This window comes from Xyrauchen texanus, chromosome 31 (genome assembly GCF_025860055.1).
Source record: "Xyrauchen texanus isolate HMW12.3.18 chromosome 31, RBS_HiC_50CHRs, whole genome shotgun sequence".
Classification (NCBI taxonomy): Eukaryota; Metazoa; Chordata; class Actinopteri; order Cypriniformes; family Catostomidae; genus Xyrauchen; species Xyrauchen texanus.
This window is the reverse complement of record NC_068306.1, coordinates 11,227,208-11,490,272: the sequence shown is the minus strand read 5'-3', so window position 1 is coordinate 11,490,272 and position 263,065 is coordinate 11,227,208. Positions and strand designations below refer to the sequence as shown.

General features: G+C 39.2%; 10 protein-coding genes across 17 annotated transcripts; 6 read left to right on the top strand and 4 right to left on the bottom strand.

The window, feature by feature from the left end:
• Nucleotides 1-5,235: 5,235 nt before the first annotated feature.
• LOC127625232 (cytospin-A-like) lies at nucleotides 5,236-40,622 on the bottom strand. 2 transcript variants are annotated; one of them, XM_052100390.1, is made up of 16 exons: nucleotides 40,465-40,622; nucleotides 33,288-33,468; nucleotides 32,809-32,953; nucleotides 30,748-32,432; nucleotides 29,976-30,183; nucleotides 27,683-27,756; nucleotides 27,250-27,485; nucleotides 26,962-27,125; nucleotides 18,549-18,664; nucleotides 17,707-17,785; nucleotides 17,328-17,414; nucleotides 14,150-14,309; nucleotides 13,377-13,476; nucleotides 6,751-6,867; nucleotides 6,499-6,558; nucleotides 5,236-6,099 (listed from the first exon to the last, which is right to left on the bottom strand). In XM_052100390.1, exons 2-16 carry the CDS (start codon nucleotides 33,429-33,431, stop codon nucleotides 6,010-6,012), a joined length of 3,465 nt encoding a protein of 1,154 aa, XP_051956350.1. In that variant the 5' UTR covers nucleotides 33,432-33,468; nucleotides 40,465-40,622; the 3' UTR covers nucleotides 5,236-6,009. The 2 variants fall into 2 exon arrangements, with proteins under 2 accessions (XP_051956350.1, XP_051956351.1); XM_052100391.1 differs by having other exon boundaries at nucleotides 27,310-27,485.
• Nucleotides 40,623-44,609: 3,987 nt separating this feature from the next.
• On the top strand, nucleotides 44,610-49,843 carry LOC127625233 (protein SET-like). Its single transcript, XM_052100392.1, has 8 exons — nucleotides 44,610-44,886; nucleotides 45,841-45,898; nucleotides 46,556-46,698; nucleotides 46,883-46,986; nucleotides 47,086-47,199; nucleotides 47,292-47,462; nucleotides 48,826-48,966; nucleotides 49,138-49,843. Exons 1-8 carry the CDS (start codon nucleotides 44,814-44,816, stop codon nucleotides 49,156-49,158), a joined length of 825 nt encoding a protein of 274 aa, XP_051956352.1. The 5' UTR covers nucleotides 44,610-44,813; the 3' UTR covers nucleotides 49,159-49,843.
• A 3,300-nt stretch (nucleotides 49,844-53,143) lies between these two features.
• dync2i2 (dynein 2 intermediate chain 2) lies at nucleotides 53,144-57,895 on the top strand. The gene is made up of 9 exons (XM_052099606.1): nucleotides 53,144-53,561; nucleotides 53,677-53,934; nucleotides 54,037-54,146; nucleotides 54,240-54,397; nucleotides 56,346-56,455; nucleotides 56,576-56,743; nucleotides 56,982-57,214; nucleotides 57,313-57,470; nucleotides 57,623-57,895. Exons 1-9 carry the CDS (start codon nucleotides 53,484-53,486, stop codon nucleotides 57,859-57,861), a joined length of 1,512 nt encoding a protein of 503 aa, XP_051955566.1. The 5' UTR covers nucleotides 53,144-53,483; the 3' UTR covers nucleotides 57,862-57,895.
• A 92-nt stretch (nucleotides 57,896-57,987) lies between these two features.
• LOC127624744 (spectrin alpha chain, non-erythrocytic 1-like) lies at nucleotides 57,988-108,087 on the bottom strand. Of its 6 annotated transcripts, XM_052099600.1 has the most exons (58): nucleotides 108,001-108,062; nucleotides 102,228-102,280; nucleotides 87,402-87,641; nucleotides 85,838-85,963; nucleotides 85,203-85,343; nucleotides 84,436-84,716; nucleotides 84,144-84,288; nucleotides 83,876-84,030; nucleotides 83,605-83,740; nucleotides 83,304-83,405; nucleotides 83,080-83,217; nucleotides 82,872-82,982; nucleotides 82,702-82,779; nucleotides 82,403-82,558; nucleotides 82,076-82,280; nucleotides 79,315-79,496; nucleotides 78,932-79,175; nucleotides 78,721-78,843; nucleotides 77,893-78,110; nucleotides 77,533-77,625; nucleotides 77,269-77,403; nucleotides 77,013-77,161; nucleotides 76,714-76,773; nucleotides 76,065-76,263; nucleotides 75,774-75,878; nucleotides 75,476-75,508; nucleotides 75,314-75,349; nucleotides 74,912-74,959; nucleotides 73,171-73,262; nucleotides 72,905-73,049; nucleotides 72,627-72,808; nucleotides 72,369-72,468; nucleotides 72,003-72,200; nucleotides 71,743-71,889; nucleotides 71,521-71,624; nucleotides 71,244-71,406; nucleotides 70,167-70,181; nucleotides 68,827-68,958; nucleotides 68,602-68,739; nucleotides 67,585-67,689; nucleotides 67,259-67,467; nucleotides 67,029-67,149; nucleotides 66,750-66,871; nucleotides 66,466-66,598; nucleotides 66,203-66,301; nucleotides 65,882-66,041; nucleotides 65,626-65,702; nucleotides 64,250-64,459; nucleotides 63,869-64,165; nucleotides 63,308-63,420; nucleotides 62,171-62,188; nucleotides 61,727-61,789; nucleotides 60,678-60,732; nucleotides 59,904-60,100; nucleotides 59,598-59,651; nucleotides 59,363-59,509; nucleotides 59,121-59,268; nucleotides 57,988-58,439 (listed from the first exon to the last, which is right to left on the bottom strand). In XM_052099600.1, exons 2-58 carry the CDS (start codon nucleotides 102,255-102,257, stop codon nucleotides 58,314-58,316), a joined length of 7,539 nt encoding a protein of 2,512 aa, XP_051955560.1. In that variant the 5' UTR covers nucleotides 102,258-102,280; nucleotides 108,001-108,062; the 3' UTR covers nucleotides 57,988-58,313. The 6 variants fall into 6 exon arrangements, with proteins under 6 accessions (XP_051955560.1, XP_051955561.1, XP_051955563.1 ...); XM_052099601.1 differs by lacking the exon at nucleotides 102,228-102,280 and having other exon boundaries at nucleotides 108,001-108,087; XM_052099603.1 differs by lacking the exon at nucleotides 76,714-76,773 and having other exon boundaries at nucleotides 108,001-108,061.
• Nucleotides 108,088-114,071: 5,984 nt separating this feature from the next.
• LOC127624542 (outer dense fiber protein 2-like) lies at nucleotides 114,072-117,024 on the bottom strand. The gene is made up of 4 exons (XM_052099318.1): nucleotides 117,013-117,024; nucleotides 116,703-116,855; nucleotides 114,475-114,587; nucleotides 114,072-114,326 (listed from the first exon to the last, which is right to left on the bottom strand). The coding sequence occupies exons 1-4, from the start codon at nucleotides 117,022-117,024 to the stop codon at nucleotides 114,191-114,193; spliced, it is 414 nt and encodes a 137-aa protein (XP_051955278.1). The 3' UTR covers nucleotides 114,072-114,190.
• Nucleotides 117,025-117,030: 6 nt separating this feature from the next.
• On the bottom strand, nucleotides 117,031-118,545 carry LOC127624650 (outer dense fiber protein 2-like). Its single transcript, XM_052099463.1, has 5 exons — nucleotides 118,432-118,545; nucleotides 117,576-117,707; nucleotides 117,408-117,482; nucleotides 117,229-117,300; nucleotides 117,031-117,127 (listed from the first exon to the last, which is right to left on the bottom strand). Exons 1-5 carry the CDS (start codon nucleotides 118,432-118,434, stop codon nucleotides 117,077-117,079), a joined length of 333 nt encoding a protein of 110 aa, XP_051955423.1. The 5' UTR covers nucleotides 118,435-118,545; the 3' UTR covers nucleotides 117,031-117,076.
• Nucleotides 118,546-120,941: 2,396 nt separating this feature from the next.
• Nucleotides 120,942-141,944, top strand: LOC127625469 (protein FAM219A-like). The gene is made up of 6 exons (XM_052100775.1): nucleotides 120,942-121,119; nucleotides 127,465-127,564; nucleotides 129,620-129,722; nucleotides 132,994-133,074; nucleotides 136,145-136,199; nucleotides 136,825-141,944. The coding sequence occupies exons 1-6, from the start codon at nucleotides 121,060-121,062 to the stop codon at nucleotides 136,981-136,983; spliced, it is 558 nt and encodes a 185-aa protein (XP_051956735.1). The 5' UTR covers nucleotides 120,942-121,059; the 3' UTR covers nucleotides 136,984-141,944.
• Nucleotides 141,945-142,615: 671 nt separating this feature from the next.
• zgc:109965 (Nicalin-1-like) lies at nucleotides 142,616-154,479 on the top strand. 2 transcript variants are annotated; one of them, XM_052100773.1, is made up of 16 exons: nucleotides 142,616-142,693; nucleotides 143,485-143,668; nucleotides 144,791-144,981; nucleotides 145,174-145,318; nucleotides 145,582-145,679; nucleotides 145,792-145,869; nucleotides 147,357-147,460; nucleotides 147,725-147,813; nucleotides 148,286-148,425; nucleotides 148,545-148,723; nucleotides 148,896-148,983; nucleotides 149,103-149,141; nucleotides 150,004-150,176; nucleotides 150,457-150,510; nucleotides 153,028-153,106; nucleotides 153,369-154,479. In XM_052100773.1, exons 2-16 carry the CDS (start codon nucleotides 143,527-143,529, stop codon nucleotides 153,423-153,425), a joined length of 1,656 nt encoding a protein of 551 aa, XP_051956733.1. In that variant the 5' UTR covers nucleotides 142,616-142,693; nucleotides 143,485-143,526; the 3' UTR covers nucleotides 153,426-154,479. The 2 variants fall into 2 exon arrangements, with proteins under 2 accessions (XP_051956733.1, XP_051956734.1); XM_052100774.1 differs by having other exon boundaries at nucleotides 142,637-142,693; nucleotides 143,518-143,668.
• A 4,170-nt stretch (nucleotides 154,480-158,649) lies between these two features.
• LOC127625467 (uncharacterized) lies at nucleotides 158,650-162,186 on the top strand. The gene is made up of 5 exons (XM_052100772.1): nucleotides 158,650-158,774; nucleotides 159,694-159,811; nucleotides 161,138-161,297; nucleotides 161,554-161,688; nucleotides 161,929-162,186. The coding sequence occupies exons 1-5, from the start codon at nucleotides 158,655-158,657 to the stop codon at nucleotides 162,020-162,022; spliced, it is 627 nt and encodes a 208-aa protein (XP_051956732.1). The 5' UTR covers nucleotides 158,650-158,654; the 3' UTR covers nucleotides 162,023-162,186.
• A 2,053-nt stretch (nucleotides 162,187-164,239) lies between these two features.
• myorg (myogenesis regulating glycosidase (putative)) lies at nucleotides 164,240-170,349 on the top strand. The gene is made up of 3 exons (XM_052100224.1): nucleotides 164,240-164,376; nucleotides 166,630-167,134; nucleotides 167,650-170,349. The coding sequence occupies exons 2-3, from the start codon at nucleotides 166,872-166,874 to the stop codon at nucleotides 169,442-169,444; spliced, it is 2,058 nt and encodes a 685-aa protein (XP_051956184.1). The 5' UTR covers nucleotides 164,240-164,376; nucleotides 166,630-166,871; the 3' UTR covers nucleotides 169,445-170,349.
• Nucleotides 170,350-263,065: the final 92,716 nt, after the last annotated feature.

The window sequence follows — 263,065 nt, the reverse complement described above, 5'->3', positions numbered from 1 at the left end:
ACAACTTTCAGCAACTTTCTGAATGCACGTGATCATGATTTAAAAAAAACATCATTCATCTGTAATAGATATCATGAACATGGGTCTTGGGATTACTTTAGTAAACCTTTGTATCCACAGATGCAAGTTAAGACTTTGCTATGCAAAGCAGAAGCCCTACATCAACACTGTCCAGAAGCGCTGCCGACTTCTCTGGGCTCGGTCTCATTTTAGATGGAAAGTAGAACAGTGGAACTGTGTTTTTGGTCCAATTAGTTCACATTTCAATTCATTTTTGAAAAACACAGCCATCGTGTTCTCCGGGACAAAGAGGAAAAGGACCAACCAAGCTGTTATCAGCATTAGGAACAAAATCCAGAGTCTGTACAGGCCAGGGGTATGTTAGTGCCCATGGCATGGGTAACACACACATCTGTTAGGGCACCATTAATGACTAATATGTAAACATTTTGGAGCAACATATACTGCCATCCAGCACCGTCTTTTCCAGGGATGCCCCTGCATTTTCAGTAGGATAACTTAAAACCACATTCTGGTTGATAAGCAGAAAGTGTGGGTGCTAGATTTACCTACCTGCAGTCCTGTCCATCTCCAATTGAGAATATGTGATGCATTATGAAGCGCATAATACGGCAACGAAGACCCCGTACAATTGTGCAGCTGAAGACCTGCATAATAGATGAATGGGGAACATTCCACTTTTTAAACTTAACAAACTTGTGTCTTCAGTGCCTAAATGCTTAATTGGTGTTATTAGAAGAAATGGTGATGTTTCACAGTGATAAACACTCGACTCTCTCAACTTTTTTGGTGTGTTACAATCACCTGATTTGAAATGACTGTACATTTAAAAAAAAAAAATAATAATAATTATAATACACAAGGTAAAACATCATATAATGTGTAGTTGTAGTGCTTTCAATATAGCAAATGGTGACTATAATTTACAAATCACTCCTTTTGTTTTTATTGTCATTTAGCATATTGTCCAAACTTTTTTAGAATTGGGGTTGTATGATACCCTCCCTATACGAGCATCATATGTGATAAATTAATCAATTCATCATAATGTCTAAAACATATAAATTATCAAATTTATCACCAACAAACACACAAATATTTCTTGGATAACATTATTTACAGTATTACAGTAATTAGTATTTTGATGTATATATATATATACACACACACACACAGCAAAACGTCCCTTTTTCAGGACACTGTATTTTAAAGATATTTTTGTAAAAATCCCAATAACTTTACAGATCTTTATTTTAAAGGGTTTAAACAATGTTTTCCATGATTGTTCAATGAACATAATTAATGAACATGCACCTGTGGAATGGTTGTTAAGATACTAACAGTTACAGACGGTAGGCAATTAAGGTCACAGTTCTAAAAACTTGGGACACTAAAGAGACCTTTCTACTGACACTGAAAAATGCCAAAAGAAAGATGTGCAGGGTCCCTGCTCGTCTGTGTGAACGCGCCTTAGGCATGCTGTATGGAGGCGTGAGGACCTCAGATGTGGCCAGGGCAATAAATTGCAATGTCTGTACTGTGAGACTGCACAGGGAGACAGGAAGGACAGCTGATCATCCTCACAGTGGCAGACCACGTGTGTTTCATGTGTTGGTACATATGAATATCACACCTGCAGGACAGGTACAGGATGGCAACAACTGCCCGAGTAACACCAGGAATGCACAATCACTCCATCAGTGCTCAGACAGTCCGCAATAGGCTGAGAGAGGCTGGACTGAGAGCTTGTAGGCCTGTTGTAAGGCAAGTCCTTACCAGACTTTACCGGCAACAACTATGGGCACAAACCCACCTTCGCTGGACCAGACAGGACTGGCAAAAATCCTCTTCACTGACGAGTCACAGTTTTGTCTCACCAGGAGTGATGGCCTCACCCATCCACTAATTTTGGGAACTAATTGGCCAGAATTTAAGACTCTATTAAAGGGAATATGTGTGGATGGGTCCTGGGAGAAAAGTATTAGATGTGCGATGCCTTGGCGGGGGGGAAGCAGTGCCAGGGCGGTCTTTGTCAGCTCCACGGCAGCATGATATATTATCAGGGGCTCCAGCCCCTCCCATCCTTAGAGGATTCCCCAAAGGCTGAGGTCCAACCATCAGGGACTTCATTAAAGCACGCAGAACACACTAAAGTGTAATGCCATTATAGAAAACATTTGGACACTTTACCTTCTTCCTAATCCATATGCAAAATAGCCTACTCAAGCAGTAAATCAAGTCTGCACCATGTTTAACAACAGTCTTGTTTACACACTGAAAAACCTTTGACACCTCAGACACCAGTCTCAGAGCTTATTTTAGTATGAGGAAGTTCTAAAGCTGTTTAAATAGACCTTTCTGTTGGCTCAGTTCTTTCTTTCCACAAGACAAAGATAGCTTTGTTGGATTAAAATAATGTTTTTTTCTTCCATTTTGGGTTTTTCCGATAAGTAGCTATCCCAGATTTCCAGGAAAGGTCATGTTTTATTTTATTTTTAGCAAGAATCTGTTTGATAACCTTCCACTGGTTTCATGAGCATGTGCCCTTGGATTAAGCTACATACCACCAGGTTAATGTAAAACAGTTGTGTGTGCGGTGAATAAGATTTGCAGTTTCAGGAAATAAAGAATAAACGTTCTTGAGCCTACCAGAAATGTGCAACATTCTTGTTAAATGAATTGTTTATTGGTCATTGGGGGCCAGGAGTGGTTTCAGGGTAATGATCATAATATCATTTTTGGGTTACAATTTGTTTATGAGGCTATAAACAATTTCACAAACCGATTTACACAAACTTAAATCTGCATTCATAAATGAATCAACACATGTGGGACTTGACTGAAAATCTAAAACTGAATTTGTACAAATACTGCTTTCGCAAAACCTTCATTAAAAAAAAAAATAAATATCACCATCTTACCAACCAAAGCACATAATTTTGCAAGAACAAGAATAAAAATAATAATACAATAAAATACTCCTTTTAATATGTATACAGGGCTCTCTGTATCTCTCATGTAAATCAAATGTATTCTGTAGTGTTGAGGAATTTATACAAATATGAAGTAATGCTGGAGCAGCTGCCCCCGCGACCCGACTTCGGATAAGCGGTTGAAGATGGATGGATGGATGGATGAATTAATGTAAGTAGTAAAAGGAAGTACAGCTATATGATGAGGGCATGATTTGGTTAAAATCAAACTCTATTGTCACGCCGAGGATTAGGTAGCAATACAAACTGATTAAAACTCACAAAATCTCACCAAAAGTTCCTAGAAAAGCCCCACCAGAAAAAAAAAAACATTTATCACTTTTGGCCTTTTGTAGGAAAATCAATCAATGTCAATGTCTATCACATTTCCATATACAAACAAACCAATGTGCTACAGAGCATTCTCAAATTAAACACATCATTTAAAACAATAGAGCTCTTTGCAGCATAAATGGAATAAATTACAGTTCTTAAAAATTACTTGCTGTTCATCATAAGAAGCATACATGTTGCTGTAACGCACTTGATCCCTTCAAGGATGTTTGGAGTTCTCTTTACAAGAATTCACTTGGGAGGCAGTGCATTGAAGACAGCAGAGTAAGTTAACATTTGCACTTCAGATAACAAAAACTGTGCTCTTTATAGGCATTTTCAGGCAGAGGCTTATCTTATAGACAGACATCTAAAATGGGTAAGAGGTACAAAGCATGTAGATAGAAACAGAACCCATGAGTCAAATGTGGTTGGATTGTAGTCTGAGGTTTCAAATTTCATTTTAGCGAGTACACATTCAGGCTTTTTGTATTTGTGCTTTAACACCCGTAAGACAAACACAATCTGAATCAGCAAGCTTCGATAACCCAGCTGGCATTATGTGTCAAATAAGGATTAGTACAGTACTTAAACAAATAGGACTGAAACACTGAAACGCATCCTGTAAAATACTAAACAAGCAGACATGCATTTCTTCTTTGCTTATTTTTCAAACAAAAAAGTCCTTGCAGCATTTTAAGTGACTGGAATGGGACACAGCCATCAAGAGGACAAGGAACATCTGTCAATCCTTGGAAACAAATTAGCTTCAGTAGATTACATATTAAAGTACTAATAGGCTTGTAGTGTATTTAGTGTATGAAAACAAAACTGTTTAACAGCAAGGAGCTCTTGTCCTATTTAAAACAAACAAAAAAAAGGACAAAAAACCTAGTAAAACAAAAGAAAAAGCATCTAGAAAAACGAAAAACAAAAGAGTCTAGTCAAACAAAAGAAAAAGCATCTAGAAAAACAAAAAACAAAAGAAAAAGCATCTAGAAAAACAAAAAACAAAGAAAAAGCATCTAGAAAAACGAAAAACAAAAGAAAAAGCATCTAGAAAAACGAAAAACAAAAGAGTCTAGTCAAACAAAAGAAAAAGCATCTAGAAAAACAAAAAACAAAAGAAAAAGCATCTAGAAAAACAAAAAACAAAAGAAAAAGCATCTAGAAAAACGAAAAACAAAAGAAAAAGCATCTAGAAAAACGAAAAACAAAAGAGTCTAGTCAAACAAAAGAAAAAGCATCTAGAAAACAAAAACAAAGAAAAGCATCTAGAAAACGAAAACAAAAAGTCTAGTCAAACAAAGAAACAGCATCTAGAAAACAAAAAGTCTAGTCAAACAAAAGAAACAGCATCTAGAAAAACAAAAAAGTCTAGTCAAACAAAAGAAACAGCATCTAGAAAAACAAAAAAGTCTAGTCAAACAAAAGAAAAAGCATCTAGAAAAACAAAAAAGTCTAGTCAAACAAAAGAAAAAGCATCTAGAAAACAAAAAACAAAACAGTCTAGTCAAACAAAAGAAACAGCATCTAGAAAAAAGAAAAACAAAAGAAAAAGCATCTAGAAAAACAAAAGAGTAGTCAAACAAAAGAAAAAGCATCTAGAAAAACAAAAAACAAAAAAGTCTAGTCAAACAAAAGAAAAAGCATCTAGAAAAACAAAAGAGTCTAGTCAAACAAAAGAAAAAGCATCTAGAAAAAAGAAAAACAAAAGAGACTAGTCAAACAAAAGAAAAAGCATCTAGAAAAAAAAACAAAAAAGTCTAGTCAAACAAAAGAAAAAGCATCTAGAAAAACAAAAGAGTCTAGTCAAACAAAAGAAAAAGCATCTAGAAAAAAGAAAAACAAAAAGTCTAGTCAAACAAAAGAAAAAGCATCTAGAAAAAAGAAAAACAAAAAAGTCTAGTCAAAAGAAACAGCATCTAGAAAAAAAAAATGTCTAGTCAAACAAAAGAAAAAGCATCTAGAAAAAAGAAAAACAAAAAAGTCTAGTCAAACAAAACACCCAAAAAAAACAAACACACAAAAAAAACAAAAACTAAAAAACAAAACAATCCAATCCTAAAACAAACCAAAAACAAAAAGCCTAGGAAAAAGAAAAGAAAAATAAGAGTATAACTAAAAAGACAAAATAGAACTTATCGAGGCTAAGAAGCTAACAAGCAAAGTCTATTGTGGCGTCTCCCTTTGGAATAAATACTTATTATCTAATACCAATCTTATTCAATACGGCCACACCACAGAGAGGGTGACAAAACAAGGCATCTTTCAAAGGCAATCCCATTTGGAGATATACATTTTTGTTGCTCGAATGGCACTATGGAACACACTACAGTTCATCTCAAAAATAGAGTTTGGCAACATTTATAAAGGAAGTCATAGTCCATTGTGAAGCTAGACAGGGAACATATAGCTGTCTTGTCTATGGGAGCTTGCAGATCTTTCATGATCCTAAAAACAAGTATTGCCAATCACAGAAGCTTAGTTGATTCTGACCAGTTTCTGCAGCAATTCTGAGAAAATACAAGTTGCCAAGTTGTCATGACTACTGATGACAATGCTTCAAAACAGGTTGTTGGCACAGCTGAGGCTTCTGGGAAATGTAGTTTTGGCACCCACAGCAAGGAAAAGTGAGTGAGGTAAGACTGCAGCTGCTGAAATAGCCCTGTTCAAGAAGACCTCAGGTCTCAAAATACTTATAAATGGCTGTCACATAGGTCATGACACTCTGCCAGTCTGGTCTTTCTGTGTGCACCATTTCACCAATGTCCTGTTACTCAGAAAAATTAGAGAAATTAGTAAGAAAATTACATTTGTGTTACATTTGTGGTTTTGTGTGCTCTGCTATCAACAATTATCTTGCCACTGCTTGTTGAGAAAGCTCAGAGTCAACAATGGATTGTTCCTGTAAAGTTGCAGTCAGTTTTAAAATAATTAAATTAGTAACAGATGTTGTATTAAATACAACTCATTTAAAAAAAGAGGGACATGTTCACTCCACTCAGACCGCTGCATAAGATGATAATATACAGTATCATAAAATGTACTGTACAATACCTTAACATAATGCAATTGTACTTAAAGCGATAATCCATTCTAAACCGAAGGTTGTGATTTAATTTAATATGCAGGATGTCAGAATTAGATGTGACTCTCAAATGAAACTCACCAGTGTGGATTTTATTCCCACGCTTTCCGCTGCCTGGAAGGCCAAAGTGAAATTTCGCCTCTGCAAACGAAAGGAAAAATGTATGTCATTCCAATTAACTGGAATTACATGCTTGTCTCCATACAATACTTTTGGCTAAACTGCAGAATGAAATATGTATTCAGGTAAATCAGGCCACTTTTTGACAGTCATCTAAATGGCAAAAGTGGCCAAATTTACTGGAGTACTCCCAATTTGTATAAGCAAACAGACCTTGTCCTGGCTCTTGAGTTCATGGTAAGGGATATGCGCCGGGAGGTAGGTGTGAAGAATCGCACAGAAAGCGAGCCCATCATTCCAGCTGCTGCTGAAGTTGGTGATGTCAATATTCTGTGTGTGGAGAAGAGAGAAAAATCAATGATTACAATTTCAGTTGATGAACTGAGGGCATTTGGAGGGTAATTCAGTGGGGAAACAGTAACATTTTTAAATCTGTCTGACATTATGGTTGTAGTTAAGAGCCGTGGCTGTAAATCTTGGCAGAAATATTGTATTTTTACAGTGTTTAAAGAGACGTTGACAAACACTTTTTACACACTTAAGGATTTCCTTATGGGCTGCGGAATTTCACACAAAGTACTGCACATCCCCCATCCCTTGCATGTTTGGTTTTTCAATAGTTTGCCCAATTTGATCATTTTGGCTGATGTCTGAATACCTCTTAATTTTCAAGCCCTCCCCTCCAACCACCTGGCTCCATTTTGATACGTAATGCCCACTGTCTATGATCTAATCAATTACAGATGGATAAAATCAAGTCCAAGTCTATACATTTTTCCTTGTTGAACATTCGGTTTTATTCTAAAATGTCATATTAGAGCAGTAAAATGGTTTGCTACACGTTTTTTCACATTTAAACCAATTTCACATATTTTCTCTATAATCAGCGCATCAAATTTGGAAAAAAAGTGTGTAGATTCTGTGTGGGCCTTCTTATAATTTTCCTAATTACACTGCACTTACAGTACTTATTATGCACTGTCTTAATCAGTTAGTATTAAAATAATCAGTTAAATTAAGAAAATGCTTGCAAAATGGACCTCTAAACCTATTCTAAGACCAGCATTCACTGTGCTTCTCAACCAAACAGATAAGGACATGTGGAGGGAGGTCCTGGGGTCAGTAAATGGCTGCGAGCTGCTTATTGAACCGCCTCGCCTAGTGCTGGTGTTTTCTCAACAGCCCTGCTTATCTACACCAGCATACTTCTCACACATGCTTCAAACTCCATACATAGAGGAAGCATCCAACAGATCCCAGGCCATTAATGGTTTTGTTGTGACCGGGGAAGAGTGTTCCAGTTCAACAATGCCACAATCGTTTGCTCAGCTATGCCCTCTTTCAAAGATTTAGAGCTCACATGTGTTTCGATTACACATGTAGGTGCAATTAAGGTAAAGAGATGAACACAATAATAATAATAAAAAAAAGATGGCTGTTGGCACTGTTCACTGTAACTTGGAGTGCATTGATGTCAGTGCGGGACGTTTAAAATGAATCTGGAAGGGTCTTTGTAAATACGTTTTAGAGAATTTAAAGTTGGTGTTGGGCTGGTAACCAAAATCCCACAAGGAGTGATCCAAATATGACAAATCAGCACCCTAAAAGGCGCCATAAATGTGCTCCTTAAAACTCCTTTTCTTTAAAAAAAAATTATATTCAAGGTTACATTGAGGCAATTACAATGGAATTGAATAAGGCCAATTTTTTGAGGGTTTAAAAGGAATTTGAAGCTTATAATTTTATAAAGCAATTACATTAATTCTTCTGTTAAAACTTGTGAATGTTTTGAGCTGTAAAGTTGCTTAATCATTGTTTTTGCATGATTACAGGATTTACAGAGTCACATCATGGCAACAAAGTTGCAAAATTGGATATAACAAAAAAGGTAAGCAATTTTGTCACACTACAATCATGTTAGCATGCACATTGTTTACGTCTTGTGGCTATAATTTTGAAACCGTGAGACTGACTGTAACTTTTCTTTACAGGTCAAATTACAAAAAAAAAAATGTTTTTGTGGTAATCAACATTATGCCACAAAGGCTATCGATTGAGCTACAATTTTTACCTCAGGTTCCTCCAGGGGTACTGTTCCTGTAATAAGAATACGGTAAGTCAGTTTGGATAAAAGCACCAACTAAAAAACAGGTTAGATTGGTACTTTAGGATGTGATTTGCTTGCTATATTTGGAATTCGGAACGAATTACATTGGCTGTGCGGTGGCAGTTTACTGGAACTGATATGTGTTCATCTGTTGCATTTCGTCTGATGCGCATTCAAGAGTTCCCAAAAGAAACAAAAGCAGCCTTTCAGATTACGATATCATCCATTTCCTTAGGCAAAGAGGGCCCTAGATCTTAAAAGAAAGAGTAACAGCCCTTATCAGATGTGGCAGGCCAGTGTAAATGTGCAACGGGAGGCCTAAATTGCCAAAACGCTTGGCTTTCTGGCAACCTGCAGAGAGCAGAGTGATGGGAAGGGATGAGCTCATCACAGTGGGCTTCAGCAACGGGCAACTGAGAAGCAGGAAGAGGTCTGCAGAGCACCAGACCTGTGTCACATAGATAACAATGTCCAGCTTATCCTCCTGTACAAGCACAACACTGACTTACCGATTCTAGGATTTCCATATCTAACCATTCCATACCAGGAATGTTCCAGTATCGATGCAAGTTAAGCTCAATCGACAGCATTTGTGGCATAAAGTTGATTACCACAAAAATGTATTTTGACTTACCCCTCCTTTTCTTTAAAAAATTAAAAATTAAATCTAGGTTACAGGGAGACACTTGCAATGGAAATGAATGGGGACAATTTTTGAACATTTAAATACTCACCGTTTCAAAAGCATAGCCACAAGACATAAACAATATGTGTGTGTGTGTGTGTGGAGGCGAGGGCATGGTCGAGCGTTCCTCTGGAAAGGGAGTAAGCGGTAAGGGTTCTCATCTGAGATGAATGGCTGGTAATTGCTTGTTTCTGTGTACCCATTGAGATGGGGGAAATAAAAAGGGCTAGTCCTAAGAGTGTGAGAGGAGAGAGAGTGAGACAGACACCTGACGCTGTGTGTGTTGATCGCCCGGCCCTCATCGATAGATTGAAGCTTCTCCATTATGCCTTATGTGTGTTAATAAAAACAGACATTATTGAGTTGTAATCGCCATCTCCAGTTTCCTCATTCCATTGAGCAGTTACAGTGTGTTAACATGAGTGATAAAATCACTTACATTTTCTGTGTAGAAGTTATAGACAATTTTATGATGATGTAATGTCAACAAACCCTAAAACGACTGTAAAAACTTTACAGTTCAAATAATATGTTTTGTTTTAACAAAATAGTAATGCAAGTGCTTTTATAAAATTATAAGCTTAAAATTTCTACCTTTAAACCCTCCAAAAACTGGCTCCATTCACTTCCACTCTAAGTGCCTCACTGTAACCACCATTTAGCTTTGTGGAAATCATCATTATGCCACAAATGCTGTCGATTGAGCTTAACTTGTATTAAACCCGGAATGTTCTTTTATAAAAGTAAACAAACTTTGAATATTATTTACTACATTTTGATTTCATATGGACTTTAAATGCCTTAAGATTCCCTTAATTATGCAGTAACATTCTCCACTTTTCAGTTATACCCTTATACACTCAAACCTCTTTTATAAGTCAGCGGTTTAGTCTAACTTCAGTGTGGGGGCGATTATGTGTGTTTTTGTTTGTTTGCAGCCAAACAAACATAATTACAGCAGAACCGTATGGAGACAGAGGGTCATGAAGACATCGTGACATCCTCCCTGTGTCCTCTCTCGCTTATGTGCCAATGTTCAAAGTGAGCAGCTAATGAAAAGTCTTGTGTGCAAAAACAAGAAGGCCCAGGGGAGAGAGCATTAGTCTAATCACATTGAAAACAGAGCAACACAGGCCCATCGCTGCAACTCTCTGTGAAAAGTGCACTCCAGGTAAAGCCAGGCCACTTGTAATGAACACATCAGAGTTGCTGTGAAAAATGGCCTTTGTCCACTAGTGGACATCACCATCCATCACACATACACACTTACAGACAGACAAAAATTCAGACAGAAAAAGAGAAGGATTATGGAAGTGTGGTGTCACTTTGACAAAAGAACGGCTGTCAAAATGAAGGAAATTTTTTTTTTTTGCTCAAGGGTGAACAGACTAACACTCCAAACCACAGATTTCAGAATGAATGTTTTGAACACTTTCGGAAGAATACGTGAGTGGTGCTTGCCTGTACAAAAGTTGCTCCCTCCTTGCTAGGGAGTTGTGGGTGGTTGTCAGGGCATTGCTGTTGCGGTTTCTAGGGTGTTTAGGGTAGATGCTAGGTGGTTACTTATTGGCTCAAGTCTTTATGATATTCCGGTCACTTAATATGGCTTGGTTCCTCCTGCAATGCAAGTCTATGGGATTTTTACAGCCAATTTATCACTGCCAGAAAGAAATCTGGCACACTTGATTTATGAAGTATCATTCATGCACATAGCATAAACAATTATGCACCAAATGTTCACAGTTAAAATAAAAATAAACTAATTTAAAAACACAGAATGATAAGGTAACCAAAACCACAAATAAATCAGCAATCTGACTTAAGAATCTAGCCCAATGTGAGCTCTGTCCTCTGATTGGCTGAGGCTGACATCAGGGGCCTGGGTAGCTCAATGATTAAAGATGCTGACAACCACCCCTGGAGTCATGAGTTCAAATCCAGGGCATGTCGAGTGACTCCAACCAGGTCTCCTAAGCAACCAAATTGGCCCGGTTGCTAGGGAAGACATAGTCACATGGGGTAACCTTCTCGTGGTCACTATAATGTGGTTCGCTCTCGGTGGGGCACGTGGTGAGTTCTGGGTTGATGCCGCGGAGATTAGCGTGAAGCCTTCAAACACGCTATGCCTCCACAGTAAAGCGCTCAACAAGCCACGTGATAAGATGCGTGGATTGACAGTCTGAGACGTGGAAATGGGCATTCAAAATGTTATATGCTCGACAGCAGAAGAATAATTGTTATATGAGGTGTGTTTGGTCACTTTAAGAGTTGAACTGTTTAGGATTGAAACACACTCAAGCAAGCGTATCTGAAAGCTGATCATTTATAATATTTCAAACAGGGAAATGGTTTCTACTGTTTTACAGCCTGATTCAACAGTGCAAAAGCATATATATACACACGCACGCATGCGCTTGTTTCTCCAATAACATGCTAGAAACAGCCCAAGCCGTGATACTAGTAGTTCTAAAGTGATGTTTTTGAGAGACTTGGACGCATCATTTGTTTTGAACCAGCAATGGTAGATTCTGATCTGTGTTGTAAGAAAGTAGTTCCATGCACAAATGCTTTTTTTATGACTGTACTAAATTTTTACAAATGTACTTGTTCATTGAACTGTTGTATATAAGCAATGTCACACTCGCAATTGTGCTTTGTGGCCTTAAATCAGCACTGCTGTGATTCGGCTGCAGGCACAAGAATTTTCATCTAGAATATATTTCGAATGGTGTCAAAAACAAAAAACATCCAGCGAGCAGCAGTTCTGTGGATGGAAATGTCTTGTTGATGACAGAGGTCAACAGTGAATAGCCAGACTGGTTTGAACTGACAAAGTCTATGGTAACTCAGATAACCACTCTGTACAATTGTAGTGAGAAGAATAGCATCTCAGAATGCTACTTTGAGAAGCGGGTTGGCGCTGTTTTGGCAGCACGAGGTGGACCTACACAATATTAGGCAGGTGGTTTTAATGATGGAAAAGATGGATTAACAATTGGTTATTTTTGGCCTATAGCCTATTGAAAACCACTAAAATGCATACATTCTTGAATACAATGGTGGTTCCAAAGTGTATAATGATAGAGGATAGAGAATATTGAATATTCATTGAGTAACATAATTTTTAAATTATTCTAAAAAGAAAAAAAAAAGTAGGCTGAATGTTTACATAATGACAGTCGTACGTCAGAAGGTGACGGTTTTTTGTGTCGGAGCATTTTTACAAGTACAAGTACCAGTACATGAGCATGGAATCAGTATCGGGACATCCCTAGTCAATCATGGCTTCCTAATAATACCCATCCATTATTTTACTCTTTCACTCTCTCCTCTCCACCAATAGCTGGTGTGTGGTGAGTCTACTGGCGCACTGTACTGGTGCACTATGGCTGCCATCGCATCATCCAGGTGGACACTGCACACTGGTGGTGGTTGAGGAGATTCCCCTGTTCAATTTATAAAGTGCTTTGAGTGTAGTGTCAGAAAAGACAAAGTTGACCAGTATGGGTTTTTTTAATGGCCGATTCCGATATCCAGAGTGCAGGGTGGCCGATACAATGCCGATATATCACAAAATTTAATACAGTAAATAAAAAACATCAAATTGCTAATTATATATATATATACACACACACACATATGTGCTTCAGAGGTAAATAAATAAGTGCTCCACAGGATGCTGGATCTGCTCAAGTTGTGTGAGGTTGGTTTATTACATTTGTTTAGATCATATGTGCACATATTAGCAGATGGTATATGATATTAGTTTTATTGATATTTTCTTTTCTATCTTTAGACAAGACAGATCAAATTTAAAGTGTTGAGGAGAAAGAGGGAAAATGAAACAGGTGACCACTTTAACATTATGAGCACAAACATATCAGCCGCTGCTCTGATATGCAGACCGTAGAATATCGGCCAATTTATTGGCCTCTGCGATATATCGGTCGACCACTAGAAATGACGCTAGGACAATAGGAGACTTAAGATGGATGTTTGGAACTTTTGAAATCTGGCATAGAAAAACATTTTTAAAAACATTTGTACCTGATAACCCTCAGTCTTCTTCTGGCACCATCTGAGCAGAGCGTTTCTCTTGGATCCTCCATATTCTCTGGCTAAAGCTGATAGAGGGTCCTTCTCTTCTCTGCAGAGACATCAATCACTTTAAAAACACAGTTTCACTTTATTGGATTCAACTTTAGTTGGAGAACAGCTCCATCACTTTTGGGTGGACATAAATTACAATGACCGTTATCAAGGTGACAAAGTTGAGCATCCTTTAACTTTATGCAAATAAGCAGCAACACAATTTAGCAACAACATAATCCCAGCTGCAAAGACGTAATTCTCGACTAAACACTGTCTGCTACCTGTCCAAACCAGCTGAATGTTAAGCTGATTAACCACCTAAACCCGCTTGTACCAGCAAGAAACCATGTACAACAATCTAACATCAGAAGTTGGTTTCAGCTGGATTTTCCGGTAGGCCAGTTAATGCTACATCCAGATAGAGAAGATGCACTGATAACAGAGGACAGTGCAGAAATGAATCGCCATCCCTTCAAAAGGCCCATTCAAACTAAGACTGAGCCACGGTCAAGTTTCAGGACAGGCGAACGAGTGACATCCATTACCGGAACACTGGCCTGTCATCACCGTAGAAAGACAGGGAGCGCTAGAGTGCGAAAGAGAGAGACAGCTGGCAAACCTGACAGCAAGAGAGTCACTTTGGAAGTCAACAAAAGAAAAGCCAGAGCAGAAAGGAACAGAGGCAAACAGAAAGTAGATAGATGAAGAAAAACAAATCCAGTGCTTACCGTAAACGCCCTCGTGTGGTGGGCGTGACAGAGGCGGTTGGGGAGGAAGAGTTTGAAGACAGCTGGGGAGAGGAGGAGCCCATTGTGATGATAGACGAGGGTGCTGATGTGTCATTGACTGACAAATCCCTCTTTAATTCTTCACTGCTTCTGTGGGAAACTGACAAGCAAACAATGCAAAGACATTATGATAAATCATTAGATCATGTGTGCGTGGTTAATATCATCATGACATATTCTGGACATGTTTAAAACAAGATTTTCATAATTGACTAGCTGTGTTGTCTAAACAATTAGTCGATTAGTCATCTAAAGGAAGACCTTAAATTAAGGTCAGGCCTTAATTCTTATAAGGTGTTCACAGAGCATGCATCAGACTGAGAGGTCTCAATTTTTATTAAAGAGATAGTTCATCCAAAAATGAAAATTCTCTCATTATTTACTCACCCTCATGCCATCCCAGATGTGCATGGCTTTCTTTCTTATGCAGAATACAAAAAACATAAAGGCAGCATAGAATTAATCCAGTGGTTAAATCCATATCTTAAGAAGCAATACGTTAAGTGTTCGTGAGAAACAGATCAATATTTGCATTCTTCATGCATATCGGCAATAACTAGTCGGGGCTGATCTAAAGTGGTAATTCATAGTAAAAATAACTTAAATACTGATCTTTTTCTAATCCACACTTATCATATTGCTTCTAAAGACATTAATTTAACCACTGGAGTCTTTGGATTACTTATATGCTGGCTTTATGCGATTTTTGGTGATTCAAATTTTCTGACCACCATTCACTTTCATTGTAAGGCCCTACAGAGCTGAGATATTAATCTAAAAATCTTTGTTTATATTCTGCAGAAACAAGAAAGTCATACACACCTGATGGTATGATGGTGAGTAAATAATGAGAGAAATAATATTTTTAGGTGTAATATCCCTTTAATTGAACTAGATAGAGATATATATCTCTATGTATATTCAGATAATTAAAATGCTTTACATTCCTGTAGCAGTTAATCATTAATAAGGCCATACAAAAAGCGGCTTTAGAATACAATGTATTGTTTACTACCATATTATTGATCATAAGTCAATCATTGGGATACAGTTCACAGCAATCCATCTCACAAGTGAATTTGTGGAGATTTATTATGAGGGCTTGTTTAAGGACCCATCAATTTACACCTACGTCGGACGTTTCGGGTGTGTTGCGTAATAAAAATAAAATGTTTAGGTCACTGTGTTAAGTTAAATATAGTTTAATACTCAATCTTTAAACACATCTTGAGATCCCTTAGATTGCATTTGCACTCCGAGTGTTTTGAACGCAAGAATGTAACGTATGTTTGTGTTGTTCTGCCTACTGAAGTATTTTCTTCACTGTATAAACTGCGCGTTGCTCATACAGCTGAAATTTCAATTACTGGAGTGAACAGGTGGTACTACAAGATTGCATTTCTCAGGAATCTTCCTTATTATGGTCCGTGGGCATGCGATTAATTGCGTTAATCTTATATTATATGTTATTTTTGTAAAATGAATCGCACTGAATTAATGCGTTAAATCAACGGCCCTATTATATATATATATAAAACTTGACACAGTGTCTTAAAAACGCAATGCTCATGGTGAGAAACAGCTTTAAAAGGGATGAAGTTTAAGGCCACAACTCCTCAGAGAGAGTTTACCATGCTAACAGCACACTTAAGTACAACATGCTAAAATTGTCTTGAGAAGTTGCTTCTCTAAATGTATCCAACTAAAAATCTTAAAAGATTTGATACATTTAGAGAAGCTTGTTTTACGCCAAAGTGTACATCATTTTTACGCATTACGGAATGCTCCGCGCACAGTATGTGTGGCGCAAATTGCATAATCAACACAGTCGACCGCCTTGACCGAGCACCGCCTAGATTTTCTTGACTTGTGCACGTGTTCCTCGGCTGTACATGTGATGGCCATTTGACTGTTAAAAAAAAAAAAGTGTCACAAAGCAGTTGTAGTGCATATGCATTCCTATTCATTCAGCGTCCAAGAAGAATAATCGACCAGGCCTGATGTGATCCGGAACATGCAAAAATGAAGTATACCAGGGCCTTTAAGGTGCATTCAGTAACTTTTTACTCATGTCATCTGGGACTTACAGTGACACCTAGTGGTGTGGAGGCAGCATCATTCAAAATCAATAGTTTTCAGTTACAGATGTCATTGTAGAAATTCACTATTCACAATCAGCCATGATTAGTTTAATCCAAAAGTGCCCAATAACAATCCGGTTACTGAGATTAAGTGAGTAGTATTCAGCTGGTCATGTGATTCTATAATGGCAGCCCCCATGAGGGTGCTCCTGCCCCATGTAGAATAAAACAGCTTTTATAAAATTACTGATTTGACTAGAGTCCTCATCTCATGTGAGTGATCATGATAAAGATGTTTAAAAATTACAATTCATTTCTTTAGGACTAAATCTTTTTTAATGAGCAAAACATTACTGAGTACACCTTGAAAGATAAAACAAAATTTGAAAAATGCTTATAAACTAGTCGATCTCATTAATTTGACCAATTGGTTGCTGGCCAACTAGTTGACTATCCGGACCCGTCCTTAATCAAGCACAATATTTCCCACCCATTAGCTGCATTTCAGCAGTTTTGCTGTTGGAAATATTTTTCCCATTAATTTTTTCCAAAGGGATTTCATGAAGTACTAGTTAATACCATTTTAAGCCATGAACCCAACCGACCTGCTCTGAGATTAATCATGCCATTCCAAAAAAGCAAAAAGTAACAAGTCAAGACTGTACTTTATGTCTATAATGATGGCATGAACTACAATCCAATGCAGCATTGCGAATGAAATCTAATTAAAAGCAATGAAAAAATATAAAACGACTGATATTAAGTTGATGATTGTAAGTTTGGAAACAATATTTTTTACATTTTATTGCAAAAATGCTAATAAACAAGATTTTCTAAAAAACATTTGTTGACATTATGGCTTCAACAGAAGCATACACCATCAATTAAACCTCAGAGCTCACGGTAGGTCTGGCTTTTTTTTAATTATCATTAAAAATATTTTTGTACTTGTAATGTTTATGGATTTTCACTTCTGGAATTGTTGCACTCTAAAGAATTTCTTGTAGTTTCAGCCTCCAACATGTGTCCAAACATACCTGATATAGACTTGGACGAGTCTTTGTTTGGCACCCTCTGGAGGCCACAGCCAGAGCGCGTCACAGATGAGGTTCGGAGGAGGTGGTCTGTTATTGGATTACATGCAATAACACACACAAAAATGACACAGAATAAGAGGCATTATGCAGCATGACTAAGCTTGAGCTCTTTAAAACTAAATAGACCTGCTTCCTTCTCAAAGCCTGGCACACAATCTTTAATGGTCATTAACTGCAAATGTTAAGACTGGGGGAAACGGTACAACACGATTAAACATAACCTTTAACTTTGAGTTCGGCTCTGAATAACTAGATATAACCGTTGTCAGGAAAGAGTGAAAGATCAAGAGAAATGATAAATTCAGTGTGACTAACCCACCTGGTACACTCAGGTCTGTGTAGCTCGGACTCTTGTCCAGCATTGAGGAAAGAGGTTTGGGTGAGTTGATGGTGTGTCTCTGAAAAACATGAATGAAAGGGATGCAAAGGATATTAAGCACACGGCACTCAAATTTAATAACTTTAAAAGTCACAGTTAGAAGCTTGGGTCGTGAAAGGTTTAGTGTGTAATTTCTATGCCACTAGTGCCAACAGCCAGAATTGCCTAAAAATAATGGCGGTTTCCCAAACACTCCTTTACATTATTTGAAGAGACTTTCCTGAAATTCTCTACATAAATTCCAAAATAAATTACACACAATCATAGCTCAGATGTGATTATTAAAACCACTGTGTGTGGCTGATAAGTTGTTACAAAGGAACGATGACAGTTGGCCAATGAATTACACTTCAATTAAACAAAATGTAATTTAGTGGACAACCATTGCAACTATTACATTTATTACATAACAATGGCTAATCTCAAACTGCAAACCGCAACTCTTGAGCCAATGACAACCAGTTATATATCTAACATTCTCAAGACTGTGAAATTCATATGCCACAAAGTCTCGGCACCTGACATACTTTTGCACTCAAAGTACATCAAATTGACAAAAAAGGATGTTTAGCATGCACACTAGGACTGGAGTTCTAATGGGACAGATGGGTGTTAGTTACAAAGTCCCCATAGAGAAGAATGCAGACATCTGCTAAAGTGATCAGAGATCCATCCTAATGCATCTATCAAAAACAGACCTGTCTATCCAACTGCATAACCTCCACTAATGAGATTTACTTTTAATTAGGCCCAGTTCATTCATCCATCCTGGTGGTTTATACCTGCATGGGAGAGACCGCAGCAGCTGGAGGGGTTTTGATAGGGCTGGGACTCAGTGGGGTTCTAGAGATAGTGGCCGCTGCAGTAACAGGAGCAACTGGACTGTCTGGAACAGGTCCTGTTCATGGACAGAGAGACAAACAGACATACATACAGTATTGAGACTACAAATAGAAAAGAATACAATATAGGTATATATGTATTAGGATGCCAATATCAGAGTTATAGCTGATTACTTATCAAAATCAGAATGACATTTATTGTAGATTATGCTTACACACACACACACACACACACACACACACACACACACACACACACGAATTTGTCTTGACAACAGAAGATGCAGTGCACAAAGAAATATGACAAATAATAATAGAAATGTATAAATAAAAAAATAATTCATAGATCTCCCTTTGTGGGGTTGTAACTCACAACCTTATGGTTACCAGCCCATATCTTTAATCGTTAGATGAAAATATTATAAATAAGAGCAGTTTCAGTTTCACGAAACCTGTCAAAAATATGTCCCGGTAATATTTCAACCCAAAATCAAAAGGAAAGAAATAAGATTTTATATTTTACATAACGAAAATAAAGCCCATTTTGGGGACAATCAAGATTTTTTGCATTGTTACATTATTTCAACATTATTGTAATACATTTACCCCTGATTATCAAAACATAAATACAATACAATAAAATCTCATTCTGATAAATAACATTTAGGGCTGATGATTTACAGTAATACGTTAATTTTGTGAAATGAATTATATTAAAATTACACGTTAACACAATTTATGAAGTTATGCTGCATTCCAATCAACTTGGAAAGTCGGAATTTCTAACTTCCTACAAGGAAAGTGCAATGGAACGCCACTTGAAGTTGTACTTTGAACGAGGAAACTTGTGAGGAAATCTTCAACTCCGATTTCGCAGAGATGCAGGTGCGTGACATCACACAAATATATCAGCATTAAGGAAGATTTACAAAGTTAATAATAAACATTAATGGGTCATCCCTTGGGCCCACCACCCATTGGAGGAACCGCAGGAGTCGGGTGCGCTGTCATATGGGCGGCAGTGAAGGCCGTGGGCCACGGCGGACCAGACCCGGGCAGCAAAGGCTTGCTCTGGGGACGTGGATTGTCACCTCACTGGGGGGGGAAGGAGCCGGAACTAGTGAGGGAGGTGGAGCGTTACCAGTTGGATCTGGTGGGGCTTACATCGACGCACAGTTTTGGCTCTGGATCCGTACTCCTGGATAGGGGATGGACTCTATTCTTCTCTGGAGTTTCCCAGGGTGTGAGGCGACGGGCGGGTGTGGGGATACTCACGAGTCCCCGGCTGAGCGCCACTACGTTGGAGTTTACCCCGGTGGACGAGAGGGTCGCCTCCCTACGCCTACGGGTTGTGGGGGGGGAAATTCTGACCGTTGTCTGTGCATATGCACCGAACAGCAGTTCAGAGTATTCGGCCTTCTTGGAGACCCTGAATGGAGTCCTGAATAGGGCCCCAGTAGGGGACTCCATAGTGATGCTGGGTGACTTCAACGCACACGTGGGAAATGACAGGGACACCTGGAAAGGCGTGATTGGGAGGAACGGCCTCCCTGATCTGAACTCAAGTGGATGTTTGTTATTAGACTTCTGTGCTAGTCACGGATTATCTATAACAAACACCATGTTCGAACATAAGGATGCTCATAAGTGTACGTGGTACCAGAGCACCCTAGGCCGAAGGTCGATGATCGATTTTGTAATCGTGTTGTCGGATCTGAGGCCATATGTTTTGGACACTCGGGTAAAGAGAGGGGCAGAGCTGTCAACCGATCACCATCTGGTGGTGAGTTGGGTCAGGGGTGGGGAAAGACTCTGGACAGACCTGGGAAGCCCAAGCTGAATAGTGCTGGGTGAACTGGGAACGCTTGGAGGAGGTCCCCGTCCATGAGATCTTCAACACACACCACCGGCGGAGCTTTTCAGGCATCCCTGCGGAGGTTGGGGACATTGAACCGGAGTGGGCAATGTTCAAAGCTTCCATTGCCGAAGCCGCGGTGGAAAGCTGCGGCCTCAAGGTTTTAGGTGCCGCAAGGGGTGGTAACCCTCGAACACCGTGGTGGACACTGGTGGTCAGGGAAGCCGTCCGACTGAAGAAAGAGGCCTTCCAGGATTTGTTGTCCCGGAGGTCTCCGGAGGCAGTTGCAAGGTACCGACAGGCCCGAAGGGCTGCGGCCTTGGCCGTGAGGGAGGCAAAGCAGTGGGTGTGGAAAAAGTTTGGAGAAGCCATGGAGAAGGACTTTCGGTCCGCACCAAATTGCTTCTGGAAAACCGTCCGCCACCTTAGGAGGGGGAAACGGGGAACCATTCAAGCTGTATACAGCAAAGATGGGACGCTGTTGACCTCAACTGAGGAGGTTATTGGGCGGTGGAAGGAACACTTTGAAGAACTCCTAAATCCCAACACGCCCTTTATGGTAGAGGCAGAGCCGGAGGATGATGGGGGATCATATTCTATTTCCCTGGGGGAGGTCACTGAGGTAGTCAAACAACTCCGCAGTGGCAAAGCCCCGGGGATTGATGAGATCCAACCAGAAATGCTGAAAGCTTTGGATGTGGAGGGGTGTCATGGATGACACGCCTCTTCAACATTAGCGTGGAAATCTGGGACAGTGCCTTACGGAGTGGCAGAACGGGTGGTGGTTCCCCTCTTCAAAAGGGGGATCAGAGAGTGTGTGCCAACTACAGGGGTATCACACTTCTCAGCCTCCCTGGTAAAGTTTACTCCAAGGTGCTGGAGAGGAGGGTTCGGCCGATTGTGGAACCTCGGATTGAAGAGGAACAATGCGGTTTTCGGTCCTGGCCGTGGAACGACGGACCAGATCTTTACTCGCAAGGATCCTGGAGGGGCCTGGGAGTATGCCCATCCGGTCTACATGTGTTTTGTGGATCTGGAGAAGGCGTATGACCGGGTCCCCCGGGAGATACTGTGGGAGGTGCTGCGGGAGTACGGGGTGGGGGGATCCCTTCTTAGGGCGATCCAATCCCTGTTGTCCAAAGCGAGAGCTGTGTCCGGGTCCTCGGCACGAAGTCGAGTTCATTCCATGTGGGGGTTGGTCTCAGCCAAGGCTGCGCTTTGTCACCAATCCTGTTTGTGATATTCATGGACAGGATATCGAGGCGTAGTCGGGGTGGGGAAGGTGTGCGGTTCAGTGGGCTGGGGATCTCATCGCTGCTTTTTGCAGATGATGTTGTCTTCATGTCATCATCGGCCCGTGACCTTCAGCTCTCACTGTATCGCTTGGCAGTCGAGTGTGAAGCAGCTGGGATGAGGATTAGCACCTCTAAATCTGAGGCCATGGTTCTTAGCAGGAAACCGATGGAGTGCGTACTCCAGGTAGGGAATGAGGTTTTGCCCCAAGTGAAGGAGTTCAAGTACCTCGGGGTCTTGTTCACGAGTGAGGGGACAATGGAGCGGGAGGTTGGCCGGAGAATCGGGGCAGCGGGGCGGTTATTGCACTCGCTCTATTGCACCGTTGTCACGAAAAGAGAGCTGAGCCGAAAGGCAAAGCTCTCGATCTACCGGTCAATTTTTGTTCCTACCCTCACCTATGGTCATGAAGGTTGGGTCATGACCCGAAAGAACTAGGTCGCAAGTACAAGCGGCCGAAATGGGCTTCCTCAGAAGGGTGGCGGGCTTCTCCCTTAGAGATAGGGTGAGGAGCTCAGTCATCCGTGAGGAGCTCGGAGTAGAGCCGCTGCTCCTTTGCGTTGAAAGGAGTCAGTTGAGGTGGTTTGGGCATCTGGTAAGGATGCCCCTGGCTGCCTCCCTAGGGAGGTGTTTCAGGCACGTCCAGCTGGGAGGAGGCCTCGGGAAGACCCAGGACTAGGTGGAGAGATTACATCTCCACACTGGCCTGGGAACGCCTCGGGGTCCCCCAGTCAGAGTTGGTTAATGTGGCTCGGGATAGGGAAGTTTGGGGCCCCCTGCTGGAGCAGCTGCCCCCGCGACCCGACTTCGGATAAGCGGTTGAAGATGGATGGATGGATGGATAATAAACATGAACTTTTATTAAATAATATTCATCCATGAGTCAAAGTTCCAACATTACATGATACTAAAGCTTGTTTAACAAACTTTTGCTGAAACAGGTGTACAAAACATGGTAAATTACTGTATACTCCTCTTGATAATCGTCCACCTGTAGCACAAATGCTTGCTTCGCAGCATTGTTTATCAATTGGGTTGCTAGGAGATGTCGTGACAATCCCCTGCTAAGCTAATGAAACCATTGCAGATCGGTTTACATGTCATCTTCCAAGTATCTGGCAATGGAATGCCTTTATGGTCAGAGATCAGAGATATCAAGCTGGAATATACCACATCCCAATTTTAATGAATGCAGCATTAATATTGCCCCGACACGTATGTAGATAACCTATAAAAGTTTTAGGAGCCTCATCAGCAGGGGGCAGTAAGCATACCTCAATAAACCACACAGGCAGCATCTGATAGAGAGCCAGTCACAGAAACCTATCAAACTCCTTGCACAGGATGAACACATTCTTGTTAGCTGGATTAAGCACAACAGAATGCAGGGGTCTGGTGACACAATTTTAAAAGTTTCAACTACTTATAATTTCACATAGCGTCTTAAAAACGTGGTGTTTGACGACACTGAAAACCAGTAAGATGCTTTAAATTTAGAAAACAGGACGGAATAATAAACTCACTTGAAAATTAATTGATGTGGACTGTGGGACAATATTACAATATGGAAACAAAACAAACAATATACTTCTAAAGCCACTGTTTGTGTGGTGTAATCTATTCTTTAATCATCTGCATCAACAATCCAATACGAATACTAATATTTAAATTATTATATTAAAGTCTATATATTATAATTGTAAGTACTTGAATTATTATGCATTATTTATTATATTAAATTATCTTTATTTTGTGGCCTTAGCAAATATTGATTATATGAGATCAATTCAATAAATTAATTTTCATATCATTTAACTAATTTGATTAAAAAAAAAATTAAATCGACTGAACTTAAAATTTAAAAAGTAAAATATTTCTACATTATATTACTATTTTTTGCACTGCCTTGAATTTTTGCTAAACACACACACACACACGACGCGACGCATGCACGACACGACGCTATACGCACGACGCTACGCACTTACGACGCACTATATATATATATACAGTGAGGAAAATAAGTATTTGAACACCCTGCTATTTTGCAAGTTCTCCCACTTAGAAATCATGGAGGGTCTGAAATTGTCATCGTAGGTGCATGTCCACTGTGAGAGACATAATCTAAAAAAAAATCCAGAAATCACAATGTATGATTTTTTAACTATTTATTTGTATGATACAGCTGCAAATAAGTATTTGAACACCTGAGAAAATCAATGTTAATATTTGGTACAGTAGCCTTTGTTTGCAATTAAGCGTTTCCTGTAGTTTTTCACCAGGTTTGCACACACTGCAGGAGGGATTTTGGCCCACTCCTCCACACAGATCTTCTCTAGATCAGTCAGGTTTCTGGGCTGTCGCTGAGAAACACGGAGTTTGAGCTCCCTCCAAAGATTCTCTATTGGGTTTAGGTCTGGAGACTGGCTAGGCCACGCCAGAACCTTGATATGCTTCTTACAGAGCCACTCCTTGGTTATCCTGGCTGTGTGCTTCGGTCATTGTCATGTTGGAAGCCCCAGCCTCGACCCATCTTCAATGCTCTAACTGAGGGAAGGAGGTTGTTCCCCAAAATCTCGCAATACATGGCCCCGGTCATCCTCTCCTTAATACAGTGCAGTCAGCCCTGTCCCATGTGCAGAAAAAACACCCCCAAAGCATGATGCTACCACCCCCATGCTTCACAGTAGGGATGGTGTTCTTGGGATGGTACTCATCATTCTTCTTCCTCCAAACACGGTTAGTGGAATTATGACCAAAAGGTCTCATCTGACCACATGACTTTCTCCCATGACTCCTCTGGATCATCCAAATGGTCATTGGCAAACTTAAGACGGGCCTTGACATGTGCTGGTTTAAGCAGGGGAATCTTCCGTGCCATGCATGATTTCAAACCGTGGCGTCTTAGTGTATTACCAACAGTAACCTTGGAAGCGGTGGTCCCAGCTCTTTTCAGGTCATTGACCAGCTCCTCCCGTGTAGTTCTGGGCTGATTTTTCACCTTTCTTAGGATCATTGAGACCCCACGAGGTGAGATCTTGCATGGAGCCCCAGTCCGAGGGAGATTGACAGTCATGTTTAGCTTCTTCCATTTTCTAATGATTGCTCCAACAGTGGACCTTTTTTCACCAAGCTGCTTGGCGATTTCCCTGTAGCCCTTTCCAGCCTTGTGGAGGTGTACAATTTTGTCTCTAGTGTCTTTGGACAGCTCTTTGGTCTTGGCCATGTTAGTAGTTGGATTCTTACTGATTGTATGGGGTGGACAGGTGTCTTTATGCAGCTAACGACCTCAAACAGGTGCATCTAATTTAGGATAATAAATGGAGTGGAGGTGGACATTTTAAAGGCAGACTAACAGGTCTTTGAGGGTCAGAATTCTAGCTGATAGACAGGTGTTCAAATACTTATTTGCAGCTGTATCATACAAATAAATAGTTAAAGAATCATACATTGTGATTTCTGGATTTTTTTTTAGATTATGTCTCTCACAGTGGACATGCACCTACGATGACAATTTCAGACCCCTCCATGATTTCTAAGTGGGAGAACTTGCAAAATAGCAAGGTGTTCAAATACTTATTTTCCTCACTGTATATATATATATATATATATATATATATATATATATATACACGTCCCTTTTTCAGGACACTGTATTTTAAAGAATTTTGTAAAAATCCAAATAACTTTATAGATCTTTATTTTAAAGGGTTTAAACAATGTTTTCCATGCTTGTTCAATGAACCATAAACAATTAATGAACATGCACCTGTGGAACGGTCATTAAGACACTAACAGTTACAGACGGTAGGCAATTAAGGTCACAGTTATAAAACCTTAGGACACTAAAGAGACCTTTCTACTGACTCTGAAAAACACAAAAGAAAGATGCCCATGGTCCCTGCTCATCTGCGTGAACATGCCTTAGGCATGCTGCATGGAGGCATAAGGGCTGCAGATGTGGCCAGGGCAATAAATTGCAATGTCTATACTGTGAGATGCCTAAAACAGCACTACAAGGAGACAGGAATCAGCTGATCATCCTCGCAGTGGCAGACCACGTGTAACAACACCTGCACAGGATCGGTACATCTGAACATCACACCTGTGGAACAGCAACAGGATGGCAACAACAATTACCCGAATTAAACCAGGAACACAAAATCACTCCATCAGTGCTCAGACTGTCCGCAATAGACTGAGGGGCTGGACTGAGGGCTTATAGGCCTGTTCGAAGGCAGGTCCTTACCAGACATCACCGGCAAAAACGTTGCCTATGGGCACAAACCCACCTTCGCTGGACCAGACAGGACTGTCAAAAAGTGGTCTTCACTGACGAGTCATGGTTTCGTCTCACCAGGGGTGATGGTCGGACTCATGTTTATCGTTGAAGGAATGAGCGTTACACCGAGGCCTGTACTCTGGAGTGGGATCGATTTGAAGGTGGAGGGTCCGTCATGGTCTGGGGCGGTGTGTCACATCATCATTGGACTGAGCTTGTTGTCATTGCTGGCAATTCCAACACTGTGCATTACAGGGAAGACATCCTCCTCCCTCATGTGGTAACCTTTCTGCAGGCTCATCCTAACTTGACCCTCCAACATGACAATGCCACCAGCCATACTGATCGTTCAGTGCATGATTTCCTGCAAGACAGGTAGGTCAGTGTTCTGCCATGGCCAGCGAAGAGCCCGGATCTCAATCCCATTGAGCACGTCTGGGACCTATTGGATCGGAGGGTGAGGGCTAGGGCCATTCCCCCCAGAAATGTCCGGAAACTTGCAAGTGCCTTGGTGGAAGAGGGGGGTAACATCTCACAGCAAGAACTGGCAAATCTGGTGCAGTCCATGAGGAGGAGTGCACTGCAGCACTTAATGCAGCTGGTGGCCACACCAGATACTGACTGTTACTTTTGATTTGGACCCCCCCTTTGTTCAGGGACACATTATTCATCTTCTGTTAGTCACGTGTCTGTGAAACTTGTTAAATTTATGTCTTAGTTGTTGAATCTTTTTATGTTCATAGAAATATTTGCACATGTTAAGGTTGCTGAAAATAAAAGCTGTTGATAGTGAGAGGACGTTTCTTTTTTTGCTGAGTTATATATATATATATATATATATATAAACACTTTATTAAAGCTATGCAAAAAAAGTTAACCTGGACATGTTTTCGTGACATTCACCCATCAACCAGCATATGTACCTTGCGAGACGTTGTCGAAGCTCTTAATGAGTGTTTTGACAGTGGGCGATTGCTCGGAAGATGTGGAGGAGCATCGGCTTAGACCCATTCCCTGCCTCAGTGCAGCCAGGTCTCTCTCCACGGCATTCATATAATTATACACACGTCCACGCTCCTCTTCCTGCCTGCAGTGTGCACATAGACACATGCATTAATAAACAAATCTCCAACATAGTAAGAACTAGACACACAAATATGCATAGAACCTCTGCATGCAAACATTTGAACATACAAACACAGTTGCACAACCTGTTTATATTCCAGCTCTCAGCACTTTCAGACTGGGCTGTGTAATCTTTTTTCTCGTACTTTCTGTTCTTTAGTTCGTCCAACTCTTTGCTTATTTTTTCGTTTTTCTCTTGAGCTTCCTGTAGACGCTGCTGCAGGTCCCCGATCTCCTCCTGAGCCTCCGCCTTGATGTTGTTGGCTATGATGACAGCTGTTTGCAGATCAGTCTGGAACTGCCGCCACTCAGTCGATTCCTCCTGTGAGTGACAGGTGTCAGTAAAGCATTATGAAAATCACAGAAAAACTACAGGACATTTCATCAGTAAAAGTTGTTAAAAGTTGCTATGTTAGCACTCAGCTCCAAACTATTATTCAGGTAGGATTGCTAGATCAATTAATCCAAACACAAAGATACATAAAGTGAAGAGACAGCAAACGGAGAGGGAAAGTTTACCCGTAATTTTCGGTGAAGCACCTTAATTTCCTTCTCCATGTCATATTTCTGATCATGAAGCTTTTTGATGGAATCTGATGGAAAGCAATGTGTGGAAGAAATCATTATAGATCTATAAACAAAGTCAAAGTGATGAAGTCAAGACAGTGTGTTGTCCACTTCCATTAGTAGCTCAATGATGCCTCTATGTGGACAGAAGCCTGTGATGCAAACAACACTGTAAATCTAGTGAAAACTAAACAAACCAATCACATACATTGGAAAAAACTAACTAAATTACAGAACAATTGTTAATAATTGATCTAAGATAATGCACAAATCAAATCTATATTTCATGAATATTTATATATTTATTAAGTAGTCATGTAATAATGGTGATGAAGTACATCCAGTAAGACATCATCACAAAATAAACCCCTCTTAGGGTGATGATACAAGATCACTTTTTATTGTTTATTTTGCAATACTGACTGTACGTTATATCTTACATGGGGTAAATGGCTATGAGGGAGACAATAACAGAATGCCTCTTTTGTAGCACCAAGAATGAAAGTGTGAAATCAGGAACATAGCTCAAGCGCTTTTCAACACCATAGTAGTTACATCATTTTTTTTAAAAACATGAACTTGTGTGTTAAATTGTATTAAAAGGAGGATATTTGATTTTCAATGCTTTTATAAACATACGTGTCAGGTAAACTTTATATTGTGAACTGCTAATGTTGAGCCTAATAACTTTGTAAAATGTTCAATATTTATTGTCCTGTGGCAATATGTATCAATTTGTATTTTTTTCCTAGGATAATCAAGGGCATTCAGTGGCAATCAAAGCAGGTCAGATATTATAAGACAAAATTTTAAGTTATCTGTAAGTAAAGCATATATATATATATATATATATATATATATATATATATATATATATATATTTATTTATTTATTATACACACACACACTTCCACAAAATTGTTAGAAATGTTGTTTGTTAGTTTAAGACAAAAATTGACTATTGCTCAAAGGTCAATTTGTAGTTTAAGGTTGTGAAGTCGTTTTTTTTTTATGTATTTATTTTTTTTAGTTTAGATATTATTCTTAATTATACCTAATATACTCTATACTAAATAATTTATATATAGTTTAAATCCACGGTTTTCAGACAGGAAGGCACACCTCCCCGGGGGGTGCCTGAGCATGTCAGGTGAGGCGCAGAGATTGATCATAAATGTACCACGTAAAATAAAAATAAATCCATAAATACAATAAAGATTTATTGTGAACATAAATTAAAATTTTGATTGGCTTAATGAACCATAGTGCAGTTTAATAGACCGTAGCTCTATGGCATTATAATACTGTTAAATTTCATGAACGCATGCAAACCGTGCAAGAGCGCATCCATGTACAGGTTGCGTGAGGGAATGCTCTCAATAATGTGCTGTTCAGAGAGAGCTCAAAACGTGTCTCATGCACTTTTTAATGTAATATAAAGCCAGATAGCTCTACCTCTGTTCATTTGTCACCACGTGTCCATTACGAGAGTTATTGATCATCATTGGTGAATTGCTCCAATGCCTGAAATATGATGGATTTTGATAATACCACACTAGAAGAAATGTGTGAAATTTCTGTTTAAGACTTTGAAAACCCCTGGTTTAAAAAAATACTTTCGGTAGTGCAATCACAATCATTACAATTCCAATGTAATATGTATTAATAAAGACGATGATATGACCCTGTATTGCATTTTTACTCTCCAAAGTCTAAAATGTTGATTATAATTAATTTATTGTCAACATAACTAATAAAGAACCATTTTAGATATTAGATATTTCAGAATTTGCCATTTAATTTCGAGGCTCTAAGTGTTTGATTATTTAAAAATATTAACCACATAATATAAGAACACAAAGAAATTATGAGCAATGAAGAGTAATATGTTGCTAAGGCATTAGAAATAAACAAATGTGGCCAGAAGATTGTCTCTCAGTTGCTGAACGTAGCACAACAATGTTGCTGCAGCCTTCTTGCATCTTACATTTATACATTGTTACAATGTGGAGAACACCTAGTGAACAATGATGCGATAGTAAAAATGGAATGTGGCTAAAACATTTTCACAATGTAAATGTGTTTGCTGGGATGCCCGTAGCACAGTGCAGGACGAATTACACACCAGAATGTAATATTTAATAAAGTAAAAGCAATAGTAAAAGTGGTGCTTTTTAAATATACAATGTATGTTATAGAGTTGAGTGACCAGTAGCCATGGAAACCATTTTGTCATGTGACTTACTCTCTAGGTCAGATATGATGAGGTTGTCATGGAGCTTTACAGCACGATGCTGCTCGACCTCATCTTCCAACTCAAAGATGGTCTCCTTCATGTCTGCGATCTCTGTGTCCTTCTCTTCCAGCTCAGAGCACTGCTGCTCCAGAAGCCGTTTCTGATCAGCTACCTGCATCTGGATATCATTACGGAATGCCCGGAACTCACCCTCCAGCTTTAGAACACACAAAGAAACACATCAGGATGGATACACTTTGGAAGATGGAATACTGCTTCTTTGTAAGCAAGAGTAAGGTACAAGAACTTGAAATCATTTCCAACATTATAGTATTCTTTATGCTTAAGTCCTAAGACATGAAAGTGGTGTTCACACTGAACACATTCTTGCATTAAAAAAGCGGTAGACTTTCACTTGTGTAAAACATATGTACATAGACTAGAAATCAAAAATAGCATACAAAAAATACAAGAACACATACTGTGGGAACGACTCCTAAAGGGTCATTCAGACTGAATGCATTCTTGCACAAAAAAAAAAGCTAGACCCAACTAAACAAACGGATCAAAATGCAGGTGTCTCGAGTCTGTCTTAAAAAGGTGCCTTAAAAACATAGTGCACCTGTGCGAGATGCTGAAAAAACAGTGAGACGTGGCGCAATAGTCAAAGACGTCCGTATAGCGCATACAAATTATTTAAAATAATGCCGCAGACGGACACAATATATCCTTAGATAACTTGAGGAAATGTGTATGTACCGACTGTATTTGTCAGGTTCACCTTGCTAATTGCTTCCTGCAACTGTGCAGCTTCACTGCGCGTGTGCCCCAGCTCATCTTGTAGCTGAGCTGCTTTAGCCTCTGCTCGCTCCTTGTCTAATCTCTCGGTGTCCAGCAGGTGCCTTATGTCGCTCTTATCCCCTGCATTGTGAATGGAGAGGAGCTGGGCCACTCTCTGCCTCTCCTGCTCAAGCTGGAATCTGCAGCGGTTTAGCTCCACCTGCTCTCCTTCGGACACCACCCTCAAAGCTTTCATCTCTGCTGTGGTGGCTGCGCACTCCCGGCGCTCCATTTCCACAGCTCTCTCAGCCATATGGACTCTTTCCTTCAATGCTGCCATCAGGCCTTGAGCTTCTGCGTTCTCCTGTTCCGCCATCTTGAGTGCACTGCTGAGCTGTTGCTGGACACCCAAGAGTTGCTCCCTCTCAAAACGCGAATCCTCGTTGAGCTCTGCGTAGTGTCTTTCCAGCTCCACATATCGCAAACTTTTGGCATCTTCGTCATCCTTGTTGTAGGCCACTCTGTGCTCATCAAGCAGACCATGGAAATAGTCCAGCTGTCTTCCATACAGTTCAAGACGCTCGCCTTGCTGACAAAGGGAGTCGACTAGAATGGCACGCTCCTCGCCCAAACGTTCATTCTCTGTAGTCAACTCTTGGGTGATCTGTTGCAGGTCAGCAAGTTCCTGTAGGGTGGCCTGGAGTTCTTCTGCTGTGCTGTGTTGGTTCTCTTCCATCTGGTGGATGCGCTCAGTCAGACAAGCCACCGAAACCTCGCTGGTGTTCCCACTGCTACCCCTGCGCGAATGTTCCCTGCTCGGTGGCCCACCTTCAGATTCAGAAGATGACCCACAACCTGAGGGTGCATCTAGGGCATCATCACTAGATGTGATGGGCTGGTAGACCTCACTGCACTCACTGTCCACTGCATCCGGAGAGCTGACACGTCTTGGTTCTGATAGCAAGTCCTCGGTAGATCCTTGGACAGAGCCTTGGACAGAGCCTTCAGTGGAAGATATCCGAATGCCACCCCCTCTGCTTTCGCAGATACCCCCACTGGTGTTAATATAGCCACCACCTTCAACAGGCTCAGGACTAAAGGAAAGGCAGCACAGGCCTTTGTCAGGGCTGTCAAGTCGGTGCTCAAGTGAAAAACCGAGAGCATTTAGGCGATCCTTTAACATGCAGTTTTCACTCTTCAACATGTTGAGCTCATCTCGAATGCCCTGGTTCTGGTCTTGAAGGAGTAGGAGTGTGGACTCCACATCTGCTGCACTGATAACAGGAGAAACTTCCTTCTCCTGTGGTTGCTTTGTCTCTTCAGACCCTTCTTCTGGATCAAGAGCATCAAGGCCATCAAGAGCTTCCAGACCAAGCTGGGCTCTCATACCCCGGAGTTCAGAGCGCAGGTGCAGGATCTCCAAGTCTTTGCTCTTGGCTAAGCCTTGCAGGTCCTTCACTCTGCCCTCCAGAACTGATTTTTGTCTAATCTGGCTGTCTGAGCGAGATTTACTCATCCGAGACTCAGAGTCGCCTACTGCACGGCATCGAGATTTCTTCTGAGGCATGGCATCGGTGGGTCCAGCTAGCTTTTTAGCAGCACTGGATCTGGAATGTTCTTGCAAATTCTCTCGGGTCATGCCTGGATCCTTGGCTGCAGAGGACGTTCCACGCCTTCCTGATAGACCTACAGGAGAAGTCATTAAATTTAGACATTAACTGAAACCTTTCCATGACACCACAACAGTCATGGGCATTTATATCTAATAATCGATGCAAACCCAAACATCCATTATTCATAATATTCTACAGATCCCCCACACCTACAATATGAATACAGTATTCTCAGATCCATATTTAAATAATTCATATAAATCCTGCAGACTTTCTCTTGTAACATTTCCAGCAGAAGAAATGTGAAATATTGTGCAGATTCCATGAAAGCCAATAGGCAAGGGTTCTTTTAATACCACACATTGTGTAGCATTAAACACAAACAGATCATTTTACTTGCAATATTTTCCGAACCAAGGCAATTAATCACTTTTAATGGTTAACACTACCTAAACTGGTCTTGGCCCTGGTCTCTGTGCTGCTGGTGCTCTGATTAGAGGTTCCTCTCTTGTTTCTGGCTGTAGTGTTACTGTTGCTAATGGATACTCCTCCACTTCCTGAACTCACCGCTGGGAGATCATCGTTGCTTTTTGCCTGGTAAGTATACAAGCACATTAAGTTAATAATCTGCTACAGATAAATCACAACTTATACATATCCCTTAAAAAATGAAACTCTTAGCAGATTCTAGTTGCCATTTTGACATAAACAAAAATATTGGTTAAGTTAAACAGACTGTTTAAGCTGATTTGTAGATTAATCTAAGATAGTTTGCTAGTCTTAGCTGATTTAAGATGGTCTAGCTGGTCAGCCAGCTAAAACCAGTAAACCAGCCAAACCTTGGAGACCGGCTAAGACCAGCAAACCAGCTTAGGCTGGCTTAAAGAGTTTTTTCCAGTTATTGAATAGTTAATAGGCTTAGTGGTACCTTAGATAGTGGGGCTGAACTCAGGGTTTTGTTTGCCATCTTGCCACCTGTGCCCATAATGTTGCTTCCCTCTGATCTGACCGGGGCTTTAGTGCCCGCTGAGGTTCTGGAGCCGGCGGCCGTGGGCTTGGTCGCCTTTTTCATGCTTTGTTCCAAGTTCTTGATACATTTACAGCAAAATCTAAACAGGAGTCAATGACTTGGTTACAGAGAGATATAAGCTGTATATTCTAAACTTAATGGCCAAAACAAAACTTGTTTTTTTGTTTTCACAAGTAAATAACTATTAAACAACAATTTTTAAAGGCCCATTACTCCAGAAAATAACAGTGTAAAAAAGCTTGTGAGTAATATGAAATGCAGTGTAAATAAATTCATAAATACAAATGTTATAAAAAAAAAAAAAATGGTATAATGCCAAAAAGTGTCTGTAGGGAGGGTAGGGTCTAGTGATTATAATTATCTTAAAATCACCATGAAACAATGTTTGCAACACATTTTACTTTATTAACGTAGTCTGAGAGATTTTTTAACAAGAAATGTAGTGTGGAACTCAATTTTATCCATTGGGAAAAGATTGGACAATGAGAAGTGGGATTTACAAACCAGAAAAAAGCCAAATGTTTGGAGGGAGAGTGGTTGAAATATAAGAGGACATAGTGACAACTAAAAAGGAAAGTTTCAGAGGAGGAGGAAGCATTACATTTTAACGAAAGACTACTAAGACAAACTTTTTTTAATAACATGCATGGATGAATTGTGCACAATAAGAACAGGTACGTGTAAAAGTATATATATTTTACCTTTGGGAGGTCTTAAGAAGACCTTTGAATGTCAAAGTGCATACATAATGAGGAAACTTGTAGAAATACTAAAATCAATTAATCCATCTATCATGTACCTGTGCATGCTCAGTTGCCTGGGGAAATCTGACCCTTTTCTTGCCCTTATCCAGACTCTTTGTAAATCTAAACTGGTCCAGACACTTTGATGCCAAACAGATGAGGCATGCCCGCATAGACACCAGCCTATACACCCCTATATTTCCCACAAGCCTTTTAAGTTGATATGTTTGAAAAGGAATTAAAGCAAGGCAGCACCGCACCCAAATGTAGACCACAACTCACCATGGTGGTGAGGTGATATATACTGAAAGAACATTACACTGAAGCTGAAAGATATTATCGTTGTATAAATAAACCTGCTGTTTGAATCAGTAACCACCAATGCCTCAAAACACTAGTGATTTAATCTGAACTAGGGTGTGCAAGAATGGTCAACCAGTCGCTCAACAACTGAGTAGTCGATTAGTGATGTCGACTAGTCATTTTTAAACTATAAAAAATAATTAAAAGGTTTTTCCTTTTTTATTTTAATATTTAAGACAGCATGTTAATATTGGAATTATTGTAAAACAAGTATATCAGTACAAACATTATTTTCATAGGCACCTCACATTATTTGCTGTAGCGCTAAACTGTTAGCATGAGTCACATTACGGAAAACAAGCGCTGCGTGGACAAGTTCCACAAAAATGAGAACTGATGTAGTTCAATGCAATATTTGCAAAATAACGTCAGGATAATGTAAATAATGCTCAGAATGTCAAGGATGTCAGCTCAAAGTCAGAGGTCATCATCTCGTATTGCAAAAGTGAAAAAGGCAAAGCAATAACGGCCATCAAGAGCAGATCAATTGCTTCCTAACAGTCTGGTATATCGAATTCCAAGCCTCCGTTTCACGTGACCTGAAATTTCGGGAAAGTTCAGTCTGCAACACCTGGCCATTAAAGCACCACGCAGCCACTGTCTGTAACCATAGCAACAGCTCCAGTACCAAGTACAAAAGTTTTAACATTTACGCTTGCAAAATCTTACAGTAAACTCTCTTATATTATACAGTTGAAGTCAGAAGTTTACATACACTTAGGTTGAAGTCATTAAACTAATTTAACCACTCCACATATTAGCAGACTATAGTTTTGGCAAGTCTTTTTGGACATCTACTTTGTGCATGCAATGAAGTAATTTTTTCAGCAATTGTTTACAGACAGATTGTTTCACTTTTAATTGACTGTATCACAATTCCAGTGGGTGAGAAGTTTACACACAATAAGTTAACTGTGCCTTAAAGCAGCTTGGAAAATTCCTGAAAATGATGTCAAGCCTTTAGGCAATTATCCAATAAGCTTCTGATAAGCTAATTGGCTAATTTGAGGTGTACCTGTGGATGTATTTTAAGGCCTACTTTCAAAGTCAGTGCCTCTTTGCTTGACATCAGGGGAAAATCAAAAGAAATCAGCCAAGACCTCAGAAAAAACAATTTGTGGACCTCCACAAGTCATCCTTGGGAGCAATTTCCAAATGCCTGAAGGTACCACGTTCATCCATAGAAACAATAGTATTCAAGTATAAACAACATGGGACCACGCAGCCATCATACTGCTCAGGAAGGAGACATATTCCATCTCCGAGAGTGAGATGGGACAGTTGAGGTACTTGTATGTCCTTTATGTAAATATCTGTAATGTAGATTCTGAAGAGCAGTACTAAATAAAAAATGTGTATCTCTTATATTTGTATAAATTATGAAAGGGGAGTGAACATTTATGAGACAAAAGGGAATGCAAACTCATATTCTCAACTGTATTTATACTGTTTATTAATGGGTTATCAGCTATCTTCCTTTTCTCCGGCTTTCTATTTTGTTTCTGAACAGCAATCCAAATCGAGTAATTCTGTGGCAACTAAAAACAGCCATTTGGGTCCTTAATGTTTCAGTTTAGGTGCCAATGGCTCCCCAGGCTCCTTTAGTCTAGAGCCCTATAACTGACCTAAGACGGGGAATGTTTTCTACGATTAAATGTCAGGATTTTGAAAAACTGAGTTTAAATGTATTTGGCTAAGGTGTATGTAAACTTCTGACTTTATTTCTGAGATAATTAGACGCAACTTGCCTAGTTAGGCTAAACATGCAACATGATGAGGTTATGCGACAACTTGTACTACTGTTTGAAATGTTTATTGTTGCATAATGCATACTGTTTCACATTCAAATTTAAAGTATACAACAATATTCAGTGTACACTGCATGATATCAGTAAGTAAGGCGAGTCTTCCATTCCAAACATGGCCCATATCAGATAACAGAAAAACCTCAATGATTACCAATCTGAACTACCACCCCTGGAGTCGTGAGTTCGAATCTAGGGCGTGTTGAATGACTCCAGCCAGGTCTCCTAAGCAACCAAATTGGCCTGGTTGCTAAGGAGGGTAGAGTCACATGGGGTAACATACTCAAGGTCACGATTAGGGGTTCTCGTCTCAATAGGGTGTGTGGTAAGTTGTCCGTGGATCACAGAGAGTAGCATGAACCTCCACATGCTGTGAGCCTCCACGGTGTCATGCACAGCGAGCCACATAATAAGATGCGCAGATTGACTGTCTCAGAAGCGGAGGCAACTGGGACTTGCCCTCCACCACCCGGATTGAGGTGAGTAACTGCGCCACCATGAGGACCTACTAAGTAGTGGGAATTGGGCATTCCAAATTGGGAGAAATGTGGAAAAATTTAGAATTTATTTTTATTACCAATCTTAGCTGTGTGTAGGACACATGTCATTTAGTCTTTGTAAAAACAACAGATTAAATATTTCAGCATAGACAATCAGGAATCATATAATACTTTAGACCACACTCTCAAAAAGAGTCTGACCAATGGGAAACTAGGATAAAAACTATATAATAAGGCTCTAGAAGGGGACATGTTCAAAGCTTTTTTCCATTTAGAAGAGGGGTTTGTTTCTCTTTCAATTGAAGTACCCACTCTTGGACTTCACCAAAATATTGCATGTCTTACTGGGTCTCTTAGGGTTAATGGTCATTCCAGGTGCATAAAGATGCCCCAGTGCACCTGTTCAGACTGTGATTCTCAACAACGATTGTGTTGCACAACAAAAAGTATAACAAAAGCTAAATAAAAAAACTCAAATTTCTATATTGTGCACTCAACTTTAGCCTACGTGCTCAACAGTTTCAAAAATCCAGTTTCGTATTGAAACACGACACTTTGCTTTTGTCTGATGGCCATGTCCACACTCCTACAGTGTGGTTGGTTTGACTGTGGAAGTAACAGTGTCTGATGGGGCTTTAAATATGTGCAATAAGGTGGAAAGTCATTTGGCTCATGTGTAGCACACAGTGAGAAAGCATGCCCAATGCAGCGGATAAGCAAAAATAAATTGGCTGATAAAATGGACCCTGTTAGTGTGTATGCTTCTCCTTGGAAAAACTCTGAATAAATGTGCAATAACAGGCATAGAAGCAAATAATCCTGAGAAATTATCAAAAAAAATCATAAGCATCGTGCTCAAGAGAAACAGATGTTTTGTCAGTGGAGTTCCATGTGGTAAAGATGTTGGTCTGTTACCTCCCCGTCTGAAAGGAAGGTCACAGTGAAGTTTGGCCTGTTTTCCCAACATTAAAAGGAGCAGGGACTCCCTAGACCTCATGGGAAATAATAGGACTATTTTGAAAAACAAACAGCACTCTAAGGGGCTGGTTCTGGAGAGAGTGGAGCCAAGCAGAATAAAACAATATAGGAATCTCTGAAGGCCCACAAAAACAGTGACCATAGTACTCCTGACCTGACAGTCTGTCGCAGCATTTTAGGCAAACAATTCCTTCGCTATTCCAGAGCAAATACACATGCATCTAAATGAAAATTTCTTGTAGATCTGACAAAGCAGCAGCTTGTTAATTGAGCATCAGTCTGAAGGGAGTGGAGGGGCCAGTCCACAGGACATCCCACTAAGTCTACTGGTAGTCGATTCCACCCGACCCTGCTAAAACCAATACCAATCTACAATTTAAAAAAATTAAGATTATTAAAGGGGTCATATAATGGTACATGCACTTTTTCAAGTTGATTGTACTGAAATGTGTGTTGGCTGTGCCTGTACACAACCATCCTATTATGATAAAAATCCATCCAGTGTTTTTGTTTTAATCTCCTTATATATTTTCCCCTGCCCCAAATCGAGCCGTTCGACCGTGTGACGTCACACGGTCGGACGCCCCTCCCAGGATTGTTGATTGACAGCAGTGTTTCAACACAGACCCGCCCTTGCGGGTCTACATGTATCAACATGGTCCGTCATCATTGTTGATACACTGGAGCAGAATGGCGCCTATAAGCGATTGTGGTGTTCTGTTCTTCGGTGTAATAACGAACACAGCAGTCATTTTGATGTTCCTAAATCTGAACCGCTGAAGACGCAGTGGCTGAGTATTGTTATTTATGATGGGAATATTCCCACGAGCAACGTCAATGCGTTTATGTTTGCGCAAATCATTTTTCACCAGACTGCTTTATTAACGAGGGTCAGTATAAAGCTGGTTTTGCTAAGAAGGGGCGGGGTGACCAAAGCTCATTATCATTTAAAGTCATATGCACTGAAACGGCGTGCTGAAAACAGAGCTGTTTTTGAGCAGATAAAATTAGTGTTTTCTTAAAATACTAATGAGAATTTTTAATAAAAGTATATTACAAAGTTTTCATTTAGACCCTAAAGATTCATATTAACGTGTACAAAAATGGCATTATATGACCCCTTTAAAAAAGAGCCAATGAAAGTGAATGGTGACTTAAATCTCCTTTTATGCTCCACAGATGAAAGAAAATCATATGGATTTGAACGACATGAGGGTGAGAAAATAATCAGTTTTAATTTTAAGGTGAACCACCCCTATACGTAGGGTAAAAAGGGGCTGAATTAGACATACATTTTTAAAAACCTACCACCTCACTACCTGTTTGTCACTACGCCATGCAACATTTTCCTGATCCAGGAGATCATTACAAGCAATGTCTAAAGGTTGATTTTGAGGTCATTTGTATTGTATTCATACTTTTTATGTAGCTAATTAAAATCCCTAAAATCATCACATTTTTTTTGAGACCAAATTCTTATTTCAGTATTGTCCAAGGTGATTAAATCAAAAGCTTTTCAATAACTGCCCAATAAGTGAAAGTATAGTAATTGAGAGAAAAGTAATTTGCAATCCATTTACTTGCGTAATCTGACACATTTATGAGTGAAACAGAATATTCAATAAGTGTAAAAAAAAATCAATTAAAACAAGAAGTAGGACAGGGCTTAATTTTATCCATCGTGAATTGAAGATAAACCAGGCAAGCTGAATCTTCGCAGTTACAATGCATGACTAACCAATCATTGCTGAACTGTGTCAAGTGTTGAGTTCAGATTCTGAAAGCAATTAAAATGACAGATTAATCTGCTACAGACCAAGAAAACTATTCCTCAAGTGCCATTTACCCTAAAACAGATCTGTAAAAACAAAAACTGAAAAGTAATGAAGAAAACCCTCAAATACTACATGTACTCCAGTTAAAAGGCAGAAATGCCTCCTTGAACTTAAAAAAAAAATTGAAGCAAAACTTCAAATTTCAAAACTCATGAAATCTACTGCAATCATTCTGGCCAATCTGACATGATCTAATGCAATGGGGGTTCGGCGTTTCCCATACTTTACCCCTAAAGCACTCCACAAAATGCTTTGGATGTCTGGGAACATTGTGTTGACTGGAATGTGCTGCTGCCTGCTAGACCAATTCAAACCAGCTCATCAAAAAGCTATGGAAAACTATGGATCTATTCCAAACAAATGTAAAGGAAATCACTTTCCATTATACTGACGCACTCTGAATTTGTGTGGATTTGTGTAAAGTGAATTGCAAATGACAGTTTTGAGAAACACTCGCATAGAAAAGGAATCAAATGATTATGAAAGATTTAGCAAATTTAGAGCATGTACAACGAGACCTTTTGATGCAAGCTTCTTTATAACTAATGTTAAATATGTATAATTTTAACTATGATAATGGCACAACTACTTCTATGGCCAAACTAACATGTCTATCAAGGCAAAAACGTATCAAAGCAAACTGCAAAAGTGTAACTGATTATACCGAACCCCAAAATCGAGAGATACATTGTTACAATACAGAATCCGTTTCGTAAAAAAAGGTTTGAAACACTCATTGTGAGCCTGTGCCGATATTTACCGACAGTACCGTCCACAATCAAGCCAACGGGGCGCAATTCAGAAGAATAAACAATCAAGGAGAGGACAATAACTTCAAAATGTAATTTTACCTTGCGCTCCTCGGAGAACTTCTTAATGTGTATCTGAATCGACATTAGCTGGCGTATTCATTGCAGAAAAGGAACATCTTTGAATGATTTACTCTTTTTATTTTTAATCTCCGATTGTCCGAGTCCCCAGCAGCTAATGTGATGCTACTGTTTCCCAGTTCCCCTGCCAAACCGAAACCAGTCGCGGTGTGAAGCAGGAAATTCTTAACTCAGTATATGTAGACGTTTTTCAAAATAAAAGTCTTTGCGTACGCGTGACGTGGTGATATTTGGATATATTCTGCTTTTGCTTAAAAGGCTAGTTCACCCCCAAAAAATAAAATTATGTATAATTTGTATGTATAATTTACTTTATTCACCCTTGTGTTGTTCCAAACTCATAGTATTATTTCCTACCGTGGAACACAAAAGGAGATGTTGGGCAGAATGACAGCCTCAATCACAGTTCAATTTCATTGTATGGGAAAAAGATTCAATGAAAGTGAATAGTGACTATGACCCCATTTACACCTGGTATTAAGGTGTATTTCGGGTGGTGGTAGTCAAAAACACATGTGACCACATCGCATATGAGGCGTAAAGGCTAATACGTCCTGCATGCATCCCTGACTGCAGTGAAGCACCAGCCCTCATCTTTCAATTCACCCCTGTGCTAAAACAAGAGATTTAACTTTTTAAAAAACTAAAGAAACACACAAAAAATAAAAACATCCCAAAAGAAAATTTAAAAATGTGAAATGTTATGCTCAAAGTGTTACATTTGTGCTTGGATTAAATTTCAACTGCATCTGGAAGAAACAGGACACCAGTTTTATTCTATGCTGGCATAGGGGCGGACTGGTAAAAATATCGGCCCTGGACAAAAACTTTGTCGACATATCGCCACACCGTTTCACGGCCCCCTTCATCATATTGTGGCCCATTTTTCATATCGCTTCCCCTTTTCCTGGCCGGCCCAGCAGGAAAAGTTCCGGTTCTCCAGATGGCTGGTCCGCCTTTGCACTGATATCATGAAATCAAAGACACTCCCCTCGAAATCTGAACACAAGTGGTCAAAGTAGACCATAGCATTTAGCATTTAAAGGGGTCATGACATACTCATATTTTTTATAACCGTATTATATTCCCTGAGGTACAATTATAATGTCAATAAAGTTATTTTTCACCAAAACAGTCATCATTTTATAATATACAATAATTTTACACCCTCTGTCTGAAACACTAGATTTTAAGCTATTTGGGCTTTTAAGACTTCAATGTTAAATTGAAGTATACAGCTTTATTTAAATCTCAATGAGAATAAAATGAACAAGATTCACATCATTTAGAAAAATACATCTCAGGGATAACACAACGTACACCCAACACAATTCATCTGAAGGTATGAAATGTTCAATTGCGACAAGCAAACAATCATGACATCAGAAACATTTGTGAATAAAACCCATTTACTCACAGGTCTGTTAGTGTTAAGCTGCCACATCTTTCAATAACAGTTCCTTTGCAAAGCTTGAATCATATTGTGATGGGTTCACAAGCAATCCACTGGTATGGGCCGAAAAAAAACCCACCAACAATCCATGCTGAAATGTTCAGAATATGCAAACTTTGGTTATGTTGGGTGCTTAAACAGGCCAAAGATGAGACGCTGGTCTTCACCTCTTCAGTGTTTGTTTACACACAGAACAGCATGTGTACTGTATCTCCCAGTCATTGGCAGCAGCAGAACGAGACATGGTTTTAAAAGTTGTGCTTGTACCGCTCGAAAAAGCACACCGGAAACACATCGAAACGATCAAAGATGTCCATCTTGTGCATGCTTACAATAGATCAACAATTAAACATAGCAGAGATGGGTGCAAAAACGGTCCAGGATGCTTTCAAAACAGCAAGACACAGTGCAGCTGAATAAAATAGAATAAAGGTCTCCTTTTTAGAGTTATAACTTGACATTGTGTCTTTTAAAAGAGGCTCGAGATGCATGAAATGGTCAAAGCCATTCATCTAGTGTAAAAAATATTTAAATCCAGATAGGCACACGTGTCCCTCTCTCACACCTGTGCGACTTGTGCAATGATGAAACGGGGTTCCCACACTTTTCAAAGCACATTTTTCCAGGACATTTTATGTGCCACACGGTTGCAATATTTAAACAAAAACACACAAGAGGTCATTAAAATTGTGGTTATTAGAGAGTTGTTTTAACAAAATTCCATATTCGACAGTTTCATTCAATTTCATCCACAAAATGGTGTCTAATCAAATTTACATAAAACTATAATCAAATGAAAATACAATTATGTTAATAATTAATAATTTTTTTTATTATTTTTATCAAATTAATGTATTTTCTACAAAATCCTCACAGCATAATCCGAAACAACACTGAAGATATTTATATCAAATAAAGTGCAGCACAACAGAACATCACAGATGTGAGATATTGCCTAAATACATGTTTATTATTATTATTATTTAATAACATTAAACATCCCCATTTCATGTGTTCATTTAAAACGAGCAGTTATTTTGGTGTTTCTGTGTGTTGGCTACATGAATAAGTGTGATTATTAAACCCCAAAAAGCTTTGATTTCATTACAATAAGCACACACACGCACACACACAGCACGTGACGCTCATGATGAGGGGATTTCAGCGTATGAGCAACCGCTTCACACATTCATTTTGAAGCATGCAGCACATGCAGATTATATATTTATTTAATTAAATCGCAGCCTTTGTGGTTTAATAATCACACCTGGACATATCGAGATTAACATTTCTTTATTTAATCATGCATTAAAAAATTCACTTTTGTCACAAACATGTTATATTCATTGACATTTCAAATTTTATAGCTAATGTAACTTTTGAATTCAGCAATCCGTGTTTTCCACATTGCGGAATCGTAGGGCCCCACATGTGACGGCGGTGTAAGCGGACTCTTAATCTACACACTGAGGTGTAAAGGCCGCATTATCCCTACTCTGCTACCACCTCGGGTGTAAATTCATTATCAAAAAAATTTAAATCTGCGTCTGACCGTCGTCGTTATCTAAAGTTTACAACTCAAATGTGTTTGTCGTTAACCCTCAGCAGTGTTGGAAGGAAAACATTCTGCACTATATCAGTACTAGAAAATGTTACAAAAACCTTGTCAGAATCAAACAGTTTTATTATACAAAAATATTTTCCAGGACATTTAGGTATTTTTCTCATTTTCCATGACTTTTCCATGACTGGAAAACTGCATTGCAAAATTCCAGGTTTTCCAGGATTTCCAGGACGCGTGGGAACCCTGTGAAAATATAGGCATTCATGTCTTGCTGAAGAGGCAGTCATATGCAGATGTATTTGGTCCTTGTAATATCACAAATTCCAAACAAGTGGTTTCAACTGCCTGGTTTATATAAATGCTCTTTTTCAATTGAGGAAGTTTTCAGTTCTGAAACCTACAGTATGCTTTTATAGTGCAGTGAACTCTGTCAAAAGATTAAGGTTTTGATCTTTGGAATATTTGAACTTTGACCTGACGAATCAAAATTTGATTCCTCATGTCATGACCAGGTGTTAACAGCGATTTGTCTCGCCTCCTGACCACATGCGATCAGATCACCCGAAACGCATCTTAATAAATACTGTATTAGATGGATGGGATGTTATACGGCCGTAGTCGTTTTGTTTGTCATACCGGTTATAAGTTATTTTTAAATGTACCGTATACGCATATAGAAAGCACATTTCAAATAACCAGTCAATCCAACTCTTTCTTCGATAGCTATAGTTAGGTAGTAGATAGCTGAATGATTATAGCCTATGAATCATGTTTCAAAGTATCTGCCATCGCTTTTAATACATTTTGGAATAAAAATTAAACACCAGGGAGGTATTCCAGAAAGCAGGTTAAGCGAAAACCCGTGTAAGTTTACTCCCGAGTAAGCGGATAACCTTAGCTTTCGGTTTCAAAACCTGAGGTAACTTTCAAGGCATGTAGACACAGCAACTTACTTCCATTCATTTTTATACCTTTGGTCCGTGTCTGCTGAACTGGCTGTGTGGAGGCGTGTCTCTGTTCTTATGATGGCCGGGAGGGGGCGCGTATGCAAGCACAGTAGCGGTGGGTGTCAAAAAGAGGAGGCGCGTACTAGTGTGAGACGCATCTCTCATTTGAGTGTGCGTGTGTTTTTATGTGGTGGGAAAGCGCAACACACGTTGTGATATTCGCACTTCTTAACTGAGCAACAGTCAACTTTACTTTTCCCTTCTTTCGCTTTATTTAAGTGGAGGAGGACGTTTTGGAGTTTTTGTTTCAGGAGTAAGAAGGCAAATCCTCGACTGTGGGGGAATAATGTCGGCATCGACGGCGAAAGTGAGCCGAAAGGAGCAGAACTCCAATCACGAAGGAGCGGAGGAGACCTCGGGTAAAGTAATGGCGGCCTCCTTGCGCACCGCCATTTTCAACAACTTACACCCTTTGCGTTGAAATCGCGAATCCCCGTTTTAACTATATGCTCCGCATGCATTTTCATTCTTAAAGCGAGCCTCATTTCGTTCCCGTTGAATTCACCCTAAGTCGCTTTTTGCGGGGCTATGTCTGCAAAAGGATGTCGCGCGCGCATCGGAGGCCATGATGTTTCCTCGCGCGGCGGCTTCATTGTGCCACGCGCGACGAACACTGGGCTCGCGCTCAGTTTAGGTTATATAAACTTAAACTTTCTTGGTGGGTTTTCATCATTCCTCTGTGCATACATGCCGTTTTGCAAAATCCGACTCGAATGTTTTGTTGTGCGCTGTGTACAGCCCATGCTGGGCACTAATAGGCTAACTGGTTATTGTGTCTCCGCGCCATCACGAACGGTTCCCACATGTGTCACCGAACCACGCTGCTTTGGAAATCACTATAGAAGTGCTGCTTTGGTGCTCGGAAAGGTGCAAATAAATGTCTGCTGTTAATGCACGGACAGTAGATGTGTAATTCATTTTGAGGATTGTAAATTGGCTCAGCGTGTGGCGGCCTCCTGCGTTTAAACCTCGCGGCCTTACGCAGCAGCTGCTGAAACAGGACTGGATTGAAATGGTCGACCGATACCCGGTGTGTTTGCATCGTTTCACTTTTACGTTTTCGTTATTAGTTTGAATTGGAGCAGAGTGGCCCGAAAATGCGGCCTTGTTTATGTGCTATTTTAATGCTTGGTATTTACGTTGTTTTCGCGCGTATGTAGTTGTTTGGTGTGAATTTTGTTGTTTCTATAATCATTTTACATCCACTGGCAACTGTGCAATTTTGCATAAAATTGCTTTTTGTGTGTTTTGCATGCACTGTGCTATGCGTGATCAGTGTTCGTTATTAATGTGTTGGTTTTAATGCATTTTAGAAAAAGAGCAACAGGAGGCAATTGAACACATCGATGAAGTACAGAATGAAATTGACAGGTAACTTTTGCCAGTGCTCTTTTAAGGAACAGTTCACCCCAAAATTAAAATTCTTACATTTACCCAGATGTGTATAACTTTCTTCTGCAGAACGCATGGATTTTTAGAAGAATTTCTCCGCTCTGTAGGTCAATACAATGGAAGTGAATGGTGACCAAAATTTTGAATCTCAAAAGTCTTCTGAAGTAATCAGTTTGGGTGAGAACAGACCAAAATGTGTAGGAATTTTCCCACTACAAATCTTGATGCAGCAGTCTCCTTGGCGTTCATGGTTTCAAGCTCTATTACGCTTCCTATAGGGCCACATATCACTCTGCACATGTGTCAAGCATTAAGAAGTGTAATCAAGCTTAAAAATCAAAATTGCCAAGGAGCATGCAATGGCAAGATATTCAGTGAAGGAGTCTTATGGATTGCCTTGAAGCTCAAAAGCACAATGGCAGCATAAAGGGTTTGTTCACCATTCACTTGCATTGTGTAGACCTACAGAGCAGAGATATAATTCTGAAAATATTTGTTTGTGTTCTGCAGAAGAAAGTCATACACGTCTGGGATGGCATGAGAGTGAATAAATTGAGAGAATTCCTTTGAATTATTTATTGTGTTGTATGCATTAAATGCATTTGCTTCATTATTGCTTTTTTTTTTTTTCTACAGATTGAATGAACAGGCAAGTGAGGAAATTCTAAAAGTAGAGCAGAAGTACAATAAGCTACGTCAGCCATTCTTCCAGAAGAGATCAGAACTCATAGCCAAAATTCCAAACTTCTGGGTCACAACATTTGTCAACCATCCACAAGGTGAGAGAAATTTGAGAGCTTAATATAGAAACTCATTTAATGTAAATTAAACAACATGATAATGAAGAAAAAAAAATGTGAAAGCCATGGATCAGCTTGGGTGTGACTTCTGTTTGTTAGTACTAGTTTAATTGTGCCTGGACCATTTATTTACTAAATTTGTGTTTGTATGTATGATTTCTAGTCTCAGCCTTGCTCGGTGAGGAGGATGAAGAAGCACTTCATTATCTGACCAGAGTGGAGGTCACAGAGTTTGAAGACATCAAGTCAGGTTACAGAATAGATTTTGTAAGTATCAATTGTTGTCTGGTTGAGTTTGAAAAAGCAATATACCAGCTAGGATTGACCTATTGTCTGAAACTGATCAGTTTTATGCCGTCTCTGCAGTACTTTGATGAAAATCAGTACTTTGAAAACAAAGTCCTCTCAAAAGAGTTCCACTTGAACGAGAGCGGTGACCCATCTTCAAAATCCACTGAAATCAAATGGAAGGGCGGAAAGGTAGGTTCACATTCTTTTGTCCTCAGAACACCCATTATAATCTGTATTTCATTGTAATGCAGTTCTATTTGGGTTTCTATTAACTGATCCAGGACCTAACAAAACGTGCTGGACCGACACCGAACAAAGCAGGGAAGAAAAGGCAACATGAAGAACCAGAGAGCTTCTTCACCTGGTTCACCGATCACTCTGATGCTGGGGCCGATGAATTCGGGGAGGTCATAAAGGACGACATCTGGCCCAACCCTTTGCAATACTACCTGGTATGTACTGTAATCGTTAAGCATAAAGAAACACCTGGGGGGTATTCCAGAAAGCAGGTTAAGCGACTTACCGGGAATGTTTACTCAAAGTGGATAACCGCAACTTTCGGTTCCAAACACTTTCAGAGTAAGTAGCCATAGCAACTTGCTCTCTGAACATAACCTGTTATGTTCCAGGGTTAGTTCATATCAGCTAGATGTCAGTAAGTTTCAGAGGTTTTCAGCGCATGCGTTCCATTTTGATAATGACACAGTGGGCGTGCAAACTCAGATTATGCACAATATTATTCTTTTAAAGCAATATTATGGTAAAATGCAATCTATACCTCACAAATATTCTCCCTGCCGTTTCCAGTGTCGCACACCACATATTTGTATTAAAAAGAAGGGCCACAACAATGTTCACTGTAAAGAAAGGGCTTTTTACATTAAATTTATGAAAAATTATTACAGCTCTGGGAGATCCTACAATTGAAAGTGTCTTAATACATGACACCATCAGCAACTGTGGGAAATTAAAGGAGATTGGGGTTTCTAAAAACTTAATCCTATGTTAAATTGGGTACATCAAATGGTATTAAAAATAAAGGAAATGCATTCAGTTCACATGACATACAGTAAAATAAAATGAGCATGCACAGAACATGGAAAATACCCATCCCAATCCCAGGGTGTGCTGAGTGACTCCAGCCAGGTCTCCTAAGCAACCAAATTGGCCTGGATGCTAGGGAGGGTAGAGTCACATGGGGTAACCTCCTCGTGGTCACTATAATATGGTTCGTTCTCGGTGGGGCACGTGGTGAGTTGAACATGGATGCCTATGTCTCCATGGCAACACGCTGCGGGATAAGATGCATGGTCTGAAAAAATTTAGGTGAGAGATGTCTCGTATTAATCTTGAATTAAGCTTTTATATGTATGGTAGAACTTTTATAGTTTTATTAATTAAAAAATTCATGCAATGATTCAGTGTACTTTAAGTAAACTCTCAGTCCTAAACCAATGCAGCTCAAATCGCTATTATGAGTAAAGATGAAGTAATGCTCGTTTGCAGTCATTAAAACGTAATGTTCTGCGTCACTGAAATATGGCACAACTTTTTCCTTAGTGTCTGTTTCTATGGTGAACCGAGAGTTCGGCGATCTGCTGAGAATGCCTTTCTGATTTTACTGTGAATGTGCACAAACTCTTGCATTTCAAACTCGCTGTTGAGTGAACTAAACCCCCGCAGGTGTTCTGGAAACTACTTGCAGAAGCAATTTTTGGGTTAATCAACCGAGAGTTCAGGGTTTGTCACTGTAATTTAGTCGTGCTTTCTGGAATCCCAGAGTGGAAACTAGCATTTAACTTTTGTTTTACTCAGGTCCCTGATATGGATGAAGAGGAGGGTGAAGGTGAGGATGATGATGATGATGAAGATGAGGAGGGGCTGGAGGACATTGACGAAGAGGGTGATGAAGACGAAGGAGAGGAGGATGAAGAGGAGGATGGAGAAGATGGTGAGGTGAGATAAAACTGGGTAGCAACCCAATGTTTTATTAATTAATTCTCTGGCCAGTTTTGTATGTTTTTGTGTAAGATTTTAAGCTGCGGTTTTAGCAGTGAGATTCTGATGTCACTAGATTATTCCTAATATTTAGTTAATAATTGTACTTTATTTATTTGACTCTTTTAGGATGATGGTGAGGATGACTAGAGGCTGTTAAGGACATATTCCGGCACTTGCATACCTGTTCTTTCCTTTTTTTGAAGTCATCCTCCAACCGTGGGAGCAAAAAGCTTTTTTTTTTTGTTTGTGCTCCATCTTCTGTCTACAGAAGCCTCTTTTATCCTGACCATGTCTAAAAACCCAGTTAATTCCCTGGACATACAGTACCTGCATTGGAAAACTAGTGACATCTCGTTGCTGAAGCCTCTTGCGTCATCTTTAACTGCATCCATCTCCAAAGACAAATACAAAATATTAATAACCTGCACGTCATCCTCTGTAGACTAAACTGAAGTAAATAGCAGTTTATATATATAAGTATATTAAATGATTTTTTTTCTTTTTCTGTGAATGGTTGAGTTGAAGTAATAAGCCATGGTGCAGTGATGATCTAATCATAGCGTACATACCTAGCCACTTTTTTCATTTTTATATTTTCATTAATGCAGAGGTGGGCCCCAAAGAGTTGACACAGTTTCCTATGTGATAATATTGGACAAAAGGAAAAGCACCAGCTAGCTCCTGTCACCTCTTGTAAATGTTTTGGGGTCAATATCAGGGTATGGCAGTTATTGTTGACAGTTCAATGGGGTCGGGTGGGGCGCATGGGCATTTGACACATCAACATTAGGGTTTGTGTTGATTGACTTTTCATTGTAATGTTTTACAAACACCTATGAGGTTTGAAACATTTTTAATAAAAAAAAATGAAAAAACATCCTCTTGTAATTTTGAGCTTTGCTAATTAAAGGATTATTTAAATGAGAAAATAAAGCCTGTAGAATCTTACAATAGCTCTGCAACTGGTCTTTTCTCCACCTGTTGTCTTTATTGGAGATGTTCACACCAATTGCACAATGTTTTATATATATATATATATATATATAGGGAATATTAATATTTCTAGTTTTGCTGTGCTCTAAAATATTTCATCAGGTAGATATTAATCTAAACTTGCCATGAACCACTGTGATAACATTAGGCAGGCAGGGTCTTATTGGAGACATTTGTGTATTAGTTGAATCCATTAGTTTAAAGGTATCTTACTTCACATACATACGTGAGTGTTGAAGTAAGAAGTTTACAGACACTTAAGCCAAATGCATTTAAACTTGTTTTTTCCCAATTTCTGACATTTAAAAAGAAGGATTTACTTTGACTTTGTTGTTCTTAAGCCATTTTGCCATAACTTAAGGTATGCTTGGGGTTATGGTCCATTTGGAAGACCCATTTTTGACCCGAGTTTTCAGTTCATGCCGGATGTCTTGAGATGTTGCTTCAATTGTCCACGTAATCTTCCTTCCTCATGATGCCATCTATTTTGTGAAGTGAACCAGTTCCTCCTGCAGCGACACATCCCCACAACATGATGCTGTCACCCCCATGCTTCACGGTTGGGATGGTGTTCTTCGGCTTGCAAGCCTCACCCTTTTCCCTCCAAACATCAACAACGGTCATTATGGCCAAATAGTTCAATTTGTTTCATCAGACTAGAGGAAATTTCTCCACAAAGATCTTTGTCGCCATGTGCACTTGCAAACTGTAGTCTGTCTTTTTATGGTGGTTTTGGAGCAGTGGCTTCGTCCTTGCTGAGCAGCTTTTCAGGTTATGTTTATATGGGACTTATTTTACTGTGGATATAGACACTTGCCTACCTGTTTCCTCCATCTTCACCAGGTCGTTTACTGCTGTGCTGTGATTGATTTGCACTTTTCACACCAACCTACATTTATCTCTGGGAGAATGCATCTCCTTCCTGAGTGTTATGATGGCTGTGTGGTCTCATGGTGTTTATACATTCATACTATTGTTTGTATAGATGAACGTAATAGGTATTTGGAAATTGCTCCCAATGATCAACCAGACTTGTGGAGGTCCACAATTTTGTTTTCTGAGGTCTTGGCTGATTTCTTTTGATTTTCCCATGATGTCAAGCAAATAGGCATGGAGTTTGAAGGTAGGCCTCAAAATACATCCACAGGTACACCTCAAATTAATTGAAAATAACCTTTCGGAAGCTAATTGCCTAAAGCTTGACATAATTTTCTGGAATTTTCAAAGCTGTTTAGTGCATGTAAACAATTGTTGGAAAAATTGCTCCTCATTCTCGAAGTAGATGTCCTAAAAGACTTGCCTAAACTATGGTTTGCTAATTTGAAATCTGTGGAGGGGTTAATGTTAGTTTTAATGACTTCAACTTAAGTGTATGTAAACTTCTGGATTCATCCACATGTGTATATAATTGTTACATTTAAATCATTATCCAGTAATTATGAAGTATTGGAGATACTTGTGAATAAGTTGCATCAATTCAAATGTTTGGTACTGGACATGCAAACATAATTATACAGATATATTGTTAAATCCTTAAACTGCAATCATGAATAACTGGAAAGGTATTTGAAATTCATTGGACAAAATATGTGGAACCCTGAACATAAACTCCTGCGGGATAGGTACAACTGCCCGAGTTACACCAGGAATGCACAATCCCTCCATCAGTGCTCAGACTGTCTGCAATAGGCTGAGGGGCTGGACTGAGGGCTTATAGGCCTGTTCTATGGCAGGTCCTTACCAGACATCTCCGGCAAAAACGTTGCCTATGGCCACAAACCCACCTTAGCTGGACCAGACAGGACTGTCAAAAAGTGCTTTTCACTGAAGTCACAGTTTTGTCTCACCAGGGGTGATGGTCGGACTCGCGTTTATCTTCGAAGGAATGAGCGTTACACCGAGGCCTGTACTCTGGAGTGGGATCGATTTGGAGGTGGAGGGTTCGTCATGGTCTGGGGCAGTGTGTCACATCATCATCGGACTGAGCTTGTTGTCATTGCTGGCAATCTCAAAGCTGTGCATTACAGGGAAGACATCCTCCTCCCTCATGTGGTACCCTTCCTGCAGTCTCATTCTGACATGATCCTCCAGCATGACAATACCACCAGCCATACTGCTCATTCTGTGCATGATTTCCTGCAAGACAGGAATGTCAGTGTTCTGCCATGGCCTGGATCCCAATCCCATTGAGCACGTCTGGGACCTGTTGGATTGGAGGGTGAGGGATAGGGCCATTCCCCCCAGAAATGTCTGGGAACTTGAAAGTGTTTTGGTGGACGAGTGAGGTAACATCTCACAGAAAGAACTGGCATATCTGGTGCAGTCCATGAGGAGGAGATGCACTGCAGCACTTAATGCAGCTGGTGGCCACACCAGATACTGACTGTTACTTTTGATGTTGACACCCCCCTTAGATCATTTTTAACTATGTCATTTTAAAATAAAATAAAAAAACAGTAGGGAACAATGTTAAAGAAATCACTCAATAATACAAATTCTCTCATCATTTACTTTTGTGTACAAAGAGTTTTAGAAGAATATTTCAGCTCAGGTCCTCACAACACAAGTGAATGGTAACCAATACTTTGAAGCTTCAAAAAGGACATAAATGTAATACAAACAGTGAGAAACAGATCAATATTTAAGTCCTTTTTTTTTTATTATTATTCTCCTTCCTCCCCCAGTAGGTGGTGATATGCACAAAGAATACGAATCACCAAAAATGAAGATTCAAAGAAGAATGTGAAAGTGGAGATTGATAGAAAAAAGAAATATTTATGATTGATCTGCTTCTACAATTATATCACTTCTGAAGATATGGATTACTTTTATAATGCTGTATAAAACAGCTGAAATATTATTCTAAAAATCTTAGTTTTTGTTCAGCAGAATAAAGTCGTCAGCATCATGGACGGCATGAGTGTGAGTAAATGATTAAATAGTTTTCATTTTTGAGTGAACTATTCCTTTAAGTTATCTTGGCCAATCCGCTTTCTGATGCAGAGTCACGAGACAAATTCGTCTTATCGAGATGCAACTATAAAATGGGTTAACCAATCAAATGCTAGCATACATTACGTAAACGGGAAGTCTTATCATCGATTGGCTCTCGGTTACCATGGCAACACAGTCACGGATAATCATGGAGGAACTAGCCAGGGATTGAACTAGCAGCGCTATTATGGCCAAATACAATAAGTAATCGTACACAATTAACGATTCTGCTCTTTTGGTAAATATTTTTCACCATCATAAAAGCTGATTTCTAGTCGTCGAACATAAGCAATCCTTTAATAAGCCGAAATGCCTTATTAAAGCCGTTTACTTTATACAAATAATTCGCTAGCTACCTTTAGCTGACGGTACCGTATGCAAGATCCATATATTTCTTTTAGATGACAGTATCTATAAACAAAGAATTTAGTCCCTTAGTGTTGTAGATAAAGATTTAATGTAGTTAAAATTTATTTGAATTAAACATGTTTTCGGATGAAACGCTAGACCTAATTGGTGCTGAATCAACATGGAGAAAATCTCATCACCAAACACAAGAATCTGTAAGTTCGAAAAACATGCTTGCTCACCTTCTGTAACCAGAATATTCATGCATTTCTAGTAATATCAAGACTTCTGTGTGACTTCCATTCTTCCACTTCTTCTTTCTATCCCCAGAGAAGCTGTCAAACTGTTCCAGTTCACACAAAAGAGGCTGAAATACAAGTCAAAAATATTTTAAACAACACTACCCAGACAGATGCACAAGACCAGACGAGCCAAACCCTGTCTTTAGATCAAGATCTATCTGGTTTTCCAGGTTTACTGGACTTCTTGTGTAGAGTTGAGGATGTGGTGATCAGAGAGCTTGTGAAAAACTCCAAAAGTCATGCTTTTGATGGCTTTGAAGTAAACTGGGAGGATCAGAATGAGACCGTGAGGATCATGCATGTCAAATGGATGTGCTTTAGATATTTATAATCTGTAAAAAGCCTCACTCACACATTTTTCATGTCTTCTTGGTGACCCCTCAACCAGGTGTCATGCTTGTACCGTCTTCAGCATCCTGATGCTCAGGAGAGGAGTCTGCAGGTTACCAGTGTGTCCTGGAACTGCACTGGCTCAGTCATAGCTTGTGGATTTGGCCGGTAAGAACCTCTTCCCCCTTTAAAATGACATATAGAGCCACATACAGTACCAGTTTGAGGAGAAACTGTTTAAATGTTGTATTTCTGTGTCAGAGTGGATGATGGTGATTGGAGCAATGAGAAGTCTTACGTCTGCACATGGAACCTGGACCGCCGGAATGTGAACCCAAAACGGCCTAATGTGATCATAGATGTTACCACACCCATCATGTGTCTGTGCTTCCATCCCATGCGGCCATCTGTAGTTGCTGGTATGGGCCGGTTTATAGATATATTTCTTTATCAGTAAATTTCAGGGTCCTATTTATCAAAAGAGGGAAAAATACTTTTTATTTAGCTATTGATTGATTGATTGATTGTTTTGCATAAAGAAGCCTAATTTTAGGACCTTTAAGGTTTTTCTCATCATTCTCATTCTGAAAGATGATTCTCATTAGCTTCGCACAACATTAATAAAGTACTGAAAATAATCCTGTCCGGACACAATGCTATTTGTTTTGATTTTTGTTAGTACAATTAACTTTACATAAAGGCATGACAACCTATACTACTGTGATGTATACTTAATTTACAGTTTAAATTAATAGTTCACCCAAAAATGTAAATTGTTTTATCATTTACTCATCCTCATGCCATCCCTGTTGTGTATGACTTTCTTCTGCTGAACACACAAATATCGTTAGAAAAATATCTCCGCACAGTTGGTCCATTCAGTGCAAGTGAATGGTGGCCAGAACTTTGAAACTCCAAAAAGCACATAACGGTAGCATAAAAGCAATCCATATGACTCCAGTGGTTAAATCCATATCTTCAGAAGTGATATGATGGGTATCGGTGAAAAACAGATCCATATTTATGTCCTTTTTTACAATAAATTATTTCCCCTGCCCAGTAGGTGGCGATATGCATGAAGTGAATCGCCAAAAACAAAATAAAATGTGCAAATCGATGTGAATGTGGATATTTATAGAAAATAAGTACTTTAATATTAACCTGTTTCTCAACCACAACTGTCATATCACTTCTGAAGACATGGATTTATCCATTGAAGTCTTATGGATTATTTTTATTCTGCCTTTGTGATTTTTGTAGCTTCAAAGTTCTGGGCACCATTAACTTGCACTGAATGATCAACAGAGCTGAAATATTCTTCTAAAAATCTTTGTTTGTGTTTAGCAGAAGACAAATTTGGGATGGTATGAGGGTGAGAAAATTATGAATGTTTATTTTTGGGTCGCTTAAAATAATGCCTCTTTTTTTCGTTTTATATTAATGAAGATTGGTAGCTGGTATGTGCTAAATTGTCATAGAAATAAAGACAGGCTTTATTTTCACTGTGTAAAATATGATTTCATATTTGGAGTAATTCTCACAAAATACTGATTTCATTCAGATTTGTTTAAGTTAACAATAACTTTTCCTTTGGAAAATAAAAAAAGTAGTCTGAAATCATTGTAAACAGTATAATCAAAATTTGTTTTGTAGCATATCCAGAAAAAAAATTGCATTTCCAGAACACACAAAACCCTGGCCAAAAATCTGGAAGCTGAGTATTTAAAAAATGAAATAATTAAAATTGATTTGAACTTTACAGATAATTGTTGAAATGTTCTTGTTTGATATTTTTATTTACAGTTGTATCCTGCGTACCACACCTTAAAAAAAAATTAATTTGTTTTTATCCTTATATTTATTGTTCCAAATTTTGAATGTGCATGCATTGCGTTAATAAGAAGTTAACCTGAAATTTCTTTAAAATCTAAAAATAAAACATGAAATACTTGGTAATCTTTATTTGGACAAAGGAGCACATGAATATCGATTAAGTTTTCCAATAGAATTCCAAAATGATTTTCAAATAGAAATCCTCACTGCCATGATTCAAGCTTAGTTTCTTGACAATCACCCATTTGTATCTTTTAATATTCAGGTGAAATCTGCCCTGGATGCTCTTGAAAGGCAATGTTAGATTCACCCTTAAACAGAAACGGCTAAGAAATGATAAATAAGCATCCTGCAAAACTAAATTACTACAAAGGGCATTTTTGTTACCGCAACTTTCCGCAATAGTTGTTAACTGTCTGCAGCTTAAGGGATAAAAAACGAAAACCAGTGATTGCACTTTTGCCATGTTCAAGGTGTAAGTTTTCATGCAAGTGAATCTCCAGTACTGTATGCCCTCTTTTTTTGTTGTATTAGGAGGGCTGTACAGTGGCGAGGTGGTGGTCTGGGACAACAGTCGCGTGCAGGACCCCATTTTGGCTCAGACTGGAATGTCAGCAGACACTCACCGTGAACCAGTTTATCAGGTATTCAGCCATATTATTATTATTATATAGCCTTTTATGACTGACACACATGCAGTTATCAGGGATTAATTAATCTCATTATCTAATCCATAAATGTATGATATTTGTATGTACGTGTAGGTAAACTGGATTCCAGGGGCCCGCAGAGGGGAGTTTACTTTGTTGAGCGCAGGCTCAGGAGGGAGAGTTCTGTTGTGGACTGTTGATGGAGCCGAAGCCAAACTCATATTAAATTCTGGATTTGCTCTTGTGAGACAACAATTGCCACAAAGTGGAGCATCAAGCAAGGTGTGTGTCATAATCTGCTCTGGACACAAAATAGTTTCATAAAATGTATTAATGTGAAATAAATTAATTTGGAGTTCCTCGTGTTGAAAATGTATCTAAAATTGTGTATTTTGTAGAATTCTTCATAAATGTGTAATTCAGTTTCAACGAATCACCATTTCAATCTAATGTAGAAAAGAATGTACAATTTTGTACTGTCATGGCCCCCATTTAATGCAACACAATTGTCTCCCTGAAGACCAGAGGTAGCACCACTATAGGTGTAACCTCACTTGCACTTTCCCCATGGGATGTTGACACATTTTTGGTGGGCTCGGAAGGGGGTCTGGTGCTCAAATGCTCCTTTAGCAGCGAGACGGTGGCAGCAGTGCCCTCTGATGGTGAGAGTGTGACATTACGTGCCCCAGCGCAATTCTCTTTCTCGCCACGAGGGGGCCCTATACACTCAGTCCACTTCTCACCCTTTCATAGGTGAGCAATTCTGTATTTCACTCTTTATGTTAAATATATCTACTTCAAGGCTAATTGGCTCAAGAGGAGTAACTGTAGCTTTATCTTCCTGAAATTAGGAACCTGTTTGTTAGTGTTGGGACAGATGGCTTGGCACACCTCCACAGTGTACTGCAGCCTCGTCCCCTGTTGTCTCTTCGGGTCTCTGAATCATATGCTTTTGGTGTGAGATGGTCACCAACGCGCCCTCTGGTCTTTGCTACTGTCACAGGACAAGGTGAGATGTTTGTAATCCTTCTACAGAGCAGTAAAATGACTTACATAGGGACTCATAAGCTAGCTAGCATAAATGGGTAAATTAATAGGTTGAGCGTCCTAGGAAAAAAACAAATTCGTTTTATTTTTTAAAACTAGACTCATCTCTTATAGGTTTGGTGCAAATGTTTGATTTGGGTCGAAGGTCGTTAAGGCCAGCTGCCACAATTGATCAGAACACTGGAGGTCAGCCATCTTACTGCCTGGAGTTCAACCATAAACATACAGATCTGTTGGCAGTGGGCAATGCAGATGGCACAGTCAACATCTGGGAGCTTAGTGCGGAGTTAACAGAACAACGTGCCAAGGAGACGACAATGCTGGAACAGCTTGCCAATGAAGTGGCTGACTGAAACTCAAGTTTTCAAGAATGAACTGTTGCACTCCTTAAGAATATTTTATTATTAAATGCATTTCACTGATTAAAAGGTATTCAGCTTGTTATTGTTTAGAATAAAAAAAACACACTGACTACTCTCTCCAGTTATAACCAGTAGCGTTTATTTAAGCACACTGCAGTCCTGTGAGTGATGTTACAGCATATCCTCTCTGTTTGTTTCTTAAAGCAAAGCACCTAACAGCTAAAAACAACCACAATAAATTGCAGACCGATTCACTACACTATTGTCAGTGAAGCATGAAGTGTCAGATAAATACGCAAGGTTAAGATTGATAGCAAGATACAGATATTGCTATCCTAGGTGCTATAGAGAATTCTCAATTCAGATCCATGCAGTTCGGCCATGTGTTCTTGTGTGAGGGAAAACGCATCCCGATTGTTCACTGGCAGGCAAGGGGCGGGGAATCAGTTGACGAAGAGTGAGCGGGTGAATTCCACGAAGTCGAAAGCTGACGGGATCTCGCGGCCCTTGCTGTCCAGGTAGGGCTTCATATGGGAAATGCAGTAGTCTGCTTGTTCCTTTGTAAGGTTCTGTAAAGAAATAGAAACCTGTTAATAATGCATTCATTAAAATTTTAATTAATTTACAAACACTGGAAACGTGACTACTAGGGCTGGGTATGGCCAACTAGCTCATGATAGAATATGTCATGATCAGTGTTGGGCAAGTTACTTAAAAAAAGAAAAGAAAGAAAAAGTAATCCACTACAAAGGACTTATTACTCATATTAAATTGCAATCAGATTACTTCATCGATAAGTAACCTGATCACTCATCACTTTAAAGTTACTTTCTAAACACTTTTCACAGGAAAGTTTGTTTATCTGCTCAAATTGAAAATGTTTATATTTCCTGCTTGTTTATTATTGCACGCCCTTTAGCCGTCACAGACGAACATTTGAACATAAATTCAAATTTCAAATATACATAAGTATTACTATAGAAAATGTGTAACAAAAGCTACTTAAAAAGTAATTACCATAATTTAAAGTCATTAACTGTAATTTGATTACAAGTGTTACAAGTTTAGTGTTTAACTACTTAATGTTTAGTAACAAATTACTTTGTGATCAGATTACACCCAACACTGGTTGGTTGCATCACATTATAAGACATATAATTGTGTGAGAAAAAAAATTGTGATCTATCGATAAATGATTGAATCAGCACTGCCCTAATAACAACAGTTCATTGCGCGGGTGTGTTATGTACCTGGTAGAGTTCTTCCTTGGTGACGTAAGGTTTGTTCTCTGCGCTGAGAGCGCGGAAAGCGCTCTCAATCTCCTCGCTTGACTTTACATTCTCTGTTTCTCGGCTGATCATGAAGGCCATGTACTCCTGCAAGGAGACGTTGCCATCCCTGAACACAAACAGTGAGGTTAGCTCATCAATACAAAGAATCGTACATTTCACAGATCCACAGAAGAGGGATACAATATGGTGTGTTCCCTGACCTGTTGGGATCCACTATGTCCAGGATGGACTCAAACTCTGGATCTGGTTCTCCTTCTTCTACCATGGGAAGGTCGTAACCCAGAGACCGCAGGCAGGACTTAAACTCTTGGTGGTTGAGACGTCCAGATTTTTCTTTGTCAAAGTGCCTGAGAACACAAATGGACATTTTCGAGGACACCAAATAGATTTTCAATTCATTTAAATTTGTCTCATCATTAAAGCAGATAAACTCACTTGAACATCATGCTGAACTCCTTCAGGGCCTCCTCTGTCACTCCTGTAGTGTTTCTAGAGGTGAATTACGAGAACAAGTCAGTCAATGTAGTTTGACCAAATCAGAATCAAAATGTTTGATGACAGTTTAAATTGTTACAAATTAACAGATTACCAAGATGTGCTACAGGACAACAGGACTAGGCAATAATGAAAAAATCTAAAAATGCATTAATTAATAATAGTGTTATGAAAAAAATTGAATAATTGTTTCTAATAATATAATAATAAATCTCCCTGATTAAGGATTGGTTTGAGAAGCGGCACCTGGCTTGGATCTGTTGTTCCAGGTTGTGTTGCATCCTCATGCCCAGCTGGTCGAGTTGGTCCCACTGTTGGGCCAGACCAACTGTGCTGTGTTCTGTGTATTTGTTGTCCAGGATCAGCGCCTCCTCCATGGCTGCTCCCAGGTCCTCGATCTTCTTCAGCTGACTGCGCATGGCACGGATCTCCTGATGCTTGCGCTGCAACAAAACCCAGAGGAAAAAGCTATGAAACAGCTTGTCACATTTCAGTAGTGTCCATACATTTTTGTAATAGCTCTTAGTGGACATAATCAAATTCACATGTTTTAAATGTCAAACATTTATCCTTAAATTTATTGTATAACAATGTATAATAAAACAATGTTTTGATACTTTTGTACATTCATTTTTCCATTTTTGTTGCTTATAAAATCATTTAGTGCATCATAATTATTTTACTGTTTTAATTTGCTTGAAAAGCTTATTATATAAGCAACTGTAGATCATGTTTTGGTTGTTGTTAAGTTGAAGACACATTACCCCATCAACCTAATGTTCACATGAAACCTAAGCCACTGGTTGAATTGCAGGTTCCAATGTGACAACTTGCCCTATATAGTGTGCCCTGCTATTGTGGCAAGTTGTCACAAAAGGTCAACACGTGTTCAATGAACTGTATATTATATCCTGGGCAAGAAAAGTGAAAATGTTCAATAGCTTTTTTTTGTAGACAAGACTTGGATCAGCACTACCAAATCAATTTGAACAATTACCCATCCATTGGTCTGGAACTTACCTTAGTGGCCTCTAGCTGGGACTCGAGAGTTCCGGATTCTTCCACCATGCACGACCTGCCCACATACAGAGGAATGAAACCAGCAGAAGGTGTCCGAGAACACATGGCACATCCACCCAAAAACCACTCACTCACTCCTGATGCCAGTCTAACCTGCTTAAGTTCCCATAGCAATCAGCTCCAGCAATTTACACTAGACTAGGCCAGTTTCTATGCCCTTTATTTGCCAGAGTGATAATAAGATCTATTTTTATGAACAGTATCATTAGGAGGAATACTATATTGTTTACATTGGTTTGCCATAACCTCCGCCATTTACTTCTAGTGCTGTAACCTACATTTCTTTAAAAGGACTGACAATATGACTTACCAATTGTTTTGTTGTAGATATGGAGTACCAACAACAAGCCATCCCAGAATGCGACTATAACAACCAAAGTCATGCTAACAAAGCCAACTTATATCCATGGTATATCCAGACCATGCTTGATTAGGGCTGCTGTCAACAGGGTTAGAAACTGCTATATTCTTACCACTGCTTAGCTTAATTTGTAATATTAATGTGCAGATCTTGCACAGTTTTAAATGTAAAATGTGCAAAATGGAAGAGTCTGACGTTTGTAAGCCAAAAATGTCAATGTCCAAATTCAGATCAAGATAAAGAAAACGTCTAAATGTATTTTTCAGATCATGGAAATCACATTGCAGTTTCCACCCTGAATCTGGTGCATGAACATTTTCCCCAAAATAAAGAATCAAAAAATGAAACAACTGAATCAAGGAGGGGAAAAGAATGTTAAAGAGATGAAGTGTTCACACTCCTCAACGTTGGTGTCAAATGTAGCCAGGCTTGTTGGATTAAGAAGCTGGAAGGGTTCATCTCAAAAAAAGCCTCACGCCATATTGCAGTGAATGTTAGTGAAGGGGGATTGAACACACACAGAGAGCCCTTGTGGTGGGGATCAGACTCAAGTGCATGAGCAGAAAACCCAAAAGGTGTGGGGTGAGAGGTAAAAAGGCCAATCAGAGGAGGAAAAAAGGGAAAAGACCTTCCAGAAAGATCATCATCGACTTCATACTGATAGACACGGATTACCCTCCGATAGGCTATGCTATTCAGAGACGGGGGAGGAGGAGAATGAAGAGGGAATGGAAAAAAGAGTGTGAAAAAACAGAAAAGAATACATTTGGAAATACAGACAAAAGCATACGATAAAATAGGTAAAATAACAGCAATATAAAGTGAGATAGCGAGTCCTTTTCGATGACCCAAAAAATACTGACACCCTATATCAATTCTAACCAAATTACTGGTCCATTCTGATCATAAACTTCCAAGCCCCTCCTTTGTTGTTTCAATCATAAAGATCCATAGAGAACCATTTGCTGACAAGTAAATGCCATATAACAATTCAAATCAATAAGACATCATACACACTTACACACATTTATACAAACATACTACAGTAAAATAAAAAAATTGTGATATTAACCCATCCAGAAGGTAGGTCCTGATTAGACAAATGATCCAAAGCATCAGGGTAGCAGCGAGAGGGCCAGAAGGGGAGAAGGGGAATGGGGAAAGAGAAATAAGGGAGGAAGGGAGAGAAAGAAACAGTTAACACTTTGAGCGGTGACATCAACGCCACAACTCAATACTCACATAACAGCACATGTGAACAGAAGTGGAGCAGCGAAAAGCTCTTCTGTAGCATATCAAACCCAGACTGTGAGACTGGTTGGTTTAAATTGTGTGGTCAATTTGAAAAACTTCACCCAAACAGACAAAAGAACACATTTTAGCAAAGCATGCACTGATTTAAAGACTATAGGCACAAAACAGTCTTTGACACAAATGAAAATGGGCATTTAGGAAAGTTACATGGTAATCAGAAGAGTCTGCTGAAATCCAAACAGATGTGTGTGTGCTGTCATGCATTAGAATCAAATGTGGTGTTTGTAGTATTTTTTACACTTTAAGGGATAGTTCACCTTAAAATGCAAATTTTCTCACTCACATTCCATTCCAGTTGTGTATGCCTTTCTTCTGCCAAACACAAACAAATACTTTTAGAAAAATATCTCAGCTCTGTAAGTCCATACAGAGTCCATAATGGAAATTAATGTGATTTTTGGAGCTACAAAGCTCACTAAAGGAAAGATAAAAGTAATCCATACGATTCCATTGGTTAAATCTTCATCTTCAGAAGTGATATAATAGGTGTGGGTGAGAAACAGAATATTATTAAGTCATTTTTTACTCTAAATCTCCACATTAACTTTCACATTCAGATGTAAAAGTGAAAGTGGAGATTTAGAGTTAAAAAAGGACTTATATACTTATCTGTTTCTCACCCACACCTATTATATCACTTTTGAAGATACGTTTCCTTTATGTGATCTGATCACAATTCACTTGCATTGTAAGGACCTACAGAGCTGAGATATTCTCCTAGAAGTCATTGTTTGTGTTCTGCTGAAGAAAGAAAGTCATACACATCTGGGATGGCATGAGGGTGAGTAGTAAATGATGAGTGAATTTACATTTTTGGGTGAACTATCCATTTAAGCCTAATTCATCTATAATGCAACTACATTGAGTCTAAATGGTGCTCATTAGTGCCCTGCACCTGGTCTCCTGCAGCCATTGGTGGAAAGCATTGGCATGTTGGGCAAACTCCTGTCTGAGTTTATCGTTCTCTTCCTGTCTCCTCTGCTCCTTCTGTAGCTCCAGCTCTCGCTCCTGGAAAGCAAAGACACAAATGATGATGCAAAATTCAGATCTATATAATGTTAAAATAATCTTTCTTTTGCAGAATGTCTTTTGATTGAACTGCCTGGAAAACATGAATATGTCTCCAGGAAATTGTTTGCAGATTTGTCCTAGCAGAGTTTTTGATGACTGGATATAATACCACAGTAATTGTTATATCATACAATTTAATGATGGCAAAATGACAAGAAAAGTACATTGAGGAAATATTGTGTAACTTTTAATTTCAGCAATTCATTAAGGAATTTTACAAAAATGTACTTTTAAAATATTTAAAAACAGATAATCTCAGATAAAACAGCCAATAATCTCAAGACAAATACTGTAAAATACTATCATTCAGTCTACATATATTTTTAGTATATTTATACACAAAAACAATGTTAAGTTAATCCTGCTTCAGGATCCTCATCTTCACCTTGATGATCTTCTGAAGATTCCTCCAGGTCTCCTCTAGCGCATCCATGGTGAACCAGGTGTATGGATTGGACACAACTTGGTAGCTCTTGATCTGGCGATCAAGCTCTGCCAGTTGGCTAAAATCAGCTTCGGCTGAGCTGAGAGAGGAGCGGAAGGCATCGTGGGCATCCCGCAGGGCCCTGATCTCCTCCAGAGAGTTGCACCTCACAGGGTCAGTCAGATCTTCCTCAGCATTCTCAAACCAGCTGTTGAAAGCAGAGGCCTTCTTGGCAAAGGTGAGGAATAGATCCTCAACCTGTATGGAACACATAACAAGAAGTTAAAAAGATGCAATGCAGAATACCTTCCACTCACTTGAAAACAAACACATTCTTCACACCTTTCTGAAGTGCTCCTGGGCCTCTAGAAGCTTCTTCTTGCGGGCAGCCGAGTTGGACAGCAGCTGGTTCCAGCGCTTCATCAGGGTGGCATGACGAGCCTCAATGGCCTTGGATTGCACGTGTTTGGCCGCTAACAGTTGGTCTTTCAGGGCTGTGATGTTAGTGATACCCTCCTGCTGGAAGGCCTGAAGCCCAGAGTCAAATGTTTCCTATGGCAAGGTATTAGAAAGACAGCCGCACCAGTAAAGCTTGGTGAGATTTGCTCAGGTGTGATATTGTTGACAAAAGTAATTCAACAACAAAATGAATGTCTATAAATTAGCATTTTAGCATGGCATCCCTTACAACTGACATCTTGATTGTTATTTTTTATTTGTTGAAGGTTTTACTTGAGAAATTCCTTATGTTTCTCATTTGTAAGTCACGTTGGAAAAACTGAGATAAATGAGATATTCTAAAGTGATGAAATCTACAATATAGTATAAAATTGTGTATATTGTTTACAGTATCCCCAAAAAGTCTTTGGACAATTCTGTACAGATGACACTTGGTCTGAAATTTAGTATTTATAGTCATATATTTTAAAGGGATAGTTCACTCAAAATCTCTCATAATTTACTCTAATACCATCCCAGCAGTGTATGACTTACTTTCTTCTGCAGAACACAAACAAAGATTTTTAGAAGAATATTTCAGCTCTGCAAGTCCATACAATGCAAATTAATGGGTGCCAAAACTTGAAAGCTCCAAAAAGCACATAAAGGCAGCACAAAAGTAATCCAGTGGTTTAATACATGTCTTCAGAAGTAATCCAAACATTTTGGTAGGGAACAGACTCAAATGTAACTCCTTTTTTACTATAAATCTTGAAGCAGTGTCCTTAGTGACATTAGCTGTCTCCTTGGCGATCATGATTTCAAGCTCGATAACACTTCTTGGACCATCTAGGGCTCTAAACATGAGTAAAGCACTACAAATTGTAATGGAGGTTGAAATCATGATAGTGCCTCAAGACCGCAATGGCAAGATGTACCAGGGAACAAGGGAGTTATTTTTGGTCTGTTTTTACCTAAAACCGATTGGATGGCAATAGAAGACACATAATTAACCAATGGAGTCTTATGGATTACTGTTATGCTGCCTTTATGTGCTTTTTGGAGCTTCAAAGTTTTGGTCACCATTAACTTGCATTGTATGGACCTACAGAGATGAGACATTCTTCTAAAAATCTTTGTTTGTGTTCTAAAGACATTCACATCTGGGATGGCATGAGGTTGAGTAAATGATGCGAGAATTTACATTTTTGTGTAAACTATTCCTTTAAGTGTGACTGAAGTGTTCAAATAAGTTTTGGGGCATGTCAGTGCATGTATACCTGTTTGGTAAGCAGGGTCTGCACTGAAGACAGATCACGACCATAGTCATCAGTCTTCAGGCTGTTTTCTTTCTCACCTGATAAAGCAAAAGTTACACCTGGGTTATAAATTCATAAGAGAACAGAAAACAACGAACTTCCAAATGTTCCTTTCATTTGAATGATATACGGTTAACCCAAGTCCAAAAAGGCCCTAAATCAATGGCACCCTTCACTGTGTGAGCCCAGTCATATTCCCTTGCTTCCAACAACTCACCAATCCAAGACTCCACCACATCAGCCTTCCAGTTGAACTGCAGGAAAGCAGAGTTCTCATCCAGCTTGGCCTTCCTCTGGGCAGCAGCCCTTTCCAGCTCTGCCACTTTCCCAAGCAGGGACTTAATTTTGGCCATAATGTTCTCCACGTGGTGGTTCTCCTACACAAAATTGAGGATATTAGACAACAGTCTTGCAAACAGCTCATGTTCTACTTAAAAGAACCCATAGGTGCTAACCTATAAGGTCAAAAGCGGAGCATAATTTTTCCAGACTGTAGTGATTTCCCCACACACTAAACAGTCCAATAGTTGAATTGTACCTTTTTGATAAGCTCGTCTCCATTGGAACACACATCATTCACTCTGTCTCTGTGCACAGTAAAATCTGTTTCAAATGCTTCATGCTTCTTCAACAAGCCCTGTGAGGGTAGAAAAAAGGAAATTGCTTTTAAAAGACCATTAAGGCAAAACAACATTTAAAAACACCCTTTCAAACAATAAAGCTCTGCCTATTCACAATCAGATGAATGTATGTGATCTATTAAGTTATTCCAGTAAATACTGAGTTGCAATGTAATTATACCTGCACAGCTGCCAGCGTATCACCGTAATCCTCACTTCCAACCAGGTTCAGTTTCTCATTAATCCAGGCTTCCTCCTCCTCCACATTCGCCACAAACTGCTGGTACTCCAGCGACTCTTCAAGCCTCTGCCCTCTACAAAATGGCAAACAAATCTGTTGTCAAATTCCCATCATTATGGTACAGAGAAGCTTAAACACAGAGCAACAATTCAAGGGCGCTGATGATAATTGTGTCAATGCAATGACAAAAAAATTTGAAAAATATAACACAGTAAAGTTCTCACCGAGCAGCGGCCAGATCCTTCAGCTCCCCCCAATGCTCAACAAACTGAGCCAGCCTCTGCTGTATCTCCTCCTGTCCAATGGTGTTGTCATCAGACAGCTTCTTCCCAGTGTCCAACACAGACTGCAAGGCCCCAAATAAAAAGTTAGCTTTCAGAATACTGACCAGCATTTAAGTGTCTGGTATTATTGTTGACTTAAGTTCCTCAAAACGTTCAATTTTCCTTTAAAATCTTTTATTTGTGAATCTATCTGAAGAGACGTCACTGGTGCATCCTCACCTGAATGGCTGGCTCGTGTGCTCCTAGTTCAGCCTCCAGCCTCTTGTGCTTCTTCCTTAGATTCTGTACTCCTGTCAAATCACGTCCGTAGTCCTCCGAACTAACCAACAACTTCTTTTCCCTAATGGAAAGCAAGATAATGAGTAAGATTTAGAATACAGCCTCAAATCAATGCAGCTATTCTAGTGTCTGATTAATTCAAGATTACTAGATGATGCCGCGAAGCTTACTTGATCCAAGATTCTTCATCGTCCAGGTCCCTGAAGAATTGATGCAGGCGATGCGACTCATTCAGCTTGGCACGGCGTCCAGCAGCCATGCTCTTGATCTTACTGAAGCGCCCGTTAACTGCATCACGCTTGTCCTTGACTTGAGAGGTGTCGAAGGCATTGCTGGCCATTAAGCTGTCAGCTTGGCCATTGAGATCCTTCAGACGATCCTATGTGAACACAAAGATAACAATGAGCAATCTAAACCTGTTCAGAATACACACAGAAGTTGTGCTCTGATTACTAATCCCTGATCAGTATTTTTGAAGTAGTATGGGCTGTGTTACCTCATGGGCAGAGATGTCGGCTTCCAAAAGCTGATGCTTTTTGAGCAGGTTGTTGACTGAGGCCAGATCTTTCCCATAATCTTCTGAGGCAAGAAGAGCCTCAACCTAAAAGCGAAGGAGAAAGAAATGTCTTAATTAATGGAACAATTTGGTTTTTCTAAGTTGACTTTTTCTTCTACATTTGTGAGGGATGCCATGCCTTTTGACAAATTAATTTCCATGACTTCTCCATTTGTTTGTGATTACTGGATTAAGAACTGAGCAAAACTAGAGAAAAATTATATTCACTTTAGAATTTTCCATGACTTTTCTGTGATTTTTTTCAGGATTCTATAAACTTCCATGACTTTTCCAGGTCTTTTTAAGGCCTCAACCTGATTTAAATGTTTGGCTTGACAAAGCCAACATACTGGTCTGCAAACTTTGTTTAGGGGTTTATTCAAAATTTCTAACACAAACTCCTCCAAGAGCTTTAAAGCAAAATCCACCAAACTCTGCACAGACTTTCAGACTGTTCTGGAAAATGTGCTTTCTAACCAATTGGATTTACGATTTTCATGCAGCAGACAACTGAAAAATCTGAAAAAATCCTATAGACTTAGAATAGATCAGGTTCCTATAGACGTAGAATAGAATGTTCAAATGCGCCAACAGAATGTTCACGCATTCAAACTCCAACTGTCAAAAATTAAAATGAAAACAAACCCACGCTAGGCCTTTAATCTATCTATGTATGTATGTATATGACAGTCTGTCTGTCTGACTATCAATCAATCTAGCTAGCTGCTTGTCTTACTGTAATCTCTGTTTAACCATTAAACATCAAATTTTTAAGACTAGTTTAAACTTTCTTAAACATAAGGCTTTGTCAAGCAAACATCAAAGTTTGTCTAGCTAGTTATATTTGATATTTACCAGCTTGTTTTTTAAATAATCAAAAGTCAAAATTCAAGAGTTTTTAAGATGAAACTTACAGAGAACTTTACTAACTAGTTATTAGTTCACACAAATCAATACCTCAGACAACCAGAAGTCAAAGTCCTTGATTCCAGTGTTGAAGTTCTGCTGCTTGTTGGCCTCCTTAAGTTTCTGACTCTTTTCAGCAGATTTGTTTACCAGGAATTGCCACTGCTCATCCAGAGCATTCAAACGAGCCTAAAAAAAAAAACATACCAAGATCAATCTGCGTACAGACCATACCTCACCAGCTGCCTATTACTGAAACCCTTCTTAGATTATTACCTTGACGGCATCCTCGCTTCCAGCACAGGCACCTCTCTGGATGAGGGCGTTGCCCGTGTCTATCACCCCGCGGATGCGATCAGCATTAGCATGTAACTCGGCCTCAAAAGCCTGGTGCTTCTGGTGTTTGCTCTAATGGGACAAGGAAGTGAAATATTGCAAAACTGAGCCACATACAGTGAAATCATGCATGGATGCAGATGTGATTGCATACCTGTAATGGGTACTTAAGATGTATGTGGAACAATAAAGTGGTAAAATAGCCATTTCAGCAAAAGCACTCTATACACAAGTGTATATTCAAGAAGTGTATTTATGTAATGCTATCTTCACTTGTGTGCATGTATGCCTGTGATCACAATTATTGTAGTGAAAGTTGATGTCTTACTTGTAAATCACAAAGTAGCGAACCTTTCAAATTAGTAAACAAAAGTGTACACATCACAAAAACAAAGAATGTGGATGCCCCTTGGTATCAAATAAGAATGTGAAGTGAGGGTGAATTTACACACCACCATACATTGACACACTTGCATGTGCAACTTGTGCTATAAACAGAACACATACAAAGCATGATGGGACATTCAATAAAACAGACAGGAAGGACGCCATCCAGCACACAATGAGCTCTGTGGAGAACCTAGTAGAGTTGGGGTGTTTTGTCTTGGATCATTCCACATATTTGGAAAGCAAAAGCACTTCCAAACAGTTCGTTTAAAGCATTTGCTGACACACTCAAATGAAGCCAGGCTGCTGGTATCATAAACTGCATAAAGATTCCAGGCATAGCACATATATAACCGACTATGTTGTTTTAACATTGTATTCCACAAAAAGCAAAGCAGAATTATGTGTTTGAAAGTACCTCTTTACCTTCTCTCTCTGGGTTGATGCAATATAAATACTGTATCCCATTATGCAATGCTCTCAACCTGACCTTCCATTTCCAGTGTGATGATTGAAACGGAAGTCATATCAGCCAGGATTTTTTAACATCTTGACTACTTATCTCGATATTTGATTGGACTGCCAAGAGTTATTTTTTTCTGTGTGGAACAAATGTAAACCAAGACATCCCAACTTCAATGAGATGACAAGAAGAGGCCACACCCAGAAATAATACTAAAAAAATGAATGCTACAACGATGGGGCATGGGAAGGCGACAATGACAAACATCTATATGATAATACAATTACAAAAAGCGAGACAATTATACAAAGTGCGACTGACACAGACAAATAGGGAACTCAAATACACATCTACAGACAAATAATGGGACAAAAGACAAGTGGAGAGACCCTATTGGGGTTAGTTAGATCTGGCACACTACTCCACTTACCAGCAGCTTGGACAGCTAGAAACAGACAATGAGAACACAGACAGAGGTTCAGTTTCATTTCCAAAAAAGCACTTGGAGATTGGTTAAAGAGGTGGTAACAAGGAAAACACAAATTCATTATTGAAGAATGCATTGATAAAAGCTTTTGCATTTATTATGGTATTACATATATTCATGTTTATACATATTCATCCCCATCCACCTTTTTCCTATGTCCCGTGATGCTTTGTGTGAAATGTGGGCATTACTTCAGTTATCAAGTAAACACAGATGTTGTCACGGCGTACGTCCATTCATTCTTTCCTTACGGTGTTGGGATTTTGAGGAGAGCGTGTCTGATTTCATGAGGACATCAATCACTATTTCAGAGTGTTACTGACTTATAACAAAAGACATGCAGTTGAAATGTAATTTAAGCACAAATGCAACATTTCGAGCAAAACTATCAGTTGTTTTAGTGGAGTAGCCTACTTCTGTTAGTTCAGCTTCAGAAGTGTGTGCTTGTCATCTTGTCACCCTACACGTAGATATCAGACAGACATACTCTTGGAAGAGCCGTGAAGTTCTTGTCCTTGGGTTTGTACTGTAATTGATTTTTAAAGTTGTCCGATCAGACCGTGGATTTAAATCCTAATGTAAGTTTAAACTTTTGTTTGGTGGGCCGCAGGTGATTGACAGGTGAGAGGTGGTGCGTCGCTGCTGTCTGGGATGAATTAGGATGGCGTTTAAATGTGAAGTGGCCACATGCATTTTTGACTACCTATGCATGTGTTTTTTGTGATCCAATCACAAAACGTTTTGCACACCGTTTACAACTATATAGAGCTGACCATTAGCGATCAGATCATCTGAAATGCATCTTAATACCAGCTGTAAACAGCATTTAAAATGACTGCAGCCAGAGATAGCAAATGCTATAGAACAGCTTCTGGTGGAAGTCGCACCCACATTCGTTTCCCCAGTAAGACCCCCAGGAAAAAGGTGGTTAACCTTAATACATTTGCATAAATATCAACACATCTGACATTTTCTGATACTCCTTAAAGGTGATGCAAGCGACCTGAAGTGTGACATTACCTGGATGTTAGTGGGATCTTTATAAGACTCGTCAGTGGCGGTCTGGAGCTTCTCACTGATCCATGCTTCAATCTCATCCACATCTCTACTGAACTGCTGTAGAGTCTGAGACTCGCCCAGCTTAGAGCGTTTCTCAATCATCTGAGCCTTTAGACGGCGCCACCTGATGGTCAGGGGGACTTATTTCATTAGGTTATTACATAAGCGCTACAGAAATTCAATTAACAGTCAAATGGATTCACTTGTTCTGAGTTAAACAAAACAGGAGAACACTGACCTGTCCAAGACTTCATTGCGGCGTTCAAAGATTTCAGGCTTGGCATAGTGATCAGCGCTAATGAGCTGGTCAGCGAAAGACTGCAGTGCTGCGATCTTCTCTTCCTATGGGATACAGATGTTTTGAAACAGTTAGCTCAGGAAACATTGTCACTAAACTCCACAAAGTTTAAAACAATATAGAGCTTGGCAAAATGATCATAATATGATGATGCTGGCTGACCTGCACATTGATGGCCTTGTCAAAGTCCTCATGTTTCTTGATGAGAGCCTCCACGCTGTCCAAGGAATCACCCTTGTCATCGCTGGCTAAGAAAGCCTCTCGAGCTGCCATCCAGTTCTCAGCCTGCTCGCAGTCACGGTTGAATAGCTGCAGAAGACAAAAATGTCAATTGATGTATATTCCCATCATTCTAGGCTTTCATTCTAGGAGTCTAGGTTTTTTGTATCTGTATGTTAAATGTAAACATGGTCTTTGCTCACCTGCAGCTCCAGACATTGGTCTAGCATCATCCTGCGCTGCACCCAGGCCTTCTCCAGGTCAGCTCGCTCGCGGTCAAGAGCTTCCAGCTTCTGCTGAATCTCAGGGCTGGCGTAGTGGCCACGGGCCAGCAGCTGCTGTCCGAACTGCTCAAAGGCCTGGAAGGTGCCAGCACGAGCATCAATCTCAGTGCGGTGCTCCTACAAGATGCAGAAAGACAACACGAGAGTAATTGAAACACTGTCAAATTCTCAATGTAGCCCTTTTCTGTATCAAGTATTACAGCTTCATAAAAGTGTGTTAATTTGTAATGTCTTTTCAAGGGTAAAATATTGGTGCTGTTTCAGAGTCCAAATGACATTTAGCACCTGGTGTCTCTCCAGCAGGGCTTCAGCTCCAGTGACGTCCTTGGCCAGCTCATCAGAGGACACCAGCCCTCTGATTCCATTGATCCAGGACATGAGATCCCTAGAAAGAACATGTGAGAACAGAAGGCTTGTTTTGGAAGCTCCACTTTAATGTGTAGTGTTTATTTTACTGCTCTGAATGGCATTTATACAGGAAGGGACTCCAAACTGTAATCTAGCTTCTCAAAGCTTTTTCGTTTAGCATCTTCTGTGCATCACCTGAAGTCACTGAGGAAGCGTTGCAGGTCGTGTGAGTTGCCCAGTTTTTCTTTGCGTTGGTCAGCGCGGCCCACCAGGCTGCTCCAGGCAGTGTTCAGCTCAGTGCATTTCTCCTGGATGTCATCCACAGCCTCAGGATGAGACTGAATCAAGCGCTCAGCAGTCTCGCCCAGAGAGTTCACCTGACACAGGGAGTGGACTATATTTAGAAGATGTTCTAAGCAAAAGAATAAACCTGTGAAAACATACCAACATTGTGCATTTCAGGTGTATCTTACTTTGTCTCCCAAAGCAGCTAGGTCTCTCTCAAAGCCCTCATGCTTGCGCTGCAGAGCTTGCACACTGGCGAGATCATGGCCATAGTTATCGGTGTTCAGGGCTTGGTTCTTCTCTTCAATCCATTCTTTGGTCTCATCTGCATCCCTGAAAATCAGACACAGAGCTGTTCTCCACTGCACATAATGTGGTTCAAATCACACAAATATAACAAGATCCTAACAGTTTATGTACAAGGGATTGTTTTATGGTTTATCTGTCTCTATACCTGTGGAACCTCTGCACCTCATGAGCACTGCCCAGCATATTACTTCGGTCTTCAGCCAGCTGCTGCAGGGCCCTCCAGCGGTTGTTCAGCTCCTAGACACAAACACATGACCAAGAATAGCCAGTGATCACGTTGTGACTCCCTATGATCCCAAGATATAATCCCTGACAGTAGACATACATTTGGGAGTTAAAGTCTTGAATAAATTCAACTTTTTTTGGTGCCAAAACAATATAAATAAGTAAACATGTCTGGTTTTCGATGACATATTTCACTGATTAGCAAAACTGTGTAAGATAATAAGACCTGTTTTCAGAAAAACTCACTAAATTGTATTAAAGGGATTGTTCACCCAAAAATGAAAATGCTCTTACCATTTACTCACACTAATGCCATCACAGATGTGTATGACCTTCTATCTTCAGCAGAACACAAACAAAGATTTTTAGAAGAATATCTCAGCTCTGTAGGTCCATACAAAGAAAGTTAATGGTGACCAGACCTTTGTAGCTTCAAGAATCACATAAAGGAAACATAGAAGTAATTCATATGTCTTCAATGGTTAAACCCATTTCTTAAGAAGTGATATAATAGGTTTGGGTGAGAAACAGATCAAAATTTAAGTCCTTTTTCAGTCTAAATCTCAATACACTTTCACATCTGAAAGTCACACGTGGTGTCCATTTAGTTTCACTTTCAAGTGACAGTTAACGTGGAGATTTAGAGTAAAAAAGGACTTAAATATTGATCTGTTTCTCACACACACACCTATTATATCGCTTCTGAAGATATGGATTTAACCATTGGTCATATGGATTACTTGAATGTTTTTTTTTTTATGTGATTTTTGGAGCTACAAATGTTTGACCACCATTGACTTGCATTGTATGGATATAAAGAGTTGAGATATTCTTCTAAAAAACTTTGTTTGTGTTATGCTGAAGAAAGAAAGTCATACACATCTTGGATAGCATGAGGGTGAGTAACTGAGGAAAGAATTTTCATTTTTGGGTGACCTATCCCTTTAAGACTTATGCTTAAAACAAGATTGCTTGTTTTGCTATATTGCTATGCTTATCCTATCTACCAATAGGGCGAGATAATGTTGCATTAAGTAAATGTATATTGTTTTATGGATGTTTAGATACTTTTACTGGAAAACAAGACAGATATACTGATTAAGAAAATGATCACAGAGTAAACATCAGCACTCAACAAACTACAGGCAAAAGGAAGTTTAAAAGCGCATCCACCACCAAAAGCAAAACACAACATGCTTTTAAATCCCTTGTGCAATATTGTGCTCATCTTAACAGTAATGAATGAGTGCCACAAACATAAATGTTATATTACATTTAAGCGCATGTGATGAGTGATCATAAATAGAAAATGAGAAAAACTTGGGTGGATGCATCTGCCACAAAGTTAAAAGGAAGCAGTAATACATTCTAGAAAAGCTGTTTATACCCCCACCAAAACAGATGGCATCAAGGCTATTAATAAAAGTGATTTAAATGAACAGGATGGCAATCAGATCTCACGAATGGAGACAAAGGAGGGGGGGGGGGGTGCAGCTATTGTGATGGCTCGGTAATGGGACAAGACATGGGGAACCAGAGACCATGGTAAGAGTGCAAGAGCAACATGATGAGTTAGTCCTCCAGGTAAAGGGAACATGATGCAGGATTTAGTGAGGTGGGTTCAGGGAAGACAGGTTTGAGGGAGAAACATGGAATCTTACCTTAATAGTATTAAAGTTGGCCGTTGTTTGAACAGCCAAGCGAATAGACTATATTGAATTTGAAAAATGAGCAAGGAGCAGAAAGAGTGTGGGTAAAGAAAAGAAAAAAATCCAATGTCAAAAGAAAATCACTGAGTTTTATTATAATTTTTTTTTATTGATTCCATTAAACAAATAAAATAAACCTAACAGAAAATGTGGAATCAAATAGTATAAAATTAATATGTTTTTCTGTAACCACAGTCAGAACCAAACACCACTGTGGACGAATTACAGGTCAAAGGAGATTTAAAAAACAGCATCAAAACTACACATGCATCAATCTCAAATGACCCAACTCTCCTTATATTAGAGGATAGTAACAGATTAGGTCTTCAAATTCAATACAAAATGTTACATTACCTTCCATGGAGAGGCACTTTTGGAGTCTGCTTCATCCTGTGAATTAGAATACAAATGCAATCAGTTCCAACATGGTAACATGAACTGGCATTCATGTATTTGTTCCTTGCAGACAATCAATGCATTATACAGACAACATAAAGTGTATGAAACAATAATGACCTTGTCAGGAGCTGAGCCCAGCATCTCTTGTTGCTGATGGATGGATGAAGGGATGGGAGTGATAAAAGGAGGGAGAGAAGGGAAAATGTAGGCATATTTAAATTACTCAAAATCTCAGTTGTTTACTTGGTATATTATACTATTATTACCAAGTATACAACTGTAACGTGTTACAATGTTCCAACATAAAATTGATGAGCTAAATGGCACATATTTAAAAAATGACATAATGATGTATGCATGAAGAATCACTGTTAAGAACATCGATGATGAGGTGTGTAAAACAAATTCTGCTTACCTGAGCCTGTACCACCGGAGCTTCCTCAGCCATCAGTCCTTCAGACTCCAGCTCAGATGCCACCTTGTTTATGTCTCTCAGACGAGACTCATTCGCCTTCAGATCCTGGTAAGCAACACATGGGAGCTCACAAACGGAGAACATGTAGTAAATAATGCTAATGTTTAATGATACATGGAACCATTACTTAGATGTCCTCGCCAAACAAACCAAATAAAGACTGTGCTACTTCAGACACCTCAAAGCTTTATGTCTAAAAGTTTACATCCTCCCAGTTCAGGAGCAATATACCTTCTGGAAGTCATCAAACTTCTTCTGCAGCACTTCCACTTGCTCCAGGTCAGTGCCGACCTCCTCATTGGTAAGCGCTGACTCTTTCTCATAGATCCATAGCTGCAGTTCATTCGCCTCACGGAAAAGCATAAACTTCTTGCAGCTCTTCTCTAGCATGTCCTTCCTCTTCTCTCCCAAGTCTAGCAGTGTACCATACCTGGGAAAACAATTATAGAGAGATTAGTGCCTTCAATGCAACGCCAATGCTGCCAATCGGATGCTCTCAAACAGGGAGGCAGGAAAGATGGAAAGATGTACAATAAATCTGCATATTCAGTGACTGAAAATGGAGAATGAAACATGGAACATCCAGACAACAATTCTAGCTGAAAGGACAAGCACAGAATGACAACATTGATGGGTCACCTCACAAGAGTGAACTTCTATTCCTCGATGGAATAGAAGAGTTCAGGAAGAATAAGATAATGATCTGATGGACAGAGGATGCCAGATCGATGGACGGAGAGATATAGCCACAACAGGAAGGGAGTTAGAACACAGCATCAACAGTAAAGGAAATGCAGAGATGCTGAGGGGAATGAGGAAGAGTGTTTTGCAATAATGGATGATCTTTGATTGAGGTATGACATAAGTTGGACCTACTCACAATTCCTCCACCTGCTTCATACGTACAGACACGCTGCACACCTCCTTGTTGACCACAGTCCTGCCACAGGGCAGGGCAAGTAGACACATGCAAGCATTTAATTTAAGAAAAGAAACAAACAAAGCAGTGGAGAACCATGGGGTCAGAAACATAATTAAGAAAGAGTTAGTCATTACAAATTGCCAAAGACGGAAAGTTGATTATGATTTTGTCAGACAGTAAGTTGTTAGTTTCAAAGATTACTACAATAAACACGTATAGACTTTTAATGAGAAAACTGAAAGCAGAACGACTCTTACTGGTTCTCAATCTGGTCCTGTCGCACACCGATGCTTCCCTGTTCGTCCAGCAGATTCTCGCGAGAGGAAGACTGAGTTGGGTCCAATTTCTTCACGTACGCCGCGGGAACAAAGCCCTGCCTGTCATTCACTTCCACTTTCCACCAGTCCTGAGGAACCAGATAAGATATTGTTTACATGATACTTATTGGTTTAGAACCAAACTGGCATGCTAAGGAACACATGATGTTTTGTTACAACCCTAAATAACAATCACCTTGTTGGTGCTGTTGAGCAGAGTGAGGATGTCGCCTTTCTTCATGGTGACCTCACGTGGACTCTTTTCCTGGTAGTCATACAGAGCAAGAACCAGCTCCTTACCGGTCTCATCATCAGTCGGGGCCACTTGTTGCTGTTGATGAAAGTCAGGAGTGTTTGACAAGGATAAAAAAAGAACAACAATTAGTCCATATTTAAGAAATAAAACATACTGTAAGAATTCAAATTTTTATTTTTTTATGTAGTAACTTTATGGTCTTACTCTGCAAGTCTGAGCTTGTTCTTTCAGGGCCTGGATGCTGCTGCCGTATGCACTCAGATCAGACATCAATGCTTCATGCTTCTTCAGCAGAGCCTGTAGGTTAAAAAGCAGTGATTTCAGAACCCATCCAATTTTTTATATGCAACAGTAAGTGTGACAGCTTACGATGTATGGGAGATATTCTAAGAATTGACAGGTAATTATTAATATGGTGGTGACAACTGAATTACTTTTGACATGTAATTGCTTGTTTTACTTTTGCAACAAATATGAGGTTAAAACTAATTTCAAGCCTCTAAACCCAGGAAGGAAAGTCTAGATAAAATCCATCCATTCTCCTTTTCTCTTCTCCTTCTTTACCTCTGCAGAGTCCTCATCCTTGCCATAGTCAGTGCTTCCAACAATGGGTTCTTTCTCTCTCATCCAGGACTCAGCTTCATTGGCATCAGCAAAGTACTGTTGGGCCTGCAGAGAGTCCTCCAGATCCTGTCTACGCTGGGTTGCTTTTCCCTTCAGTCCGTCCCAACGGTTGTGCAGCTCTTGCAGCTTAGCCTTTACATCCTCTCCAGCAAAGTGACCTAAAATGGTAAAAACATTCTTAAAGGAGTAGTTTACCCAAAAAAGAAAATGTTCTCATCATTTAATCAACCTCATGCTATACCAGATTTTTATAACTTTCTTCTGCTGTACACAAACAAAGATTTTTAGAAGAATATCTCTGCTCTGAAGATCCATACGATGCAAGTGAGAGGTGTGGGTGAGCAACACATCAATATTTAAATCCTTTTTATCCTTTGTATCTTTAACTTTCTCCACTATATCTCTTTCACATTCTTCTTCTTTTGTTTCTGGTAATTTGCATTCTTCCTACATATTGCCACCTACTGGGCAGGGAGGAGAATTTAAAGTAAAAAAGGACTTACATTTTGATCTCTATCTCACCCACACTTCAGCAGAAGAAACACATCTGGATGGTATGAAAATGAAATTTTCATTTTTGGAAAAACTATCCCTTTAATGATGCAAAATATAATTATTTCTACAAAGGGTTCTTAATGAAATGCTTGAATCATTTATCTATTTTACCCAATGCCTAATACAAGTTCAGTTTGGGATTTTAACAGACAAATGACCCTTGAAATAAAGAGCTTTTCAGTATCTTACGAAAATGAGAGACATAAATCATACCCTCTTCCACCATGGCCTCCCCTTTCTGAGTGACAGCCTTGATCCGGGGCTCATGGCCAGATATCTCCGCCTGCAGTGCCTGGTGTTTCTTCAGAAGGTTCTGCACTCCAATAAGATCTTTACCTGAGAGGGTACGAGAAATCATTGATCTAAGAATATAAACTGAATGCCAACAAGATCTCATCTTATGTAATTTAGTTTGTTCACTGACCCCTGTTGGTGGAGGAAGCAATGGGTTCCTTCTCTCGAATCCAGGTCTCCTCATCCTCCACATCTCTAAAAAGCTGCTGCAGCCGCAGGGAGTCAGACAGCTTCTGCTTACGGGCTACCATGGGTTCCTTCAGGGCCTCATAACGTGTCACCAGAGCCTCTTGTTTCTTACGAATGTTATCAGCATCAAAATGGCCGGCCTCTTGGAACTGCCTAGCCTGGATGGTGATGCCATCAATACGGTCCTGTCAAGACAGATACAAGCCCTCATTTATGACAAAGACATTTTTGATGAATGAAAATTTAAACAGAATCAAACAAGACACAGTCTAAACATCTTGTAGATGCTGCTTTCTTCAATCATTTCAAAAATGAGTTTGATACCTGATGGGCAGCCACATCCGCCTCCAGCAGAGCATGCTTCTTTTGAAGGTTCTGGACGCTGGTCAGGTCTTTGCCGAAGTCATCGGAAGCCAGGTGTCCCTCAAGCTCATACAGCCACAGCTCGATGTCCTCCACATTACGATTGAACTGCTGCTGTTGGTTTGCTTCACGCAGCTTTATCCCTGAGAGGAAAAGACAGATCATGGTGGCATAGGGACTCGCCTCAATCCAGGTGGCGGAGGACAAATCTCAGCTGCCTCCGCGTCCGAGACCGTCAACCTGCGCATCTTATCACATGGCTTATTGAGCGTGTTACCGTGGAGACATAGCGTGTGTGGAGCGCTTCACTTTTTCCACATTTTATTATGTTACAGCCTTATTCCAAAACTTTTCCTCAAAATTCTACAAACAATACCTCATAATGAGAATGTGAAAGAAGTTTGTTTGAAATCTTTGCAAATAATAATAATAATAAAATAAAATAAAAATCACATGTACATAAGTATTCACATCCTTTGCTCAATACTTTGTTGAAGCACCTTTGGCACCAATTACAGCCTCAAGTCTTTTTGAGTATGATGCTACAAGCTTGGCACACCTATTTTTGGGAAGTTTCCCCCATTCTTCTTTGCAGGAACTCTCAAGCTCCATCAGGTTGGATGGGAAGCGTCAGTGCACAGCCATTTTCAGATCTCTCCAGAGATGTTCAATCAGGTTCAAGTCTGGGCTCTGGCTGGGCCACTCAAGGACATTCACAGAGTTGTCCCGTAGCCACTCCTTTGTTATCTTGGCTGTGTTCTTAGGGTAGTTATTCTGTTGGAAGATGAACCTTCGCCCCAGTCTGAGGTCCAGAGCGCTCTGGAGCAGGTTTTCATTAAGGATGTCAATGAACATTGCTGCATTCATCTTTCCCTCGATCCTGACTAGTCTCCCAGTTCCTGCCGCTGAAAAACATCCCCACAGCATGATGCTGCCACCACCATGCTTAACTGTAGGGATGGTATTGGCCAGGTGATGAGCGGTGCCTGGTTTCCTCCAGACATGATGCATGCCATTCAGGCCAAAGTATTCAATCTTTGTTTCTCATGGTCTGAGAGTCCTTCAGGTGCCTTTTGGCAAACTCCAGGCGGGCAGTCATGTGCCTTTTACTGAGGAGTGGCTTCCGTCTGGCCACTATACCATACAGGTCTGATTGGTGGAGTGCTGCAGTGATGGTTGTTCTTCTGGAAGGTTCTCCTCTCTCCACAGTGAAACGCTGGAGGACTGTCAGAGTGACCATCGGGTTCTTGGTCACCTCCCTGGCTAAGGCCCTTCTCCCCCGATCGCTCTAGGAAGAGTCCTGGTGGTTCCAAACTTCTTCCATTTATGGATGATGGAGGCCACTGTGCTCATTGGGACCTTCAATGCTGCAGAAATGTTTCTGTACCCTTTCCCAGATCTGTGCCTCGATACAATCCTGTCTCGGAGGTCTACAGACAATTCCTTGGACTTCATGTCTTGGTTTGTGCTCTGACATGCACTATTAACTGTGGGACCTTGAGAAACATCTCAAGGATGATCAGTGGAAACAGGATGCACCTGAGCTCAATTTTGAGTGTCATGGCAAAGGCTGTGAATACGTATGTACATGTGATTTGTTTCGTTTTTTTATTTTTTAATAAATTTGCAAAGATTTCAAACAAACTACTTTCACGTTGTCATTATGGGGTATTGTTTGTAGAAGTGCAGTGTAGCTGTCTAAATGTGACATTGTCTGATTTACATCTGTGCTCCTGGGGAAATTAACATTACAGAAAAATACTTGCTTACATATTCACATGCTGCATGAAGAAATGGATTGGATTCTTTCAGCTCGTTGCGAAAACATATTTTTTATTGGTGCATTTCTACTTGTGCTGACTGACAGGTTGACAAAGAGTGCGTGCCAGGCATATGATGTCATTGCCATGGTATCCAGATACATTTCAGCAGATTTGCAGAAAGACTAGAATGAAAGTATCATCAAATCAACTTGCAACTCTTCGAAATTGCTTCTCTTCTCTGCAAAGGATACCAAAGACAATAGCGAGAAGGAAAATGATCAGTGAGCCTACCAGCTGAAACCAGGACATAATTACAATGTTTAGAGAATTGTCCGGACACACCTCTTCAAAACGGGATGTCTGGACACCCTACTTAAACGCAACAAGAAAACAATCCCACAATGAGAAAACAATCCCTCATACAACATTTAATGCCATGACCTTATGAATTAAAGACTTCTTGCTCCGATTTAAGACCTTTTTAAGGCCTTATTTTGAGGAAGGGCGAATTAAGACCTTTTTAAAACCTTTTTAAGACCTGCGGAAACCCTGCACATTATAGTGACCATGAGGAGGTTGCCCCAAATGACTCTACCCTCCCAAGCAACTTGGCCAATTTGGTTGCTTAGGAGACCCGGCTGGAGTCACTCAGCACACACTGGATTTGAACAAGCGAACTCCGGTGGTGGTAGCCAGCATCTTTACCACTGAGCTACCCAGGCCCCACAGAGTATAATTTATTAATTTGCATATAGTATTATATATATATATATATATATATATATATATATATATATATATATATATATATATATATACACATACACACACTAACAGATTTAAGCCTGTCTTTGTTTTATCCTGTTTTCTATATACTGTATATTTAAGCATTTATTCAGCTCTAACTATTGCTTGAAGTAGTAGCTTGTCATTATTACACTCTCCTAACAGTTTCTCACCTTTGAGCTCAGTGGCTTCCTGAAGTTTCTTCCACTGAGAGCTGACCTCATCCATACGAGTGGAGACCTCACTGGAGGCATAGTGTTTTCTATCAATCAGCTCCTGACCTGACTTCTGCAGTGCATCAATGCGGCTCTGATTGGCAGAGAGCTCGGCCTCAAAGGCCTGATGCTTCTGCACCTTCCCCTGCAGGTTGGATGGGTCCTGAGGAAGATGCAACAATGAAGGGGAGTGGGTGAGGGCATGAGAGAGAAAGAAATATTGAATGGTTGACATAAAAATGTGCCCAACAGCTCTTATAAAATGATATTTCTAGAAGAACATACCTTGTAGGCCTCATCAGTGGCAGTCTTCATCTTCTCATTGATCCAGCTCTTGAGTTCGTCTGAGTCCCGGAAGAACTGCTGCAGATGGAATGAGTCCTCCAGGGCGGCACGGCGATTCTGAGCGCGCTCATGAAGAGCATTGCGTCTGCTCAGCAGCTGAGGTAGAAAGAAGGGGGTGTTAAAATCATCGAACTGCCAGTGATTCAGCACTTCTGTCAGCAATCACTGAGGGGAGGAAAGTGCTTGCTAGGTTGAAATGAAGGACGTTTAATGGGTAGAGGGTGCTAATCTCCACTTACTGCATCTCTGCGGGTGGCTACGTCCTCCTTGGCATAGTGGTTGTTCTGGATTAGTTTGGTGGCAAATTCATCCAATGCCTGTATATTTTAATGTAGAATAAAGAGGAAAAACTAAGTAAGATGGATTTAAAGGCCTTGTATTGTGTGCAAGATGTTGTGTGCTTTCTTACAGTGATCTTCTCTTCCTGGGCACTGAGAGATTTCTCAAAATCTTCATGTTTCTTCAGAAGGGCTTCAACACTGTCCAGAGAGTCTCCAAGATCCTCATTTAGCAGGAAAGCCTTGGGGGAAGACAGATTAAGAAATGTAAACCCATTTTCAATGTAAAACAAAACATCTTTGCCGTCAAATCAGTTGGATCACAAGATTGTTTCTTACCTCTTGCTTGCTCATCCAGTTGTCGACCTGCTCTGTGTCCCTGTAGAACAGCTGCAGGTCCATGCACTGTTCATACTGCTGCCTGCGCAACTCCCACAGCTCCAGCAATGACACCTTCTCCTCTGTCAGGATGCCCAGCTACACAAAAATACAAAATGGCTGACAGTCAATCTGAGGTCCAATTCATAATAACGTGAAACTTCCCAGAAACAGATCCAACATACCTTTTCCTTGACCTCCTCTGAAGCGTAGTGCCCAGTATTCAGCAGAGCGTGTCCAGCCTCATCAGTTGATTTAAAACTGTCTTCATGAGCATCAATCTCACCCTGTTGAAAAATTACAGACACATAAACTGTCAGACTTCAGAATACAATGGATCCCTGATAGATTAACATGAACAAAACGCAATACTAAATTAGCACTTTAACAGTTTAAGCAGGGTGTTTTCAAGTAAAGTCTTAATTGCAGAGATTTAAATTTAAATTGCTATATTGTAATAAAATGTTTAGAAGATTTCTAAAATACCTTGTGCTCTTGATGGCGGTCGAGCAGGGCCTCAGCTCCAGCCACATCATTGGCCAGCTCATCTGCATTGATTAGAGCCTTCATCTCGGTCACCCAGCTGGTTAGGTCACGGAAATCTGCAGTAAAGCGCTGCAGCCTAGAAACAAGATACAATCCACCATTTAGTCAATTAAAACTAAAATCTTTTTAGTGAAAAGAATTGAGTTCCTGGTTGAAAGCATATTCTAAGATCTTGGCTGAAATTATAAACAGTAGGTGTGTCTTAACTCACCTGTAGGAGTCATTGAGGTGAGCATGTCGCTCAGCCGCCAATGTGCGGATCTGATCCCAGTTGGTAATGAGTTCATCTCTTTTCAGGTGGATCTGAGAAGCATTTTGAGGATGTGTCTGCTGCAGACGGTCTGCCTCACCTCCAAGAGTGTTCACCTGAGGACAGGAGAAATGTCAAAACACACATTTATCACAGGTTGGCCCCCTAAAAATGTATTATTTGAAAGGATATTCATTGCTTAAGTGTTTGTGGATGAGGTAGGACTGACCTTGTCTTCCAAGGCCGCTAGGTCTCTCTCCAGACCCTCGTGTTTCCGGAGCAGGGCTTGAACACTGGCGAGGTCACGCCCAAAATCATCAGATGCCATCAGCTGCTCCTTCTCCTTAATCCAGCTGATCGTTTCATCCACATCCCTGTAGGCCGCCACAGAAAATGTTAGTAACCAAAGATATTTAGAAACTAGGGATGATGTTCTCTATACATTTCAATTGTATTAGTAAATGGCAAGGAAATATTCTTTCAGATACAGCTGAACACGCTTCCGGTCTTGCATAACTCACCGGTTGAATCGTTGCACCTCTGCAGCTCCGAACAGCTTGCCCTGCCTTTGCTGTGCCAATCCCTTCAGTCTCTGCCAGGCAGCGTTCACCTCCTCCTGCTTCTTCAGGATCAGATCAGCCTCTGGGTGGTTCTCCTGGGTCAGCTTAGCTGCTGCCTGGTTCACCTCGTTCACACGCTCCTCATGGGCAGCCAAGTCTGTCTGGAACTCTTCAAACTTTTTCTGCAGAACCTCTACATGCTCCAGGTCCAGCCCAAGTTCCTCTGAGGTGGCAATGGCTTCCTATAAGAATATGATATATCTCAGAATATGATGCATGATATTTAAGCAATATCACACGAGCAAGACTGCGATATGGCCCTACATCAGCACTAGCCGTAGGTAATCACAGCAGTGCTGATTTAGGGACATGTAGCACGATTGCGAGTTTGATACTGCTTATATACAACAGTTCAATGAACAAGTAAATAAATTTTTTTTTGGAAAAATTAAGTACAGTCATAAAAAACGCATTTGTGCATGGAACTACTGTCTTACACAATTGTGGCAGGGCGGAGGGCGGGGCCGGGACGTGATCCTACGCACCCGGTCCCGTATTAGGCTAATTATGCCTCCGCCCTGCGACAGCAATGGATCAGAGTGCTGATGGTGTCAGACTATCAGTGCTCATGGAACTCTCGTCTAATCAGATTCAAGGACCGGAACTAACTGTTGTATATAATATCAATCAAGCGTAATGTAATTGCACCAATCCATAATATTTCTGACCTTGTCACTGATCCAGTCCAGGGCATCTTCACACTCGCGCAGGTACTGCACCAGTTTCTGGGCCTGCAGGAGACGCACACCCTTCTCTTTCGTCTTCTGCAGCAACAGGTCCCACAAACGGTGAAGCTCCTCAAGACGGGTCTGATTTTAAGAAGGGAACAAAGACAGAAGGTCAGGATCAAATCAAACCTCTCTCTTCTCTCAAAGAGTCCAGGATTTTTTCTAGGACAGCTCAGATGAAATCTGCAGATTTCATCTGACTTCAAAGAAAGTCAGATGGGACTGCAGCAGAAGAGTAGATTAAAAAGAAACACTGCACACAGTTCTTTCAAGGTTCATGCACATCGTAATAATGAGAAGTATGACAAATTGACCAGAAAATATGTTTCACCACACTCAAGTACCTACTTGAATAAAAGATCCATAATTGACACTTTTTACTATTGGTCGCTGAGCTGTCCGGTAAGGCGTGAAAGACTGATCCATATAGGCAGACATTAAAACATTATAAATATGATATTAACTAAACTGTTGCATGTCAAACCTAACCCTGTAGGCAACATTTGAATATTCACTAGGGTGCATTATCACAGCATTTTTAAACTAGCATGTGGTTTTAAAAGAGTGTCTCTTACTCGGATAGTCTCAGATGCAAAGTGGCTCTCAGATATCATGAGGTTGCCGGTCTCATCCAGTTTGATGATGGCCCCAGCATTAGCCTGTACTTCTGCCTCAAAGGCTTGATGTTTCTGGAGCTTTCCCTGAGAGATGAAAGTGTGAGAAAGATAACGGTGAAGACAAGGTACATACTGTGCAAGTTGTAACGTTTTAGACAATTTATAATCTAAACTAACAAAAGTTTTAGATTTTGAAATAGGTCTTTTTAATGGTCGAAAACTAAAGGGAAGGGTGGCTGATATAATGCCAATACAATTAAATAGAAAATGTGCACTATCGATCAACAAGGCTATTTATAGATTTTGGAACTTACAATAGGAGGAATGCCCACTTCTGTTATTTGGCCAAAAAGGCAAAGTAATTGGCCAATGCTGATAATCACAAACTGGCCAAGTATCCGCCGTTTAACAGGCCTTGCAGAATTAAAAGTCCTTAACTACTTTCTTCAATGAATTATGCCACTTTATATAGCTAAATATTAAATCTATAGCATATCTATGTCCGTTCAAGTCTTTACACTTCACAACATAAATTTGTATTCTCTGGGTGCATCTAAATTTGCTCCATAGTTCAGTAGCCAGGGCACTTATCAGGGAGTCAGCCATTTTAAGGGCTGTCTCAATCGCAAAATCGTTCCAGTGCAATGAAACGTTCTCTCCTTAAAAAAATTCCACAATGCACCGTAAAAACCAGGAAGATCATTGCTCTCTATGTTCCATTACCGGAAACGTCGTCATGTCTTCTGATGTCTCTCAGTTAGTTAGATGATGAGTCCAAGATTTATTTTCTCTTTAAAAGAGATGTTGTTTGTTATGTGTTTCTTTCATAATTACCATGAAAGTGAAACAATCTTTTAAATGTTTGAGTTGTTAAAAAGAAGTTTGAAAATATAATCCTAAATTTTTGTATTTCTTAATAAAATAATTATAATATAATATAATAATACTGTACGTTTGAATATCTTCAACAAAAATGAATGATAGCGTCATTTATACAGCAATAGTGCTGATTAATAACAGCTGCGCTTCTATGCGCAAGCTCGTTAACGTGTTGCAGGTAATTAAGTCACAAGTGTTCTAATGTTCAGTGAATGAACCCCCATTTCCAGTGCCTGAATTTGTGTTCATGATATACTGATTCATGACATAGGGAGCTAGGGAGCTGATGAGACACAGGGAGAGTCTTTTTATGCATGTGTTCATTAGCTGAATTCAAGATATTATATTCTGCTGACTTTATAAAGTAAAGCTTCATTGCAGAGTGCATCTTAATGGTAGGAGTCCATTACAGAACAGAGGTTACAGCACTTTTTAACTACTTACCTACTTTTAACAAATTTATAACCCCCATCACATCTCCTACTTTAGACTGGCATGCTCTTTAATACCTGATTATAAGATATCAGAGCCACCCCCCCATTCCTGTTCAGCCCACAGCCTCCACCCCTTTTAGTCATGATGCAATAGTAGGAGCAGCAATAATGTTTCACATATAAAACGAATCTAGGTTTTATTGTCTGACCTGTAGGTTACTGGGGTCCTTGTAGTTCTCATCAGAGGCGATCTGTAACTTCTCTTGGATCCATTTCTCCAGCTCATCTGCATCTCGGCGAAAGAACTGAAAGCGGTAAGAGTCTTCAAGTTTCTGCCTTCGCACAGTAGACAACTCCTTAAAGCGCCGGTACCGGTCCAGGACCTGCTGTCGACGCTCCTGGATGTCGTCAGCTGACTCCAGAACTTTAGATCCACTGATGTCCATTTTCTAAAAAGAAGGAAAATATTTTTTTAAAAGGAATAACTCTATATCTTAAAGTCCTTCCATATGAATTAGGGCTTAGAAAGCAATTAAGGTGAAAACAATATGTATTTTTCTGCCTGAACAAAGAGGAAAAAGTACAGGTAGTGATCTCGGAAAAGAACAACAGTCATATGGGGCTTTTCCACTGCACGGTACAACTCGACTCTGCTTGTTTTTTGGGGGGTTTTCCACTGTGTATAGTACCTGGTACCCGATACTTTTTTTTTAGTACCACCTCGGTCGAGGTTCCAAACGAGCTGAGCCGATACTAAATGTGACGTCAAAACCCTGCAGATCACTGATTGGTCAGGGAGAATAGTCACTACCAGCGTCACTAGATTTCCAACACGCAAAATCAACCTGCTAGTTTTAAAGTTAGTAAAAGCGATAACAATATCATTTGTTCAAGCGAGTTTCGAATTGTGAAAAAAAGAAATGGCTGTGCGCAAAACCACGCCGTGGTCAATAAACAAGGTGCCCTCGTTAGCGATGAGCGATAAAGTCTCTCAAGAAGTGTCTCAGCTGTTGGCCACACGGCTACCACCAAACCTAACAACAGTGTATGGAACAGTTAAAAAAAAAACTTAAGTGACTACAGAACCATCAAGGAAATGTGGAAGTGGTTCGACCAAATGGACGCTGTCTAAACCGGCGAGCAATGGGAATTTACGACATGTAAGCGGAATGCAACTGAACACTGAAACAGATATTAAGCAAACCGTGAAGGGTGCATCTTCACATTTATATAGAATTCATATATATATATTGAACAATATATGTATGTGAAGATGCCCGTCATATGATCTTCTCATTTTGCTTATCATTTTCAGTGTTCAGCAGCTATACAGTGAGGAAAATAAGTATTTGAACACCCTGCTATTTTGCAAGTTCTCCCACTTGGAAATCATGGAGGGGTCTGAAATTGTCATCGTAGGTTCATGTCCACTGTGAGAGACATAATCTAAAAAAAAAAATCCAGAAATCACAATGTATGATTTTTTAACTATTTATTTGTATGATACAGCTGCAAATAAGTATTTGAACACCTGTCTATCAGCTAGAATTCTGACCCTCAAAGACCTGTTAGTCTGCCTTTAAAATGTCCACCTCCACTCCATTTATTATCCTAAATTAGATGCACCTGTTTGAGGTCGTTAGCTGCATAAAGACACCTGTCCACCCCATACAATCAGTAAGAATCCAACTACTAACATGGCCAAGACCAAAGAGCTGTCCAAAGACACTAGAGACAAAATTGTACACCTCCACAAGGCTGGAAAGGGCTACGGGAAATTGCCAAGCAGCTTGGTGAAAAAAGGTCCACTGTTGGAGCAATCATTAGAAAATGGAAGAAGCTAAACATGACTGTCAATCTCCCTCGGACTGGGGCCCCATGCAAGATCTCACCTCGTGGGGTCTCAATGATCCTAAGAAAGGTGAGAAATCAGCCCAGAACTACACGGGAGGAGCTGGTCAATGACCTGAAAAGAGCTGTGACCACCGCTTCCAAGGTTACTGTTGGTAATACACTAAGACGCCATGGTTTGAAATCATGCATGGCACGGAAGGTTCCTCTGCTTAAACCAGCACATGTCAAGGCCCGCCTTAAGTTTGCCAATGACCATTTGGATGATCCAGAGGAGTCATGGGAGAAAGTCATGTGGTCAGATGAGACCAAAATAGAACTTTTTGGTCATAATTCCACTAACCGTGTTTGGAGGAAGAAGAATGATGAGTACCATCCCAAGAACACCATCCCTACTGTGAAGCATGGGGGTGGTAGCATCATGCTTTAGGGGTGTTTTTCTGCACATGGGACAGGGCAACTGCACTGTATTAAGGAGAGGATGACCGGGGCCATGTATTGCGAGATTTTGGGGAACAACCTCCTTCCCTCAGTTAGAGCATTGAAGATGGGTCGAGGCTTGGTCTTCCAACATGACAATGACCAAGCACACAGCCAGGATAACCAAGGAGTGGCTCTGTAAGAAGCATATCAAGGTTCTGGCGTGGCCTAGCCAGTCTCCAGACCTAAACCCAATAGAGAATCTTTGGAGGGAGCTCAAACTCCGTGTTTCTCAGTGACAGCCCAGAAACCTGACTGATCTAGAGAAGATCTGTGTGGAGGAGTGGGCCAAAATCCCTCCTGCAGTGTGTGCAAACCTGGTGAAAAACTACAGGAAACGCTTTGACCTCTGTAATTGCAAACAAAGGCTACTGTACCAAATATTAACATTGATTTTCTCAGGTGTTCAGATACTTATTTGCAGCTGTATCATACAAATAAATAGTTAAAAAATCATACATTGTGATTTCTGGATTTTTTTTTTTTTTAGATTATGTCTCTCACAGTGGACATGCACCTACGATGACAATTTCAGACCCCTTCATGATTTCTAAGTGGGAGAACTTGCAAAATAGCAGGGTGTTCAAATACTTATTTTCCTCACTGTATATATATATACATACATACATATACATACATACACACACACAAACATACAGTATCTCACAAAAGTGAGTACACTCCTCACATTTTTTGTAAATATTTGATTATATCTTTTCATGTGACAACACTGAAGAAATGACACTTTGCTGCAATGTGAGTGTACAGCTTGATTAACAGTGTAAATTTGCTGTCCCCTCAAAATAACTCAACACACAGCCATTAATGTCTAAACCACTGGCAACAAAAGTGAGTACACCCCTATGTGAAAATGTCCAAATTGGGCCCAAAGTATCAATATTTTGTGCAGCCACCATTATTTTCCAGCACTGCTTTAACCCTCTTGAGCATGGAGTTCACCAGAGCTTCACAGGTTGCCACTGGAGTTCTCTTCCACTCCTCCATGACAACATCACAGAGCTGGTGGATGTTAGAGACCTTGTGCTCCTCCACCTTCCGTTTGAGGATGCCCCACAGATGCTCAATAGGGTTTAGGTCTGGAGACATGCTAGGCCAGTCCATCACCTTCACCCTCAGCTTCTTTAGCAAGGCAGTGGTTGTCTTGGAGGTGTGTTTGGGGTCGTTTTCATGCTGGAATACTGCCCTGCAGCCCAGTCTCTGAAGGGAGGGGATCATGCTCTGCTTCAGTATGTCACAGTACATGTTGGCATTCATGGTTCCCTCAATGAACTGTAGCTCCCCAGTGCCGGCAGCACTCATGCAGCCCCAGACCATGACACTCCCACCACCATGCTTGACTGTAGGCAAGACACACTTGTCTTTGTACTCCTCACCTGGCTGCCGCCACACACGCTTGACACCATCTGAACCAAATAAGTTTATCTTGGTCTCATCAGACCACAGGAAATGGTTCCAGTAATCCATGTCCTTAGTCTGCTTGTCTTCAGCATCATCTTCCTTCTGGGACGACAGCAAATGCAGACCAATTTGATGCAGTGTGCGGCGTATGGTCTGAGCACTGACAGGCTGACCCCCCACCCCTTCAACCTCTGTAGCAATGCTGGCAGCACTCATATGTCTATTTCCCAAAGACAACCTCTGGATATGAAACCGAGCATGTGCACTCAACTTCTTTGGTTGACCATGGCGAGGCCTGTTCTGAGTGGAACCTGTCCTGTTAAACCGCTGTATGGTCTTGGCCACCATGCTGCAGCTCAGTGTCAGGGTCTTGGCAATCTCCTTATAGCCTAGGCCATCTTTAAGTAGAGCAACAATTCTTTTTTTCAGATCCTCAGAGTTCTTTGCCATGAGGTGCCATTTTGAACTTCCAGTGAGGGAGTGCGAGAGTGATGACACCAAATTGAACACACCTGAGACCTTGTAACACTAACAAGTCACATGACACAGGGGAGGGAAAATGGCTAATTTGACCAAATTTAGACATTTTCACTTAGGGGTGTACTCACTTTTGTTGCCAGCGGTTTAGACATGAATGGCTGTGTGTTGAGTTAGTTTGAGGGGACAGCAAATTTACACTGTTAATCAAGCTGTACACTCACTACTTTACATTGTAACAAAGTGTCATTTCTTCAGTGTTGTCCCATGAAAAGATATACATTTACATTTGGCAGACACTTTTATACAAAGCGACTTACAGAGGCTTTATTACAGGGACAATCCCCTGTAACCCCTGCCCTTGAGCAGTGCCTTGCTCAAGGGAACAATGGTGGTGGCTGTGGGGATCAAACCAGCGACCTTCTGATTACCAGATTACCAGTTATGCGCTTTAGACCACTACACCACCACCACTCCATTGTAATTTAATATAATCAAATATTACAAAAATGTGAGGGGTGTACTCACTTTTGTGAGATACTGCATATATACACTCACCTAAAGGATTAATAGGAACACCTGTTCAATTTCTCATTAATGCAATTATCTAATCAACCAATCACATGGCAGTTGCTTCAATGCATTTAGGGGTGTGGTCCTGGTCAAGACAATCTCCTGAACTCCAAACTGAATGTCAGAATGGGAAAGAAAGGTGATTTAAGCAATTTTGAGCGTGGCATGGTTGTTGGTGCCAGACGGGCCGGTCTGAGTATTTCACAATCTGCTCACTTACTGGGATTTTCACACACAACCATTTCTAGGGTTTACAAAGAATGGTGTGAAAAGGAAAAACATCCAGTATGCGGCAGTCCTGTGGGCTGAAAATGCCTTGTTGATGCTAGAGGTCAGAGGAGAATGGGCCGACTGATTCAAGCTGATAGAAGAGCAACTTTGCCTGAAATAACCACTTGTTACAACCGGGTATGCAGCAAAGCATTTGTGAAGCCACAACACGCACAACCTTGAGGCGGATGGGCTACAACAGCAGAAGACCCCACCGGGTACCACTCATCTCCACTACAAATAGGAAAAAGAGGCTACAATTTGCAAGAGCTCACCAAAATTGGACAGTTGAAGACTGGAAAAATGTTGCCTGGTCTGATGAGTCTCGATTTCTGTTGAGACATTCAGATGGTAGAGTCAGAATTTGGCGTAAACAGAATGAGAACATGGATCCATCATGCCTTGTTACCACTGTGCAGGCTGGTGGTGGTGGTGTAATGGTGTAGGGGATGTTTTCTTGGCATACTTTAGGCCCCTTAGTGCCAATTGGGCATCGTTTAAATGCCACGGCCTACCTGAGCATTGTTTCTGACCATGTCCATCCCTTTATGGCCACCATGTACCCATCCTCTGATGGCTACTTCCAGCAGGATAATGCACCATGTCACAAAGCTCGAATCATTTCAAATTTGTTTCTTGAACATGACAATGAGTTCACTGTACTAAAATGGCCCCCACAGTCACCAGATCTCAACCCAATAGAGCATCTTTGGGATGTGGTGGAACGGGAGCTTCGTGCCCTGGATGTGCATCCCACAAATCTCCATCAACTGCAAGATGCTATCCTATCAATATGGGCCAACATTTCTAAAGAATGCTTTCAGCACCTTGTTGAATCAATGCCACGTAGAATTAAGGCAGTTCTGAAGGCGAAAGGGGGTCAAACACAGTATTAGTATGGTGTTCCTAATAATCCTTTAGGTGAGTGTATATATAAATAACGTCACACAATATAGCATGCAAGTTAGTACATTTTATTTTCATATTTAGTTTTTGATCATTTTATTCACATTTCAGCTTGTGTATTTCACATGCTATCAATTTATATGATGTCATGAAATTGCATTTTTTATAATGATAGAAGCTTTTGTCACTGTTTGAAATTTCACACATTTTACAAAATATTCAGAAGGTTGGAACCTAATAATGAAAATAGAATTACACGTAAAACAATTATTTAATAATGATACTATTCAAATATATACAATTTGTGTGCTACTGTATCAAAACTACTATGCAAAAAAATAAAATTACCAAAACTTTGCCTAGATGTGGCACAAGCCTATTTGTTAAATTATTTAATATTTACAGTTTTCTGAAGTTAAAAATACTTAATAATGTATGATTGTGCCTTTGAATATTTATATATTTACAGTTTAAGACAGAAGTTTACATACATCATAGTCAAATACATTTAAACTCAGTTTTTCACAATTCCTGAGATTATCAGTTAGCCAAAAATTCCCTGTCTGTAGGTCAGTTAGGATCACTACTTGATTTTAAGAATGTGAAATGTCAGAATAATAGTAGAGAGAATTATTTATTTCAGCTTTTATTTCTTTCATCATATTCCCAGTGGGTCAGAAATTTACATTTACATTTATGCATTTGGCAGATGCTTTTATCCAAAGCGACTTACAGTGCACTTATTACAGGGACAATCCCCCCAGAGAAACCTGGAGTTAAGTGCCTTGCTCAAGGACACAATGGTGGTGGCTGTGGGGATCGAAACATCAACCATCGGCTTACATCGGTTCAGTGCTTTAGCCCACTATGCCACCACCACTCAATTTACATACATTTTGTTAGTATTTGGTATCATTCATATTTAATTTGTTTAACTTGGGTCAAAGTTATTGGGAAGCCTTCCACAAGCTTCTCACACTAAGTTGCTGGAATTTTGGCCCATTCCCCAGACAGAACTGCTGTAACGGAGTACAGTTTGTAGGTCTACTTGCTCGCACATGTCTTTTCAGTTCTGCCCACAAATTTGTTATTGGATTGTGGTCAAGGCTTTGTGATGGTAAGCCTCACCCTTTTTCCTCCAAACATAATGATGGCCAAAACTGTTAAATTGTTTTTCTTCTGTAGACTAGAGGAAAGATCTTTGTCCTGCAAACAGTAGTCTGGCTTTTTTTAGCCTTTCAGGTTACGTCGATATAGTACTCGTTTTACTGTGGATATAGATACTTGTATACCTGTTCCAGCATCTTCATACGGTCCTTTGCTGTTGTTTTGGGATTGATTTACACTTTTCGCACCACACTACGTTTATCTCTATGAGACAAAATGCATCCCCTTCTTGAGCGGCAGGATGCCTGCGTGGTCCTATGGTGTTTATACTTGAGTTTATAAAGATGAACGTGGTATCTTGGGCATTTGGGAATTGCTCCCAAGGATGAATCAGACTTGTAGAGGTCCAAAATTTCTTTCCCGAGGTCTTGACTAATTTATTTTAATTTACCCATGACGTCAAGCAAAGAGGCATTGAGTTTGAAGGTAGGCCTTAAAATACATCAACAGGTATACCTCCAATTCAGTTCACCTCCTATCAGAAGCTAACTGGCTAATTGTCTAAAAGCTTGACATAATTTTCTGGAATTTTCCAAGCTTTTTAAAGGCACAGGTAACTTAATGCATGTAAACTTCTGACCCACTGGAATTGTGATATTGTCAATTAAAAGTGAAACAATCTGTCTGTAAACAATTACTCATGTCATGCACAAAGTAGATTTGTCCTAAACAACTTGCCAAAACTATAGTTTGCTAATATTAAATCTGTGGAGTGGTTAAAAAAATTAGTTTTAATCACTAAGTGTATGTAAACTTCTGACTTCAACTGTAAACTTTTATTCCATTAACTACATTACTACATTTTGTAACATGTTTGTTTATATGCACTTGTACAATTTACATTGAGTTTACATTTATATGTATAACAAGAACTAAATTGGTACTGTCTCATTAAGAGAACAACAGCTCCGCAAGCATTTACGATTGAATGAGCGCAGCACACATTAATAAGAGAGAAGATGCACAGTGTTTTTTCCCCTCATCCATGCAATGCACGAATAATTAGAATTAATATTTATTTTTATTCATTTGATCAACAACAGTGTGTGGATCTCGTCTTTGGACACACAATAAACAGAAAAAGGCAAAAGGAAACTTTTACTTGCATAATGTGTATGACTTGCTTGTACAAATAAGTTTTGTACAAGTTCTCATATTCAAACACGCTCGAGTTTTGCAACACTTTTACATTCTAACAGACAACCAACAGGTGCATTATTGATCTGTTGACATGCTGTAAAATGGAGAATGTTATGAAAATAGTCAGAGAAAAAGTTTAATCAAAGTCAGAGTTGACGTCTTTAAATTCGATGTCAACATTAAAGCCATTTAAGGGTGCAATTAAAGAGATAGTGAGAGCGCAATCCACAACATCTCCGGGACTCGCTGCAGCCAAATAAGGAATTTTACGGATTAAAAGATGAGGCTGAATCCAGCATCTTAATGGTCAGCTTCATATTCTGTAAAAGGATTGTGGTGCTCAAGTTCTTCTTCGCCACTACACAACTAAATGTTTTGCTAATAAAATCTGAATATTTACTAGCCAGTAGCTAATAGCCAGTAGCTAATAACAGACATATTTTAGTCAAATAGCGTGAAATTTAGTCACAAATGGGAGTGGTGTACTTGCAATGTGGAGGGCTGTTACTGACTCAATGCATTAAAAATAAAGATAACACCACTATGTCTAAATAGATTTGACACAACCACTCAATCATGTACCTAAAACCAGGCAGACATTGTATTAGTTAAAAGACACAACTCCAACAGCTGAGTACAAGAGAGGGCCAGGCGGAAATTCTTCATGCATCCAAGCATACAAGCACAAAGAGAGTGCTGCCATCAGCCCTCTGTTGTCTCTGAACACAACCCCCACCAACAAGGCAAAATCCACCCCAATTTGACTGCATCTATCCCATGCTTTTAGTAGGAAGGGGGCAGTGTGATTACAGCTGCATATGAGGGAATAGGGGTGACGTAAAGGTAGTATCCAATATAACTGACCCCAAGGGCAGGGAAAGAAGGGTCACACCCTGGTTAGAGTAAATGTCACCAACCCTCCTCCAGTGCCAGACTGACTGGATTCCTGAGAATGCAAGGTAACATGTCAGGGTATTTCAGAAGAATCTGAGAAAAGGATAATAAATGCTTCTGTGGACTGAAGCAATGCCAGCAGAAATAAGCACATCATCTTCGCAGAGAAACCATGATAAATGCAGCTGGACATGTCTGGCACTTGCAAATCAAAATTATGTTCATAGTTGTGATTAAATGCCAACTAGGGACATAGAGCATGGATTCATTTCACACACAGGTGTGAACATTTCGACCTATTCCATATTGATGTGTGAACTGCTAAACTTCTTGAGCAGAAATGAGCCCTCTCCATTTCAGAGAATGATAAGGCACTATCTTTGCCTATCTCGTCCTGTCAGAAAACTGTCATTTCTAAACTTATTTGGATTTATTCGACAATAGCACTGTGTGATCAGCTGACCGTCACATGAAATTTCACAATTCTGCTTATGAGAAAATTTCATTACAAGATAACTTGAGGGGCATATGCTACATTTGGGGATGCAATCCCATTATAGGACACAAGGAGTCAGGGTTCCGGCTAAACAAAAATCAGTGACCACAGGGGAAATATCAGCCTTTTTAACAATGAGAAGAGTGGCCAGTCTATGGACTCAGCCATAGATTCAATACAGTCTTTTGTTATGCTAGCCAGAACTGCCATCGTTCCACTAACCCCATACATAGACAGAAAATAAAGTAAAGATTGGGAGGGGGGAGGGAGGGGCAAACGACAGAGAGAGAGTAGAGGGCAATCATTAAACTATGAAAGAAAGAAATAGAAATGGTTTGTAAAGGCTTACAAAAAATTCTGAGAATAAAGCACCAAACAACAGGAGACGAGTACAGTCAACCACTGCTATTTGCAAAACTTAAAAACAAAAGGAAGGTGGAAATATAAAGCATTATCGGAAAAGAGAGAGCGCTAGTTGAGCATCAACACATGAGAATGTGATTGGCTAATGTCGAGTCCTGGACTTTAATGCATTAGAGAAGGGGTTTTCAACCTGTACAGATCCCGGTAACACACCCCAACATCAGCCACATAAACAAAATAAGCTAGACTTTTCAGTAATGGGGTTTGGAAATGAGAACCAGAAACGGTTCCATTTAAAAAAACAATACCGGAACCGCATGATTTACATGACTTTCAGTTCTGTTAACACATTCTTCTTGTTATGTTTTTGGTGATTCACATTCTTCATGCATAACGTGCTAGAGCATTAACGCCATGAATGCAAAAGGTAAACAGGCTGCTAAGGGCAGAAAATCCAATATTAATAGCATTTTCATTTCCAAATATTTCTTCCTCAAAAGTACTAAAGGAATCATTATGGATCTGTTAAGGAATTGTAATCGTTAAAAGGAACCTGAACTAGAATTTCTTACGATTCCCATCCCTACTCAGTATAAAGCCTTATTAATAAAACTGTATGACTTTTATATTTTCTCTACAGGCCCCTGGTTGAATACCCTGGCACTATAGCAACATCTTAATATACTTCACAATCTTTTTAGTCAGATTTAAAAATAATAACATAACTAAAAAAAAAACTAGAAAACAGATTAAACATATCCAGATGTGAAATATGATGAACGACTGATGATCTAATGCACAGATATGTACTGTTTTTGTCCAGATCAGCTGAATGGATGCTGCAACAACCCCAACCCGCAGCCTCTCCCAAACGACCCAGACTTAATGTCCAGTCAAATCACCCAGGAGGATTAGACCCAGCTCAGCCTGGATTCAGTGTATTTAGTGTGATATCTGTCAGTAAATTCCACAGCACTGTACCAATAGAATCCTTAACTGTACTGCTACAGACCACACCCCAGTCAGTGCAAAATGTCAGTATGACGTGCTTTCAAATCCACAAATATGTCTTTAATAACCAACCACATGTACTAATTTCCTTGGCCGTAGCACTGCTTTCATAATACTTAAGCATAAAGAGAACCGCAAAGTTAAATGATCAGAAATTGCAATAAAAACTCACCAAAATACAAAGCTGTATGTTCACGAGAGCCTCACTGCAGTCCAGCTGTAGCTACTGATAGCACCTCTAAACGCCACTGCGTACACACGATAACACTGTACTACTCAGACTTGCAGTCCCGATCTTTTATCTTTCTTACTTGCTTGCTTCTGTACCCGAATTAGCAATACAGCAGTCCACAGGCATTCTGGAATGTTCCCTTCTCTCTCTCCCACACATGCACGTTTTTCCCACTCACTCATTCATTGAGTGGAGCGCTTCAGTAACTGCCTCTCACATTCCGACCACATGATGACACAGTCAAAGTCCAACCTCTAGGCTTCCTACAATATAATGGCCACTTATAATTCATGAAGGATCCAACCGTTTCAAGAACTTCATGACATAACATGGGTGTTTTGGTAATGCACATGAGGTTTGTGTAGCCTAATTAAAAACATTTTGTAAAACCACCAACATAAACTTACAATGGTTATTTGGACCCAAACATTTTTATTCAGTTTTCATTTAGTTACCCACATGTTGTGGAACACAAAAGCAGCGTTAGTCTCAGTCACTATTTATTTTCATTGCATCTTTTTTGCATACAAGGAAAGTGAATGATGACTGACAGTGTTGATTTGCCGAACATCTCACTTTGTGATTCACTGAACAATTTATTAGGTTTTGGAACAAAATGAAGGTGAAAAAATTATGACAGAACTGTAATTTTGGGGTAACCCATCCCTTTAAAAATGTAGCAGTCACTTAGCCAGACTTAAAATAAAGAGTTAGGAACAGTCAACAGAATCAAGATAACAATCACAATACATAAATTAACATAATTGTAGTTCATCTGCTTACAGCCTACTAGAACATATTGACTATTTATGGATATTCCCACTCTAATAGTGACAAGGTTCCAATTCCCACACTGTTCTGATAATGAGGTTGTCTTCACATGCCTTCAATCGGACAATTGACCAAATCATAAACAAATTGAAAAACACTTAAGGGAGTACAGGGATCATAAGAAGGACATAAGCAAAAGTGACAGTGGACAGAGCAACGATGTTTTGGACTCGGACACCGACCAGCCTGCTAACTAACCAGCAGCGCATTGGATTCAGCCAGTAACGCTCGTGATAAAGTGAATCGCCGGTGTCCTCTGCAGCTGATCTCAGTTAGTTGTTATATTTGCAAACTTTGTTATCTTTTCTTACACTGTTGTCATCTTATTTTATGCATTGTTCGTAAGGGGATTTTTGACCAGCTATTCACAAATATCGCGGCTATCTGTTAAGTAAAACGGTGGGATTCTCAATCAATACTATATGTTATGGCAAAAATCCAAATACAACCACCTGCTACACCAATGTTAATGATTCCACTGTAACAGTTTACAGAACTTAGCATGTTAATCCATAGTTCATACAATATAATTTAATTACATTACCTGTCGTCTTTAGTGTAGATGTTGTCTCTGACAATCTTGTTGAGCAATGTAATAATGATACATTGCATTAATCTATATGTATATATATGCCCCCAAAAACAAGAGTGAAAGCTGTATACAAACACACTGTGATGCGGCAAGTTTGTTTGTGTTTGAGGTAGTCCATGAAACTACCACATAAACAATAACCTCTCAGGTCAGTGGAAAAGCATGGCCGGTTTACGATAGGCTCCAGATTGCCCCAGCCGTGAACCAGCGGCGCACAGGCTTGGCATGAGAACCATTGCAATTACGGTGGAAAAAGGCTATGTGGGGGCCAGTTCCCCTCTGGCATAAATATAATATATATTACAATATTAGTTATTTGTGCTCAGTTCAAGTCATGGTTTAAAATTAGTAAACGAAGTAAGTGTTAAGGGTCAGTGTTTAAACAAAGATTTTGTATGAACTGAAAGATTAATAGCTAAAGTCTTTGAAGTCCATCCTGGATTCAAAGACATTAGACTTTATACATAAGAAATGTGATCCATATCACATTTATATAATTTCAGATATTATTACTCATAAAAACAAGTGGTGAAAGTTGGATTTGTATACAATGTGCTCCGGTGTTCCGAGATTTAAGGCACATATGCACATACTGGTCTGATAAGTTCAGAGTTCCTCATATCCTTCCCCCATAAATGCAGATCCTTGTACTTAGGTTGGCATGACTCCAACAGGAACTGAATACAAATGGAGTAAAATTCGATTGTAAGAATTGTAATATACCTTGGCTTTGCTTTAGAAGCACAGATGCCATGATATCTTCTCTAATCCAACACCTTGATGACCCAACTACCTCCCTCCCCCCAACACAATATAGTGCTGCTCAAAGCAGGCAAATGCACAAAGGAAAATATATTTGCAATATTTAAGTAGTGTTTTAAATAGTTGAGTAGTAGGTGCAGAATTAGTACTCGATCACCCCTGCACATCCCTATTACAAATGGATAAATAACTTTTTTTTTTAAACTATGCAGAGATAGAATAAGACACCCATTTCCTTTAGCATGTTATCAATACTGCATACATTTTTATTACATGGATCTCATCATCCAAACATCCAGCTAGAGTAGAGCACTTATCATTAAAGGCACTCCCACTGACCAACTGGGAATACTGAGAACTGAGTAAGGTCAATGTTGAAAGCCTGAAAGTTTCCATGGAAACACATCTGTATCTGAGGGCTCTGACAACAGAATGGGAGGATGCAGGCCTAGGAATTTAGAGGAAACAGGTGGGATGTCTCCAATGATTTGGGTTGGCTAAGATTAACTGTACGGGTGTTGGAAAAGAATATGATTTTTACATGGAGATACTTTGGAGAGTCTTTGTGTGATCCAGGGTGTATTCGGTTTACTCATTGCAAATGGCTACTAGCCTTAAAGCAAAGTACAGGTACAGAGCCAATAAAATGCAGTGGTTTTAACCAACTAAGCTGGGATACAGCACCCCTGGAGCAGATAGGGTCAAGGCCAAAAAAAGGCATTGCTCAAGGGCTCAACAGTGGTATCTTGGCGGTGCCAGAGCCTTAACCGCTGAGCCACCACTTGCCCAATTAAGAGTTGAAAGCCAAATGAACTCTTTCAGGATGATCATACAGTATACTGAAATTGAGCCCATCCTTACCATTCAATATTTATGATCATACTATGCAGCAGAAAAAAAAAGGTAAATTGCAACTGTATGCACAGAAAGGACTGACTTCAAATTCAAGAATCAAGTCAATACAGCTGCCAGGGATCTAAATTTCACACAAAGGTGGACTTAATGTGACTTAATCCTTTGCACCATGTCACACGCCACTACTATCATGCAGAAAACTCCCACACAAACCATGCATTAAACACACAAAAGCTTCAAATAAACCACACTTTTGGTTTCCATGCATTAAATATTATACATCTCGACCAGAGACCTCACAAATGTATAAATTATTTTTCCAATTAACAAGTAATACAAAATAAAGCACCCTTTGCATCTCCCCCACAGCTAATTGTGAGATCCTGTCACTTACATTCAGCCCAGGTGACGTTGTTTCTTATAAAATAATAGGTGTAAAAAAAAAAATAGCATCTAGCAGCATTTTTTTATCACTGCAATGCAGACTAATGTGTCAACGCTGCAGTGATGGGGCCTGTGTGGGGAGACAGCCAAGACTGAGCCCAACCCATGCGTCTCTCTTTTTGAGAGAATACAGAGAAAAACACTTCACTCATAGAGTTCCTTCCTTCCTTCCCACATTTGACAATGAAATACTTCTCATTCCTTTGTAGCTATTGCACAGCAAATCAGGGTCAAAACACACTGACACACACAATCAATGTTACACACTTTACCTTCAGTTTGGGTTTAAGAAACTTGGACATGGTAACAGGTGTCTCAGGTGTGGCTATAAGGCGTAATGTGAAACAATGTTATTGATAAAGACATTGGGGTTTTCAAAAAAATAATTTGTTAAAAACAATTGGGTCACACAAAACCATACAATAAAATCAAGGCCTAAGTAAATTCACTGATTAAGTGTGCTACGGTACTGCATGCAGGATTATTCAGCTCTGGCAAGGTAATAAAACAGCACAAACCACCAGAAAGAGAAGAACATCTGATGAACATCAGAGAAACAGTGTACACATGAATAAAAAATAAGGGTATCCCTCTGCAAAAAGCACACCACTTTAGGTTTGTATTACACGTGGATGCAACATGAAACCAGAAAACACAATGGCACAACACATAACCATTGGCCTGTTTTCTATGTACAACCTTAAAGGGCTAGTTCACTTAAAAAAATAAAAATACAAATTCTCAGCAATTAAGAATTTTATAAGCCCATTTCAGCTCTGTTTGTCCATACAATGCAAGTAAACAGGTGCAATCAGGCTGTTTGACTGTCCAAAAGTCATATTTAGACAGCATACAAGTAATCCACACAACTCTATAAAAGAGTTCATAAAAAAAAATTATAATTAAAAGTTCTTAACTTTAAATTATTGCTTCCGTCCAGCACTGGATAGTTGTTTTAAATGACCAAACTCTTGCATGACGCTCATCCCTCTGTTGTATACAAAACGCGCACTTCCAACTTCTTCGCTTATGTCACACGGCGGTAACATGATGCGTCAACTGATGCGTCAATTTTCTTTAATTAATAATGTTTTAATTATCGATTTATTTTTTACACAAACGTATCAATTTGGTTCAGAAGACATTAACTGATCGACTGTAGTCATGTGGATGAATTTTATGCTGCCTAAATATACCTTTTGGATGGTCAAACAGCCAGCAGCATGCTTGCACCTGTTTACTTGTATTGTATGGACAAACAGAGCTGAAACGGGCTTATAAAATTTTTATTTCAGTTCGGCTGAAGAAGGAAAGTCATACACATCTGAGATGGCAGATTGTTTTTTAATGGATACGACGTTGATCCGAGTCCCGAGCTCCGACTTCAGAGACAAATAGAACGCAGCATAAATAGGACAGAAATAAATGAATTTATGTTAAGCCCTTAATATATTTGACTTTAGTTCCACAGTAATAATTTAGTACTATGCAATCAATATTAATCTGGTTTCCAAAAAATAAGTAGTTTTTGCACACTTTGTACAAAATTATTTAGTAAAATATATGAAGGTAAATAAGATTTTTATTAAGCTTCCAAATATGATTGTTAAATATAAGTATAACTGTGCAAATCAATGAAAATGATTACATTTTACTCTCCCTTGTGTTCATTTTGTGAAAAACTGTGGGAAACATGCCTTATAAATAATTTTTATTTAATGCCTTGGAAATATTCGTTCTACATGGCTATAATGGCTGTTTAGATGAAATGATGGTTCCTCGGATTTAAAAAACAAAACACTTATGCTACTTCAGAGCAAAAACATCATTATCAAGATATATATCTTTCCATTAGGGCTGCTCGATTATGATTAAAAAACAAAATCACGATTATTTTGGTCAATATTGAGATCACGATTATTTAACATGATTACTCATTGACTTTGGAAGCATCATGCATTTATTGAACTTTTAAAAAACTTGTCTTTTTAACCATGAATTTCCTTGAACTATTACTAGAATGCTAGCAAATTATAAAATTATGCAATCTGCATTATTTTCAACAGCAGAACAGGAATATGAACTTTCTAATAAGTGACATAGGCCTAGGCAATCACAAATATAGTCGGTCATTTTTGCGTTATTGGCATTTTACTAAGTCTGCTTGTCCGGTCAGGCAAGTTAAATTCTCTTTCACTTGTCCCTTAAAAATCCACGTGTCCCAGACAAGCATTAATGATTAAATATTGTATTCAACATTCTTCGATAACAATCTGCAGTATAGCTCCTAAAGTAAATGTACATTGTTTTAAAGGAGTTTTAGATATTACTTTGGAAAACAAGACAAAAAACCTGCATCAATAGTATTTTTTTTCCAGTAATGGGCTAAGACTACAATCTCTCACCTTCAATCAATCTTTAACTCTCTCTTCTTAATAGAGCTGCGTATTGCCGATTTTCTTCATGATAAGATACACAAAGTGACACATATATAATGATTCACTACGTTATAATCTAGTTGCAGCAATTGTGCGCGGGTGACGAGTGTCCCCGCGCCAGAGTGTGCATAAGCCAGGAGAACATTCAATCTCTTACCCGGTCACTTCACGCAACAAATAGACGCACGCAGTGCTGACAGCACAGAGAAATGACAGTTCTGAGTTTATTGTCATAACCCACTTCCTTATTATTTGAACTTTAATAAGGATGCTTTAAAGATATTATGCTGGGGTGTTTCATTGCAAAACGGAATGCGGCACAATAATCGTTTTATCTTGATTATCCTGTTTTTATAATCGTTGGAAGCCAAATCGTAACTGAAAATAAAATTTGATTAATTGCCCAGCCCTAATTTCCATGCTAAAAAAAAGAAATAATCAAATTAATTAATAGCTACTTGCTTGTCCTACGCTGCAATGCAGACTTCACCAGATGCTTTTTAATTTGCAATGTAATATGATGCATAGATATTAAAATAATCTTGAATAAAATGTGACTACCTCAGATATCCTTGTTATCACCCTGAAGGGTTGTCTCTGGTTACAAAGTGGATATCACAGCTGTTGTTGTTTGCGTCGACACGAAGATGCGCAATTGAACAACAGCACAGATGGATGCAAAAATGCATTTGTGTGAATGGCCCCTTAGAGTGGCACCTTTATTTCTTGCACAAACACACGTTTTTGTCCATAATGGAATATTAGAAGAAAGTCAATGTAAAAATGGTTTGGTTCAACATTTTTAAACAAGATGATCTATAGTTTTGCCTCCAGCGTCACACAAAGTATGGGACCCAGTGTAGGGTTGCACCAGCTATGCGTAAGGTCTCACTTAATTTACATTTACATTTATGCATTTGGCAGACGCTTTTATCCAAAGCGACTTACAGTGCAATTATTACAGGGACAATCCCCCTGGAGCAACCTGGAGTTAAGTGCCTTGCTCAAGGACACAATGGTGGTGGCTGTGGGGCTCAAACCAGCGTCCTACTGATTACCAGATTACCAGTTATGTGCTTAGACCACTACAACACCACCACTCAAGTTGAGATGTAAAGTTCACACTAAGGGCTTAGTAATTACTAGTTAGTTTGTCAAGACAGTGCTTAATTTGGTTGCTCCACCCATTCTTAAGGCAAGACTTAACTAGTACGTCATAAGCGTTTACCTGTATTTATCCATTAAACAGCCTTCAAATTTGTACACAGAAGTGTTAAAAAGCGGTGAATTTCAGTTTATCTTGCTACGGTTGATGTTCAAACCTTTTTTGCTCACATAACTGTCAGCTGTAATAAATTATATGACACATAAGGGACAATAAATACTAATACAACAGGCTGGAAAAATAGACATTATTAATTTTAATACCTTATATATTTCATATATGTTGAAACTCGACACCATACACAGGAAAGTGCACTGTTAGATCGGTTTCATGCTTATTTTTACATAATGTGTTCTCTCGTAAATGTTAATAAGTGTAAATGCCAACATCATCATATATGTCGAAAGGATGGAAGCCTGTCATGCAAAACTTAAGCTGATTGATATCATTAAGAGAGTCTGCTTTTTTATTCCATCCGTTACTCCTGGTCAGAGGCTTCTGTAAATATTTTGTTTATACGTAGGGTTACATCCTACCTAAGTTTAATGGTGCAACGCTAAAAAATTAGAAGTGCGTAAATTGTAACTTAGTGCCCATTTACGCCACAACTAGGCTAAGTTGTAATGTACGTATACTTGGTGCAACCATCCCCTGATCTTTAGACACTTGGGAGGGTTCAACTAAAATAGCCACAGTGTGCACAGCTGCATGGCAAATGCCCCATGTTCCAGAGAGCCACTCTCCTGAGTATCAATGTTATAAGAAAGGAGACAACACCCTTAAATAGATTTTCTACAATTTCAGCATGCATGTCGTCAGCCTCTGAGGAAACAGTACAAGCAGAACAATGAACATTGATGTATTTGTTTCCGTAACACACTAGACACAGAGTCTATGTCATTAAACCAGAGACCGACAAACAGCGCTAAATTCCAGACACCGAGATGACAGAAAGAGCAAGGTTATTTCATAATACATAATTGCACTGAGGCGCCAAGTCTGCAAATAGGCCTGAAATTTTATTAGCAAGTGTGTTGATTTAGGGCATCTAAAACCCTGATGGAAAAAGGTGTATTATAATAGATGAGGGGTCCAGTGTGACTACTGTGGAGATTACATGCATTGCATGATAATATCTGAACACAAAAACAGCCATCTTTTAGACTTTTGGGGCTTTTTGGATATACTCAGCAGGGCTGTTGGCATGTCAGTAGTTGGCATGCATGGTTATGTCAGCACTTTACTATTATAAAAGAGTACATGGGTTCAAAAGGCAACTAAAGAAATTGCTGTGCATTTTCAAAAGTTTAAATGTTGATCTTTTTCCAAACTCTCTGCATAAGCCAAAAGACAATACCAGCACAATTTTAAACACTACAGACTACTGTAATATAGTAACAACATTAACACTAGACTAGCATTACTTTTGGCTGTTTCTATCCAAACAGTGTAGCCAGATCAGTGCATATACATATATATATATATATATATACACATACATATATGACCTGCCTTGAAAAACGTTCACCTAATGTAAATAAATGTCAGCTGTCTTTCTAATAACAGGCCTAACACATTGTACTGAATTCATGGTCAACCCCACCATTTACTAAAATACACACGTACTGTTTGATATGATGTAAGGGAATTAATTTTGGCGTTCATTATAGAAACTGCGAGTGTAAAAATACCAATAGAAACAATAAAAGCCAAGCAGAAAGACAGAGCCTTATTTCAGTGCATTAATTCCAATGACAGAAAGAGAAGGGTGAGCGCTGGGCGGATCATCCATACCCCAAATGAACATTTACTCATATAAATTCACATTAACCCAATTAAAATAAAAGAATTGCGTATTTCATATTGATAGGAAAATGTAAATTAAAACGAATGTCTCTGCTCCGAAGACAAATAGCATTTTTTATGATCCGTAAGAGGTTGAGGTTGATGTTTATCTACAAGAGAGGCAAATGCCTTACATGTAAATAATTGAATCAGGTTTAAATTGAATTGTTTTAAATTATTCCTGTATATTCCCTCTAGGTGCGTATATCTCAATGAGTGTTCTTGTACATCAGCCTGTATCTGTGAATGATGTTTTATTTATAATCTAGCCGTGAATAGCGTTAGCTCCGACTGCTGCTAACGACTTCATTTGGGCAGGGCAATGAAAGTTTGTCGGAGAAACGCAATTTAACCCTTGTTATGTTCGCAAAACAATGTAATAACGACATATCATACCTAAAATGTGAAAATATACCCTTTTCTTTTTTTAAACAGCTAAAAACGGCCATTGAAACACCCGTCACGGCGCACAGCATAGCAAACGCCACCTAACCTAAAAGCGCACCATTCAATTAGTTCTACAATAAAACGTAAAAAAGGAAACGTGTATTGTTTGTAAAATGCATGATTAAAAACTGTTATGAGCAAAGGCTTTACCTTGTCGATGGCTTTGCTCTGTTTTTCTGAGACTTGGTGGAAACGAGTGGCGACCTCAACGAATGCAATAACAGCGTTGCACGAGCGATCGAATGGAACGAGCTGCGCGAAACAGTGACATCATGCACTGCAGCAACTGCCCGAATAATGACGGAAAATACCGAAGAGTGCTCGATAAGACTCCAAGTGATTACAAAAAATCCATTCTTTTTTTTTTTTTTTTACATATACTGTATTCTATTTTAAACAGCCAAACATAAACATATAACATTGATGTATTTGTATTAATAAATGTAATAATTTTAGAGGTTGGGTAATTTGCTTCTGCAAATTGGTGCTGAATTTCAAGTTTCATATATTAGATCAGTATTAGACATTTTATTTATTTACTTTTTTTTTTTTATGTATTGAATTCAATTAATCCAACATCCCTATTCAATTTCTGGGAGTACTCATGGTCTGGAAAATGCTGCCATAATAAAAAATCTGGCTGCCTATTCTGAAGGCTGGGATTTTTGCTGATTCACTGTGTGTTGGCACATGGCATGATCGTCATAAAATTTATGAGAATGCCTGTAAATAAGGTGCACAGAAAGTGGTCTGGGTTAACATTCAGAAAAGCCAAAACATTCTGTCATATAGTCCTGCAACGAAGTGTGTGTCCAGGGGGTGCCAATCTAACGGTTATTATTATTATTATTATTTCAAAATTGGCATCTGTTTCATAAATGTATAGATTGAGAAGCATAGTTAATCCAGTGTTTATGTCACATCCTACTTGTTGTATATTAAATAGGTTGGAGGGGGTGTATTAAAACTGGTGACGGTATAATATAATATGGGTCATCGTCATTCTTTTCAGAAATTAAGCTAAAATATGAATATTAGGGATTGATGGTACAGGCTGTAGATATTGACCTCACATGGATCCAAGCCAGTTTTCTCAAAAACCGTGTTGACTGCAGCAGTATCTAGATCATACATCTATACAATCCAGGCCATACAAATCATGTGAGGACAGAGATATTAGACACACAAGTTCTGTAAAAGGATGGGGATAGGATCTGACTGATAGAATGTTCTTTTCCTGACTAACAGCAGAAACTCAAGGAAGGGAGCCCTATATGGATTTTAAAGGGAAAATGTGGTAAACATTGTTAACAGAAGATAAGTAAATATTAAAAGTGATGTCCAAAAACATAATGTAGGGCATTGACAGAGGCAAATAGCACTTTTTGGCTTGCAAAGCACAGAAATGTAGTGCCATAAGGATTGTTCTATCAGGAAGACTCGCAGACCTGAGTGAAATTTAAGATTTGTTACATGTATTTGATGAATATAAAACAGAAAAGTAATGTCTGTCTTTGGCGTAGGCCCCATCTGGCGGTCCGAAGAAGTTGTACTCGGAACCGTCATATCCTGCCGGAGATAGGAGGCAGGGGTGAGGAGCCTACCCCCGTACAGGACAGGACTCAACTGGTGGTGGTGGGGTGGTGGAGGCTGCTGTGTTAGCACACTGAAACAGCAATGTGATAGATTTTGAGCAGACTTGTAAAGCAATGGCTTACATGTGATTGGCTGGGAGTTACCCAATTAATGGTGCGATGATGTACAGCTGCTAGTCTTCCTGCTAGAATTATGCTGCGCTTACATATCTGTGTAATTTTAGCTAAACTACAATTACACATGAAATGAATGCAAGACAATGTTCAAGATAATGCAAAAAGACCCATTCATTAGTGTAATGTAACTTAGTTATACAGAAAATATATACAAACTATTATTATAAAACAATAGCGCATCGATATCGCAAAATGACAGTTATAATGGAATGACATCAATAGTGCATTGTCAACATATTTATAATGTACAGTCTATTTTATAAACCCCTACTGTCATCATCCACCAAATTTAGCTAACAGCTATTGATAAAGCTGGCAAGCTTGCTAACGCCGACCTAGGCTATTGTATAAATGCAGTCAATGTATCATGCAAAGAAAAGTGATGACTTCAAACTACAGTCTTGCATAGCCAGTCCAATATCAACACTTTGTTTTAGCCCAGTGTTTCCCATCCACACTAGTGTGCTGTGAAAGGTTGTCAGGTGTGCAGTGGAAAATTATCAAATTCCACAAGATAAATAAATCCATGAAAAAAATACAAATAATAATAATTTCAGGGATCCAAACTCCTCACCTTTTGGAGAAATTTGCTGTTTTGAAACCATAATCGGTCACTTTTGTGATTGTGAAGAGCAATGATTAATGTGCAAAAGTGAGTGATATTTATACACAAGGGTCTTTCACTGCAGAATACACTGAACAGAATACATTAATATGTCGTGTTTTAACGTTTTAGTGAGGAAAAAACATGAATCTGCTTTGTGTGGTGTCTCTGTTTTTCATCTGTTCTCTTCATAAGTAAATTGGCTTTATAATCTGCTATATGCTCTTACCGTAAGTTCATGATTACAAATGAAAATGTGAATGAAAATAAAAACTATTACATGTTTTATCATTAAAATACGAAAATTAAAATGATGGGTAATAATAGATTATGACTAAATGTTTATGACCCTGTCCTTCAAAATGAAGGTCTAATTTTTTTTACATTTTTGCATAGCCGAATTTCAAACATTACAAGTAAACAGATGGACAGAAAACATGGTGTGAAACTGTTTTTCTCTCATAATGATCATGTGTTTCAAGAATGTGACCTCTCAAAGCCTGGCTACGAGACAAAAACTGATCTGTGAAAAAAAAAAATGTCAAGGTCTTTTTGAGCCTAATATGACCAGTGAAGATGGTCAGTTTTGAGAAATATAAGATGATTTCCTATTATTACTCAAGGCAATGCAGGTAGAGCAGTAAGACGCAATCAAATGTGACCAAATGTGATTGTGAAAGTTTTCACATATCAAGCTCTATCTAAAACAAGTACATTTGCATGAACCCAGACTGTTTGCTGGAAATGTGAAAGTATAGAGTGAAAAGTTAACTCATGAACTTAAAATGGTTGACAGGAAAACAAACCGGTGTGAAACAAAATTCACAAATCAGACGGGTCAATATGAGAGTGGTTTCAGTCTTTAGGAACTATTTGCATTAGAAAATGAAGAGTCGTACAATTTAAACGACCAATTGCAGAGCGGACAATGACGTCATCTGAATTCACAAATCATGAAAAAATGCAAGCAGCATTATTTACATCGACAGCGCATAGCGGGTTTATAGCCAATCAAAGTCTGAAATTCCTACTGCAAACTATCTTTACTGTGGTTACTTGATATGTATTCTTTAATGTTTTAATGCCTCAGTTTTAGATTGGAATTTTTTGCAATAATAAAAAAAGGTTGCTTATGATCAGAGATGGCCAAAATAGGCTCAGACTTACTACTATTTAAACATGGCTGTTAAAAAAATACAGATTATTCTGTTCCTCTCAGTTTTTCCCAGCAAGAGGAGCTGCTTCGCCATTGGATAATGAACACAGAACGAATGAATGGACTCCATCCGAATCCTCCACTCTGTGCTCCGCTCACTTCACTCTGGATTGTTTTGAATCTGGATCATCGTGTTTACACTCAAATGCGCTTCCCACAATATTTGATTTCACACAATCAAAAGTAAGTCTTTTTTACCAGTTCCTGATGCAGTAGCCTAAGAATTTACCTACTTACATCACACTTAATGCATTTAAATAAAATTGCAATATATAAAATGTCAAACCAGCAACATACAATATATAATAATACTCTCTCTCTCATATATATATATATATATATAAATAAAATTGGACATCTTTTTGTATGAAAGAATCTTCACCAATCAGCCACAACATTAAAACCACCTGCCTAATATTGTGTAGTTCCTCCTTGTGCCACCAAAACAACGCCAACCCAAATCTCAGAATAGCAGTCTGAGATTATATTTTTCTCACCACAATTGTACAGAGTGGTTATCTGAGTTACCATAGACTTTGTCAGTTTGAACCAGTCTGGCCATTCACTGTTGACCTCTTATATCAACATGGCATTTCCATCCACAGAACTGCTCCTCACTGGATGTTTTTTTGCTTTTGGCACCATTCTGAGTAAATTCTAGAGACTGTTGTGCGTGAAAATCCCAGGAGGTCAGTAGTTACAGAAATACTCAAACTAGACCTTCTGGCACCAACCATAACCAACGTGATTATCTAATCAGCCAATCGTGTGGCAGCAGTGCAGTGCATAAAACCATGCTTTTACGGGTCAGGGGCTTCAGTTAATGTTCACATCAACCATCAGAATGGGGAAAAAATGTGATCCCAGTCATTTGAACCGCGGCATGATTGTTGGTGCCAGATGGGCTGGTTTGAGTATTCCTGTAACTGCTGATCTCCTGTTATTTCCACGCACAACAGGCGCAAAAATTCTACAAATAATGCCAAAAAAAAAAAAAAAAAAAAAAACAGTGGGCGGCAGTTATGTGGACAGAAATGCCTTGTTGATGAGAGAGGTCAATAGAGAATGGCCAGACTGGTTCAAACTGACAAAGTCTACGGTAACACATATAATCGCTCTGTACAATTGTGGTGAGAAGACTGCATCTCAGAATAGCATTGGCGCTGTTTGAGGCACGAGGGGGACCTACACAATATTAGGCAGGTGGTTTTAATGTTGTGGCTGATCGGTGTATATACATATATTGTGATATTTTAAAGTTATAAACTCTTTGTATTCCAGAATCAGAAAGACACTGAAAATCTCCCCCAAAACCAAGAAGCAACTCAAGAACTCTTCAAAAGCATACTGTTGTGACTTTTATAGACGTCTACAACAGAAAAGATTTACCAACTGAAATTAGATGCTGCCCATCTTCAGATAAAGGAATACAACAAAACGCATTTGAGGAATCTCAGAAAGCAACGCAATGCCAAAAGAGAGCAATAGTTTCGCAGTGTGCAATCAGGGCTATGAGGCAAAGTCGGTCGATAGCTGCAACAAGAAAAACATCCACACCAAATACTAAATATTTGGACTTAAACACATTACATTTAGAAATGTCATTTTACACATGGCATTTTTTCCCCACAACTCGGTTTAAATGACATTTGATGTGAGACTTATTCTCTTTTTTTGACATTGACAATAAAATGTAAAAACACAATATTGAGTTTGTTACAGTAGTATTACAAGTGATCGCAAGGGTTCTTCAGTCACTGACTTTTTAAACGATGTCAATAGGCCTTTTTCTGTAAACTGAAGCACACATCAGTTTTGTAAAACAGCACCAACCCGCATCTCAGAATTCTGAGATTATATTCTTCTCACCACAATTGTACAGAATGGTTATCCGAGTTACTGTAGACGTTATTAGTTCAAACCAGTCTGGTCATTCTCTGTTGTCCACAGAACTGCTGCTTACTGGATGCTTTTTGGCACCATACGGAGTAAATTCTAGAGACTTTTGTGTGTGAAAATCCCAGGAGATAAACAGTTACAGAAATACTCAAACCAGCCCGTCTGATACAAACAATCATCCATGCGATTATCAAGAACACTGCAGACGGCACATGAATGAAGCAGTAACCTGTCTCAAGAGTGAAAAGACATTTAGAGTAGATTTGATTCCTTTTTAGACTAATTAATTAAAAAACATATTCTTGAAAAATGTCTCTACGTGAATAATCATACAGGTGTAGGTAAATTTGCACCAGCTTGCTAATAACTCTACACGTTGGTGTGTTTATGTTGACTGATCTTAACTCACTGAATGGGAATTAGCTGCCAGTCTCAAAGTGGAGGTGGAGCTCCAGGTTACACCTACCAATGACATGGACCAATGGCAGTAAGAAGGTGTTAAACAGCTGATACAAAGTTTTCCTGAAAGTTTGCGAAGGTGAGCTTTTTAACCTCCGAAACAAACTGAAAAACACCTTTGTTTGGCCAGATTTTGTATAACAGGGCCTTGAGAATTAAACAGGCTTTTTTTCTTTCCGTACCTTTAAGACTTTACAATGTAAACTCAATTTTTATTGATTGGCTTCTCCATTTACATATGATATGAGATTAAATGACAATGCCCTGCAAACTTGCTGAATAATGAAGGATAATCTGTTGTAAATAAGTATGTTTATGAGCTCATGACTGTTGACAGTTCCATGATGATTTCTGAACAAACTGGAGAGTACAGCTGCAGATCGTCACACCTTAAGTTCTTTGGTTCTCTAGGTGAACAGTTGTGCTCTCTGTAGTGAGCTCATTCAGCCAATCTAAAAGTCCATCTCTTTCAGAACTGGCCTTTTTCTCGTGCCCATGCAACTGTTCCGTCAGGTCTGTAATACCACTAAAACAACACAAAAATATCTAGAATAAACTTACATATGCTTTAACACAGCTTCTATATATTATGTATATAGATTGATATCAGAATTCAAAGAATAAATTGTGTTCTGAATGGTGTATTGAGAGTTTAGGAAGATATCTGTGGTAACCTGTTCAGCAATATGATCTCCATCTCTAGCTGTCCCTTGTCCTTCATCTCTTTTGCATGGCTGCTGCTGCTCCAGTTCTCTGTGGCTGACACAGCATCTGCCAACTGAGTTTCCTGTGTAGAAGATTGGATAAATGATTATACAGTATGTTATTATATCATATTTTTGTTTTTACATTGAAAAGTTAAACACAAAGCTAGTCCACTATTATCAACTGAAATATAAACTTTCTTATAATAGGTTTAAGCTTAACCAAAAGTCATAAGGTATGTTTGGAATGGCCTTCTACATACTATTATTGTATATATTGTATATAATATTATTGACAGAAAAGTAGTTTGCTGTATTTCTGTATGCATGAATTACCGGAGTGATCTAAAACATTTGCCAAATTGTGCTGTTTACAGGCAAATGTGTGGAATACTGTATCTCACAATGCAACACAATCAAACTGACCTTCCATTTCCAGTTTGACAAAATCACCTTTTGACTCAATATTTGATCAAACTGCCAAAAAGTCACACAATTTGCACACATAATTAGATTAAAAATAACCATATTTCTAAACTTGAAATTTATTACTGAAATGTTTGCAACTTGCTTATTAAAACATGCAGCATAGTGAGGTCATGTGACAACAATGTAGCATATTACTGTAAACTATTCCAATTAGAACATTGCCCTACCCCAGAAGATGCATTAAAAGGAATTATCTGGGTTTAATACAATTTAAATAATCGCTTCCAGTCAGCAGCTATATACGCTTGAGACTTTGCGTTGGCATGTTCATGCGAGAACTGACACACTTGCAACACACCCGGAAGAGCAGCACTGTTTACCTTTACATTTATTCATTTGGCAGACACTTTTATCCAAAGCGACTTACAAAAGAGGAAAACATAAGCTAATCATCTTAAGGAGACAGTGGTATGAAAAGTGCCATATTACAAAGTTTCACTAGCATCAGAATATTATACAAAACAGATTTAAGTGCAACAAGAAATGTAATTTTTTTTTTTTTTTTTTTTTAAAGTGACCGGTTAAGTGCTTTTGGAAAATATGTGCTTTTAGCCGTTTTTTGAAGATAGAGAGTGAGTTAGCTTCCCGGATTGAGTTGGGAAGGTCATTCCACCACTGTGGTATGATGAAACTGAAAGTCCGGGAAAGTGTTTTGGTGCCTCTTTGTTTTGGTACGACAAGGCGATGTTCCTTAGCCGACCGCAGGCTTCTGGTGGGAACGTAGCTCTGCATAAATGTTTTTAGGTATGCTGGAGCAGACCCAGTGACTGTTTTTTATGCCAGCATCAGGGCCTTGAATTTAGTACGTGCATGAACCGGCAGCCAGTGGAGAGAGACAAAGAGTGGTCTAAGATGTGCTCTCTTAGGTTCATTAAAGACCAGACGTGCTGCTGCATTCTGGATCATTTGCAGAGGTCTAGTTGCACATGCAGGTAGGCCTGCAATGAGAGTGTTACAGTAGTCCAGTCTAGTTATGACAAGGGACTGAACGAGCAGTTGTATGGCATGTACAGAGAGGAAGGGTCTAATCTTCCTGATATTGTAGAGTGTAAATCTACATGATCTTGCAGTCTTTGAAATGTGGTCTGTGAAATTTAGCTCATCATCAATATTTACAACTGAGTAGTAGGAATGCTGTACAAAAGCTTTGTTGGGTTTTGTTTAGACCTGTATTTGTTTCTATAAGTTTTTCACAATGGTGCATTTTTGTGCTTATCCTGGATGTTTCAAACAAGAGAAAAACATAAGATTACATTTGTAACATGCCAACATGAATACGTCACATGAGAGACCACATGAACTCAACCCTCTCGTGACGTGAATGTGCATACTGCCGCTGACCGGAAGCGATGATTTATAGTTAAAAAGTATTTAAATATTACTTTTCACACCAAAAGCAATTGTATCATTTTAGAAGACATTAATGTAACAACTGGATGGATGACATTTATGCTGACGGTCTGTAATTTTTGGAGCTTCAAAGGCCTGATCACCATCCACTTGCATTTTAAGAACCTATTAAGCGGAGATATTTTCCTGTTTTTCTTCAAATGTGTTCTGGTGAAGAACAAAAGTCATAAACACCTGGGATGGCATGAGGGTGAGTAAAAGATGAGACAATTTTCATTTTTGGGCAAACTATCTCTTTAACTGGTATTGAACCCAGAATATTGCTTTTAAATCAATTCCAAATTCTCTATTCTTCTTACTATCTCCATGAGCTGTGTGCGGAGCTGTCCCACGGTCTCTTCACTGCGCTGTGCCCGCTGTTTTTGTGCCCGTGTGGCTTTCTTCAGGGCCTCCTTTTCAGCCTCCGCACACTGCAACTGCTCCTTTAGGTGATCCAGCTCCCCTTCTGCTGGCTAATGGAGCGCTCTAGATTCTAAAGCAATTGGACACAACACATATGCAGAAAAGAGTAAAACAACATCACCTAATGTCCAAGTTTGTTTTGTAGAATAAATACTGTAAAATCTTGTTGGTTGAATAATAATGAGGACGATGCTGTATGCATTACACTGATCTGAACATTAAGACGGTTATTCTCTGCCTCCTTATTGCGTAGCTGACCCTGAAGGTGGGCTCAGGTGGATTCCAGGACTTTGGACAATTCAACGGTGGTCTTTGAACTCTCCTATTACGATAAGATATATAAATGAGATGGGCTCACAGTCTCAATGATAAAGAATAAAATCATGTCAGGCACATCTATAAGCATACAACATAATAGTTTACCTTTTCATTCTCTAATATGGAAGTAAGCTGGTTAACCTCTCTCTCTTTGTCCTGAAGCTTTACTAGAAAACGCTGGCAAAGAGAAATGAGCTCAGAGTTAAAATCATTTGTTTGCAGAACAGCATACACTATCCAAGTACATCATTCCTAGAGAATAAGTACTGAATAAAAATACAAACCGAATTCTCTGCTTCCACATCAGTAAGTCTTTTCAGAGGAGCGTCTTTCTGCTCCAAGATTCTAAGTGAGTCCATCTGTTAAAAAACAAAAAGCAATAAAGAATGAGTAAATAACTATTATGATTAAAACTATAAACGATTTGCTTGTTGGAGGCAGCAAAGTGGCACCTCTCGACTATGCTGCTCTCTCAAAAGATGTCTGAGGGCTCTGTTAGTGCTCTCAAAAGTCTCCAGCTTCTGAAGTAAAAGATCCTTCTTTTGTGCCAAGAGTGACGAGTCTGACCCAGACGTCTTTTTCTCCTGCACAAAAATAAATTCAATAATTTTAATGCAACACTAAAAATGTTTCATACCATGTACTAATAACGAAATGCAATACAATTCCACAGCCAATCAGAACATATTTGATGTTTAATATGCAGCTAGTGGGAGCTGGATTTTAGTCCAATTAGATTTAACTATGGGCGTGGCAAACCAGCACAAAGCCGCAGTTAGCAGTCTCTGGTGATAATGAGGTCAAGTTCGATTACACTTTCTTGCGCCATTCTAGCACTCCGCGCCAAGCACTAAGAAGTGTATTCGAGCTTGAAATCAAAATCCTGTTTAGAGACTACAATGTAAAGATGTACAGTGAAAAAGGAGTTATATTTTGGTCTGTTCTCACCCAAAATTGATTAGAGTGTTCCAGAACACACAGATTATACCTCTTATGGATTACTTTTATGCTGCCTTTAGATGCTTTCTGGAGCTTTACAGTTTTAGTGACCATTAATTAGCATTGTGTGGACCTACAGAGCTGAGCTATTCTAAAGATATTTGGTAGTGTTCTGCAGAAGAAAAAAAAAGTCACATCTGGGACGGCATGAGGGTGAGTAAATGATGACAATTCAAATTTTTGGGTGAGCTATCCCTTTAAAATCCATAAACGCAATGCTTTGTAATAATGCTCAACGTTTGTCTTAATACTCAGTTCTCTTGAGTCGATAAGAAGGCTAAATACGTGTTTAAACACAAGGTTTCTTACCATACGAAATTACAAACGTCGATACGGTTAAATTGTAAATAAAAATTGTTGCGAGCTGCTTCAGTTTTCTTGTCATCCCCAGAGTCTCGAGAAGCGGGTCTTCCTGTAGGCACAATCGGTGTTTCATTTGATTGGCTGATTCAAAAGGTTTCGTTGCCAGTTCTTGTTCGTGATTGGCGGAAAGCGCCTGACTTTGCTCAACGTTTTTAGTATGCAGGCTATAGCAACGGTGTCCCTAGAAACCAAGCCTAACACAGATCAGAGCTGCAGGTTGTCAAGGACAGTACTGAGGCTCGCTATCTCCGTTTAGCGACATTCATGATAAACTTTGTCCAACAGACATTTAACAACAATTAAATCCGTGAAATGCCATCTGGTATTTTGAAAATTGCAGTTTCTGTGTTACTGTGCTGACGCTGGTGAGCTGATAGTGGTTATATCCGAAAACGTAGACAGGTGACTTGCTGCCTAATCAGTTAATGGCTTAACTGACAGCTGTTTTGAATGAATGGAACTCTTAAGGAAACTGTTCTCCGAACAGCTTGAAAAGCACTTATTTTCATCCTGCCTCCGAATGCAGCATTTTCCTGGTTTCGACGCAGCCCATATCTTAAATCGAAGAAATGGAAGAAATTGACTTTCAAAATAAAAGTGTTTTAAACGGATTTTTTTTTTATATTAACAGTCTGTGGTAGTTCCAAGGTACTGATGCGTGTGTGTGTCAGACAATACATGCACTAATGCCTAAGACTAGCTTTTTGAGTTAATAAAAGTTATTACTATAACACGCCTGCGGTGTGATGCATTCTTTCCTTTTCCTATAAATATGGATGAGCTTCTTTAAAAATTATAACATGATGATGAATGATCAAACGTAACAAATTATTGAAACTGGAATGTTTGTGTTGATTTGGGTTTCAAAATAAATGTAAATAAAACTAGATGGCTGGCTTTGAGATGGGTCAGTTTGATGACCACTGTTCTGTTTATAAATGATGACCACAAGAGGGCGATAAAGATATACACTTTTTTCACATTTCTTAAAACTAAAATATTTAAATAATTTGTTTTAGGCTATAGTGTATTAAAGGGTATTAAAGACATTATTTACTAAATCACAACATCTTTTGGAGCCGGTTTCTCAGAATTACTCGAAATTCTGCTAAAAAGAGCTGAAAGAGAAACACAAACACTGATCAGCCACAACATTAAAACCACCTCCCCTTGTGCCGCCAAAACAGCGCCTACCCGCATTTCAGAATATAATTCACTGGATGTTTTTGTTTTTGGCACCATTCGGAGACATTTTAGAGACTGTTGTGCGTGAAAATCCCAGGAGATCAGCAGTTACAGAAATACCAGCCCATCTGGCACCAACAATCATCCATGTAATTATCTAATCAGCCAATCGTGTGGCAGCAGTGAAGTGCTTAAAACCATGCAGATACGGGTCAGGAGCTTCAGTTTATGTTCACATCTGCCATAAGAATGGGGAATGTGATATCAGTGATTTGGACAGACGTGCTGGTTTTAGTATTTCTGTAACTGCTGAACTCCAGGGATTTTCATGCACAATAGTCTCTACAAAATGTAGAGGCCCCACAACAATGTTTTGAGAAAAATAAATAAATAAATAATAACATTCTTGTTTGTAAATGCTCCATACATTCATTTAAAATGAGTAAAATAACAACCAAAAATACAGAAAAATATATAATAATATAAAAACTATAAAATAATAATGTTAATGTATACGCTATCATGATACCAGTAATAAATAATAGTGCTACTTTAGCTAAATGTGTTTATTTTTAAATGTTTTATTGTTAGCATTGAAAAAGTTATAGAACAACTTAATCAACAGTAGGCTACAACTATAAAAGGACCGTGGGTTAAAAATACAAATAAACAATAATAAAAAAATGTAATAACAATTATTAATACATAAATACGGAAGCCCTGAACCGCAAGGTAAAAAAAAAAACGGTGACTTTTTATTTTTATTTTAAGAATTAATTATTATTTTTTTTTTACATTTTTTTTGGAAGAGTGAATTTTTAATTTATTTTTCTAGGCTCAGGAACGAACTGAGCAACTTTTTTTTGTACATTTTTTTTCTTCCATCTTGCGGTTCACTACGGAAGCTCTGAACCGCAAGATGAAAAAAAAAGGTCCAAAAAAAAAGTTGCTCAATTCGTTCCTGAGCCTAGAAAAATAAAATAAAAATTCACTCTTCCAAAAAAAAATGTAAAAAAAAATAATAATTAATTATCTTAAAATAAAAATAAAAAGTCACCGTTCCCCCACAGAGGAAACAAACAAATAAATAAAAAGAAAAAAATAATACATTGAATGTCGGATCTGTTGTACAGTTCTTACCAAGGGGTCGTTACCAAACTCATACTCATGAATTATTCAGCTCCTCCTCAGTATGGGAGGGGTTCCGGACCCCGGAATCAGATGTTGCTGTTGAGTCACCCCTGACTGGTAACAGCCAGTTGGCAGAAAACAAGCCGAGATGATGCTGGAAAACTGGGCATCTTTGAGTCGATCCAGAGAGTGAATGAATGCTTTTTCCCAGTAAGGATATCAGTTTGAAAATCTGTGCTACACTGACGTATTATCAAAATGATGGAGGAAATTGACAGATTTCAAGTGCCACCGGTTAATCCAGAGATGAAGCTGCTGGTAAGTGCGACTCACTCCCACTACATGGAGAATAACAGTGTACCTTACGGGTCGTGGGGAAATTACATTACTTGGAGTGAGTGAGAATAGCAAAAAGCTGATCTAAATTACATATGCAAACAAATGCCTGCACAATGCCATTTTATATTGCTGTTGTTAAATGCAACGCGAAATGAACGAGATCTAGTTTTATGTACGAGACGTTAGATTAAGTAGCTAATAATAACAAGATCTTCCAGTGTATGTTTGGTCTAATTTAACCTGGCCCACATATATTACCATATGTCAGCCAATAGTAGTGTTGTGGTTATTATAGTGCAAGTCATTATGCATCAGGGCGTTTCCTATTGAGCTTCAGTGGTATTCAAATTTCGCATGAATTGTTCATAATTGTGACGTTTGGAACGTAAGATGACGCAACAATAACAATCCCTCGTTGACATGTACTGTTATTGATGTTCGGTCTTCTGAACCTTGTATCTCACTATACAATATTTGAAACTCATAAATAATGTAAACAATGACAAATTTCCAATGTATTATAACCTTGTTTTTTGTTTTTTTTCAGATTGAGCACTTTGTTTTTTATTTGATAATTTAATTTGATTTATCTCTTTATTTTAAATACACTATAAATGATATATCTAGCTGTCAGATTTGCAGTTTTATTAATAAGGAGGCACAAGAACTACAATTACAAACCATATAGACCGTGTAGTCTAACAACGCCTTGAGTTGAATTGATCTTGTCTGCCCTGTCAGACAATGGCAAACCGACATACATCTTAAATTTAGACGTTTAGTTGTTTGAGAGCTTGCAGGAAACACATTGATATCTATTGAAGTAGATCTACGTTTTTTTTTTCAATCATTTAGTAGGCCTGCATTTTCTGGGCAGACTGAGATGCACTCATTAGTATTTGCTGGATTGGTGTGATATGGCCTTAGATAGATTTTGTCATCCCTTTTTTATTGGTGCGCCACTATTCCCAAAGAGCCAACTGTTTCCCTATTCAGCACAGTGGGCTTTCTCATGTTAATGCATTCTACTGAAGGCCGAAAAAAATATAGGCCCACATCAACATGGCACCTGCTTTTCAAACCTGCTTTCCTTTTAGGAATTTACTAGTTATTGCAATATGTGCTGAATTAATGTCTCGTATATAGGTAAAAGTAATGTGGCTGAAGTAAATCAGAATCAGCATAATTGCCAAGTATGCGTACACATACAAGGAATCTTTCATGGTGACAGGAGCTTCCAGTTCACAACAGCACAATACAGCAACAAGACAGAGATAATAATATAAAATAAAAAATAAATACAATTTAATAGAAAATAAATTATATATTTAATACACAATGAGACTTATATATATATGAGAGAGAGAGAGAGAGAGAGAGATTTAGTATTTACACGTAATGCAAATAAAAATCTGTTATATATAGTGCAAGGGAATGTAATGGCAGAAGAGGTAGGGTATGTTGGATAAATATAAAAAGACTAAACTGTATATTGCACATAATTACCACTCATTAGGGCAGTTTTAAATGTTCATGAGATGGATAGCCTGAGGGAAAAAAAACTGTTCCTCTGCCTGACGGTTCTGGTGCTCAGAGCTCTGTAGCGTCGGCCAGAAGTCGGCAACAGTTCAAAAAGGTAGTGGGCAAGGTGAGTGGGGTCCAGAGTGATTTTTCCAGCCTTTTTCCTCAAGAAGTGCACAGTTCTTGAAGGCAGGGCAGGGGGCAACCAATAATCCTTGCAGCAGTCTGAAATGTTAGGCACATGGTTAAGTAAAAAATAAGAGGGCCACATTTTTATTTCAGAATGCTGTTTGCTCAGATAAAAGGAGGTCGGACAGCATCAGCAATGACAGAAAGCTGCCAGAGTGCCCTGTTGATTTACGGTGACTGTGATTTTGCCAAGGAGGACATTTGCCTGGAACAACATGTTTTGCTGGTCCATAAACAGCATCCCTATCTAACTAACTTGGTCCTAACCCTTACCATTAAAGGGGTTGTTCATAAATTTTTTTTTTCCAAACTTGTTTGATGTTCTTATGTGGAACACATAAGAAGGTTAGGCAGAACGACAGCCTCAGTCACCACTCTCTTTCATTGTATGGAAAAAAGTTACAATGAAAATGAATGGTGACTGAGACTAACATACTACCTAACATCTCTTTTTGTGTTCCACAGAGAAAAGATAGTCATATGGTTTGGAACAACATTAGGGTGAGTAAATGACGACCGAATTTTCATATTTGGGGGATCTATCCATTTAACCTAACAAAGGGTTGTGATTTGTTAATAAGAATGCTGTTCTAGCCACAACCCTGGTCCTAACCCTGTTGGAATGTACATGACCAACAATGGTGTTGATCTAGAAACATATTGTATTTGGGAAAATCAGAGTCCCTGTGATTTTGTAATACAATTTCTGAGCAGTCATCCGAACAGGCTTTATAGGTTACAGGGCATTATACCTTAGGCCAACAAATTAGTATTAGTATTACAATATTTCACATGGATGTTTTTTATGGCTGTAATCATTCATAGTTGGTACTGCTATTGATTTTTAAGGGAGTTGATATTATTCTTTTTAGGGACAGTATTTGTTTATCCATTCTGTCTGGGTCTATATATGACCACCAGCAGCTGTTAATGACCTCATGGATCATGCTTTGCTGTGATTGGTCTAAAGCGCAGCTTGTCAGATAATCCCACCAATCCTTTTTATCGGTTCAGCCATGTCAGCAACCCAATCGCCCATCTTCATCTCCTAACCTACATTACAAAAATGCATTTGGATCACAAGGTCACACATGAAAACACTAGTCTATGTATGTCTGGTATTAAAAGTTGACTTTCTCATTGACTGAAATGCCTTGAAGAGTTCTTGCTATCTGGCTAAATGCTGAGAGATTTATTTTACAATAGAGCTTCAGGTTTACAGTATATTGACCAATGGTCAAGGGTTCTCCATAGTATAGTCAGCTGTAATACTGGTTATTGATTTGTTTGTTTCTATGGATTTATGTGCATTGATCAAGTCGACTAGCTTTAATGTGTTTAGTCATGAGAGTTCCAGTAGACTTCTGAACACTGTAATCTTGGATCCTGTGATAACATTATAAATCTGTTTTAACTAAGATTAGTGTGACATCAGAATGAGTTCAGTATAGCTTTCTGGTACCATTCCAAACTCGCTTTGCTTTTTTTCTCATGGAGACGTTGAATAAATTTCACGGGCGGTTGTACATGGAGCTGGTGGAATATGCATGACTTTGATGTTGTGCTTTGCGGTTATGGTCTGAGATTTGTGCAGCCTGTGTAGTTCAATACGGGCTGACTGGGAAGCTTAATACATCAGATTACTCAACGTATGCCTTTGTAGAAAGGCACAGATATTGTTTTAATTTATGTGATGGCCTTAACTCCTTGCTTTGAAGGTGTTGGGCCTCCAATGCTCCAAACAATAAAAATGACATAGTGGTACAGCTACACAGACTGTGATGACTGACAATGTACTTATGCACTACATATGATTTTAAAGCTTCAGGCGCTTGAGGGCATCATGCAGGGCTATTACCCACAATCCCCCGCTGGTCACTTTAGCTGGTGCTGAGCGTAAAGTGTTTTTGAGAACCTTGCCAGGCCTACAGCTGGCACTATGCCACGATCGAGCCAGTGGGCAAAGAGGTTTCATTGATCAACAAGGCTGCTTCCTACTTAAGGAGTGCTTCGCTATTGGCCAAAGACACTATTCTTTTGTGTGTTTTTAAAGAGGATTTCTTTGTGAAACGACTATATTCTATACATTCCATGATCTCAAGTAATAGCATGTCACTGCCAATGATCAAGTAATACATTTCTTTTTTTAAATACATTTCAAATAATTCATTATTTAATTTATTGATAAAATGTGTTTTTATTTTTTATTATGCATTATAAATTACTTATTTTAAAATAGACTTCATATGAGTTTATAGAAGTGGGTGCTTATTATAAATCCACTGAAATAAGCAAGACTTATCAGTGAATTATATAATTATAACATTACGTAAGTGATCAGAGAAATTAAGATGAATATCTTGCCTGACGGTGATTTTACAGTTGCCAGTCTGAGCAATTTTCACAATTTGGCTCTCCTTGTTGATTTTCTTTTCTTATTTTTTCGTCTCATGGCACAAAATTTACATTCACATATAAAGCGTTTCCATTCAGGATTACTTATGCGCATAAAAACAGTTGAATGAAACCAAGCTACTATTTCACATCTTTGGCTTTGGAAGATTTTTTAAAACTGTCCTTGCAGAATTGTGTAACCCCATGTCATATCTCTGGACTAGGCTGACTGTTGACTTTGACGTGAGTTTGATGATTAGGTTTATCATCTGGTGTGTCATGAGAACTGCACCAAAAACGTAACATTGCTATAATGGCACGACTCGAGTGGCTCAAGTTGACAAACCAAAGAGTCTCAAGTGGCCTCATTGGCTGTCTCCAATGAAGGCAGGCTTTTTTAGTCCATAATAGGCCCTCTGTTGGCAGAGGCGGGGTGGGTGTGCTGTGCTCCTAACATTTCCTTCAACAAGCTCCCTCTGTTCTGTCTCCCAGTCCCTAGTGATGTCACAGAGTGCTTAGACCCTTCATAGTGAGGACTCAAGCAACAAAACATGCCTAGTGTCTTGCGAACCAACTGGTTACTATGACAGCTTAAATCTCTATTTTTCCCCTTGTCCATTACTCCACTAAGCAGCTGTGATGTCCCATCTATCTGTCTATCTGTCTATCTGTCTATCTATCTGTCTGTCTGTCTCTGTCTGTATGTCTGTCTGTCCATCTGTTGCAACAGTTAGAACACCATAGCAACCCATAGCAACCACACAGAACATCCTAGCAATGCCAAACATCAAGGCAGAACAACCTAGCAACACCAAACAATAGCAACTACAGCCTGGTCTGATGTGAAATTATCTAACTAGTGGATAATATATATATATATATATATATTAATACAGCACTGTGCAAACGTTTTAGGCACTTCTGAAAAATGTTGCATAGTGAGGATTTCTTCAAAAATAGTGCCATAATTAGTTTTCATTTTTCAATTAACATCATCCAAAGTGTAATAAAAATAAACAAAGCTAAATAAACATCATCCAAAGTGTAATAAAAATAAACAAAGCTAAATAAACATCATCCAAAGTGTAATAAAAATAAACAAAGCTAAATCAATATTTGGTGTGACCAACTTTGCCGTCAAAAAAGCACCAATTCTCCCAGGGACACCTGGACACAGTTTTTCTTAGTTGTTGGCAGATAGGATGTTCCAAGCTTCTGTGAGAATTCGCTTCAGTTCTTCTATATATTTAGTCTTAATTGCTTCTGTCTCTTTATGTAATCCCAGACTGACTCGATGTTCAGTGGGGGTCTCTGTGGGGCCATATCATCTGTTGCAGGGCTACATGTTCTTCTATTCTATTCTATTTGCAGAAGGAATGTTTGGGAGTCTAAAATGTATATTACCTATTGACACACTACAGCTAAAGGTATAAATAACCATCTTAAGACAAATGTTTTTGCAGTTTTGTACAGTACTGTGTTTGTGTGTGTATATATATATATATATATATATATTATATATATATATATAATATATATAATATATATATAATATATACATATTTATTTTTAAGAATAAATTAATGTTTTTATTTGGTGTTAAAAATGAAGATACAACTAAGCTAGTAGAGTACATTTGAAGTTTCTGACTGCAAAGGCTCTACATCTTTCTTCGTTTTCGGAATCAATAAGTTGCCAGAGCACAGCTGTGAAAGCAAACCGGAGACGTCTTGAGAGAGATGTATTAAAATGACCTGTTCCACTGACAGCGTGGCGAAATTGTGCTGACTCATGTTATTTTATCCAACCCCAATAGAATCAACACCCTTGATGCATTCCCTGCCTCAACAGATGCAATTATTTGAAACCAATCTGTCTTGCTGTCTGCTTTCACCCGCACACTGATCATGGTAGGAAAGGTTACATTGGTTCAGATTTCAATGGGGAGGGTTTTATAGATTTGCACTCATATAAAGAATGGATCATTGTGGTTGAACAGTCAACTAGAAGTTCAGTTACTGTCTAGTCGATTAGTGAGGTCTAGTTTATCTCCATATTTTCTTAGTTTTTATATTTGTAGCATTGGTTCTTCAATTTGGATGCTGAAAGCATGTTATTGGCCATTGCATCGTGCACATCCATAACTCGTATATCTTGCATCAGCACTTGGAAATGTAGTGTTGCATCTAGCTAATAAGTAAAAAATGTTTTTGTCTTCAGGATCCTGCAGGAACATCCACATTGGAGGCTGACTCTAGCACGAGGGAACCAGAGTCAGTTGCTATCAACTACAAGCCCACCCCGCTACAAGTAAAAATAGGTGAGGCACTTTTCCATTCAGTCTGTGATCTGATTAGGACATGGAACAAATGTTCTCCATGCCATATCCTAACCACAGTGTAATTTGTCCATTTCAGTGTAAAAAAAGTCTGTATTGATTTTTTTTCTGCTGATACTGCAATTGGGAAGTATATGGCTTGGAGCAAGAGCTAAGAACTGATTAGTAGCAAACCATGTGAAATGGTTGACCATGGTTTTAGAAAAGCCAATAACTTTAGATAAGTCAAACCTTTGCATTTCCCTGAGAATATGTAACTACAACCTCTCAGACACAATTGTGAAGCTTTGCAGTTTTCAGTTTAGTTTGTTCTACTAGGATGTTTGGTACAAAGTACCAAATGCCTTAGTTATGGTAGATGGCATTGATAACTAGATGGGGATGGTTGGAGCATTGGCCTAGCAGTTTGCACATAAATTCTAACATGTTGAGATTTGGTGCTCAGGCGGGTAGCTCGAATCTGGCTCGCATTTTCCCCAGTACCATTCCTCTTCTCTCATCAAATTGGAAGCAGGTAAACAGATCGCAGGTTTTAAAAGCACTGAACAGTTATCCATCTTTTCGACTTTACATTAAGTAAGAGATGTACAGTCAGCTGGTCATTATCATGTAATGGACCCCTACAGGGTGATCAGGAACCCAACATTGAGCGAAGGGTTCTTGTATTATCCTGAAGGGGTTTATTTTGCAATAATGACCGGCATTATTCCAACTTATTACGCGACTGCCTACCAAAATAAATAAATGGACATAAAGTATTGATCAACATTTTAGTATTGATTAACTGAAATGTAGTTATTATGTGTGAAGAAAGACTGTTGAGTCTCCAGAATCACTCAAATTCCATCTTATCATATTGCTCTTTGCTCAGTCCTCTCTTTCTCCATTGCAAGTACACTCACAATACTTCCCCGCATATGTAGCATGCTTTGCTCACTGTTCATAGCTATTCAGTTAGGGCATTCTGAAATACAGCAGTTGCTGTTGGTAATTAAACTTCACTTTACAGTCACTCTTCTGACAGCCTTTTTACTTATAGCACCACAAAGAAATCTCTCAGAAACACAGAGGCCACTGTTTGGAAAGCGCACAGAAGTCAAGCACTGACTTCATGCCTGAAGAAACTAGCTAGAACCACACAGAATATATAAAATCAAAAGCCTGTACTCACAAAGCATACTAAAACATTGCATCTTGCCATGACATTGACATCACATTCGAGGAATTAAGCTAGATTCAAAGGATGTTGATGGCTCTCAAATTGTAATATTCTAAAACTTTTAAAATGTAATTCTAATAAAATTGCTTATACTTAGGGACGTATTACCTAAAATCCTGTGGCTTATTTCTAGATAAAACAGGCAAATAAAACCCATAGACCCACATTAAAGGACAGACCTGCTCTTTTGACTTGAGCCGGTATGTAAATGCCTAGCAACCACCTAGAAAAATCTAGCAACCACATGACAATATCTTGGCAACCCAAGTTAAACAATTTCAAGTCAATGCTACCAAATACTACCATACTATATACTAATATACTACATAATACTACTATAAATAATCCTAAAAATCTCTACTGGCGGCTATACTCAGGTGGTAGAGCGGGTCGGCCACTAATCGCAGGGTTGGCGGTTCGATTCCCGGCCCACATGACCCACATGAAGTGTCCTTGGGCAAGACACTGAACCCCAGGTTACTCCCAATGGTAGGCAAGTGCCTTGCATGGCAGCTCTGCCGTCATTGGTGTATGAGTGTGAGTGTGCATGTGTGTGTTTGGGTGAATGGGACTCTGTGTAAAGCGCTTTGGTAACTGCTAAGGTTAAAAAGGTGCTATATAAGTGTAGACCATTTACCATATTATTCTGATATTTCACAATCTTCAAATGAAGTAGTGATCTTAACTGACCTAAGACAGGGAATATTTTCTACGATTAAATGTCAGAAATTGTGAAAATTGTGAAAAATAAGTGTTTAAATGTTTAATTTGCGAAGCTGATGTCATTTCCATCTTGTCTTATTATGTTACTTTCACAGAGAAACGTAGAGAGCTGGCAAGGAAGGGGTCGGTGAAGAACGGAACTGTGGCTAGCCCAGTCAATCAGCAACCCAAGAAAAATAATGTCATGGCCAGAACAAGGTAAGGCATGTAGAATGTGGTTTCACAAAGACTAACATAATAATCCACCCTCATTTTCATTAGTAATAAGTTTAATTAGAACTTTTAGTTTGTCACCTAACTAATAGCAACACCGTACACGATGGCATTATTGTACAGTTTTGCAATATAACAACATTATAGCCTCATAATAATGGTTGGTTTGGTTAATGCATGAAAAAAACATGAACAACAGCAACCTCAAATACTAAAACACTAGCAAAGGGGTTTATATCAAGGCTGTACTGTCCGTGAATATTAATTAGTGTTAGTGCAGTCATTGTGAGGGCCTCTGCCGCCCCACTGGTCCCTTGTGCTTTTTCAGGATTAGTGGTCTGGTCCACAGGGCTGGTTTAGAGCACAGCTCTAGGCCTGTAGATTAGCTCCACACAGGCCTGCTTACTCTCCGATAGCCTGAATGTCATAGATTACTTGAGTCTCATACAGGAAGAACAAAAGATGTCTAGCCACATCTCTGGCTAATGGAAAATGGGTCTGAGCCATATCCTTTTTTTATTTGCAGTAAAAAAGTAATTTTGGAATGGGGTGAACCATTAACAGAACCATTAGTCATGAAAATGATTGGGTTTCTCTCTCTCTCTCTCTCTCTCTCTCTCTCTCTCTCTGTCTCTCTCTCTCTCTCTCTCTCTCTCTATTTATTTATATACATATACAGTATATGTAAAGGATAATCCACGGCTAGGTGTGTGTTAAATTATTTTAAATGCACAACGTGGAGGCAATGAACCACCTGACGTGAAGTGGATTGGTTGCCTGCGCAAAGTGGATTTAAAATAGTTTATCGCAAACCTAGCCTTGGATTATCATGCTTATACCATTCACTTGCCAGAATGTATTAGTTCTAGCTGTGATATATATTTTTTGCAGTGCAAATTTTGACTGGAAGAATAAAAATGATGCTTAATTTTTATCAAGGGACGTTTTAGATCTGCAGCACCGCCTGCTCTAAATCAGACAAAGAGAAAAATTAGTGCAACCACAAACTTGGTAAAAACTGTGAATTTAAATGCACAATCCAGAAATAATAATATACACAGAATATAGAGGGGTTGGCACTCCAGATAAAATGTATTATTAAATTTGTTTTCATTGTCATTTTCACATTAATGTAGAAAAATCTATGTTACAAATGTATCAGTGACAGTAAAAGTAGCAATTAATGTATAATACTCTGGAACCTGCAGATTTGGACTTCTGAGACATCGGTAATGGTATCCACGAAGGCTGCACAATAAACTGAATCAATGAAATCACAATTTGTCAAAAATGTACATACACTTTGTTAGTATTTAGTAGCATTGCCTTTAAATTGTTAAAGATTGTTTAACTTGGGTTAAACGTTTTGTGTAGCCTTCCACAAGCTTCTTCTCGCAATAAGTTGCTGGAATTTTGGCCCATTCCTGCAGACAGAACTTGTGTAACTGATACAGGTTTGTAGGCCTCCTTGCTCATACACCCCTGGTGCCTTGCCACTTTGGAGCTCCTTGAAGTCCTCCATCCCTGCCTCCTCCACAGAGTGCATGTTAGTCAGGTTTAAGAGTTCCTCAAAGTGTTCCTTCCACCGCTCGACTATATCACCAGGCTATATTACCAGTTCCCTGCTCCAGCCAACAACAGCCTGGACAACTCCCTGATTTCCCTTCAACGGCCTGAGCCGTTTTATGGTGTGCCAGAACCTCTTTGAGGCCAACCAAAAGTCCTTCTCCATGGCCTCCCCAAACTCCTCCCACACCCAGGCTTTCACTTCCACAACTGCTGCCCCTGCAGTCCTTCTGGTCTGCCGGTACCTGGCATCCAAGTCTGGATTTCCACAGGCTAACCAATCCCGAAAAGCCTCCTTCTGCCTGATGTCTTCCTTCACCGCAGGTGTCCACCAGCGGGTTTGAGGATTACCACCCTGATAGGCACCAACAACCTTACAGCCACAGCTCACAGTAGCCACCTCTGCCACCTTACACAGGGTCCACTCGGACTCCATGTCTCTAACCTCCTCCTGGATCTGGGAGAAGCTCCTCGGGAGGAGGTGATTAAAAATCTTCTGGACAGGGGTCTCCGCCAAACATTCCCAGTTCACCCTCACAATCTGTTTGGGTTTGACAGGTCTATCTGGCAGTTTCCCCCGCCATCTTATCCAACTCACCACCAGGCGGTGATTGGTTGACAGCTCAGCTCCTTTCTTATTGGCTACAGGTCTGATGATATGACAGTAAAGTCGATCATCGACCTTTGGCCTAAGGTGCTCTGGTACCAAGTACACTTATGAACAACCTTATGTTCGAACATGGTGTTTGTCATGACCAATCCATGACTAGCACAGAAGTCCAATAACAGTATACCACTCTGGTTCAAATCAGGCTGGCAGTTCCTCCCAATCACTCCCCTCCAGGTATCTCCATCGTTGCCAACATAAGCATTGAAGTTGCCCAGCAACACCTCTGCAGGGCCCCTCCTAGGGTCTCCAAGAAGGCTGAATACTCTGTACTACAGTTCGGTGCATAAGCACAGACCACAGTCAGAGCTTTTCCCCCTGCAACACGAAGTCGCAATGAGGAGACCCTATCTACTGGGCTAAACTCCAAGATCGTAGCGTATACTCACACCCGCTCGACACCTTTCACTCTGAGCAACTGCGGAGAAGGAGAGAGTCCAACCCCTGTCCAGGAGTTTGGTTCCAGAGCCAGAACAGAGTGTAGAGGTGAGTCCAACTATATCTAGCTGGTATCTGTCAACCTTACACACTAATTCTGGCTCCTTCCCCACCAGTGAGGTCAGATTCCATGTTCCAAAAGCCAGTTTCTGTAACCAAGGTCCAGTCCACACAGGCCCCCGCCTTCGCCTGTTACCCATTTGGATCACTCTTTGTCTGGCCTCTCGATTGACCAGCCAATTGATAATGCTTGTTTTAAATATGTTTGGTTGAATTTTGAGTAAATATTGTGTAAAATGAATGTTATTTTAATTGTAGCACTTTTGTAAGCAACTTTTGCTTTCATTAAACTGTATTATATACAGCCTGCACATTGGCATTATATAGGCCATATATAACACTGCTCTATAGATATCAGCATCAGCCATTGAAAAGCCTATATCAGTCATTAGCTATTTCTGGCAAATAGTCCAATAAAAGCGATGTGACATGTCTTTCTACATTCATAAACATAGTCATGGGCCATACATGTTTGATTAATCTTGTATTCGTTTCTACTTTTCTTAATTTCTTCTCACATTGCAGGCTGGTTGTCCCTAATAAAGGCTATTCATCCTTAGACCAGAGTCCAGATGAGAAGCCTCTTGTAGCACTGGACACAGACAGGTATGACACACTTCACATTACTGTCCCTAAAATTTAGCTATTCTCTGGGAAATGGTGCAGACATCTATTGTGGATATTTATGAATGCTTCCATACAAGAGCAGGATTAGAATTCATAAAACGAAAAGAGCTTAGAAATAAATCATCTAATTAAAGTTTTGTGCCATTCTTCGAGCATCCACAATGGTAGCCATTACCATTTCAAAAGGAGCTGACATTTAATCAAAATAACAAAATTTTGATGCAGCTAAAGCTGGTGCCCTACAATCTGGTGTGAGAAACAGACAAGGCATAACATATTTAAAGTTTCCATACAAATACAATACAAATCTCATAAAAATAGCCTATTTTAATTGAATGTTATATTGAACATTATAGTCTTCTAAAGCCATATGATAATTCTGGGAGACCCAAGATTAAGTAATTATTCACACACTTGAAGTGTTCACACAAGATCTAATTAAAACATCCATAGTTCAAAGATATAGTTAATCCAAAAACATTATTCTCTTATCATTTACTCACCCGCTAGCATTTCTGTGTGATGTACACACCAGATGTGTAGGACTTTCTTTTATCTGCAAACACAAACAAAGATTTTTCTTTCTCCGCTCCGTAGGTCCATACAATGCAAGTAAATTGTGGTCAGAAATGTAAAGCTCTGAAAAGCATATAAAGACCGCATGTCCAAATCCATATGAATCTAGTGATTAAATCCATGTTTTTAGAAGCTATATATATAGGTGTGGGTTAAAAACAGATAAATATTTAAGTCCTTTTTTACTATAAATCTCCACTTTCACTTTCACACCTTATTTAGTTTTTTTGGCAATTCACATTGTTAGTGCATAATACCACCTACTGGTCAAAAGTGGAGATTTATATTAAAAAGGAATTAAATATTGATTTGTTTCTTACCCACACCTATTATATCTCTTCTGAAGACATGGATTTAACCACTGGAGTCAGGATTACTTTCATGCTTTCTTTATGTGCTTTTTGGAGCGTCAAAGTCCGGGCCACCATTCACACCATTGTATGGACCTACAGAGCTGGGATATTCTTCTAAAAATATTCATTTGTGTTCTGCAGAAGAAAGAAACTCATAAACATCTGAGATAGCATGAGGGTGAGTAAATTTTTTTTAGAATTTAAATTTTTTAGTGAAATTTTCCTTTAAGGTTCAGCCTGGATTTTCTGTGAATATCAATGTATTCTATGATGTGGCCCCTTTAGAACAGATTACATAAACTTGACTATGATGTGCTTTTAGTGTAGGTTCACTAATTTTAGATTTCCTATGGAACCTATATCCAAGAATCAAGCCGTAAAATGTTGGATAAGCAGGAAAACATGTTTGTTGACAAAAGTGCAAAGCACTTTGAATCAACTGTTTCATTTGTGCAGTCCACACCCTTCTGTAATGATGTGTCACAGTATGTGTTCAGCTATAATAGCCTGTTTGCTGTTCGGTTCAGATGATCAGGCACAGCATGACAGTATCTCACACAGATGGGTCTCTTAACTTAATGCTTTCTGTGTTGCAAGCTGTCTGCTGCATCTCTGTGATCTCAGCTGCAGCCTACAACTGTAATTTAGTCATGTTTTAGGTCACCAATCCTTCATTGTGTCTCTCTGTCAGTTTTCTGTGTGTAACACTCATTCTCTGTCTCCGTCAGAAGTCAATGTGTCCATTTAGAGCAGTTCTCTAATGATTATGCTTTTGGAGCCAGATTTTACAGTTAGTTATGAAGTGAAATGCGCACTGAGTAGCACTAAAAGCAAGTTAGGGTTTTCCCCAAACAGTCTTTATGTTCTGTGCTCTATAGAGTTTTAAATCAACAAACCTATCTTAAACCTAAACCAAATTGATAGTGTCATAAAAAGTAAATGTGAGACAAAAAATGCAATTGTTAAAGGAAATGTAAATTTGTCGTGCTTCTGTATGAATCTTTTGGCTCACGTGTCGACTTGCGTGCTCTTCAGGACTTGTACCCTGGTCTTTTGCATCGCAAGTGCGCAAAAGAATAAACCGATCGACATGGGTTGATTTTTGCCCAATCCCCTGATTTCGTTTTGCCTATAAACACCTTTATCGGTATTCTTACTGGCTTATCCAATGTACGCAAGTCTTGTGCACATGTCTCTTTGATGTCATGTTTGACGTCAAAAGCAGAGAATAACTAGATTTTAAATCTCTAGTAAACGTGGTTTTCTTGCTTTGTATGTGTAAATGTAGGTATAGTAACGTGTTTCTATGGTACCAGGTCAGCAGTAAAGGATATGGAAAGTGTTTTCTCCTCCCTATTTTAAAGATGATAAGCCTATTTATTTTGCTATGCATTTTATTGTTTGTATTTAACATGTATATCTGCAACCCTTTGAGGACAGATCTGCAATCCATGTTTGGATTGCAACCCACCAGTGATTTAGAAGGTTCACCCACTGTCTGTCACATACTCAGGCGTTCTGTTTCTCACATGCTTATACTATCTCCTGCCAGTCTCTTACGACACTTGTTCTCGCTTGTGTACTCCTTAATTTATTGAAGTTATTCTCACTTCATTAGAACAAGCCTATAATTGCAGCAGAAATCGGCATGAAGTTTCCAGATTGTCGCTGCTGATTTTTCCTGTTAGATCAATTTGGCTGAAATGCAATCTCTACATTTTTCATTTGATCTCACTTCAGTGCATCTCAATAAGACTCATTGTAATGGTTAAATGTGCCAAATGTTGTGTATGCTCACTCAACATGATTCACAATTAGTGTGGATCCTTGTCTTCATTTTATGTCTCTATGGGATATATTTACCTCCTGTAGCTCAATGGAAAACCACACTAGCAAAGCAGAGGTCATGGGTTCGATTCTCAGGGAACACACATGCTGATAATGTATACGTTAAATGCACTGTAAGCCGCTTTGCATAATAGTGTCTGCCAAATACATAAATGTAAATGTCATTTTATCTCGGGTTAGCTGTAGAAGGAGAGTGCTTTCATTGGTCCGTAGCCATTCTGCTGAAATTAAAGGTACCCATATGTGATTGTCTACTTCCTATTCTTTTTCAGTGACGATGACTTCGATGTGTCCAGATATTCATCATCTGGATATTCCTCAGCCGAGGTGAGATCTCTGAGGGACCAGGTATTTTTGTCTTGAAATAACATCATTTAACCATTTGACCCCTTTACAGACGTCATCACCATCTCATTAGTTGGGCTTCAGCACTTTTTATAGTTTTAATTCAGTGGGAGCTATTATTTTTACAGAAGTCTGAATTTCATGACAAATGTTCATTTAGATCACATCCCTTCATAGAATAACCCTGTAAGTGCACAGCTTTCAAATAATTGATTCTTAGTGGTTGATCATGACATTCCATGGTAAAATATTTTTGTGTAATGGCTGAACTGTATAATGGACCATTGTCCCATAGCTGTGCTAGTTTCTTGTCTCTCTTATCACACCGCTGCCTTTTACTTCTCACTTAATACAATATTTGAATGCCCATTTATTTACTTATTTGGTACGTGGTCCTGCAAGCAGTTTACAGTAAGTACAGTTTACTGTAAAATACCCACTATTGCACAATTATATACAAGAACACCTTGTTCTGGTTTATTTTCCAGTAATGAACAACTGACTATACATTACCCCTCACAAATATGGTTAACAATGTCATAAGTAAGAGCATTGATAAATTCTTTGGTGATTAAAAACTTTGTTTAATTCCGTGCCTTTCCTACAGCAAATAAACCAAGACTTAAACATCCAGCTGCTGAAGGACGGCTACCGATTGGACGAAATCCCAGATGATGAAGATCTGGACCTCATCCCGCCCAAATCTGTCAACCCCACTTGTATTTGCTGCCAAGCCACTTCCTCCACAGCCTGTCAAATCCAGTAACCCCTCCTTCCTCTTGAACCTCTCCCACCCTATTTAACCCTGCGAGTTAAACTCACAGTTAGTACCCTCAGCATAGATTAACTACTAAATAACTTAAATAAACACAATAGAATGGGTGTTACAGTTAATATAAAATAGGGAGAAAATTGTGAATAAAAATGCACACAGAAAATGTTACTGTCATTGGTTCCTCCTATGGTAGGATGTGAGTCTTTGTATCATCACCAGAGTGCACTAGACTTAGGTGTGTGTATAGATGCGTTGGGGTATGCATGAATGCGCAGCGCAAAAATAAATAAAAAGGAAGCAGCTGCTAAAATATCTTTTAAAATGGAACAAGAGAACATTTGACACTACAGATTCGTCAATACCATACTTTAATATCCAACTTTGTTTAGCTAATGCTTTTCCTTTTCAAATAAAAGGGAGTGCAGAGTGACAAGGAGAATGTGGATCATTTTGATTTCCCCATATTTTCAAATGGATGTATTATTATTGTATGAGTAGCTCTGCTGCAAACATATCCATACATAAAACATCTGCTAAGATACTCACAGCATATGTAATTGTCTTGTCAGGGAATGTCATTTAAATAGTTGTTTTTTTTACATTGTTGCTTGTTGTTTTTTGGCTTACACAATGAATACCAAGCCGCAACGGTTATACATATATAATAAAATGAGACATTTCTGAAAGCTTTTTATTTAGAATTGTTGTAATGTATTAGGGGAAAAAGGCTTGATTTGATTTACTTCAAATTAGTCATAAAAAGTGCTGTAAGATACCGTAAATCTCCCATAGACCCTTGGTATTAAGATCACAAGTATGAACCGATCACAAGTGGTCAGCGCTAAAAACAGGTCTAAACGGTGTATAAAATGTTTTGTGATCAGATCACAAAAACAACATACGAAGGTAGTCAAAAACACATGTGACGGTAGTCAAAAATGCATGTGACCACATCGCATTTGAGGTGTTAACGCTTATCCGTCCTGAATTTGTCCCGGACAGGAGTGAAGCACAACCCTTCACCTCTCAATCAACTGCTGTGCTTAAACAAGTGTTTAAACTTTACTGGTTATGAGCGGCTTTAAAAGAAAATAACTGTCAGGTTGTAAAATTTAAAAAAGCGATACATACACAAACACGAGACCTTAAAGGTGCCCTAAGCGATTTTAGTGTTCTGAAGCTTTCACGTGATTGAGCAGTTGAATTAGCCATGGACCCTCATTCAAAAACCCCGCCCTCCAAAAGATAATTTTGTGAGACAGACATTCTGGCTGTCAAATTCAACAGTAGCACAATAGCGCCCTCAACTAACAAACATTATGAATCATAGCCTCAATGATCCACTTCAGATTCAACACTATGAGAACGAGAAAAATGTCAATGTCCGCAGACACATTTCTGTTTGCTGTTTACAAATTCTACAGCTGTCACAGCATATCTCGGTGAGATATCTCAGGACACTTATTTCATAATATATTTAAGGGAGTAGGAAAAAGTTTTTGTATACTTTTCCATAAAACAATTCGCTTGCAGCACCTTTAAAAATGTTATGTCATCACAGATGAAAAGCATGAATACCTGAAGCTCCTTCAATACAGGTAATCCAGTAAAAACCGGATAATTCTGCTTGAAAGGTTGTGTTTGTGTTTAGATAAAATTTCAGATTCATCAGGAAGTAACCGTGCACAGTTTTTATTGGGCTTCCTTTTGTTTTTTCTCAATTTTTTGTGGTTTATAATCATGCATTAACACGCTGACATAGTGATTGATGTACAGTTGAAGCCAGAAGTTTACATATACCTTAGGCAAATACATTTAAATTCAGTTTTTCACAATTCCTGACATGTAATCGGAGAAAACATTCCCTGTCTTAGGTCAGTTAGGATCACTATTTTAAGAATGTGAAATGTCAGAATAATAGCTTTTCTTTCTTTCATCACATTCCCAGTGGGTCAGAAGTTTACATACACTTTGTTAATATTTGGTAGCATTAGCTTGAAACTGTTTAACTTTGGTCAAACATTTTGGGAAGCCTTCCACAAGCTTCTCACAAAAAGTTGCTGGAATTTTGGCCCATTCCTCCAGACGGAACTGGTGTAACTGAGTCAGGTTTGTAGGCCTCCTTGCTCGCACATGCTTTTTCTGTTCTCCCCACAAATTTTCTATCATATTGAGGTCAGGGCTTTGTGATGGCCTCTCCAGTACCTTGACTTTGTTGTCCTTAAGCCATTTTGCCACAACTTTGGAGGTATGCTTGGGTTCATTGTCCATTTGGAAGACCCATTTGCTACTTAGCTTTAACTTCCTGGCTGATGTCTTGAGATGTTACTTCAATATATCCACATAATTTTCCTTCCTCATAATGCCATCTGTTTTGTGAAGTGCACCAGTCCCTCCTGCAGCAAAGAACCCCCACAACATGATGCTGCCACCCCCATGCTTCATGGTTGGGATGGGGATCTTCAACTTGCAAGCCTCATCCTTTTTTTTTTGTTTCATTAGACCAGGTGACATTTCTTATCTTTGTCCTCATGTGCACTTGCAAACTGTAGTCTGGCTTTTTTATGGCAGTTTTGGAGCGGTGGCTTCTACCTTGCTGAGCAGCCTTTCAGGTTATGTCAATATAGGACTTGTTTTACTGTGGATATAGATACTTGTCTTCCTGTTTCCTCCAGCATCTTCACAAGGTCCTTTGCTGTTGTTCTGGGATTGATTTGCACTTTTCGCACCAAACTACCTTCATCTCTAGGAGACAGAATGTGTCTCCTTCCTGAGCGGTATGATGGCTGCATGGTCCCATGTTGTTTATACATTCATGATGAACGTGGTACTTTCAGCTGTTTGGAAATTGTTCCCAAGGATGAACCAGATTTGTTGAGGTCCACAATTTTTTTCCTGAGGTGCTGGTTTCTTTTGATTTTCCTATGATGTCAAGCAAAGAGGCATTGAGTTTGAAGGTAGGCCTTAAAATACATCCACAGGTATACCTATAGAATTTTCCAAGCTGCTTAAAGGCACAGTTAACTTCTGACCCACTGTAATTGTGATATAGTCAATTAAAAGTGATACAATCTGTCTGTAAACAGTTGTTGGAAAAATTACTCGTGCCATGCACAAAGTAGATGTCCTAAACGGCTTGACAAAACTTGTCTGCTAATATAAAAAAATGTGGTTAAAAAATGTGTTTTAATGACTTCAACCTAAGTGTTTGTAAACTTCTGACTTCAACTGTATGTCTCTATGAAATCAGAGATCCTCCCCTTGAAATCCGAATAGATGTGGTCACAGTAGACGCATTTAAGGTGTAAATAGCAATGTGTCTCACCTGACCAAGTGATCGGATCACCCCAGGAAGCATCTTAATAACAGGTGTCAACGGGGTCATAATCTCAAAATCATCAAGTGGAGAGAAGTGCTACAGATTTTGTTTATCTGATTTGTGCCAAAATGCATAAAATTTAGTTTTTATTTTATTTTGAAAGAGAGATTGACTAAGGAAAGCTTTTGGCCAGCATTTATAAATGACGTCAGAAGTCAATTTTACACTCATTCGGTTTGCTCTTTAATGTTTTCATCTTTACAGCTACTTTAAATTGCATTACTATTCTGCCAGAAAATAGGATTCTCTGTTCACTTGCTGCTCTTATTTGATGGCTTTTTTAAGAAACTCCTCAAACACACTTCTTTTAGTTGCTTTGTGTCAATGGCCAAATCACTAAAATGTATTTTAAGCACCTGTTCTTGTGTGTGCAACAGTGAGTGATGTTTTCCATAGTATTTGTGTCCTCTCTCATGCAATTTTGAAATGTATTTTTTAAAGATTTCAGAGCATCTGATCATCTAATGTGCAAGTCGCCACCTCATTGCCACTTCCAATTGTAATTATATGCCCCTTACACAAGTTCCTGCAATAGTAGTGCTCCAGTTTTCAGTTGATGTACTACATTATGAGAATTAATGAAAGGGAAATCACAATGTAATAATATAATAAACTAATATTTATCTTTTTTAAAAAGCAAGATTATGAAAGGCCCGTATGATGACACTAACCTGGGAAACGTCGTATTTATATAGGTCTTTACTGAATGCAGAACACAACAATGTTGAAGGGATAGTATATCCAAAAATGATTTACTCAACCTTCATGTTGTTCTAAACCTGTATGACTTACTTTCCTCCGTGGAACACAAAAGGAGATGTTAGGCTGAATCGTTAGCCTCAGATACCATTCACTTTCATTGTATCTTTTATCCTTGTATTGAACGTGAATGGTGACTGAGTAACATTTCCTTTTGTGTTCTACAGAAGAAAGTACGTCATATGAGTTTAGAACAACATGTGTGTGAGTAAACAGTAAAATAATGTTAGTTTCTGTTTGAACTATCCCTTTAACTATCTGTGATGTTTTCATTGCTGTATTGATATGCTGGCAAAAATGTCATACTACATTGCCATAGATCTTATTGTAGCAATAGATAACCAATGCCTGTTCTATAAGCTCACCACATCGATATGAATGTGGAGAATTTGAAAGCAAGTTCTCTAATGCCTCTTACCTGGCATTTTAACTCTCTTTCATGGTACTTATAGATGTGCCATAGGACTAACTTATTCCTGCATCTGTGTATGTGTTGAATAAGTATGTCCAATATTGCAACACTGTATCTTGTTTGGGTGAAGATAAACACTCCATTGTGTAACATCATTCTCCACTCTGTTACTTCACTGAATTTGCTATACAGTGTGTCGTGTTATTTATTGCCAGTCATATTTTTTTAATTTATTGATATCAATGGGATTTTTTTAACTTGCATTTTTTATTTTCTGTCCTATGTTTTATTTGCCCTTCTGTCTATAAATATGATTGTAAAAGACATAAACCAGTTTCCATACCAGTATTTAACAATGTTATTGTTCTGTGTAGTGAAGCATATCAGTAAAAACATCTGGAACATACAATTGCAACTGACTTTTTTTATTCCTTTTATACGGGAGACTGGGGCTAGTTGTCACATGGGCAATATTTTAGTAACTAAGTCAGAAGTTCAATTACACAAATGCTTGTTGTCCCTAGCTGTGTCTTTTTATGTTGGTTTCACATACCTACTTCAAAACTGACTTAATTTCAAATCATTTTTGTGAATTCTCCCGCCTAAAATGGCAATATTATCATATTTTTGCTCTATAAAAGGGAACACATTAAAACCAGACTGGCTTACAGTAAGGCAAGGGTCAAGTTAGATTTGAACTGTATTCTCAGTACAACTATTTCATCCTGTAAATGTCATTTTTGTCACATTTAATGCAATTTATTAATATTCGTTTCTGTAGCCAAAAGAATAATATGACATTTTAGAAAAGACTTTTAAGCTATGTTATTATGAATATTCACTCTCACCTATATTCATCCATATTTTATTTGGTATTCTTAGATTTTGGGGTATATGTCAGTGGCATGACAGGAAGTTGTAAGAACTGGGAGAGAGGTGTGAGGAAGTGTTGTAGGTTGCCTGATTGGAGGACAGAACTGATTAGCCTGGCTTTATCCTTTCTGGGCCAGATGGTGAACTAGGCTTACCTGTGGGCCTCTCTAAGCCTAGTCCCCCCCCCCTTCCCCAGCCATGCTTTGGACATTACATCCTACTGAGAGTAGAAGACTGATAGCTATACCACATTAGGGAAGACCAAACCTGGAATTTGGGTGAGTTACTATCTCATTTTATATGAGATTTCATATGTTGGGGGTTTATTATACTTTTCAGTGCAGCACATCTCAGTATAATTAACTCTATTATGTGAAGTGTTACAATAGTAGTCGATACTGAGCAGTTATTGCCTGTTATATTGTTTCAATATTCAGCCAGAGTAAATTATCCAAACTGTAGTGCCACACTCATAATTTATTGTATCTTTCTGGGCAAATCTGCCTTTTATTTATTTATTTGTATTTTTTAAGGCTGGTCTGGCAATTTGTGTAATGATGGCATTTTTTATTTTTAATATAACAGGTGATTAATAATGAAATGTATATTAAATATATGTATTTAACCTACAAAATATTGTAATATAATGTGTGTGATAAAGTTAAATATTCAATATATTAATATACAGTATGAATATTAAATATGTATATTTAGCCAAATTGCTGTATATACAGTATATATGCATATGTATACAGTATGTGTTTATGCATTATATTATGATATTACATATGTTAAATATACACATTTCATATACATCATAAATATTAATATATTTAAAAACAAAACAAATTGCACCACTCCTGCTCAACTACTCAACAAAACAACATCTATCTTTTGAAACATGCATGTTTCAGTTATGTTTCTCTAAAGTTGATTATTCTCTAATAGTGCATAGTTTGTTTTAAAACGTAGCCTACATTTTTACAATGTTGGCTGGTGCTGTTCTAAGGACACACAATGACAAAGTTTTGATATTGCTTGTGAATGCTCTGTCATCTTGTTCTCATAGACCTGTTGGTTCTTTTGACGAACTCAAATGTAGGGTGTCACCATGATTCTCAGAACCTCTCAAGTTGCTGCACTGCTGCTGCTGTCTTCACATCTCCTGCATGCATCTGCGCTACCTGCAGCATCTTCCTATGAGTTCAAGGCCTACAGGATGCAACAGTACAACTTACATCAGGACAAATATGGTAACATACCTGGAAGGTTCCTTATAAAAGAGCAAATAAAAAATTTAATCCACTGGAGAAACAATGCCATGCTGTTATCATTAGACATGAGACTTTTACTTCAACAGTGAAGAGATACAAGTCTAAAGAGATCTAAATTAAATAATTACATTACAATAAGACTTAAATGCATTATTTGCCTGTTTCCTGTTAAGCTTTTCTTTAGTTATTTAGTTGTGTTATTGGATGAGAAGAAAAAAAGATTCTGTAACTTAAAAATGTTGTTACTGGTATCAAACCAAAATGTTTAGACCACATACGTGAGAAGAAGAAATTGTATTTCCTTGGATAAATGATTGTGACACAAAAATGAAAATTCTGTCATCTTTATGTTGTTTCAAACCCATATGACACAAAAGGAAATGTCAGGCAAAATATTCAGTCTCAAACACTCTCTCTTTCCTAGCTTTCTCTTTCCTTCCCTTGTGCAGGGTCCGCTTCGTGATGGTCCGCATATGTATATATTTGATTTGGCACAAGTTTTACACCGGATGCCCTTCCTGATGCAATCCCCAGTAGCTGGGGGACTCTCACTCACACACATAAAGGGCAATTTTAGAGTCTCCAATTCACTTAACCTGCATGTTTTTGGACTTGTGGGGGAAACCCACAAGTCCAAAATGGAGTTGGGAATGGAGTGGTGGTATAGTGGGCTAAAGCACATATCTGTTAATCAGAAGGTCTCTGGTTCGAGCCCCACAGCCACCACCATTGTGTCCTTGAGCAAGTCACTTAACTCCAGGTTGCTCCAGGGGGATTGTCCCTGTATGTCCACTGTAAGTCGCTTCGGATAAAAGCGTCTGCCAAATGCATAAATGTAAACCGGAGCACCCGGAGGCAACCCATGCAAACACGGGGAGAACATGCAAACTCCACACAGAAAGGCCCTAGTTGAGCTGGGACTCGAACCCAGGACCTTTTTGCTGTGAGGCGACAGTGCTAACCAATTATTTCTTTAAGCACTTAATTTTGATCTCATCTTAAAACACCCAGTTTGACTCTATTCTTTGTTTTTTTCCCTTTACTGGTGTGTCACACATATATCACACAACTGGATGTGTTCTTCCTGACCTTTGACCTCAGGTTGCCGTGGAGCTATTGTGGTGGCAGAGGCCCGATCAGCTGTGGACACAAGTCTGACTCGCCGCTGTGTGATCATGAAGCTGCCTGATTTCACCACAGAGAGTTACCTGGAGGCCAAAAGACAGAATGCAGCAGCTGTGTTAATCTTGCTCCCCCAAAACATTTCTGCTGTATCAGAGGATATAATGCAGGTCACTCATACCACACTGTTATATATGCAAACATTGCTGAATTGTTGACTCTTTCAGTACTTTAGTCAGTTGCAAGGGGAGATATGGACAAAAGTTATTTGAAATGATTTAAGTAGATTGCTTTAGATACCTTTCAATTCCCATACTTGGTTAGCTAAAGGTCAGAAAATGAATTCCCCCACCTTTCTCCAGGGCTTCACGGTGGCTGAATCTCAGATCTTACAGCAGGAAACTCTTATGCCTGTGTATGTGGTCCCAGAGGATGACCAGCTGCTATACATGTATGAGGAGGTCAATAAAGCAGCAGCCACCAAGTCTGCCTCTGCATTAGTGAGAGGTGAGAAGGGACATTCACACGTTTTATCTGTAAATGCCACAGCCACCAACATTTACCATTGCGTCTATCACATTTATGCATATATGAGGATCAGTGTCAGAAATATTAGGGATAGTGTACCCAAAAATGAAAATTCTGATATAATTAATTCACCCTCATGTAGTTCCTTAATCGTATGACTTTATTTAGTCAGTGGAAAACATGATGACAGGATTTTTATTTTTTGGGTGAACTATTCCTTTAACTCTTTCCCTCTTTCTCAGTTCTCCGTAGTATAGTATCTGCAACAGCGTTCCAAATATTAGTGAGCAACAACTCCCCCATCAACCAAGTTACTGATACCACCATCATTACTTTAGAGGTGAGAATGGCAGCTGGCTTCATGCAGCAACTCTAACCTGTTCTGTAGAACACATTAGTATTGAACTATAATTGAACCTGTCAGTCAAATAAATGTATTGCTTCATTTCAAGGGAGTACTTCTTGGAGCTGGAGAAGACCAGCCCACTATAGTAATTACGGCTCATTACGACACATTTGGTCTTGCGCCGGTACGTCATCTTCATTAATGCACCACACACACACACACACAAACACATGGAGATAAACTACATTAAAGGAACAATTCCTATACATACAATGGGACCCAACAGTCTGAGGCCACTAGCAAAAATGCTTCTATTTGAATTTTTTTAATTTATTATACCATTTATATATATATATATATTTTCATTTCTAGAAAGTTCTATTTTTTTCATGTTTAAATGAAAAAAGAAAAAAAGAAAGGTGAAGGTGATCAAAGGTTCATTGAGGATTCTTTAGACCCCACTGTAGCATAGTGTTTTAAATAAAAATATATGCTTAAAATCAATATGCAATATGTACTTGATTAATTTTAGGTCATATAATTCATCACACTCTCCTCAAATATAAAATATAAAGAATTATTAATGTCTGTTGTCAAATGGCCTGGTTCGGTGTTGGAACTGACCTTTTCAAACTCAACATCTGGTCAGAAATGAACATATTCATATACAGTACCTCTCAAAGCTCTAACAGTAAAGATTTTGTGCTTTTTTAAAGAATTTATGCTTCAAAATTACTTTGATTTATGTACCTGTAATGATGCTGTAAAAATCTTATAAAGAATAACCATATAGAATATCCACTAAAAAGCAAAGCAATTAATTATCACTGTGTTTCACTGATTGAGATGGTAAGAGGTTCCCACTGGTAATATTGAGTGTTACATCTGGCAGATTACTCTGTTCATAATAGAGTTAAAGCTGTACACTTACCAGATCTTTGATACTATGCCTTGATTTTATATTACAGAAGATATGTTTTAACCAGTGGTGGAAAGAGTACTGCATTAAATAAAAGTACTGCTACTGAAGAAATTATTCACTTGAGAACAAGTAGAAGTACTGATATGTAATATGTATATTTATGACTCAAGTAAGAGTAAATAAGTAGTTTGCCAAAAAACGTCTCAAGCTTTAATTAATTTTTAATCAACTCAAGTAAAAGTACTATTATTTATTTTTACTTAAAATAGAAAAATATACAAAATTTACTCAAGTACATTTATGCATTTGGCAGACACTTTTATCCAAAGCGACTTACAGAGCCCTTATTACAGGGACAATCCCCCCAGAGCAACCTGGAGTTAAGTGCCTTGCTCAAGGACACAATGGTGGTGGGCTTTAGCCCACTACACCACCACCACTCCATTGTACTGTAATGTTACTTCCCACATCTGGTTTTAACTATCAACAAATTACAGTAATTTGTCATTCATTAGCAGGGACACAATTCAGTATTTAAGCATTAAAGGGTAGTACAATTATCATTGTTTAAATCAGTCAGGTCTTCATAGATCATTAAATCTTTTTAGATAGAGCTCTTAACTGTTTAGAATGGACAGTATCACAAAATTATGAAATCTGTGTATTTTAGTGTGCGTGCATAGTGTGAATTTCAGTGTGTGAGTTATCTGTGTATACTGTACATATACTGGATGTGTTCTCTCACATAGTGGCTGGCATATGGTGCAGACTCAAATGGCAGTGGCGTCACCATTCTTCTCGAGCTGGTTCGAATCTTTCAGCGGCTCTACAGCGATCCACGAAGCAAAGCTCCGTCAGTGTCTTCTGCAGTTTACAAGCTAAAACTGTTTCCCTTAGGAAAAGCTTTTATAATGTCAAGAAAAGAATTGGCATCAATAACATAACCAAGATACAGTGTTGATTAATAGGACAATTTATTTCAGATCAATTGATTGATCATTTTTGGCACTGTATAGCTGTCTGGCTTACTATGGTCTGATTAATTAAATAAACATATATTCCTATCATGTAAGATTACTATTGTTGATCTTTGACTTTGCCATTGAATTGTATTTAGATACAACCTGCTATTCTCCCTAACTGGTGGTGGTAAATATAACTTCCTTGGCACCAAACATTGGCTGGGGGAAAATATGGACCATGCAGGTATGTGGACTATGCATTCTTATTTGTCACATATTTTACTCTCTGTTTCTTTTGAGATGTGTGTCAGAAATACTGTGTATAGATTATAATTATGAGGCTGTATCTCATAATGTTTTGTCAAAGGCAGTTAAACGATCTAAATATGTTTGCATAGGTAGTTAAATGCCTTTGAGTTCAATGCACATACAATACACTTTTTCTGATTTATTAAGCACACACGTTCACACATGCCAACCTCTTGTTCCCATTCACAAATGTCTTGTGATTTTAAAAATAGTTCTCGTGTTTTCTTGAAGATAAGGAAACAATATGTTTCTAAAAATGATTTTTTGTAAATAAATTGATGCCTCTTTCAGTCACTCGAAATATTGCATGATAATATCACAGAAACGAGTTATCAAACCACACAATAGCCAGTTAAACACAAAATCCAGAACCTTGATTGCATTAGTTATGTATGGCTTCTTTGCAGAATCTAGTCTCTTGCATGATAATGTGGCATTCGTCCTATGTTTGGACACTCTTGGCACTGGAGATGAGCTTTATCTGCATGTTTCACGACCACCTAAGCCTGGAACCTCTCAATATGATTTCATTTTGCAGTTGGAGCAGGTTAGGTTGATTTACGTATGGAGTAGACTATGTATTACTGACATCCTGCTTTGAACCTGATCTGTGATTTTCATTTGGTTCTTCCTACAATCATAATCCAATCTTTTCTGTGTTTCCAGATCATCTCTGCCAGGTTCCCTTGGGTGAGATTTGGAGCTGTCCATAAGAAGATCAACTTGCAGGAAACCACAGTGGCTTGGGAACATGAGTGCTATGGAATGAAAAGGATCCCAGGATTCACTCTGTCGCACATTGAGAACCCCAAATCAGAGCTGCGAGGGTCGATTCTGGACACCATGTGAGCAAAACCTACCAAAGTCAAATCACTTTAGAGTTCACGTTGAATTACTTTAGATGTGCAGCTTTGTTACATTTCAGAATACATTTTAAAATCTTTTAATTTTGATTTCATGGGGTCTTGAAGTCAAAGATAGATCCACCATTTTTCATTTTCTTTCTTGAGTATGTAGGGCACAGGTGGATATCAGGAAACTCAAGAGGAATGCTGTTATTGTTGCCGAGTCCTTGGCAAGATTCATGTACAATCTTTCAGACAAGGTGAGACAAAAATTGGTGTGTCTAGACAATTTGAACCTTCACGGCAACCTTGAAAAAACACAAATAAATTACTATCCTCTTGATCCATTCTCCCTTAACACATCTTTTTTGTACTGTAGGGCTCTCCTAAGGACATTCAGGTGTTCAAGGGCAGCTTGGTAATAATCATTATTTTCTTTTCTTTCACACTGTTGTTCATCGTATGCAGTTAAACCAATGGCCACAGTCAGAGTAATGCCATAATTATTTTTTAATGAAAATTAGGCTGAGAGGGAAAGACTTACAGTATCTTCAAATGGCATGCACAGTGTAAAGATCGTTGATCAAATCTTATTTTCACAACACTGGTGCTTTTTGTCTACTGAAAACATTTTTGTGATAGATGTTTTTCTAATGTTTCATCAGCGGAGTGATCAATATTAATCAAAAATGTAAAATGATGGTAATCTGATTAAGGTCCATTGTCTTGTTGATATCATACACTTACAAAAAAGTACTGTAGTTGCCTCGGTACAGTGATGGTACTTAAAGATTACCATAAGTCACATGGTATCTAAAGTACTTCAGAGAATACCATGGTAGATGTCCAAATACCCACTGTAATAACATTGTTAAGGTGCAGTCAAACTTAACTTTGTGTCCCAAATGTATCAAAGTTTAAGTTTGGTTAATTCTAACCTTCGAATTTGGATAGCAAAAAGAAGTTCACCCAACAGAGGATCTAAGCTTCACAACTTGTCCTCTTGGCTGTTTACAAAAAATACAAACTTCAAAGCTGCATGGTTTGCAATGTTGTGGTAAAGCGGAATAGTAGAATTTTAAGAAATTCTTAATTTCACTTAAAAATGTATTTATTTGAAACAGAAGCCCTAATATGACATCGTATTCTGCCGCCCATTATCATTGTAGGATCCAAAGTAATTTTGCATGCTCAAAGCATACAACTATAATAATAAAGACTTAAATATAATGCATTGTTCACCTTGACAGTGTGTATGTGTATCCATGTGTGCTGTGTAGGATATTCAAGACAGTCGTTTGTCTGCATTAATGGCAATGATGACGTCTGTTCCCCGAGCCGTTCAGCTACTGGACAGAGAACCAGAACACATGCTCCTGCTCAACAGCCTGGAACAGGAGTTCAAACACTATCTAAAGCAAGTCCATAGACATACATTCCACCAGGACCGAAGGTACATTCACACACAAAGAGACAAAACACAGACATCTCATAAATAGCCTGTAGCAATACTTCAAAAGCTCTATAGTATGTTTACAGATGAATATTACACTGGGGCTGCAAATGCACTAACACAGAGAGCTAGAATTTTATTATTTTCCTTGACTGCAGAAAAAGTTCAAACAACGTTTACTAACAAACTTTTTGCAAACAGAAGCTGCCACCTTACAGCCACCCAAATATACACACTGATTCGAAGCATATTAAGTCTGTGTTTTGTCTGAATTTTATAGGGATCCTGAAATCACATTCTTTGATCAAATGAGTCAACCAATGATGATGTACAGGTGAGTGGGTCATGTCATTGATCGATTTTGAAGCAAATCTTGTTTATAAGTCAACATGAAACACATTCACAATTTCCAAATAAAATGGGATATTCAGTTTGGAAATATATAGGGACCTGACTTGACTTTATCTATTGGGAATAGATAGGATTGTCAAAAGTCGTCTCTGTATGACAAGTGGTTGGAAAAGAAGGACTTTAAATAAGACATTTATGGTGACATCAGACAAAAAAGGTCATTTTAGAAGTGAAATTGCATCTTGATGATAGATTATAGAGACAATTTTTTTTCTTTGTTATAACTTGCACTGATGAATACAACCAGAAATGTGTATTAAAAAAAATAAATAGGGTTTTGATTTCATGTTGTCTTTAAATCTTGTTTCGTACCAATTGTATCCAGGCTGAATTTTTACTAATTTGACTTATGAAAATGTTACTGTGGTGTTATTTTTTAACAAAATGATATTACATGGTTCCTTACTCGTATCGAGGCAGCTCCGAGGTGAAATTTCCACTGTGTGGTGCTAAAAGTGATTTAAATGTTCTCCTAAATCGATGAGATTTTTTAAGTTTAATCAACAAAATCTACCTCCTTACCTTAAACCTAAGCCAAACCGATAGTATCCTATAAAGCAAATATGAGATGGAAAACGCAATTGTTGAAACATGCACATCATTGTTTGGTGCTTCTATTACAATTGTCAACTTGCGTGCTCTTCAAGACTCATACCCCTGTTATTTGCATCGCAGATGCAATGCTTTATCAGTTGAGCTACTGCTCAATTTGATTGCACAAACATGCAGCAGAGAAAATGTCAGAGAAAAGTGAGGCGAGGGGGTCTGACATAAGTGAGTGTGTGAGTTTAAGCAGTGTTTCTCAACTGGTGGGTCGCAGGTCTATTCGGACTGGGTTGCGGACAGCAGGGAAAGAACAATGCCATGGTTCTCCCATTGAAGATATTTCGGCGGCCACCCAAGTGATGGCCTATTTAGGACTGCCGAGGCAGATTTAATGATAATCTCGCAATCAGCTAAATGCTTCTCGTCTGCACTTTCACACGAGTGCTAATGATCTGCTCTGCTCTCTGATGCGCGCATGCAACAACCAGGCTTCCCTTGATATTGCGGAGCACAGACCTCAAAACTGATGTGACCAATTTCAATTCTTGTGAGACTTTTCTAGTTTGAAGCATTACGGAGGAAGTCAAGTCCAACCCATCAAACTGTAGACAATAGAGGAATAAAGCAACACTGTGCTATGGCTACAATTTTTTCATTATACATCATCACCTTTACAAAATTGTTTCACGATTTTACATGAGTAAAAGTAACTGTTATTTTCATATGAAATAATCTAAAGGTAGAATCTATTAGACCTAATTTTATATCAACAGTGGCAGTTGTAGTTAAAGTTTCAAGATGTGTTTCAGCTAATATTTATTTTTGCATAAATTCTATAATTTGCTATTATTATTATTACTATTATTTAAGACTAGCTACACTTACTTAACAATGGTTACGAGGAGCCTTTCCTCCTGTGTAATATGTATGTTCTGTTTGAATGATGTTTGAAATTAGGAAACAAACGGGACAATAATGGGCTCATATAATGTAAATAAGCTCTTCAATTTTTTAAAAGGGGGGAGAGAAAACTTGACGTCAACAACAAAAATAATGTCACTTGATGCATGTCCTTGTACTTGAAAAACATGAACAAAACTATGCAACATTAAAGGAAATGCGACCCAGGATACATTAAATACATGTCATGTTTTTACTATAGTGTGTCGCCACTTGATTTCCCATGTAAAATTTGGGTCCTGAAGCAAAACCAGTTGAGAAGCACTGAGTTAAAGGTACAGACAGGAGCAGGTGCACCTGCAATATATGTTAATTATTAATAATCATAGGACATTACTTTAAAATCTCATACAGCTGATGTTATTTTTCATTTAGTAGTTAATTTAACATGCTATGCTAACATGTAAACTAACATGCTTTAGTTATATAACATGTTATAGTTACATGCTATTTTTTATCATGTTTATAATTCGGTTTATTTTTATAATTCTGTTAGCTTTCTTATTTATTCTATTAATTTTCAATACGTAATTCAATAATAATAAAAATGGTTTCAAGTTTCAATTATAATAAAGCATTTGTTCAACCAAACAACAGTTTTCACTCCTTTAAGGGTAATTGTAACTGATAATAATAATTGTGTAATACCGCAATACCATGAAACCGTGATATTTTCTGAGATGGATATCGTTCCATGAAAATCTCATACCATTGCAACAAGTCATGTTCTGTAGTAAAAATGTTTTGATTTAGTTACCAGGGTGAAAAGTGTTTATGATCTGATAATCTGTGTGAAAGTGAAACAAAGTTGTTGTTAATTTCACTAGGAAACTGCCACGATATGTACAAGGCACATAAAAATAATTTAGCAAAACTGCAGGTATAGTACATGATTCTACGAGAACAGGTTGACTTTTTTTAAATTCTCATTTAGGGTGAAGCCTGCTGCCTTTGACCTATTTTTGGGTGGCTGTATAGCTGGATACCTTGGAGTAGTCTACTATGCAATCCAGGTTTGAACTTCATGTGCTTCATTTACAATGTACTAAGACCTTGATTATGTGTACCAAACTAATTAGCGAGCTGGTTTGGGGTTAGTTTTCTCCTCTTGTATGCTAATAATGATGATTTCATGCATAGTGGGACATATGAACATTATGTTTGATTTTAGATGTTTGCTTTAATCCTACTGCAAATATAAATTCTAGTTACTTTGCTATAATCTGTGTTTTGTTTGACTAATTTGTTGCTTTAACCATTGCTCTTTGGTTTTAGAACTTTGGGAACATCTATACACAATTTAAAGCAACCATGAAAGCCAAGCACCAATAAACTGGAATAAACCAGTCAGACACATCAAAAAGCCAATACACATATGAATGTCAGGCCTTCAGAGGAATAAAAACATGTATGCTTTTGGAATTTAAAGAGGCTTCCTTGTATATTTTATCATTCCTTTGCAGTTTCTCCTGTTTTTCTATTTTGATATCTTTACTTTACATTAAAGATCACCACTCTCTTACCATTGTGTTACGTCCTTGAGACGTATTTTAATGTTATGCGGGTTGACATGTGTTATTGTTGTTGTAATATGCCTGCTGGGGGCGGGTGTTCTCTGTGTTTTCTTATTTTTCTCTTTAACAAAAACCACACCCTGATTGGAGATGCAGCCGAGATCTGAGCTATATAATTCGCAGAATTCGGCTGTGTCTCGTTTGGAAGGATGCATCCTCCGGAGTTCGCATTTGTCAGCCGCATACGTCTCTTTTCTATTTAATTTTATTATTATTTTTATTGGGAATGCAATAATGGTTAATAATTGTATAAATGTAAGTGCATATACATGAAAGTAATTTATGTATAAAGTAAAAAAAAATTAATAATAATAATAATTAAATGAGACGAGGTCGATGACGTATGCAGCCGACATATGCGACCTCCGGAGGACGCATCCTTTCAAACGACACAGCCTTCCTTTAGAGACTTGTTGTTTGCTCTCCATGCACGTGTCCTCGGGTATCTTTGATTCACCTGCCTAAGAAACCTCTTTGTGAGCAGAGTGTTTTTCTACCATCTGTGCTGTGTGCTAAGACTGAAGAAGTACTAAATTGCTTGACTTTATTTATAATTTTTGAACACTTTGTTTCTATAGAAAATTGTAGGTAGGAGGACGGCATTTTTGTTTTTATTGACCTGCTTTTTCTCCTGTTTTTGGCTAGTTCGGGAGTAAGGGTAGAATTGTTTATTGTTTGTATTTTATCTGATTAAAGGTTAGATAGTTCTTCTACTCATTAGTATACCGTTTTGTTTATTATTTTGGCCTGGTCCCCTCCTGAAGCCATCTTTAGATTGTATTTTAAACCATTAAATAATATCTTTGTTTTGATTACTGGAAGTCTGTGCAATCATTCTAGGACAGGAGACAAAGCCTCCTGAATGCGTTTCGTGTTGGTTTGTTGCCCTTTTCCTCAAACCCTGGACAAAAGGAGAACGGGACATAATAATTGCCTTACAGTGTTTTTCTTAAATCATTTTTTCCTATATGAATGGAACTGCTTGTTTACACATTGGTCAATGAACACAGAGATTAAATTAGATCATTACCCGTGAAGTTTGATATGTCCTGAGTAGGAGCGGAACTCAATAAATCATAAGCCACAAAGAAACTTGATGCCAAGTAAGAGTGAGCAGATCTGTGGATTACACACAAAGGCAGTCAAATGTGGCACTGGGTCACGTATGCTTAGTGGTATTATGCAAGCACCAAACATCCAAAAGGTAAGAAGCATCTGTGTACCAGCTGTATACCTGCTAGAAACCTGTTTGTACCATATTCAAAATGTGGGGCTATTTATTTTTTACACAAATTTAAATAGTTCACTTCCTTTTAAAAAATTATAATCCTAATACAGGTGGAATTGGACAGAAACCTTCCTTGAGAGAATTTATTTTTTTATATAGCCATGGAACCATCTGATTAACCTGAAAGCAGCCCGGTGCAGAATATGACTGTGACTGCATTTTGATTTACCTGTGTTGGCTGAAAGTGGTTGCAGATCAGGGTCAAATCCTTAGTTAAATATTTTATGAATATATTTATATATTTTATATTTATGCATTTGGCAGACACTTTTATCCAAAGCGACTTACAGTGCACTTATTACAGGGACAATCCCCCCGGAGCAACCTGGAGTTAAGTGCCTTGCTCAACAGTGGCATCTTGGTGGTGCTGTGGCTTGAACCTCCGACCTTCTGGTCAGTAACCCTGAGCCTGAACCACTGAGCCACCACTACCCACCATGAATGATAAGTCCTTTGATTCATATGGTCACCTCATATTTCATGTTTTAATGCCTTAAAGGTGAATTTATGTAAAAATATTTTCTGTTATATGCAAGATTAAAATGCTGTTTGTATGGTGTAAACGCTGTGGCACTTGTTTGAACGTCCTGACCTGCCTGACACAGCAACATTGGATAAACCAATAGTGTGAGTTTGGGGTGGGATTATCTGTTTGTACAACATTTGATGATGATGATGAAGATGAGGGGAGTGTTTTAATACCATTTTTAAAACTACCACAGAGTTTGGAAAGGCATACTACCCATATCTGTCTATGGCAGAAATGGTAAGATTGTTAGCAGGCCATGTCCAACTCAGCCAGTCATTTTTGCAACTCGGTTTGGTGTCACACAAGTGGTCAATTACAACGATCACACAGAAATTGACATGTTGCTTTTGAAAGTTCATGTACCGTGAAATCAACCACATGCTACCGAGTTATTGATAAGCGACATCAGACATTTTTGCATCGGTTCCAAACACATTTCCCTCTAGCACAACTGACAGCGAATATAAATGACTCATCCCCTGACATCCTACCTTCTTTTCGGTAGGATGTATTATAATCATGCAGTGAAGTCCTGTAATCTATGTCGTTTTATGGTACATTGAATAACATTTTTCCATTTCTGAATGTTTACATAAATACTTATTGTTTGAAACCAGGGGTTTAAAGTAATGCATTTCAAATACTCACGTTACTGTAATTTACGACTTTTTTCAAGAATTGTGCTTTTTTAATTAGTTTAAAAATTGCATACTTTTACTTGAGTACAACACATTAAAATGTGTGAGAAGAAATAATAATGGAAGGTTGTTTCGATTAAAATTTAGTGGGGAAAAAAAGGTGGTGAAGGAGCCTTTTGCCTCACACTTGGGTGATATCTGTAGATACAATGGCAACAGTTATAGGGCACAATTTGTCAACTAATGCAAATCATTTTGTGACTGCAAGATTCTTTTTTGAGTTACAATCAGCCAACTAATAAAGGACAATGCATCTATATGAACTCCTGCAGTTAATTCAGGATGAACTTCAAAAACATTTGGCATTAATCTTACAGTTCTTAAAAATTCTTTGTTTAAAAGCTGGCCATGAACACTTAGTTTACTAATTTTAAACCATGACTTGCACTGCACCTAAATACCGTAAGTAATATTGGAATTATATTCATGCTGATAGCCAGAGGGAACTGACCCCCACATTGAGCCTGGTTTCTCCCAAGCTTATGTTTGTCAATTAACCAACATTTTATCAACATTTGCCACAGTCTACTTCGGCTTGCTCAGTGGGTTTCTAAATACTTTTTTAAATTACTTCTTTTATACACATTTCATAATTCTATTTAATCAAACTATACAATGAAGACTCTAAGACTTTATAGATATAATGGTTTACTTTCTGTAATGTTAAGCTGCTTTTAAACTATGTTTGTTGGGAAAGGTGCTATACAAATAAAAAAATACTTTAACAAATTAGGATGATGCTTACTCAAAATAACTGCTTCAGAAAAAAAGTCAACCATTTCCTGTTAATTTCAAACAAATTTGGCATTTTAATACATCAGAAGAATCAGAATATACTTTATAGCCAAGTGTTTTCACGTACACAAGGACCTTTTTTGGTGATCGGTGAAACAAAAGTGCACACAGAACATTTCGGTGAGACACAGAATATAAAACAAGGTAAGAGTATAAATAGACATACAAATAATAAGACACTGAACATAATGGTGTATGTGCAAGTGGTAATATATGTGCAAGGTTGGGGTATGTACAGTTATTTAATTAAATATGAGTGAATTTACATATGTACTTGAGATATGTATTTACATTATTGCACTATGGGGAGTCCTGAGGTGGTTTAATTGTTCATGTGGAAAATGGCCTGAGGGTAAAAACTGTTCTTGAGCCTGGATGTCCTGGTGCTCAGTGCTCTGAAGCACCGGCCAGAGGGCAACAGTTCAAAGAGGGAGTGGGCAGGGTGTGTGGGATCCCGAGTGATTCTACCTGCACGTTTCCTCACTCTGGAGACGTACAGGTCTTGGATGGTAGGCAGGGGGACACTAATAATCCTCTCAGCAGTCGTGACTGTCTGTTGTAGTTTCCTTCTGAAACCGTCCAAGAGGTCAATAAAAATGGTTTGAAATGAAGCTTAAGTGTAAAATGTCCACCACCATTAATCTTCACTGGTTCAGTTGAGCGCATCACCAGCATCATTGGCAAAACTTCTCGGGTAAATCATAGTGGTAACATCTTTAAAGAAATTGATAGAAGGCCTGAAGAAGGTCTTTGACCAAAACACTGTAAGATATTACAGATTTGCAAATGACTATGTTTGATTTAATGACCTTAAAACTAAAAATGATAAAGAAGTATTTTGTCTCAAAAGAAATGTGTTAATTTATGGGATTTTGATTACCTATGTACATTTGCAACATAAAAAAATAATTATAATAAAATGTGATTGCCTCAAAATCAACTTTTAGACATCACATGCAAAGATCTTATGGAACAGAAACATTTTCCAGTGCATAGTCACAAACAGATGTGTAGGAAAATGCTGTGGTAGATTTTGTTGCTATTTAGAATTTAGGGAAGGAAATAAAATCAATGGAGCCTTTTACCCTATGGAGCCTTTAGACCCTTAGTACCCTATCCCTACCAGTTTAACTCTCAGTCAGTCTCCCACTGAGTAGGGACCACAAAAGTCACACAGGATCTAAAAGCTGAATAATTGATTGCTGGCTGCTGGCACACTGGCTGGGTGGAATGAAACCTGTGGAGACTCAAACCTGATGAAGGATGGCTGTCTATGCAGATTGTCCCATTGGAGCGGTAGTACGAAACATGGTGTTAATGCCAGAATAATCACACATGATTGCATAGAACGTGCAGTTAGATTTCAAATGAGATTTTAGCAATTAAGAGGTTTGAGTACCTGCTTTGACCTTCTGTTTAGTCTCAAATCTTGTCAATGACAGCCAGGATAGAGGAACGAAAGGACAGATTGATAAATTTATTAGATACTCTAATTGAGCTGAATGGAACAAATTTTACCAATGAAGAGATAAAAGTACTGAGAAAAGGACCAGGACACAGACCCAGAGCAGAGGCACTGAAACGTATAAGGTAGAAAGAGGGAGGGGGTGGGCTACTAGGGTTTCATGGGTTACAAGTACATTCTGTGAGCTAGACAGACTCTTGTAAGTAGGGGAAATGGGTCCTCAGCTACACGTCAGCAGCACCTACTCGGAGGAGTTCAGTTACCCAGCTCGGGTAACTACCCAGTCCAGACCGTCCTCTGCATATCGCAGGAACAACCCTCACCCACGTCCGGTAAGAACCAGGAGTTAACCTAAACTTTTATAATGCATTGTCAACTGCCATCTTTACTGGACCACCATAAATCATGGAGATGTTTGGTCGTTTAAATGGGTTTAGTTTTGCAAGGGTGTTTAAAACCCTTCAGAAGTTTTTGTTTACCACATTGATGTGTAAAGTTGTGTATGTATTTATTGTATATCTCAAAAACTTAGTGAAGTTTCCATACATACTAAAATATAAGTTTGATATTTTGGGAACATTTAACAGTAAGGTTAACAGTAAGATACCATTAGTCAACTATATGGTATGTTAGTTTACATGAACTAACATTAAATAATAATTTTACAGCACTTATTAATCTAGGTTAAAGTTAATGTTAACATATACTAATAAATTGTTACAATAAAAATGTATGGGAAAAAGAGACAACGAACAACTTTTTTTTTTATGGATATTAATAAATATTAATTAATGCTTTAAAATATATTGTTCATTGTTAGTTCATGATACCTAATGTATTATGTTAACAAGTAGAACATTATTACAAAGTGTTACTGAGACAAGTCTTATAAATTAATACATTTTTGCTAGTGCGTGAATTAGGGTAAAAGGAAATGTTGAAGTAATAAAATACACTGTAAACAACAGCCACTATTTTTCAATTAACTAGAATTTAACTGGTTTGACAAATCATTAACAATTCATCAGCCCAGAGAGGACTGTAGCCACTTGATTCTGCAAAACAACCTACATGTGGGGGGCCTTGTTCAAAAGGGTCTAGTTACAATGTTTCCTAACCACTAACAGGGATCAGTGCACCAGGCATTAGGATTAACTTTCACTATGTTGGCACTGCACTGGGTCAGTGTTGCAGGCTATTAAATGCCACTTAAGTGTTGGTTTCTTATTTTTGCATCCCTTTGCCAATCAGGACTTCCTGATGCCAAGAGCGCTGCAGACAGGATATGGATCACGGAAGCACTTTCAGATGACGACACTGCCTACCTCTTTTTTACCTCCAGTTAGACATACTTCAGTTCAGTATCCAGGTACAAATTAAATCTGTACCACTATCAGTGCAAACTCAATCTGTGCTGTATTACAATGCGTTCTGGTGGGCATTAAGTGTTCGAACACTTAAGCCACACTTAAAATGTAATTCAGCATCAGATAGCCTAACAAAATATCATATCAAGTGACATTTCCTTTAAAGACAGACAGCACAAGCACAGCTTTCATGAAAACCATTTCTCAAATGTTTTCAAATGATTAAGCAACAGATAATATTTCGACACTTGCTGGTTGCCAAATGTTGGTTGAAAATGTTCAGTAATGTAATGAAATAATACTGCACCTGTGGTTACATTGATATGACACCTTTGTGAACTTGTGGGGAACTGACTTCATACATCAAATTACCCTGGAGTCAGTTAGTTAAAAGTGATAGCAAAAAGTCAAAGTTGTGCTTTGAAATCGGAGGAAATGTTTAGAATAATTTGTTGGCAGATGCCACTTCGTATGCCACTGATATTTTGTAATCCAAAGCAATGAAATCCATTTATTTTCATTTTCAAGTTAAGCTCAGTTGACAGCACTTGTGACATAAAGTTGATTACCACAAAAATTAATTTAGACTCGATTAATTAATCGAGGTTACAGCGAGGCACTTACAATGGAACTGAAGGGGGTCAATTTATTTATTTGATAAAAATAAAAAGCACTTACATTTATTCTTCTGTTAAAACTCATGTATTATTTGAGCTGTAAAGCTGTTTAAATTGTAATTTTTACAGTTGTTTTAGGGTTTGTTGACATTAAATCATCATGGCAACAAAGTTGTATAACCGGCTATAACTTTACACAGAAAAGGTTAATAAGTGATTTTATCACACAATAATCATGATGACATGCATATAGTTTATGTCTTGCGGCTATAGTTTTGAAACAGTGAGTATTTTAACATTTAGGGATTGGCTCCATTCACTTCCATTGTAAGTGCATCACTGTAACCCAAATTCATTTAAGTGTGACTTTAGGGGCAGTGGTGGTTTAGCGGTTGAGGCTCTGGGTTACTGACCAGAAGGTTGGGGGTTCATGCCCCAGCACTGTCAAGATGCCACTGTTGGGCCCTTCAACAAGGCCCTTGACCCTATCTGCTCCAGTGGCACCATTTCATGGTTGACCTTGCACTCTGACCCCAGCTTAGCTGAGATATGTGAAAACAAAGTGTCCAAATATAATTTGAAGGCCAATTTAGGCTAATTCTGAACCTGAAATGTTGGAGATAAAAAGTAATATAATGGAACAGACGATTTATAGACGTAATATTTACGCACATACTGTTTGTTTTCACTTTGTTCTCTATTGGAATCAAGATGTACAGACAGCACATGTTCAGCCGGTGCAAAGCTCATCTCAGAGAGACTCCAAACCACCCAAGGCCTCTTCTGCAGTTTGTACACTGCCACCTGCTGGCTGGCTCCCTAAACCACAGAGAACTAACTTTCCTTCTGCAACAGTCACATACACACCTGGGTAATACTTTGACATTGCTACAAGCATGCACTACATATTGAAGTGCATTTCCCCCAAATTCTACTCAGATACAAGTTTAACTCTTATTGCATCAGTGCATCTAAAAGTGATTTATGTAATAAAATACATTCTGATAGAATACCTGTAAATTAACTTACCATATCCTTCTATGGCTGTCAAACTATAGATTTACTGTATGAACAGATCATATTGTGCTTTTTACCATTTCATCCCCACATCATTTCTTTGTACTCAGGAAGTACTCAGGCCAAGATCATATTAGATCTACATGGAACCAACAGATGAACATCATGCCATCTTTTAAAACCCTCAAACATCAGGTTACCCATAATCACAGAAGATCACGCTTAAAATCCACTTCTGACTGCAGGTATTTTACCCCCAAAAGACTGATTGTATAATATATTCTTTCAGGTGGCATAGACATAGTATAGGGCTTATAATGGTAATATGTTTTGATTCAGAGTGCCTTCAATGTAATCGTATCATGCTGCGTAGCCACAAATGTTGCATTTTAGATCAAGGTCTGTGCATGAACATCACAACTCTGTATTAATGGATCTGAATGGCTGGGCTTACTCCTTTTAAATCCAGATGTTTTGGTTTGCAGTGAAGGACACAGCTGTTTCCATGTGGTGAAGCCCTATAAAGTTGGACACTACATCATCCACCCTGAGTTTGTGTCAGAAGCAATGCACTACTAATAACCACAGTGTTTAGACAATTCTTTTCTAACTTTTTGTTAAACTTATTTTTACAGTTATTATTATATGGTATTTAAAACATATCATTAAGGTATGTTATGTGCTGTGAAATCCTACCTTTAATGTATTTTTGGCTGTAAAATGTGCATATTAAAAATAAAACAATTAACTATCATTTTTAGTGATGTGCCCATAAGTTTCTTTATTGTCGTTTAACAAAATGTACCATGGTAACCAATGCTTCCACCAAATTATGACAGTTACCATAGAAACTTGGTATGAACAAAAACTGATTAGCCCAAGATGGATCACTTGTATTAAAATGAATGGTGGATTTAGAAAAGGAAGTCTTTCTAACAAGTCAGTCCACTGCCGGCCAACTTTGGAACGCTCTCAGGAGGCTATTTCCAGTCATGCTGTGCAGCTCCCATCTACTTGAATGGAGAAAGACCAAAATCTCAAAAACAGTTGGTCAAGATTACAATCAAAGAACACATTTCAAATCAGCAATACAATCTGATGCACATTTTATTATACCACTGTTGTCAGATTTAACTTAATTTGACATATGTTCTTTAATTGTAATCTTGACCAACTGTTTTGAAGATTTTGGTCTTTCCCCATTCATGTAATTTTAAGCCCCTTTATGCTGCTTGTATCCATAAACTAGCTGCCGGGATTGTCCAAATGTGGCCGCCAACTCCATGTGGACTGCCTTGCCTTGAAAAGGACTTTTGTATAAAGCACTACTATTATATAAAAAGTACACTCTTTAAATTAGTGAAAATGTTGAAAAGTTAGACCTTATTCACAGCAGCTCCATCTTTGATTTTTGACAGGAATACAGTCTCTTCAATGGGCTGTACTGCAGTTTGAATGAATATTCAGAGTTCAAGACAAGTTAAGCTCAATCAACAGCATTGGTGGTACAATGTTGATTGCCACAAAAACTTAATTTATTTTCATTGGAATCAAGGTTACAGTTGAATGTGGCCATTTTTTGGAGGGTTTAAAGGCAGAAATGTAAAGCTTATAATTTTATGAAAGCACTTACATTTATTCTACAGTTAAACTCTGTAGAACTGAGCTGTACATTTGCTTAAATATTAATTTTTACAGTAATTTTTACAGTAACATTACATCATCAATGGGCAACGAAGTTGTAAAATTGGATAACATTACACAGAAAATGTTAGTAAGCGATTTTATCACACAAAAATCATGTTCACACATATTGTTTGACTTGCAGCTTTTGAAGAAATTTGTATTTTAACATTCAAAAATTGAGGGAAAACAAATGGACTCCTTTCACTTCCATTGTGAGTGCCTCACTGTAACTCAAATTTTTGCTTCTTTTAAAGAAAAGGTGTGGCAAGTCAAAATAAATGTTTATGGTAATCAACGTTATGCCACACATGCTGTCGATTGAGCTGAAATTGTACTGAATCCAAGATTTTTTGGATCGTTCCGTGGACAAAACATTGAAAAATATATTTCCAAGAACATTCAATAGACAAAAAACTCCAGACAACATTATTTGTGGAAAGTCAGATGTGATCGAGGAGCTTTAGACAGTGCATGCCACTGACAAGATGGTGTCAAAAACCTATCAAAAATCAAAGATGGCGCTACAGTGAATAAGTTCTCTAATGTTTAATGCTCATGGTACACAAAATAGCACCATAGTTTTGATCAAATTAATTATTAATATTATTTCTTCTGCTTCTTCTTCTTAAATAAATAATTTATTTGATTTGAAATATATTTGAAGGATAGCCCCTTGAGATGTACCATCTCGTTTTCGAGGGGTTTTTAATTATGAATTAAAAAGCTAACAAACAACAATGCCTTACAAAAATGTACCACGGTCCATGTAGGCCTATTACAAAATGCCAAAGTAACTACAAGAGCTTGAAATTATAATAAACAAGCATTCAAATATTCCTACATTGATATACAAAGAATATAGTAATAACGATTTTGGCGGGAAAGTCGGTTACCATGGTAGATTATGGTTAAAATGGACCCTACAGAAAACAACACTAACTTTTGTGTTGCAAAATTTTTTTCTTTTTGTGTTGCATAAAAAAATAACAATCCCTCCCCCGATAAACTAAAGTAAAAAATCTTTACTTTTTTAAGTGGCCGATAGATAACATCGCCAAACAGTGATCCTCGCGCTTCCTCTTTCGATGAGAAGAAAACTCAATTTCCCAGAGTTGCTGCAGTGTGTCTCCGCCGCAGAGTTGAGAGTCCTCGCACAAACTCCTCCCATAACAAGACACCGAGTTCACCGTATTGATTTGTTCGAGGGAGCATTTCATCAGCACACGAAAACAAAACTACTCGAGCTGGTAAGTATTTTATCTCATGTTACTAACAACGTTTAGGAATATATATTGCGCATTCGTGCCCAGTCAGTCTCAGTTACACTCTGCGTGTATTTACAGCCGTCTCCCCCTTTGGCTGATAGACCTCTCTGGCTGCCTCTCTTGTTGCTATATGTGGCTCGTCATGTGTCAAAAAAACCTAAACTGTTTTTCCAAGGATATTTTATTTTCCCTCTAAAAATGAGAGGTTTTAGACCAATTGCTGTTAGACAACAATAGACTTGTTACTGTTTCTCTTAACTACTGCATGTCCGAAGACTTGTGCTACACTTTGACCCATCTCTGTGTGTTAATTCTGATGTGTTTTGAGATAACGAGGAACATTCAAGCCTCTCTTGGATGTCTGTTTTCCAGTGCTGTGGCTATTTTAGTTAAAGTTCACTCACCATACAGGCTGATACTCTCTGACCTATATTTAATGTGCATGTGTGCACTTCTCTTGAGCTCTGTGAGTCTCTATATGGTAAATAAAGAGTACAAAGATTTTGAAGAGCATGTTCTGAATCAGCATAATTTTGTTTACTTAAAGTGCTGTGAGGTAGCACATGAGCGTTTTATCTCTTCAAATATAATGCCTTATTAAGATAAGCTTGAGTTTTATTTCAGGATACAACTGAACAGTATTTCACTATTGTGAATATGTTGCATGGCAAATTACACTGGATAAATGTTCCCCTTTACTATCCAGTTGTCACATTTTCTTCTTCTGTCATTCTCTGTGCATGATTAAAGTGATAAGCCACAAGAAGACGTGTTATATTGTGAATAATTAATTAATGTTAATTAATAACATTTCTTTCACTAAGTAGTTTATTAACCTGGTTTACATTTACATTAAGCAGCCAGTTTTATCCAAAGGGACTTACAAATGAGTTTACAGTTGAACGGCTTTAAAGGAATAGCTCACTTAAAAATGAAAGTTCTCTCATTTACTCACCCTCATTCCATCACAGATAAGCATGACTTTCATCTGCAGAGCACAGAAGCAGATTTTTAGAAGATTAGCTCCGCTCTGTAGGCCCATACAATGCAAAAGAATGGTGTCCAAAACTTTGAAACTCCAAAAGGCACAAAGGCAGCATAGAAGTTATCCATACGACTCCAGTGTTTAAATAAACTCCTTTTTCACTGTAGATCTTGCCATTGGGGCCTCGAGGCACCATCATGATTTGAAGCTCAATTTCTAGTGCTTGACGCATCATGATCACCAAAGAGACTGCTGATATCAAGATGTATTGTGAGAAGTAGTTTTGGTACAGATACCAGTAACATTTCATGGTTCTCGATGCCAATGTTGATACCACAGCAAAAATATGCTAATATTGAATTTAATAAAAAAAAATATGCTAATGCTTTAGAATACATGAACTAAACCACTGGAGTCGCATGGATTACTTTTTTGCTGCCTTTATATGTTTTTTGGAGTTTCAAAGTTTTGGTCACCATTCACTTGCATTGTATGGACCAACAGAGCTGAGATATTATTCTAAAGATTGTTTTTGTTCAACAGCAGAAAAAAAAGTCACATCTAGGATGGCATGAGGGTGAGTAAATGATGAGAGAATTTGAATTTTTTGGTTAACAATTCCTTAAAATGTGGTTTGTCCAGAGTCTGAATGATCTATTAGCCTATATCAAATAACTTAAACTAGGCCTACTTTAGATTTTCTTTGATTCAAAGTTCAAAGGAACATTGTTTTTAATGTAGTGTCCGTTCTTAGTGAAATCACATGCCTCTTACTTCTAGTGGAAATAAACCTCATCTGCAGAAACAGAAAATGAGGGGTGTCTTAAATGCAGCTCATTCTTGTTGGGCCTTTCTCATAGCAAACAGTGAAATGTGCTTTAAATTTCAAACCAAGTTTGTCTGGTAGTTCTGTGCCAGTCTCAAAGTCTTGCAGGTGCTGTTGTACATTGCAAACCCAGGGCCCCTTGTGTTGTCTCCAGAAGCAGGCAGTTCACACACTGCCACCCTTAGAAACATTGGCAGCATGCATAAACTGGTTTTGTTGGTGCCTTTGCTTCTCAGCAGACCAATTCAGGGCAATATCAAAAGCTAAAAAGACTTTTTGAAAGATACGTTTTTTGTACACGTCAGCAGGTTAATGCTTAAATTTGAATTTCAACTCTTGCAAGACTATTAGATTTCTGTTTGGACTTTTTGTTTCCAACTTTATATTGACACTTTTTTTTTTTTTGCCACTCCTTTCCCTCCAGGCTCATAAAGGATAACGAACAGAAGGAAAAGTCTACACTTATAAAAGGAAAATGGATGCAAGACTATATTTTGAATGTTTAGCAACAAATCCACTTTGGTTGTTTCACTAAATTCAGCTTTAGTTTATCACATAGACTACAACGTTGTCTTCTGTACATACAACATTTTAGCCTCGCTTCAGTTTTATTAAATAAAACGGTCAGCTAAACAAATTTTTGTGAAATCATAAATAAGACGCAGAATGTATCAAGTAGTTCCAGGTGGTGCAGGAGGAACCATTACTGATGCTGTGCCCTTTAAGAAGATAAACAAGGACAGTCGCCCTCTTGTGGGTGCTGGAGTTATTGGTGTGATTCTGGTGATTGCAGCCGTGACAGCATGGTGTTACTATATTGCCTCTCTACGAAAAGCTGACCTGTTGAAGACAGAATTACTTGATCTGAATAAGGATGGCTTTCTCATCCGCAACCAGGCTGGGGGAATTGTCTTGAAGATGGGATTCAGGTCAGTGTGAATGGCTCTGCTTATATGCTTTTGACACAGTAAAAGTAATTTAATTGGTAAAGTGTTTATATATCATGGTAGCAGTTGTTGTACTGCCTTTCTCCTTATTTAAATAAAAAATATAATTTAAGAATTATAATTATAATATAAATGAGAATTGTATTACATAGTCTTTTTTACTGTAATATACTGTTGTATATGACTAAAATGACTGTACCACACTCCAATGTAAATCACATATGATTAAAAAATAGGAGGTAAGAATAATTTGGTGGAAAAGTTAACTTCATTATCAAGAAAATTTTACAATCTTAAAAAATCTTAATGGACCCAAAAAGGCTTTATTTTCTTGGAAAAATATAAAGAAATAAAAAAAATGTCAAAATAACATTTCTTATTTGATTCTTTTGATTTTAGGTTGAAATGTGACCTGTACATGTTTTTCACTCAATCATTTTATATTTTTTCTTATTTTTTAAAGTCCTCAATATTTTATAACTGAATGCTGTTTTCAGGTCTGGCACACTTGATCTTGACTCCTGCTCTAAGGAGGGAGTGATCCTTCGTTGCTCACGTTCATATGCCGGTAAGGTGAATTTCTTCATTATGACGGTGAAGCCGAAGGAGACAGTGATGTGTTATCGTGTGCGCTGGGAAGAGCTGGAGTCTGACCGGCCCGTGGAACATGCCATGTCGTACAACGAATCACACTGGTATGGTGGTGCCGAGACTGCTATTCAGCATTGGCCTATTGCCATCTCAGGCCAGCAGGCACCCAAACCTTTTGTCACAAGCGATGTGTACTCCAATCGCCATGACTTTGGTGGCATCCTGGAGCGATACTGGCTATCGTCCAATGCCACTGCCATTAAGATCAATGACTCTGTGCCCTTCCACTTGGGCTGGAATGACACAGAGAAAACCATGTACTTCCAGGCACGATATCAGGACAGTCCGTATAAACCTCCATTTGGAAGGCCACCTTATGCTGAGCTCAGCTACCGAGTCTGTGTGGGCCCAGATGTGACCTCCATTCACAAGGTGATGGTTCGGAGATACTTCCCCAAACCCAACAAAGTGCCAGCTAAGGAAATGTTCCAGCACCCCATATGGTCATCATGGGCTTTACATAAGACTGACATCAACCAGGAAAAGCTTTTGAGTTATGCAGAGAATATACACAAATATGGCTTTAACTGCAGCCACTTAGAACTTGATGATCGCTATACCATTCAATATGGGGAATTTGAGTTGGACGCACAGAAATTCCCAAACGCTTCTGCCATGTTTCAGAAGCTCAAGGCAGATGGCATCCTTGTATCTCTGTGGACACATCCCTTTGTGAATTATGAATCTGCAAATTTTGGGCCATGTGTTCAGAAAGGCCTGTTCGTGATGGAGCCAACAGGCCAGCTTCCTGCCCTGGTAAAGTGGTGGAACGGCATTGGTGGAATCCTTGATTTCACCAACCCAGAAGCTCGGAATTGGTTCATATCCCAGCTTCGCTCTTTACGGTCCAAATATGGTGTTTCCTCATTTAAATTGGATGCAGGCGAGACCAACTACTTGCCTTGGCAGTTCCAAACCCGAGCCCACCTCCCTGACCCAAGCACCTTTACGAGGCGGTACACTGAAATGGCCATTCCTTTCAATGAGCGTGCCGAGCTTCGCTCTGGCTATGGTTCTCAGAACATCTCCTGTTTCTTCCGTCTTATTGATCGGGACTCCGTGTGGGGTTATGAGCTTGGCCTAAAGTCCCTGATCCCAACCGTCCTCACCATAAGTATCTTGGGCTACCAGTTCATCCTTCCAGACATGATTGGAGGCAATGCTTACCCCAACCGTACTGATGGAAATGGCAAACTACCCGACCGTGAGCTCTATATTCGCTGGTTGGAGCTGTCTGCTTTCATGCCCTCCATGCAATTCTCTATTCCTCCGTGGGAGTACGATGATGAAGTGGTGGCTATCGCTCAACGGTTCACCGAACTACATGCGACACTGGTGGCTCCCAGGGTTATAGAATTGGCTGGAGAAGTTCTAGACACTGGAGACCCCATAATTCGCCCATTATGGTGGATCGCCATCAGCGACGAAACGGCTTATAGGGTTGACTCACAGTTTTTGATAGGAGATGACTTGATGGTTGCACCAGTATTGGAGCCTGGCAAGCAAGAAAGAGATATTTACTTACCTGCCGGACACTGGAAAAGTTACAAAGGAGAACGATTTGATAATAAAGAGCCAATACATTTAACTGATTATCCTGTGGATCTTGATGAAATTGCATATTTTGAATGGGTTCAATGAGACTACGGAAAACCATCTGGAGTTAGTGCATGTCTTCTATTCGAAGATGTTGATAACTTTGTTAGGGTTGTTTTAGGGTATTAACACTTTTTTTCACGTCATATCCTGGCTGTAAAAACAGAACAACGTGTGTGTGTGTGTGTTTAAGAAGCTCCCTGTTGTACATTTATAATTCATCTGTGGGAAAAGTTCCTTGGAGGTGTCTATTTTTATTTGTATTTTTTTTTTGTGTCATAACAGCAGTTAAACATGCATTAATCCGTGCCTTGTACTTTATCTGTGAATGTCTTTGAGATGCCATAGTTTTTGATCCGATCCTAAATGTGAATAGAACAAGCCTCTAAATAAACCAACCATAGAGTTGTTACAGGTTATGAATGTATTGTAAGGGCTGTGATTTTGCACAATGTAAGTTTAAGGGAATTGTCCACCAAAAAAACAAACAAAAAACAATTCTGTCACACTCCTCTCATGTTGCTTTAAACCGGTGTTACTTGCTTTTTTCCATGGAACACAAAGGTGATCTGACTACTAACTGCTCTATAATGAAAGTGAAAGTGAAGTGGATGGGGGCTGTCACGTGCCACATGAAAAAAAAACAAAAAAAAAAAACAAAAGGGCAATGACTAAAATTTTTGTCTGTTCCTCGCTAAAAAGTATTGTATAGCTTCAGAACAATTTGAAAATAAAGCACAAGTCTAAAACGCTTTTACAATTCTTTGTGCTTTTTGACATTTTGCTGCTTGATAAGCCCAGACCACATACATTCGTTCTTTGTATAGAAAAGATTCACCTTTTTGTGTTCTACAGAAAGTTATACAGGTTTCGAATGACAGAATTTGTATTTTTGGGTGACTTATTCCTCTCATCTAAATAATAAAAAAAGGGATTTAAAAAAAAAAAAAGACTTTATCAGTACTGTACATAAGCCTTTTTACTTCAGGCATACTTCATGAATTCAAATGTTCTCCACAAAGCAGTCTACTTTATTCTGGTATGTAAACATTTGCAAGTGTATGTTTAGGCTATGTTACTGTATGGCTTTTTCTGCAACCAATGGCAGTACTACACCTATAATTACGTGGTGCATGCAGCACAATTGAGCATAATCTGCCCTGTTCCAGTTTTTAAGCACTTGACACAGATGTATTAGATTATTTGCATGTTGGAGTAATGTGAGCTCAGTTATTTGTAGCTGCATTGGAAATAACAAAGTATTTTTTATTCAACTGCTGTACTGTGTTGTCATATAGTGCCAAATACATTATCTACAGGCCTTGTTCAAGAACTACTCATACTGCCACATTTAATAATTGATTCATATTTCCTGTCACATTAATTTGTTTTAAAGCAGTGGTTCTACCAAAAATAAAAAAATCTGTCATTATTTACTCACACATGGCTTTCAAAAACAGTACACTATTATTATTTTCAGGGAGTCTAGATTCAAAATGTGGCGTCAACGTCATTGGAGATGAATTTGCATCCTTTCTCCTATTTGTAGAAACTGAACACCACATGCAATATAAAGTCTGGATGCACATGCAGTCTAGACATGTACTTAGAGAGAGGGCTAGATTATCAGTGAATAATTACTTAAATTTTAGTCTGTTCTTCACACAAACATATGGGATGGATCACTTTTTGTGGTGTTTTTTGTTTTGGATATCGACAGATGTGATACTGTTATGCATAAATATTCTTCAAAAAATACTCCTTTTCTGTTGTAAGAAATAACAGAATGAGGTATTGGAATAACATGTGGGTGAGTTAATGATGACAGAATTTTAATTTTTGGGTAAACCATTCTCTAAAGTAAAAACGTTTTATCGTATACTGTTTTGTTTTTGGGCCATGCCCCCTAATTTTTGTGTGTTTTGCAATGATGGCACAACACAGAAAAGCTTGGTCAGTTAATCTTTATCAGATTATATTTTTGGTGCGCAAGGGTCACCTTTGTGTTTATTGTGTTTGTTTAATGCTTTTCCAGCATGCCAGTAATTGACTCACACACTGCAAACTTACTGCAAGCTTTCTGCAATCTACGACCTTCAAGCTTATTTTTAGCTCTTCCCACACAACTGCAAAAAGTGCTCTCATCCACTCTGCCATAACAATGACTGAATCTATCAAGCAATGTGTCTGATCTAAATGCAGCTACAGAGTACAAAGACACATGGCGGCTGCCTTTCCAGTACATTGGTACCTCAAATAATCACTTTGAATAACCAAAATTGTTTGAGAGTTGCTTCATGATATTTTAGTGACTGACTTGTGAGGTGTTCTCTTGTATGGTGTGATTTTCTGCACTGGGAAGAATGCAAGACTTCATGTCCTTGAGGACAGGGCTCTGACAGTGAAGGCCCCTGGTTGCTAAAGTCAGCTTTCAACAGACTGGAATTTCATGTGTATATATATATATATGTATGTATGTGTATATATATATATATATATATATATATATATATATATATATATATATAAATAAATAAAAGGCTGGAAAATTCCCTCTGGACCCCACTCAACCAGCCCAATACCTTTTTGAACAGTTGCCTTCTGGACGGCGCTACAGAGCACTGACACCAGAACTGTCAGGCACAAGAACAGATTTTTCCCTCAGGCTATCCATCTCATTAACAGTTCAAACTGCCTCATTGAGCAATAATTGTGTGCAATACACAGCTTAGTCTATTTATATTTATCCAACATACCCTACCTCTTCTGTCAGATACTGTGCATCCAGAAAGTATTCAGAGCGCTTCACTTTTTCCACATTTTGTTATGTTACGGCCTTATTCCAAAATGGATTAAATTAATTATTTTCCTCAAAATTCTACAAACAATACCCCATAATGACAACGTGAAAGAAGTTTGTTTGAAATCTTTGCAAATGTATAAAATACAAAAAACAAATCACATTTACATAAGTATTCACAGCCTTTGCTCAATACTTTGTTGAAGCACTTTTGGCACCAATTACAGCCTCAAGTCTTTTTGAGTATGATGCTACAAGCTCGGCACAGCTATTTTTGGGCAGTTTCTCCCTTTCTTCTTTGCAGGACCTCTCAAGCTCCATCAGGTTGGATGGAGCCATTTTCAGATCTCTCCAGAGATGTTCAATCGGGTTGAAGTCTGGGCTCTGGCTGGGCCACTCAAGGAAATTCACAGAATTGTCCCGTAGCCACTCCTTTGTTATCTTAGCTGTGTGCTTAGAGTCATTGTCCTGTTGGAAGATGAACCTTCACCCCAGTCTGAGGTCCAGAGCTCTCTGGAGCAGGTTTTAATTAAGGATGTCACTGAACATTGCTGCATTCATCTTTCCCTCGATCCTGACTAGTGTCTCAGTACCTGCAGAAAAACATCCCCACAGCATGATGCTGCCACCACCATGCTTCACTGTAGGGATGCTATTGGCCAGGTGATGCCTGGTTTTCTCCAGACATGACGCTTGCCATTCAGGCCAAAGAGTTCAATCTTTGTTTCATCAGACCAGAGAATTTTGTTTCTCGTCGTCTGAGAGTCCTTCAGGTGCCTTTTTGGCAAATTCCAGGCGGGCAGTCATGTGCCTTTTACTGAGGAGTGGCTTCCGTCTGGACACTCTACCATACAGGCCTGATTGGTGGAGTGCTGCAGAGATGGTTTTTCTTCTGGAAGGTTCCCCTCTCTCCACAGAGAAACACTGGAGGTCTGTCAGAGTGACCATCGGGTTCTTGGTCACCTCCCTGACTAAGGCCCTTCTCCCCCATTTGGCCGGGCGGCCAGCTCTAGGAAGAGTCCTGGTGCTTCCAAACTTCCATTTACAGATGTTGGAGGCCACTGTGCTCATTGGGACCTTCAATGCTGCAGAAATCTTTCTGTACCCTTACTCAGATCTGTGCCTCGATACAATCCTGTCTCGGAGGTCTACAGACAATTCCTTGGACTTCATGGCTTGGTTTGTGCTCTGACATGCACTATTAACTGTGGGACCTTGAGAAACATCTCAAGGATGATCAGTGGAAACAGGATGCACCTGCGCTCAATTTTGAGTGTCATGGCAAAGGCTGTGAATACTATATATACATGTGATATTTGTGTTTTTTATTTTTAATAAATTTGCAAAGATTTCAAACAAACTTCTTTCACGTTGTCATTATGGGGTATTGTTTGTAGAATTTTGAGGAAAATAATGAATTTAATCCATTTTGGAATAAGGCTGTAACATAACAAAATGTAGAAAAAGTGAAGCGCTTTGAATACTTTCCGGATGCACTGTACTCTTGACATTTTCTCAACCAGGTATCACCCTGGGATGCTTTTTAAAAAGTATTGAGTTTCCATCTATGTTGGTCACTTATTGGCTGCTTTATTTTTTCCAAGTCATCAATATAAAAAAAATATATAAAAAAAGAAGTACTGTGCAAAAGTTTTAGGCACTTGTGAAAAATGTTGCATAGTGAGGATGTCTTCAAAAATAATGCCATAAATAGTTTTCATTTAGCAATTAACATCATACAAAGTCCAGTAATCATAAAAAAGCTAAATCAATATTCTGTGTGACCACCTTTGCCTTTAAAGCAGCACCAATTCTCCCATGTACACCTGGACACAGTTTTCCTTGGTTGTTGGCAGATAGGATGTAACAAGCTTCTTGGAGAATTCGCCACAGTTCTTCTGTCTCTTTATGTAATCTCAGACTGAAACAATGTTCGGGCGGGGGGCGGGGGGGGGGCACTGTGGGGGCAATGCCATCTCTTGCAGAGTGCCCTGTTCTTCTATTCTAATCTTTTCTATTTGCAAAACTAATGTTTGGGAGTCTAAAATTTATTTACTAAAGCTGAAGTTATAAATAATTATCTTATGACATGTTTTTGTGAAACTTCTGAAGTGCCTAAAACGTTTGCACAGTACTGCATATATATATGTACATATATAATATTTATATATATATATATTATTTGTATTTAATTTTTTTGGTCTTATTGGGTATTTCTATATACTTATATTTTCTATTCACTTTTTCTATTTATTCTTTTTTTTTATTATCATAATAATAGGACAAATTCCTTGTATGTGTAAGCATACTTGGCAATAAAGCTCACTCCCCCCACCCCCCCAAAAAATTTAATAAAAAAATAAATCTGTCATTTACTCACCCTCACATGGTTTCAAAACAGATTTATTTAATCTGTGAAACACAAAAAATAGATAGGCAGAATGTTAGCCTGAGTCATCATTTACTTTCATTTAATGGAAAAAAGATGCAATGAAAGTGAATAGTGACTAAGGCTTAAATTTTTTGGAGCAACATGAGGGTGAGTAAATTATGTCAGAGTTTTCTTTTTTTGGGTGAGCTATCCCTTTAATGGCCATATATATATATATATATATATATATATATATATATATATATATAAGAAAATGAAGGCTATTACCTGGCCGTGTTCTTGAAAGGTTTCGGGAAATTCAACCAACAATGCCAAAGAGTATGTATTAAAAGTTATTTATTTGACTGATGATCATATAAACACTTTGTTCTACAGAGCACCACAGGAGGGCAGTGCTCACCTACTTTTTCAAGTTCTCCCTAACCTCTGAGGCATAAGAAATCCTGTAATTTATTTTAAAATATTAGATAAAAATATTTCACCTTTTTTTCACTCACAAAGTGTAATTAGTCTGATATACAAGGAAAAATGGTACCATTAAACTTTTGACCTCTCAAGAATTAAGAGTTATTAATTCTGCTTTTTCCACAGCATTAATTGCACCACCCCACATTAGTGATAGACTGTCTCTTCAGTCGTCGAATGAGGCCACCTACTCGCTATTTAATGCCCTATTTTCTTGTTTGATAGAGTTTCTGGACTTCAGCAGCACATGAATTTTGGCACCGAAATGCGTTGCAGTTTTGGCTCATGTTTCCTGTGGTTATTAGTTGAGTTTTATTTGTTTTATGCAGTTGGTTCGGCCAACCTCAGACCTTTGTGTATTTAAGTATTGATTTCTATCATGCTACTGATTTGTGGAAAGTAAATTAAAACGTCGATTAAAGCAATAAACCAGAGGCAGTGCTTTACAGTAATTTTACAAGGGGTAAAGGTTGTTCTAAGGCTTGTAGTGAAGCAGAGCATCTACAATTTGTTTTACTGTGGTAAAAGCACTCTAAAATTGGCTTGCTTGAAAAATGGCGACAACAGCAATATGATAAAGACACCAATGTTCAATAAATATGTTCTTCCACCAAATAATGTATTGTAGTTAACAGCATAACTGTAGGTTGTTTTTGGTTGCCAAGCAGCGCAGCAACTTGTCACATTAATATTAGAATGAGCATAGGTTTGTGTTTATCGGAAACAATTGTGTGTCTTGTGTTAAACAGCCTCGTAAATGGAAATTGGATCTGTTTTTATAAAAATAATTTTATCAGGTACCATATTGCCTGTTGTAGCTTTAAATACATTTAAAGTTATCAATAATGATTTTAAATTTGGTGGTTTAACTATTCCTTTTAGTGGACTGTTATTCAACTTTGGCATACATTTTATGTCATAAAACCAATGTCTGAGGGTTGATGTTGCGAAGCATACCCAGAGTGCCGGTTTGCTAGCTCCGTCTCATTTTTCTTGCTGGTGGATTGGGCTGCAACTCTTCGCTAAATTCAAACAAGGATTTCAGGCTGGGCGGTCATGGGTCCATGGATTCATTGAACCCCCAACCTTCTCCAGCCACTCACAGGAATAGTAATTATTGCAAAGCAGGTTAAGCCTGATCAAAGTTTGAATCAGTCTTAGGTCCAGCATTGAATGAATTCTCCTCTGAGAGGCATCTTTGTGTTTTTTTGGGCCCTGCTCATCATTGGTAGATAATGACACAGTGTTGAGGTAATTTACAGGTTATATGGAGGTTGACCTGGATCAATAAATCATTGAGTTGAGTTCAGGACAGAGGTGAAGCAGCAATTTGATAGCAGGAAAGGGCAAAGACCGAGGGTGGCCTGACAGTCAAACGTTTAGGCCATTCATTGGACAAGAATTACTACACAAAACCCACTTCTAATAGGTAGAATATCGTTTATTCTGGTAGTGGTTGTGTTATTGTTTTTTTGCTTAGATTTATTATCGCAGGTTTATGAAATGCATTTAAAGCTTTCTCCTATCATAGTTTAATATGCTTAGACAACTACTGTATAAGTAAATGACAAAGTATCCTTCAGTTTTCCATGTTCCAGATCAGATCGAACACAGTATGCGTGATGCAAATTCATTATCAGTATTGTCTGCAAGGACTGTCCGCTTGTGGTTCAGTGTTTATCGACACATTGCCAAAACACTGTAACATGGGCTCACTGACTCGCTGATAATGACGTGAGTTTGGCATGGGACAACGTTTTTGGCGACCAATGGAAGACAGCTGAAATTTTGTGGAACAATTCTGTTGGTAATGCTAGTGGCACAGAAACTACATCACTTTAAAGTCAAAATCAAAGTGTTGAAAGTTGTTATGGACCATTCACAACACTGACGGGTTAAGCTGTTGTGCACTGTCTCCAGGACATGAGTGGGGTCCGAGCTGGGGTGGTGGCAAGTGGGCTGGCAAAGCTCATCCTTCTGGCCCCGCCCCTGTGCACTGGCTCTTTCAAATCGTTTGTTTCATTGGACAGGTGATCAGTGTTCTGGACTCCTTAGAAATAAGGAGTTATGTTTAAATAAGAAATTCAAGACTCAAAATCTGTTGCAACCAGATTGTTGTTTCCAACTTGCGAACATGTTGGAGTGGTTAATTGGAAAGAATCATTAGCAAAAGCAGACATTCTAGGGTCATCTTACTACCGGTTCTTGGCTTATTTACAGGTTCAAGCGATTTACGGAAATAAACAGGTTCAAAATGATGATTTTTTCACATACCAGACATCACAACTCTACACACTACAACAAATAAACATTTGCAGTGGATGTAGCTACAAGTTTTTACCTGAAATATCCACAATGATTCAGACAACACTCTGTATGCATCTTCTAAAATATTGGTGCTAACCAGGTCACTAACTGTGTTTTTAAAGCAGGTTTATTTTGCCTGTCAATGACGCCTCCCCTAAAATCGATTTCTACTCTCAGCCTGCGCAGAAGACACACACTCAAATCGATTAGCCGTATTCCATTCCTAAGAAATCAATGCTGTTTGTGGCTTTGCCAGTCTACGATGATATTGTTTTTCTGTAAAGTGATTGGGATTAAAGACAGCATTCTAATATTGTTTTAAGTAAGTCTAAACAGATTGTGGGAGGGCCTGTTTAGTGAAATGGGCGGGGTCTGTATTACACTGTGGCTTTTGAAAGCATTGTGTTGCTGTCTGATGAATAGTTTTGTTCTTTTGCAGCTGTTGTTTATACCCGCAGAAGCTCAATGACTCATGATGACACATTGTGAGTAAGCGCGTTTGTGTCGAAAAACAACAAACAACACGGCTGTTCTAATTTAGACTAAATTGAAGCACTTGTTCCACTGCTTGGTGATGGAATGACCTGTTAGATGAAATCTGTTCAACATTTACTCCAACTGTGCGTTCATATCTTTATCATCTTCTGCAAATGGATTTGTTTGCCATGGAACTATGTAAATTACTTCTAAGTTTAGGACAGCTTCATTTTGAAGGGGTGAAGTTTGCATGGAGAAATGAGTATGTATTAAACATAGTGTTTGCCAGTTGTTTGGCAATGCCGTTCAGTTACACTTAGCTCCCATAGAGGGCAGTGCAGCTTCACATTGGCACCCATTTTAAAAGTGAAGCATTGTGGACCTCAGCCCAGATGTGATCAACTGGAAAAAATAAATGCACCTAGTCTGAGCTACAAGGACGACACAAACCTGGCAGAGGCCCCCTGCGCTCCCTCATACCCTGCCTTATGCCCACCTGCATGCCCATCTGCAGAGAGCCCCACCAGTTGTTCTGTTTGTGTGCCAGGGTGAATCAAGCCCATTCAAACCACTCCCAGGTGTGCCTCCCAGACCCCCCTGGCTGTGCCTCCCAGACCCCCCTCCTGGGACATACTAGCTTTCCTAGGAGAAATCAGAGATCTCCAAAAGTCCACTTGCTGTATTGTGGTGTATGAAAGGGAATGGAAGCAGATTGAGTGCTGGAAGGTCCAACTAACATTTTGGCTTCAAAGCTTTGGCCTTCATCAGTGAAACATTCAGAGAAAAAAGTGGAACAATTTTGCACCTTATATGCCTTCAAGCCAGATAATTTTTTTTATTCCCACTAATATATAGTGTTCAAACCTGGAATTAGTGATCAATTTTGGAGTGTTACATGTAAATAAATAAATAAAAAAACATGTCAACATGAAATCAAAACATAATTAAAAATGTGTCATCATGTTCTTTCAAACTCTCATTACTTTCTTACTTTGTTGAACACAAAAGGAGATGTTAGGCAGAATGTGAGCCTCCCATTCACTTTTCTTGCATCTTTTTAGTGCACAAAATTAAGTGAAAGGTGACATTATAGATTACATTATGCCTAACATATTTGTGTTCCACACAAGACAATCATACAGGTTTGGAGAGACAAAAGGTTAAGCGAATTATTCATTTTTGGTTGAAATATCCCTTTAATGCCCATTCCTGGTCTTACTATCAAGTGATTCATTAATTCATGTTATTTCAAATAATAATAATATATAATATAATACCAAACCGAGGAAGTAAAATTGTTGTTAAAGGGTTAGTTTACCGAAATTTTTAAATGATCTCATTCTTTACTTAACTTTAAGCCATCCCAGATGTGTATGCCTTTCCCTCTTCAGCAGAACCAAAGTGAAGATTTTTATAAGGCCATTTCAGCTCAGTTTGTCCATACAACGCATTTAAATGGGTGCCATCAGTCTTTTGGCTGTTTGACTGTTCAGAAGGCATATTTAGGCAGCATAAAAGTGTAAGAATATATATGCAGAAGAATTCCAGCAACATGATTTGAAACAAGAAAAAACCCAGCCTTTCAGTTTGGAATGTTGCAACGTCATAAATAACAGGCCTTCAACAAGAACCCAGTTAAACCAAGCTGTTCTGTGTAAGGTTAAAAGGACCATCAGATTTGCACAACTCTAAGACATTTCATCTTAATCTAGACTTGCTAGATTATGCTGACATTTGGTAACATTTGTACCTGACAAAGTAATGATTACAGACTGATGGACCTCTTTAAAATGTGTGTAGCGATGTGCAATCACCTGTAATTGATAAATATAATCTTTAATTTTGTATGATTCATCTCATTCTACAAGAATGGTAACTATAAGGCTTAACTTGATAAAATGCAATGATGTGTAAAACCAATATGATTTTGTAACCAGGGATTTTCATGTTTTGTTACCTACACATATAACATCCATGAAAAAATATCATGCTTTGTTTGTAAGCATATGTTTGGGTACACAGACAGCTGATGACAACAAATATCATATTTCTTGTACATTCTCAAGATATAAAAGCTGATGATTAAATATGCACTATTTATGAGCGGGAAACTTGGGTCTGAAACAAAGGACCATAACTCAACTGTTGGAAAAGACAGCTCAGTTGACCATGTGACTCTGAAAAGTCACTTCTGATTGGTGCAGGACACCTTTGGGGATGCGGCCAATTTCAGTACAAATAGTTCCAAACAGGAAGAACACACTCTCTTCTCCGGTCTCTTCTGCCTTCACATGCTTCATCGTCTGCTCCACTGACTGCTCCGACTTCACTCTGACTCTTCCCCATATGAGATCCACGGAAGCTCGGGACACGACGTCCTGAGAAGGAGTGAGAAGGTCTCATTCACAGCTAAAATCATCATTCATACAGACAATAAATTCGATCATACAGAAGTTAAAACATCTACGGAACAAACTTTCGACCAAGCGCCAAGAACCAAGCAGAACAAAAAATGCAAGGACACACAAGTACATCTCCAATATTGTGCTCAAAGTGCTGGTGGATTAATTAAATAATTTGGGTAATCCGATTGCATATCGATGTAGACTCAATGAAGGATAAATGGTTGTTAAGGTATTGTCAACAGACTTCATAAAGTTCATTTTCACTGTACTGATCACTCTTTTCACCAACCTGTCTAACACATCTATATGTGTTAGATTAGATTTATGTTTAGAATAGTAATAAAGTTTGTCTGTGTTCAAAGACGACGTGACTATGGTATATTTTGATAATAAACTCATCCCTGTTTCTGAAAGATTTCGCTTCAAAACTGTACCTAAATACGTGATATTATTTTCGATAAGCCAAGAGGATAATATCCCTCTAATAAGTGAATTAATCATAATTCACTTATTAAAGCTAATTCCTTACAGTAGAAATTGTGAACTGATACAAGCTGGTGGAGACTCTATTAAGACAAATAATCTAGTTATTTGTAATTGATCTAATTTATAATGTATAATTATAATTACAATAAGTTGTCGAACGCAACTAATTCCGTTATACATTTCCTTACCTTATAAGGTACAATAAGGAAAGTTTAATTTAGTTCATAGCTCACATATTTCGAGACTCTAAATTCCCTTCTAAAGTTAGCATACCAAATATCCTTACATGTAAAGGTGGTAGAATGTGTGCAAATTACCCTACATAACTGATCCCATCCACCTAATCTCTAAATTACGTATATATGTAATACCCTACAAAAGTAATCCACACAAATTCAGTCAATCAATTAATGTCTTCTGTAGCAAACCAACCTATTGGTTTGCTACAGAATTGATAATTAAAAAGTTTTTAACTTTAAATCGTTGCTTCCATCAAACGCTGTATTGCTGTTTGAAATAAACTAACTCTTGCGTGATGTTCGTTCCTCTGTTGTGGCCAAAAGCGATTTTTTTTTAAAGTTTAATAAAATTTTAATTATCGATTTATTTTACACAAACTACACAAAAAGATGTGCATCAGAAGACATTAATTGATCTACTAGAGTCATGTGGGTTACTTTTATGCTGCCTAAATATGCCTTTTGGACCATCAAACAGACAGCAGCCTGATGTGCACCCATTTACATGCATTATATGGACAAAATGAGCTGAAATCTGCTTATAAGAAAATCTTCACTATGGTTCTGCTGAAGAAGGAAAGTCATACACATCTGGGATGGTTGAAAGGTAAGTAAATCATGAGAGGATTTTCATTTTGGGTGAACAAACCCTTTAATGTTATTTCACTTTTTGTTGACTTTAACAACAGTTTTATTACTTGGTCCCACAGATTGCTCCAAACTAAATTATAGAAGTGTAAATATGTGAGAAACATTGACATTTTTTAAATTTCAAAATCAGTGAATGTTCAGTTGTTCCTTATTACTGTTCCATCAAATAGCAAAGACTAATATTGCCAACCTAATGAATATTGAGTGCCACTACCTAAAAAGCTCATTTCGTAAAACAGCACGTTGAATAATAACTCCTATGTGGAGACATTTTATTAGAGTACCTTTGGCCCTGCTAAACCATTTCCATAGTCTTTTCTGTAATCAGTTCAGAGCTAATGTATGGCTAAAAGCATGCTTTTCATAGATGTTTTCCCTGCTGTATAGTTACACATGAAAGTTGTTCCCATGTGGCGTACTTGCCACATTTAGCATTATTAGTCATCCATGACTCTTGTAATGACACTTGTCGGGCTTTGTGCGAGAGGCAAACTTAAGTTCTGGTAGTCTGGTCATAAGAGTTGATGATTTAAAGAAAGGTGCATTGATCCAACCTCATTTCATTTGGAATTTTTAATCAATAGCCATGGCCAGAGGGAGATAATAAAGACGAAGCTTATTAATGAGACTGGTAATGGCCAGCTTCTCTGCAGTGCATCATTCTAGTTTAAGGACCCAGCTGTTCTGGTGGACCATAAACTAGCTTTGATTCGGGGGAATGGAAGGTAGGGATTACTGTTGGAAACTTGATCTCAGCCGCTCCGAGTGCTACTTGACCTTGAAGTAATGTCATATTTTATGAACTGTGCCGAAGTGAAACTCTGCTTCACCGACTGTGATGCCTCTCAAATTCAGTGGCTAAAAAAAATAAAAAATAAGTAGACGGAGAAAAATTAGCCATAATTTCTGAAGCTGTAACTTTCAAAAATGTCATAAATGGGTGCTGGGTGCTTACTGAATGTGACATTGATTAGCCGAGGGAGCAATAGAGAAATATGAAGGACTGTTTCATTAATTATACAATTTTATGACATTCAAAATTACACTGATGTAAAGTTGGAATATATTTGATTGAAAGGATAACATTTTCTTTTTATTTAGGATGGTGGATATAAATCAAATAAATAAGCTAATCCATTTAGGCGATTTATTATTATTGGGGTGATGCAGATGGTGTGTATGGAGCATTACATTTCTCATAACAACTAGAGTACTTCTGCAGTTTGACACTGCTTGCAGGCCAATGCTATATTGATATTCCTCTAACATTTAGGGGTTTGTTCTAAACATCTTACCTTAATGATCAAACATATGCAATTAATTCAGCCCAAACTACTTAACATACAGGCTTCATTCAAAAGGTTTGTAGATAATTTCAGCCTTATGTATGCTGTCCATTTTATTTGTAATTTTTATAAAGGGGGGCATGGGTAGCTCAGTGGTTTGAATCCCAGGGTGTGCTGAGTGACTCCAGTCAGGTCTCCTAAGCAACCAAATTGGCCCGGTTGCTAGGGAGGGTACATGGGGTAACCTCCTCGCGGTTGCTATAATGTGGTTCGTTCTCGGTGGGGCACGGGGTGAGTTGAGCGTGGATGCCGCAATGGATGCCGTGAAACCTCCACACTCGCTATGTTTCCGTGGCAATGCGCTCAACATGCCACGTGATAAGATGTGCAGGTTGGCGGCCTCGGATTGAGGCGAGTCACTACGTGACCACGAGAAATTAAAAAAGCTCATTGGGAATTGGGCATTTCAAATCGGATGAAAATGGGGAAACCCCCTTTTAGTGTTTAAAATGTGCTATTTTATTGTCTTGCAATTGGTTTTGCATTTTAAAATGTGATTGGTCTAGTCTTCCATGATTGTTGCGTACAATTGACTGAAATCAAGTCGCCTACTAAGTGTCATGATGAAGGCAAAGCAGATTTAATGTGGCATTTTTATTTTATCCAGAACAAACACCTAAAACCTAAGGTAACCTACAATTTTAACATTATTTTTTTATGCCTTGTAAGAATGGTAAGTCTAGTTATTTTGTAAAGTGTTTCCACAGACCACAAGTGAAAATGTTATGGTTTCAACTCCTGTTCCTCAATTTGTACATAAAATTAATGGTCAAAAGTTTTGCATCATGTCACATTGTATTTGGACTTGTTTTATCAGGAATACCTGCAGATTTTTTTATATTCTGTTTGTTTCATGAAGTTACTATCTACATTTTTGACAAAGAGCCCCATCTGTTTACAGCTTTACATGTAACTGATACTTTTTACAATTTTTATTTTGGAAAATTGGTATAAATAATATTAACATATCTCAATATGTTCACATACAGTACCTAGATTAACTTTTGTTTTTATGCTACAACACTTTACTAAATACCTTTGAATTCACAAATTACATTGCTTTATGAAAGTATGATTGTTTTAGAAATTAAGGCATTTTCTCTGCGAAACAACGCAGACGCACCTAATCAGAGCTAAAAATGTAAACATCCATGTAGAGGCTATGCTGTCGGTTTAACGGAAAAGTACAAATCGGCCTTTAAACTGCTTTCAGACTAAGGTTTTCTTCTACTGCAAAAGTGACCTTCCATCTGCTGAGACGTGTCTGAGGGGAACGTGTCTGTCCTTGCTGGGTAACAAATGACCCTGACACACAGGAGACTCTGGGCTTGCACCTGCTTAACTTTTTTTCACCCGTCCATCTCCCATTGCGCCAGACTGACAAAGCTCAGGGCTCAGTAGGCTCCAGACGATACCTTTCGGACCAGCAGGCGAGAGCAGCTTACTTGGGCTTTGGCAGCATCTGTCAGCTCTGGGGTTGGTACAGCCCGTAGGGGGATGATAGACTTGCTTATAAATAACCCTGAAATGAATTAAAAGTGATAAAGAGGCTTCTGTTGCTGAGGAGACGGAGAGCTCTACTCTTTTGGCTGGAGGGCACGGTTGGGGTGTCAGGATGGGGTAATCTGGGCGATAGGGAGCAGGGATGTGTAATTGAAACATTGTGCCTTGGCAGAGTGGCCTTTGCTGTGATTGATACCGTTTTAGAATACTCCTGTTCACCTGGGCACCAGAGATTTACCTGGGGAGTGGAGTGGGGGGCTGCTTAGTTGGCTCATCAGGGTTTGGCAGAAAATTGGTGCTATACATCAAGGACCAGATTTAACAAACGCTGAAACCAGGCTGCCCAGCAAAGGATTCTTGTTTAAGGCAGTGAACCAGGAAACATGCGAAGGGCATGGACTGGTGAGGGTCTATCAATCAGAAAGTCAGCTCCTTTATTCAACAAGTGAATGACAGCCCCTGAGGCCAGGCACATAGGGTTCCGGCTTGTTGGCCTTGCAACACTCTCCCTAAAGGGAAGTGGAGAGAAGTAAATGAAAAGAGAGGCTGAGGGAGTTTTGGGAAGTGGGGACAAGGAGAGCAGAGGCATCAGGGCTTAGCCATGTCCCCTGATGAGCTAGAATGCTTCATCTGTCTTACGCGTAGACCTGTAACTGCAGCTTGATGGGATTTTCAGCACTGTGGCCTCCATGCCTCACCAGTGAACAGTTGGGGACTTAAGGGCAGGCACCTGAGCTCTGCAGCGAGACACTCATGCTTTAGCTGACTCCCACAACAGTGCGACACCATTGCCTGAATGACAATCCAAAGCACAGGATTTTATAGTTCCACAAGTGTAAGTAATGAATTGCAAGTGCACATTTTCTATGCTCTTAGAATGCCAAAGAGTGACTCTTACCTGTAACATTCATGACCAGCAGTTTTTAAAGTCAACATTAAATGAAAATTGACCCAATTAACTTTATTAATGCGCATTCCTAGTCTTTAACCATTGGTTAAAATTAACCATGGTTTTACTATAATTTAACTATGGTATTTGTAGTAAAACCATAATAAACACAACATTTACCAAGGTTTAACTAAAGTAACCATATTTTACCAACATATTCATAGGGTGCATCTCAATACAGCGATATGAAAACGAGGTGGTGGTGTAGTGGTCTAAGCACATAACTGGTAATCTGGTAATCAGAAGGTCAAACCCCACGGCCACCACCATTGTGTCCAAAATTCCAGTGTTTTTTGGGTTTTGTTGGTTCAGTGTGTTAACCCTTTTAGTGTTTGTTGGGTTAATGTGAAAACAAATGTTCCCCAACATTCTCAATCCAACAGCCAACTTTACAGTGTTTGTTGGGATAATGTAAACCCCAAGACTTGAAATGCAACACCACTACAACCATAAAACCGCTGTGAGTTTAGCAGTAGACATTTGGTACAAGTACTGTTTTGATTCATGTATAGTTTAGGATGATGTCCATGGTGCTTGTACATTCTACAGGATGAATTACAGACTAAGACTACACGGACACCTGCACGCCTTGTTAGAGAGCAGAAAATTGACCCTTTCTATTTTATTTCCTCTCTTTTTTCTGCTCCCCGTGTCTTCCTTCAGTCACCAAGAAGGTTAAATTGTTTTCTTCTATTTATCTATTGTATAGATTTTTCCTCCATCTTCTGTTCAGATAAAATGCCGCCCACTAAGAAGCAGAGGAATAAACATCGCTTCGTAGCTTAGCCTGAAAGGCGGGCATAAGGAGGCGAGCACAAAGAGACAGAGAGGGAGGTGCACTCGCAGACACACAAAATCAATGCTGATCAATGTTTCATATCACCACGACGCTGCTCCTCTCGACCTGCTCTGGCTAAAAAAAAACTCCCAATCACCTCTCTTACAAGAGGGCATCAAGTCACTCTGGTATTCAACCCAGAGTTCAATAACCCTCTCCGCCCTCATTCAGAGTAAGAAAGGAGGACAACGATAAGGAGCTGCAGATGCAGAGGACACTCGACATACTGTAAATGTTATTCTAACTTAAAGAGAGAGTTTACCCAAAAATGGAAATTCTGCTGTCATTGACTCACCCAAACCCATATGACTTTCTTTCTTCTGTGGAACACGTAGAGAGAAATACTGAAAAATTGTACTATTCGCTCTCACTGTACAATTAGACTGAATGGAGACTGAGGATTTCAATCCACAAAAAGACCATAAAAGCATCATAAAAGTGGTCCATACAACTTGTGCACCATATTTCAAGTCTTCTGATGTCATACCATAGCTTTGTGTAAGGATCAGACCAAATTTAAGTCGTTATTCACTAATAATCGTTCCCTCAGTTAGTTGTCAACTCTGAGCATTGTGTTGATTGAGTGAATGACTCTAACTTTTGTACCGGATCAGTTCAATTCATGAACGAAACATTTACACAAGTTTTGTGAACTGGATCAACTGATTCAACTAAAAATAATAATTTGTTTACAAATCAGGCATCACTACATCTCTCTTATGAACCTGCCATAGAAAGCTAGGACAGATGTCAAGATTTTTTGTGAATAACAATTGAAATGTTTCTTTCCTCACACAAAGCTATCTAATAGCTTCAAAAGACTTGGAATGTAGCACAAGAGTCAAATGGACCCTTTTTACAATACTTTCATTGTGCTTTTGTATCCGTTTTAAAGCCCTTCAAAAGCATCAGTCCCCATTGTTATTCCATGAGCAAGAATGACCAGTAGTTCTTCCAAATTTCTCCTTTTGTGTTCCACATAAGAATGAAAGTTATCAAGTTTGGAATGAGATGAGGCTGAGTATAGAATTTTCCTTTTTCCTCAATATTCTCTTCTTAACAATATTAAATAACTTTAATGGTGTATTTTATAAATGCATTATAAGACACTCTATCACTGTCCTTTAATGAAAGAGCTTGACCTTATCTGTTAACAAGCACACACACACACACACACACACACACACAACACACACACACACACTCACACACACAAGGGAAGGAACGCGATTGGTTTTGGCGACGGGGGGAAACATGTATTGCATCCATAGATAGAGTTATAGTATCCAATATAAATTATTACAGACTAAAAAGATAAGGTGTAGCGCAATGTGTATACCACCACAAGCTTCTCAGTTAACACCCATAAATAAATATATAAACAAAAGATCTAAGATATCCCAAGTAATTTTCTGCCATGCATGTTATAGAGATGAAGCGTGTGCATTGTATAAATGGCCCAATATACTAGCAAGACACTAGCAAAAATTCAATACCATCTCCCATCACAGTAAACAGTATTTTTTTAAAAGCATGACCAACAAACACAGAGACAAGCAAATTTAATCCAGACTTTTTTTAACAGGCCTGAGTGGATCGATACTGCAATCCCTTAGATGCACAGTGCATTTCTAAAGCGACAACAACAGCAGAAAATAATGATACTTGCGAGGGAAAAAAAGGAGCAACTGTCAGAATAGAGGCTGGCACGTCAGCAATGGTGTCAGTTCTCTCTTATTAATTTTCTCAGAAATGGAGACAAAGAGTGCCAGAGTAGTATTCCTATGCCCGACACAAGAAGCTAATGAGTTTCCTACAGAGCAAAGCTGAAGATAACCAGGAAGGGGAGGGTGGGCAGAGAACACATGCATACCATTCCAACTTAATGTGCTTCTCAAATGAATTTCCTATCAGCTCAACTTGCGCCATAATGGTGGTTTTATAGCTCCTGGAGCTTCAGCATTGGTGAATTGTGTTGTGGATGGTGCCCTGGAGATAAAACCTTAGGTTGCTTGTGAGACAATACAAACAGAGTGCGATCCAACAGCACTCATTGTAGTCTCTCTGGGAGGACTGTTAACACTGTTGCTGGTCGTTGTGGTGCAAGCTCATCAGTAACTTTTAGCAGAAGCGTAAATGCAGTGAACATAAGAAATGTAAAGAGGTTTTGGCCCACTTTTTTTTAATGGAATAGAGTAAATCTCACAACAACAAGTCACATTTAATCCAATTAGCAAACATTTTCTAACATAAATGTCATGTTGGGGCAAGTTGTCACATGTTTTTTTTTTATTATTTTAAACACTTTATTAATTGCAGTGTTTTATGCCCAAAACAAAGGTTTGATACTGTATTTTGGTACGTTATCTTGCCGTTTCATGAATTGTAGTTCTTCATAATTATTATGTTAGGATTTTGCTGAAAAGCCTATACTATAAGGCGATTATTCTGTCAAGAAAATGCCCTGGTCTTGTTGTATTTCAAAATAAAAAGAAACAAATAAGAAATAACTGTATATTTTGCTTTTAAAAAATGGCTATCCTAGATTTACGACCATTACATTTATTATAATTTTTTTTGTTGTTGCAATATGACATTACTTTCATGACAGTTATTCACATTTCACTCAGTTTTATGAATGCAATGCAAAAAAAAAAAAAAGGTAATTAATATATATATATTAATTATATGATGACAATGATGTTTAAATAATTTACCATTTAATATATGATTTAAATGGTAAATTATTTAAACATCATTGTAGTACTATATAATTATTACTATACTAACTGCTGAATATTAAAAATCAATGTATAACATATTTTTTGGTGTGTGTAATACAGTAAAAAGAGAGTATTACGGTAATGAGAATCATCATTAAAAACTATGGAAACAGTAAAAGTAAAACATGGAAAATGTGGAAAAATGTGTTTTAATGTCCTGAAAATAATGCCACAATGTAAAAAAAAATCTTAATGCTCATTAAATGTAATCTTTTTAGAGCAAAGACTTTAAGCCTATACAGAAACTGACTTTCAAAATGAAGAAATAAAGAAAATGCCATGAGAACATTCACTGGAGTATAAAGTGTGACAACAAGCCCCGGTATACCCTATATACTCAAGTCAATTCAATGTTCACTTTTATCTTTCACAATCGTAATTAATATTTTTGCCCATTACAGTGATGAGTGATTAGTGATTTAAATGTTCTTAATTGCCATGAAATAATTTCACAATGCAGATACATTTTTAATGGTCCTAATATAGGCTTAATTTTATTTTATAAAACTTTTTATGCATGTCTTTCTTTATGGTTTTGGGGTGAACTAATCCGAAAAACACATTCTTGACAGGTTTAATGAGATTCAGCAAATAAAACAAAGAAATTCCACAACTCTCACCAGACTTCGTCAGAGCACCTAGCAATTATTTTGTCACTCATTATAAAAGCTGATGGAATTATTCCAAAAAAAACACCTTGTTGTTGCCTCTTTCATCCTAGTTACAGCCCCATGTGGTTCACTCTCTTGCCCATTCCTGCAGAGAAACTTTCTGTAGCCAGCCTTGATTTATGTCTCAAGCATTGCTGCCCAGACAAAGGTTGAGCAGCGCAGGGGATCGATGGGCAAGCCATGGAATAAAAGGCAACAGACTTAGCTATGACTTCAGCAGTGCATACTGAGTGGCCATCTCTCAGCCTCCTTCAGCTGAGACGGCGCCCTCCGTGGGCAGTCGCTGATTTGATGAGGCCGTAATAGGCACTCTGGAAACACTCTGAGTACTCCGAGTTTAATAAAAGATTCAGTGGCATGATGACTAAGATGATTGTTTTTTTATATAAAAATATTTTTATATCTAATAAAAAAGTTAGACTGCTAGATTACAAAGAATACTGCTTTAGATCCTTTGCTGTCTGCAAACTGATTATTTCAAGTTGGACATTGGTGCCCACCCCAAAATATATGATGCAGCATCACCCATCCGTTTGTCTCTCTCTTTCTCCACCTTGTTTATTTTAGGTAAAAGCGAAGGGGTGGGATTCTACATGCTGATGGGTGATTAAAATTAAAGATGAACCATGTGGGAGTTTCCTCCAAAGATTTTGCGGATGGATCTCATTAGCATACCAGGTCTGTGGATGGCTGTAAATTTAACGAATGATGCATTGGAGTGGGTGAGGTGGGTTGAAAGCAGAGGGTGGATAAACAGACAGACGCAACACCATAGTGCCACTACAACCCCACCTGCCCACCATTAATCAATAGAAGAGCTCTCTGTGCCAGTTTCTCTGCCCTTTGCAGAGGCCTTGGAAAGCATTAAGCATCTGCTCACAAGATCATGATTATACATACTGTACTTTATATACATTGCCATGGCATGCTATACAAAGTTCATTTAAATGTCTGCACATTATTGACATCATTATTGTTATCAGGTCTAAACTGTATCAAAACAACACTTAAAGGAATATTTCAGGTTAGTTATGCTCAATCGACAGCATGTGTGGCATAATGTTGATTACCACCAAAATTATTTTCACTCGATCCTCCTTTTCTTAAAAAAGAAACAAAAATCTGGTTTACAGTAATGCATTTAAAATGGAAGTGAATGGGGCCAATCGGTGAACATGAAATGACTTACAGCCAGTAAACAATATGCTTGTTAACATGAATTAAAGTGAGATAAAATTGCTTACTAACCTTTTCTGTGTAAAGTTATTTCCAATTTTACAACATTCGTTGTCATGACGAGACGTAACACTGTAAACCCTGTAATCTGGTAATCAACTATTTAAACAACTTTACAGCTCAAATAATACAATACTTTTAACAAGAATGAATGTTGGCTTAAGTGCTTTAAAAAAATTATAAGCTTTCTATTTCTGCCAAATATGAACCCTCATTCAAAAAAAACGTACGCGAATGATCGTCATTCACTTTCCTTGTAAGTTGGTCACTGTAACCTAGATTTCGCTTTTTTTAAAGAAAACGAGGGGCGAGTCAAAATAATGTTTTGTGGTAATCATCAAAAAACTTGGGGGCCTGTGTGGCTCAGCGAGTATTGATGCTGACTACCACCCCTGGAGTCGCCAGTTCCAATCCAGGGGGTGCTGAGTGACTCCAGCCAGGTCTCCTAAGCAACCAAATTGGCGCGGTTGCTAGGAAGGGTAGAGTCACATGGGGTAACCGTCTCGTGGTCACGATTAATGGTTCTTTCTCTCAATGGGGCGTGTGGTAAGTTGTGCATGGGTCGTGGAGAGTAGCATGAGCCTCCACATACTGCGAGTCTCCGCGGTGTCATGCACAATGAGTCACGTGATAAGATGCACAGATTGACTGTCTCAGAAGTGGAGGCAACTGAGACTTGTCCTCCACCACCCAGATTGAGGTGACTAACCGCACCACCACGAGGACCTACTAAGTAGTGGCAATTTGGCATTCCATATTGGGATAAAAAATAAATAAATCATCATTAAACAACAAAAAATTGCCTATTTAATTGTTTGGATCAGATGGAAGGTAGAAAATGGTAATAAAAACAAAAAGGACCATTTACGGACAGTAACCTTTATTAACATTTAGAGGTAGACTGATACATTTGTTTTACTGTTTAATCAGTACTGTTAGTTGCTTTTTGGAACTATCAGTTATAAGCAAATCAACATTGGTAGTTTATTTTTCCCTGTGTTCCTTCTACAGTCTTTCATCATTGCCAATATTCATCCATATTTTTATCCTCACTTCAAATGTGTAATATATATATATATATATATATATATATATATATATATATATATATATATATATAATGAGTCCCTGGTGTGTTCCGGGCTTGTTTATAGTTAAAAGTCCTACATTATGCAGCAAATCCAATTTTGTTCTGGTCATTATTGTGACTTTGGTTGCACAATAAACTGCATTCTGGATTTAATTCCTTTTGGACTATTGTTGCCTTTATGTCTGTGCCTGTCATAGTAAGGAAAGTCCTCTTTTTTTTACAGTCTATAAATCAATTTTAAAAGCTACACATCCATTAAACGGTTATCTTCCTTTTCAATCACCTTAATAATCAATACTGGCAAAATCCACTATCGATCGACCTCTATTAACATTATAAGAAAAATTAAATAATGAAAATTTTATATGATATCTGTAACCTTCCCTTTATGTGATTTCTGTTTGTTTGTTGATTTTACTCTTTCAATTTCCTGCTCTCATTCAGACTTCTGCTAAACAAAACAACATCTGTTTATTTCACTTTTGTTAACTCCAAATAATTAAAAATGTTTATTGAGTGAGAGCGCATGGGATACACAAGGGTCCAAAATGTCCAGTTTACAATTAAAGTTAGTGTTCATTGGCCAAGTGAGATTGCACATAGAATTTGTTATTGCAGAAATTCTAAATTAGAGAAAAAAGTACTCTTCATTTTCCCTGTGCATCTCCTCAGAAATGAACGGCTTGCCATACTGCCTATGATGACCTGGGCCAAGGTGCCATATTGTAGCAATTGGTCCTGCACACTGGTTGCGGTCACTTAGCTCTGCGTGTGTGACAGTCTGAGCTCTCTGTCTGTCTGCCAGGGTTCCCCTCGCCCCCTTTTCCCCCTCCTCCCTCTCCATCTGCTTTGGGAACCTTTGAGATGGCACCTTGCACCACGAGACTTGGTTCCCATGACGGCAAAAAAGCCCCTCTAAGCTTGGTTCCTGCTCCATTGTGGCACATTGTCCCTGTCAATCTGCACGGACTTCGACTCTCCCTTTTTTGCTGAGCCTTTCCCACTTCTGGGGATCAGTCCTTGAATAGTTATAGTCATTACTCCACCGAGCTGCTTTCAACTCGCTGTATGAATAATATGTATAAAAAACATAATTTTATTGTGACATCAGGTACTCTCAAAAGTCAACATGATTTATTAATTAATGTTTTGGTGGTTGTCCATGTTCCCAGACTTATTTTTTGTCGGTGCATATTATTCTAAATAAAATAATTTTGTTCTTCGTAATATTTAATCAAAATGCTAAAGATTTGTTCTGCATCTGAAACAACTTTCTGCTGACATCATCCACATGGCTCATTCTGCTACTTTTTATGATTGTGAAATCTTTAAAACATAGAAAAGTCATGACTTGAAATAAAGAAGAAATATTTCAGATTTAGCAGTACGCAAATTGGTAACGTTGACCATGTTAATGCTGATTTTGTGTCATTTCTGTGCCACTAGTGTCACCAAACAGATTAGCAATAATTAAAAATGCTGTTTTCAAATACTCCCACCATTTGGTGTTGATAGATCAAACAGATAGGCCCACCCCAAACTCACGCCATTGGTCGAGCCAATTTTGCTGTGTCGGGCTGAACGGGGCACTCAAAACAGAGCAATTTTTATAGCACAATGAGACAGTACATTTTTTTGAAATTCTAGATTTCTTCATTTTAATTAATTGAGAATTTAATTCTTTTTTGTGCTCCTAATACAATATGTAATGTCAATTCGAAATATTATGGAAGTAAAATGGGTTGCGAACCTCATTTCATGTTGATTTTAAAGCTCAGTGCTAGTCATCGGTAAGTTGCTGGTTTGATCCCCACAATGGGGATTGTTACTGTCTGTTAGATGACTACCATCTTACATCAAAAGATGTTGAGGTAGTGTGCTATGCTTTTGTTCCAATTCTAGCCTAATGCACACTAACTGCCCATGTTTAATGATGTTGCATCAAGGCAAATGGAAAATTCAGATGCTTTGCAAATGAATTAAACCTCAAAGAGGGGCTCATATTCACGCTGTTATGAATCCAGACACGTTATTTGTGTCAGAGAAAAAGCATCTCCAAAGTTGAAGACTGTGACTTAGAGACAGTAAGTATTGCCAGAATTCAACAGTCGCTCAGATTTTGAGCAGCTATTTTCCAGGCTGTCTGCTGGCTGCCCGTGCCAATGAAAGACTTGGGTCTGCAACACGTAAAGCATTTAATGAGAGTTCCGTGCTGATCTGAGCACAAATGAGCCAGGCGAAGTTTGATGTGCCACTCAAAACTGGTATTCCATCATTATCTAAATCTAGCATAAAACACCCTTAACTTTTTTGCTCATTAATGTCACGTCAGTCTTGGAGATGTATCCAAAAGATAAACGAGAAAATGGAAATTATACAGCAAAAAAAAAAAAAAGACGCCTCTCTGTTGAGAGTTGCTGTGTTGCCGTCGACTTTTCATGGTCATGTTTTGGTGAGCTTTTCAAAAAAACTTTTTCTAAACCGTACTTTCTTCCTCAATTAATTGCAAGAACGCCAAACACTTAGATGATACCTGTCTATTGCATTATGACATAAAACTTTGTGATTTGTGAGTTTAAAATCATTAATTAATTATGGCGTGTCAAATGAGTAATTAGTTGCACCATACTTCAGATGTGTTTCAGACTTTGGAAAAGAACCGAAAAGCTTTTTGTGGATTCCAATTAAAATTTGTTACGAAACTCCTATCTGTTCATTATTCACATTTTAGTGAAGGGAGACATCAGGTAGAAGATAGGGTCAATTTGCATATGTTCTAAACATACTGCATGTACGGCGCTGGAGTTGTTGGATTTACAATTGAGCTATACTTTATAGCTGCATAATTTAGAGGGTTTTCAGTCTGTACAGCTACAGTATGGAGGCAGATGTTATTTGAGACATAATTTGCTTTTCATTATGTTTTCCTGGAAGAAAGTGAATAGACTATTGAAATTTATGAGTGAGGTCAACCACGACCACTTGTCAAGCCATGCAGTGAATACTGACCTATACAGTGTGAAGGTTAATTATTGATGCTTTTAACATCAGTTAGGTTGTTGAAATGAGCATTGTGACCATTTATAGCTTTCCTGTATAAATTGTGCCCATAAATCTTCGGGATTACCAGATAGATGTTCAGTGAGATTCATTTCTGGACTCTGAAGCCAGTTAAGTTCATCCATGGACCATTTGTTTATGGACCTTGCTTAGTTTGTAAACATGGGGCATTGTCATGCTGGACCAAAAAAAGGGCCCCATTTATCTACAAATTATAGTCAAAGGGCATTGCTTAGCCATTCTCAGTCAACACTGTTTATTCTGAACACCTCCACTTCTTGATTACTTGGTGTTTGGCTATAGTTCTTGTACACAGCGTTCTAAATGTAAATGCCGTAATTAATTAAGACAGGCATAGAGCTCCATATCCCTCTTTTTACACATAAAAAACACTACTTTATCACCACCTTCACTTGAACAAGTTGGTTCAATTTATTCACAAGCTACTTTATAAAACACAACTATGTAAAAAATACAAGAGAGGCTAGAAAATGGAAGAATGTGCAAAAACATGCAGGAATTCCAGAGGCTTCTTGGAGAAAGTAAAAAACAATACAAAAACAGCTTTACTATAAAGTTCAAAAGATGTCACACAACCAAAGACATTTCAAAAGGATCCACGACAGGCGAGATACAATAATGCCCAGTAAATGGACGAAAGCCACCAAAGGTGGCACAATTTGGGATCAAAGTAGTGGCGAAAAATTGGAGATAATCATTGCATCCTAGGTTTGATATCAAGGGATAATGCCAGGAGGGGGGAAGTGTTTACACTCACCCTAATCATTATCAATCATTAGCTGGCCAAACACTACAGCGCTGGCCTCTTTCTCCCCTTCTGTGATTCGTGAGATGGCTGCAGCCATTGGAATCATGGTTGAAGGTCTCTGATCAATGCTGAACTAAACACACAAACATGCTGTCCTCAGATAACCTTTTGCTGTTTTCAGTACTGTTACTTTCTTCATTTCACAGTTTGCCGTCCATAATGCTTTGAAACGTATTGCTGAAGACTTCTTTCTATTAATGTTGTATCTCCATTGTTGGTGTTGTAGATCACAGGGCTACTCCTTCTGCACAAGATGCTTTCACTGAACTTCTGTCTCAACAGCCTATCTTAGATCATCATGAGAATCAAAATGTACTATCAATGGACCATAATATCATAATTGATTGACACAGTCATGCCTCAAAATTGAGGGGGGAATTGAAACTCATCCACTGTGGAACTGCGTTTTCCTCTACGGTTTGCGAAAAACACCCTCTATTAATGCACACTTTGAAAACGATAAAGTGAGAAAACTGAAAACTGAGTTGTCAAATCAAAACAGATTAGTGCAGACATGGCCTAAGAAAGATTTGCACGTGCATGTCATTTACTTGCATGCCCGGTCTGCTTTATTGTAGCATCTGATTCACTGAAGGATTTATGCAAATTAGGTAATGATGCAAATCCCACACATTTTATAAATATGCCCGGTTATAATTCGATCACCATTTAATGAATTACTATTGCCATGATCGCGGCACAATGTACACGAACATCTCTTTAAAACTAAATTCAGTTCCCTGCCTGATTTTCCTGAGTAATTGTGCAATGTTAAAGGCAGCAGCCAATTTGCGCCCACTTGTAATGAAGAAGTTAAAATCATGCTCAATTTACAAAAAAGTGATCTGTTTTTGTACTGAAAAGAATGAATGACGATGATTACAAGTACAATGGTGCTATACCAGTGTATTTAGCACCTTGACTAAATTGGACTGTGGGTGGTTGGTTAATAAGGTGCAGGCTTTTGTGCTGAAATAAGCATGCAATTGTGGAGCAAATCTATAGTGAAGCCTGGCCTCAAGAAATTTACGTGAACATGAAAACATTTTTGCAATTCAAAATTTACGTGCCATATAACACGTTTGTGAATTTGTGAGTTATCACACGTTAGTGAATTCATCCCTTCTGCATCAAGTCTTTGCAGTCTGAGAATTTAGCTAATGAATTCTAGAATAGGTTTGTACTAACATAGGCTACTTGCCCCCTCCCCCCATGTGTGGATGCCTCCCACTGCACTTCATTAGTTCCTTGTGATACTTAAACACAAACACACATACTTGGCAGCAGCGCTAAGTAAAACAACTTTGCAAGGGCGGGGGTGTCTGAACAGTCTATAGAAGCCCTAAGATCAACTGGCCCATGCCAGCATCATACTGTGCGTTTCACATCTTCCTTTGTTTTCAAGCACTTTCAAAAGAGTCGGCCAACAATGAATTTGAGTTTGAGATGACTTTAAAGACACAAATGTTGTCTCACCTGCTGAGGCACTATTTTCATGATATCCTGCATGAAAACCGACTTTTTCGAAAACTACACTTTTACATTTTCTAAAGAGCCACTAAACAGGCCAACCCTTGCCAATTTGAATCATGGCAAATTTGAAGTAAATTTGCCATTGATTATTTTCACATACAAAGTAACATTTCGGCAAACATTCGGTAAATTGTTCATTTTCGCCAAAGGATTGCTGCAGGTTCTCCACTACCGATTTAGAGCTGCAAACTTCTGGCAAACATTTGCAGTGACTCACAACATCATTTGCATGTGAAAATAATAAGTGGAAAATCTGCAGCACATTTGTGGCAAGATTGCGGCTAGTTTTCCAGAACTCTACATTTTTTGTAAGGGAAGATGTTGGCCTGAAAACATCCCAGTATTTGCAAAGCAGTGGGGATTTCTTTAAGACTGCAAGGGAAGCTCAGCTTCCCCTATAATGTCAAAAAAATAATGGTCAAATATGTACTATTGTGTAAACAATTTATTGACTAAAAATGCGTTAGAACACGTTCATCTCGAAGACGAGTTCCTTCAGAATCAGCTACATTACATATAGCAGGTCGGCTGACTCGATTTACTTCTCATACATTCCCGTAAGCGTCAGTGCATTTCCCTGTTGAAGCCGAAGCGTCCATTGACTTCAATGGGGCTGCTCTGAACAGTTTTTTTCAGTGCTCGAAAATAGACGGTCATTGGATAAATGCTGCGATTATGTCCCGCCCACGGACGCTCAGCGTCTCTGTGGGTGAATGAGGAGTGGGCTGGCCCGACTCCGGCTTCAGCGTGATGATTGGAGTATCTGTCGAAAGACTGCATCTCCTTTTGATTGACAGCTGAATCTGTACTATAAGAAGTCACTGAAGCTATTTCAGCTCAGTCCCATCATGGATTTCTCAAGTGTAGTCGAAAGACAAACTGCTGCAAACTATTTCTTTATATTTGTTTGGCTGAAATTGCTAGTCAATTTGCATAATACATTTCACACAATTATACACCACATTCCTTGTTTCAGTTTTACCAAGTTTAATATATTTTTGTTTTAGAGCGTTCGTTCGTTCGCTCGTTCGTTCGTTCGTTCATTCATTCATTCATACAGTAGGCTAGGCTAGCGTCGTACGGGTGAAACTGCGCACGATGGCAGACGGTGCTAATATTGTCGACCTGATTTTGGCGAAGCCATTTGAAAGTCTTCCTTACGAGGAAAAAAATAGAATTAAACAGCAGGGCAGATCAACACCTAAGACTGATTTAGTGCAAAAAATAGGGTAAATAAGTTTATAATGTAGGCCGAAAATGAGCTTCCCCTCTTTGAAAGACCAGCAGCCGCCACTGTTGCAAAGCCATTGCTAATGTGCTCTGAGTATTTTAGGGTGGAGCAGTGGTGTTCTAGGTGGTTGCCAGGGTGTTACTATGTGGTTTCCAATCTTTTGTAAGTGGCTTCTAGGGCGTTGCTAGGCAGTTCTTAACTGAACCAAGTCAAAAGGGCTTAACCTCAAGTCTCTATCTGATCCCTAGATATGTGTGTGGCCCTCTTTCAATTTAATTCTAATGGATTTTACTTGTTCTGATCGCTTAGACATGTTGTAATAAACCTCCCATCGATAAGCCACATGATTTGAGATATCATGTCATCTGGATGACCATTGCACAAATAGTGCTGGATGAGTTACACGCTGAAGTTGAATAATTAGGGTTTGAGGTTTGTTCAAATCCAGACTAGTGCTTGAAAGGACATGAAATCAGTAGTATTTCACATTCACAATAATCTGTATTTCTGTCATACAAATCATAGTTTTTCTGAAAGCAGAAACAAAGACAAGGTGTTTGGTAACAGTGGACGAAAGTCAGTGTCCAGTCTGAAGGGAAGGTAAATAAATCTGATTGCTTTAAAGTTAATGGTGACATGCAATAAAATGGATTCTGTGTCAAAGGCTGGTTGACAGGTGATTTGACAAAGGAATATAAAGTGCCTGAAGATAAAGCATGCTACATAGAACTACATATATTTTCTAGATTTAGTTCAAACAAGCTTGACATTTTTGGGGGAAATTGTATCATCAGTTTTAACCCATTAATGGCCAGACCTTTATAGAATATTTTTAAATTATAAGAGAACCACTTTAAGAATGCATATGTGGGTCCTATTTAACCCATATGTGTTTTCTATTCAGTGCATTTAACACTAGTGTTATTTTTGTAATATATTGATTAGGTGGCCTTTTTTTTAATGTAATTAAATATATGGTAAAATACTATGTTCACGTTTATATTTATGTGTAGTGTGCAATTATATATGAGGTTAGATGCCTTGTTCACGGCAAGGGCACAATGGTCATAGCATCTGGACCACTTCTTATTGTATCTGAACCTGCAACTTTTCTTTTTTCAGTACGCTCATCGCTCCAAACAACAAACCTACTGCAGCTACATTGAGTAATATACTGTAGAAACATAGTGTCAAACGACAATATGGAGTACATAAGGTTGTCATTTTACAAGTTTGTAAAATAATATATGTAAATAACATTTTATCCTAGTCCATTTTACTTATTTGTGTGTTTGTGCAGGTAGATGTGTTGAGACACTTCATATTTTACCACCCAACATTGTAAATTTGCCCATATTTCTGTTATGCAGGATTTTATACACTGTCATCCAAAAGTCCTACTCCTTTCTCAATGTGTCTGAAACTCTTCAGAATTGAATAAAAGTCATTTTTAGTCATTTAGATGACTAAAAACATATAAAAGTTAAGTTCCATGAACAAATATGTACAATGCATTCTAGGGTTTAGGTCAGGGGTGATTTTTAGGTATGCATTTTTGGGCATCCCTGACAACTTTGCACACTGGACCCCGTTTTATTGCAACCCGTACAATTTTTTTTCATTAAAAAAGTTATCATTAATAATAAACGTTAACATAATGATTGCACAGTCAATAAGAGACACACACACACACACACACACACACACAAAAAACACATTTCAGTTTGAAAAGTTAATGCACTTAATAGAAATAACTATACAATAAATACATTTCATTTTAATGAGTTGGGACTGTGTTTCTAATGGAAATATTGGATTTTTAGGTTTTAAATGTTGGTTCAACCTTGAACACATATGTGGGTCAATATGACTCTGTGTCTTTTAAGACATATTTTTTCATTTACGCAGGGCTGGACTGGTAATGTGGCATACCGGGCATTTTCCCGGTGGGCCGACGCACTTTGGGGCCTATCAGGGGTGGACAGCCCATCAGGAGAACTGAGCAGGCTGGTGGGTCGGCTGCGAAAAGGGCCGAATGGGCAGTGATAAGCTAAAATGAGCTGCAAAATTTATGCAGAACGGACAACAAAACGGCGCCGCGATATGCAGAAAAGGACTGCGAATTACCTCATTGATGGCTCATTATTGAACAGGTCAATGTAACATGGATTCTATAAAACAAACTATAACATTTTGTTTTGGGAAAAAAGTAGACTAAACATTTAAAATCTATCATAAAAACTGCCCTTGTTGCAATTAACCAAGTAGACTTCTTCCACTCCGTCATTTTAATATGAATCTATTACATATCTGTCAGTTACTACAGTTGGTGTTACTACAGTGATGGCACACACTATGTTTTCTCATCTTTTCCTCATCAACGGCGTTCAGAATGTCAAGTCTGTCTTATGAGATGTTTGACATTCTCCAAAGTGCTTCAAAGTGGACATTTTCTCAGTTTAATTCAGGTTTAGTGGTCTATCCCATGCTATGTAGCGCTCCGCACGATCCAGTCAAGCCTGGTTTATGACGCGTCCAGTGTGAGGATGCGTGTGAGTCGTGCTGCACATTGTACAGATGGGAAGCACATTTACCGCTTAAAAAGTGCTTTTGGGAGAAAACAACTGAACGTCTTAAAGGGGATTCCACACTAGATCATCTTTTATTATCAAGTGAGAGTAAGAGCAGTCTTCATTTTAGCTAACCAGTGCGACGCGGCCATTTATAACAAAATCACGCGGGGAAAGTCTTTGGGGTTCTGCTGGGCCACCTGTCTGTCCTAGGCCCTTAGAATCATCCTAACCTTCCCCCAGGCACACCTGGTTAAGATTAAATTAAATGTATGTTTAAATTCTTTAGTTGCCAGTGGGTGCATATCTCTGTATAGAAACTCTCATAGAAGCCTATGGAATAATTTAGATAATATGGAGGTCTCTGTGTAAACATCCAAGTGTGTTTACTACCATACTTTTATTTTATGAAGAAAATAAATGCAATTATTGGTGGATGGGGACTGAGGCTAACATTCTGCCTAACATTTCCTTTTGCGTCACATGGAAAAAAAAAAATCAGTTTTGGACCATAATAATAGCAGAATTTTTATTTTACAGTGACCTAACCTTTAAAAGTTGTGGAAAGTACAAGTTTTAAATCCACCTTAGTTTTCATTGGGGATGTATTTAACTACATGATTTCACCAGGGGGAAATACCATGTCGTTCTCCCCCCTTTCACTCTCTCTGAAGTCCCAGACAGAAGCTCTCTGGAGACTTTCTCCTCTTGTTTAAACCAGACACAAATTCAATGTCACAATGCCCAGAGTGACGGCGCTTGTAGGCACAAAAGCAAATATTTCCGTTGCTGGCCATAGCCAATCCCCGTAACATGTCCCCACCGACACCTGAACCCCCTCTTTCCCTTTCCCCACCAGTTCCAACACTGCCAGCCAGCCATTTGTCACAAAGTAATTATAGAATTATCGATTGGCGAGCAATTAACACTCCCTCCCTCCACTATTCCCCTCACCATCTTTTAATTTGCAGTCAAACTGGCAAGAGGAAAAAAGCTTTAGGAGTAACACATTTAATCCCTTTGGGATTTCTCTATAGTTTTCAGATTAATAGAGGGACGAGGACAAAAGGCCTTTTTTGCCTGCTGTTTCCTGTCTTTCGTCTGACTGAATGTCTCCAGGCAGCAGCAGAGGCAGTGAGCTTGGCCCTCACTGACAAAAGCAGCTCTTATGCCTTCTACAGACACACACATTGTAAAACTCCTCGTATTGGCATTGTGATGAGATGTACTGTAGGATATCTGCTGAATTTGATAAACTCTGAGTGTGGTGCGATATTAAGGAGAGGGGCTATTGCTTCCTGAGGGCATGTAATCCAACTGACCGTTTTGATCATTTCAAAGGTATTGTATCGTTTCAGTTTTTTTTTTGAGTGGTTTGCAAGAATTTTGACTTACAGTGCATCCAGAAAGTATTCACAGCGCTTCACTTTTTCCACATTTTGTTATGTTACAGCCTTATTCCAAAATGGATTAAATTCATTATTTTCCTCAAAATTCTACAAACAATACCCCATAATGACAATGTGAAAGAAGTTTGTTTGAAATCTTTGCAAATTTATTAAAAATAAAAAACGAAAAATCACATGTACATAAGTATTCACAGCCTTTGCTCAATACTTTGTTGAAGCACCTTTGGCACCAATTACAGCCTCAAGTCTTTTTTGAGTATGATGCTACAAGCTTGGCACACCTATTTTTTTTCTTTGCAGGACCTCTCAAGCTCCATCAGGTTGGATGGAGCCATTTTCAATCGGGTTCAAGTCTGGGCTCTGGCTGGGCCACTCAAGGACATTCCCAGAGTTGTCCCGTAGCCACTCCTTTGTTATCTTAGCTGTGTGCTTAGGGTCGTTGTCCTGTTGGAAGATGAACCTTTGCCTCAGTCTGAGGTTCAGAGCGCTCTGGAGCATGATTTTCATCAAGGATGTCTCTGTACATTGCTGCATTCATCTTTCCCTCGACCCTGACTAGTCTCCCAGTTCCTGCTGCTGAAAAACATCCCCACAGCATGATGCTGCCACCACCATGCTTCACTGTAGGGATGGTATTGGCCAGGTGATGAGCAGTGCCTGGTTTCCTCCAGACATGACCCTTGCTATTCAGGCCAAAGTGTTCAATCTTTGTTTCATCAGACCAGAGAATTTTGTTTCTCATGGTCTGAGAGTCCTTCAGGTGCCTTTTGGCAAACTCCAGGTGGGCGGTCATGTGCCTGTTACTGAGGAGTGGCTTCGGTCTGCTATTTTCGGCCGCAATGTTATCCACCATTTTAAACAGTACTCATTGTGTAATTTATCAGTCTGTTGTGTCTCTCATCCGTGATGAGCTGTAATGCTGAAGTTGTTAATTTAAAGCCATTTAAAGCTATTTCCTAGCTTTAGTAGTAGTAATACAAGCGATCAGGTAGAGCTGATGTATGAAAATGGCTGAAGCGGCTTCACTTCACGTCACCTAACTGGCTCATATTACACACAAAAAAAATATTTTGCCACCACCTGCTGTCTAACATATGTAATGTCATAAAATATCTCTTAACAGATCTGCAGTACTCTTACACATTAGTTTAGAACTGCACGAACACAAGCGGAGTGATACACACACAGTGAAGCCTCGGAGTGCTGATGATGTCTCTCGTCCAATCAGATTCGAGGACCGGAACTAACAGTTGTATATAGTTTAATATTGTACAATCATCTGTAAACGCAGTACAGATTCCCTCACGCTGAAATGTCTCATCTCGGTGCTCACTGTTTTACATGCGATCACATGATGAGAAACAATCTATAAAACTTTAAACCACACACTTTGACTTCTGAGATATCAGCGTGACATCAATGAAAGCTGCAAAATTGATTACATTGAAACTGAAAGCATGGTATGATGTTACACAAGTTTTATCAAAGTGATTGCGCTTTTATCAAATTTGATTACTGATCACGAAATTGTGTGGAATCTTATATACTTCATATATTATGTCATATTATATACATTTTTCAAAATCACGCATAGCTGGGCAATCACTAGCACGCAAGAAACAATGAGAGTAGCAGACTATTTTATTTCTATTAAGATTTTCGCACCTGCATTCCAATCTACATCCTGATGTAATCCTTCTGCATGATCACGCAGCATGTTTTTATCAGCTGAATGGGAGGCTAAACACTATTAAAATGCGATGATACTCGTGCTGCATGTGCAAGCCATTCACACATCACAAGCACACTTCAAACTCTCTGAAGATCAATGTTTAGCCTCCCATTCCGCTGATGAATACAAGCTGCACAATCATGAGGAAGGATTACATCAAGTAGATTGGAATGCTGGTGCGGAATATATATAAATGAAATAGTCTACTCCTCTCTCGCTGTTGCTGGCATGCCAGTGATTACCCCTCCGCGTGCCAGCATATGTGTGCGATAGGTTACTGACTCCTGCTTTAACGCATCAAATGGCACAATCACTCTTTCAACGCACCTGATGCAGAAACCGCTCCACATTAAACTGTATGCTTACTATGATCTTCTTTGAAGTGTTTATAAAGTGCTCTTGTGCACTGGACATCTTGGGTCTCCAGCTTGTCTCTGTTGTTTTTCAAATGAATTTCATCAATCAACATATTTTCACTGGGCTCTAAAGTGACGTCACTGATGGAGCTTCTCCATGCACGTGGCATATATCCAACTAATCTAATATTAAATTCGTTGTCGATGATTTCCATCATCGATAATAATCGATTTTATTGATTAGTTGCTGCAGTCCTATATACAGTATATTAGTAGCTCTTTTCTCTTCTCTCTTCTTGTCTTTGGCTCTAGGCTCTGCTCTTGTTCAACTGAGTTTCAGGCCTTAATACCACACTATAGCTCTCAATGGCGGCTCATTTTAGCTTTACGCGGCCCATTCCGCGGCTGACACACTGGCTCGATCGGTTCTCCCGACGGCCACTCCGCACATGATCGGCCCCAAAGTGCATCGGCTAACCTGGTATGCCAGATTACCAGTCCAGCCCTGCTCTCTACCCTTTCTTTCATCCATTCTCTCTCACTTAGGTAGTGCGCATACTGGTTTCATATTCATATTTTATACATCCAATTTGTAACTATTATATCCAAATTGTCACCATCTGATGTATCCTTTTAAGGCATTACTGTTATTAAAACGTTTCCAACTTAATCTATTTCTAGTTTCTTGCTCTGTGTAAACCATTTACTGTTCTAAACAATGCTCTCCCACATTATTAGCTATTCTAATTGCATTTATTTACATTTTTGGTAGAAGTACCAGAAGGAAAGAAAAGCTTTTGCTGTTAACATTTCTTCAGTCACCTCAGCATTCCCACAGCTTGAAGCACTGAAGTTAAAAAAAAAAACCCACCTTGCAAAAGAAAAAACTGAAATATCACATTGAAATAAGTAATCACACCCTTTGTTATGACAGTTTAAATTTAGCATCCCATTTCATTGGATCATCTTTGAGATGTTTCTACACTTTGATTGAAGTTCACCTGTGGCAAATTCAAACAACTGGACATGATTTGGAAAGGGACACACCTGTCTCCTTTGTGCAGCTGCAAGAGGTCCAAGTTTTGTTCTTTTAAAGGTGTCATGACATGCCTTTTTTTTTTTTAAATCATTTCAATATGTTTCCTGTCATATAATTGTAAAACGTGATCATTTTCCACCCTCACTGTCAGAAATGCTTTGGTGCTGCTTCTCCTTTAAGACTTGACAGTAAACACGTAGAGAACGAGTCGTTTGGCAGCTTGCTTTCAACAATTGCTCATTTTGTGTGGAAGACGAAGTTTTGAGTTATAAAATTTACAGTTTGCTTTTATAGTACAATGACACCTTATATGTTCAAAGATCAAGGAAAATGTAATTCCTCATGTCGTGAACCCTTTAAAGAGGACTCAAATACGAAAACACCCGTAGACCCTTTTTTTCTGGAAGTGTTGAAATTGTTAAAATAGAAATGATGCAATTAGGTAAATATACCAGGAAAACCAAGATGTGTGTTCTAGCTTATAGCAATCGTGCGTTTTGACCACTGAGACTGTAAATTACTCTATATATCATAACAAATGCAGATAGAGATTAAGTGTGTCAGTTCTTGCTAAAACAACACTGGAAGAACTTTTCACAAGTTCATATAAAATGATCTCTAGAAGAGAGTTCAAGAGAGATGTCCAGTGCATCCAGCATAACTTAAAATAAGAATAAAACAAAACTCAGATTCATATTTCTTTTCTCGGTAGCCTGCAACGCCTACTCTCTCGCTTTCAGTCATGCATAGATCAGCATGCAAAATGCCAGCTAAGACTTTGGAAGCCCAGGGGCTGGCAGATATTAAGACTGGGATCGATTTCATGGAACATCACCTTGGTAACATATGGCCCACAGCTGAGGAAGTTGATTTCCTTTCTGTCGGCCTTTATAACTCCAGTCCTTTCTTCTGTTTTTTTTTTTTTTCAAGTGTTTCATGCTTTTTATTTGTATTTTTCTTAATCCTTCATCTTGGCAACCCAAGATGGAGTGTAAGGTTTTATTTCTTAGACTATGCATAGTAAAACACTGTGGGTATATTGAACATGAAATCAAAATTAGAGTTTAGTGGCTTTTTGTCCATGTGTTTTAGCTTTGAGGCTATCTACAGTATATGCTAGTGTTCTACAAAACATTGACAATTAACTTTTAGCTCATATATTATGCTTATAAAATGTATTCCTCTTGCAGGAAAACTTGCCAAAAATATTGATGACTCATCCTGCACAATCAAATTCTGTCTAGAATGACAATGTCCCTCCCATTAATACCACTTGCAACTGACTAGAAAGTAGCAAATTGGTTCATGGCTGATTTGCTAAAACCTATTGGCTTAAATAAAAAACAGTGGACAAATCTTTCCACAGGTCCAGTTAAACTACCTGTTTCAATAGGAAATGAGTCAACACTGGAAAAAAAACCTGTGCCCGTCAAGCAAATGAATTGGGTCCTTAACTACCAAAATGCATCATCACAAGCTTTTTAATGTGTCAGCTTGTGTGTTTATATTTAGGATTTTTGTATCAGTAGATGATAAATATCTCCTTTTATATTATGTGTCATAAAAATCAATACTTTCATATTCACTGTACAAATCAAAAGTGTGTAAAGAGAAATCTTATCAGGACAATGCAATATTCCCTCTCCAAGCTTCATATTCACATGGTTGGAGGATGCTAACAAACATGCAATGAAAAGATTTCCACAATTGCCACCTGATAAATGAGAAATTTTTCAATATCCAGGAAGCTGATTACCAATTTACCGCTGTCAGCTTCCATCTCGGCACCAATAAGGACATTCTCTGAATGCATATGCCATCTCAGAGCATATGTTTTTCCACATATTGCAAATGTGTTCTCTCAGCCAATGTAATAGAGCCCAATAGCTGGAATGATTTTTAGATTTCTGATTAATATGATGCTGTATACAACACTCTAAACAAGCTGCCGAGAGATTGCATAGTGTGACAGGATTGCTGACAGTTAGGGTCATTGTAAAAGTGCAATAGAATCAGTGAAAACAGCGTGAATGATCATACAACAGTTTTTAATGTTTTATTTTTTTTTGCCTTTTATTGGGCAGGACGGTAGAAATATGACAACATACTATTGTGGGAAGTAGAGGGAAGGGTTATGAAATGAGCTGGACATTGGTTGGCTGCATATAAGCAACAATAAAAAGTAGTAGTTGCTTTCAAACTCTGATTTGTTGTGTTGTCTGGAATTAGAACTCTGTTAATTTGTTTTTGTGAGTTGTTTAGTCCAATGAGCTGAATTTGATTATGTCAGATGGAAGATTGGACGAGGACTTCATTAGACACTGGTGGGCTGGGTTCTTCTAAGAGGTGAATGGGTATGAGGCAGTGGTGTTGGTTTGGTTTCAGTCAGGTCAGGTCTCAGTTGTGTCACCTCCTCATCTGTCTATTCCACTCTTCCTCCTCGTTCTCCTCCTCCATTCCACCAAAGGCCTCATTTTCTGCATGATTAGGCCCCCACCTGTCCTACTCTTGGCCCCTGGCCCTCGCCTGAGCTTAAACACACCGTCAATGAAGAACAGCAAGTTTTAGCTGAGTCACTCCAAAACAAGATGGAAAAAGTAATTGAGAATAAACTAAATTATGAAACAGAAATGGAAGGATGTACTGTAGCATGATTATGCTGAAATTAAGTTATGGATACTGTGGCTGCCCAAAAGTATTTGGACTCTAAAGTCACATTTAACAATGTATAAATGCCATTGCATGAGATAACAAAATACCAAACCAAGTGGCATTTATTAGAATGATGGCACAAGCATAGTTTTCAAGCAAAACGTTTAAATAAAGGACGTTTTTAAGGTTTGGTAAAACTAAAGATATACTGATCAAAATAAAGATATTTGGAAACATTCTGGTTGTCAGACTTAGAGGAACGTGTCCATAGTTGTGACAAAGTGTTGTACTACACCTGTGGTTACTTGAGGGGAACTGTAAAAATGACGTTGGGATAATTTGGCTAAAAGTCATTGCAAAAAAGAGTGAAGCTACAAAGAGATGTAAAACTCTAGATTAGTTAGTTTAGATACCACTTTGGTTTGACATGTTGCTATCTAATAAAACAAAATTCATACATTTTTAAATGTGGTTGAAGTGTCCAAATACTCTTTGGGACTGCTGTAAATTTAACATGGTGGTTTTCTGAGCTCTATATACCGTGAAAACATAAATAAACATATATCTAGTTCACATATCACACATTTGACATGAAAATATGCATTTAGTAAAAACATTTTCAGTTCCATCTCTGATTAAACTGATATTGAAACCTGTCCATGTAATGCATTATAACCCTCATATTGCCAAAATATCATTTAGGCTTATTTTGGCCCAACACCAAATTACTAGAGAACGAAAGGCTCTCCGCCAAGCCTTTAATTTCACCCCTGTAAAATGAATCAATGAGCCAAATAATCTGGCTGGCCCTCATAGGTGCAAATGTGACACCTGTTGTAAGTGGCACAATTTAGGAGTGCCTATACACTTTTGTAGATTTGCTTAGTCTTATCATTTTAGCTCTGTGACTCAGTAAACAAACACAAACAAATAAACAAACAAACTAACAGATGAAAGAGAAGTATTTTTGCTGAGACAGATGGTGTTGTCAAAGTTACGGTTGTTTGCCAATAAAGCCAAACACTGTGGGTGTAAAAGGAGATCACATTATATTTGGATGGATTTATCTTGAAACTCGGATGACAAAGTATATTTCAGGAGTAAATAACAGAGTGTTAAAGGAATAGTTCATGCAAAACTGTTAGTTCATCCAAAAAGCACTGAAACAAGCTTGCTATGTTACAATTGGTTATCAGACTTGCGCTTGAATATGAGCAATCTCTTAAATGAGATTTGAGAATTTCATTTGGGCAAGATTTCGAGTAAATAAATGCTTAAATTTCAGTATGTTCAGCAAAGCTATTGCATGGCTTCAGAAGACTTATGAAATGGCACACAAGTTTGTATGGACTACTTTTATGGTACTTTAATGATACGTTTTTTGTCATTTTTGACACCCCCTGCCACTGTGTGCTTTCATTATGTGGACAATAGCAGCTTGAACATTCTGTCTAACATCTCCCTTTGTGTTCCATGGAAGAAAGAAAGTCAGATGGGTTTGGAACAACATGAGGCTGAGAATATGATGACAGAATTTTCTTTCAGTGTTGAACTTTTCCTTGAATGTAAAGGTTGAGGATGGGGTTAGAGATTGTTTGGGGCAGGTTTGGGATAGAAAATGAATAGCTAATTGGTGGACTAGTAGGTAAAAAGTACTTTAGGATGAATTACTTGCTATTGAAAACCTTTATAGGTGACCATCCAATGAAAATGTTTCTAAGAATCAGAAAAGTGGTTTCCACCAACATCAATTGTCTTCTATCTACTCAAAGAATTTATCTCTAAGGAAGTCTACCGGTCAGTGAAGTAAATTAAATGCTACTTATCTACGTTTTTGCATTTAAAGTTGTTTGTCTACAAGTCTACAATTCCAATTAGTCTTCAGTTAAGCTGTTTGTCTCGCTTATCATCCAAATTAAACATGCAGAAAAATATTAAAAGGTCATTTGCCTTAATGAAGGCATAAATAATTAAGCGCATCTATTAATGTAGAAGGCAAGAAGAAGATTGGAAATGATTAGTGCGAGATAAAGACAATAAACAAGTCAATCTAAAATTAAATCCCAAACTAGACCTCCGCTAGAGATCACCAAAGAAGGACGGCCCATAAATGGTATTATTGCTCATTATTCTGAATCGAATTAATTAAAGAAATACATTGTTTGTGTGTGTTATAAGTAACCTACATTAAGTCCATGTAGAATTCAGTATAATCTTTGTCATAATTATTTGTTTTTCAATATATACTGTATATATAAAACACTTCTCACAGCCACCTATGGAGGGCAATATGTCCCATGAAATGAACCCATTCAATGAAGACCCTAAACAGAAAGAATGGGCTGATAAGTTTACTCTCTTGATGAATTTTGTAGTCTGTTCAAATAAATAGAGATACATAATTTTTGAATGTACCAGACAGACACAGTGCTTTTCCATAGCCATATATTTTTTTAAGGCTTTCCTGTCAAGACAGCAAGTATCAATACTGCAGACGAAACTAAAAATGGTCGAAATAATTTTGTATTTTTTTGTAATGCATTGAACAAAACTGGGCGATAGTCCTTCATGGTGACACCAAATGAATTTGAAATGTAATCAAAGATTTGAAGCAGTTGATCAATTATAAACATGCCAGTTTTGATCATATTTCATAATTTACAGGTCTATATATAACCCGACAACCAGAACAGGGCAGATTTCAGTTTTATTTGTATTGAATTTAGTCCCTTTTCAGACAAGCTTAATTTCTTTAAAGTAAATGCCACCCCCCCCAAAAAGACACCCAAATGTGTGTGTGTGCAATCAACATATCTGTTCTATAAAAAAAAGCTGTAATCTTCTAAAGCTTCGTCTATTTCTGCATTTTGATTCATATTTATTTTAGAATGTCAGAACAGATCGTGAAGCTGAGGGATAGAGAAGGACAAAGAATGGATTTAAATTAAGGATAACATTGGACTGACAGTGATTAGGGCACCTCTTGTTCAGACACTCGGCTCTAAGAAGCGCCAGACGTCTTGAGAAGGTCTGACAGCATGATGGGGATGGGGAGGGGGCAGTAAAAAAATTTCCGAGCTGTCGACCCCCTTCAATTTGCATGCTTAATGATGCTGAGCAGGAGTTAATAGTGGGTGTAATGGCTTCTGACTGACCGGGCTCTGGAGTGGACCACAGGCTGGGCCACCAGAGCAGGGGTGGGGAGGGGTTAACACACACCATACGGCTTCTCTCTCTCTCTCTCTCTCTGCTGTCTTTTGTGAGATAACAGAGCTTGCCGCTGTGGCCTTGTCTTATTAAACATGTTATCATTGCCTGTAACCTTTCTCTCCAGTCCGTTCCTTTCAAAATAGAGGAAAAGCTGTCTTTGTCTGTTTTTGTTCAGGGACCTATCTGACCCACCGAGAGAGAAAGAAAGAGACCTGAAAGAAATGAAATGGCAAATGCTGTCTACATTAATGTGCTCTTTTGTTCTGAGAGGAACGCCTTTGTGGCTATTCAGCACACTTCGTCCATTTAGTCAGGCTTTGCATATACTGGATTGTGTAAATATAGCCGTCTAAACAGCTATCAGCCTCTCTGAATTCACACAGGAAATACAGCAAATGGAAAACCTTTTTTTAAATAAGCATAACAGGACAGAGTTCAAGAAAACCACTCCTTTAAACATGACAGTATTGTCAGTTATTTACCACAGATTATAATTTCGACTTTTTAGTGGTCAGACGATTGTTGTAGGCCAGCCGTTACCAATTAGTACTGCAATCCGTGTCCAGACCCCCCGGATTTGTTCCTTCCCGACCGCGAGAGTCGAGACATCATGACAACGGTTCCCCCATCTCACTGTTTCTACACTTTAGGTTAGCAGAATGAAAAAACAACGGACTGTGTACACCGCAAGCGCTCCGGGGCTTAGATAGCAATAATCTTTCAGTGCTATATCCTTTAACGTTTTTCTCTAGCATTAACATGCTTCATTTACGCCCTTTCATTTCTCTATGTAAACAGTCCCTTTCTGCTTGCATATATTTTGACAATGTTACAGGTTTATCAGCATTACGTGGTCAGGATTGGTGTTATATAAAATATTAGATTTAATGTTGCACAGACAAGGTTAGCAAGCGGTTTTGTCACACTATGTCTAACGTAGTCTCATGACAAATTATAATAACTCGTAAGAATTTGAAAGATATCGTATGACTCTGCTCGTTGAATTAAAGTAATATATATGCAGTCGATAATATGTAATTTGTTATGTTTACATTCTGCATTAATGAAGCTAACGCTAATGCTAATGCTAACATGTACGTGGTCATAATATGCACTGGTTACCCACTGTTATTGTATTTTATCAAATCAAAATCAAATCACTTTATTGTCACTCAACCATATGCACAAGTGCAACAGTGGGTAAAATGATTGGGTGCAGTTCCAAGCAACATAGCAGTCATGTCAGTGATGAGACATATACCAATTTACAATAAACATCAGATTTACGCAACACAATATACAAATAATAATACACAATGTACAGTATACAATACATACAATATAGAATATACAGTATAAAATTAAAATAATTTATATAAATAAGCAGTAAGTTTGCATAGCTTTGTATTGACATTCAGGCTGTTGTACATCAGTTGCCAGCAGTAGCGGTTCTAGCTCGTTTGGCACCCTGGACGAAACCCGCTTCAACACGCCCCCAAAGTTGTTGACCAGTTGGGTGGGTATGTGATTCTAAATGATAACGCCCCCAAAGTTGTTGACCCTGCTGCCGCCTCGTACCACCCCCCTGCAAAATGCCACCCTGGTCGACTGCCCATGACACCCATGCCTAAATCTGCCACTGGTTGCCAGTGTGTTGTTAAGAGAAATATAATTTATGACAGTCCAGTGTAAGATTAATAAAGTGCAGTGCTGATGTATGTTGATCCGTGAGAGATCAAGAGTTCAAAAGTCTGACTGCTTGGGGGAAGAAGCTGTCATGGAGTGCGGGTCCTGATGCTGCGATGTGAAAAGAATTTATGTAAGATAATGAAAAAGGATAAAGGAAAAGGATTTTATCTGTGTTTTGTAATGAATAGCATCGATACATCGAATCTTAGCATTCCAGTGTGTTCAAGTTGACAGATCTCGACTGAATGAAGGAATTAACTGGAAAAAGATGTTGCCGTCAAAGTAGGTGGTGCACTGGGTCACACCCTCCTCACTACAACTTCCTTAGCCAATAGCAATTAGAAGCTGTTTAACAACCAGCACAAAGTTTTTCTGAAAGTTCGCACTGACAAGTTTTCACCACGATAATCTGTGCCAGATTTTGGTCATCACACCAGTTGTTTCTTTTGTTGTTTGATTTTGCTAGAAGGATACTGCCGCCCAAAGCCTACAAAAATGAATGATTTTACATTAAGAGCTGTAAGTTCGATTTGGCTGAAATTTTCAGGTATTAAAGAGCCCATGAAATCACTTGTATTTTTTTCCTGTGTTAACATATTTCTTATTGAAACAGGAAGTTTGGCCAAGATAAAGAAATAGCCAATAGGCAATAGTTACGTCACAGCCCCAAACCATTGCTCGTCGGTTGCAGGTGGTACTAGAGGGAGGGACATTCTCATTCTAGAGTGCATCTGATTGGACAAAACACTTGTGTAACATATGTCATTAATATTTTTGGTGTGTAGCAAACATGTGCCATGGGACTATTTAAATCCCATATTAGCTTTCAAGCACAGTATGGGGAAATATTACATATGAGATTATTTTATATTTATCAATTTACTTCGTCATAAAACTGTAATATCCTATTTTTATTAGATTTTGTATTAAAAAAACTGGCTTGTCTGAACCCTTTTAGTATATACATTTCATCCTTCTAACACTTGTAATTAACACAACATTTGAATATCTAATAAATAGTAATTACAAGGTCGACCAATTATCTTTATATAGAGAACATCCTTGGCTTAAAAGAACAGGCTATCTAGAGCCAGAATTTCAAAGACGCAAGTCGGTGTGGGAGGGGAACTTCTATTAAGTATGCAAGTTGGCGATGGAGACAAACATCTCCCACTGTCAAACACAAACTTAATTGTGCCGCCTGTAGGTCCTCAGTATTGCATTACCTTTTGGGCGCATGATGAATCACTGCCATAAAAACAATGTTATTATGGGATGACAATAGCAAAGGTCAGGGTCGAGGCATGACGAGAAAAACAGTGTGCAATTATTTAATTTAGAATTTAGCTCTGATGCAGCTGAGAAATTTCTATGTACGTTGACACAGAGCATTCGTCTCCCTCACATCTGTTCCTACAGGATGCTAGGCAACAACAACAGCAAGGGATTGCTGTGCACTTGTAAATTATAGAGAGTTCTTATGCAAATAACAGGGGCAAAAACTATGCAGTACTGTGAACCCAAAGTCAATTTAATGAAACAATGCTGTGATTATGCTCTTTCATCATTATTATTTAAATTTGTATTTACATTTTTAACCAATGCAACCTATGAGCACATTTATAAAGTCATGACAAAGTCTCTGTTACTGATGTAACCTCCATTCCCTGATGAAGGGAATGAGACGTTGTGTCGATGAGTTGACACTAGGGGTCGCTCCTGCGGAGCCCAGACATCTCTGATCTTGAGAAAAGGCCAATGGATATTGGCATGTGGAATTTGCATGCCACTCTCCCGGACATACGGGTATAAAAGGAGTGACGCTGCAAACACACATCAGGTATCGCACTGAGGAGCCGAGCCAAAGACCCAGCCATTTCAGCGGTTGGTTCAGTGTTGTGGCAGAAGGGACCAGAGGTTACATCAGTAACCGAGACGTTCCCTATCTGTCACTCACTCGACGTTGTGTCGATGAGTTGACACTAGTGGTCCCAATGGAAAACACCACAAGAGCTGAATAGAGTTACGCAGACTGGCGGTGTGAGGCGGACAGACCTCTGTGTGCCTCGTAGCCAGCGCAGCAAGCCGTCGAAAAAAACCCCCAACACACTGGCAGGTATGAAGTGGTCCCCTGCACCAAGGGGAATGGCTAACTGCTCAGAAGTATAAGGACTGGATGGCCCAGCCGTGGACTTCTGTCTATTTTTATCCCCAAAAAGGAACAAAATCTTTCGGCTGGGGGCCAAATATATGGTCCAAGCTGGGGGGTGTCCCTCCAAAGAGGAGGACACCACGGAGACCACATCCGGCCCGAGAGGGGTGGGGGGGTGTGGGGGGTTTAGGTGGAATACAACACACGGTCTTACCGGTTAGGAGTGGAAGCACATCTTGCGGAGCAGCTTCATGGTAGGTCCTACCCAAGGGGGGAGGATTTACTACATGGCGACCAAGGACAGAGGGACCTCTGCCCAACGAAGACGGTACTTACAGAGGGCCCTCTGCCCAATGAAGATGGTACTTACCCCCGTACTGATGTAAGTGCTCCACATGTGCAGTTCTCTGAGTGCCTTGGCTTGGTGCACCTGCAGGTGTGCCATGGCATGCAAGGCGGAGGTGGCGTGTCCAGCGGCGCTGTAGACCTTAGCAGTCAGGGACGACGTCAGCCTACAGGCCCTGGACAGGAGCCTCGGACGGTTCTGCCAGGTGGAGGCGCTGTGCAGGCATAAGTGCACCGCGACTGATTGATCCACCTGGGGAATCGGTGAGTAGCCCCTTGCCACCCTGCCATCTCGTAGTGAGAGCGGAGGAGCTCACAGATCGTGTGAGGGCAGTGAAAGGTGCCTGCCACAAGCGCGTGAGCTCACATGCACCTCCGGGAAGAAAGGAACGGGGGTGGAGCATGGCCATGAGCGGCGCTCTGGCCCCAGGAACCAATTGTTGAGCCCGGGCAAGCAAGGCCATCAGCTCCGTGTCAGCCTGCGACTGAGCCGCCGCACCTGAGGGTCAGCCTGCGACTGAGCCGCCGCGATCGATAGCTCATCTTCGTCAGGCGCCCCGAACGAGATTGCGGGTCCGCCGTGAAATGAACCGGCAACCTCGCCCCAGTGCTCGGTTGGAGCATATGAGCGGAATGGGAGGTCAGTGGGGGAATACCTGGCGGAGAGGCTCCCACTGAGGTCCCCATATCGCCCCCAGTGCTAGCCGACCCCGCCTCATACCTGTAGGTAGAAGGACTGAGTCTGGGAGCCGCTGGGGTGGCTTGCGGTCTTACAAGGGCGAGCCGCGACCGCAACGTAGCCATGGTCATTGTCCTCGCAGTGAGGACATGAACCATCCATGAATGCTGACTCCGCGTGGGTGGCACCCAGACACGAAAGGCAGCGATCGTGGCCATCAGACGGGGAGAGACATCGACCGCAACCAGGAAATAAACACACAAAAAAAGGCATCTTAAAAAAGACGTTTGTGCCACTCTTTTAGAGAAAATATGACTCTTTTGTGTGTTTTATATATATATATATATATATATATATATATATATATATATATATATATATATATATATATATATATATATATATATATGTATATATAGGTAGGTATATATAAATATATATATATAATTGAAGTTATTCACTCCGTGAACTTTTTCTGCTGCTAAAGCACCCAGGGGTGTGTCCTCAGCACAACGTAGTGTGCGAGGGGGAGAACCTCTGAATGCGCTGTAGATCCAACAGCGTGTAGAGATGAATGGAGGCGGCAGAGGAATTCAGCTCCGTGACTTGCTCGCTCGGCTCCGAAGAAGATATCTTATATGTGTTTGCAGCATCACTCCTTTTATATGGATGGGGGAGTGGCATGCAAATTCCACATGCCAATTTCCATTGGCCTTTTCTCAAGATCAGAGAGGTCTGGGCTCCGCAGGAGCGACCCCTAGTGTCAACTCATCGACACAATGTCGAGTGAGTGACAGATAGGGAACAGCAGTTCAGTTGATATTATTATCTACCCAGAGGAAAATTTTAATGCTCAGTTGTTTTTTCATAGTATTAAGAAGTTTTGCTTTATATACTGTGTGAAATAGCTTTATCTCAGATATTTCTCCAAAAGTTCCTTTTAATATAAATAAACACAAAACTGGTGAACAGTAAGTGATAGAGCTACAAAAGGGATAATGTACAGTCAGCCCATCGTTATTGCAAAATATAACCCAGATGCAATGCAAATTTTTATTTGATTCTCACACATATTAAATATTCCAATGACTAAACAGCTGCTTACCAAATAAATAAATAAATGGATATGAAATATTGCTGTGAGATTATTATTTACATTTTTTTCTGTAAGGGAGACATGAAACTAGCAGCTATGTCTGAAAGTTGCCTGAGACAACTAACAAATATACATTTTAGCTGTAATTTTACAAAAAATTCAACAGAATGCTGCAATTAACCAATCAGAATTCTTTTTTTTTCAAACGTTACAGTTAATGTAGCCCAGACAATTTAAACCAGACAATAATATTAAGAGCTAATATTAAAATGCCTGTCTTTGTTTGCAGACTTTGGTGTCTTGATAAATCTGAGCAAAGTTGTTTTTTCATAATTGTTCTTACATCCTGTCTATGTACCGTACTTAATCTGGTGGATAATCGGACACCATCCCTGTATAAATGTGATGAGAGATTGTGGCAGCGGGGGCGTGGTCAAGCGCCCGTCCGGGAGAGGAAAGCGGTAAGGGCGCTTACACCTGAGCTAAATTATGCCTAACACCTGTCTCTAATTCCAGTGAGCACGAGGAGAGCGGCATAAAAGCAGACACAGAGCCTCCAGTCGAGAGAACCCGACAAGCCAACCCAGTGTGCTTGTGTTGTGTTGTGTTGTATCTTTGTAAACTATTGTGAGAAAGACAGCAATTAAAGCCTTACCTTTTTGTTGAAGCCTCATTTCCTGTCCTCCTTCCCGTGAGGGTTGTTACAGAGATATAAAGAAAGATAGAGGGAAAGATAGAGACAAATAAGGAGAAGATCTACATGACTTTTTGTGGCAGATGGAAGTGTCTCAAAGTGACACTCGGTGGAGAGCTAACACCTGGAGGAGAGCGAGTGGCCATGGCTGCACCTGTGGCCATCAGTAATGGGTGCTGTCATGCCAGTTGCGCTGGCACTGGAGCCCGGAAATATCATGCCAACCTGGAGTGGGTATGCGTCAGAGCACATGGCAAACAAATCAACACAGAAATTATGTTTGAAATACATTAACAGCTGTGATAGGGGATGAAACACACACACACACACACACACACACACACACACACACACACACACACACACACACACACACACACACACACATATTGAAAGCTGAGGTGTAAAACCACTCAGAGAGGGTACACAATACTGATATTTGCTTTGTGAGCACAAGTGTGCAATTATGATCAAAGTGGAAAACGCATGTCACAGTGGATTATTGGGACTGGTCACCATGATTCAAAGCTGTTCAACAGTCTGTCACATTGTGCTATAAAAGCTTTTTGAACCATTGGAAATTGTGATGATCTGTTAACCGGATATAAAACAAATCAACGGAGATTAGTTCGAACATTTGTGCTCTAATATTTAGCATTAGCTTTTTGGCTATATATATAAGAATATTGTGTATTACATTTACATTTATGCAGTTGGCAGACGCTTTTATCCAAAGTGACTTACAGTGCACTTATTACTGGGACAATCCCCCCAGAGCAACCTGGAATTAAATGCCTTGCTCAAGGACACAATGGTGGTGGCTGTGGGGATTGAACTGGCAACCTTCTGATTACCAGTAACATGCTTTAGCCCACTACACCACCACCACTCCCACTCCAGTAATAGCAGAAGTATATTGAGAATCATCACACTGAATCTCCACTTTCACTTTTACTTTAATATCTGAGTACTGCCCTGCCTACTTTAATATAATGATCTCTGTCTTCTGTGTGTGCCACAATTTCCTAGCATTTGTGCAACATTTTCGCTCTGTGAAAAAAAACAGCTGTACTCTACTCAGTGATAGCATCCCTACCAGTTTGTACGTGCCTCGACTGTCCTACTGTTGCCACTATCCAGTGCCGGGACTGTGTCCAGACGTGTGTCTGGCCACATGGCATGGCGTGGTGTCCTGTGGCCCTGTGCTCCCGTCATGTGAAGATGAATGGAGCTCTGTCACTCGGGCCGCTCTTCAGAGGCCCGCGCTCTGCGTGAGGAAAGTGCCAGTCATTAACAGAGGAGGCAGGATGAAAAATGAGTTCATTTACGGGCAAGTCCTGCGAGAAGGGTAACGTCAGCGCCGCCCGCTCCTTACCCCCTCCTATTTTCTCTCTCTTTTACTCTCGCTCTCAGTCTCTCCATCTCTTCACATTCTCTCTCTTTTACTCTCCAGCTGGGTGCCAGGGGGAGGGAGAATTACTCAGCAGATATTTGGAAGAGTGGCAGGGAAGGGGCCTGCGGTAAGTGAGGGAGAGACGAAGAGAAGGGAGGGCAGGAGACAGGATAAGACAGGGTGTTAATCAGACAGGATTTTGCCAGATGAGAGCGCATCACTTGCCTTTACAGCAGCAGTGCATGACACAGGGTGTCTACTTCACACCTTACACATTGTGGCCCAAAGCCACCTTTAAAAATTCACCCACGCTCTGTAAGTGTCGTGCACATGACGCGTCTTTTAAATCACCAGCGGCCCATATATGTCTGCAGTCACCACTCTATTTTAAGGAGATGAAATTCATGTTTAATTTGTATGCTTATTAGGCCTGTAAATAGTTTAAAGGAATAGTTACAAAATTACAATTCTGTCATTATTATTGGCCATTTTTCTCAGGAGAACATTTCGTTCCAAACTGCATGTTATTTATTTCATAAAAGCATGTAAAAGTAGTCCATATGACTTATGTACAATATTCCATATGGTCCGAATTCATATGATAGCTTTGTGTGATGATCAATAACTTTGAATTACATCAACAATACAGTTAAGCTAGTAACCAAAAAATGAACCATGGTTACAACAGTCATGTTTACTACAATATTTCTATAGTGAAACCTTGGTTAATTTGTATTAGGCTTAAACAAATAGGGTGACAACATTAAATTAAACATAAATGCATACTTTCAATGCACTAATAAAGCTATAAAACACCCTATTTCTATATAACTAGAAATATAGTGATAAACAGCAGTAATTAACTTAATATTTTGCAAAGAAGGCAAATTCCCTTTAAGTTTGCGTGGAGCTCAGCTGAAAGAATTAATAATTTATTTGAACTTCTTTATTTACATGAACAGTCCAAAAGAACAGACAAATTTTTTTAATAATATGGAAATAATTTTTTTTAACCAATTAATTTACTTGAACTGTCTTAAATAATTTTATTTTCCCAGCACTGCACATGTGAAAGGGAGGACAGTTTAGGTGAGTTTGATTACTCCATTGACTCCTTTGCTACGTTCATAATACAATGTGATAATGTAGTGTTTTTTCACTTTACAGCGCCTTCGCATCGAGGTACCGTTATGCTACTGAAAATGTAGTTAAGTTAGTAGTACTGCTACTTTTACTTAACAACTCCCCAACACTGCGAATGGGTATGTGTGAACTCCAGTTTCCATGTGAAATGTCCACAGGGTGGCGCAATTGTAAATCATGTTGTACAGTCAACTGGAATGCATATTATATTAACTCTAACCCAAACTCCAACCTTGAACCTAACCATCAGTGGAGCCAAAATGTATCTTTAGAGCAAAATTGAAACCTCCTAATCTTGCTCAAAATTGTTTATGTGAACGCTATGCGCTCCTGGTGCTCATGGGACAAGATCCCTTGACTTGGATGTTGCTTACGCAACATGCTATCAGTAGTATTAAAGATAAAGGTGACCATAGTTGAAATGATGCAAAAATGTGTAGTTGATTTCAGGGTACACAAACTTTCAGAATCAACATGCCAATTTCCTGTGTGATCATGTTGGAACAAAACAGAATGAAACATTTGTAATATCAAAGTAGGTAAATGCGTAATTGTGTTAAATAAATGCTACACTGATAAATACATATTTTCACTTTTTCTTGTTATAGCACACATCTCCAACAAAACAATACACATTTACGGGAAGAGTGTATTTTTGATTTTCAGTCCTGATGCATTCGCAGCACAGGCCTGATATCTACAAACGTTGCATTGGCATTCTCATCAATGTGAGCTGTCAATTGAGTCAGAACTAATGTTTTGCTATATTGCTTGATGCAGCGACCCGTGGGGCTTCCCTGTCCTGCAGTCACCCAATCGAAAATATTTACGATCCGTCATGGTTCATTTTATTAGATTGTGGTTTGAGGTTTCACCCTGCCAGAAGGTCTCATTGATATAGTACAGACTAAAACCCTAAAAGCAAATAGAAAATTGCATTGTGTTTTTATATTGCAGGACTTTCATCACAGTCATTACCCATGGTCTGTTTAATGAATATCTGATGCATATTACCCACAAATATTGCAAGAGCTGGCTAAAATGGTCAGTTCCAATATTACTGGTTGGCTTTACGTAATTTACAGGAGTCAGGGGGACACTAGTCTGCCTGGAAAGGAAGTTGTGTTTGAAAGGAACCAGGTTGATAACTAATCTCTGGATTTGCCAACCTAGTCTCATAGAATGAACATTACTATAACTACATTTTTGAAAACTGAGTTTCACGTGCTGTGTTCTGTTTCGTTGCAGTTTCCTGGTTAAGTTACCTCTAGAGGTGCTACAAAAACTGTGCATTTTGTTCACTTTCACACGAAGTCCAATGGCTGATTATGAATTTATAAACAATTATTTTTATCACTATTACTCACACACTGATTTTTACGATATTGAAACACTTTTACTCTAACGCATCATTTAAAACGGATACATTTTAATGCTTGTATTACAGACCCACCTACATTTACACATTTATTCTAATGTGATTTGTTTGCGCGGTAGCTCACCTGATAGAGCATTGGACTTTGGAATCGGAAGACTGAGGCTTGAACCCTGCCAAACACGCAAGCTGACACATGTGAGGATTATTTCATGGAAGCCACAAGAAATTATGTCACATTTGCTTTTAGGACACTATCGGTTAGGTTTAGGTGTTGGTTTATGGTAAGGATGTCTCTTTTGTTCACCTCTCATTTGCTTTTAGAACACCTTTGGTTAGGTTTAGACTAAAGTTTTAGGTAAGAGATGTATGTTTTACTGACCTCCATTGAACATTCATCTTAAAAACATTGTCTGATTACGACAACTTTACACTCGCTTCCGGCGCCCCTCGCAGGACATTTCACAGGAAAACTGCAGCTAAATGTGTAATGAAGCACATCATTACGTTTTAAAAAGATTTTTCCCACGGTCACGTCATTTTAATGAGATCAGGCTGGGATTTACCCAATTTTACCAGCTAAGTGGCATCAAATCTTTGAAAAAGCCATATCGTAGCAAGTTAAACTACATATCCCCAAACAGAATTGTATATTTCACTTTGTTTTGTCTTTGGACAAACAGAATATCTGATGACGAAGTCTAAATATGATTTTTCCATGCTGGATTATTGTTATGGAATCAACTATTTCAGATAAACTTGCCACTAAACTGCAAACGGTAGTTGGTCAATCTTCTTCTGAACTGGGTGGTTATTCTTTAGAATAAGCTTCGAAGTGTACCAGACTGTGGCAGGGCGGAGGGCGGGGCTGGGTCGTGATTCTACACACCCGGTCCCTTATCAGGCTAATCAAGCATCCGAGAGGGATAAAGGTCAACTGCGGAGGATGGTGCGGTAGAGAGAGATTGTTTACGGACATGTCCGTCATGTGTGTGTTTGTGTCTTTTGTTTAAGTTTCTCATTAAACTATTATTTATATTGTCAAGCCGGTTCTCGCCTCCTCCTTGCCCATCTAAATCCCTTTACACTGGTGCCGAAATCCGGGAAGGAGGAGGGATATGCCGTAGTAGAGTTCTCGCCACTACCGTCCACCCCAACGGAGCAGCCGCGGCCATCTGCCAGGGAAGAGGAGCCCGGCCACCTGGAAGCGGAGGAATGGCCACCAACCGTGAGGGGAGAAGGGGGTCCTAACCGACCGCCTGGAGTGGTCAGGGCCGCTGCCAGGGGCGGAGGAGTCCCCTACCAGCCGCTGAAACTTGGCGGGGTCTGAGACCGCCGACCGTGAGCGGGGAGGGGCTCGCGGGAGAACTGCTGCCAGGGGCGGTGGAGACCCCTTCTGTTCTCCGAGAATGCGGCGGGGGCGTTTCGTCCACCAGGGGCTGGAGGACTGCCTCTGATCCGCCCGGAGAGGCGTGGCTGTCGTCCGATAGAGGGTGGAGGAGTGGCCGAGGAACAAGCTACGGCGTATCGGAGAACTGGCGAGTAAGTGTTTTTTTTTTCATCTCTCTCTCCTCTCTCTCTCTCACTGCCGCTCCACGTTGGCCTTTTCCCTCTGTTTACATTTTACAGTGATTTTTTTGGGGGGTACTACACTGTTACAGGAAGTACCCCCCCATTTTTATTATTTCTGTTTCCCTCCCCTTGTCCCCTCCCTCATCCAGGTAGACGGGGATGACCTGCCGGCAGATGGGGCGAAAGGCACGCCCCTCCCTAGCCTGACAGAATGAGGGAGGAATGTGGCAGGGCGGTGGGCGGGGCCGGGTTGTGATTCTGCACACCCGGTCCCTTATCAGGCTAATCAAGCCTCCGAGAGGGATAAAGGCCAACTGCGGAGGATGGTGCGGGAGAGATAGATCGTTTACGGACATGTCTGTCAGTGTGTGTTCGTGTCTTTTGTTTAAGTTTCTCAATAAACTATTATTTATATTGTCAAGCCGGTTCTCGCCTCCTCCTTGCCCATATAAATCCCTTCACACAGACATTCTGCTGATAGTCAAAGTCTGACTACATGAGACTATATAGTTATATTATTTCCACAACTAGCTTTCTCAATTTGCATTAAAAATTCATAAAAACAACTTGGGTCTCTTTGAGCAATTAACCTGCAAGAGTGAATCATGACCAAAAAAATATGCCCACTTCTCACTCCCACTTTCTTGATTGGCTCATTCAGATTGTGAGCAATTGTGTGTACGAAGGAGACAAAGAAGGTGGTGAAGTGAAGACTTTAATAATACTCTGCAATAATAAGACACCTCTTAAAAGCTAGTGAAGTGAAGACAGAAGGAAGGTGAGTTGGGCTTTGTGCACAATGGTGTTCCTGTGTAATTTCATTTTATACATCATAAACGCCACTGAGCGCAGTAGTCAGGCGTGCTCCACCACTGTGGCGGAAGCTATAAATTAAAGAGGAACGTTTTCTCTTGTCTGAACTCTTTTTCTTGTTCACTTCACTCAATGGAGAGTTAAGTAGGAGAGAACAATGGAAAGCTTATTAATGCAGGAGAATCATGCAGCTTTGTCTTCAAAATAAATGAAGGAGAGAGGGAATGAAGAGAATGAGGATGATGGGGGGAGATAGAGAGATATATGTTGCATAAACTTGGTTTTTCAAATACAGATCTGTGCCCTGCGACTCTTGTCATAATATATTCATGAATCCTGACTGCACTTAATTTTGTGATTCTCTTTCATACTGTGACTCCTCTCATTTAAAGTCTCTTTGTGGTGTGATCCAGTTTTTCAGAATGAATCACACTCACACACTGTGGTGTCTGTCCCAGAACTATCTTACAATATATTCCCACAGCAGAAGGAAAATAAAAGGTATAGGGGAGACTGGGGCTAGTTGTCACATTTTTTATTCCAGTGAATTTGTCTGTGTAGGCACATACTTTAAAGTCTTGACTACAAAAAAAAAACTTGTCTTTGGTACAAAAAAGTGACTCAAAATGATGGAGCAGGTCACATATTATCAAACCATTGTTTTGGCCAACAAATATTGTAAGGAATAAATGGTTGACATTAAAGTCTGCCTTCATTACATCATATTCAATTGGGTCTTAATTTTGGGCCTTGTTATAATTGACAAAAAGGTACAACCCTTTGTGAGCTGCTGTTTAGAAACAGGCTTTAAAAACTATTTCCCCTTTTTAATTTCTAGTGAGGAGCACATTCTGTGCTTAATGACCAAGCGCTGGGGAATCCGCTGTGCTATCTTCAATTTCTGTCCTCTTATTGGAGGTCCACATTAAACGTTAATGTGATGTCAACTATTGATTATAGTGTAAATAACCTGCATTACAATACAGCAACCATTTATTTGTTTTTACCTCTCATTACGCCCCCTTTCTATCTGACTTTTATGGTGCCATTGTTTTTTTTAATCTCACCTGCTTTGTTTTTGTATCTCTTTCTTGTTTCTCTAAGTTGTTCCTCTCCGTTGTCAGCGTTCTCCGGCCTGTTACTTTTTCCACCGGTGAAAATAATTTGTTTTGGAGAGTGTCTTTGACAATTTTGCTCTCCTGGTGTGTAGTGTACATTCCACATTAAAGGGGTATTAAGTAGATCTCATGAAAATGACATTAATGTGGCAGTTTGCAAAATGATTTTACGTATCTGCTTATGCCTAGCACGACAATTCTGAGGTGAGTGTCTACTGAGTGGCGCAAAACTTCATGGCTACTGTTGTAACCTCCATTCCCTGATGGAGGGAACGAGACGTTGTGTCGAATGTAGTGACACAAGGGGTCATTCTTAAGAGCCTTGCGTACCTCTGAACTTGAGAAAAGGCCAATGAGAAATTGGCATACAGAATTTGCATGTACCCCCCGGACATACGGGTATAAAGGCAAGCGGGTGTGTGTCTATCAGTCAGGTTTTTGCACTGAGGAGCTGAGAATAAGGTACGGCCGTTTACAGTGGTAGGTCCAGTGTCGTGGCAAGGGGGAGACAATGTCTCGTTCCCTCCATCAGGGAACGGAGGTTACAACAGTAACCATGACATTCCCCTTCTATCACTTACTCGACGTTGTTTCGAATGTAGTGACACAAGGGGTCCCATTTAAAAACGCCATGCACTAGACCGTGTTGCATGATCTGCTGACACAGGTGCAAGCAAGCTACTGTGTGCTAGAAGCAACTGTATTGGCTGCACATAACCCTCCCCAACACCCCCAGAAGAAGGTGTCATATACAAACCTTAGGTTCCCAGCACCCCTAAGGGGGGAACAGGCGATATGACTATCATGGGAGCAAGCCGGCCAGCCGCGGCCTTTTCTCTCTCTATGTTATCTTAACGCTATGAAATGCGTCGAGGAAGGCGATCTTTTCCGTTCCTATTCTTTCAGGGGGAAAAGACCCTGCGGAAACCACATCCTGGAGATAGCTCTCCAAATAATGAAAAAAACTTTAAATGTTCTACTGAAGAAAGAGAGTCATAAGACTCTCATAAGACATAAGACTGGGTGAACTGTTCCTTCAGTTTGAAATAACCCGAAGTATTCCTTTAAAAGTGCAGAGTTTGTACTGTATGAAAAATAGCATCAGACTGCTGAATTTTGTGTAGCTCCACCGGCTATTGTAATTTATATATTCTCTCTGGTGGAGTGGCATTAGTGGAGCAGCTGTGGTTGTTTTCTGTGTGTTGTGTGTAAGCACTTGGTGGTCTATGCAGTACAGAGACACAACGGCATAAATGATTATTTATGATCTGTCACCTTCCATCTATAGACCTATCAGCACAGAGATTAATTAGTGCAACAGACTCTGTGCTACACACACACACACACACACACACACACACATACGCTACAGTATGTCTCCTCAGGCCTATTTCTTCTTGTCTGCATGATCGCTGATGACTGTATTCAGTAATTGTTCTTAATCACCTTCGTGCTTCTCAGCTTTCTTGAAACGATTGAAGGCCTAATCAGTTAGAGTTCATTCCATAATAAAACATTTGCCATGGAATCAACTCACACTCTAATAAATGACAAAATCTGACACTCCTCTGTATCACGAATAAAATAATGGGACTGAAGACATCCCTCATTTACAAGACATTTAAAAAAAAAAATAATGACAGAAGGTTGCACATGTGACCATCGCCAACGGAGCTCGGCTCATTTGAAGTTCACATATGGTGCCATGGAGTTGTTATCGCTCACTGTGTGCTGTTGCGCTTCGGATGAATTCTACAGCATTCTTTCAGGGATCACTGGGTATTCCATTAAACCCAGTGTAACAGCATAAACAGAGCATTGGATCCTAAAATGGGAATTGTAACTTTAGATATTCCGAGCATAATCAAATTCTTTTGATCAAATTCGTAATCATAATTGTTTGTGTTAAAATGATAATGGCTAAAATAATCTAAATAGTATCTATAGTGCAACAACAGTGTTCTGGAAGTAAAAATATCCCCTTAATTTTCTTCATAGAGAGATTTTATGATTTTTAATGATAATGAATAGACCTTTCATGACAGACCTAAAATAAGCTCTGAGGTTGGTAAGTGATGATAAATGCTTCTTGCCAAATTTCAAGTAAAGAACTGCACTATTCATAATCAAGCATATTGAAAAAACATCTTGGTTACTTTCGTAACCTTCATTCCCTGATGGAGGAAATGAGTTGATGTGTCACTTGTCACTTGTGTTGATGTAGTGACATTAGGGGTCGCCCTTGGGAGCCCCAAACACTTCTGATCTTAGAGAAAAGGCCAATGGGAATTGGCAAGTGGAATTTGCATGCCACTCCCCCGGACATACGGGTATAAAAGAAGCTGGCTCGCAAACACTCATTCAGGTTATGTGCTGAGGAGCCGAGACAGGGTCCCGGCAATTTCTGCGGGTAGTTCAGTGTTGTGGCAGGAGGGACACAACGTCTCGTTCCCTCCATCAGGAAATGGAGGTTACGAAAGTAACCAGGACATTCCCTATCTGTCACTCACTCAACGTTGTGTCGATGTAGTGACACTAGTGGTCCCTATAAGAAACGGCACAACTAGTTGAACTGTGTTACGTGGACTGGCGGTGTGAGATGGCAAACCATTGCTTGCCTCGTAGCCAGCGCAAATGGAGACAGGCCGCCATGGCCTGTCACGTGGTCTTACTGAGTCTTGTCAGCAATGTCGCATTTGGAGAAGTCCCCATGGTAGGTCCTACCCAGAGGGGATGTAGCTCTACAAACAGTGGCGCTGTAAGCACAGGTTACACCTGGCCAGTTGTCCCGCAAACTCACTTGTTCATACTTGACAACACAGGGTACGAAACTGGCTCAACCTGGAGATTGTAGAACCTCACAAAGGTATTGTCGCGAGGAGTGTGAGATCCAAAAACCAAGTCTGGGTGGACCAGTAGGGTGCTACTAAGATGACCTGCTCCTCTTTCTCCCTAATCTTTCACAGGGTCTGTGCAAGTAGGCTCACTGGGGAGAACACATACTTGCGCAGCCCCCGGTGCCAGCTGTGTATTAGCGCATCTGTGCTGACGGGAGCCTCGGTCAGGGTGTACCAGAGCGGGCAGTGGGAGGATTCCTGGGAAGCGAACAGGTCTACCTGCGCTTGTCCAAATCGATTCCAAAACAGCTGGACCACCTGGAGGTGGAGTCTTCACCCTCCCCTGAGCATGACCTGCTGTGACAGCGCATCTGCCGTGCTGTTGAGGTCGCCTGGGATTTGAGTGGCTCGCAACGACTTGAGTCGCTACTGACTCCAGAAAAGGGTATATCTATATATTTTTTATATTTAATAAGTTATATTTAATTACTTTTAGTAAATGGTTTTATTGTGCAGTCGATTCTGATTCAATTATGTAATTTGCAGTGTTTCATGAGATAAGAAGTCTTGTACTTTTGTCTTTTTTCCTAGATCATCATAGAATTTTTGCATCAAATCAAAGATTGTTATGTAGTCTAAGTCATCTTAGAGCTGGATGTTTTTTTTTACAAGGCTCAGAACTTTAAATTGAAGGATTTTTGGAAATATGGAGAAAATTTATGTGAATCTGTGAAAAAGTGGGCAGTCACTGAGTTGCAAATGTATCCATGATGCAAATTGTCAAGAAACATTCCATGGCAGAACAATCTATTTTCATCACATCCATTACAAAAAGGCCAACTAATCTGACAGCAGATGCTGCCTTCACCTTGCTGTCCCAACTTGTCTCTTGTCGTTTTCCAATTCAATAAACTTCCCCGAAACAAGCCTCCCATTATTATTCTAATGCCTGGATTATAAGCAAAATACATGCAATGAGGTTGGCCATGCTTGACTGTTTCTTTGCTCTTAGAGCGAAGACAGGCCATTTCAAACCACCTGGTCTGAACAGTCTTTTGAATAAAGAGACATTGTCTGAAGCTATTGTCCTCACGTAGCGGAGTGCGTACAACAAACACACGCAACAACCTCGGCAATGCAGGAAAAGTTCCTTTCACTGAGAGAGCGAGATAAGAGTGTCTGCCTTTGCTTTGACTTTATCACTCCACGGCCCAAACAATGGAGTGAATTTCAAAGGAGCATAAACAGGAGAGTTGTGCATTTTGCACACAGTTATCACCGTCACACGTTCACCACTTTGTTAAAAGCGGAAAAGGCGGATGACAATTAGAAAGAAGGCAGAACAAGCTATGGACTTTAGAGGCCTTATGTGCCCTTTCTCTCTCTCTCTCTCTCTCTCTCTCTCCGATTGTTTAAAAAAATGAAGGGAGAGAGTGGGAAATCAAAACAACAGACAAAAAGACGTTATGGCCATCAACTGGACTGTCTACCTATTAAAAAGATGCCTTTGAGCCTGATAGAGGGAAAGAGGGAGAGAGGTGAGAGTCCCAAGAGAGGGGGCCAGATAATGAAAACTCTTATCTGTGGTTCTCATTGTACCAGGCCAAGGCGATGAAAGACAGTGGTAAAGAAGGAAGATTCATAAATGTGGACTGTTCCATTGCCTGGAGGATGATGGGGAGAGGCTTGGCAGGGGTTGAGGTGGCAAGAGGGTTTGAGCATGTAATTAAAGCATGCAGGAAGGAAAACCCCACTGAACTGGCGAGCAGCAGATGAAAGACCTGAGATGGGTTTATCTTCTTCAGAGAAGATGAAACAAATGTTTGAGCATGTCAATGGATGACCCAAAATAGAAAACCTGTCATCATTTACTCACCCATATGTCTTTCTTTCCTCTGTGGAACACAAAAGGAGATGTTAGGCAGAATGACCTTAGTGAATGGTCAGTCTCCATTCACTTTGATCATATGGAACAAAGATATATAAAGTCATATGTGTTTAGAACAAAATGAGAGTGAGCGAATGATGCAGGAATTTCTTTTAGGGGTGAACTATACCTTTAATAGCTACCTAAAACTGTTACCAGCAACAGCTATCGTTTGTCTGTTGAAATCTACAACTGAACACTACAAGAAAATACGCTTTCGGCACTATGGCTACTTGAGTTTACATATACAAATACTGTAATGCTGAATAGTATATGGCTCACTGATCTTGGCTGGACATTAGTTTCTGCCCTTTTGAAAACATACCATGTAACTACTGTAAAACTGTTATAATTTAATATGGGATGTCCTAAAAAGAGTGTAAAAGTTTGCAGATTCTTTGTCATTTTGTGGGATAATTGACCTAAAAATGAAAATTCTGACATTATTTACTCACCCTCATGTGTATAACACTTCAAATTTTGATCAGTTTCTCACATAGAGCTATATAATGGCTTCAAAAGACAAGTAAAATTTAATGCAATGAAGCCATACTGACAACTAATTACTTTTATTGTGATTTTTGTCAATTTTGGAGCTTGATCATAAAAATCCCTGCACTAAATTTAAAAATAAAAATCGCTGCACAAAAATTTTTACAATAAATAAATAAAACAAAAATAAAAATAAATAAAGTAAAATAAAAAACAGTGTAAATATTAGGGCTGTCAATTTAACGTGTTAATTCAGTGTGATTATTTATATTAAAATAAGGCGTTTAATTTACCTAGCCTGTTGGGCATTACTGCCTGCCGTACCTCTGCAGGTGCCCTCAGTTTTCCAGCTACAGGGCAGTGCATCCCTTCATAACAAACTCAATGTACTTCCTCTGAGGAGCATGATGGCCTTTGTTGGCCTTTATTCAACGCACCTCTAGGATCTCTGTCAGCTTTCGCGGAACCTGATCATGCCGCCACCTGTACCATCATTGTGCCAATGCGGTCTTGCACCCAGCCAGCATGTGCTGCAGATTTGCTCTTGGGGCCTCGCAGAGGGGCCAACTCTCCTCTTTACCATATCACAGAAACAAATTTACAGGGCTTGGAAGAGTGTCATAGGTGGATCTTATTAGAAAACTTGGCCTGGCCTGGGCATAATAATTATTCAGATTTAATTATTTATAATTATTTAATTTTGAATTAATGTTATTTACATACTAAATTGATTGACAAATGATATATATATATATATATATATATATATATATATATATATATATATATATATATATATATATTAGGGCTGTCGATTTAAGGCATTAATTCGGTGCGATTAATTTTATTAAAAGTAACGCGCTAAAAGAATTTACGCAATTTATCGCAATGCCCCCGGACCGTAATAAGGAAGATTCCTGAGAAATGCAAGCTTGTAATACCACCTGTTCACTACAGTGGGCAGTAAGTGAAACTTCAGTTGTATGGGCAATGCATCCGAGACGCTACACAAGATTTCTGATGCAGGTGTACATCGACGGGTCCTTAAACAAGCCCTCATAATAAATCTCAAACTAATTGACAAATTCACTTGTGTAATGGATTGCTGTGAACTGTATGCCAATGATTGACTTATGATCAATAATATGGTAGTAAACAATGCATTGTATTCTAAAGCCTCTCTATATATATTTATAAATAATTTTTTAATATTTATAGATAAATATATGTAGAATTATTTCATCATTATATATTGAATTATTGTTTTATGAGGGGCTTTCTCAGGAAATATTTGTATATGCGATTAATTGCGATTAATTAATCAGGACACCATGTAATTAATTCGATTAAAATGTTAATAGATTGACAGCCCTAATAGTAACTTTGGCATTTTGCAGAATCCATGGTTACCACAGTGCATTTTTGTAAGGATGGATAAGTCGCTACAACACTATCTCCGTAACATCAGCATATTCTGCATTCAGTGCAGCGGAAGTGAGTCAGACTGGTTCTGTGGACCCAGTGGGGTGCTCTATTGTATCAAGGCAATGAAAAGCACTCTCACATCGATCCATAATGAAATGTAAATTCTGTACTTATCTCCTCCCTTAGACATATTATTCTCCTATAAATTGATTCGACATTCGTCCTTGTCTTCGGCTGCGTTCCCCTCGCGGCTCTGTAATAGCGTGGGCCGGACAGTAAACGTGAGTTATCTGCTTGAGTCACACCTATACATACACATCAGCTACCGTTCAAATAGCTTGGGATCCCGTTAATGGCGTCCGCAGCGATACCATGCATTTCAGCCAAAAATAGACTTCGTATAAAAAATTGCCGAAGTCGTTGGGCCCATATATAAACATACTTAACTAGTTGTTGTATAGTATTTGATGTCAATTTAATTTAAAGCACCAGAACTTCCTGTCTGGATGGAAAGGCAGCAGTTAATGGCTCTGTGTTTACCAGATATGTCTGTACAGACAGTGTTTTGTTGAGTATTGTGCAATCAGATGTTTATAATGTTTCAAAAGTGCTTTAATTTTTTTTTTTTTTAAAGCTAAACATTTCTGCCTTTAAACCATCTCAAAATGGGTCCCATTAATTTCCACTGTAAGTAAGAAAAGAAGTGAAGAGTCAAAATAAATTTTTGTGGAAATCAACACACATGCTGTTGATTGAGCTTAAATTGAACTCGAAATATTTTTTTCATTCCTACTGCAACCGACTAGCATGTAGCAAGTCATGGCTCAAGGATTTGAGTCTTTTAGCTATTTATAAAAGAATTACAAGCTTTTAAATTGGATTTCCGTAAACACAGGAAATAAAAAATTATTTATGTGTCTTCAATGTCATTAACTTCCGATGTATTCAAAAATATACAGATTTGCATTTTCAGCTGGTGCTGGGGATCACGTTTTGCTTTGACATCACTTGACTTAGAGCTTGTTCATGTCTGACTTCATCTTGTTATGGTTCATCCGTGTTTATGCAAATTTGAAACGCATTATCAAAATAACAGACAAACAAACTCAGTCCCCCATTTATTTATACCTTTACGTTAATTTCTCACTTTTCCTATGTAATTGATTACTCAAGGCAGTAAAACAAACCTCCACTGCAAGACTTCATTTCGTCTATCCAGCTGGCCGTTAATTTGGTCCTATTGATTCCTGATTGGAACGTGCTATCAGGGTCACATCCTCATCTGACCAGCAGTACAAGCCTTTAAGGAGGATTTTACCTGTGGATGACCCTGTCGCACTCAGTGATTACGATTAATAAACAAAGACATGCAAATAACGGCCACAATATCAACCTTTCTACATTCACAAATAAATCAACTCTGCTGTTGCACAGTCTAACTTATTCAATGAGTCAGTTGTTGATTTGTATGCAAGCAGGTAAAAAACGTATTTGAGGGCCCTGAAGAGGGGTTCAAACTGAGATCAGTGCATGCAGAGTGGTGGTTGAATATACAGTAGATTTCTAAATGTATTAGACTAGATTTCTATTGTGCAATTGGCATCAGGTTCTTGGCGTAAGTGTTCAAGTAGACATAGAAAAGCACAGCAGAGGTATTTAGTCCATACTGTACAAGGAGTATGGCATCTGTGGATAACACAGAGCCATGATCACGACAAATAACAACGTCACAAAAACACCATCTGTTCACCACCTCACCACCCCTATGTCAAAGGAACACACTCAAATAAATACACAGCACTGGGTATTTTGTGGAATTGGGTTGTTTTGGAAGAGGCGGCAATTTTGGGGCACATTACAGCCTAGGTCTTTGAAAAGTAAGTGTTACCCCAGATGCCATGTTGGATGCTGACAAGCGTTGTAACTCTGTGCTCAAAGACAATTTGTATGACATTTGAAATGTCTTTGTAATGACAGATGCAACTTTGCATGAAAGTTTGCAATTATCAAATGCGATTTTGCCATCATTTTCTATTTTAGAGTACAAACCAATAGGAAATGTTTAAAAATGTTAAATCATTATGAAATAATTTGCTTTTATTTCATTTTAGTCTGAGTTCTTGGACTAATTTAATTTCCCTAATAGCATTCCAAGACAATAAAGTTTCGTAAATCTATGGTCAGCGAGTCCTTTTTTCCTTATTGCAATGCATCAAAGCAATCGCTAGGAATTTTTATGTTGTAAGCTCAAATACTTTTTTTCAATGTTTACTTTCTTGTTACATTACAAACTTGACAAATTGCCTTTTCAATGCTTTTCTAGGTGGAAATCAATACTGCACATTTGCATTGAGCAGCGCACTTAAAGGGATAGTTCACACCAAAATGGAAATTCTCTCATCATTTACTCACCCTCATGCCATCCTTTATATGTATGCCTTTCTTTCTTCTGCAGAACACTAATTAAGATTTTTTGAAGAATATTTCAGCTCTGCAGATCTGTAACATAAAAGTGAATGGTGGCCAGAACTCTGAAGGTCCAAATATCACATAAAGGCATCATAAAATGTATCCATACAGTGGTTTAATCAATGCTTTCTGAAGCGATCAGTTTTGGGTGAGAACAGACCCACATATAATTCCTTTTTCACTATAAATCTTTACAGCAGTCTCCTTGGGGATCATGATTTCAAGCTTGATTACACATCCTATAGTGCTATCTAGCGCTCTGCACATGCATCAAGCACTAGGAAGTGTAATTGAGCTTGACATCATGGGTGCTTCTCATTTCCTAAATTTTGCTTCCTCGTTTCCTTGCTCCTCCGTCCTCAAATCTGTGACCCGGAAACCGATCAAAGTTTGTCAATTAGTTTAATGCACCATGAGGAGGCGAGGATTGAGGACTGAGGACCGAGGAAGCTTACCGAGGACGCTTGAGCGAGGAAAAAGAGGAGTATCTCCTATGCGGAAGACTTTTTGGCCAAAGCACTTGACGCACGCACAAATTCTCCTCCCCCTACACATCTGACACAACTGTTTTAATTCATGCTTCACCTTTGCGAATTACATAAACCATAATTGTCACATACTTTAACTGTGCATCTTGTATTATTAGGTTTTATAATGAAAATGTAAATGCATCAAGTATCAACAATATAATGGAAAGTGCTCAGCTGCGCAGAGACGGTGCTCTGAAGTTACACGTTAGTGAGCGGGACATTATTTCCTTTCCTTCAATCCTTTCCTCTTTTCCTAAGAAGCTGGAGCAAGGAAACAAGGAAAGGTCTGAAACAATTTCAGAAATGAGAAGCAGCCCATGATTGTGCTGTAGACACTGCAAAGGCAACATGTACAGTGAAAAAGGAGTTATATTTTGGTCTGTTCTCACTTAATATAGGATCGCTTCAGAAGACATGGATCAAACCACTGGAGTCTTATGGATTTCTTTTATGATGCCTATATGTGATATTTGGACATTCAGATTTCTGGTTACCATTCACTTGCATTGTGAGGACCAACAGAGCTGAGATATTCCTCTAAAAATCTTAATTTGTGTTCTGCAGAAGAAAGGAAGTCATACACATCTGGGGTGGCATGAGGGTGAGTAAATTATGAGAATTTAAATTTTTGGGTGAACTATCCCTTTAAGCACTGATGTGAGTCATGTGGAAAAGCCTAAAGAGAAAAAGAGTAAACAAAGGAGAGATTGACTTTGAACACTTGTTAATAAAAAAAGAGCAACAAAGTAGTTGATGACAGGTGTAAACAATAAAATCACCCCTAAGAGAACTGCTGTGGTCTCAGAATGATGTTTTGCTGATCACCTCCATTCTTCTTCTGATTCCACCATTCTCTTTGTTATACAGAACCACTGCTATTCCCTCTCTGCCTGCTAAGTGGCTCTACAGACCAAGATATCACAGATCTCTCTCTCTCTCTCTCTCTCTTAGAACATATGAAAGTTTCTCTATATTACTCATTCTGCTGAATTCAGGCAGTATCTGTCCTATGAGTTTAAAATAAGTGTGTCTGATGGATATTTATTGCACTCGGCGAGGAAGTTTTTACCAGAAATTAGAATGTATGACTCCTGACCCAATCATGTTATGAAATATACTAAATGAAGTACCTTAGAATATCAACAGTATAACAAAAAGTAAATATAAACTAAATAATAATGAATATGCATATGCTTAATTAATTAAGCTCTTGCTAATCAACTAAAAAAATATCACATATAAGTTTCAGCATGTCTTTTTATCTGGCTGAGGTCGCTTGTGTCTGCACTACCTCTTCCTGTTACAACATTGTCGCAGCTCTCTGTCTGTCTGCCGGCATGCTGTCTCACCCTTTCCTCATAGTCAGGGGGTGTGTTTTGTGGAATGTCTCAGTGAGGCAGCAGTGTAAAGATGATGACTTTGGCACTGGGGTACATTCCTCTAGCTGTTTTCACCACCTTGATGAGAGCTTTACAAGATCCCTCATCTGGTGCTGAGTTTGTTTGTCCCAGTGTGCAGTATGATATGTGATGGTGTTCCCAAAATATCCTCTCTCAGCAGCTTCAAAGCAGAGTGAGAAATGGGACACCAGAGATTCTTACAGTTCTCCCGGGGAACAGTTGTCTCTGGTCCAGGTGGTTGCTGTTAGAGTCACAGAGGATGATGATGTTGTGTCGTCTCTTCTGTTCTCTGTTGGATGTTGTTGTGGTCTGTGGATTTCTCTGTCTGGTGCTGATGTCTTTTCTCTTGGAGTTCTGAGAAGCTTGAGAGACCTGAGAAACCTTTGGGGTTGCCGGGGATGGGATGGCGTGTGTCTGTTTTTTGGAGGAGAGGTATTGAGTGTTTCTGTGCTGACTCACTGTTGCTCTTGTTCTGTGGTTGTGATGTGTTCAGGGTTTGTGTGTAGCTGTTGTCTCATCTCCTCCAGTTATTTCTCCAGCATATTGCTGTGTTGATCTCTCTTGATCTGCTCCTCTCTCACCCTCCTCAGCTCCTCTCGCAGCTCCTGGTTGTTCTCCTCCAGCTGTATGATAGCAGAGCTGTTGAAGTTGTTGTGTACTGAGGTGGCTGGTCTGGTTTTGGAGCTGGCAGAGGTTGTTGGTAATTTCCTCTATGAATAAGAAGTAGACCTGCTCCAGCTCAGTGATATTGTCTCTCAAGGCCTTGATCTTTGGTGATGTTGTCTCTCAAGGCCTTGATCTTTGGAGATGTAGGAGATACAGGTGCTAGGGGTGCTGGAGCTGAGGGCTCTGTTGGTGTCTATTGTGGCGCTGGCCTCCACACTGCTCGTCACCATAGGGTCTTTCTTTAACTTCTGAACCTCCATTTTAAAGTTCATGAAACTCTTCTGAAATTCACCAAGGCTGGGTTCTGACCCCTGGATTACTGTACCATCGTGATACAAGTTTACAGTCAGCTTTATCTCTTTTTCACCTTCCAGAGTGATTTGTACCTTTACTGATGCCACATTTTCTACTGCAGTTCATGGCAGTGCAGAGAGTGCTGTGCCAGGCTGATGACTGATCATTGAAGAATAGCAGGTTACACCGACCTCGGTTGGGTTCTGGTCCACTGTAACAGCAGTATCTCTGGATTCTCTCTCAGGATCATCTCTTTCATCTTCTTCTTATCTTTGTTTGATTTAACTTCTGCTGGATATATTATCTCCAGCTTCTCTTCATTGTTGAAAAATGCCACTGCCTTCGGCAGACCCAAGCTGTGATCAACAGTTTTAAATGTCATGGAATATTAGCCTGGCTAGCAGTTAGCTTGATGTATTATTGATCACGTGTCATTTTTATGTGATCTTTACGTTTCTTTGAGGTCTTACCTTAAAAATCGTATGCCTCGTTTGTTCTTAGTTTAGTTTACAATCATTGAAGTAAAAACATACATACATCTTAAAAAACAGGCAAAAATTAAAGTTACAACAGGAGCTGATATTATTTTCTGCAAACTGCCATCAAAACTCCTATATAAATATCTCCCATAAAATCATAGCACCATATTCAGAATTTAGCCATTATTTCCATTTAAATAGTATGTGATGTAATGCATTTGTAATACAAAACTTTGCATAACTCACCATTACAGTATGTTGAAGCTGGCCTGACAACTTTCCTTATATTCTGAGTGGTATCTAAAGTATTCTGGTGGTTGTTGGCTATTGCTAAAAGGTTGCTTATGTTGTCTGAGTGTTGCTGGGGCATTGCTTGATGGCTGCATTCTCCCCAAAAGTTAAAAAGAGCCTGCTCTGAAGTCTGATGTCCTGGCCCCTGGATATGGCTGGGGGGCCTCTGTCAATGTAACTCAATGGATCACTCAATGTTTGCCCAATTTATCGTTCACCAGGCGAAAATCAAAGTCAGATTGCTTTGAAAGGAAACAGCACACCTTTCTTCTATAACTCACACAAATTAATGTCTGTAGAAGAAACAGTTTGGGTGGAAAAATAAGAACATGTTTGAGCAGTAATACACCTGATACTAGCCTTAACCAGCACAGCTAATAATAATATTACCAAATCAGTCTGCTTCTCAAATCTCCCTCTTGTTAAAACCAGTTAAATTCTTGCCTCCTAGCTGTTGTTATTGCATAATTCCTCCCTGTCTTCACAACCAGGCTGTTTTATTAGCTGAGGTTCCTGCCACTGGACCAAGAAGTGTTGAATTCAAATTTGGAAGGAAAGGAACACAGCTTAAGTTAGCATTGCTTGGATGGATTCGAGGCTTGCTGTCAAGGCATCACAAGCACTTGCAGAGCAGGTCGTCACGCACCACTTCTCCTTCACATCGACAAACGCATTTGAGCCGTGTGAAGGAAATATTTTAATTAGGCTGAAGTAGTCCGAAGTGAAGTAGGCGTAAATGAGGACCAGTCTATGTCAATGGTGAACATGTCAATCAGTGAGGTGGAGAAAGGAGTGCCCATGTCGTGCCTTGGTGCTCCGTCCAGATGGTTACTGATAAATTCATTTTAAAACACTTATAAGCACAGTCTGACTCATTAGGATGTCAGATCTTGATTTGTAAGCAACCACATTAGAAACATGGCTGAGAGGGCTTGTTTGCTAAGGTCAGTATGCAGAATGATGTTTAGGTATAAATCAAGGGCCATGTCCATTTCTGAGTCTGCATTTTGGTGACACAAATAAACTGGTATGGTTGGCTAGTCTTAGCTGGTTTAAGCTGATAACACAGCCTGGCAAAGCTGGTCTAGCTGGTCTCCCAGCCTAGACAACCTGGAACTGAGCTGGTTTAGCTGGAAGTCCAACTGATCTTCATGGACATCTGCAATTGCTTCATATGTTCCAAGTCCATATCAAGTGCACCATTGTGGGACAGTTCCAAGAAGTCACTCAATATCCACTTGAGTAGAGATGAAAAAACACAACATCGTAACTGTTAGCGCCATGCCTCAAAATATACCTCCCAGCAGGAAATTCAGTCTGTATTGTATAGGGCCAGTAACAGAATCAAAAATGTGATTCCACTTGAGTGGGAATGTTTCTCAGCGTGCGAGAAAAGCAAAGACAACTAAGTTAAAATAGTAGCTCATCATAAATCACATTCTTTTTGTTCTATCCCGAGCTGCTAGAGAGTTGGCATGAAAAGACTGATTGTGGAAGTATTTTACAGCAGCCACTGAAAGTTCTGGACTGGGGGGATGGGGGTAGTAGCAATCTCCACCTGGCTGAGTGGAGATAAAATGGGGATTGAGGCTAGCCTGCTGCTTTCTTTAACATATTTTCACTCTCTCTGTAGGCGCTCAAAGGGCACTTTGATCAGAGCGTTATCTTTGAGGCTGAGGACTAATCCTGTGTTTGCTTCACGTTTAAGCCGGATCACCGTGCCCAAATCAAAGGGAATGGTCACAGATCAGAGGCAGAGGAAGATGTACGCATACAAGGATGCACAGATGCAGAGCCACACGGGTATACAGCGAGAAGAACGATCAACCAGTCGTGCATGCAGTTATACCTTAGTAAAAACTCTTTGCTTGTTCTACATATGCAAACTCTTCCTCATACACTGACTAATGAATTCTCATTTGCATAGGTTATGCCTTCTATGTCTTTCCTCAGGCATACATGTAAAAAGTGCCAGCTTCACGGTAGAACTTGCTCTTGGCAGTTGCTATCTGATGGGTCTGTTCACACTTATCTGTAGAGCCAAATGCAACCAAGCCAGTCTGCACGCTCTGTAGTGCAAAATGTGCTGCTTCTTTCTGCTTCCAAGAGGATTCTCTCTTAGGTCCATGCTTGGCTCAGTCCTGCTGTAGAGATTTAGCTTTGACTGTTCAAGTCATATTTACTGAAGGTCTTGAAGCTAGGAGTTGGCATGTTGATTACCAACTGGATGATGGAAGCTATACCGTAGTTACTGTCTTTTCTAAGCAAATAAATTACCTTATTCATTTATATAGCATTTTTATTTTTTGGCACAGCAGAAAGTAGGAAGAGATCATATCTATTTGCATTTCTTACACATGCACCATAGCTCATTATTGGAGCCGTTTAAGCTGTAAAGATAAAACGTTTTAACACAAGCGGTTTCTGTTGAAGAACACGATTTATGAGTCCATGTTAACACACAAGTGGAATTTTTGGCTGTGTTCCAAACAGAACAAATCTGCCTCCTAAGGGCACTTCAAAGGGATAACATTCATAATAGATAGCTACAAACCAAATTTTTAAGAAAATGACTTAAACAGTGAATTCCAAATGACTGTTATTTGGAGCCCTACATCTTTCAGCCCACCACTGCTCTCACAGAGAATGTTAAAGTCTTTGAAGGGAACAGGGCATAAGGATGATCTCTTATCAACAGAACGCACCCATTTGAAGAGTGTACATGTGCTTATGTGCTCAAGTGCGTTGGGGGAACACGCACAGATTTTGTGTCTAGAATATCTTTCTCGCATTAAACGTCTTTCTGGTGTATGTGCAAATTACCTATTATAATTTAATCTTCCCTGAAGTTGTTACTCCACCACCTTTGTAACGTCATTAGCAAAAGATCTATGTTGTTGAACCAGCGTGGTTCGAATGGTGGATGTACGACATAGCTAATACGGTTTTGGGAAACAGTCGTGACTAGCTAGTTAAGTTCTCCAACGATGCATTGTACTATGGTGGTTGTTCTGGAAATGGACCCCAGGTTGATGTCAATAAAACAACCAGTGGTGCCTCAATAAAAATGGTCAAACATTGACAAATATACAGGTAAAAACCTTTTATGGTGTACAGATCTGTATATTTTTCAGTCAAATTAAATGAACAGAACTTGTGTTGTTTTATTTCTCGACAGGCTACTTTGGCAGTTGCTTTCCATTGTATGGTTATTGCCAAGTCACATGAGAAAAGCAATGCAGAGTTTTGTGTATTTTCTAGCTGGTGGTATGATGTGCAAAACACACACACACACACACACACACACACACACACACACAGGCGCACGCACGCGCACACACACACACACACACACACACACACAATAATTTATTTAGTTAGCTGCTGGCATGATAAGGATGAACTCACTTCAGCCTCTCTTAGTTGAAATAGAGGAGCCAAATGGAAGTTTATGTGATCATTTTAAATATTTGGACTGGGATGCCATTAAAGAATGCTTCCCCTTATTTTGCAGATAATTCTACTGGCTTTCCAATGACCTCCCTGTGGTGCAATCCATGCCGAGAGATAGAGAGAGTGAGTACGCTGCTACCTCTTTCACAGCCTGGGGAGATAATGAAATAACTTATGCAGATGTGCCTTTTTCCCAAAGACAGCCAAGTAATGGCCCTGGGTCCCGATTCCACCAGTGCGAGGGATTCTGGGTAGTAGCTTCATTGGGTAGTTTCATTAAAGCCAGGTCTGATCGACTCAGCATAAGAGCTGGGCAGACTAAATGGAAGCTGTTATTTACATGGAAAATGAAGGAGACAGAAAAGAAAGAAAAAAACACTAAGAGATTCAGCTATAGGAAGAGATAGGGCTCCATGGTGTTGTGGTACATTTTTCCTGAAGATAATCCCAGGTTAGCATAGTCCATTTACACTCAAGTTCAAGGGGACATGCCCAGGAAAGGTAACTTGTTAACAATGGCTTCTCAAGAGAACAACTCTTATTCCATTCATTGATATGATCTCTAATTTTATGGCACACTCAGTGGGGTAAATACAAGTGTTTGTAGAGCATGAAATAACCAATCAAATGATTAGAAAGGGCATGGAAGCCTTCGAAGCAGAGGCACTTCAATTATGTTTTAAGACTATATATGCAATAACAACCATGCAAAATCTGTCATGTAAGATAAGAGCTGTGTGTGGTTATTGTGCATCACAATGCTTCGAAATATTGACTTATGTTTACAAGAAATCCAATGGAATGTTTGCAACATTGTGTAAAATACATTTTATTTGCCGGCCAAAATAATAGCCTTTAGTTTACATGATAGAATAATGATTCTCTACTTTCTATTGTTTATTGTTAATCAGCATTAAAGGAATATTCCAGGTTCAATACAAGTTAAGCTTAATCAATAGCATTAGTGGTGATTACATAATGTTGATTACCACAACAATTAATTTCAACTAGGGCTGTCAATCGATTAAACTTTTTAATCAAATTAATTACATGATGTCCCGATTGATTAATCGCGATAAATCGCATATACAAATATTTGCTGAGAAAGCCCCTCATATAACAATAATTAAATATATGATGAAATAATTATACATAGTTATCTTTAAATATTTTAAAATGATATATATATATATTCAGATAATTAAAATGCATTACATTCTTGTAGCAGAAGAGTTAATAATTGATAAGACAATACAAAAGTCATGGACTAAAAGACACAAAATTCCAACTTGAATCGTGTTCCCAAGGATAGGACACATTTGAAAGACTTGTGGCAGTTTAATGAGAGAGAAAAGCCTATAAAGGGACTGTAAGGATATGAAGGGGTCATAGAGAAAGAGAGAGTCACAGAAAGAGATGGAGGGCAACAGAGGGAGAGAAACCAAGCGTGAGAAAGCGAGAGCAAAGAAGCATAGAAACTAACTCAAATGATGTGGGATCACTGTCAGTAAATAAGCACCTCTCTGAGCACAGATTTCAATAAGAGAGAGTCTGGGCAGGCCAACGCTTTTAACCCATCCATTATTCATGAGTGCCCAAAGAGAGATGTGATCCAGCACATCGAATGAAGAAGAAATTATTTCACCATGTATAAAGGCAGAATCCAATCTAGCGTCCATTAGTCCACACCTAGTCTTCTGCAAAGAGCAGGACAGCCTTGCGCTCGGAAAACAATTATGGAAATGAAAGAGGCAAATGGATGGTGGACATCAAAGAAATGACCACGGAATGAAACTACACACATAGACAAGGCTCATCGCTGAGATAATCCCAACCGGGCCATTGCGGTGACCAAGCAGCTGTCCTAAGTGCTATTTTCCTTCTAAGTGAGTGGCTAAAGTGCTATTTAATAATCGCCTGAGCGACACACAGTAAAAAAGTGCAAGCCATTATTGTTTACTTCTTTCTTTTCGCTGGTGGAAATTGAGGTTGCAAAATCAATATAAATACACCTTTTAAGCAAGCTTGGCACTTTGTGCAACCGTATTATTTTAACCAATCATTCTCTAACGGGGCCCTTTGTTTTACGCTAAACGCTGCTAAGAGTTGCCGCTGTAGTGCTGCTTTTTACCAATTAGACACTCCTTCATGATTACAGGGTGTAAAGATGAATAAGTGAGCACTCGTGCCACCAGAGTGAGGAGTTTGTTTTAATATGGGGTAAATGGCACATACGGAAACTAAGTTAAATGAGAGGCAATAACCAAGTGTAGATGCAGTTGCTAAATGCCAAATAGCTAGTGCTAATAAAAGCATGAATGAGACTGCTGACTGTACAAGAAGTAAAAAGGTGCGCTTGTTGGTTCAGGTTAGGTTTTAGATGTTAGAAAAAACATATTTATGGGGACCTTAAAATATTCCATTCTTTTTTGGATTCGGACACCATCGGCATGTGAAAAAAGAAGGCAGACATACTATTTGTTTGGATAATCCCAGGCTTCATTTGTTAGGCTGGACTGTAGGTTTGCACTGCTTCCAAAATACTAATCACTATAATTAGACGGCTTGTTTCCAGAGTTCTGTGACAAGGGAACTGGTACAGATGTTGTGCATTACTCATGTATGGCCAGCAACTTAATGACCAGACCCTCAATCTGCATTGTAAAGAATTATCAATGTGAAAAACACACCTAACAAGCCTGATGACAGACTCACGTTTGATTGGTTTTAGGAGCTGGGTAGAATACATCCTTTCCTCATCTTTGTGTTGCCATGTCTGTTAGTATAAGAGACTTCAGGCTTGTTGTTTCATAAAGTCACTTATAAATACAGACAGTTGTTGGTTGCCTTTTTCATGGGCTTATTTACAGAACACAGGCACATATTGCAGCTTTTCCCAGATAGAACAATAAAGTATGACTGACTACAGTACCAATATCAGTCCAATATATTGTTCGAGATGCACTCTACATAACTTCATTATTAATCATTGTAGCCTGCCCTTTCCTCCTGTATTTTTGCCTTTCCATACCCCTCTCGAACTCCAGTGATCCATAAATGCACGCTTTTTTCATTTCATTGCATGTGTGAACACATCCCTGCTGAAAACAAAAACAAATTCATCTTAAACCAGCCTAAGATGGTTTTCTGGTCTTAGCTGGTCTTCTAGCCTGGTCTGTTTGCTGGTTTTAGAGGGATTTTGGCCACTTTTTGGGCACCAGTTTGGACAGGCTAGAAAACAAGCTAGACCAGCTTAGACTGGAAAACAAAAACAGCAAACCATCTTGGCTCATTTAAACTTGTTATTTCAGCAGGGAAAAGATAAAAATGTGTTCATTGATTTAACGAATAACCAGTTGTATACATGAAACATTTGAATAATTTTTGTATAAAGATAGAAAGATTTTCTTTCAAGCAAGATGCAATGTAGTTTTCTTGAAAGTAGCTTTGTTTACCCCATTATTTTTGGGTGAGGCATATCACTTATTTTTAGCTTGTTTTGTCAGCCAAGTTTGCTTCGAGCCTGGCAACACTGGCATTATTCTGCGTTATTTACAATTGAATAACACGTGCCGGGTATTTGGGGTGCTATTCCTCCTGGTTGTTTGGCTTTTTGTCCTCTCATAAAACATTGAAAGAACAAAAGTTATGAATAAACCAACACGTGTAAATGAGACTTAAAATAAAAACCTCAGCATGCATCAATGTGCTCAGAGCTGCAGACCATTGTTCCGGTAGATCATTGTGATTGTGAAAGGATATTTACAGTCTCCCAGATTCCTGCTAGAGTAACGGCAAACCTGAAAGTCCACTGCAGACTTAGAATGCCTCATTTCCATTGCTGTTTATTTTTACTCTATGTGTTGCCCTCTTTTGATTAGATACTGTGCAATAGTGGAGGACATTTTTATGTTTTGGATTATAGTTCACCTTTCAAACTTTGTGTATGGTTTGTATTATGTTTATTATGTTATTTAACACAAAAATGTTTTCATTCTGTTGCTCAGCAACAGCTGAACATTTCGCTGCTGCATCACTTTGATGAAACTGTAATTAATTATTGAAAATTTTGAACTGCATTAGGTAAATATTTTCATTTTCAAGGTATGTTCTCTCCCCATTTCAAAGTGTGTATGTGTGTTTTTTTTTGTTTTTTTTTTTTAGCAGAGTGATTTTTAAGATCCGTTAATGACCCCCTACCTAATGTCAGAGTTTGGGGGTTTTACATGATTATGAGTGCAGGCTGTATTTGTGTCATTGCATGATTAGATTGATTCTCATTAGGGACTATCTGTATCAGCCTCATTCCTGTCCCCCTAGGTACAAAGCAAAAGCAACCATGGCAATTAAAAACAGGAAGCTGTCATCCTTGATCACGGTGGCGTTGTTTTGGCCCCCAGAGACGTTCACTGATATCATTTTTAGTCTTCTATCTTTACACATACCCCGTCCTCTCTCTCTCTTCTCCTCCACCAATCTCTCTTTTACCAAACAAGTGCACACACACACACACACACACACACACACACACACACACACACACACACACACACACACACACACTAAATGTTTTGTTGATAACTTGAAAGAGGTTTATCTTTCAGCAAACACATCATTAACACTCATCTGACTTATCATTACCCCGCTAGATTTTTTGCCCCAGTTTTTGTTCATCCAGTGTAAGGGAAAAGTTAACCAATACAAATTCTGTCATCATTTACTCAGTCTCATGTTGTTCCAAACCCTTCAAAAGGGTTCAAAAGTTTTTTTTTTTTTAGGAACAAAAATGAAAATATTTTGCAGAATGTTTAAGCTGCACTTTTTCACACAATGAAAATAAATGGGGACTGGGGCTATCAAGCATAAAAAATGACATAAAAAAAAAACACCATAAAAGTTGTCCATATGTCTCGTACGCTTCTTTATATACAGACAGATTTCAATGACAAACCACTGATGTTTGACATGTTTCATGTTTGGCATGTTTCAATTAAACATAGATTTAAGAGCTATGCTGGAGGGGAAGAATTTCAGTTAATGGCTACTTTAATTTCGGTCTGTTCCTCACACAAAGTTATTGTATGGCTTTAGAAGTCTTGGAATATAGCACTTGAGTCGTATAGACTACATAGCATTTTAATGGTTATTTTTTTGCCTGTTTTGGAGCTCTAAAGTTCTAGTCCCCATTGATAATAATTGCATGAAAAAGTGCCAATTAAAAATTCTGCAAAATATCTTCTTTTGTTTTCCTCAAAAGACAGAAAGTCATAAGGGTTTGGAATGATATGAGAATAGGTCAATTATTATTTTTATTTTTTTGTGTGTGAAAAAACCTATAAAAAAGTTTTTTCAAAAGTTAGTGTACTACTTAAATAAGTTGACAAAAGCATCAGTTATGAAATGATGAAATATGAAGAAAACAAATTCAAGATAAATATTACTTGAGAGCAAAATATTGTTATTGAGCATTATTTGCAATCAAAAAACGGTGAAAATATTATTTAATTGTGTGTATTTGTGTGGCTACATTAAGTATTAGCAACAAAATTAGCCATAGAAAGACAAAGGAGTCTATTGTTTATTTAAAAAACATTAAAAATTTTATTTTCATCACCATAATTTTCACTACAGAATACTGTTAAACACAATACAAAGTATCCTGTAATGCATGTATTCACTGTTGGACATTGTCAGCAGCAAGATTAAAAAAAATAGCTAGAGATTGAAAAATGTTTTAATGATACTTTCTAAAAGTCCATGGTGCTAAAAGTGCCGAAGTTGAAGAAACTTCCATTTATTTAATGCATTAACATTCAAAGTGTATTAAAGTGAACCTGATGAGAGAGAGGAGAGCCTAGCTACATTTGCACTGCGCAACCTTTCTCTACAACTCTCATCATTATAATCGAGCCTCATCAAGATACATTTTAAAACATTTTGGTGCTCTTTTGGTCGCCCATTAGCTGTTGGGAGAAACTATAAGGATGAAAGGAGAATAAAAAGAAAAACCCTCTCCCTTAAACTTAATAGAGCGCCTTTCACAAAGGAGACAAAAGTTTCTCTCTCTTCTGTGAAAACTTTAATTGTAAGTGTCGTGGGCCCTTACTCGCTCGGCACCAAGGGAGCACCACTTTGATCCCTCCTTAAAATAGCTCCTCAGATGTTTGTCACCCAATGGCTGGCACGTTGTTGTCTCAGATCTTCACATTGGGTTAGTCTCTCAGTTTCTTAATTAACGGAGGTGTGAGCTATCTCTGTTTTTTTCCCAGAGTTCTCTGTGCTGTTTGTGCTCCCTTCTCTCTCCCTTTATCTACCTCCACCTCTTCTGAAGCTGTAAAGAAGACACACACACACACACACACACACACACACACACACACACACACACACACACACACACACACACACACACACACACAGATAGTGACGCGTGGCCTCAGATCTTCGCTGTGGTGAGACAGAAGAGGGGAGAGAAGTGCGGTGTGGTGAAGTCTGCCTCAGCTTACACAAAACAAACAAAGTGCGTCACGATTAGGCCAGGCTCCATGGTCACTGTCAGAGGTGTCATGTTGACTTTTTTTCCTTCCTTATTTAACGCCATGCTCCCTGTCGCCCCATCTTTCCCTGCTGCTATGTGTCATTTCTCTGTGCCTTCTGTCACATGGCTAAAGCCAAGGATGCCAGCCGGGATGTACGTTCACACAGTTCCCATTAAGTTTCCATTAACGCGACCTGTCCACCCACGTCCCTCCATCGACCAGCTACGACCAAGCACCAAAAACACATCCTGCAGGCGTTTAGCATGAATGATTACCATATTTATACCTGGAATCATAGATTGTATGTGCATATGTGTTTTCACACCTGTGATGCACTGTATATCTGTGATATGTTTGTGTCTCTGTACTTCTTCTGTTTTTTTTTGCATTCCCAAAATGTACAATAATAATAACCCACACTTATTCAGTTATGATTCATACATAAGATTCAAGGTAGATTAAAGTCATCATGAAACTGCGTTCGCAACTCATGAAAAGTCAAGGTAGTCTCGTTCCGTTCTCACCTCTTTTCAGAGGATTCTGGCACAAGCTTGTGAATCTTCGGTTTTATTGATTATTTTACCGCATTATGTTTTATTAAACTTACAAAAAATGGTTAATACATTTGTTAAGTAACATTATACTATCGTACCATTATTTTAGATCGCCTAACCCAGCCCCAGCCCTAAACCTAACAACTTATAAACAATTTAAAACATGTAACTGGCAGGTAAATGTAGTCATAATTATTTTAGTTACTTTACACTGTTATATAAATATTTTTGAGCATCTAACCCCACCCTTATGACTAAATCTAACCAATACTTAACAATATAAAAGATGTAACAAGCAGATAAATGTAGCAACAGCCACAATATACAGCATTCTTTTCTTTTTTTCCAAAAAGAAAATGTATCATCCTGGAATACAACGCACAAACTCTCTTTGAACCCCATGGCAAACAATATAAAATTAAATGGTAAAGCAATGAGTAAGCAATGAGTAAGCCTTGCTTAAGCAAAGTATGAAATCCTCCAAAATTAGCTGAATACGGCTATTAGTATTGTGTTATATAAAATACGGACAAAGGGGGACATTATGGTGGTGCATGAAAAAAGTTGCTATATGATGTATGTTTTAAAAAGTGTGTTGGAAACGTGGTCTCTGTTGAACAGGTGGTTGAGGTGAGAGGCTGTGACTACAGCCAAAAAGGAAAGTTGTTCCAGAAGTGGAGCAAGTTAATAAAATTCGATGAATGATTATCAAAATTTAAAGAAACATATTATTTCTTTGTAACAACAGAGAAAATATCAAGAATGAATTGTTCACAATTAGACTAGGTAGAATGTGTAGAAAGTAAATTGAGTGAATCATGTTTCAATGTTGACTTAAAGCATCATATGTGTGCCCCCCCCCCAAATTGTACAACTGACTACGCCACCCTTGAGCTAAACCAGTTATTGTCAGTGTCAGAGCAAGGAGAACTCTGCCTCAATAAAATGTACAAACCCAGGTTCTTGGAAAAGTATAAAAATACAATCTTTATTCAAAGTTGATTGAAGCTGTTGGTTGGTCAAAGTAAATAAATAAAACAAATGCACATACTTAGGGAATACCAAGCCATCCGCACGGGAGCCAGTGAAGCAATTGGAAAGAAAACACTAAGGGAAGACTAAGTTCGCACTACCACCGGTGAACAAAGACCCAGGCCCCTTTTGAAGTAATACACAATAAAGTTCAATGTCTACACCCTGCACAGCACTCTAATAAATATAGTTAAAATATATTAAGGTTCACACTACACGGCACTGCAAACTTCTTCGTTAGCGAGAGAAAAGATTAAAAAAAAAGGGAAACCTGCTTTCCAGTGAGGTCTCTTATACCGGAGCTACCTGGCTCCACTAACACCGAGGCTGGTTATAAACAAAGGGGAATTGGCCATAAAGGAAATAATAAACAAAATAAACCCACTCTAGCCTGTGACGTACAATTCATTCAATCACATACAGTAACAGCTACAGCCAACAGGCTAGAGGAAAACAAACAACCACCAAAGAAAGAGAAGAAAAATTAAATAAAAATAATAATAATAAAAAAAAAAAAAAAAAAAATTCCTATACTATAAGCAACATCCACAATCACACAGTATGGAGAACAGCAGCTAGCACTTAGGTGTAACTGCACAGGTCTGTCGTAACGTTCACAGTGAAAGGGGAAACACTACGTCGAATGTAAATATCCCGCTGCAGTCACAGTCTCCTATTAAACACGGAAATGGTTTGGCATTACTGTGCCGTAGTTCGCTCGCCCATACATGGTCAAACAGGAAACCAAAGGCGCACGGCAGCTCAATCAGCGTCGGCCCCTTCACGCACTTAACCCTCAAACAGCCTCCGAATCACTGATTCACCACACCAGAGCCAGCAGTAAATTTACACCGTTCCTGGTCTAAGGACCCAAGGTGTCTATATATAAGCCTGCCTCCATCACGTTAGATGGCTTACTAAATGCACGCTCCACCCCCCAATTAGTGATGCGATTAAACATGAAAATGCAAATAAAATTAAGAGAACGGGAGTCAACTGAAGAATCCCAATCTTAACCCGGCCCACAGGCTACATTCGTGTCAACAAACACCTGTTAAACATCCTTTTAAATCATACACGTCACAGAACTATTCAATACATCACTTAAACTTGACTAAATTGACATCTACGTTGAATACTATCAGGGTAATGTTCCTTTTTATGACTGTATCTCTAGCTTTGGAAGTATTTCTGTAATCACTCCTCTGGTTATCATAAAAGTGACACAAACACACTTGTCCCAGTTCCCTTCAAAATCACCTCACTCTACACAGCCCTCATATGCCTCTTCAAAATTAGTACACTCCTGTGTTCCTCAGCCTGCAAGGCAAACTTTATTAGAAAGGGCTGTGTCTTTCTTTTCTCTAATAGCTGCCGACTTTGTGTGGTAGCTTGCTTTCAAATGCATCTTTCCCTCCCTCTGCTAAACTAGAATATAGCATCTTATCCTCTGGGTGCTTCCTTAGGGATCTCTCACTCCCTCTGTTTTTGTGGGAATTCCCCCTCTCTGTCTTATACTCAGTCAGTTTTTGTGGAGGGAATGCAAATAGAACCATTATCCATATGAAATGGACAATGTTAATATGCCTAATATGCCTTATCCTCTGAGATGTCTCACAATCCACCACTAGAGACTGCTGTTGAGACCCAGTTAACATCAGAGCACTTGCATTTGTTTTACAGCAAACACTACAGAGCTAAAACTACAGTAGCCAGGGATGGACTGGGAAGAGAAATCGGCCCGGGATTTTACATAGAATCTGAACCATATGTTGTAGAGCATGGGTTGGGGTAGGGGTGATGTCGCTGTCCTTTCATGCATATCGCTGCCCCTTCGGCATTTCGCGGCACCGTTCTGCATAAAGCTGCGGCTCCTTTCAGCTTAGTCCCGGTACTCCCGATGGCCATTCCGCCCCTGATCAGCCCCAAAGTGCGTCAGCCCCAATCCACTGGGCCACTGTCAGATTACCAATCCAGCCCTGGCAGTGGCCCAGAGGTGCACAACACAACAAAATTAGCAAAGCAAACAAAAGGTCACAACACAAATAAATTCACCCACAACACAATGAAATTTACAAAGCAAACACTTGTTTACAACACAAAGAAATTAAGACACAACACAAAATATGTAAGCCACAACACAACAAAATGAAGCCTTAACACAAAGAAATTAACCCACAACACAATTAAATTTACAAAGCAAACAAAAGTTCACAACACAAATAAATTAAGCCACAACACAAAGAAATGAAGGCACAACACAAATAAATTAAGACACAACACAAATAAATGAAGCCACAACACAACAAAATTAGGCCACAACACAAAAAAGTAAGCCACAACACAAATCAATTAAGCCACAACACAAATAAATTAAGCCACAACACAACAAAAGTAAGCCACAACACAAATAAATTAAGCCACAACACAACAGAATTAAGCCACAACACAAAGAAATTAAGCAACAACACAACAAATTTAAGCCACAACACAACAAAATTAAGCAACAACACAACAAAAGTAAGTCACAACACAAAGAAATTAAGCCACGACACAACAGAATTAAGCCACAACACAAATAAATTAAGCCACAACACAACAAAAGTAAGCCACAACACAAATAAATTAAGCCACGACACAAATAAATTAAGCCACGACACAACAGAATTAAGCCACAACACAAATAAATTAAGCCACAACACAACAAAAGTAAGCCACAACACAAATAAATTAAGCCACGACACAACAAAAGTAAGCCACAACACAAATAAATGAAGCCACAACACAAAGAAATTAAGCCACAACACAACAAAAGTAAGCCACAACACAAATAAATTAAGCAACAACACAACAAATTTAAGCCACAACAAAATTAAGCCACAACACAATTAAATTTACAAAGCAAACAAAAGTTCAAAACACAAATAAATTAAGCCACAACACAAAGAAATGAAGCCACAACACAAATAAATTAAGCCACAACACAACAAAAGTAAGCCACAACACAAATAAATTAAGCCACAACACAACAAATTTAAGCCACAACACAACAAAATTAGGCCACAACACAAAAAAGTAAGCCACAACACAAATAAATTAAGCCACAACACAAATAAATTAAGCCACAACACAACAAAAGTAAGCCACAACACAAATAAATTAAGCCACGACACAACAGAATTAAGCCACAACACAAAGAAATTAAGCAACAACACAACAAATTTAAGCCACAACACAACAAAATTAAGCCACAACACAACAAAAGTAAGTCACAACACAAAGAAATTAAGCCACGACACAACAGAATTAAGCCACAACACAAATAAATTAAGCCACGACACAACAAAAGTAAGCCACAACACAAATAAATTAAGCCACGACACAAATAAATGAAGCCACGACACAACAGAATTAAGCCACAACACAAATAAATTAAGCCAAAACACAACAAAAGTAAGCCACAACACAAATAAATTAAGCCACGACACAAAAAAAGTAAGCCACAACACGACTAAATTAAGCCACGACACAACAGAATTAAGCCACAACACAAATAAATTAAGCCACAACACAACAAAAGTAAGCCACAACACAAATAAATTAAGCCACAACACAACAAAAGTAAGCCACAACACAAATAAATTAAGCCACGACACAACAGAATTAAGCCACAACACAAAGAAATTAAGCAACAACACAACAAATTTAAGCCACAACACAACAAAATTAAGCCACAACACAACAAAAGTCACAACACAAAGAAATTAAGCCACGACACAACAGAATTAAGCCACAACACAACAAAAGTAAGCCACGACACAAATAAATTAAGCCACGACACAACAGAATTAAGCCACAACACAAATAAATTAAGCCACAACACAACAAAAGTAAGCCACAACACAAATAAATTAAGCCACAACACAACAAAAGTAAGCCACAACACAAATAAATTAAGCCACAACACAACAAAAGTAAGCTACAACACAAATAAATTAAGCCACGACACAACAGAATTAAGCCACAACACAAATAAATTAAGCCACAACACAACAAAAGTAAGCCACGACACAACAAAAGTAAGCCACAACACAAATAAATTAAGCCACGACACAACAAAAGTAAGCCACAACACAAATAAATTAAGCCACGACACAACAGAATTAAGCCACAACACAAATAAATTAAGCCACAACACAACAAAAGTAAGCCACAACACAAATAAATTAAGCCAGGACACAACAAAAGTAAGCCACAACATGAATAAATTAAGCCACAACACAACAAATTTAAGCCAAAACACAACAAAATTAAGCCACAACACAAATAAATTAAGCTACAACACAAAGAAATTAAGCTACAACAGAAAGAAATTAAGCAACAACACAACAAATTTAAGCCAAAACACAACAAAATTAAGCCACAACACAAATAAATTAAGCTACAACACAAAGAAATTAAGCTACAACACAAAGAAATTAAGCAACAACACAAAAAATTTAAGCCACAACACAACAAAATTAAGCCACAACACAACACAATTTACAAAGCAAACAAAAGTTCATAACACAGAGAAATTAAGCCACAACACAAACAAATTAAGCCACAACACAATGGAAGTGCTCTCGGCCACTAGGGGGCAGTTAATCCAAAGAAACAACATATGTTTCCACTGTAGGAGGAGACTTTAAAATTTTTTAATGTTACTAAATAGTTTAATTTATATTCTATTTATATTATTTCCAGATTTATTTATTTATAATTCTTCAGAAAGTAGTTTGCGAGTTCAATATTACAACTTATAGACTGCAGTAAATGTGGTTTCATGTTCACACATTCTGACTTCTTTGTTTCAAAAGTTATGTAACGGTGTCGTGCACACACACACACAAGACGAGACAGTCACAATGTCAGAGTAAACTGCTTTAATCGATAAAGCAGTCAACAGTACAAAAAGGGCAAATCCAGAGAAGAGTGGTAAACAGGAGCGTATGGTCGAAGCCGGGGAATCAGAATAGGGTAAAGGGGCAAATCCGGATGAGAGTGGTCAAGGGGAGCGTAGGGTCGAAGCCGGGAAACAAGCATGAACTAGACGGAACTAGCGAGAGGAAAAGACAGGGGAACTAGAGGATCACAAGTGCTGGCAAAGCGAGGGGGGGTAAACTAAACAATAACCAACAGGAATGAGACGAACGGGTTGTGAAATATATAGGGGCGAGTGCAGGTGTAAACAATGATAGGTGATGAGACGAGTGCAGGTGAAACTAATGTGCAGGAGTGCAGATGACGCGAGTGCAGGTGGTCATAATGTTCTGGGGGATTGGAAACGCGTGAGAAACTCGAGGAAGGGAGATAACCTACGAGCATGTGGGCGAGTAGGAGCAAAGTGGGCGTGAGGGCTCGAGCGAGCAAAAAGAGTGTGCAAAGCTCGAGGGGGCGGAGCAAGGGAGTGAGTGTGTGTGCGACGAAGTGGGGATGGGGCAGAGGAGCGGGGTTCGTGACAGTACTCCCCCCTCTGAATAGGACGGCTCCTGACGGCCGCGGGAGGCGGTGCAGGATGATCGGGGGACAGACAAAGGGAAGTGAGACAGTCCATGGGCAGTTTCAAGGCAAGGTCAGGGGGAACATAGCGGACAGGCGGGTGGTCGGGAGATCTAGGGGGCAGCCATAGGGCAGAGGCTGGGTCAGGGGGTCTGGAAGGCGACTGGAGGACAGGGACTGGGTCCGGGGGTCTGGAAGGTGACCACCGGACAGGAACAGGGTCAGGAGGCCAGGGAAGAGGCCACAGGACAGGGAGAGTGTCAGGGGGCCACCGGACAGGGTCAGGGGGCCAGGGAAGAGCCGTGAAAGGCGGTGCCGTCAGAGGCGGCACTGTAGGCGGCTCTGGAGGTGGGGTTCTGGAAGGCTCTGGAGGTGGAGCCGAAGGAGGCTTTAGGGGCGAAGGCCTGAAAGGCTCTGGAGGTGGAGCCAATGACGGTGGCGCCGTGGGAGGCTCTAGAGGCGGAGGCCTGGAAGGCTCAGGAGGTGGAGCCAATGGAGGTGGCGCCGTGGGAGGTCCCCGAGGCGACGACCTGGCAGGCTCTGTAGTCTCGGGGGGTAGAGCCGTAGGAGGCCCGAGAGGCAGAGCCATAGAAAGCTCTGGAGTCTTTGGGAGCAGAGCCATGCGGGGCTCGGGAGGTGGAGCTGTGGGAGGCTCGGGAGGCGGAGCCGTAGGAGGCTCGAGAGGCGGAGCCCTAGGAAGCTCTGGAGTCTCTGGGAGTAGAGCCGTGAGAGGCTCGGGGAAAAAGGTCGTGGAAGACTCGAGAGGCTCTAGAGGTGGGGCCCTGGAAGGCTCGAGAGGCTCGAGGGGGGGAGCCATGAAAGACTCAAGAGACGGAGCCCCGAGAGGCTCGGGAGGAGGAGGAGCCCTGGAAGACTCGAGAGACGAAGCCCTGAGAGGCTTGGAAGGGGGTGGAGCCCTGAAAGACTCGAGAGGAGAAGCCCTGAGAGGCTTGAGGGGAGGAGGAGCCCTGAGAGACTCGAGAGGGGAAGCCCTGAGAGGCTTGAGAGGGGGAGGAGCCCTGAGAGACTCGAGAGGTGGAGCCCTGAGAGACTCGAGAGGCGAAGCCGTGAGAGGCTTGAGGGGTGGAGCCATGAAAGACTTGAGGGGAGGAGGAGCCCTGAAAGACTCGAGAGGGGAAGCCCTGAGAGGCTTGAGGGGGGGAGGAGCCCTGAGAGACTCGAGAGGCGAAGCCGTGAGAGGCTTGAGGAGTGGAGCCCTGAAAGACTCGAGAGGAGAAGCCCGGAGAGGCTTGGGAGGGGGAGCCCTGAAAGACTCGAGAGGAGAAGCCCTGAGAGGCTCGAGAGGAGGAGCCCTGGGAGGCTTGGGAGGAGGAGCCTTGGGAGGCTCGTGAGGCGGAGCCCTGGGAGGCTCGAGAGGAGGAGCCCTGGGAGGCTTGGGAGGAGGAGCCTTGAAAGACTCGGGAGGAGAAGCCCTGAGAGGCTTGAGAGGCGGAGCTCTGGGAGGCTCGAGGGGTGGAGCTCTGGGAGGCTCTAGAGACTTGAAAGGCAGAACCCTGGGGGGCTTGGGAGGTAGAGCTCTGGGAGGCTCGAGAGGAGGAGCCTTAGGAGGCTCGAGAGGAAGAGCCCTGGGAGGCTTGAGAGGAGCCCTGGGAGGCTTGGGAGGAGGAGCCTTGGGAGACTCGAGAGGCGGAGGCAGCGAGGGCTCTGAGGGGTGAGCAGAGGCTGGCAGAGCCGTGGAAGACTCTGAGAGCGGAGCAGAGGCTGGCGGAGCTGTGGAAGACTCTGAGGGCGGAGCAGAACCCGGCAGAGCCGTGGAAGACTCTGGGGGCAGAGCAGAACCCGGCAGAGCCGTGGAAGACTCTGAGGGAACCTCTGCGGTCTTGAACACAAGACGAGACTGGGGAGAAGGGGCCCTCTTCCTTCTCTTGCGTCCTCGGCCAACAGGGGACGTGGCCATGAGGACGGTCGAGGCTACAGGCACTGGCGGGCATGGGAGCTGGCTCGCCGGCCGTGGCGGGCATGGGCGCTGGCTCGTTGGCCGTGGCGGGCATGGCCGCTGGCTCGTTGGCCATGGCGGGCATGGGCGCTGGCTCGTTGGCCGTGGTGGGCATGGGCGCTGGCTCTCTGGCCGTGGCAGGCATGGGCGTTGACTCGCTGGCCGTGCCAGGCTTCGTGACTGGGGCCGAGACAGGCTTCGGGACTGGGGCCATGACAGGCCTCGGGACTGGGGCCGTGTCAGGCTTCGGGGCTAGGGCCGTGTCAGGCTTCGGGGCTAGGGCCGTGACAGGCCTCGGGACTGGGGCCGTGTCAGGCTTCAGGACTAGGGCCGTGACAGGCTTCGGGACTAGGGCCGTGACAGGCTTCGGGACTGGGGCCGTGACAGGCCTCGGGCTAGGGCCGTGTAAGGCTTCAGGGATAGGGCCGTGTCAGGCTTCGGGGCTAGGGCCGTGACAGGCTTCGGGACCAGGGCCGTGACAGGCTTCGGGACGAGGGCCGTGACAGGCTTCAAGACGGGGGCCGTGGTAGGCTTCAAGACGGGGGCTGTGGTATGGAACGCTGGTTCAGTTTCTGCCTCCCCCACAGTAAACGAGGAACCAGCGTACAGTAGGGCGAGGTCAATAAACTGAGCCAGGTTGAGGGAGCAGCGACCACCAGGCATAACTGATGAGGTTGGCTCATTCAGCCCACATTGAAAAATGTCTTTCAGAGCCACCTCATCAAAGTTCACCTGGTTAGCCAGGGTGCAAAAGTCAACCACGTAAGCCTCCAAGGGTTGACTCCCCTGACGCAAAGCCAAGAGTCAGGCCGCTGGCTCCAAAAAGTTAAGGGCAGGGTTTACCGTTCTATAACCGCTGCCCTGCTTAAACAACCCTTGGAAAGCGTCCGAAGAGCCATCAAACCTCTCAGGGGGTTGAAGGCTTATGGCGCTCGGGGATGGGTTGGGAGCATAAACGGGCTCAGGGACAGACACAGGTAGAACAGGGTGACATAAATCAAAAATCGCACGTACCTGCTGTCCCTGGGCCGTGAGCGCTCGATCATGTCTCCCAACCGTAGGTCCTCGTGCAGAACGTGCCGTGAACATCCGCTCTAGTGAGCTGCGAAAATCCACCGGGGAATACGTTGTGACTGTCTTCTGTATGGGTTGGTTATTCTGTCGCGCACACACACACAAGACGAGTAGGAGCAAAGTGGGCGTGAGGGCTCGAGCGAGCAAAAAGAGTGTGCAAAGCTCGAGGGGGCGGAGCGAGGGAGTGAGGTCGAGGGAGTGAGTGTGTGTGCGACGAAGCGGGGATGGGGCAGAGGAGCGGGGTTCGTGACAAACGGTGGATGCAAAAATGTCTTCATTTATAAATCAATACAACTGGCATATATAACATATTCATCCTCCAAAATCTCCTCCAAATGTGTGTCGGAGAAGTTAGGGGCTGTCTATAAAATGTGTGAACCTTGAGCTGTTGTATTCACCTTGGAGTAAACAAAAGGTTTTAAAACTTGTTTTGGAGAATTCTGTAATTAAGGAAGTTTTTATAAATTGTTTCAACTATTTAAAAGTTATTGAACTCTTTGTTAAAATATTTTTGATGGGCATATAAGAACATTGCACTGTTAGACCATGGTGAATTCATCATCATGGATAATGACATTGTCACGACATCAACAAATACATTATGATTGTGATGAGGAGGAGGGCATGGCTGAGCCGTGAGGACTCACGCCCAGCGCTGAATCATCCTAATCAGCTGGGAGGGGGATAAGGATGAGCCGAGTCTTGTGTGTATGTGTGTGTTTTGTTTTATGCTGGAAAGCATTTTTATGTTGTGTTTTGTTCATTTATTTAGTAAAAGTTTACATTAACTGCTCAGCCGGTTCTGCTTCCTCCTTGTCCATCATGAGAATCATAACCTACAGCAACCCTAGAGCACTTTTCACCAGCCATCACTAAGTCAGGCTCTAAGGTTGTTCCTTTGTTTATTATATTGCAGACGGCAGTACAGTCTTCATATTCTGCATCCTCAGGAGTGACAGGCTCCCCTGCTGATGGCTGCCTAAAGAGGGCATCAGCAGCTGCATTATGCTGTCCGGGGCGGTATTTCACCTCAAAAGCAATGACGGCTAATTGAGTGATCCATCTTTGCTCAATTGCACCAAGCTTGGCTATTTTTAGATGGCACAGAGGGTTGTTATCCGTTATAACCAAATATTTGGAACCCAGTAGATAACCCCGGAATTTTTCAGAGATAGCCCAATTGAGGGCCAGTAGCTCAAGTTTCCTGCTACCCTAACACAGCTCAAATGCTGATTGACACTCTGATGACCTCAAAGCACTAAACTCTCTCTTTCTGGCATCAAACTGCTTGATACACAGGCTTTCTAAATCATGAAGAGGGTGGGAAATTCTAGAAAAAACCTCAATTATGTTTCTGTAGTAACTACAGCACCCTAAGAACGAGCGTAATTCCTTAACTGTACTGGGAATTTTCAATTGCTTTACTGCTTCAACTTTACCTGGATCAGTACAAATACCGCAATCTGAGATCTGATGACTTAAGAAAGTTACTTCTTGCTGGAAAAAAGGACACTTTTCAGGGTTAAATTTGAGACCTGCTTCTTTTAGTCAGTTAAAGACTACTTCCAGTCTCTGCAATTGTTAAGGGAAAGTGGGCAAGTACACTAGTATGTCATCAAGGTACACTAGCATGCTCTGAAAATTAGCTCACCCATGGAAGCTTGCATAAGACGTTAATAATAATAATAATACATTTTATTTGGCCGATGCCTTTCTAAATACCCAAGGACATCTTACATGTTTCGGAGGACTTAAAAATACAAATACATTTAAATTCATATTATACTAATACATGTTACAAATATGACAAATCAGCAAAATGCTAAGAACGCCCGAAGAAAGCACTATAAAGAGTGTCAGTAGGGTAACTATGGCAATATAGAAAAAATGTTCTAAAGATTAAAAGCTTTCTTAAAAAGATAGGTCTTTAACAATTTTTTAAATTAATTGACTGTGTCTGCCTGTCGAATGTAAGAGGGAAGGGCATTCCAGAGACGGAATTTGGGGGTGACAAGTAGGCCAGTTGAGGAAGAGTGAAGGGAGCGTGTAGGAACATATCCTGATAGGAGGCCATAAATATAGCTGGGTGCAAGATTATGGAGTGCTTTGTAGGTGATGACGAGGATCTTAAAGTCAATGCGGTAGTGCACAGGGAGCCAATGTAGAGTGATAAGGATAGGTGTGATATGATCAAATGGTCTGGAACCAGTGAGGATTCGAGCGGCAGAATTCTGAATAAGTTGAAGTCTATTTAACAGCTTTGAAGGAAGACCGATGAGTAGGGAGTTGCAATAATCCAGACGAGACGTGACAAGTGCATGAATTAATGTTTCAGTGCTGGCTTGTGTCAATGAGGGTCTAAGCCTAGAGATATTTCGGAGATGAAAGAACGAAGCCCGGGTAAGTGATTTAATCTGAAATTTAAATGAAAGGAAACTGTCCAGAATGACACCAAGGCTTTTGACTTGAGTTGACAGAGGGACCGTGGTCTCATCTATGGTTAAATTTAGATTTTGCTGTTTTGAAAGAGTAGATTTGGAGCCGATAAGCATGACTTCGGTCTTATTGGCATTAAGTTTTAAAAAGTTTGTGTTCATCCAAGTTTGAATGTCTTGAAGACAGTTGGTGAGTGAGGTTGGTGGAAAGGGAGAAGAAGGTTTAGTTGAAATATAAAGCTGGGTGTCGTCAGCATAACAGTGAAAATGAATTTTGTGGTGTCTCATGATCATGCCCAACGGAAGCAGATATATAATGAAGAGTAGTGGACCCAACACTGACCCCTGGGGACACCCTGAGGCACAGGCGCACAGGCCGATTTAAAATGTTTGAGTTGTACTGAACTGCTGACGATCCGTGAGGTATGAACAGAACCAGGAAAGTGCATCCCCATGATACCAATGCTGGCCAGACGTTCAATGAGGAGAGGATGTGAAATGGTGTCAAAAGCAGCGTCAAGTCAAGTAGGATCAGGATGGACAATAGACCAGAGTCAGCAGCACAGAGTAGATCATTGGTGATTTTAACCAATGCTGTTTCCGTGCTATGTTTAGCACGGAAACCAGACTGGAAATGTTCATACAGATCATTATAGATGAGATGGTGATGTAGTTGATGTGCCACGACCCGCTCCAGTATCTTGGAGACAAAAGGAAGATTGGAGATGGGACGGTAGCTGTTCAGGTCATCGGGATCCGCGTTTGGCTTTTTAAGGACAAGAGTGACAGCAGCAGTTTTAAGGGTGGACGGTACAATGCCTGTAGTGAGGGAGGAATTAACTAATGTAGTGAGTAATGGTGCAATGGAGGACAAGCATGCTCAGGGGCGTAGCACCAAATTTTGGGCCCTGGGTACAAACCATCTTGCTGGGCCCCCGTACCAAATATGTATGTATAGAAAACTGACTTCTAAGGGGCCCCCCCTGCCTCGGGTCCTGGGTACTCGGTACCCTTTACCCCCCCCAGTCCGACGCCCCTGAGCATGCTTTAAGAAGACTGGTAGGGATAGGGTCTAATTGTGAAGTAGATGATTTTGATTTACTGACAAGTTCATTGATCTGATTCTCTGAGACCAAGGTAAAGATTGAAAGGGAGATGATTGAAGCAGAGACTTGCAGGGCAGTTATGTAGGTCAGGTTATGAGCTGGAATGCTAGGAATATTAAGCAGATGGTGATGAATTCCTTGAATTTTTGCATGAAAAAGTTTAAAAACTTGTTGCAGAGATCCGTTGAGGGGTCAGAGAGTACATTTTCAGGTGGTTTAAGGAGCCGGTTTACCGTAGAAAACAGGAGCTTAGAATTGTTATTTCCAGAGGTTATAATGTTCGAATAGTAAGATGTTCTAGCAGCAGAAATGGTGTTATTATATTGCAAAAGGTGATCTTTATAGGCCTGTTCATGAGATACAAGGCCTGTCCGTTTATACAGGCGCTCGAGACGTCTCCCACATCTTTTTAACTGGCGGAGGTCAGGTGTATACCACGGTGCCGAGCGGTTGAAGGAAACAGAACGAGTGTGAATGGGAGCAAGGTCATCAAGAGAGGAAGATAGGCAGTCATTGTAATGAGTGATGAGGCTGGAGGGACAGAGGGAGTCAGTAGTCGAGTATGTATTTATGAGGCTCATAAGGTCCGAAGGAGTGATGTGTTTTATGTTTCTGTAGGCTATAGTGCGTTGATGTTTATACCTGGAAACTGGGACAGAAACTTTGTGATCAGAGATAGGTAAATCAGCATGTGTTACATTACAGGGAACAATACAGATGAACAAACTAAATCTAGAGTATGACCTTTGTTGTGAGTGGGAAAATGGACATTTTGGGAAACATCCAGACCATCAAGTAATGACATAAAATCAGCAGCAAAGGAACAAGTAGTAGTGG

What these genes read in the sequence shown, in the direction of transcription:
- LOC127625232 (XM_052100390.1), bottom strand. Translation starts at nt 33,431, where the DNA reads ATGAAAAAGGCGACCAAGCCCACGGCCGCCGGCTCCAGAACCTCAGCG. An exon ending in CAGGGCCAAGACCAGTTTAG is followed by an intron (nt 32,433 to 32,808) that starts GTAGTGTTAACC and finishes CTTCTCCTGTAG; the next exon opens with GTCTATCAGGAAGGCGTGGA. An exon ending in CATCATATCTGACCTAGAGA is followed by an intron (nt 27,757 to 29,975) that starts GTAAGTCACATG and finishes GCTTTCCATCAG; the next exon opens with ATTCCATCAAAAAGCTTCAT.
- LOC127625233 (XM_052100392.1), top strand. Translation starts at nt 44,814, where the DNA reads ATGTCGGCATCGACGGCGAAAGTGAGCCGAAAGGAGCAGAACTCCAAT. An exon ending in GTACAGAATGAAATTGACAG is followed by an intron (nt 45,899 to 46,555) that starts GTAACTTTTGCC and finishes TTTTTTCTACAG; the next exon opens with ATTGAATGAACAGGCAAGTG. An exon ending in CAGGTTACAGAATAGATTTT is followed by an intron (nt 46,987 to 47,085) that starts GTAAGTATCAAT and finishes CCGTCTCTGCAG; the next exon opens with TACTTTGATGAAAATCAGTA.
- dync2i2 (XM_052099606.1), top strand. Translation starts at nt 53,484, where the DNA reads ATGTTTTCGGATGAAACGCTAGACCTAATTGGTGCTGAATCAACATGG. An exon ending in ATCACCAAACACAAGAATCT is followed by an intron (nt 53,562 to 53,676) that starts GTAAGTTCGAAA and finishes TTCTATCCCCAG; the next exon opens with AGAAGCTGTCAAACTGTTCC. An exon ending in AAAGTGGAGCATCAAGCAAG is followed by an intron (nt 56,744 to 56,981) that starts GTGTGTGTCATA and finishes GTCTCCCTGAAG; the next exon opens with ACCAGAGGTAGCACCACTAT.
- LOC127624744 (XM_052099600.1), bottom strand. Translation starts at nt 102,257, where the DNA reads ATGTCCAAGTTTCTTAAACCCAAACTGAAG. An exon ending in CGGATGTGGCTGCCCATCAG is followed by an intron (nt 79,176 to 79,314) that starts GTATCAAACTCA and finishes CTGTCTTGACAG; the next exon opens with GACCGTATTGATGGCATCAC. An exon ending in TAGCTGCTTTGGGAGACAAA is followed by an intron (nt 72,809 to 72,904) that starts GTAAGATACACC and finishes TCCCTGTGTCAG; the next exon opens with GTGAACTCTCTGGGCGAGAC.
- LOC127624542 (XM_052099318.1), bottom strand. An exon ending in GCACACAGCTCATGGAGATA is followed by an intron (nt 114,588 to 116,702) that starts GTAAGAAGAATA and finishes TCTTCTACACAG; the next exon opens with GAAACTCAGTTGGCAGATGC. An exon ending in GAGATCATATTGCTGAACAG is followed by an intron (nt 114,327 to 114,474) that starts GTTACCACAGAT and finishes GTGTTGTTTTAG; the next exon opens with TGGTATTACAGACCTGACGG.
- LOC127624650 (XM_052099463.1), bottom strand. An exon ending in GAGAGCAGCATAGTCGAGAG is followed by an intron (nt 117,483 to 117,575) that starts GTGCCACTTTGC and finishes GTTTTTTAACAG; the next exon opens with ATGGACTCACTTAGAATCTT. An exon ending in CCATATTAGAGAATGAAAAG is followed by an intron (nt 117,128 to 117,228) that starts GTAAACTATTAT and finishes TTATCGTAATAG; the next exon opens with GAGAGTTCAAAGACCACCGT.
- LOC127625469 (XM_052100775.1), top strand. Translation starts at nt 121,060, where the DNA reads ATGATGGAGGAAATTGACAGATTTCAAGTGCCACCGGTTAATCCAGAG. An exon ending in GTAGCACTGGACACAGACAG is followed by an intron (nt 133,075 to 136,144) that starts GTATGACACACT and finishes ATTCTTTTTCAG; the next exon opens with TGACGATGACTTCGATGTGT. An exon ending in CTGGATATTCCTCAGCCGAG is followed by an intron (nt 136,200 to 136,824) that starts GTGAGATCTCTG and finishes CCTTTCCTACAG; the next exon opens with CAAATAAACCAAGACTTAAA.
- zgc:109965 (XM_052100773.1), top strand. Translation starts at nt 143,527, where the DNA reads ATGATTCTCAGAACCTCTCAAGTTGCTGCACTGCTGCTGCTGTCTTCA. An exon ending in ACATTCCACCAGGACCGAAG is followed by an intron (nt 150,177 to 150,456) that starts GTACATTCACAC and finishes TGAATTTTATAG; the next exon opens with GGATCCTGAAATCACATTCT. An exon ending in TAGTCTACTATGCAATCCAG is followed by an intron (nt 153,107 to 153,368) that starts GTTTGAACTTCA and finishes CTTTGGTTTTAG; the next exon opens with AACTTTGGGAACATCTATAC.
- LOC127625467 (XM_052100772.1), top strand. Translation starts at nt 158,655, where the DNA reads ATGGGTCCTCAGCTACACGTCAGCAGCACCTACTCGGAGGAGTTCAGT. An exon ending in TACTTCAGTTCAGTATCCAG is followed by an intron (nt 159,812 to 161,137) that starts GTACAAATTAAA and finishes ATTGGAATCAAG; the next exon opens with ATGTACAGACAGCACATGTT. An exon ending in AAATCCACTTCTGACTGCAG is followed by an intron (nt 161,689 to 161,928) that starts GTATTTTACCCC and finishes TTTGGTTTGCAG; the next exon opens with TGAAGGACACAGCTGTTTCC.
- myorg (XM_052100224.1), top strand. Translation starts at nt 166,872, where the DNA reads ATGTATCAAGTAGTTCCAGGTGGTGCAGGAGGAACCATTACTGATGCT. An exon ending in GTCTTGAAGATGGGATTCAG is followed by an intron (nt 167,135 to 167,649) that starts GTCAGTGTGAAT and finishes TGCTGTTTTCAG; the next exon opens with GTCTGGCACACTTGATCTTG.